The sequence below is a fragment of the Lynx rufus genome, unplaced genomic scaffold, assembly GCF_022079265.1.
Source record: "Lynx rufus isolate CCGP_SWC_20201006 ecotype Redwood Valley unplaced genomic scaffold, mLynRuf1.p SCAF_1, whole genome shotgun sequence".
Classification (NCBI taxonomy): domain Eukaryota; kingdom Metazoa; phylum Chordata; class Mammalia; order Carnivora; family Felidae; genus Lynx; species Lynx rufus.
This window is the reverse complement of record NW_025814823.1, coordinates 97,200,275-97,488,632: the sequence shown is the minus strand read 5'-3', so window position 1 is coordinate 97,488,632 and position 288,358 is coordinate 97,200,275. Positions and strand designations below refer to the sequence as shown.

At 38.8% G+C, this 288,358-nt stretch overlaps 1 protein-coding gene across 1 annotated transcript; it reads left to right on the top strand.

Annotated features, from left to right (window-relative positions):
- Positions 1-60,728: 60,728 nt before the first annotated feature.
- DTWD2 (DTW domain containing 2) lies at positions 60,729-165,845 on the top strand. Its single transcript, XM_047083696.1, has 6 exons — positions 60,729-60,951; positions 83,669-83,759; positions 90,659-90,753; positions 92,911-93,103; positions 159,048-159,176; positions 164,787-165,845. The coding sequence occupies exons 1-6, from the start codon at positions 60,734-60,736 to the stop codon at positions 164,955-164,957; spliced, it is 897 nt and encodes a 298-aa protein (XP_046939652.1). The 5' UTR covers positions 60,729-60,733; the 3' UTR covers positions 164,958-165,845.
- The last annotated feature ends 122,513 nt before the right edge of the window (positions 165,846-288,358 follow it).

The window sequence follows — 288,358 nt, the reverse complement described above, 5'->3', positions numbered from 1 at the left end:
TTAAATCTGGTGTTCCTCCCTGCTGTACCATCTTTGATTTTCTCTGAAAACATACCACATTCCTTTTTTTTTTTTTAATTTATTTTTGAGACAGAGACAGAGCATAAGCAGGGGAGGGGCAGAGAGAGGGGGAAACACAGAATCCAAAGCAGGCTCCAGGCTCTGAGCTGTCAGCACAGAGCCCGATGTGGGGCTTGAACCCACAGAGTGTGAGATCATGACCTGACCTGAGGTCAGACACTTAACTGACTGAGCCACCCAGGCGTCCTGAAAACATACCACATTTCTTAGCAAAGAAGCTTGCCTCCTATGAAATCCTATTACTTTCTCTGTTACATATTTCTGATCATTGTTATAGTACTTTAAATCCTGCTACTTTACTTCCATTACCTAAAAAAGAGGAAACTCATGACTCTCTGACCTCTGTTTGTAAAATCTATGTCCTAAATACATTTATTAGAAATCCTTTTAGAAAATGCAGACTTCACCTTGCTTTTCTGATGGGTCATACTGTAAAACTAAAACAGAAAAATGTTAGGTAAAATACACGGCAAAAAACAAAGTCATTTTGGTCCTAGAATATAGCCCTTTACCAGAAGGAAAAATTTGCTCAGATGGCAGAACTCACTGTGCTCACTAGAGGTTTTTGGCTAGATAAGAGCCTTAACATTTACAAGGATAATAGATATACTTTTTGGGTAGTCCTTGAAGTGCTCTGGAGACAAAGAGAGATCTTCATCTCAGGAGGGGCCCATTTAAGAATGGTCAGCAAATTGAGGGTGCCTGGGTGGCTCTGTCGGTTAAGTGTCAGTCTTTTGATTTCAGCTCAGGTCATAATCTCACGGGTTCCTGAGATCGAGCCCCAAGTTGGGATCTGTGCTGACAATGCAGAGCCTGCTTTGGATTCTCTCTCCCTCTCTCTGCCCTTCCCTGTTCACATGCTCTTTCTCTCAAAATTAAATAACTTTAAAAAATTAAATAAAAATTAATTTAACAATTAAAAATTAAAAAATTAATTAAAAATTAAAATTAAATTAAAAAATTAAATAAACTTTATAAAATGAAGCATAGAGGGGCCCTTGAGTAGCTCAGTTAAGCGTCCGACTCTTGATTTCCACTCAGGTCATGATCTCCTGGTTTGTGGATTCAAGCCCCCCATCTGACTGTCTTCTGACAGTACAGAAACTGCTTGGGATTCTCTGTCTCCTTCTCTCTCTCTACCCCCCCCCCCCCCGCTCATGCTTGCTCTCTCTCTCTCTCAACAATAAATTAATTAATTAAAAAGAAAAGAATGGTCAGCAAATTAAAGAATTTTGAATGTTCTGTTTCCTAAGAAGGTAGCTCTTATGAAAGTAGGAGCTTATACAAAATGTGAAAGGAAATGCTCTGGCACTCAACTAAGATTCTAGCCTCATGACACCTCAAACAATTCAATCTTTGGAGACGTTCAAAAAATCTGGTATAGAAAGCTAGCATTCAGGATGCCTGGGTGGTTCAGTCAGTTAAGTGTCCAACTTCGGCTCAGTGTCCAACTTTGAACTCAGTTCTTGCTGAGTTCTAGCCCTATTGTTGGGCTCTGTGCTAACCACAGCTCAGAGCCTGGAGCCTGCTTCAGATTGTGTCTCTCTCTCTGCCCCTTCCCTGCTTGCACTCAGTCTCTCTCTCTCTCAAATAAATACACATTAAAAAATAAAGAAAGCAAGTAAGCCAGCGTTCAACAGAGCTTACAGTCTAGCCAGGTGAGAACATTTAACTTAGTAAATACAGTAAGGGATATTATGCATTATGAAAAGTAACACATAGGCAAATTTTCAGGGAAATGGACTTTGGAGGAAATGGTCAGTTCTTAAACAAGGAAGGAGAGTACTAATGGATCTGGAACAGTTGCTCAAAGCAAGATACCCTTGAGTTAAGTCTTTGGAAGATGGAAACATGGAGTGTTTTCTAGACAAAGTAAGAAGCTCAAGCAAAAGTTGTGAAGTGGCTTGGGCAGTCCAGGGACTTGGAACCACCTTGCATGGTTAGGATATTTGAGTGACAAATAAGAGATGACACATCTATTGTGGACGACGTATGTATCTTAATCCCTTGATCCCTCGAATAAAGCAATTTAGTATATGTGCTGCTGAAGCGAGCACTCGAATAAAGCAATTTATTTTTTTTTTAAATTTTTTTTTTAACGTTTATTTATTTTTGGGACAGAGAGAGACAGAGCATGAATGGGGGAGGGGCAGAGAGAGAGGGAGACACAGAACTGGAAACAGGATCCAGGCTCTGAGCCATCAGCCCAGAGCCCGACGCGGGGCTCGAACTCACGGAACGCAAGATCGTGACCTGGCTGAAGTCGGACGCTTAACCGACTGCGCCACCCAGGCGCCCCTTGAATAAAGCAATTTAGAGGAAAGAAGTGATTTGGTAAAAGCATAATTCTTTATTAAAAAATAAAGTGTTTTTTTAATCTGAAAAGCTTCTGTTTTCATAATTATATCTTGATCTTGATACTTACTCATTTTTCAACTGCCCTAAGTCAGCTTTAAAAATTATGTCCCATGTTCAATTCTGATACCCTTTATCTCCATAATCTAGTCCCTGCAAATATTTGAAACTTCATTCTGGATAAGTATAAATTGATGCAAATGGATCTACTTTTCACTGGGTGCTCTTCAGTTGGAAAAGTAGTCATGTTCTGATATTCAGGTGCACAAAGTAATTTACAGGCATGGTCCATGAATATTCTATTTGTATATGTGTCTGTGTACGTGGACGTAACTGTTGATGTGTACCCACAAGTATCATTTCTATTTATGTAGTATCCTTTATAACATAAGCCTAAACCCAACATTCCAGACTATCAACTAATGGCTTCCTATTTATATTATTAAGTAGCATTGTTGTTAGTAAACACTGTACATGGAGAGAGCTATTACGGTAAACCAGCTAAACCACAGTTGGATGTCCTTACTCAGTGTGGTTTTATTTAGAACATAAGCAATGTCCTAGATAACCTAATGATAGACACAGGAGTGTGTCTTATCCTTGCATTCTTTTCCTTTCTTTGGAGTTCAGGTTTATAAGTTTAAGCTAATAATCGTACTTCCTTGTTCGTGGCACATTGCCATCATTGCCTTCCTCCATCCCCTCACTTTTTAACATTTTAGGTAAGAGGGGTGTTTTTACATGTGTACTTCCATTTTCCAGGAAATGGAAGTCCTATGAGTCAGATCAGGATTTCGATCCTGATTCTTTGCCACTAATAAGCATGCAATTTTGGGGAAATGATTTAACCTCTCTGAGACTCCATTTTCTCATGTATAAAGTGGGAATAGGGGTGCCTGGGTGGCTCAGTCGGTTCAGCATCTGACTGCAACTCAGGTTTTGATCTCACTGTTCATGAGTTCAAGCCCCATGTCAGGCTCTGTGTTGACAGTTCGGAGCCTGGATCCTGCTTCAGATTCTGTGTCTTCCTCTCTCTCTGCCCCTCCCCTGCTCACACTCTGTCTCTCTCAAAAATAAGTAAACATTAAAAAAAATTGTAATGGGAATAATAACAGCTACCTCATCATGGAGTTACTATGAGAATGGATTCTGTACCTAGAGTACTTAGTACAGTGTCTAGTATGTGGTAAGTGCTCAGTACAATCTTGCTACTGTTTAATAACTGTCACTGGCATTAGAACTTTGAATTTGGACAAATTGCAAGCCAAGATAGTAGTATCTACTACCAATATGCTATGTAACTTTAAGTAAGTCACTTTGCCAAACTGTCACTTCCATTTCTGCACTTAGGGAATAGAAGTGGCATTGCAACTGCTTGTAAATAAGACTGTGAAAATTTAAAGCACTAAGTAAATATTAATCATTTATATCACCTCATAAAAATCTGTCGTTATGTCTATAATCCTGAAGATAAGTATAATTGATATTTTGTATGAATAGTGCACTTTCCACTTGTTCAGACATTTCAAAGATGAACGAAAGAGCATTGAACCTACCCAAGGTTATAGACTCAGTAAGACGGGAGGAACAGATATTCTGTTAACTGATGGGCAATGACAGAAGAAATTTATCTTCTTTGAAGAATTTCATGTTTCTTCCTATCCAGCAAAGAGTGAATCTTAGCAGTTCCATCAAGAAGTAGATGGTGCTAATGGCAAGGTCTTCAGTGGGAGTTGATTCTGTGGGTTTTTAGACCACCTGAGTAACCTTGGCTGTTCCTCTCCTTTTCAATGCCTAATTCTGAACTTAAAATTTAGCTTCCCCAGTGGGTTAGCAACAAAGGAGGAAATGTTATGCTGTAAAAGTAATGGAAGTCCTGGGTCCTCTAATTCTCTCTTCTTTGACGGTACTTCTCAAGGCGCAAGATTTGTCACAGTATAGGCTTATTAAGCTCTTTAGTGGGAGGGCTGTATAGAGCAGTGACTTAGATCCTTAGAGACAAACTGCCTGGGTTTGAATCCTGGCTCAGGTTCTCATGAGCAACGTACACTTAACTGTCAGGGCTTAAAATAGCACCTGCTTCATGGATTAGACCAGCCCCTGGACCATGCTAGAGGCTCAGTTAATATTACCTATTAGTTTTGCAAGTAAAAGTGTATGCCTAACTAGAATGTGGTTTACCTGAAAGGTAAAATTGGAGGACAAAGTTGGTTTAACTTGAAATAATTTATATGAGCAGACACCACCAAGATGGGTTCACCAAAGTGAATCACTACATAGTCACATAAATAACACAGCTTTATTTCTTTATTACTAGAATTACAAGTTAGTATAGCACAGACAATAAGTGCATGGGCTTTTAAGTCAGTTATGACACTGTGTCCTTGCTTCAGTTTCTCCACTTGTAAAATGGTTAAAAGTAGTACCTCCTCCGTGGAGTTGGTGTGAGGTTTAGATGAGATAATGCCAGTAAAGTGATTAGCAGTTTCTGACAAACAGTAAACACTTAATATTCTGTTATCAATAATAAATGTTAGTGGTTATTGTCATTTGAAGCAAAATAGCAAGGCATATAAGCCCCATTCAGATAGAACTAGTTGTAACTAATTTAAATGTTTGTCACATACATTGTCACAAATTTAAATGTGGTCAAAACTGGGGCTTCTCGTTGTAGATTTAGACATATGGAAAAAGTTCTAGAACAATTCTATGCCTGGGCCATAGTAGGCACTTATATAAATACTGATACATGAGTGCCTCTGTGAATACACTGATTGTTTTCCTCTGTGAACCTCACATCTCAGTGTCTTAAGATTCTTTGTTTTGCCTTACTATTTCAGGTCAGTTTAGCTGTGGGAGGTTGTTTATGCCATCACTAGGGCTTGCTGTATCTAATCTGGTCTTGATCTGAATCTGTTCGAAGCAGCTAAAAGAAGCCATAGCTAGTTGGCATTCACTGAAAAAAACATGAAGGCTTTGGGGAAAGTTTTTAAGAGTAACAGGAAAAGAACAGGATGTTATTAGATTGGATTTAAATGCCTGGCATGTATATTGGAGTTTGGATTACCTTCTCTATGGGCTAACTCCTGCAAAATTTAGTTAGCATTTTCCCTCCTACAATTTATTCTTAAAGCTCATTATCTTCTTAATAGATTAAAATTAATTTTAGTTTTAGCCCATGTAAAATTTAATAAGGACAGTAAACCTTTAGCTCCAGTTTTCTCAAATGCTTTACAAAGCAAAATGGTAGTTTTACATTATTATTTGCTCTCAAATATTCAAAGCTCCACTATCCATCATATAAACTGATAAATCCTTAAATTGTAATAACAAATTAACAAGTGATGTTAGCAGAAAACATTGGCCACTAATTCCCAAAGGGAAGCAGAGTTGTGTTTACCCATTCATATGCTTACAATATGTCATTTATTAAATCCCCTTTCCCTTACCACAACCCTTGATCCACACTGAATGTTCATTTGCGGTGGGTCTAGGGTGTTGCCGTGGCAACACTGGAACTCAAGGCACCAGAATGTGGCCAGGTCAGAATACACCAGAATCTGTACCTCCATGTCCATAGCTCTTTGTTTATGGCATTTATCATTGATTTGCTCTATGTGATTTGTTTGGTTATTTGTGTACCTATCCAGGAGATAGGTCTGAGAAATACCACTGCCTGGAATCACATCTTCTTGGAAGAAAGAAAGGAAGGAAAGAAGAGAGAAAAGAAGGAAGGAGGATAGGAAGGGAAGAGAAGAGGAAGAGAGGGAAGAGAGGAGGAAGGAAAAGAGGAAGGGAGGATAGCATTTGTATGGAGCCAGAGTCAGAGGCGTGAGTCTAGGAAAACATTATTATCTCTCCCACCTTCTATATACCACCCCAGTGGTTGCTTTTTTATGTCTCTATACAATTTCTTGATAAACCTAGATTTAAAAAGAAGTAATCCTAAGATGTTTTCTTAGTTGTCATGAATGAATTCAGTAATTTTTCTTTTTTTAAGTTTAGTTATTTTGACAGACAGACAGACAGACAGAGAAAGAAAGAGAAAGCAGCATGAGCAGGGGAAGGGCAGAGAGAGGGAGAGAGAGAGAGAATCCCAAATAGGCTCAGCACTGTTAGTGCGGAGCCCAACAGGGGGTGGGGTTTGAACTCATAAACCATGAGATCATGACTTGAGCCAAAATCAAGAGTTGGTTGCTTAACCGGCTGAGCCATTCAGCCTCCCCTGGATTCAGTAATTTTGACTCTCATTAGCCATAGTTCAGTCAACTGGAAATTTTTTTTTTTTTACTTTAGAGGACACACATGTGTGAGTGGGGAAGAGGGGCAGAGGGAGGGAGGAAGAAAGAGAGAGAGAGAGAGAGAGCAGCATGAGCAGGGGAAGGGCAGAGACAGGTAGGGGGAGAGAGAGAGAGAGAGAGAGAGAGAGAGAGAGAGAGAGAGAGAGAGAGAGAGAATCTTAAGCAGGCTCCACGCTTAATCTAAACAGACATTGTCTGAGTTGGGGCTCAATCCTATGACCTTGGGAGCATGACCTGAGCTGAAATCAAGAGTCAGACAATCCCAACTGACTGAGCCACCCAGGCACCCCAACTAGAAATATTTTTTATTGTAAGATTTGAAATGGGCTATGCTGAATAATTCACAGATCTATCATATATGGTCATGTCTATTCTCCTACTTCAAAGTTTGATTTTTATGTTTCTGTCAGTTCCAGGAACTGTAAAACCTTCTGAGACATAAAAAGGAGAAAACCTCAAAATTGCTTTCTTTCTATACTCTAACTTTCCCTTTTATCTATAGAAGCTAAAAGTATTAACTTTGGAACCACACCTATATTTTGCCCCGAAGACTGTATTAAATAATGTATGATGACATACAGTGAAGTACAGTTGTTGAAATGACTTTGGGAGTGTTCTTTGGCTCCAAAAGACATTTGATTGAGCGCATTCTTTCTGATTGCAAGATAGCAGAGCTCATTAACCCAAGGGATAGAATGACATTTGCTGTGTCTTTTACCGTTTCAAGAATAGGATCTTCCCAGTAGATTATGCTCTTGTCAGTCTTGTTAATATTTTAAGGGAAACGCATCAATCTAACTTACAAAAAATTATGTTTCCTTCTTTGAATCGATAATATATTCATATGGTTTAAAACCCAAAAGGTACAAAAGAGTATAGAGTGAGATGTCTCTCCTTTGCCCTTGTCTCCCAGCCACCCAGTTTCTGGAGATAACCACTGTGTTTTGGATACTCTTCCAGACATGTCCTCATACTGATTTTTGACACATCTCTCTTAATCTAAACAGACATTTGGCTCAGCCCTGAAACGTCAGATTCTGTTATTTCCTAAAGGAGTTTCTCCCTGCTGGCCATTTGCTATAAACTGATTCACAAAATGGGAAAATTTAATATAATTAAATTCCCATTCAAATGACTTTGAGAAAGTGTCAAAATTGCTGGGATTAGTTGACTTAAATATTGTTTAAGAGAAAATCAATTGCTATAGAGTCCAGATGGCAACTCAAAAAAAAAAAAAAAAAAAAAGGAAAGAAAAAAGAAAGAAAGAAAAAGAAAAAAGACAAAAAGCAGTGTCTTTTCTTAGATTTGTCTGTCAATGAAGAGGATGACTTCTATATTGTGAAATTACTTGTTTTTGTTGTTCTTAGCCTTCTCCCATAGTGTCCCCTCTATTACCTCTCCCTTTTTTTGCATGTTTTTTAGCAAAACCTTGTCCTTAGCCTACCTTCTCTACTCTGAGCTTTACATTTACATTTAAAAAATTTTTTTTTAATGTTTATTTAATTTTGAGAGACACAGAGAGAGAGAGACAGAGACAGAGCATGAGTGGGGGAGGGGCAAAGAGAGAGGGAGACACAGAATCTGAAACAGGCTCCAGGCTCTGAGCTGTCAGCACAGAGCCCAAAGCGGAGCTCGAACTCACAGACCGTGAGATCATGACCTCAGCCGAAGTCGGACGCCCAACCGACTGAGCCACCCCCAGGTGCCCCTGAGCTTTACATTTACATTTTATACTTTCTTAGAGCTGCCCAGTGGTTCTAGCCACGTGTGCCTCACTTTCTGTCCTTATCCTCTGTTCTGGAGCTCATCAATATCCCACAGTCACTCTGTATGGGAGTCAAACCATAAGAGACTTTTAAATACAGAGAACCGACTGAGAGTTGATGGGTGTCGGGGTGTGGGGGGTGGTTAAATGGGTGACAGGCATTAAGGAGGGCACTTTTCAGGATGAGCACTGGATGTCATATGTAAGAGATGAATCACTGGGTTCTACTCCTGAAGCCAAGACTACACTGTATGTTAACTAACTTGAGCATAAACATAAATAAAGAATTAAAAAAAAAAACAAGTATTAAAAAAAGAATTAACTGTAATAGTCTTGTTGGATACATCTGTGTTTGGGAACAGTACTTCTTTTTTTTTTAGTTTAAAAAAAATGTTTTATTTCTTTTTGAGACATTGCAAGCAGGGGAAGCACAAATTCTGAACTTACAGCAGTGAGCCCGATGCTGGGCTCGAACTCAAAAACTGTGAGGTAATGACCTGAGCGGAAGTTAAATGGTCAACTGACTGAGCCACCCAGGTGCCCCCGGGAATAGTACTTCTATATGGGGTTTTCCATTCAATGCAATTTGTTGAACTGTATCACCTGCCTTACTATTAATGGGTCATTTGCTTGGATGTGGGAGTTGGTTCATTAAACAAAAACTTGAGTCAAACAGATTTTTAGTTAAATTAGACTTTCCTTGATGATGCAGTTCCTAGAATCCACTAGAGTGCATTATATACGAGCTGATCACGCAGGAAGGTGCATGATCCCACCCATAAGGAGTATTGTATTCATGAAGGGTGTTATAGTGAAGATATAAGGCAAGGTATTTCCCTCAGGCTATGTGATCTCAGTTCACAATAAGACAACTTTCTGAGGAGGCCTTTTGGGTATTTCTAGGAGTTAATCCTACCTTCCCAGGATTCAAAGAGGCTTTCCCTCATGCTAAACTATATACACACTTAGGGCAGAGTCCCAGGTTTTTATTAGTTCTGATACCATAAATTTATACTAACAGGTCATGTACTAATAGAAACAGTGCTTTTATTTTTTTCATTATCAAGTATCAGAACTAGGCAACCAGGGATTTGATTAGAATCTGCCATTCGCTTGACACAATTCTCATTGCCCTCAAGGTCTCTGCCAACAAGGTTAGAAACTACCGTGACAATGTTAAGCAGTTCAAAAACTAACGGATCATCTGTGTTAATATGTTTTTCCCCTAGTGTGCTTCAGATCAAGTATTTTTCTACTTATTACTCATTTTAAAAACCATACTGCTTTAAACGGGTTACGTGAAATATAGTCTTACTAGCACAGGCTTGTACCCAGTCAGTTGAAAACAAACTTATCTGGGCCCAAGCTATTTTGGGTATAAGTGGAAACTAATTTTAGTAAAAGTTTGGAATTGTATACAAAATATTGATGTTCTATTTCTGGTATGTACTCTCATAAGACACCTCATCACTAAAGGAAGGGGCACTGAAAACTCTGTGGTCAGATATTCTTTGTTTATGGTGTTCAAAAAATTCATAATTATGTTTTAGCTACAATGTTCTTACATTATAAGGTGGTATCTTAGAAGCTAGGATACCGAGATAGTACTGAGAGAATTAATAGAGAGCTATTGACTTGTCTAATATACTTCCTATATACTAGTGGCATAAGCCACCATTTGCCATTAAGAATAGCATAAATGCAACAGGTATTTGTCTCTATATATTTTCAAAAGTTTTAAGTGCTTATTTATTTTTGAGAGAGACACAGAACATGAGCAGGGAAGGGGCAGACCAAGAATCCAAAGCAGGCTCCAGGCTCTGAGCTATCAGCATAGAGCCCAATGTGGGCCTTGAACTCAGGAACATGAGATCATGATCTGAGCCAAAGTCAGATGCTTAACCCACTGAGCCACCCAGGTGACCCTGTCTCTCTATTGTCTTAAAGGTGAGAACTGTATCTCAGTGCTTCATTTTGGCAATATCTTTAGTTAAATGCATCTCTTCAAATGTGGTTTCAGACAACCCACTATTGACCAACTGGTAGGAAAATGGCTGCTATTTTACTTCCTTACTGTGATTTCAGATGGTTTCTGTTTAAATAATTCTCCTGGAAATTGCCTTAGGACTGACAGGTAATGACTCAATGGAACAGTTCCACTTCTGACTCACGGAGAATCTGGTATTAGTCATTTGACTCATCTGCTTCTCTCATTTAGGAAATGTCACTATAAATGCACCATAAGGTGCTTGTGAAATGCTCCAATGTGCATATAAAAGGTGCTAGAAAATTACAAGGTTAGAGAGCCTTACTTCAAAATGTAGTCTTATAAAACTTCAAACAGGTGTTTGGTTTCATTATAGACCAACTCTAGAATAACCTATTTATGTGTGTGTGTCGGGGGGGAACAACCCACCTCTTCTCCAAATGAAATATCTCATTAAAAAGTTTTATAGCTTCTGTAGGCTTTGATAATTAGGTTAAATAAAATAAATGGGGAAAAAAAAACCAAACATTCAGTGCTGGATTTAATTTAAAAATGTTTCCTAATTAAGTTTAAAAATCCACACAATGTCCAGAGCCTACCATAAATTAAATTAATTAAATCAGTTGCTTATTCCACTTTGGTTAAGTAGAATTAAACCTGTCTGCAGCCTAATTTTTTTTAAGATTAACAAATGTCAGTCTCCCAAAAAAGTATTTCCATTGCATAGAAAATACGATGCAGTGTGTAAATGATACACTTTTATTAGAATAACTGACAACCTTTTTTTAAAATAATAAAACTTTATTTTTTGGAACAGCTTTAGATTTACAGAAAAATTGAGAAGATAGTTCAAGGAGTCCCCACACACCCTATACCTAGTTTCCTCTGTTATCAATATCTTACATTATTGTACATAATAAGATTAACTAAAGATCTGTATAAATTATAAGTCAAAGATGATAAAGTGTATATATATTTTTAAACATTTTTAACATTTATTTAGTTTTGAGAGACAGAGAACAGGGGAGGGGCAGAGAGAGAGCGAGACCCAGAATCCGAATCAGCCTCCAGGCTCTGAGCTGTCAGCACAGAGCCTGATGCAGGGCTCGAACCCGCAAACCATGAGATCATGACCTGAGCTGAAGTCAAACGCTTAACTGACTGAGCCACACAGGTGCCCAAGTATATTTTTTTATACCAAATTTATTTGGGTTATTGGCACTTCCTTCTGTACTTGGGTGCTAAGCCATGGTGCCTCAGCTCTATTTATATTTTCCTGTGAGCCCTGATTTACCTACCTCAGTGGCTAAGAAGAAACCAAAAATTGCTCCAACCTTTTTCTTCTTTTCTTTTCTTTTCTTTTCTTTTCTTTTCTTTTCTTTTCTTTTCTTTTCTTTTCTTTTCTTTTCTCTTCTTTTCTTTTCTTTTCATGTCTCAGCAGCAACTCTGCAGCTTGTTCCACAGCTCTTGAGGCTCATGAGAGCTGGTGCTACTGGGCAGACATAAGTTCCGAAAACATGCATCTCTACCCTTGGCATTCCTGAAGGCATGGGCAAATCCAGATTTTGTGGGGCAGAAAGATTATACATTTTTGAAGGCCTCTTAAAAAGAATAGACAAAATTAGGTTCATTTCTTAGAAGGGGCCCATGCAAATGAAAAGCACTGAAGTTTAGCATTTGTTAATGTCATGGTTAAATCTGTTACTGCCATGGAAGTACCCTCAAAATGTGTGTGTGTGTGTTGTGTGTGTGTGTGTGTGTGTGTGTGTGTGTGTGTGTGTGTGTAAAACCCAAAACAGCACAGCCATAGGCACATATTATTTCTATCTGGGATTTTTGTCTTCTAGCTCCAATGTAGAATCTAGCATTAGACTGGACCACCTCAATGCTCAAACTCAACTCTCAGATTTCATAAGTCTTACATAAAATGAGGTCTAGGGCAATGAAAAATGTCAGAATGCAAAAGAGCAAGATACAACCTAAATTGGAGGGAGCTGGAATATTATTTATCAACCTAGACACTTCCCTGGGTGAGGACCCAGCCTGTTTCTCCTAAACACCTAGAACAAAAGAGCTCTCAGAGAGAGATGACTCCTGTGAGTTTTATTTACCTTTGAAAGCATCTTCCCAATAAATCTAGACCATCCTTTCTTCTATGGGACAAAGAATCACACAGGAGCCTTCCTGTGGGACAGAGCCATGCAGCAGAGTAAAGAAGGAAGTCAGCTGGGGGGTAAAAGGACAGGAGGGCTGAATGGAACAGGCTTACTCTCCTGCCTTCTCCATCTGCAGGCTTTAAAGTAATTCCTCCATTCATCCATCAACCCCCATGTGAGATTTAGAAACTTGATACTCATTTTACAGAAGTATTCAGATTGTTTGCTCTGATTAATCAAAATGTTTAATTCACCTTTTTATATAGCATTGTTTTCTTTCTTTCTTTCATTCTTTTTTTTTTTGAAGTTTATTTATTCATTTTGAAAGAGAGAGCAGGAGAGGGGCAGAGAGAGGGAGAGAGAGAACCCTAAGCAGGCTCCACACTGTCAGCATGGAGCCCTATGTAGGGCCCGAGCTCACAGACTGTGAGATCATGACCTGAGCCAAAATCAGAGTCAGATGTTTAACCCATTGAGCCACCCAGGCGCCCCAGCATTATTTTCTTTCTTTCTTTCTGTTTCTAATTTTTTTTTATGTTCATTTATTTTTCGAGAGAGAGGTTGACAGAGTGTGAGCAGGGGGAAGGGCAGAGAGAGGGAGGAAGACACAGAATCCGAAGCAGGCTCCAGGCTCTGAGCTGTCAGCAAAGAGCCTGATGTGGGGCTCAAACCCACGAACTACGAGATCATGACCTGAGCCAAAGTTGGACGCTCAACTGACTGAGCCATCCAGGCGCCCCCCCCAGCATTATTTTCAAAAAAACAAAACCTCCCCTTAATTAAGAGGGAAGATAAAGAAGTTTCCTGTAAAGATACATAGGGACATAGAAACAAATTATAGCTCCGTTTCTGTCTACTGGGTCATAGTTTCTACTTCCTTCTGGGTTTCTGCTTAGCATCTGCCTGGTGGCTAACTTCTGCTTACAGTTTCTACTTTTTAACTTCTGCTTGCGCATAACTTGTACTTGTTATAGTCCTAGGCTGGGTGCTGGAAATACAGCAATGAATAAGATGACCCTGACTCCTCATGGGACTTACAATATGACAGGGAATAGATAGAAAGAGAGAGAGAGAAAGGGAGAGAGAGAGAGCAAGAGCGAGTGAGCTAGAGAGGTGGGAGGAGCGGAGGGAGGGAGGGATGTTATGAAACAAGCACACAGGGTGCAATGAAAACCTACTTGAGGTCAGTGTAATATAAACTGTGGATCATGATCCATGAGTGGGCCCTGAAATCAACCTAGTGACTTAAGACCAATATATTTTTTTTTAATGTTTATTTATTTTGAGAGAGAGACAGAGAGACAGAGACAGAGACAGAGTGCAAGCAAGGAAGGGAAGGCAGGAAGAGAGGGAGACACAGAATTCGAAGCAGGCTCCAGGCTCTGAGCTGTCAGCACAGAGCCTGATGCGCGGCTCGAAACCACAAACTGTGAGATCATGACCTGAGCCGAAGTCGGATGCTCAACTGACTGAGCCACCCAGGCACCCCTAAAATTTTTTTAATGTTTGTTTATTTTTGAGAGAGAGAGAGAGATACAGAGTGTGAGCAGGGGAAGAGTAGAGAGAGAGGGAGACACAGAATCTGAAGCAGGCTCCAGACTCTGAGCTATCAGCCCAGAGCCCAACGTGGGGCTCAAACACACAGACCGTGAGATCATGACCTGAGCTGAAGTTGGCTGCTTCGCCAACTGAGCCACCCAGGCGCCCCTAAACCAGTATTTTTTTTTAAAGAAAAGAAATAAAAGAAAATATCATAATAAATCACACATAGTAAGGATAAGAATTGTGAAACTTTTGTTGCAGTTTATATTACCAGTGAGTAAACAGACAAAACTCCAGGTTCTTGTGGAGTGTGCTTTCTAGGAGAAAGATAATAACATAGTTTAGTAAAATATAGAATATGTTAGAAGATGATGAACTGAAAAACAAAAGGAAAGGAGGAGTATATCAAATGTCAGAGATAAGGACTGAAGTTTTAGAGACAGCAGCCAGTGAAGACTTCTGTGAGACAGTGTCTTTTGGGTAAAGACCTAAAAAAATTGAGGGACTGAGCCATACTCACTGTTTGGAGGAAGGACATTCCAGACAGAAGGCATTAGCCAGCATAAAGACCTTGAGTGGGCCTGAACGATTGTTTGAATTTGTAGATGAAGTAAGGCCAATGTGACTGATAGGGAGTGAAAAGGCAATAAGGAAGGAGGGACAATGGGGGCACTGGGTCATGTAAAGAATTGTAGTTCAAAGCAGGGGTATTGGTTTTGACTTTTGAGTGAGATGGGAAACCACTGGGTGATCTTGAGCAAGAGTATCATCTGACTTATGTTTTTTTTTTTTTTAATTTTTTTTTTCAACGTTTTATTTTTTTTTATTTTTGGGACAGAGAGAGACAGAGCATGAACGGGGGAGGGGCAGAGAGAGAGGGAGACACAGAATCGGAAACAGGCTCCAGGCTCTGAGCCATCGGCCCAGAGCCCGACGCGGGGCTCGAACTCCCGGACCACGAGATCGTGACCTGGCTGAAGTCGGACGCTTAACCGACTGCGCCACCCAGGCGCCCCATCATCTGACTTATGTTTTAATAGGATCATTCTAGCTGCTGGATTAAGAATATTTTAAGGGGGGGCACCTGGGTGGCTCAGTTGGTTCAGCACCTGACTTTGGCTCAGGTCATGGTCTCACAGTTTGTGATTTGGAACCCTGCTTTAGGTAAAAAACATGAGCCCTGCTTCTCTCTCCCTGTCTCTCTCTCTCTCTCTCTGCCCCTCACTTGTGCCCTCTCTCACTCTCAAAAAAAAAAAAAAAAAAAAGTTTTAAGGAAGGCAAAGGCAGAAGCAGGAACAACAGAATGTAAGCTCTCTCCAGGACAAGAGTGTTTCACTGTGGTACTCGCTTTGTGTCCTTAGTGCTTTCTAACAGTGACGGACGCATAGAATTAATGATTTATTCAAGAATGAGTATTTGCTGGGGCACCTGGATGGCTCAGTCGATTGAGTGTCCAACTCTTCATTTTGTTTCAGGTCTTGATCTCACGGTTGTGAGATCGAACCCCCCTGCCGGGCTCCGCACTGAGTGTGGAGCCTGCTTGAGATTCTCTCTCCCTCTCTCTCTTTTTCTGCCCCTTCCCCCCCTCCCCGCCCTATCAAAATAAATAAATAAATAAACATTTAAAAAGACAAGTATTTGCCTGTCTGTGCACCAGGCCATGAAATGTATTTCTTACTGTGAGTCAAAGTCATAAGGGTTTAAAGCTTTTGTCTTAAAGGCAAGTGGCCTAGTCTTGGTCTAACGAAAGGGTCTCTGGGAATTGACATTTAGGCTGGGATCTGAAGAATAAGCAAGAGGAAGTTCGGGAGGAAGAGAAAACAAGAATTTTTCAGGAGGTGTAAATTTGGAAATTATCAGCACATGCAGAGTATTTGAAGCACTCTCCAAGTGTTTCTGTCTCTGTGGAAGGAGGAGCAAAATTAAGGCCATTGCAAACCACCCCACTTGCCTGTTCTTATTTTTTGTACTCATTTCTTCTAACATTTGTCCTATTGAAAAGTAGTATGTAGCAGTCACTTTTTTTTTAATAAATTTTTTTAAGTTTATTTATTTTTGAGACAGAGAGAGACAGAACATGAACGGGGAGGGGCAGAGAGAGAGGGAGACACAGAATCGGAAGCAGGCTCCAGGCTCTGAGCCATCAGCCCAGAGCCTGACGCGGGGCTCGAACTCGCGGACCGCGAGATCGTGACCTGAGCTGAAGTTGGACGCTTAACCGACTGAGCCACCCAGGCACCCCAGTCACTTTTTTTTTTTTAAAGTATAAGTCTTTAAGGCAGCCTCCTGTGTCATATCATAATAATAGGAAAAGTTAGTAAACTGCAAAATTCCTATTGTGTTTTTATTAAAGGTTTTTTTTTTTTTAACTTTTTTAATGTTTATTTTTGAGAGAGACAGAGCATGAGTGGGGCAGGGTCAGAGAGAGAAGGAGACACAGAACCCGAAGCAGGCTCCAGGCTCTCAGCTGTCAGCACGGAGCCTGACGGGGGCTTGAACCCACAATCCGTGAGATCATGACCTGGGCTGAAGTTTCATGCTTAACCAATGGAGCCACCCAGGCACCCCTAGCAAATTTCAATTATATACAATGGTGTTGTCAACTACGGTCATCATGTTTTACATTAGATCCTCAGACCTTATTCAAGTTCTTGCTAAAAGTTTGAACCCTTTTACTAACCTCCCTTAATTTCACACACCACCCAGTCCTTGGCAACCATTTTTCTACTCTCTGTTACTATGAGTTTGACAATTTGTTTATTTGTTTGTTTATTGAGTCCACATACAAGTGATATCATGCTGTGTTTGTTTTTCTTTATCTGCCTTACTTCACTCATTATAATGCTCTCAATTTCTATCCATGTTGTTGCAAATGCCGGGATTTCCTTCTTTAACTGACTGAATAACATTCCATTGTGTATACATACAGTATCTTCTTTATCCATTTGGCCACTGCGAGAATCTTACATTGTTGCCATGTCTTGACTATTTTGAATAATTCTACAATGAACACAGGAGTGCAGATATCTCTTCAATATCCTGTTTTCATTTCCTTTGGATATATTCCCAGAAGAGGCATTGCTGGATCATATGATATTTCTATTTTTTATTTTTTATTTTTTGAGGAAACTCCATACTGGTTTCCATAGTGGCTACACCGATGTACAGTCCCACCAACAGTGCACCAGGGTTCTCTTTTCTCCATATCCTCGAAACACTTGTTATTTTATTGTTTTTAAAAATTTTTTTAACATTTATTCATTTTTTGAGAGAGAGAGAGACAGAGCGTGAGTGGGGGAGGGGCGGAGACAGAGGGAGACACAGAATCCGAAGTGGGCTCCAGGTTCTGAGCTGTCAAGCACAGAGCCTGATGTGGGGTTCTCATGAACCCCTCAGATCATGACCTGAGCCGAAGTTGGACACTTAACTGACTGAGCCACCCAGGCGCCCCAATTTTATTGTATTTTTGATGTAGCCATTCTAACAGGTGTGAGGTGACATTTTATTGTGTTTTTTTTTTAATTTTTTTTAATGTTTATTTTTGAGAGAGAGACAGAGTGCAAGCAGGGGAGGGGCAGAAAGAGAGGGAGACACAGAATCGGAAGCAGGCTCCAGACTCCGAGCTGTCAGCACAGAGCCTGATATGGGGCTCTCATGAACAATGAGATCATGACCTGAGCCGAAGTTGGACTGAGCCACCCAGGCGCCCCTATTACGGGTTTAATTCACACTTCCCTTGCAATTAGTGATGCTGAGCACTTTTTCATGTACCTGTTTACCATTTGTGTGTCCTTTTTGTTTTTGTTTTTTAATATTTATTTATTTATTTTGAGAGAGAGAGCTGGGGAAGGTGCAGAGAAAGGGGGACATAGAGAATCCCAAGCAGACTCCGAGCTGTCAGTGCAGAACCCGATGTGGGCCTCCACCTCACCAACTGTGAGATCATGGCCTGAGCTGAAATCAAGAGTTGAGCACTCAGCCTGCTAAGCCACTCAGGCGCCCCTGTATTTTGGAAAAATGTCTATTCAATCCCCATGTCCATTTTTCTATTGGGTTGTTTGGTTTTTGCTACTGGTGTACATGAGTTCTTTATATATTTTGGATATTAACCACTTATCAGAAATACAATGTGCAAATATTTTCTCCCATTCTGTAGGTTGCCTTTTCATTTCATTGGTGGTTTCTTTTGCTGTGCAGCTTTTCAGTTTGATGTAGTCCCACTTGTTTATTTTAGTTTTTGTTGTCTTGGTTTTTGGTGTCAAATCCAAAAAATCATTGCCAATACTGTGTCAAGGAGCTTACCTTCTATGTTTTCATCTGGGAGTTTTTACAGTTTCAGGTCTTACTTTCAAGTCTTCAATTGATTTTGAGGTGATTTTTGTGTATGGTAGAGGATAGAGATCCAACTTCTTTCTTCTGCAACTGGCTATCCAATTTTCCCAACGTCATTTGTTGAAGAGGCTATCATTTCTCCATGGTGTGTTCTTGGCTCCTTTGTCTTAACATAATCAACCATATATGCTTGGCTTTATTTCCAGGTTTCTATTCTGTTCTATTGATCTAAGTAACGGTTTTTAGGCCAATACCATCCTGTTTTGATTATTATAGCTTTGAAATATAACTTGAAATCGCAAAGTGTAATGCCTCCAGATTCATGAATGTCTCAGATATTGCATGTTTTCTCAAGCTGTTTCTTTTTGTCTTTCATCCATGCTTTAATTTTGAGTCAGTAAGAGTGTGATTCCTGTGTACAGATGGAAGTATAGTTATATAAACTGCCCAAAAGACTAACAATGCTTTTCTCCTGACTCTTCATCCACAGTGTTCACTACACTGATTTGATTTGAACTGATGCTAGGTCAGATTCTGCTGTGGTGATACACACACGTACACACACATGCACACCCATAATCTCAGCAAATTTAACTCCCAAACTGTTCACTTAAAGCAATGCTGACTAAACATACCTTTGGTATATGTTATTTTCCAAGGGATGTTCAGTGTCCTTCATAACTTTCTAGTATTTGTCAAAGTGTGAAATAGAATTAAAGTACTTGAATATGTTGTTTAGAAAAATATCACAATTTAAACTACAATAGAATCCAATTTTAGCTTTCCTAATTAAAATTCTGTAATCTTTGACTTGTCTAAAAAATCAAACTGGAAAAAATATTTAACTTGTTTTAAAGAATTTTAATAATAGTTTCAAATAACTTTTTTCTTATTACAAGGTAAAACATTGTCTTTGTGGAAAACATAGAAAACCCCTAAATGTATAAAAAAGAAAATAAAAATCACCTGTAGTCATATCATTCAGGTGTAATGTCACTATTCACATTTTATAATATTTTCTTACAATTTCCATACATATATTTAATGTATGTTTTTGGTTTTTTAGTATACTATGGTACTAATACGACCATTTCTTATGAGCTGGCACCACACTAAATATTTTATATATATATATATATATATATATATATATATATATATAGTTCCATTTAATTGTTACCAGGACCGTATATAAAAGTAGTTACTATCATTCTCATTTTGTAGACAAGAAAACTGAGGCTCAGACAGGTTTAGTAACTTGTTCAAGGTCATACACTTAGAAAGTGTCTGGGCAAACTGTAGAATGTTGGCTGATCTGACTACAAAGCCTAAAACCTATATTCTCCACCATTATCATGACCTGCTTTTGTCATTTGCCATTAGATTATATGAATCTCCCCATGTCACTAAGTGTTCTTCATCAAATGATTTTAAGGGCTGTAAAGTAGTCTGTTTTGTCAGGCATACCATAATTACTTTGACCATGTCTGTTTGGACATTTAGGTTGCTTCTAAATTTGAAGGCAAGGACCATCTGTGAGTCATTGCTGTAGCCCCCAGCATCCAGCAAAGTATCTGGCGCTTTGTTCAGGCTCAAGATGTCAGCTGAATGACTAGGTGGAGAGAGGAAAAGCAACATCCTGTAAGATAAAAAACAAAATATGGAAGCAGGCAGAAGTGAAAATGGCATGTTTGTGGGAAAATGAAGGAAAAATCCTACTCAACAGGAACAGAAAGAATGCATATTAGAGGGGTTGGTTTTCATTAGACTCTTTGAGTTGAAATGAACAGAAACTCATTCAGGCCAACTTTCTTAAGATGATAATTATCATTAACGAAAACAGTGATACCACAGGAATTCAAGTCTATAACTGTAATGGGCTCCCTCTTAATATGACCCTACTACTTTCTTTGAATCCATTTCAGGGTGTCTGTTTACTCTTTCTCTAATTACCAACTGGCTCACATACTCTTTATTCTCTTATGCCCATATATTTTCCTCACCCCTTGGGGTAAGTCAACGTTTCAGCTCACTCATGGCTCATTAATGCCCATCTGTCCTCCTTCTACTTTGTGATCTTCCTGATTTTGCTTCCAGAGTCGAACTGCCTAATGCAGGCTTGAGAGGCATAAAGTTTGACATAATCAGGATAGTGGGTCTGGGAATGATGCCGGAAGGAGATGGTAGGTGTGAACAGGCCTTCGTTATCTCTTCACTGCAGCCGCAAAAGACAATCTACAACTCCATCCCTTTGAATATAGTGTTTCCTCTTCATGAAATACACAGCTTAAAAATGTCATTCTTCTCCCATAGTAGCCTTTGTACACCTCTAGCATAATACCTGAATTTCCTTATTGTAATTATCTACTTACCTTGTCATGACTCTATAAAAGCTATTCAACGGCAAGGAGAATAAATGAATGAATACATTAGTCAAAACTTATGTACATTTATTTTACAGTAGCATCCATTTATTCACTCATACCGTAGTTTATTGAGTGTGTGTCTATGCCAATGTACAAGGGAAGCTCAGTTAGGGGTGCCTGGGTGGCTCAGTTGGTTAAGTGTGCGACTTTGGCTCAGGTCATGATCTTGCGGTTTGAGAATTTGAGCCCCGTGTCGGGCTCTGTGCTGACAGCTCAGAGCCTGGAGCCTGTTTCAGATTCTGTGTCACTCCCTCTCTCTGCCCCTCCCCTGCTCATGCTCTGTCTCTCTTTGTCTGTCAATAATAAATGAACTTTAAAAAAAATTAAAAAACAAAAACAAAAACAAAAAAAACAAAGGAAGTTCAATTACCCAGATTGTAAAGAATGGAAAAGCCCCTCTGCTTAACCCATGGGTAGATCCCAAACTATTACAACTATGTCAAAAGCTCTCACAGTGTCTCATAGTAATATACTTTTAGGGGCACCTGGGAGGCTCAATCAGTTCAGCCTCAGACTCCTGATTTCGGCTCATGTCACCATCTCAAGGTTGTGAGATCGAGCCCCACATTGGGCTCTGTGCTGGGCGTGGAGCCTGTGTAAGATTCTGTCCCTCTCTCTCTCTGTGCCTCTCTGCTTGCACATGCATGCACACTGCTTTCAGCCTCCAAGAGAAGGGGAAAATGAGAGAAAAACAAAAATAATATAACCAGCACTGGTGGAGTTATCCTGCACCTAAAATGCTTAAGAGAGTCTGGCCACCCAACTTGTTCATAGTAGGAGCTCTGGTGTAACACACAGGCAGACCTGCCGGGGGATTCCGAGGCACAATTAACATTTTTGCCACCTGCTTCCTGTATGACACGTTCCTTTAAGGCCAAGGGAATGGTTTTTCATGTTCTACACGACACCTGGCATCTTACCTTTTCCTTGCTGCTTTTCCCATAGTGATGAAGCAGTCCACCCTAACATTTTTTAAAAGTGTAGAATAGTCTTGAGATAGGGCTGTTTCCTAAATAACTTCATAGGGGAAAAACAAAGGAAAGGGTGCCAGGTGCCCTCAATCATGTTATTACCTTTTTAACTTTGATTTTTATTTTCCAAATGTTTTCACCTGTAGGAAAAAAGCCAGATAAAAGTATTACACGATGTTCAGCACATTACACAGTGTGCACATTACAGGAGATCAAAACAGAGCAAAACAAAACATCATCTGCATGACCCAGGCTGTACCTCCTAGGAATGTGCAGTATATTAATTCGATGATATCATTAGCGGCTCGGGATGTTTTCATTTTTCACTCATTCATCTTTGGCATGTCTTTTCTTGCTCTGAGCCTTGTCTCCTTATGACCACAAGATGATGTGTTATCAAGGTGAGGAAGAGGAGTCATTTTCTTCCACGGGCCTATTATTATCAGCTAGGAAACTTCTGCTGGACACCCCCTACTAGGTTTCTTGTCATGTCTCATTGTCCAAAATTGCTTCCCTTGCCCAAGCCTAACCCAGTCATTGGCAAGAGGAACTGAATGACAGTAATCAGTGTTCGTCATGATCACTGGGGCCGGTGGGGGAGGAGTCTAGCCTCCCTTAAATTACAAAGCTAACTTAGACCTGAGCAAGCAGGGGTTCTCTTAGCAAGGAAGAAATCTAAAGTATGGGCTGTAAAGAAGCATGGCCTAGGGAATCAATAGGGTCTGCTGTACATTTCTCCAGCAGAGCAAAACAAGACACATACAGTCAAAAGCACAGTGGTCTGGACCATTTTATGCAAGGGCAAACAGCCCCACATGTAGTATTCATTCTGAGGGATATATTATGTGGCTCTCTAGGGTGGCAAATAGGACATGGGCTTTGGAATCAAACAGGACTGGTCACTTAGCAGTGACTTACCATTAGAGAGGTTACCTTCTATGCAATTCAGCTTGCTCCTTTACAAGGTAGGGATAAACAGTGCCTGCTTCTAAGAGCTTGTGTGGATTAAATTCTATGATGCGCCTAAATTACCCAGAATATTACAGGCATTCAAGTGTAAAGTCCTTTCCCTCTTTATTGAAATTACAATAATTCAAAATGATGACTCCCAAGTATGTTCTGTTTGGACTTGGATATTTAGATATATTGGACATGTTTTTGTCTAATCTGTTTCAAATAAGAGATTTAGGCTCATAAAATATAAAAAGTCAGTTACCCAGATGCCCAAAATAGTTCATTAATAATAATAACTGAGAACTTATTAGTTTTATGTACTTTGTATACATTTTCTCATTCATTTTTTTTAATGTTTTATTTATTTTTAAGACAGAGAGAGACAGAGCATGAGTGGGGATGGGGCAGAGAGAGAGGGAGACACAGAATCTGAAGCAGGCTCCAGGCTCTGAGCTGTCAGCACAGAGCCCGACGCGGGGCTCGAACTCACAAACTGTGAGATCATGACCTGGGCCAAAGTCAGACGCTCAATCGACTGAGCCCCTTGGGTGCCCCTCATTCATTTTTTAAAAATGTTTTATTTATTTTTGAGAGAGAGAGAGAGAGAGAGAGAGAGAGAGAGAGAGAATATGAGTGGGAATGAGAGAGAGGGAGACAGAATCTAAAGCCTGCTATCATCACAGAGCCTGACTCGGGCTTCAACTCACGAAGCGTGAGATCCTGACCTGAGCTGAAGTCGGGGACTTAACCAACTGAGCCACCCAGGTGCCCCCATTTTTTTTTTAAACAGGAGTGAGAGCACACAGTGGCTAAAGATTACAGATGCTGCTGAATAGCATACAATGCATAAAGACAGCTCGGCACAACAAAATATATCTCATAGTTTACAGTAACACTGTGGGTTATGTATTACTGCCCTTGTTCCATCAACTGACCATCCAAGAGGCTGACAAGCCCACAAGCACACAACTAGTAAGTGGAGTACCTGGTTTTATCTGACTTTAAAGATCACACTCTTTCAACTCCAATGCATCGCCTGAGTAGGGTGAGAGAGTGTCAGTAAACGTGTTACTGAAGATTTAGAAGATGCATTTATAATGTCTACAAAATATATGAAGTCCTTGACAACAAATCATTAAAAAATGTTGCAAGAGAGGCACCTGGGTTGCTCAGTCGGTTAAGCTTCTGACTTTGACTCAGGTCTTGATCTCATGGTTCGTGAGTTCGAGCCCCGTGTCCAGCTCTGTGCTGACAGCTCGGAGCCTGGAGACTGCTTCAGGTTCGATGTCGCCCTCTCTCTCTGCCCCTCCCCTGCTCGTGTTCTGTCTCTCTTTCTCAAAAATAAAATAAACATTTAAAAAAAAAATGTTGCAAGAGTCCCTTGAGGAGAGAAAAACACAAATGAAAGATATTAAAGGTGATTTAAATAAATTAAACCAAATGAAATATACAGTGATCTTAGGGCAATGTGGTATTGTTTGAGAATATTCTGCTATAAAAGAAAGCAAATGAGATCAACGAAAGCCTTTCGATGTATTAAGTATGGATGGGAAGTTAATATGTAGCACACATGCATGTTAAGTAGAAAAGGATGAAAGAATCAAGAGGTACTTAATATTCATGAGGCACTAAAGACTTAAATATTCATGATATATTAACTATACAAGAGGCACTTAATATTCAGGATATCCTAAGTATACATCCTGTATGAAAACACTCAATATTCTTGAGGTCTTTATTCAACCACCCATTTTTAAAATTTTTTTAAAAATTATTTTTGAGAGTGAGAGAGAGTGAGTAAGCGAGCATGAGCGAAGAAGGGGCAGAGAGAGAAGACACAGAATCGAAAGCAGGCTCCAAGGTCCAAGCTGTCAGTACAGAGCTTGACCAGTGCTTGAACCCACGAACTGGGAGATCATGACCTGAGCTGAAGTCGGACACTTAACTGACTGAGCCACCCAGGTGCCCACCAACAACCCGTTTTTGACCCTTATTCTGGCCCCATGTATCTTGTATCGAATAATACAAATAAAACCCAAGATTACTCAACACATTAAATTGAAATGGTAAAGCTGTGACCGAGGGTACTTGCCCTTGTGTCTCTCCAATAGAGCAATTATATATCGCTGGTCCTGAGCCATTTTGCTCAAACCTCCACTCTGGTCCTCAAAACCACACCATCCATCCACGTGGGGAAGGCTTATGTGGTGGAGATATAGATAGATATAGATATAGATATAGATATAGATATAGATATAGATATAGATATAGATATAGATACAGATACAGATACAGATACAGATATAGATATAGATAGATAGACAGTTACAGGGCTCAAACCCACGAATGGTCTCACCGTGCATTTTAAAGTGATTTCATAAACCATCTGAGCTTTTTAAAATTAGCCTTGGGCCTTTCTGTTCTGTAATGTCAGAGATAGCTTGTCTGGTAGAATACTTGGCGGCTGTGGCATCGAGGTAATTCTGCGCAGGGCAGGAAGATTCGGTATATGAAAAAGTCAATGGATTCAAAGACATTTCAGTTAGGACCTCAGTCTAACCTTTTCCTTGTAACTACCAAGCTGATTCTAATGGCAAAGATCCAAGATCACTCAGGACATTCCTGGAGAAGAAGGGAGAAAAAGAGAAATAGGTGAGTGGACACACTTGCCCTATCGTATAATAAGGCATATTACAAAGCTTATTTATTAAGACCCTGTAGAACTGGCATATGGCTAAATAAATGTACCAACAGATATATAGCAGTATGTGGGAACTATGTTGCAACTCTCCAGGGGTGCAGAGAGGGTGGATACAATATCCACTAGCAGGGATGATTCTTTGGGGAGGAAAGTGGCAGCAGCTTGGACTATCAGCAAGCACATATTGTTTCAATCAGCTGAAGCAGTACAGGAAAATGATGGATACTGTTGTGCATACAAAAGAACACGGTAGAACAGAGTCACCCACCTGAGGACCCCCGAACAGTCTGGCAACACTTTAAGGAGCTGGAGTTTTCTTGTCTGTTTCTTCTTTTGTTTTGTTTGTTTGTTTGTTTGTTTTTTAATGTTTGTTTACTTTTGAGAGAGAAAGAGAGACAGAGCATGAATGGAGGAGGGGCAGAGAGAGAGGGTAACACAGAATCTGAAGCAAATTCCAGGCTCTGAGAGTCAGCATAGTGCCCCATGCGGGACTCGAACCCACAAACTGTGAGATCATGACCTGTGCTGAAGTTGGACGCCCAACAAACCGAGTCATCCAGGTGCCCCTGCTTATTTTTTTGTTTTAGAGAAACAGACAGCTAGAGCTGGGGAGAGGGGCAGAAGGAGAGAGAGAATCGTAAGCAGGCTCCACACTCAGCATGGAGCCTGATGTGGGGCTTGATCTCACAACCCTGGAATTATGACCTAAGACAAAATCAAGAGTCAGAGGCTCAACCAACTGAGCCACCCAGGCGCCCGGGGCTGGGGTTTTTGCAAAGTGGTTAGAGGTGAAGTCAGAGAAATATGGTTGTTGGACTGTTACTCTCTTTTAGTCCCAGGCTGATGATAAGATTATATGGGACTAGATAGATTTTTGTTTTAGGTCCTTTGATACAAAAAGAATGTCTTACATAAGTTAATTCTTTTAATTACTGTGCATTGTATTTCCCCTAAAAGATGTTGAAGTCTTAACCCCTGGTATCTGTGAATGTCATGTTGTTTGGAAATAGGTATTTGCAGGCGATCAGGTTAAGATGAGGTCACTGGGCACAAAAAACTATGGAGATAATTGAGAAAATGACCTATGATTTCATCCCCTATTTGATAAATATTATGAGGTGTTTTTTTCCATTAAAAAAATTTTTTTTTTAGATTTTATTTATTTTTGAGAGAGAGACAGAGCACAAGTGGGGGAGGGACAGAGAGAGAGAGAGCCACAGAATCCAAAGCAGGCTCCAGGCTCCGAGCTGTCGGCATAGAGCCCAATGCAGGGCTCGAACCCATGAACTGTGAGATGATGACCTGAGCTGAAGTCAGTTGCTTAACTGACTGAGCCACCCAGTCACCCCTCTTCCACTTTGAAAATGATGCAAATATCTACATTTTCTAGCAGATTTGGAAACCTGGCTTTTGTGTGTTCAGTTTTGTTCATTTAATGATATGATGTGTATTTTCTTACATCATTAAATAAACTTCAAAATGTGAAAATAAAAATATAGTTACATCTAGGTTCATCAATTGTGTGACAATTAAAGATGTCGATACTGGGGGAGGCTGCTCACGCAATCTCTGTACCTTTCCTTCACTTTGGCTATCAAACTAAAACTGCTCAAAAAAAATAGTTTTTGGGCACCTGGGTGGTTTAGTCAGTTGAGCCTCCGAGTTTGGCTCTGGTCATGATCTCACGGTTCCTGGGTTTGAGCCTTGCGTCGGGCTCTGTGCTAATAGCTCAAAGCCTGAAGCGTGCTTTGGATTCGATGTCTCCCCTCTCTCTGCCCCTCCCCTGCTCTCTCTGTCTCTCTCTCTCAAGAATAAATAAACATTAAAAAAAAAATCCTTTGGAAACTTCCTTTATCTCTACCCCCCAAGATATATATTGGCAATCATACTCCAGGTATATGGCTCCCTGATATATATCTGAAGGGTCTCATGATTTTACTAGAGGGTCTCACTAGATTTTACTAAACAATAATAAATGACCTTTTCCTAACAGTAGCTAGCCCCTTCAAGGTCCTGGAAACCTTGCTTCCAAAATTCCTTAGAGATTTCCGCTATCCCTAATCCCCTCCCAGCCTAAGGGTATATAGTCAGTCACCTGTCACAATCCCAGTGCAGCTCTTTCAGCCCACAGGAACTGTCCCTGTGCTTTAATAAACCACCTTTTTTGCACTGAAGATGTCTCAAGAATTCTTTCTTGACCATTCATTCCAAGCCCCAACATTTCCACATCATTTATAAATATCAATATGTTCAGACTCTCATCTACCTCTTCAGTAACTGAGCCACACACCCAGAGCAGAAGTGTTCCCAACTTTCAGGTTCATTTTCTGGAGTTCTTAATCTCCATGTTGACCCAGTTCTTCATGCACTCGTAGTGTGCTAATGCTCACCATCAGATGTTTTCTGTTTCCTGCACACTTACAGGCTTAGTGAAAGGGCTCATTTGAATGATCTTATCTGCCACTCATAGAATCCCGATTGATGCAGGCAGGCTAGGTCCAATGACCCAGAGAGGGCGTCCCACAGGACTAGCTAAGAGGGTCCTTGGCGTCACATAGGATGGAATCAAACGTGAGCCAGTAGGAGGTGAAAGCAGAGTTTACTGAAGATATATAGAGAGACGTATGAACAGAGCATCTGGGAGACTCGGAAAGGATAAGAGCATGACTCTCTTCTTTGCTTGGGGTCTGGGGTTTTTATTGGTGGTTGTGGTCTGATGCCTGTGTCCTCTTAGGCTTCCAGGATCTAACAGAACAAGGAGAGGGTCCAGGTGTCCTTCATAAGTCATTCATTCTCTGCACCCAGGCGTCTCAGTGTCAAGGTGTTTGGAACCAGTGGTCTTGGAGCAGGTTTGTGATGACCCCACCTGCTTACCCCTTACAGGTTATCATTGTGCTGAAGACTCCAAAGACATCATTATCTCTCTGTCCCTTACGGGAGGGCTTATTCTATTTGCGTTATAAGGGATGTGTAGAGTGAGGTGGGGGGTACAGGTCCTAGCAAGAATAGAAGCTGCAAAAACAATGAAGGAAAAAAAGTGGCTTTTTTTTCCCCCATGGGATCCCCTTCAGTGTCCCCGTCTCAATATGACCTCATTCTGTGTGTGTTTGTTTTTAAATTTATTTATTTATTTTTAGAGAGAGATAAAGAGAGAGAAGAGAGCGGGGAGGGGAAGAGAGAGAGAGAGAGAGAGAGAGAGAGAGAGAGAGAATCCCAAGCAGGCTCTATGCTGTCAGGGCAGAGCCCAATGGAGGCTTGATCCCATGAACCTCAAGATCATGACCTGAGCCGAAATCCAGAGTCGGATGTTTAACCAACTGAACCACCCAGGTACCCCGACCTCATTCTGTGTTTTAAACAAAGGACCAAGCCTTTTACTTGATGATCCACCTCCTATTACAACCCTCTTACTTATCAAATATTAAGTTTGTGTAATTAGTCCCTCATGTTTATATTATAAAAATGAAGAAAAGCTTCTTTTATGGCAAATGATATCCCGTTTTCTTGAACTGATTAATAAAGAAGTGACTTCTTAGGCAACCTCCTCATTAAATAAAAATGAATGGAGTGCCTGCGTGGTCAGTCACTTAGGTGTCCAACTTTGGCTCAGGTCATGATCTCGCGGTCTGTGAGTTCGAGCCCCGCATTGGGCTCTGTGCTGACAGCTCAGAGCCTGGAGCCTGCTTCAGATTCTGTGTCTCCCTTTCTCCCAGCTCATTCTCTCAGTCTCTGTCTCTGTCTCTGTCTCTAGCAAACATAAATAAGCATTAAAAAAAAAAAAAACTAAAGAAAATAATAAAAATGCAAAATATGTCCTGCTTAGAGCAGAGAAGATCCCTAGAAAGATACTGGCCAAAAAGGAAGAGAGAACGCTCCAGGTTTTCCCTTTGGGAATTTCTCACGTTCTTTTAGACTGCTACTACCTTTCTTAGCTGTTTCAGATACAGGTTCTTCCCTGTAAAACGTCCAGTCCACCCAGATGTAGACAAAACTTCAGTCTCTCACTAGATATGTGACCACTGTGGGTTTTTTACAAATTATGACTTCATACTAATACTAATAGTCCCAATCAAATACTACAGAGTCTTTCTCCCCTCCTTCCATATTTATATCCATCTTCCTTCTCCTTCAGGAAAGCCTTGCTTCTCAGTGGGAGGACTCAAAACCAAATTCCACCTGTCTGCCAGTGTTACCTAGCAGAATTGAGCCTTAGTTGCCCATAGCTGTAATTTGCTTAATAAAGGCTAATTGTATTGTCTTCCTTTTTTCCCTGTCTAGTCTCACCTTCCCATCCCCCTCCCGGTGCTTCTGAGATTCACTTCCCAAGTTAACTACTGGCACTCAAATCCTTATCTCAGGATTTCCTTCTAGTGAAACCTAATATAACACACATCCCATCTCCCTAACTCTCCACCGATCCCAAGTCCCACAAAATGGTCTTGTGAAAACTACCAAAATACAGGTTCAAAGCATAACGTTAAATTAACAATATAGTAAGCAGTATTTAGAAAGCAAAATGCAGTACATGAGTTCAGTAAGACAAAAGTACTTCTCATTTTTATATTTACATTTTAACACTGAGGCCTTCCATTTTTCATAAAATAGAACTTTACTATCAATATAAGGTATATTTGTGAGTTAAATTATAGGTTGTTTATAGCCAAAGGAAAAAGAAGGGATAAAGAAAAGGAAGCAAAGGAGCAAGAAGGAAGGAAATGCAAGATAGAAGAACCAAATCTATCTACAGGGTGAATGTTCCATTTTCAAATGGCCTTTGTGAATCACACACATTAGCAATGCGTCATTTGACCCACAATCCATGCCTTCAAGGATCAAATGTAGGAACAAATGAATACTGAAGCCTGGGTTTTGATCTCAGGCAAAAAAGGAGATAATATTGCTTCATCAAATGAGCTATTTGTGAAAAAAAATTTTTTTGGTTATTAAAAAAAAAGCTGTTTTCTTTCTTACCTGTCATCTCTGGTTCAGTTTTAGGAGAGAAAGAAATGAAAATAGGAGCATTCTCAGATCGGTACTAGCTTCATAAGAATGGTTCTTCACATAACACAACATCTCTCTACCTTTTAGAGAATAAAAGAAAATACAGGTCTTTGCTCTAAATATACGACAGATAAAATGAGAACCTAACAGAGAAAACTATAAACTTAGTATAAGGAAGTCTGTATTTAAAAATGAATTATAGGGTGCCTTGGTGGCTCAGTCGGCTAAGCATCTGACTTCAGCTCAGGTCATGATCTCACAGTTCATGGGTTCAAGCCCCCCGTTGGGCTCTGTGATGGCAGCCCAGAGCCCAGAGCCTGCTTAGGATTCTGTGTCTCCCTCTCTGTCTGCCCCTCCCCTTTTCACGTGCGCTCTCTCTCTCGCTCTCTCACTCAAAAATAAACGTTAAAAATTTTTTAAAAAATGGATTACAGGGGTGCCTGGGTGACTCAGTTGGTTAAGCGACTGACTTCGGCTCAAGTCATGATCTCATGGCTTGTGAGTTGGAGACCTCCCTTGGGCCCTGTGCTGACAGCTCAGAGTCTGGAGCCCACTTCAGATTCTGTCCCTCCCCATCTTGTGCACATGCTCTCTTTCTCTCTCTCAAAAATAAATAAACGTTAAAAAATAATAAATAAACATTAAAAAATAAATAAAAATGAATCATAGTTAAAAATTAATTGGAAATTAAAAAAAAATACATGGGGTAGTTATTCATGAAAGTATTCATGGTAGGAGTCCTTACATGTAGTGTATTTTACCAACAAAAATGATATTATAAATTAGTAGGAAAGATCCAGAGCTCTTAAAGTAGAAATGCCCTTTGATCTTCTGTATTTGTACAAAAAAGTTTCTTCATAAGGAATCTTTCTGGTGAAGAACAAAGAGTAGGTTCTTTATGAAGCTGTCCTTTAATTCAGCTAATGAGTTTAATGGAAAAGGTTTCCTGTGGCTTGCTTTGTGAGTCCCCGAGGTATACATCTTCCTCAAACCCTTAGCTCTGCCTGGCGTGTTGTGAGTGGATCCATCACTTGGAACCAGGATGCTGGCATTTACCCACCTGACTGTCACCTGCCATTTGAACACACGAAAACACAGATAAGTCATGTGACACAACCCCGAGTTTGCCATGACCGTTGGATTTGACTGTCACCTTCACTCAACAAGGGCTTCCTGTCCAACCCCTACCTGGCTTCTGAAGTCAAAAGACCTGGATTGCAGTCCTGTCTCTGCCACTATTTTTGGTGAATGAGTAAAGAGAAGCTGGATTGTCCAATAAAAGGTTCTACAAGTTCTTTCTGGGTTGTTTAGAGGAACCAGCTGGAACAGGGATGCCTCTCCCCTTAGCAGCGGAAAGGGCTATGTCCGAAACAACTTCTTGTGACACCAGTGGTTTCCTTTGTCTCCAGTGGGAAGAACTATACCCTGAACCAACTTCCAGGGTGAGCTACAACTAGTGTTCACAGACAACTGGCTCCCAAGCTCAGACCATTTAATGCTCAAGCCCAGGCTTTCTGTCCCTTGCTTAGATGTCCAGTCTTATCCTGCCTTCTAAAAGGGAGAGCACCCGGGGATGGGATCCCTCTTTTGAAGCACAGCCCTGTTACATCTCCAGTTGCACCCTGGCCCTACCTAGCTCACCTCTTTTCAAGATGCTCAGAGAATGGGGGACCCTTCTGCCTGTGGTATGCAGCAAAGGATAGTCTGATGCTCGTGAACACCCTTGGCCTTCAGCATGATATTTAACTTCTTTGACCTTTAGTTTCCTTTTCTGTGAAAAATGAAAAAAAAAATGCTTATCTCACAGGACTGTTTTGAAAGTTAGATTTATTCAACCCATGTACACATTTGCTGCACAGGTTAAATAAAATGAATCACCCCTGGGGGCACCTGGGTGGCTCTGTCGGTTGAGCTTCTGACCTCGGCTCAGGTCACGATCTCACGATTCCTGAGTTCGAGCCCCATGTCAGACTTGCTGCTGTTAGCACAGAGACCACTGTAGATCCTCTGTCCACCTCTCTCTCTGCCCTTCCCCTGCCCCAAAATAAATAAATATTAAAAAATACATAAATAAAATGAATCACCTTTGACTTTTGTTTCATGAAAAGGACAAAGTTTTTTTTTTTTAAGTTTATTTTTTTATCTTGAGAGAGAGAGAGAGAGAGAGAGAGAGAATGCATAGGAGGCACAGAGGGAGAGGGGGAGACTGAGAATCCCAGGCTCTGCACCATCAGCGCAGAACCCGATGTGGGGCTTGAACCTACAAAATGCGAGATCATGACCTGAGCCGAGATCAAGAGTCGGATGCTTAACCAACTGAGCCACCCAGGTGCCCCAGGACAAGGACTTCTGAGTCACAGATTTGGTTTCACATTGTGACTTTGTTCCTTCATTCCCCTATGACCTAGCATAAATCCTTAAGTCTCTGAACCTAAGAAATGGTGTGAGTATTACATGAGATGAGATGATGTCTATAAAAGCATTAAGTACTTACTTGGTACTTGGTATATGCTAAATAAATTGTTAATTTGCCTCCCTGCCTCCCTTCCTTCTTCTTCCACTCATGCTTCCTTGCTTGCCTTTTCTGCCATCTGACTTCATTTTGTTCCACCTATCCTGACTCTTTTCCCCTCCAAGTCTCCCCCAAACGGATATGAAATGCTTCCCCAAATCCCACAAATTCCCCATAGACTGCAGGGAATGTGAATCCCTGGTTATTGTGGGCATAGGACCGGGTGTGCTTTGTGGAGATGCCTACCACACATGGAGAGGTTGGGCAATGAACATGCATCCATCTTTGTGGTAGTTGCTGTTAACTCATCAAAAAAGTACAGTTACCCCTCACATCAGCACACATCAGATGTGCATCTTCACACACATCTGGGCTGTTCTTTGCTTCCCTCTTCTGGTGAGTTTGTTTTCAGATTTCTTCACAGTGCAGCCATCATTTGGAGGGATGTAGGACTTAAGGCAGTAATTCTTGAGTGGATCCAAGTATCGCCCCCCAGTCCCCCTCTTTCTTGGCATCTCAGATGTGTCCTCATTTCACAAAAGGGCTTGCTGAAATCAATGGAGCCAGAAAGACCAGGAGAAATTGAGACTTGAAATTAGACATTCTGTTGAGGTACGGGGTAAACAGAACCATCTGAGATGTTGATGAGAGCTGTGTTGGGTCAGTGGAGGGGCTCTCTCTCTAGGTCTCTAATGCAAATGGCTCCAAGTCCCAGGCATGTGAGCAAATTAATAAAGGGGTTGGTATAATACAATAGGGAGTGACAGAGACTATGGCAAACTGGAGAACATCTTCTAGGCCTAAGGACATTTTTTTTTTTTTTTTTAGAGAGAGCACATGAAAGCAGAGGAGGGGCAGAGGGGGGGAGAGAGGGAGGGAGAGAGAGAGAGAGAGAGAGAATCCCAAGCAGGCTGCTCGCTGCCAGCACAGAGCCCGGTGTGGGGCTCAAACTCATGAACTGTGAAATCATGACCTGAGCCAAAATCAGGAGTCGGATGCTCAACCTACTGAGCCACCCAGGTGCCCCCAAGACATTCATATTTAAAAACAATTTTTTAAGTTTATTTATTCTTGAGATAGATAGAATATATGTGTATGTATATATATATATAGAGAGAGAGAGAGAGTGAGAGAGAGAGAGCGCGAGTGAGAGAGAGAGAGAGAGAGAGAGCGCGCATGAGTAGGGGAGGAGCAGAGCAAAAGAGAGACACGGCATCAGAACCAGGCTTGAACTCACAAGCCTTGAAATCATGACTTGACCTGAAGTTGGATGCTTAACCAACTGAGCCACCCAGGTGCCCTGACATTCACATTTTTAAATTGCAGGGGCACCTGGGTGGCTCTGTCTGTTGAACATCTGACCCTTGATCTCAGCTCAGGTCATGATCTCATGGTTGTGAGCTCGAGCCCCACATCAGGCTCTGCACTGATAGTGTGCGGTGTGGTACCTGCTTGGGATTCTGTCTGTCTGTCTGTCTCTCTCTCTCTACCCCTGCCTCACTTGTGCTCTCTCAAAATGAGTAAACTTAAAAAAATTGCAAATATCTAGTATGCCATACCAATTACGTTAGAGGGTCAAATTTGCCCTATGGGTCATCAGTTTGTTATCTCCCTGAGACTTACAGAACTTGGTCTGTGGGGACAGGTAATCATGGTGAGCCAGGAAAGCGGTCACCATCAGGAAGGCACAACCAGATATAAAAGGAGTGGCCTAAGGGTTTGTTCTGCCACGCAGTATGAGGGAAATAAGCCAGCAGTTAACAGGGTCCCAGTTGCAGGGATGAGAGTGGAAAGAACCAGGCTCATTGGAGGGCCCCAAGCCCTCTGTGATAGTAGAGGGAACAACACCTAGGGTCTGAGGGTGGTGGTCGCTCCCAGGAATTTGGAACTGGGAGGCAACAATGGCAAACAGCCTGAAAACAGGCTTCACTTATTGCTGAATCCTTTGCATGCTGAACCAGTGATCCTTAAATCCCTTAAAAATATTTTTATTGCTTCTTCTTTTTTTCCCCTTCCATATGTTCATCTGTTTTTGTTTCTTCAATTCCACATATGAGTGAAACCATATGGTGTTTGTCTTTCTCTGGCTGACTTATTTCGCTTAGTATAATACACTCTAGCTCCATCCACTTCACTGCAAATGGCAAGATTTCGTTCTTTTTGTTGGCCGAATAATATTCCACTGGGTACATATACCACATCTTCCTTATCCATATATCAATTGATGGACATTTGGGCTCTTTCCATAGTTTGGCTATTTTTGATAAAGCTGCGATAAACAAAGAGAGAGGGTGGAAACAAAGCATAAGAGACTCAATGATAGAGTGTTGATGGAAGGGAGGGGATGGGTGGGGAGCGGGCTACATGGATGGTGGGTACTAAGGAGGGCACTTGTTGGGATGAGCAGTGGGTGTTGTATGTAAGTGACGAATCACTGATTTCTACTGAAACCAACATTGCACTGTATGTTAACAAACTAGAATTTAAACAAATATTTGAAAAGAAAAAAAAAGTATTGCTTCTTAAAAACTGATTTTTAATTGCTTATTTAGAAAACACAGAAAAGCAGGGGTGCCTGGGTGGCTCAGTCAGTTGAGCGGCCGACTTTGGCTCAGGTCATGATTTCACGGTCTGACAGTTCGAGCCCCACGTGGGGCTCTGTGCTGACAGCTCAGAGTCTAGAGCCTGCTTTGGATTCTGTGTCTCCCTCTCTCTCTGCCCCTTCCCCGCTCATGCTCTGTCTCTCTCTCTGTCAAAAATAAATAAACATTAAAAAAATTATTTTTAAATAAAAAGAAAAAAGAAAACACGGAAAAGCATAATGAAAAGAACTTCTGAACTGTCTGTCCTACTGAAGGGAAGACCCAAAGCTTGGAGCCAGGCAAGGAACCAGAGCTTCTGTCTAAGTAAAGAGGATTGGGGATATGGGGGCAGGAAACTGGAGTAAGAGCTAGAATGGGGCTAGCCAGGCTGTAGGAATTATCTAGAACAGGACTAATTTCAGACTATTCATGAAGATCTTTGGTTTGAAAATACTGCAGTTAGGAACCAGAATATCAAACTTACCTCTTATCTAGTTAGATCTTCCATATTCATAATATAAATTCATCTTTTTTTTTAGGACTCATGAGCTCTTGGAATGTCAAATATTTGTACCCTACTAAAATGTGTGTTCTAGATTCCTTTGTGGAGATATGGACTATTTTCTATTACATACACCACTCATCTTTCACATCATGGATTATATTGTCTTAGAAAGATCCTGGTTTGGCTAAATATATATACAGAAGAGTATAAATCTTTTTGGTTTTCAACTTGTGACCTGTTTTATGTAACAAGTTGTGTTTTTAGTGTAGGAGTACTCCAGGACAAGTAACCAGTTAATCGAGACTATAACCATATGCCTCAGGCCCAAATTAATTGTTGTCAGCTGATATGGTACCATATTGAATTCTAATTCTGGAGTTTGCATTCAGAAGCTGTAGTTTCTGAATGCAAGAATGAATCATTTTTAACCGAGAGAGAGAGAGAGAGAGAGAGAGAGAGAGAAGAGATTTTAGAAGAGAAACATGATACATACAGAACATTTCAACTTGAGATTTTCAAGGCTAGTCTTAAACTACACTCACACTTCTTCTAAAATAAACAAAATAAATCATTCGTCGTATGTTCATGTAACGGCATTTTCACTGAATAGGGGCTTTGTGTATAACATGTCTCCAAAATGTAAAATGTGCGATTTCCCATGTGTGACTGCCAGAGTGAGTCTACTCAAGCATTCTAACATCTGATATTGTAACATTATTATTATTATTATTATTATTATTATTATTATTATTTTGGCAATAACCACATCTTCTTCAGCAGTTTTGTGATTTTTTTAAACTTCCTTCTGCAGAAGGGTTTTTAAAACATGCATGTTGCTTGTATAATGTAACCATTACGTCTTTGTAAGCTTGAAAAAACGTGTAGTAAAAGCGGTTAAGAAACTGTTAACTAGAGGCATTCTGAGAATTTGTGCCAGGCCTCTTTTGCTCATGGGTTTTAGCTCAAGGTATTTAGGTTGAAGAGACAATGATTTACAGTGGTGAACATCTCTACTTGAATGATTAGTGAATGTTTAATGGATTAGTTGAGAAACAGCAACTCAGGAAATACAAATTCTTATTTTAGCTCTTTCTGATCTAGCTTCATTATGTCAAGGCATTTGTTTTACTCTGAGTTATCTCAGCTTGGTATACTGTGAAATTGGGTATATTATTAATAAATACACTCTCAGCAGTATAGAAAAAATGAAAGAGTCTTCATGGTATCTGAGAAAGAGAATCAGTCCCGGAGTTAGAAGATCTGGCTTTTAAGCAGAGTCTTACCACTTAAAATATCCATGTTCATTTAGACAAGCCACTTCATTTTCCAAGGCTGTCATTTTTCCTTATCTGTCAAACAGAGACAATAATATATGTATCTTCTTGGGGTGCCTGGGTGGCTTAGTTAAGCGTCTGACTCTTTGGCTCAGGTCGTGATCTCATAGTTCGTGAGGGGGATTCTCTCTCTCTCCCTCTCTCTCTGCCTCTCTCTCTCTCTCTCAAAATAAATAAATAAATGCTAAAAATACATAGATAGATATATACATATGTATGTATATATATATATATATATATATGCATATGTGTGTATATATGTATATCTCTTCTTTACCTTGTCATGATGGAGGGGAGAACAAAATGCAATAATATTGGTAAGAGTGCTATATTAAACATAAGTTGTAGTTTCAGAAATAAAACCAGGGCTTTGCTAGAGTACCATCTGCTTTAGCAGGGAATTCAACGTCCTGCTGCTCTGTTTCAAACTGTTCAAAGGAGTATGTCAATTGGCGAGGCTACCTCGTGTTCATCTTTGCAGGAATTTTGAGGTTGGTAGTATAATGAAATTCAAAGCGTCTTTATTTTAGCATTCTATTTCTGTTAAGTCATTTATATGCTAGTTCAATGACTCACATTTGTTTTGAGAAATACCACAATTTTTCCCTGTTCATATGTTTCCCATTCGTTTCTCCACCAGTCCTACCCCCATGAACAATAAACTGAAAACAGATATTAGAAGCACCGATGTTTCCTACCATTTGGAAATATACAACACAAAGGGTTTTCAGAAGATATCCTGAAGCTAGCTGTAGTAAAAGCTATAAAAAGTACAGTGATAGCTCATTTTATTTGCTTCTGCTTCTGAAATCAGATAAACGCCTGGTATTTCTAAGGTATAGTTGAATCTCTCTCTCTCTTTTTTTTTTTTAAACAAAAGTACATTTAATGGTATCAGCATTAATTTCAAACCTGTGTTTCCAACCTTGCCCTCTCCCTAATATTCCGGATTCTTCTATCCAACCGCACACTAGAGATCTCTAACTGCAGTGATGGTGCTTGAAATGCGGCACGGACAAAACAGAATTTTGGGCACTCTATTTTGGTACCCATCTCCCCTAAACTCGTTTATCACCCCAGTCCTCCTTATCTGAATTGATGACACCATCATCACTCAGTTGCTCTGACCAAAAACCTGTGAGTTTCCCATGATTTTCCCCCTTCAGTCTGTATATCTAAGCCATCAGCCAATATTTTGACTTTACTTGCAAAATACATCCTTAATCTGTGCATTTCTTGTCATCTCTCTCTTATCATTTTGGTCCAAGTCATGTCTGTGTCTCTCTCTCCTCCTCCCTCTCACTCCACCTACACAAACACATTTTTCTTTTAATGTCTAATTATTTTTGAGAGAGAGAGAGAGAGAGAGCGCAAGCAGGGGAGGGGCAAAAAAGAGGGAGACACAGAATCCGAAGCAGGCTTCAGGCTCTGAGCTGTCAACACAGAACCCAACGCGAGGCTCGAACTCACAAACCACGAGATCATGACCTGTTAGACTGAGCCACTCAGGCGCCCCCACAAACCCATTTTTTTAACCATTTAAGAGTAAGTTGCAGACATGATGTCTCATGCTGTTATACTTCAGTGTGTAATTCCCCACTACAAGGATATTCTCTTATACAACCACATACAGTTTTTCTTAATGTTTATTTTTGAGAGAGAGAGGGAGAGACAGAGTATGAGTCGGGGAAGGGCAGAGAGAGAGGAAGACACAGAATCTGAAGCAGGTATCAGACTCTGAGCTGTTAGCACAGAGCCTGACGTGAAGCTCAAACCCAAGAACCGTGACATCACGACCTGAGCCGAAGTCAGACGCTTAACCAACTGAGCCACCCAGGGGCCCCAACCACATACACTTTTTAAAACAAGAAAATGAACATTGATTTAATAGTGTTATCTAATCTATAGACCTCATTCAGAATTCCCTAGTTGCCTAATTAAATTAAATTAATTTAGGGCACCTGGGTGGCTTAGTCAGTTAAGCATCTAACTTCAGGTCAGGTTATGATCTCACGGTTCATGAGTTCAAGCCCTAGGTCAGGCTCTGTGCTGACGGCTCAGAACCTGGAACCTGTTTTGGATTTTGTGTCTCCCTCTCTCTCTGCCCCTCCCCCACTTTCACTCTGTCTCTCTCTCTCTCTCAAAAAGAAATAAAAACATTAAAAAAAAAAGATATTCACACTTGACTGCCTAAATCTACAGCAGATGGGTAAGTCCTGTGTCCTGTCTATCCTGGAATGATTAGTCTATGACAGTCTGATTTCCCCTAATTATTTAGTTGATGTTTTTAAGAAAATACCTGGAAGAAAGCAGGGACCTGGCTCTATCAAGCACTGCCTTGCAGCCAGATCTTTCATTGGTAACTTAAAATATCTGGTCCTATTTCCTTAGCTATAATATGAGTGAGTTATAGAAGGTTATCTTTGAGGGGGCCAGTGGTTCCAGAATTGCACAATTCTGTGATGATGGTTTCTGTCTCTATATTTTCATCTCAGGCTGAATTCTAGCACCATTTTGAGGCTCCTGGTTCATGACATCAAGGAAAGGATGATTAAAGGCACAGATCTTGAGCTCAAGGTCCTTGCAGGTTACTAGAGGAGCTCACATACAGGGTTAATGCTTTGGGGAAAGCTGATGAGCAAAACGTATCCTCTCTGCTCAAGGATTCTGACACCAGATAGTGATTATAAAACTTCAACTTTAAAACCAGATGTTTCTTAATAATTACTTTTGCAACATTTGCCCTCAAGTATATTTAAGGATGAAGAGCAAAAGATAACTGTCAGGATGCTTTTAAGAAAAAAGTTCCCATATCCCTCTACAGTGTATTTCAAAACAAAGAAAAATGTAAACGAGAGAGTTGGGATGGGGACATATGACTTCTAGTTAGGAGCACAAACTAGGAATTGCCAACAGATGATGTATTAGACCCAGATGTTCTCTGGGAACCAAAGCTGTCAGGAGGGAGTTTGTTTCTTAAGAAATTTCAAGGTTGAGATCTTTATGCCCTTTGGTAGTTGAGCATAGGAAAGGACATCCATAAGCCCAGACCATAGATGCCAACTTTGGAAATCCCTGATGGGGGCAGTGGGCGGGGCAGGTAGTGGCTGTTCCCAGAGACACATGGGGATTTATCCTTCATCGTCTTTTGTGGGGTCTCCCCATCCATCTTCTTTGAACTTTGCTTTTCTCTTGCTTTCTCTCCATTTTCCACCCTCATTGACAAGTGCTTTATTTAGCATTCCAGATAATTATTTTCTTGGATGCTATCTTGATCTTCTTATATTAGACATTTTTAGTTAATAATTTTCTCTGTCATTCTTCCAGGCAAAGGCTGAGGTAAACTCATTTAACACAGTTGTAGGTCAGTAGGGGAGGGAGGGAGATGCTTCTTCCTACTGCTAGTAACAATGCTTTGGGACGATATGTATACACTCAAGGGTGATATTAAAATATTTAATAATCAGTACCACCTAGGGCCCGATTGTCCATTCAGAAAAGATGCAATTAGCAGGCTGGCTGTGGGTCCCAGAGGCCTCCTAGAGTGCCAAATTTACCTCTCTGGGGGCTGGATCAAGAGTCGGGAAAGTGGGACTCCCGGCAGCAGATATGATAAGCCAGCATTTTAATAAAGGATATGGCTGTATTTATGCATATTGGCTGATTACCAGGTCTGCATTCAATGGTTTCATGATATAACCCCTCCAAATCTTTCCTTACATCTAAGTTAAAGGCAAATGGCCCTTCTTTATGGGTTTGAAGGCAATAGTGGATTTTGTTACATTTCCAAAAATTTTATTAAACTGTTTTTGGCTTGCAAATGTTTTACGGTTTCATGTAACCATATGAACACGTATCATATATGCTTTTGTGGTACTGCCCTTATGCTTACAAAGACCTTCCTTATGGGGTGCCTGGGTGGCTCACTCGGTTAAGTGTCTGACTCTTGTTTCGCCTCAGGCCATGATCTTGCAGTTCTGTGAGTTCAGGCTCTGCCCTGGGCTCTGAGCTGGCAGCACAGAGCCTGCTTGGGATTCTCTTTCCCCCCATTTCTTTCTCCACCACTCATGCTGTCTCTGTCTCTCTCAAAATAAATAAATAAAAACATATATACAAAATAAATAAATAAAAATAAATAAATAAAAACATATATATATAAAACCTTCCTTATATCAATATCAGCTGAACGGTAAGCTGTATTTTCTCTGAGTTATTAAGGATGGTACCATTTTTTAAAGTTTATTTATTTACTTGTTTTAGGTAATCTCTACACCCAATGTGAAGCTTGAATTCACTACCCAGAGATCAAGAGACACGTGGTCTTCCAACTGAGCCATCCAGGCACCTCAGGATGATATCATTTGTTTATTTGTTTGTTTATTTATCTATTTTTAAGTAGGCTCCATGCCCATAGTGGGGCTTGGACTCAGACCCTGAGATTAAGAGTCATGTGGTCTACTGACTGAGCCAGCTGGACATCCCAGGATGATGTCACCTTAAAATTCAGCTCTTGTTTGCTACCTTTTTTTTTTTTTTTTTAATTTTTTTTTCAACATTTATTTATTTTTGGGACAGAGAGAGACAGAGCATCAACAGGGGAGGGGCAGAGAGAGAGGGAGACACAGAATCGGAAACAGGCTCCAGGCTCTGAGCCATCAGCCCAGAGCCTGACGCGGGGCTCGAACTCACAGACCGCGAGATCGTGACCTGGCTGAAGTCGGACGCTTAACCGACTGCGCCACCCAGGCGCCCCATTGTTTGCTACCTTTTAAGTATCTTTTAGTTTGTGATGTCATGTGCAACTCTAACCTGCTTTTTATCCAAAGATCCAGTCTTCTCAACATCATAATTTGAATAATATATGATTTTCCCATTGATTGAGTTTATATTCTCTTTGAGGTTATATTCTTTATCATGTTTTAGATGAGTTCAGGAATTATCTATTTTGTTCCATTAAGTGGCCTTAATTATTACAGTTTCATATGCATTACTGTCAAGGAGCAGAATAAATTGACGCCTGGAATTGTACAACACGACAGCCTTGTCTAGAAGGGACTGGCAGTATTGAATTTTACCTGAGCCTGTGCTCCTGCCAAAGAGCGGAGGTTAAGAAATTGTCCACCCTTTTGTGTTCCAGAAGGGGCTTGGTGGAAAGCAGCACCTTTCCCATACACGTTAGATAAGACTAACCGATTTTTTTTGTTGTTTATCTATGACAAGGCCACATACAGATCTCCAAATTCCCATTCATAAACGATTCACTGAACCGTTTTGTCCCACTGATCAATGGGAACAAAATGCTTGTTAATCACCCGGTTAAGATTCCTTCCTTCCTCCAGGCCCCTGAGCTTTGAGGCACCCACAGCCTGAGCCAGTATACAATCCCTCTTTAACAGCCCCTCCAGAGAATTAGGCTGGCCTCAGAGTAAAAAACAATTTTTCAATCCCATTCTTCACTACCTCACACTACCCCTTTCTAACCTTGTTTATTCCTCCTCCAAAAAAACAAATTCTTTTTACTCTGGAGAAGCTTGCAAATCTTATGGTAATGAGTTCTTGCTATTGCAGTCTTTCCTTCCCTTTCTTGAAATAATCCTTTCCATAAAATCTCTCCTTGTTAAATCTCCACTTGCTTGCAGGCTCTGCACTGTCGTGGGGCTCAATCTCATGAACCCTGAGATCATGACCTGAGCCAAGATCAAGAGTTGGATGCTAAACCTACTGAGCCACCTAGGTGCCCCTTCATTGGTTTTTTATTTGGAAGGACTCACTCATTACCTTTTACTGCCAAATTTTTCTTTCCTGTTCTTATATACTCAAGAAAAAAATTATTTTGCTAAATCTGTCCCCTCTCAATTTAAGCTTTTTAAAAACTTAAACAAACCAAAAAAGCAGAAACAGATTCGTGAATACAGAGAACAAGTTGATGGTTGCCAGAGGTGAGGGAGGTGGGGGATGGGCAAAATGGGTGAAGGGGCATGGGAAGTACAGTCTTCCAGTTACACAATGACTAAGTCATGGTGATGAAAGTCAGCATAGGGAATGTACTCAATGGTATTGTAATAGGGTATGGTGACAGATGGTAATAGACATGTCAAATCACTATGTTTGACACCTGAAACTAATGTAACATTGTGTGTCGACTACAAAAAAATTACTGAGGCATAATTTATACACAGTTACTACATCCATTTAAAGGGTACAATTTGATGAGATTTGACATGTGTATAACTTCTGTGAAACTTCCAGTACAATCGATACGTGGGATATTTCCGTCACTCCTAAAAGTATCCTTGAGTTACTGTCTTTTAAAAAAAAAAATTTTTTTTTAACATTTATTTATTTTTGAGAGACAGAGCGTGAGTGGGGGAGGGGCAGACCGAGGGGAGACACAGAATCTAAAGGAGTCTCCAGGCTCTGAGCTATCAGCCCAGACCCTGACACGGGGCTCAAACCCACAAACGGTGAGATCATGTCCTGAGCCAAAGTAAGACACTTGACTGACTGAGCCACCCAGGTGCCCCTGAGCTACTTTTTTATACAACCCTTCTGCCCTTGGCCCCATGCAAACACCTATGTGTTTTTTGTCACTTTGTCGTAAAATTTTCTAGAATTTTATATATGTAGAATCATACTTAGCATGATGATTTTTAGATTCAAAGACATTGTTGCATGTATCAGAAGTTCATACTTTTATTCTCTTGTTGTTTTGTACACTTCTGTTAGTATGGGTGTACCATGTTTTGTTGATTCAGTGGTTTATTGACGGATATTCATGTTTTTCCCAACTCAGTTTTTGAGTATTATGAATAAAGCTACAGTGACCAGTTAAATCCACATATTTGTGTGAATATATGTTTTCTTTTCTTTTAGGGGGAAGTAAAACGGCAGGTATATATTTAACTTTTAAGAAACTGCTGTGGGGGCGCCTGGGTGGCGCAGTCGGTTAAGCGTCTGACTTCAGCCAGGTCACGATCTCGCGGTCCGTGAGTTCGAGCCCCGCATCGGGCTCTGGGCTGATGGCTCAGAGCCTGGAGCCTGTTTCCGATTCTGTGTCTCCCTCTCTCTCTGCCCCTCCCCCGTCATGCTCTGTCTCTCTCTGTCCCAAAAAATAAATAAATGTTGAAAAAAAAAACTAAAAAAAAAAAAAAAGAAACTGCTGTGAAACTACCCATCTTATGTTAAAAAAAATGTTTATTTTGAGAGAGAGAGAGGAAGAAAGAGAACGTGAGCAGGGGAGGGGCAGAGAGAAAGGGAGAGAGAGAATCCCCAGCAGGCTCTTCTCTGTAAGCACAGAGCTGGACCTGGGGCTCAATTTCATGAACCATGAGATCAAGACTCAAGCCGAAAGCAGGAGTCGGACATTGAACTGACTGAGACATCCAGGCGCCCCACCATTTTGCATTTTAACCAGCAGTGAATAAACCCCATTTAAGTTTGTACTAACATACAGTTTGGGAAGAAACAACCTGTTTATCATATTTGGTTTTTCTACAAAGGTGCTATACATCTTTAGTTATCAAATCTTTTATATCATTCAGTGAAGTTTTACTTCTTTTCATCACACAGGACTTGCTCGCTTCTGATTAGGGTTAGTCCCAGGTGTTTTATGTTTCTGTTATGAAAGGGAACTTTTTGTAGCTTATGTTTTGACTGCTTACAATTGTCTTTAAAAAAAACAACAACTTTATTTTTCAGAAAGGTTTTTGATTTATAGAAAAATTTAAAGCTGGTACAGAAAGTTCCTCTATGTCCAGCACCCAGTTTCCTGTTATTAACATCTTACATTATTATGGTATATTCATTACAATTCATAAGCCAATATTAATGCATTATGTATAACTAGAGTCTACATTTCATTCTGATTTCCTTTGTTGTTATTCAATGTCCTTTTTCCATTCCAGTGTCCCATCCAGGGTATCATACTCTATTTGTAATCAGGTGTCTTTTGTCTCAGCTGTGAGTTTCTCAGCTCTTTTGATTTTGTTTTGTTTTGAAACACCTTGACAGTCTTTTTTCCCTTTATTTTTCTCTTTATTTTTTTTTTAAAGTTTACATCCAAGTTAGTTAGCCTATAGTGCAACAATGATTTCAGGAGTAGATTCCTTAGTGCCCCTTACCCATTTAGCCCATCCCCCCTCCCACCACCCCTCCGGTAACCCTCTGTTTGTTCTCCATATTTAAGAGTCTCTTATGTTTTGTCCCCCTCCTTGTTTTTATATTATTTTTGTTTCCCTTTCCTTATGTTCATGATATTTGTCTTTCTCTGACTAATTTCACTTAGCATAATACCTCCAGTTCCATCCACATAGTTGCAAATGGCAAGATTTCATTCTTTTTGATTGCCGAGTAATACTCCATTATATCTATGTACCACATCTTCTTCATCCATTCATCCGTTGCTGGACATTTGGGCTCTTTCCATACTTTGGCTATTGTCGGTGCTGCTATAAACATTGGGGTGCCCCTTTGAAACAGCACACCTGTATCCCTTGGGTAAATCCCTAGTAGTGCAATTTCTGGGTCGTAGGGTAGTTCTGTTTTTAATTTTTTGAGTAACCTCCATATTGTTTTCCAGAGTGCGCTGCACCAGTTTGCATTCCCACCAACAATGCAAAAGAGAACCTCTTTCTCCACATCCTGGCCAACATCTGTCGTTGCCTGAGTTGCTCATGTTAATCACCTTGACAGCTTTAAGAAATACTGGTCAGGTACTTTGCAGCAAATTCCTCAACTGAAATTCATTTGCTGTGTTTCTCAGGTAGACCAGAGTTATGGTTTTGGGAAGGGAGAGCTCAAAGAACAGTTGCCATGTTCCTCACTTCGGTCTCTCATCGTGACTAATGAGTGTTCATGTTGACCTTGATCATTTCACTGAGGTAACAATGGCCAGATTTCTTCACTGAAAAGTAACTCTCCCCGCATTCCCTTTCCATATTGTATTCTTTTTCAGAAAGTCACTCTGCACAGACTACACTTAAAGAGTGGGCGAGTTATGTCTATACAAATTATTACATAACTACATATACCATTTGGGATTTTTCTGCATGGGGGATTTTTCTTCTCCCCCATTTTACTTTTTTTACTTGGCTACTTCTGTATATCTGTATGAAATCACAGATTTTTATTTGTATATAGGGTTATTTATTTTGTGGCTCAAAGTGTTCTGGTTTTGGCCAGTAGGTTCTCTTTCAGTTGGTTCCTGTGTCCCTTTGATGGGGTTTGTGGGGTTCGGAGCTGACGAGCAAGAGACAATTCTTGAAGACGTCTTTGGTGCAAAAAGGTGATTTTATTAAAGTGTGGGGACAGAACCTGTGGGCAGAAAGAGCTGCACTGGGGTTTTGACGAGTGGCTCCTTATATATAGCTATGGGGCTGGGGGGAAGTGAAGTCAAAAGGGAAGCTTCCAAAGAGATATTCTCTGTGCCTAAGACGCAAGGTTACTGGAGGCCTAGCTATTGTCAAGCTAAGGTTGTTTTTCCCTCTAGCAAGGCATTAACATTAAGACAGTAGGGAGTTCCTGGACTTTAGGCTACTGATGGGATTGCCTTTTTCTTGTCACTGGCGGACACTCTTAATCAGTTTCACCTTTTGTTTTTTGTCCCTTTCTGTTTTTGAGTAGCCGGCAGCGGCCAAGGAATATCAAACATATCCCACCTGGGGATGGGTGTGTGCTAGCTTGTACTTCCCCCTCAGCCTGCCTTACGCTCCCTCATCACCTTTTACATATCCCCATTATTGTGTATGTTTTAAAATTAGTTTTGGGGGGCACCAGGGTGGCTCAGTCAGTTAAGCGTCCGATTCTTGATTTAGGCTCGGGTCACGATCTCACAGTTCAGTTAGTGAGACCCAGCCCCACGTTGTCAGCACAAAGTCTGCTTGGGATTCTCTCTCTCCTCTCTCTCTGCCCTTTTCTGTGCTCACACATTCTCTCCTTCCCAAAATAATTAAATAAACATTTTTAAAAAATAACGTTATTTTTATTTTTATCACTTCCTTCCTTTCTGGAACTATAAAATGCTCTAGGTTCATTTTGTATATTTCCTGTTTCAGTCCTAGAATTGTCCATTTCTCCAAGGATCCCTGGTTTCTTTTATTAGAATAACATTAGAAAGCAAGATGTGGGTGTAGGTGTGTTTATTGCTGTGGGGATGCTATGGCTCTTGAACCCTGTCAGCTGACAGAGCATTACATGTCTATACATATTTCTATCTATCATCTGTATCCATCTTAAGCTAAATATGAATTTAAACTGACATCTCCATGGGGTGCCTGAGTGGCTCAGTCGGTTAAGCATCTGACTGCAGCTCAGGTCATGATCTCAAGGTTTGTGAGTTCAAGCCCCGCGTTGGGCTCTGTGCTGACACCTCAGAGCCTGGAGCCTGCTTCAGATTCTGTGTCTCCCTCTGTCTGCCCCTCCGATGCTTGCACTCTGTCTCTCACATTGTCTCAAAAGTAAAAATAAACATTAAAAAAATAATAATAAATAAACTGATGTCTCCAATTCTGATCCATTACCATATGTATCATTCAAACCTCCACCTCTTCTTACCTATAAACTCATGTATTAAAGTTTCTTCCCAACGATTCCTTCTCTGCAAACCTTAATAGCTTTAATCACACTTTAGAAATTTTTTTAATCCCTCAGAAACTTTAGTTTCTTCTGAAAACTAAGTTATAAGCAATTGTGAACTGTTATACCAACATTCTATAGATTTGCAAATGTATGAATGTATTCCCTAATTTCTAGAGCATATGCCTCTTCCACTTTTCTAATGAAGCACTAATGATGAGGGAGCATAAGGCACAAGCCACCATACCCCACCCCCCCCACCCCTGGGCGGATATGTGTGACATTCCTCAGGCACTCTGGCTGCCCAAGAACAAGGGAAAGGACAGAAAACAAATGCTTAAGCTGATACAGTGTGCAAATACCTTAGTGATATTACAAGAAAAGGCCAATCTTATCAATAGCCTAAAGTCCAGGAACTCCTCCCTACTGTCTTAATATTAATGCTTTGCTACAGGAAAAACAACCTTAGCTTGACAATAGCTGGGCCTCTAGTAATCTGTGAGTCTTCTTTAGCATATGAAAATCTCTTTAAGAAACTTCCTCTTGACTTTACCTCCCCAACTCCATAGTACATAACTAGTGACTTTTCACAACCCCAGTGCAGCTCTTTCTGCCCAAGGGTCCTGTCCCCGTGCTTTAATAAAATCACCTTTTTTGCACCAAAGACATCTTCAAGAACTCTTTCTTGGCTGTTAGCTCTGAACCCCACCATCAGTCCAAAACCTCATCCCTAACACAACCAAGTATCTTTCAGTTTCTCTAATAAGAAGCCAAAAATAGATAAACCTATGCTTTGTAATGAGTGTTTCAGTATTTTATCTTATTTGGAAATGATCGAGAAATGTGATTGTAAGCAGAAAGAGTTAGGGTTCCCTGGGGGTGGGGGGGAATACGACACAGCTTTCTGGACATAAGAAAAGTCATTTTAGTGTCCCCTATACCTTGTGATCTGTACCTGATCAGCTCTATTGGCCCTAAGCACATTTCTTGCAGAACTTCCTGGGATATGTGGCAATTGTAGAATAGACCTCAGCAGTCTAAATAATTTTAAGGGAACAAGAACAACAAACAGCTATTAGTAGGCCAGGAGATAGCCTAAATCATATCAGGGACGATAAATCAGGGGTAATACTCTCACTGTTGGTTTAAAAGTAAAGATCTCTGTGAAGCACATTCTTGAGTGATCTTTACAAGATTTAAACCCCTTGGAGTACCCAGATGCTGGACCAAGTAAAGCTGACTTCCATCCATTAAGACCTGGACTCTGTCACCCTAAGATGACCTTTGCCCCAATTTCATGCCCATTTCCCCCATTGCTCAAGCCCATTCATGAATGTTTACGTACCCTTAGCTTAAAAGCTCCCTAGTTTTGTTGTTCCAGGAAAAACTATTTTGGGAAATATCTCTGGAGTTCTCCTTTTCTTGCAGCTGATAAAACCCATTACTTTTCCTATTCTTTGGTTTGGTTGTGTCTTTTAGCTCAACATGCAGGAACAGGGAAACCTAGATCCAGGTGACTATAATGACAATGATCCATCATTTAATTTAACTTAGCCAAACTCCAAGGTTTTAAGTTACCAAAAATATTTGGGGAAAAGTATTTAAAAAAAATTTTTTTTTCAACGTTTATTTATTTTTTGGACAGAGAGAGACAGAGCATGAACGGGGGAGGGGCAGAGAGAAAGGGAGACACAGAATCGGAAACAGGCTCCAGGCTCTGAGCCATCAGCCCAGAGCCTGACACGGGGCTCGAACTCACGGACCGTGAGATCGTGACCTGGCTGAAGTCGGACGCTTAACGACTGCCCCACCCAGGCGCCCCCTTTTTTTTTTTTTAATTTTTTTTTGGGGGGGAAAAGTATTTAAGTCGACATAAATATTGCTGAAAATTTCATTTATAAACTCTGATCTTGCTTACATTTATGTAATTCACTTGTTCTTAACAATCGTTTTTAGATTACCTATAGAAATTTTATTAAACGTCAGATAAAATCAACCATTATCCCAAATTAATATTTGTTTGGTTGACAGATCCTTTAAGCCTTTTATTTGCTTTATATTTAATGCTGATAACTTTAAAGACACGTCTGTTTTAATTAAACCACCAACCTAATCTAGCCTTCATATGGAATATTTTCCCAGATCACTTGAATCTGAAACTTATTTGGGTTGATGTCTATTCTATTTCTGATAATTTTTATAAATACTAAGTATACAGTCACTTGTTTAAACCAGTTACACAGAGCTCTTTTACAAATGAATTTTGGTAATACCATCCAGAGGTAAAAAATTTCACACATCTACTATCACCAGTTAGACCTCAAGACCTGACCTTTACTGCCCACCTGCTCCTACTCACCCACCTCTGCCCCACATTCTTCCTTAAGCTCTTCTTTCCAGCTTATCCCTTAACTCAGGCATATGGAAAGCAAAACAGTCCCTCCAGCAATAGTGACTGCCCTGACAAGACCTCCAGCCGGCCCAGACCACCCAGACCAGTTTGAGCTTAACCCCTGACAGCTATCTGCACAGATGGACAATGGACTCATCTCTAGAATGACCTATCACTACCTTTCCCTCATTATAATATTAAAATCTCCACCTGAGGAGGAGCAGAAGACTCATATACACAACATACAATGTGTGTATAGGCACATTTCCTTAAGGCACATGCGTGACCTTATACCCGCCCCTACATAGGATGATAAGGCTTCCTTATCTAAATATTCATCCTAATCCCAAATAAAAGGAACCCATCCACTCTTGTGCCAGGAGTCATGGCTTTGGAAGCCATTCCCCTTGGTCTCCTTATTTGCTGCAAATAAAGTTTTCTTTGTGGGTGAGTTACACTACTACACATGTATAGACACACATGAACATACAGAGACAAACAGAATTTATAGCTGTGGTTTTAAATTTAAAGTCTTGAATGAGATAGGTACAAAACTCACTGGATATAAAAGAAATTGAATTTAAATTAGTTTTTCTAGTAGATGGAAGAAGTTAAAATTGTTTAGTCTAGATGGCTAAACCTTTTTCTGTTTAATATTTGTGGAGAAGATTTTGGAGATTTGTGTTTTTCCCTGGAATTAATCTTAAGGACGTTGTGCTACAGTTTGGGCACAAAAGTGTGTTTAGTAGTTCTGATGGGGTTTTGGGGTGATGGTGGGGTTTGGAGGGGATGGCCAAGAAAGAATTCTTGAAGATGTCTTTGGTGTTTTTTATTAAAGTGTGGGGATAAGACCCATGGGCAGAAAGAGCTGCACTGAGGTTGTGAAGGGTGACTGGTTATATAATATGGAGTTGGGGAGGTAAAGTCAAGAGGAAGTTTCTTAAAGGGATTTTCATATGCTAAAGAAGATTTACAGATTACTGAAGGCTTAGCTATTGTCAAGCTAAGGTTGTTTTTCCCTCTAGCAAAGCATTAATGTTAAAACAGTAGGGAGCAGTTCCTGAACTTAAGGCTATGGATAAGACTGCCCTTTTTTTGGTAACTATACTAAGATACTTGTAAACTGATGAAGACTCTTAACAATTTAACCATCTCTTTTCTATCCTTTCCTTTGTTCTATTAAAAAAAATTTTTTTAATGTTTATTTTTGAGAGAGAGAGAGAGAGAGAGTGCGAGCACTAGCGGGGGAGGGGCAGAGAGTGAGGGAGACACAAAATCCAAAGCAGACTCCAGGCTCTGAGCTATCAGCACAGAGCCTGATGAGGGGCTCCAACCCACAACGTTGAGACCATGACCTGAGCTGAAGTCTGACGCTTAACCGACTGAGCCACCCAGGTGCCCCCTTTCCTTTGTTCTTGGGCAGCCAAGAGCTCCTGAGGAATATTACCCATATCCACCTTGGGGAGCGGGGTGTGCTGGCTTGTGCTTTGCCCTCAGCTTGCCTTATGGTTCCTCATTAGTTCTTATTTGTTTTTTTAAAAGATTATTTATTTATTTTGAGAGCAAGAGGGGGAGAGGCAGAGAGAAAGGTAGAGAGAGAATCCCAAGCAGTTTCCACATTGAGCGGACTCAGAGCACTAGGTCTTGAACCATGAAGTCATGACCTGTGGTGAAATCAAGAGTTTGGACACTTAACCAACTGAGCCACCCAGGTGCTCCTTAGTAGTTCTTACTTAAAGGGCTCTCTCACCTTTTTTTTTTCTGTTTCAGGTAGTTGTGGACTGTGTTTACATTTCAAAGGCATGATAAGATTAATAACTTCAAGGGACAGTGGAAGAAGGCAAATCCCTCCAAGAATGATTGGCTTTCCTAAGGCCAATAATTTGGAAGCCTTTGGAGATAACAGAATTTTTGCAGCTGGAAAAAGGAATAGGTTAATTTTGAATTGCCTCCAGAGCTGACTTTTGCTTTGCTAAAGATTTGAAAGACAAAGACAGTTATTCTCAATTCCTCAGAAAGTTGGGTTGTAAGTTGGTCCATCTATCCAAGTACATTATCTTCAATTTTCTGCCTTCCCTCTGGGTACAAAGTTCTAATTTTAAATATTTCTGGCAGTACTGAATAACTCCCCTCGCATGTAAGAGGGGTCCCCAAAGTGGATGCAAAGGATATTATTTTCCCAAGATCCAGAGTCAATTCCATAGATAGCTGAAAGAAAGAACCAATAACTGGCATGTCCCAAGCAGGCAAAAAGCCAAGCCCATTTATGTAAAATAAGACAATACCTATCCATGGGAGAAAAAAGATCAATAACCGATGGGTCTGGATTTGGACAGGAAGAGACAACTTGAAATTTTATTTTCCTCTTTCAACTGGACTACAGACAGACCATCAGAGGAACTGGGTCTGGTATGAATTGTCACCCTTTGCTGCCTTCTGCCAGATTTTCCAGGATCCTCTCAATAGACTCTGGAATCTACCAGAGTTTCCCTTCAGCTGTTTAAAGGAGCAACATAGCAGTTTACCAGAAAATCCCTCAGTCTCGTAAACTCTGGGAGGGGTCCATATGGGAGCCCTCCTTTGAAGGTAGATATGAGGGTATCTACAAGGTCATTAACTTGGTAGGCTTTTGTTTATGTTTGTGTAGTCTTTTTTGTTTGTTTTAATGTTTTTATTTATTTTTGAGAGAGAAAGAGAGAGAAAGAGAGAGAGAGAGAGAGAGAGAGAGAGAGAGAGACAGAGCACTAGTGGGGGAAAGGGCAGAAAGAGAGAAAGGGAGACACAGAATCAGAAGCAGGCTCCGGGCTCTGAGCTGTCAGCATAGAGCCTGATGCCGGGCTTGAACTCACTCATGAAACACGAGATCATGCCCTGAGCCAAAGTTGGATGCTCAACCAACTGAGTCACCAAGGCACCCTGTGGTTGTGTAGTCTTTTCAGAGTAGAAAAACAATTCAGACAGAGGATTAGTAGAATAAGTACTTAAAGGAGGAAAGAGGGGAGCACTTGGAGTTAGCCAGTCTTACAATCTCAGTCTAGGTACCTCTTACATCTTCAATTTTTCATTAGCCTTTTGCAATGCATCTTTCAATGACAATGTTTTGGAACTGTGAAACCTTTTGGAGGCTTCTGCTTGTCATTTAAAAGAGGTATCCTATTCTGTTTAATTTGGGAACACTTGTTTTCAAGCGCACTTTTTTTTTTTTTTTTTTTTGAGAAATGGTGCAAGTGAGTGAGGGGCAGCGAGTGCGAGAGAGAGTCCCGTAAGGGGCAGAAAGAGAGAGAGAGAGAGAGAGGAAGAGAGAGAGAGAAGCGGGGCTCGTGCTCACCCAAAATGGGATATGAGCTCACCCAAAGCAGGGCTGGAGCTCACCCACTGTGGGACTTGAACTCACGAACCTTGAGATCGTGACCTGTGCTGAAGTCAGATGCTTAGCAACTGAGCCACCCAGGTGCCCAAGTGTACTTCTTAAATTATCATACCTAATTGGAACATTCCCCATAAAGGCCGTTGTATTTCTAGGCTGTAATTTCTCTGAGGGCTCACAGCCGTTTGGTAGGACCCTAGGTGACAGTGGAGTTAACACGTATTTCTTTTCAGCCATAGCTAGCTGCAAATAGGGTGCAGCTCACACATCTGTCTAGCCTTTTTTGGATGCCCCCTTCAACTTGATGGTTACCAAGCCAAAGCCTTTAGGACACAAAATGAGCTTGTAGATTTTTTATAGCTCCTGGGACCATAGTTCTTAGGTATAAAATAAGCAGGTGTGCCGGAAGGTGGAGGGCTCAATTCTTTTGATTTTAAGGATGCCATTCTACTATTATTTATTATTTTTCTGTTGGCTAAGCCTTTATCTCATGTGCACATTAACAGAAACCAATAGTACCAAGGAAATGGAGCTGTGGATGCCAGCAGTAACTGTAACTGAACCAAGGAACCAACGTGAATTTTCTTCTTCGTGAGTCACAAAGTGTGTCAGGTTGAGTTGTGGCATAAAGAAAACTTTATGAGCAGCAAATAAGGAGATCACAGGGAATGGCTTCCAAAGCCATGACTCTCAGAGCAAGGGTGGATGTTTTCCTTTTATTTTGGGTTAGGATGAATATTTAGATAAGGAAGCCTTGTCATCCTGTGTGAACGCGGCATAAGGTCATGCATGCACCTTAAGAAAACATGCCTATTGGGGTGCTGGGGTGGCTCAGTCGGTTAAGCGTCTGGCTCTTGGTTTTGGCTCAGGTCATTGATCTCACGATTTTGTGAGTTTGAGCCCCACGTCAGTTCTAAGCCGACAGCGCAGAGCCTGCTTGGAATTCTGTCTCCTTCTCTCTCTCTGCCCCTCCCCCACTTGTGCTGACTCTGTCTCTCCCAAAATAAATAAATAAACTTAAAAAAATTTTAAGAAAACATGCCTATACACACATTGTATGTTGTATAAATGAGGTTTGTGTTCCTTCTTGGATGGAGGTTTTAGTATTATAATGAGGGAAAGGTAGTGATAGGCCATTTAAAAATTTTTAAAAAATATTTATGTATTTTTGAGAGAGAGACAGAGACAGAGTGTGAACAGGGGAAGAGCAGAGAGAGAGGGAGACACAGGATATGAAGCAGGTTCCAGGCAAATCCCAAAGTGGGGCTTGAACCCATAAACTGTGAGATCATGACCTGAGCCAAAGTCAGATGCTCAACCGACTGAGCCACCCTGGCACCCCAGTCATAGGTTATTCTAGAGGTCACTCCACAGTCCATCTGTGTGGGATGTCAGGGGGTCAAGCTCAGATTGGTCAGGGTTGTCTGGGCCTGCTGGAAGTCCTGTCAGGGCAGTCACTATTGCTGGAGGGACTGTTTTGCTTTCCATATGCCTGAGTTAAGGGATAAGCTGGAAAGAAGAGCTTAAGGAAGAATGTGGGGCAAAGGTGGGTGAGTACGAGCAGGTGGGCAGTAAAGGTCAGGTCTTGGGGTCTAGCTGGTGACATAACCAAAGAACTAGGGACTGGGGAAAGCATTGAACCAGCAGACCTCAAGAATGTGGACTGCTTTCCATACCAACAGAGAAGTGTAGCTGCTACCGGCCCTTCTCACCCTGGAATCTGAGGACAGAAACAAGGGCTGGGGCTTAGAACTTACTGGGGACTGTCTGAGAGAAGGCACAGAGCACACCACTAGCAATTTCCAGCAAGGACTATACCAGCGGACTCCACTAATGGACACTACTGACTGGAAATGGGGAGGGGGTAAACCAGCAAACCCCAGTAAATCGGGACAGTCGATTGGAACTGGGGAAGGGATTCCAATGTGGAACTGCAGGCTGAACCAGGCGGTCAGGACTGGTGTTCTAGGATAGCCTCCTGTTAGCCTAAGCTGACCCAGTAATGGATACTGCACTGGAAAACCAACCAGGAGCTCAAACACAGAGTGAAACTCCAGTCAAGAGGGACCAAGAGGAACTTACCAAGGGCCCTTAGAAATAGCAAGAAAGTGAACTCAAAGGTTCACAGGCATCATGCCTGTCTCTTGTTTCCCTGAATGCCGTCCAAAGTTCACTTCAGACTCCAAGTCTGCTGCTGCGTCTGTTACATAACAAAAATGTACTGAGTAAATTTGAAGATATAATTGGCTTTATTGATTGATTCATGGATCACGCAGCACCCCATGTAGCAAGTCGAGTGGAACTCTAAAGGGCTGCAGAGAAGGAAAGGTTCTTAAAGGCAGGATCAGGAAGTCATAAACAGAAAAAAGGATTACTTCAGGGACTTTATCTTCATTTGGGGACAAATGGGTTCTTTTATGTGGATGGGTGGACAAGTTACTTCATTGGTGCTGATCAGAAAATTCCTGACTGACCAGGTAGGACTACATTTCTGGGGGAGGCTATAATAGCAATGTAATACTGTTAGGTATTACACCCCAGTTTGGTTGACTTGGCTTCAGTGACACCATTTGGGCCTGTGGTTTTCTTTTTAATGCTACGGAAGAAAGAAGAAAGAGCTGGAGAGATTTGAATTAGAACAGTGACAACATGCCATTACAGTCTTAGAAATTCAGTACATGCCACCCCAAAACATATTGAACTTTGGCATATTGACTATTTTGAGTGAAAGGCACTTGTAAGACAGCAAATACAAGAAAAACACTGACTTTTCTTTCTTTAAAGATGAAATTCCTATGTGAACTATGTCCTTTCTACACCAGAAAGTAAACACATTCTAATCATCAAGGGCAGGAAGTTTAGATCAAGAGAATTCTGTACAAACGGATTTTGTTAAAATAATTCTGATCTTGCCTTAGCCTGCCCACATAGTTGAGTCAATTTTCCACCATTGCCCCTCTTTGTTCAACCTAACATAAAAGCAAATTGGTTTCAGAACTTCTTTGGATCCTCATCCCTTATGAAGGCTCCCAGGTCATGAAAAACTTCCATTAAATGAATTTGTATGCTTTCTGTTGCATCCACATGACTCCTGAAACAGAATGCTACGGGCACCAGTGACAGTCACGACAAAATTTATTGCAATGAGAGGCAAGGCCAACCGATCGGGACCGACACTCTTGACTAGAGTGCGGTCCCAACAGCCGGGGTACAGAGTTTTTATAGCCGACCACATCGTCTTATCATCACCTGGGAACAGAGCAAAGAAACAGTTCCCAGATGGGGGTGGAAACAGTTCAGACATGTTCTTGCCCCAATCCAATCAAACACTAATCCAGTTGATTTTCCTTGAACTTTTGTTCCCTTGATTGATAAGACAAGGCTGTTATCTCTTAATCTGTTATTTCCTAAGGCTACAGGTTAGCCCTACACCACAATTTAACCCTTACACTTTTCTCCTATTGATCTGTCTTATGTCAATTTCTTTTTTTTTTTTCAACGTTTATTTATTTTTGGGACAGAGAGAGACAGAGCATGAACGGGGGAGGGGCAGAGAGAGAGGGAGACACAGAATCGGAAACAGGCTCCAGGCTCTGAGCCATCAGCCCAGAGCCTGACGCGGGGCTCGAACTCCCGGACCGTGAGATCGTGACCTGGCTGAAGTCGGACACTTAACTGACTGCGCCACCCAGGCGCCCCTGTCAATTTCATTCTAGGGACAAAAAGAACCCTAAGAGATTTAGTAAAGGTAACAGTTTGCTTCTCCTACAAGTCAAAGGACATCAGTGACCTCTAGAAGCTGGGGATAGCCCTCGGCTGATAGCCAGGAAGAAAATGACAACCACAAGGAACTGAATTCTGCTAAGAACCTGAATGATGAGCAAAGAAAGGGGTTCTTCTTTAGGGCTTCCAAAGGAATGTAGCCTGCCACCACTTAGATTTTAGCTCTATGACATCTATGGCAGATTTCTAACACACAAGTATAAGATAATACATGTGTGTTGTTTTAAGCCACAAAATTTGTGATAATTTTCTTACAGCATCGATAGAAAGTGAATACAGCAAGAAATGTTGTATCTTTATTTCATTTAAATCAAAGTTTATCCAATGTTGAATCTTCATTCTGCTGAGCTGACTGGATGTTCAATCCCAGACATTATTGAGGACATTTTCCTTACCAGTAACATTCAGGGTCTCAAGTATCTAACCAGGTGTTGAAAGCTCAGGGAGGCTCCTGGAACCGTCTGTCATCATTTGCCACAGTCAGATGCCATTGTCTTTGACTATCTGGTCCCATGGATTCTGGTGGTAGCATTAGGATCTTTACAAGGCTGGAATCGGTTCATCCCCTCTATAGAGGCACATGAAATCATTCCCTCATTTGTCCTATCTGGATGTTAAATCATCTCTGGGGAACATGGTGGGAGTGGGGATGTGACTTTGGTTGCTTTCTGTCCCACTCCCAGTTAGGACAAATCTTTCCCATAGGAGTTTTTGCTTTTACCCAAGGGCACTTACCCATCGGCACCCTAACACACACATACACATACATGCACACAGACATACACCCACACGGTGGCCTGATATTGTGATGTCTCTAATCAGTTTTTACCATTCACACTCTCCTGAGGCAAAGAAGGCAGGTTACCTACTAGGATTTGGGAGATAAACAAAACAAATTAGCATTTTAATAGATTATCTTGCAACATTCCTGCACTCATAAATTGATAGTGTTGCTTAAAGGAACTTTTGCGCCCCTTCTTGGTGTCTAGGCATTTCCCAGATATTGGGTCACTGATGGTCTTAATTCTGACATAAGTCTATTCCAGGAGGGCAACCTCACATAAAGTAGCAGCTGCTGGGTAGGTGGTACATATCCTTGGGCTTCTCAAGGCCAGGGTTAACAAACTTGAATATTGGGCGAATTTCTTGCTTTCCAGAGGGCTGAATGACTCTTTTCTCCCAACTGTGGCTGCATCCCTGCTGCATGGGAGTTTTCTTTGATTCTGGTTAACCTCTGGGAGAACAGATTTATAGAGAAGCAAGGGTGGAGCAAGAGACCATTTATGTACCTATGACAATATTCTAAGCAAGAGATGATGGGGGCTTGAACCAGGGCAGAAGTAATACAAGAGGTAAATAACTGGATTTTGGTTACTTTGAAAGGTAAAGCCAGACATCTGATTGGGTTAAAGGGAAAGCCAAATATAAGTAGGCTTGTCAGGACTGATTTGCCCTCACATATCTCACAGCTGGGAGGAATTTTAAATGACTTAAGAGAACATTTCACATCTTGAAACCAGAGAAAAGTTGTCTAAAGGTTGTCACACAAGAATTTAGTTTTGGCAGTTAAAGAATTGGTTTTCCAACCTAAATCTGCAGCCAATATTTCATTATTTTCTGATTCACCTCTCTTTCTACAGTCTCTGGGTTTTCATTATCTCACCATTTCGGATGGCATTAAGTGTCAGTTCTTTCTCCCTTCCTACATCCATCACCAGGTGAGTCTGTCAGCTTTTTTCTCTTTCTTAGAGTACTCCAAAAAGAGATGAGAGGTACTGTTTCCAGGGGGAAAGAATGCAGAATAATTAAAAATAATAGCCCTGTATTCCATTCATCAGCTTGGTTTTAAGATGACTGAAAACCTCATACTGAAATAAACACCCTAAGAAATACACAATACTCCTCTATTACTGTTAGTGGTAAATCTACTTTGTTTTATATTTAATTCCTTCATAGCTCTAGAATCAAATAATTGTGATTGCAAAACTTGAAGAACTGATGAAAACTAATTTTTAAATTTTTTTTAATGTTTAGTTTTTGAGACACACAGAGAGAGAGAAACAGACACAGAGAGAGACAGTGCAAGCGGGAAAGGGGCAGAGAGAGAGGCAGACACAGAATCTGAAGCAGGCTCCAGGCTCTGAGCTGTGACACAGAGCTGGAGGCAGGCCGGAACCCACTAACTGTGAGATCATGACCTGAGCCAAAGTCCCACGCTTAACTGACTGAGCCACCCAGGTGCCCCTAATTTTTTGTTTAAACGTTGAATACTGGTAGAAGTCACATAAAATTTTAATAAATCAGCACCCATTTAGGGCAAGTAGTACTTCTGCTTTCATTCTATGGTGGACTTCATCTTTGCTTTTAACAAACTGCAGGCTACATTGCTGTTATTCAGAAGCTGTAAATAACTTGGACAAGGTAGTTATCATTCTATGGTTTTTTCCCCCCTCATGCAGAAAATCTCAGCCCTCTGTTTCCTATCTTAGGGGCCTCAGATAACTGAAAAGCCTCATTGAACATTTGGTGTCTAGTGCAAAATAGTATGCTTGATGCCGAGGAGGAATACCAAGATGTACAGGACACAGAGCCCTGCCCTTCTAGAGCAAGAATTTGGATGAAGCGGCCCAGCGGAGAAACCAACCGTCAGTCGGTACAACCTCTCCTTTTTTGGCCTTTCGCTATCAAGTACATCCAGTGTGTATCAAGTGTGGTGTGCACTCAACTAGTTTAATTCCCAAACTGCCATCCTAAGGTGGGAAATGCAGAATTCTATTTAATTTTCACTTTTAAAGGGGTGATTATGGGTTTGCAGTCTTAGGTGTTTGCGGAGGGATTTCCTTTTTCCTGTCCCGGAGAGGCGTACCTAATTCCCACCTGCTTCCTAAGACAACCCGTACTTCCCTTCCTGGTCTAAGAGCTCACTGAGCACTGACCAATAGGTTCGGCCCGATTTCTCTGAGGGGCGGGACCTCGTGCCTGGGCTTCGGAGACCCGCCCCCCGTACGTGGCCTGCGTGCGTGACGACGTGCGGTGCGAGGCGGTTTCTCCAGAGTGTGGCGCCCCCCGGCGGCAGCGAGAACTCAATGTGACAACCGGACCTGAGCGCCTGCCATGGAGCCGCAGAAACAGGCGCGAATACCCGGGGACCCCGTCGCGTGGCCGCGTGGGCCCTCGAGTTCTCAGACGCCGGACGACGAGGAGGGGCCGGAGGGCAACACAGCGCCCGCGGCGGCTTTTCTGGGCGCGGAGGCGGACGACGCCTGTGCGGACGCGCTGTGGGAGCTGCCGGTGGAGCCCGCCGAGCGGAGGCCCGAGTGCAGCCGCTGCAGGTGACCGCAGAGCGGGGGGGCGGGGACCGTGGCCGGCGGCGGCTTTCGGGGGAGGCTGCAGCGCCCCCTGCCGAGAAGGCGGCTACTCAGGCTCCACCCAGGGGAGCGCTGCCTCCGGCATCTCCGCGCGTGTGTCCGCTGGTGACCTTGGAATCACTCTGTGAAATTGCTGTTACAGCCTTGTAGTAAGAAGACGTTCACTCAGGTTCATGAGCGTTTAGCCTTACTTCCTGCAAGACACTGAACGTGTCATGGGATGAGAGTTCTGCTGTTGACAAACTTAAGAGTATGATATGGGAAGTAAGGGGTAATGACAGTAATGCTTACAGTAATGAACACTTTCCTGCTCGAGTGACATAGTCATCTCACAGTAAAAAAAGCATAAGTAATTAGAGGAGACAGTCAAGGTGGCTAGGAGAATAGTTAAGATTGTTTTTTCTGAATTCTGAATTCATTTATTGAGCACCTGTTGTGTGCCAGGCACTGTGCTAGATCTGGGGAATTCAGGCACGGAGAACACAGACATGGTCTCTGCCCTGAATGGGGCACTTACAGTCTAATGAAGAGACAATTTATTAAACAGGTAACGATAACTAGCCCTGAATGCTCACAGTATGCCCAGTTGTTTCAGTGATACCTCATTGTGGTGGTGTCCTTCAGGATTGCTTTCCCTGCTTGTTTGCGTTTCATGCTGTTCAGATACACGATTCTCTTTAACTTGTGGGTGTTCAGGATCTTTTCGCTTGGTTACTGAAGGTCTCCATCTATCACCTGTCTTTCTGTTGCCTTCCACAATCTTAATGGTTAGATAGTGCCTCTGCTTCCTCACCTGGGAATGAATAGCTCAGCAGTTTGTCATCATGTCCTGCACAACCCTGACAAGGCTCTCGTTAAAGTCACCAGTAATCTCCCTCAAATGAAATCCACTGTATCTTTTTCTCTTCACTTTTATACTAGATCTCTTGGCGGCATTCTGGAGTTGAATGCCGACTTCTTGAAACACTATTTCTTTGGTTTCACTGTGGTTTATCTGCTTTGTCTGCCCTCGTCGTCTTTGCCTGTTCTTCTGAAAATCTAAATGTTGGGCTTCCTCAGCTCTTGATTCTAGATTCTCTTATCTTATAACCCCAGACATTTTCCGCAGGTGATCTTACCAGTTTTCATGGTAAGATCGATACCCAAATACTTCTAGCTCAGACCTTTGTCCTGAGCTCCAGACCTATGCATTCATTTAACCAGTGTTGATGGAGTGCTTTGCAGATTCTTGGTAATATGGTGCATTCTGTGCCCTCGTGGGTTGTTCAGTCTGTTATTGGATACAGATAACAAACCAGCAACCAAATATGTAATTATGGAACAGAAAAGCAAAAGCAAACAAACAATGAAGCAAAGGAATGGGATGCTGTGACATAAAATAGGATGGTATCAGGAAATACTTCTGAGGAAATAGCATTTATACTAAAATTTGAAAGATGAGAAGAATCCAGGGAAGAGAAAAGAATTCAAAGAAGGAGAACAGAAGGCCAGACTGGTTTCATGTCTTTACTACTTGATTGCTTGGAGTATCTTATGTTGGACATTTTGGGCTTTTCCCAGGGTTGGGTTGTACGACCCCAGAGGAAGGGATCTTGAGTGTAGGGATCTGTTTATATCTCCTAAGTGTACTATCGAGAGTAAGACATTCAATATAGACTTTTGAGGAGGATGAATAATTTGTGTCTAGAAGGGACTGCATGTTTGAATGGAAGGGGTGTACGAATACAATTTATTTAAACAAGCTCCCTAAAGGTGTTAGGAGATAACACTTAACAGTGCTGCAAAGGGGTCACTAGGATGCTAAAAGACAAGTTATTACAAATATAAACCCAAGGCTAAATTATCATGCTAGCTTTATCATCTAGTTTTTGCTCTATTTAGAACTGCTGATTATAAATGCTATAGTTTTTTTTTTTTTTAAAGAAAATTAGTCTCCTACATTTAGCGAAGATTTGAAGTTTTTCCAGTCCACTCCCTGCTCCACTTAATAGATTTTACTTTTTAGGGAAGTCTTAGATTCACAACAAAATTGAGTGGAAGGAGTAGAGACCTATGTTCTGCCTCCACCCTGGTATCTTCCCTCATTAGCAGCATCCCCTGCCAGAGCAGTACATTTGTTAAAATGGATGAACATCATCTTAATTCAATGTGCATAGTTTTACACTGGGGTCCGCTCTTGGAGTTGTACATATTTTGATTTTGGAAAACTTCATAATAATATGTATCCACTATTATAGTATACTATAGAGTATTGTTACTCTCCTAAAATTTTCTTTGCTCTGCCTTTTCATCCATCCCTACACCCTAACGTAATCTGCTTTTTAGAAAATAAGAATGACTTTGATTTTAGTTTATTTCCAGTTACATTTAGTTAATATTTTAGGATTATGATTCATTCCAACATTTGTGCACTTTGCTTCTCCTACTGAAATTTTGTACCTTTTAAAAGTTCTTCTCCCCTTTGGCACAGTATGCATTTTATTTATTTAATTGGTTTAACTAATTTTATTATTATTATTTTTTTACATTTTTTAAAATGTTTGCTGTTTTGAGAGCGACAGAGAGACAGAACATGAGCACAGGAAGGGGAGGGGCAGAGAGAGAGGGAGACACAGAATCCGAAGCAGGCTCCAGGATCTGAGCTGTCAGCACAGACTCTGATGCGGTGCTTGAACTCACAAACTGTGAGATCACGACCTGAGCCAAAGTCAGACACTTAACTGACTGAGCCACCCACGTGCCCTGTTCAACTAATTTTAATTGGTTAGATTATCATTCTAGAAGTCTGGAGAATATTTAGGTGTTACCAGTAAAATATAAGCTAATTGATGGCTCTTTATATTTTATTTCATTAAGCTGTTAGGGTTATACTAGTTTCCTGGATGAACTTACCTACATTTATGCTTATAATAGTTCTTAAAACCAAAATGCATTCTTAGATTTGAGTGATCAGCAAGTCACAATTATTTGGCCATTTACTTTAAGCAGTATTCACTTCTCTAAACGTATTACTGTAATTGTCATAGTCTTGGAGTTCCAAAAATTGGTTTTATTCAGGAAGTACAAACTCAGTTTAACTTCACAGCAGAATCTTGCTAGTTGGAAATACAAGTTCTCTGAAACATGAATGGGATATTCTTTCAAAGATCCCAAACTAATTTGTTATTGCTGGATACGTATTAAGAGTGTGTTCCTCTTGAGGGAACAGGATGTACAGGAGTACAGTGTATAGAGAATAGTGTATTTGGACAGCTTGGTGGAAAGGAGGGAGTGGAAAGAGGCAAACCTGTAGAGATTAGCGGTGGTTGCTCTCGGAAGGACTAGGTAAGCAGTTAGGGAGGTTAAGAAAAATTGTACTGAATGTACTAGGAACCAACAAACCAAGCACTGGAGTATTTTTTATTTTTTAATTTTTTAAATATTTATTTATATTTAAGAGGGAGAGAGAGACAGAGTGCAAGTGGCAGAGGGACAGAGAGAAAGGGAGACAGAATCCGAAGCAGGCTCCAGGCTCCAGGTTGTCAGCATAGAGCCCGACGTGGGGCTCGCACACACCAGCTGTGAAATCATGACCTGAGCCGAAGTTGGACGTTTAACCGACTGAGCCACCCGGGTGCCCCTGGAGTATTTTTATATTTAGCTGATTGTCACAAGTTCAACTTCATTAAGTGGCTTTTAGCTGTAATAATTTATATTCTATTTTATTAAAAAAATGGAAACTGGTTGGTGATATGGTGGTAAAAGTCTTGACTGGGAAGAGTTAAGGCCTCATTCTAGTAAAGATGCTAGGCATCTTAATTATACTTTTACATCTTCTATAGATAAGGCCATGGGTCTGAGGATAAGACTTAGAAACCACTTGCAAATCATTGGTCCTAAGAATAATGGAATAATGTCAAAATATGCAGTAGTTTTTAATTTGTCTGAGGGAGGGAAACAGTGGCAAGGGCATGCACACAGAGTGACACAGGCCCTGAGGCAGAAATTTTTCTTTCTCCAGTGCTTTCTTCCCCCAAAAGTAAAAAAAAATTATAACGATTATAATATACCACACCAGTATATTTAGTATGTATGTATTTATTTATTTATTTAGTGCCCATATGTGTGCATGAGCAGGGTAGGGGGCAGAGGGAAAGAGAATATTAAGCAGGCTCCACAGGACCGTGAGATCATGACCTGAGCCAAAATCAAGAGTCAGATGCTTAACAGACTGAGCTACCCAGGTGCCCCTAGCACACATTTTTTGAGCACTGACCACATGCAGGTTACCTATCAGGCCTAGGTATTTTACATGCAATATTTTATTTATTTCTCATAACAGCATTCTAGAGTTGGTGATATTGTTAGCTTTTAAATAACGAGAAGGTACAACACCAAAAAAACAAATAATAGGATTAAAAATGGGCAGAGAACCTAAACACATATTTTTCCACAGAAGATATACAGTTGGCCAACAGACACATGACAAGACGATCAACATCACCCATCATTGGGGAAATATGAATCAAAAACCGCAATGAGATATCACTTTACACCCAACAGAATAGCTAGAATCAAAAATTCAAGAAATAACAAGTATTGATGAGGATGTCGAGAAAAGGGGACTCTTGTACATGCTGGTGGCAATGTAAATTGGTGAAGCCACTGTAGAAAACAGTATGGAGGTTCCTCAAAAAGTTGAAAATAGAACTACCATATGATCCATTAATTCCACTACTGGGTGTTTACCCAAAGGAAATGAAAACACTAATTTGAAAAGATACATGCACCCCTGTGTGTTTTGCAGCTTTATTTTTAATAGCCAATATATGGAAACAACCCAAGGTTCTATCTATAAATAAATGGATAAAGGATATGTTATGTGTGTATACATATATGTGTGTGTGTGTATTATTTGTAATATTATAACGTGATATATTTTTTGTACATATGTAAAATGGAATATTCCTCCGCCAAAAAAAGAGAGATCTTGTCATTTGCAACTACATGCATGGACCTAGAGGGTGAAATAAATCAGACAGAAAAACACAAATATCATCTGATTTCACTTATGTGTGGAATCTAAAAAAAACCAAATGGACAAAGAGACAAACAAAAAACCCCCCAGACTCTTAAATACGGAAAATAAACTGGTGGTTGCCAGAGGGGAGGTGAGGGGTGGGTGGTGGTGAAATAGGTGAAGGGGATTAAGAGGTGCAGACTTGCAGTTATAAAATAAATAAGTCATAGAGTTGAAAAGTGCAGCATATATTGGAAATATATAGTCAATAACATTTTAATAACATTGCACGGTGACAGATATGACTACACTTATCATGGTGAGCCCTTAGTAATGTGTAGAATTGTCGAATCATTATGTTGTAGTCCTGAAGCCAGTATAACACTGTAGGTTATTTATAATTCAGTAAAATTTAAAGATAAATGATGAGGAGAAAGGAGTAATAATTAGGTAACAGAATTCAGTCTCTGCTCCAGTCCATCTGGCTCCTGAGTTCAGCCAGCACTTGACCTGGCTCTTTGTTTGCTGAAGAAGCCTTATGATTTTGTTGGTAGAGTAGGTGTAGTCACTAGTTGAAGTGGAGCCACTAAGGCTGCAAGATTTTCATACTTTTTATTTATTTATTATTTATTTATTTTTAAATGTCAGTGGGGGAGAAGCAGAGAGAGAGGGAAAGAGATAATCTCAAGCAAGCTCCTTGCTGTCATCACAGAACCTCACATGGGGCTCGATCTAATGAATCTGGGAGATCATGACCTGACCTGAAACCAGGAGTCAGATGCTTAACTGACTGAGCCACCCAGGTGCCCCTTATTTATTTATCTTTAGAGTAGGCTTCACACCCAATGTGAGGCTTAAATTCACGGCCCTGAGGACTAAAGTCTCATGCACTATGGACAAAGCCAGCCAGGCATCCCTGATTTTCTTATTTTTTAAATTGAAGTATGTTCAGAGGTGCCTGGGTGGCTCAGTGGGTTAAGCGTCCGACTTTGGCTCAGGTCATGATCTGGCAGTTGAGTTTGAGCCCCGTGTTGGACTCTGTGCTGACAGCTCAGAGCCTGGAGCCTGCCTCTGATTCTGTCTCCCTGTCTCTCTGCCCCTCCCCCACTTGTGCTCTGTCTGTCTCTATCTCTCTCAAAAATAAATAAAAACATTAAAAAAACTTTAAACTGAAGTATTTTTACTTCAAGCTTAGTAAAAAGATGCCTGTGCTTTAGTATTCTCTAACTCCTTTTTTTTTTTATTAAAAAAATTTTTTTTTTTTCAACGTTTATTTATTTTTGGGACAGAGAGAGACAGAGCATGAACGGGCGAAGGGCAGAGAGAGAAGGAGACACAGAATCGGAAACAGGCTCCAGGCTCTGAGCCATCAGCCCAGAGCCTGACGCGGGGCTCGAGCTCACGGAACGCGAGATCGTGACCTGGCTGAAGTCGGACGCTTAACCGACTGCGCCACCCAGGCGCCCCTAACTCCTTTTTTTTAAATTGAGATATTATTGACATAACATTATGTAAGATTTGATACATTTATATAATGCAGTATGATTAGCACTGGTAGTGTTAGCTTTGATTACATAATTATTATATCTTTTTTTTCTGGTGAGAAAAAAGAAGTTTTAAGATCTAGTCTCAGAAAATTTGAAGTATAGTCCCTGACTTATGATGGTTCAACATAGGATTTTTCAACTTGACAATGGTGTGGGAGCAATACACATTTAGTAGAGTCTGTACTTTGAATTCTTAATTTTTACTTTTTCCTGGTCTGACGGTATGTGGTACGATATTCTCATGATGCTGGATGGCAGCAGGGAGCTGTAGCTCCCAATCAGCTGTGTGGTCATGAGAGTAACAACCAATGCATTTGCAACCATTCTGTGCCCATATAGCCATTCTGTCTTTCGCTTTCAGTACAGTAATCCATAAATTATGTGAGTTATTCAACATTACTAAAAATAGTCTTTGTTAGATGATTTTGCCCAACAGTAGATAAGTGTTCTGAGCACATTTAAGGTTGGCCTGGCTAAGCTATGGTATTTGGTAGGTTGGGTGTATTAAATGCATTTTGACTCAGGTTATTTTCAGCTTTGATGTGTTTATGAGAATGTAACCCTGTTGTAAGTTGAGGGAGATCTGCATATCGTACATTACTGTTGACTCTAATCACTATACTGTGTATTTGATTTGTAGAACTTAATTCATCTTCTAGTTCCAAGTTTATACCTTTTAACAACATCTAGCTCCTTTATTGAAATTTTTAACCTTTCCTTTTTCTTTAGGTTTGGATATTCTGGAGAAAAAAAGTGGTGGGGATAAAATCATGAGAGAGGGATGGAGGGGAGACTGCAGGTGTTTAAGAAGAATGCAAGAGCCACACATTGGCAGCCAACAGATGTTTTGCTTTGAATTGGTATTTTACCAGCTTTTAAATTAGTTCTAACAGTTAAAAATCAAGATGGTTTATCTCAAAAATCCAGATTTCTGGCTTCCTTGAGAATACGAAGATCTAGCAGTTCAGGGAGTACCTTTCTGAGCAGTATTGGTTGAGCTGAGTATTGGTCATGACCTTGGGTTGGGCGAGATCTGTCCAGGGCACCATAGCTCCTTAGCTATTCCTGCTTGATTTATTTTATTAACTAGTAGGGATTTGCTTTTTGTTTCTGGGTCTCATGTACACTATTGTGACTGGTCTGCTTAAGCAGTGGGGTGAATCAGACTGCAAGTTTGGTAGGTACAAGTGAAAAATGGTGATTCCTAAGGGAATTAGTTTAGAATACACTAAGAGTATTGAATTGGTATCAGCACTTAGGTTTAGAAAACAAACTATTTTGGTAAATTTAAAATCAACTAGATTAAAAAAATTAAAAAAAAATTTTTTTTTTAATTAAAAAATTTTTTTTAATGTTTATTTATTATTGAGAGACAGAGAGACACAGAGTGTGAGCAGGGGAGGGGTAGAGACAGGGGGAGACACAGAATCTCAAGTAGGCTCCAGGCTCTGAGCTGTCAGCACAGAGCCCGACGCGGGGCTTGAACTCATGGACTGTGAGATCATGACCTGAGCCGAAGTCGGTCGCCTAATCAACTAAGCCACCCAGGAGTCCTTTAATGTTTATTCTTGAGAGAGAGAGAGAGAGAGAGAGACAGAGACAGATAGAGACAGACAGAGACAGAGTGTGAATGGGGGAGGGGCAGAGAGAGAGACACACACATACACAGAGTCCGAAGCAGGCTCCAGTCTCTGAGCTGTCAGCACAGAGCCCGACGTGGGGCTTGAACTCACGAGCTGTGAGATCATGACCTGAGCCGAAGTTAGATGCTTAACCAACTGAGCCACCCAGGAGTCCCTAAAATCAACTAGATTCTTGATGATGATTTTTAGAGTAAAAAATTAGATAATTTGAAAATTTAATTCTTTGTTCATATCAAAAGTATCATATTCCTAAGAGAAAAGTATAAAGTTAATTTGTTCTTTCCTATTGGTATAGAAAATATGTTTATTCTTTGAAGTAGTTCATTTGTAATATATGTGGAAAGCTAACTGATTTACAAATTACTGTGCAAACTAATCATATGTTCAAAGTTGAGCAAAGATGATATATGTTAAGAGGGAATTTTTTTTCTTAATCTTAATTAAGTCTCCAAAGAGGAGTGACCAATTTTAAAAACCACGTTAGAGCTTTCTAAATGTTTGATTTATTTTCCCCAAGAAAAATAAGAATTATATCATTACCCTCTGATGGATAGAAGTTTTCTTCAAAGAACATCAAAGCACATTAATTTTTAAAGTACATTTGCCCAAAATTAATAATTCATCATTCTGTTCGTGCTTATGTAGTGAGAAAAAATTTTCAGAAGTAGTCTAGTCAAATATTTGGTATCATTTAAAAAGGGTTCACAGGTTACAAAGTGCTTTACCTGTGCATTTTAATTTAATACATAAGACAACTTTGATTTAAAGTTATTCCTTTTTATAGACTCTCAGGGTCAGGTGACTAGTGAGGGGCTTTCATACTTTTATTCCTACACCATATAGTAAAAGATTATATTGAAGCGAGCAGTATGACTACTCTTGTTTTCCTGCTGCATATAATAAATATTTCCAGTGAGCTGTTTCTTCGTGGTCTTTGAATCTGTAGATTCTTTTCCTGTTCCCTGGCTGTTTTTAGTTATTTTGGGATGAGAGCTTTTTAATTACTTTTTTAAGATTGAGCTTTTATTTCTTGAATCCTTTACCTGCCTAAGGTCAGTTTCTTATTTGTCAGTAGGTCCTCATTTTTCAGTCAGAAAGGCAAATTCGAAGATATTACTGATTAGGAATTTATTTTGTTTTCCCCTGTTCACTTATTTGTTTGCTTCTCTCTGTCTCTCTCCTCTCTCTCTCTCTCTCTTTTTTTTTTTTTTTTTTTTGGCTTTCTCTACTGGAAGCCTCATGAGAAGGCTGTGGGAAAAAAGGTAGCAGTGAAATGAAGTAAGTAGAAGTCTTCCAGAGTTCCTTGGGGGAAAAAAATGAAGCTATAGAATGAGTCTCTGGACTTTGCAAAGGGCGAGAGGGGTTAACCTCTTGGAGAAATATCTGACTCTTTGCCTATGTAGACGTGTTACTTGGCAGGCTACTTTTTTTTTTTTTTTTTAATTGTGCTAAAATGTACATGTATAATACTTACCATTTTAACTATTTTTTAAAAAAAATTTTAACGTTTATTTATTATTGAGAGACAGAGCATGAGCAGGGGAGGGGGGAGACACAGAATCTGAAGCATCAGCACAGAGCTTGACGTGGGGCTCGAACTCACAAACTGCGAGATCATGACCTGAGCCGACGTTGGATGCTTAACTGACTGAGCCACCCAGGCGCCCCTCATTTTAATTACTTTTAACTGTATAACTCAGTGTCATTGATACATTCGTAATGTTCTGTAACCATCACTACTATCTGTACGCAACACTTTTTTCATCATCGTCAATGTTGACTCCGAACCCATCAAATAATCACTTCCCATACCTTCCCCCCACCCGGCCCAGCCAGTGGTAACTTCTATTTTATTTTGTATTTCTATGAATTTGCTTATTCTAGATTCTTCATGTAACATATAATACTTATCCTTCTGTGTCTGACATTTCACTTAGAATGTTTTCAAGTTCTCTCCATGTTGTAGCATATCAAAATTTCTTTCCTTTTTATGGCTAAATTATATGTATATACCACTTTTGTTTATCCATCATTCTTTTTTTTTTCTTATTTGTTAAAATAACAATGGTTTGTTGATGAACACTTGGTTTGTTTCTACCTTTTGGCTATTGTGAATAGTGCTGCTGTGAACCTTGGCACACAAATATCTGTTTTTGTTCCAATAATTTTGGGTATATACCTAGGAATGGAATTGCTGGGTCATGTGGTAGTTCTGTGTTTGACTTTCTGAGGAGTCGCCAAACTGTTTTCCAGTTCCGTTTCAAACAGAGGTCATTAGATTAAAAAAAATGTTTATTGATTTATTTTGAGAGGGTGTGTGTGCGCGCACATGTGTGAGCCAGGAGGAGGGGCAGAGAGAGAATCCCAAGCAGGTTACGCACTGTCAGCACAGAGCCTGATGCAGGGCTCAATTTGCAGATGGTGAGATCATGACCTGAGCTGAAATGAACAGTCAGACCCTTAACCAACTGAGCCACCCAGGTGCCCCGAGGTCATTAGATTTTTAACATCTGGTTCTGCTCATTTTATTCCTTTCCTGGAGACCTTCCATGCTTGTATTTCAGGTACACAGTGGAGTTGAGGCTCTAGTGTGTCATCCAAAGCCTTTGCATCTCTTCCTCCACCGTACCCTCCCCATACCCTCTCTTCTAACCACCTGGAATGCGTCCCTCGAACAGGTGTTTTTCATGTTCTGCTTTATGCCTTTGTTCTCTTATTTCCTCTGTACCCTTTATTAGGATCAGAAGGCTTACAAACATGGTGATGGACGTGCACAAAGAGACAATAAATCTGTGAACATTAACTCATGGACGTGAGGAAAAATGGGTCTTGAAAATATGGGGGGTTATGCCTTTGGGTTAATATGAAACAAAATCCTGGCGCTGGGCAGTTGGGCGGAAGGTTGTTTACAGTGGACATGAGGCATCACCTCTGTTTGTCTTAGCTAGCCAGGGGATGAGACAGAGCAAATAACCTCAGGGTTAACAAGGTACCTTTTCTGATTAGAGCCCTAATCAGCTCTGCTCTGGGCAGCTTCACCTGCAGCAGTGGTCTACAGTCCAATTCACCTGTTTAGCTAACTTGGTCCTTTCCTCCTGTTAAAGCAGCTTTCTGCTATAGTACTAAATTGGGGGGCACTTCCACCCTGAATACCTAATCTTGGTTATTTCATATACCTATGTTCTTTATTGGGAACTTTCCTCCGCTCTCTCTATATTGGGGCTTTGGCCCCACCTTCTCTATACTTATTTACCTAATCTTGTTTACCCAAACTTGGGTGTAAATATCCTATGGCTTTCTAATTCTTTATGCCTTGATAACCCATTGGTGTAAGTCCAGGGAATTTCTAAGCTTATTCCCCACACTGGTTCTTTGAAAAGATCAACAAAGTTGAGAGATCTGTAGCCAAACTCATCAAAAAAAAAAAAAAAAAAAGAGAAAGAGAGAGAGAGGACTTAAAATCACAAATGAAAGAGAAGTAACTGGTAACACCACAGAAATACAAATAATTGTAAGAGAACGTTATGAAAAATTATATGCCAACAAACTGGACAACCTAGAAGTAATGGATAAATTCCTAGAAACATAAAATCTACCAAAAGCTGAAGCAAGAAGAAATAGAAAATTTGAACAGATTGATAACCAGCAATGAAATTGAATCGGTAATCAAAAACCTCCCAATAAATAGAAGTCCAGGACCAGATGGATTCAAAGGCAAATTCTACCAGATATTTAAAGAAGAGTTAATACTTATTCTCAAACAATTCCAAAAACTAGAAGAGGAGGGAAAACTTCCAAATTTGTTTTATGAGGTCAGTGTTACCTAGATACCATAACCAGGTAAAGACACTACAAAAAAAAAAAAAAAAAAAAAAAAAAGAACTATCAGCCTGTATCTCTGATGCATAGATGCAAAAATCCTCAACAAAATACTTGCAGACTGAATCTAATAATACATTAAAAAAATTGTTCACCATGATCAAGTGGAAAATATTCCCAGGATGCAAGGGTGGTTCAGTATTTGCAAACCAATCAATGTGATACATCCCATCAATAAGAGATCATCTCAATATATGTAGAAAAAGCATTGGACAAAGTACAACAACATCCATTCATGATAAAACCCCTTGGGACACATGGGTGGCTCAGTTGGTTATGTGTCGACTCTTGATTTTGGCTCAGGTCATGATCTCACAGTTCATGAGATCAAGGTCCGTGTTAGGCTCTGGTACTGACATCATGAGCCTTCTTGGGATTCTCTCTCTTTCCTCTCTCTTTCTGCCTGTCCCCAGTCAGGTGCATGTGTGCACGCTATCGAAAACAACCCCCAAAAGCAAAACAAAACAAAACAAAAAACCCCCAAAACCTCAACAAAGTAGATTTAGAGGGAAAATACCTAAACATAACAAAGACCTTACATGAAAAACCCACAGCTAGCATACTCAGTTGGGGAAAACTCAGAGTTTTTCCCCTAAAGTCAGGAACAGGACAAGGGTGTCCATTCTCACCGCTGTTACTAAGCGTAGTAATAGAAGTCCTAGCCACAACAGTTAGACAAGAGAAAGAAATTAAAGGCATCCACACTGGGAAGGAAGAAGTACAATTTTTACTCTTTGCAGATGACATAGTATTATATATAGAAAACCCTAAAGGCTCCACCAGAAATCTGCTAGAAATGGTAAGAAGTGTATTCAGTAAAGTCACATGACCCGAACTCAGTGTACAGAAATCTCTTGCATTTATGTGCACTAATAATGAAGCAGCAGAAAGAGAAATTAAGAAAACAATCCCATTTACAGCTGTACCAAAGATAATAAAATACCTAGGAATAAACTTAACTAAAGAGGTGAAAGACCTTTACTCTGAAAACTGTGAATCATTGATAAAAGAAATTGAAGACAGCACAAAGAAATGGAAAGACATTCCATTTAACAAATATGTAACAAATATTGTTAAAATGTCTGTACTACCCAAAGCAGTCTATAGATTTAATGAATCCCTATCAAAATACCAATGGCATTTTTTTGCAGAACTAGAACAAACAATCCTAGAATGTGTATGGAACCACAAAAGACCCTAAATAGGTAAAGCAATCTTAAAAAAGAAAGACAAAACTGGAGGTAGCACAATTCCAGACTTAGAGTTATATTACAAAGCTGTAGTAATCAAAACACTATGGTAGGGGCACAAAAATAGACACATAGATCAGTGGAGCAGAGTAGAAAACCCAGAAATAAACCCACAATTATATGGTCAATTAATCTTCAACAAAGTAGGAACGAATATCCGATCAGAAAAAAGACAGGTTCTTCAACAATTGGTGTGGGGGAAAACTGGACAGTTACAAGCAAATGAGTGAAACTTGACCACTTTCTTATACTATACACAAAAGTAAGCTCAAAAAGGATTAAAAACCTAAATGTGAGACTTGAAACCATAAAGATCCTAGAGGAGAGCACAGGCAGTAATGTCTTGACACTGGCCACTATAGTATTTTTCTGAATGTCTCCTGAGGCAAGGTAAATAAAAGGAAAAATAAACTATTGGGACTACATCAAAATAAAAAGCTCCTGCACAGTGAAGGAAATAATAAAACTAAAAGGCAACCTATGGAATGGGAGAAGATAATTGCAAATGACATATCTGATACAAGGTTAGTATCCAAATATAAAGAACTGTTACAACTCAACACCCAAAAAACAAATAATCCAATTAAAACATAGGCAGAAAACATGAAAAAACATTTCTCCAAAGAAGACCTATACTATAGATGGCCAACAGACCCATGAGAAGATGCCCAACATCAGTCATCATCAGGGAAGTGCAAATCAAAACTACGAAGAGATAGCGCTTCACACCTATCAGAATGGCTGAAATCAGAACAACAAATCAGAAAATACAAATCAGAAACAACAAATGTTGGTGAGGGTATGGAGAAAAAGAAACCCTCTTGCACTGTTGGTGGGAATGCAAACTGGTGCAGCCATTGTGGAAAACAGTATGGAGGTTCCTCAAAACGTTAAAAATAGAACTACTCTACCATCCAGTAATTGCACTAATGGGTATGTACCCCCCTCACCCCAAAACAAAAACACTTAATTAAAGAGATACCTGTGTTTATTGCAGCATTATCTACAATAGCCAAATTATATAAAGAAGATGTGTATGTATGTATACACACACACACCTACATACAATGGAATATTATTCAGCCATAAAAAGAATGAAAGCTTGCCATTTGCAACAACATGGGTGGAGCTAGAGAGTATTATGCTAAACAAAAGAAGCCAGAGAAAGACAAATACCATATGATTTCACTCATATGTGGAATTTAAGAAACAGAACAAATGAGCAAAGGGAAAAAGAAAGAGAGGCAAACCGAGAAACAGACCCTTATCTATAGAAAACAAGTTGATAGTTACCAGATGGGAGGTGGCTGGAGGGTTAGAAATAGATGAAGGGGATTAAAGAGTATACTTATCATAATGAACACTGAGTAATGTGTAGAGTTGTTGAATCACTATCTTGTACACCTGAAACTAATATACTGTATGTTAACAACAGTGGAATTACAATAAAAAACTTAATTAAAAAAGATAGTTATTGTCCTGTCAGATTCAATTTTGTACCTCTGATGAAGCATTTGAACTAGGAATAGGTAAGAAACAGCTCTGCCATAAACTTATTCATTTGTGATCTTGTAACTAGAACAGTATAGATTCAGTATGGATTCTTCAGTATAGATTCTTTACAAGTGTGTATGATTTCTTTGTGGGTGCCGTTGTGAACCCTACCTGTTATGGAATGCCTCTTTTTATTTCAGGATACCACCTATCCTAACATATTACCATATGACATAGGAGGGAATGTTATTCTATATGCTAAATATTAGTAATGTTTAATTCAAAGTGAAAGTGGTAATGTTTTCTTTTGGCATTCCTTTGGGTCATTTTACTTAATCTGCTTTGGAAACCACTGCTCTAGACATGCCGTCTGGGGCACAGGTCTCTGAAAGTCTCATCTAAAGATATTCTCTTTATGGCGTTACTTCCTCTATCAGTGTTTTTCTTTTCTTTCTACACCTATCCTTCCTCTACTCCTAGAAGAAGTTATAAAATAATGTAGTGATGAAAACAACTTTGGTGGGTATGAGAATATTATTGTTATTTATACTGGAAGCAGTCAGAGCATCTTAACAATTGATAAGATGTTACATGTTTTTATTACCTTTATGACATGAAAATTTATTTAATACTGTGTTTATTATACTAAATTTTTATTATAGTATGTTAATAATGAAAATGTGTTTCTTCTTTCATTGGTTATGCTGAGTATTGTTTCAGAAATTTAAAAAGTATTTTATAGATTATTTAAGTTTCTTTAAAGGGACGGTAGAGGGCACTGTGGTATTTACTTTTTCAAAACCTATTTTAACATTAGAAAGTTTGGCATTTTTATGTGTAATGCAGTGTATCTCTTCAGCTAATCTATTGAAAAGCTATAAAGCTCTTTGTTCTTTGCCTTTTCAGTCCGTTGGGACGATAAAAATTTTGTTGAGTACTGGAAACTTTGAGATGCACTATTTTTCTGGGTTCTACATTTGCTTTTGTTTAGTAGATAAAAGAAATCCTTTAAAAATAATAATTCTTGTAAATCTATTCACTAATTTTTAAAGTTTGCCTTTGTGAGATTTTCTTGATTAAAATCAGTCCTATGAGAAAAATAGCTTTCAGTGAATATTATATACGAATTTAATTAAACTTTGGAAAGATGTTTTTTCTAAGTCCTAGCATCGCTAGTCATGTCAGATACAATTTTATTTGCCTACAGCCTGTCAGAGATACCACGCCCGGAGTGACAGAGTACCCTTGTATTATAGCATGCACTGAGGAAGCCAGTCAATCTTAGTCTGACAGGAAACCTACATATTTATTCCTACATCTTTAATGAGAAAAGAAGAAAAAGCTTATTTCATAAAATTTCCTCAGGGAAATTATTTGAAAATTTCATTTATATTTTAAGAATGTAATTAACCTTAATTGGGTTGTATAGATTTAAAAAAAAATTTTTTTTTTCAACGTTTATTTATTTTTGGGACAGAGAGAGACAGAGCATGAACGGGGGAGGGGCAGAGAGAGAGGGAGACACAGAATCGGAAACAGGCTCCAGGCTCTGAGCCATCAGCCCAGAGCCCGACGCGGGGCTCGAACTCACGGACCGCAAGATCGTGACCTGGCTGAAGTCGGACGCTAAACCGACTGCGCCACCCAGGCGCCCCAGGGTTGTATAGATTTTAAAGAAGATGAATCTTAATGATGGAAAACAGTATTTATAATACATTGCAATGCATTGTAAAATTTTCTCTCTTCTGCTTTTACAAGTCATTGTAAATGTAGAAGAAAGAAAAATCTCAACTCCTCCTTTGGTCATTCTATTATAAATTAGCTGAAAAATACTAGTCATAAATGATTATGTTTTTTATAACCTTTGCCTGCGATTTGGGAGTTATTCCCCAGAACTTTCTTGGTGTGTGACCAGCTTTGTGAAGGAGGACACTGAAAACCTCTGATGTGCTTAAGATCACCTAGCAAGATAATGAATGACCTTGTCAGTGACATATCTTAATAGTTACTCCCCAAACCTGTACCCATTTGGCCAGTTGATATTTCTTCAGACATTAACATTTCTTCTCCAGATTTACAAAAATTCTGGAAGTAGCTTGATTTTTATTTTAAAATGAATGTTTACTATTATAAATAATCACTTTTGATGTGTAGTTATTTGGTATTTATTTTCCTGTCAACTGTAATAGTTCATAGGAAGCGAGGAACTTGTAAAAAATTCCTTCTGGCATAGATAGATAGAATAGGCTCCATGAGGGCAGGAATCTTTGTCTGTTACATTGCCCCAAGTGCCTAATTCTGTCACAGAGTTAAGTATACAATAAATATTTGAATAAAAATTTGTTGAATTTATATTTAATCCATTATCAATTTGAAATATTTAAACCTTCAGGAGTTAAGTTTGGATGTAGGGAAGCTTGTTTGTTCTTCAGAGAAGGTTTTAGAATGAGGAGAACAATTTCTCTGCTACTTATCCAGTAGTTTGGTAAGAGATGGTTTAGCACTTGAGCAGCTAGTCACCAGCGCATTGCATGCAAACAATTGTGGAGGAGGAAATTATGAGCGAACTTGCTGTTAAAGTAACAAGCAAGCCCAAATTTATATTGTAAAGTAACTTGCTAAACATAAACTTGATCAGTTGGAATGCAAAATGTTTTAAAGAACTATAGTTTTATTAGAGCTTTTTAGAACTATAATTAGGTTAATATAGGGGACATGCTTTAAAATAAATAGGTAATGATATTTTATGAGCCTGTCAAAGTAGAAACCAAAAGAATTAATTTTAGCTTAAATCATCGTTATGGTTTTTACACGTAAAATGCTGTTTTTCTTTTTTGCTTTTGGTAAGTATTTCCTTCGGTAAATCTTTTTGTCTCAGGTGTTATTGCTTACCAGGATGGTCACAAATTACAGCAAAGGGAGATCTGAGACTCTGAATTTCATTTGTAATACAAACTAATTGCTTAAATATCAGAGAGGAAAGGAAGGAGAGATCAATATGTGATATGTTAGCAAAGGGAGGGGTAGGATGAGGAATTGTGTAGGAGGAGAACGGTGTCCCAAAGTGGAGGCAGGAGGGAATGCAGAGGGATCCCATCATGTGTTCTGCAGTATTCATTGGTAGCTTGTTATGCTAGGTGCTGGGGTGAAAAGTGGAAACGCCACGTCTTTGCCCTCCTGCAGCCTACATTGTAGGAAAGGAAGCCCCCCCTTCACGTAACATAATGCCGTCTAGTAGCAAAATGCCTGTCTCTTACTTAATTTAGGTTGAACATTATTTTTCCACCACATTTTCACATTTTTAAAAACAACAGCCTTATTAAGATATGATTCACGTATCGTGGCATTCATTCTTTTAAGGTATACAACTCAGAGGTTTTTGTTAAAGAAGACCACTATCGCAGTGGTTTTACCAGGGTTCTCTTTGAAGGTCTCTTTTCCAGATCTTTCCCTTAAGATGCCTTCTTCTTTTGGTAAAACATCCTGCTTGTTAGGCTCCACTAATTACCGGCTGATTGTCCTATCCTTTCTATCCAGTGCCCTAGGCTATACATATCTCAACGGTCTGATCCACTTACAAGCAGGCAGGGGTAGTTTTTGAGGCCACTCTTTGAGGTTTGCTCGGACTGCAGGTGGGCTCTTCTTAAGCTGTCTCTTTGCATGGTTCTTTCTGATCCCCTGTCTGGCTTATGATACAGCTTGTTGGTCTCTATTAAGAGGAGTTATTGTCTTTGAGAGCACCCTTAGGCTTGAACTTGCTCACACTCTGTTTCAAATGAAGTCAGTCCCTTTAGGGAGAGCTTCAGAGCTCTCTTTTCTTACAGTCTGCCTCTCCTGGGCAGATTCTCCTAGCCAGTGTTCTGGGTACAGGGCTGAGCAAGCCTGTGGCTTGCTGCTTCTGGTGTCAAACTTAAGTTCTGTGAGCAGACTAGGTTGAGGACGCTTGGAGCTCTAGCATCGCCAGCCTCCTGCACTGCGGTAAAGCTTGTTTTATAGGAGGAAGGCTGTGTGGAGGAAGGCAGCCTCTGCTCTCTTGACCACACTTGCCAGAAATTTAGCCTGCTTGGAGTGGAGGGGGTGAGAAATGCTGGTGGCCTGCCTTGTTTGTGACATAAGGGATAAGCCTTGATTAAGAACTGGGAGAGAGTGGGGCACCTGGGTGGCTCAACCAGTTAAGCGTCCTAAGTGTCCCACCTTGGCTCGGGTCATGATCTCACGGTTCATAAGTTCAAGCCCCACGTTGGGCTCTGTGCTGACAGCTCAGAGCCTGGAGCCTGCTTTGGAGTCTATGTCTCCCTCTCTCTCAAAAATAAATAAATATATTAAAAATAAAAAAGAACTGAGAGGGAGGTTGGTTCTCTTGGTCACACCTACATGGAGTGGAGTTTGTCAGCTTGACCTGGGGCAGGGTAGGAAATTGGTTATGGCTCAGATGCCACAAATGGTCCCAATACCAAGTTTTAGTAGATTTTCTGGAGTAATGTTTCTTTGTTTGAATATGCCCTAGAAAATTGCAAGGGACTTACAGTGATTGTTTTTTGTTCTTAACTTTATATTTTAATTCCACTTAAGTTAGCATAGTGTTATATTAGTTTCAGGTGTACGATAAGGTGATCCAAACATCCATGCATGACCCAATGCTCATCACGACAAGTGCACTCCTTAATCCCCATCATCTATTTCATCCATCCCTCCACCCATCTCCCCTCTGGTAACCGTCAGTTCTCTATAGTTAAGAGTCTCTTTTTTACTTTGTCTCTTACTCCTTTTTTTCCCCTTTGCCTGTTTGTTTCTTAAATTCCCCGTATGAGTGAAATCATACGGCATTGTCTTTCCTGACTGACTTATTTTGCTTAGCGTTTTATTCTTTAACTCCATGTTGTTGCAAATGGCAACATTTAATTCTTTTTTATGGCTGAATAATGTTCCACTATATGTATGGACATACACACCCCATACCTTCCATCATTCGATGGACACTTGGGTTGTGTCCGTATGTTGGCTACTGTAAATAATTCTTCTATGAACATAGTACATGTGTTCCTTTGAATTAGTGTTTTTGTATTCTTTGGATAAATACCCAGTATGCTGGGTTATAGGGTATTTCTATTTTTCAGTGATTGTTTTTTAAAATAGTTTTGGTCAGCTTTGCTTATTTCACTGGACTTTTGGTCTGTGAAGCAGCTTTTCCTGTCCTCCTGGAAGTGGAACTCTCCAAACTACTTAATTCTAAATCCTCCTAAAGTTCAAAGATGTGTTCCTAGGAAGGAAACTACCATTTCAAGTAACTGAATTTTTTTTTTCTTTTTCTTTTATGAACAAAGGTTTTGGTCAGACATGAAAAGCAGAGCAGTTCTCTGCAGTGTCTCAAGTGTCATGCTGAGGACTTTTATAATCACTATATGTGTGATAAGCTAAAGATGTTATTTTCAGGGTTTATTTTACCTAGTGTTGTAATGCCCACAGAAATCTATAGCTTCTACTCAGGTTGTTTACTTGACTGGATTTTTCAATTTTTTGAGTTTACTGGTATGTGAATGTTTCCTATATAGGATATTTGATTTTTTTTTTTTTTTTGCATTCTTTCATAGTCTAAGTGTCAAACAGCTTACAGGTATTTAAGGTGATATCCATTTAAATTCTGAATTTTTAAATTGCCTTCGTTTCATATTAAATTACATTTTACAAAAGAATTTTAGTGACATCGGATTGTGCATTTTAGTTATTGTAATGCCCGAAGTTCCGAAACCTCCCACAAAAGTCCACCAGAGTTGTAAGTCAAAGCCAAGCGGCAAGGGTCGTTTATTGCAGGTTCGAACCTGGTCCTCTGTGCACTCGTCGCCGGTGACGCAAGAGGCCACGATCAGGGTTGGTACAGCGTTTTTATAGACAGAGACAAATAGCACAGGGGAGGTTTCAAATTATGAGGGGCCTGATTAGTTGATTTTAAAGTAAGGACATTTGTTGTTCTCTGATTGGGCGTCCTTTGTCTGTCCTTTGGCAGGAAGGCTTTGTCCGTTATTTGTGGCGGGAGGAAAAAAGGGGGAACGGGGAAGGGGGTAGGTGAGGAATGTGTTAAGCAAGCAGGTTTACAGAAGCGAGAAATGCCGGTTAGTTTATGTACAATCACTCATTCCATTACATATCAGACTACATTTAGGAAGGTTTACAACCCATTCTACTACACAGCGGGTTACATTCAGGAAAGGCCTCACAATGCTCGTAGCAAACAGCAAGCAAAACAGACTTCTCAGCAATTGTATTTCTTATCAAAGATCCATAATAAGCAGAAAAGAGAACTTTAGCTTTAAACTAAGGCAGGGCTGTCATTTGGATTTAAAGCTGTTCTTTTCAGTTATGTAGAGTTTCATATAAAAAGTCAGCCACTTAAAATTTTAGAATTTGGATGTATTTCATCCTCTTCATCTTTCTGCTCAGTGAAGAGTCTTTTCTAATTGCAGCATTTGACCTCTTTGTCAATATACCTAGTTCTGTCAACCATCTTTGCTCCTCTCTGTATTTACTCGTGTTTACTCTTCTTATGACCACTGAAAGATGCTCTCCATCCCTATAACTCTGCTCCCATTCTTAACAGGGAATCCATTGTAGGGCAGAGTAATCATACTGAATCATGTCAGCTATCACTGGAAAGTGGATTATGATGGTTTTCCTTGGATTGACCATCCATTCTAGGTTACTTGGTGGAGAGGGGAGGCGTGGTCATGTTGTGCAATATGTTTCTCCATTTAAGATATCATCTAGATAATTTCTTCAGCAGGAGCATAGGTTTGACAGTTTCTTACAGAATGAGGTGGTAGATTTAATTGAACCAATTTACTCACACTCTGTGGTTTATTAATGTAATCATTTCTTACTTCAGGCTATAACACTACATAAGTTAAACTGAAGAAGGAATTGATAACAGTTTTGTAGTAGTAATAGTATGCTGTTGGGAATTTCTTTTAAGATTCACTGTGTACTGTTGTAATGGCATGTAACATTTGCCTGTAAGAGTGACCTGTCATGAAAATGTACTCCCATGATATACTGTATCTGGCTGTTTGAAGAATTTTATATTGTAAACACACACATCAAATATAGGTTTTAATGGTAAAAGATCCATGTATATTCCTATAATACATTTGGAAGGACACACAAGAAACTGATCCCCTAGGTTGGAGGACTGAGATGGAAATGTATACTTTTATCCCATTTGAATTTTGTAATGAGTATAAGTGTTACTAAAACAATAGTACATCACTAAGAGGTAAGTAAAACAAAAATGACAAACAATAACAAAAGGGAAAATAAATGGATAAGGCAGACATTCTGCGGATATAATTCTAGCTAAATGTAATCTGGTGGCCCATTTGGGTTTTTTCTTACAATTGGTAAGCTCTTTGTGTCGATTGATGGCAAGTTTGATTAGAACTCTTTTCTAGGTGGTAAGTGTATTTCTATATTTTATCATCATATTGTTCCCTCCAATATCAGATGATTTAGAAGAATTGCCGAATTTCTCTTTGACATCAGATCTTTTCTTGATTTGGAATGCAAGTTAGAAGTGTTGCCTCAGGAATAGAAAGACCATGTTGATGGCTTATGAGTATTCTTCACTAATAACTCAGGCCAGATTTTTTTTAGTTACTTTGATCTATATAGATGGTAAAGAATTTACTTGAATCTTTTCCCAAATGCTCATATCTAAAGTCTAATTGATTGAAGCACTCTTGGTGTTTCATTTTAAAAGAATGCAGCTTTGGCAAATGTCTTTACATAGAGAAGAGGGATTATGTTCAGGTTTTGGGTTATTGTTCTCTCATTGTATTTTAAGCATTTACAGGTTTTCTTTTTCTTTCTGCCCTTTAGCCGGCCTCAGAAAGTATGTTTGTGTCCATTTCTACCATTGCATCCTCTGCATATCTCTACTCATTTGTACATAATTCAACATCCAGCAGAGGTAAGATTTTATAAAATACATAATTGCAAATAGAATATTAGTACATAAGAGAAAACACACCAATGAATATCCTTATACCTCCCAGCTCTTTAACATTTCTGAAAATAAATTGATGATAAATGCTTTGTCTTTGGGAAAAAACAGTTTCTTTTGTATGTTATATCATAGTATAGTGTCATATGCTTTAGAGACAGATAAAAATGGTTATTTCATAAAACAGTATTGTTTCACAAAAAACTGTAATTGAATAGTATAGAAATTGAGAACCCCAGCCATTTTGCATGAAGAAAAAATGAGAATCTTGTGATTGAAGAACTAAGAAGCTCGTTGCTTTTTAAATTTTGATCATAGTTTATATTTCTTAATGTTTCTTGATAAGTAGAAATAATGTCAGCATTTTAGTGTTAGAAAATGAATATATAAAGTTTTATTTCTTTAAATGAATAGAACAAATATGTATATATTATAGCATATGTGTTGTATATAAAGACTTTTTAATTAATATTTTCTTATATACGTGAGAATTATGCATGTGCTGGTGTTTGTAACTCTTGATTAGCTGCAGTAATGAAGAATGGAGGGAAGGATTTGATTGATAACCATAAAAGAATCATTATAAAATTAGTTGATGCATGGTACAAAATGGGTTTAGATTAACTGAAGTTAAAATTCTTCTAACATTTGGGAACTCAGGATATCATCTATTGAATTAGGCTTTTGAAGAAGGGATTTTTTTTTCCATAAATTTCTGAAGTATATGCTATTTTAAATCTTTAACAAAGTCTTTAAAGATATCAGTCTTTTTCCTTTTCCAAATGATGAAAACACTTATTCTTTTATTGTAAATTATTAAATATTCCATTTATTGAGCAGCCCTTTTGTCAGTGTTAACAACATGCTTTTGTTAGGATTTGAACAGTTTGGTCACCATAATTATTTATGCTGTAATTATTCATTTTTTTATTTTTATAAAAAGGTTTTATTTTTTATTTTGAGAGAGAGAGAATCCGAGGCAGGCTTTGAGCTATCACTATAGAGCCTGCTGTGGGGCTTGATTTCACGAACTGTGAGATCAGGACCTGATCTGGAATCAAGAGTTGGACACTTCACTGACTGAGCAAGGTGCCCCATTTTGCTGCATTTAAACTTGCAACACTCTGCAACTCAAATTTATAACAAAAATGAGTTTATCAGCAGTAATGGTTTTGGACAAAACTTCACTTTTGATAGTGAATGCTTTTTTCATTTTGCAGTGTATGTAGTATCATGTCATTTCATTATTTTGTGGTTCCAGACATAATATGGCATTTAAAATATAGGTGTTTTCATTGATGTGTGGCAATTTTAATGTTTTCAAAGCCTTCCACATTGGTAAGAAAGAAGTGAAACTGTCATTATTTGAGATTACATTGTACTACAGAAAACCCTAAAAACTCCACCAAAAAATTACAAGAACTAATAAATGAATTGAGTAAAGTTGTATGATACGCTAGTATATAGAAATCTGTTATGTTTCTATACATTAACAATGAAGTATCAGAAAGATAAACAAAGAAATCAATTTCAATTATAATTGTACCAAAAAGGATAGAATACCTAGCAACAAATTTAACCAAGGAGGTGAAAGACCTTTAGCATGAAAACTATTAAGATGTTGATGAATGAAATTGATGAGGACACAAACAAATGAAAGGTATATCATGCTCATGGATTGGAAGAATTAACATTTTTAAAATGTCTGTAATGCCCATAGCGTTCTACTGATTCAGTGCAATACCTTTTAAAATACCAGTAGGGGTACCTAGGTGGCTCAGTTGGTTAAGTGTCTGACTCTTGATTTTGGTTCAGGTTATGATATCACAGTGGTGAGATTGAGCCTTGCATCAGGCTCTGTGCTGGGTGTGGAGCCTGTTTAAGATTCTCTCTCTCCCTCTCCCTCTGCCCCTCCCCTGCTCTTGTTCACATTCTCTCTCTCTCTCTAAAGTAAAGTAAAGTAAAGTAAAGTAAAGTAAATAAAATAAAATACCAATAGCATTTTCACAGAACCAGAGCAAATAATCCTAACATTTGCATATCACCACAAACTGCCCCGAATAGCTAAAGCAATTTTGAGATAGAAGAACAAAGGTGGAGGTGTTACAATCCCACATTTTAAGATATACTCCGAAGCTATAGAAATCAAAATAGTGTGGTACTAGCACAAAAAGAGACACATATATCAATAGAACAGGATAGAGAGCCCAGAAGGAAACCCACGCTTCCATGGTCAGTTAATCTACAAACAAATGAGGCAAGAATATGCAATGGGGAAAAGATAGTTTCTTCTACAAATGGTGTTAGAAAAACTGGACAGCTACATTCAAAACAGTGAAATTGGACCACTTTCTTATACCATACACAGAAATAAACCCCAAATGGTTTAAAGTCCTAAATGTGAGACCTGAAACCATGAAACTCCAGAAAGAACACATTGACAGTAAAGTCTTGGACGTTGGCCTTAACAGCATTTTTATGGATATGTCTCCTCAAGCAAGGGAAACAAAATAAAAAATACAGTGTAAAAAATGGTGCTGGTAATGCACCAAAATTAAAGGTTTCTGCGCAGTGAAGGAAACAATAAACAAAATGAATATGGGAAGGTGTTTGAAAATGATAAATCTGATAAAGGGTTAATATCCAAAATACATAGAGAATTTATTCAACTCAACATCCAAAAACAAATAATCCAATTAAAAATGGGTATAGAACCTGAATAGACATTTCTCCAAGAAAGAAATACAGATGTCCAACAGACACACAAAAAGATGCTCAACATCACTTATCAGGGAAATGCAGAGCAAAACCACAATGAGATATTACCCCATACACCTGTCAGAATGACTGGTATCAAGAAGACAAGAAATAACATGTTGAGAATATGAAGAAAAAGGATGCACTTTTGGTGGGAATGTAAATTGGTACATCCAGTATGAAAAGTATGGAGGTTCATCAAAAAATTAAGAATAGAGGGGCATCTGGGTGGCTCAGTCAGTTAAGTGGTTGACTCTTGATCTCAGCTCAAGTCATGATCTCATGGTTTGTGGGATTGAACCCCACATCGGGCTCTATGCTGACAGCACGGAGCCTGCTTGGGATTTTCTCTCTCCCTCTCTCTTTGTCCCTGCCCATCTTGTGTGCACTGTCTCTGTCTCATTCTCAAAAATAAATAAACATTAAAAAAATTAAAATAGAAATACCATGTGACCAATAATTCCATCTGTGAGTATTTACCCACAGAAAATGAAAACACTAATTTGAGTAGATATATGCACCTCTATGTTTATTGGAGCATTATTTACAATAGCCAAGATATGGAGGCAACCTAAGTGTCCATCAGTAGATGAATGGATAAAGAAGAGGTGGTGTACTACACACACACACACACACACACACGCACACACACACATACACACACACACACACTTACACACAATGGAATATGATTCACCTGTAAAATAAGGATGAGGTCTTGCCGTTTGTGTGACAACGTGGGTAGACATGGAGAGTATATTATGCTAAGTGTAATAAGTCTGACAGAGAAAGACAAATACCATATGATTTCACTTACACATGGAATCTAAAAAACAAAACAAATGAACAAATAAAGAACACAAACAGTCTCATAAATATAGAGAACAAACTGGTGGTTGCCAGAGGAGAGGGTTGTAGGGGGGTGGGTGAAATCGGTAAAGGGCATTAAGAGGTACACATTTCCAGTTATAAAGTAAATAATCATGGAAATGAAAATTGCAGCATAGGGAATATAGTTATTAATATTGTAATAATGTGCAGTGACAGATGGTAACTACATCTATTGTGGTGAGCATTGTGTAATGTATAGAATTGTCAAGTCGCTGTATTGTATACCTGAAACTAATATAACATTGTGTGTCAACTATGCTTCAATAATAAAAATTAAAATAAAAAGTGAAAGTTCAGAAAAGTAGGTGTTTTCATTGATTTGTGGCAATTTAAATGCTTTCAAATATTTTATTCATTCCTTTATTCCTTCATTTATTCATTCTTCCTCACCTTTTTTGCTTCCTTCCCTTCTTTCTTTCATGGTTAGTTCATGGTGTAGGTGATCCATCTACAGTTGTGTGTGTTTTGTACAGTTCTATGCAAGTACATCCATATTGTTTTCCTTATCATCCAAGGAGCTTTCTAGTTTTAATCTAACTCAATAATACTGGGTTGCCTTGTGCTTAATGTCAGCACACTTTTTCTAAAAAAAATAAAAATGTATTCAAAATTAAAAGTGATCAAGACCACTTGGGTAGGCTTTAGGAGGGGGGCTGTGGAAAAAAAAGATTTGGTGGGGCAGATGATATGGAGGTGATATGACGGAGCATTTCAAAGAGTAGATATATGTATGTAGAAAATTACTTAAGGATAAAATAAAACCCTTCAAAATAACAAAAATATTTACAAGGAGGACATGTTCTGTGAAACCACATGACCTTTTGTGAACAGTGTATATGTAACCATAGTGATGTAAGCACTGTTGATTGATTTAACTAAAAATATTAGATGATATGAGACTAAGGAATGATGGAAGAAAGGTAAATCCTCATTTATTCTAAGGGGCTGTTGTGACACAGTGCATTAATTAAGAGGAAGGGCTCAGGAGCCAGATTGCTTGAGTTTAAAGCCTTAATAGCTCTGTAAATTGTAACCCTGGGCAAGTTAATTAACCTCTCTGTGCTTTCGTTTCATCATTAGTAAAATGGACATGATAAAAGATATACTTCTTTATTGGTTTATTGTGAGCATTACATGAATCAGTCAGTGTATTATTATGTACATTGAAGTCAGCTATTATGATAATAAATGGTAGTTTGTAGATAGTATTTAAATTTGATAAATCAAAAATTAGTAAGACACATTATATAGAAATATGGAGATAACTACCAAAGGAAATAGCTGAAAGAGTTAAAGTGATTGCTTCTGGGAAGTGGTATTGGGGAGTGTATCTGGGAACATTATAGATCTTTTGGCACTATTTAATTTGACATTTATCTGTATGTTGATAGAAGTTCGGAGAGTGGTTTAAGAATGTATCGTAGTCTCAGAGGTTGTAAGGAGGGAAGAAAACAGTAGGACACGCTGGAAAATGTCCTAAACCTCTCCTCCCCCCTCCTGCCGTCCCTTTTCTCGTAGGAGCTACTCCACATTAGTTTCAGGCTCCCTCACAGCTCTGGCTTGCTGCATTTTCTTTTTAGTTACAGTCCCAGCAAATTCTGACTCTCCTATTTCGTTTGCCAACTTTTAGGTTGATGAATTTAACCGTCCTCAGCGTCTCTAGATTTACCTTTTTTGTATTATTGTAATCAACACTTCAGAGACTTAGGGGCAAAAGAGGTTGACACAGAAATGTCCCTGAAGGGTGTATGTGTGTGTGAGTGGTTGATGAATACTGTTACTAGGCATACTTTTTGTTTTTGTTACCAACATATGTAATGTAATTACAAAGTTATTTTTAATTACTTTAGTAAATTCTGTATAACATTACTGTTTTGTGTATTAATATGCTGTGTGTATTGTGCTATCATGGTGAAATAATTTACTTTGAGGATATATGAAGCAGTGTTATATAAATTGATAAAGGTAACGGGGGCTGTATGTAGGTGAACTGGTTAGAGAGGGACTCCATCACTTACTTGATCAGGCTTGACATTCCTAGTTGGGCTGGTGGAGAAGAGCCAGACAGTGACTGACCACTGTAGACCAAAATAACCAGAGGAAGGAGGCTCAGGCAAAACAGTGAATCAGTTGGGTATACTAGGATAAAGGAGAGGATTCTTTTTTCTTAAATGTTATTTATTATTTTTGAGAAAGAGAGAGAGAGAGAGAGAGCTTGCTCGCTCAATCAGTGGAGGGTTGGAGAGAGAGGGGGACAGAGGGTCCGAAGTGGGTTCTGTCCTGACAGCGGTCAGCCCGTGTGGGACTCGAACTCGTGAACTGTGAGATCATGACCTGACCCATTGTCAGATGCTCAAATGACTGAGCCACCCACATGCCCTAAAGGATAGGATTCTTGTGACAAAAAGGTGGTTTTTAGTGCTAGAAGCTAGGACATTGGAAAAAAAATCACTGATGATAGTTAATGGAGTTTATAGGAATGGTCACCATATTTCCCCACTCTAAAGTTTTTATATTTTTCCTCTTTCTATACCCTTTATTATTTGGAAGTAGGCCATAAATCCAGTCTGCATTCAGGTGAGTAGGAGAGATTAAGCAAGCTCCACCTGCTGTATTATGGAGTACTTATGTTTATTACTTGGAATTCTTCTGTAAGGAAGATTTGTCTCTCCTCTCCTATTTATTTATTTTGCATTTTGGGTCATAATCCAAATAGTTTGCTACTTACTTTGTTACTCACATTGTTCCATTTTGGTCATTGAGAGCTCTTTAAATTAAGATTGGTTTCTGTGTCCCTTTGATATGACCCATTATTATTATTATTTTTTTTTAGCACTTTTTTTCTGGACATAAAGATTTAGGCAGTTATCTTCAAGTTGACGTATTATAAAATATAATTACTACTGAAATGTAGAATAAATTATTCAATTTAGTTAAACACAAATTTCGTTTTTCATAATCTTAACCAATAGTTAGCTTAATGTTATCTTATTTGATTAGTAAACCTCGAAACACACCCAAGTAGAGGAAAATGTGCACTTGTATTCTATTAATACTGATAACTCAGAGAAACTAGCTCTTTTTATTCAGCTGTGGTCTGTAATACAAGTCTTGTGAAAGTTATCTATCACGTAATGAATCAGATGTTCATCATGAAAGTTTTAAAAGTGTGTTTGTCTACGTGCAAATCTATGTTTTGATTAATTTTTTAATTAAAGGAAAACAAAGTGTTGCGGACAGTTCCCCTTTTAGCAGCATGCCTCCCCCAGGACAAGTGTAAAGTCAAGATTGGTCGTCGCTTCAGTGAAGAAAGGTAAATTACTTTTTAGGGCACTTTAGCATAACTCTTAGCTACACAGAGTTTTAAAAATGATTTCCTTTACCTTATCCTTCAGACCCAGAACATGGTACATTGGCAGAGGTAAAAAAAAATATATATATATGTAAGACAATCAAAGCAAACAAAAAGACCCTCAAAAAACATGAGCCAGAGTGCAATAGACAAAGGGATTATCTGAATTCCATAGTAATATATGTTGAGCCTTTTAAAGGCATATTTTCCTGTTTATTTCATTTTGGTTAAAACTGCCTTTGGGATGATAGAGTACTTGTATTAGATTTAGTTTTGTTTTTTCTTTTTTTAATTAACAATTATATATGATATACATTTATGTAAATAAACACATATTTATCCATTTTTAGACCATTAAAGCTTTCTAAGGCAGAGCGACTAGTACTATATTTAGTATTCTTGTTACAGCATGTCATGTTTTTTTAAAGGATAGAATGCCTTCTCCTGTCATATTTAAAATATTCTTTTTGATGAAGCCCAGTATTTTTTATAGACAGTAGCCCATTAGTTGATAACTTCACTGACACTTCTATAATGTTCTTGGATCTTATTTCATACTCTATTATATAACCCATTATCAAAAAATATAAATTATATATTATATATTTAAATTTTTCTACAAGTCTTTTTTTAACTTTGAAGCATTTTTTTTTTTTTTTGCTTTTCTGCCCATTCACAAAGCCTTCACAAATTATTCTAATCCTATCTAACACAGTTAAATCTACTTTCATACAAAATTTAACTTTTGAAAATATGAAGATTTCAAAAGAGTAAGTAAGACTCATACTGGCTCCAGGCTCAGGGAAGTGACCAGACTTTTTCCTTCCTTTATTGTTTTGGGTTCCTTTATTATTTGGCTTCATATTATGAAAATAACATCATGTTAGAGTTTTATAAAATTGTGTTTTCCCTTCTCTGGAACTATTGTTTAAGAACACTTTCTCATATAATATTTTCTTATGCAAACTTTTCATTGCCTTGCCCTCAGAGGTGAGATTTGCTCTGGGCTTGGTGCTGCTGTTGGGAATTTTGCCATTTGGTTGGGAATGGAAGTGAAAACCAGAACTCTTCACATGGGGGAGTGTCCACATCATTTCCATTGTGACACTTCTTTCATATAGAGACTCTTTATAATGAATGATAGTTTGTTTCTCTATAATTCTTGGGTGAATATAGATCTATCCCAACTTGATCCAACTGCAGCTTGGATCTAATTAATCGCAAAAGTGGTGAGCATTTATAGTGGTAGAAATAGCAATTATTTGGGTCATCCTTGACATTTGGCCGTCTAACCTGTCCACAAATTTGTTTCTGGATGAGAAACTTAACCCTTTTTCAGATAGCTCATCCCATTTTGAACCATATTAAGTGCGTGATGTAGTGCTTATTCAGGAAATTATTATTTGCTGATGGTTTTTAAATGAAAGCCAATTAAGATTATTGATTTAATATTAATCTGGCAATGGAGTGATTAATTTAAGCTTTTGTTAGAGTACATGATGTAACTATGAGGAATCGTTCAGAGTCCTACTGCTTTTGGTGTCCTTTGTAAATGGAATTTAAAAATGCTGGTCTTCAGTTTTTGGCCTCTAGTATATTGGAAAACAGGTGGGTTTTATGTATCAACCCCCAGTGACTTTCTAAATTCATTTGGTATTTATTGAAATTGTTCTGTAGCTTACCCCTAGAACTTTGTGTGGAGATAGCTTATCTAGAGATAAGGTCATTTTGACCTTTATGCCTGTTACTTCTTTTTCTTGCTTTATTGCAGTAACTGGAAGCTTTAGTACAATATGTATTAGGAGTGGTGAAAGCCAGCGTTTTTACCTTGATCCCAGTCTCAGGGGACGTTGTTAAATATGATATTGGCTGTACATTTTTGTGGATGCCATTTATCAGTTTGAAGAAGATGCCAGTAATTATCTTTAATTGACTCTTCAACTTGTTTCCTTCCCTTCGAGGGTGTTTTGTTACTTCCAGACAGTGGCTGTCTCTTTCCTTATTACATCTCCAGTACCAAAATGCTTTGGTGTATATTTTTGAAGGAAGCACACTAAGAATAATAAAACTTCTTTCCCTTCACAAACTACTAATGATTTTTTTTTTTTTAATTTTTAGAGATCCTGAACTTTCAACTGTTTGTCGGAAGTCTGATACATTAATATTATATCCAGGGGCTGAAGCTGCTAATTTGGAAGAATTTATATTAGATTCTCCTATTTATCCTTCCACAATCATCATCATTGATGGTACATGGAGCCAGGCTAAGGACATTTTCTATAAGAATTCTTTGTTCCGCCTGCCCAAACAGGTAACCTAGTATTTTAACATAGAACAAATGCAATTGTGTAATTTTGTATGTTGTATATGCTTTCTGTGAGGGATCACACTTACATTTTTATATACGTATTTGATAGTATTTATGTGCGTGAATGCATGTACATAGATATGTATATGCTTGTGTGTGTTTGATATATATATATGTGGAAAATTTGAAATTTGTTCATCTTTCTCAATTCTTACCACCAAACTTCACCATAGTTAAGGTATTTGACTATATTAAGAGTATCTCAGACATTTAATCAGTGAAGTGTAAGGACTAATTATTTCTATGTGAATTAATGTTTTTGTTAAGTGTTATGTTTAAATACTTCTATTTGGTAACTAAATACCCTCTTCTTGTTAGGAATGACTGAATTTTCATTTATTATTTTAATTAGTTTATCCCTCAATTTGTTGATGATGATACATATCTTGTATTGAGCCATTCTTTTGTTCTTGGAATGAAGTCCGCTTGATCATATATATTATCCTTTTGATAGATGGCCAAATCTTATATTTTATTAAATGCCATTTGGACTGCCTGGGTGGCTCAGTCAGTTAAGTGTCTGACTTCCGCTCAGGTCATGATCTTGCAGTTCTTGAGCTCGAGCCCTGCATCCGGCTCTGTACTGACAGCTTAGAGCCTGGAGGCTGCTTCAGATTCTGTGTCTCCCTCTCTCTTTGCCCCTCCCCTGATGGTGCTCTGTCTCTCCCTCTCTCTAAAAAATAAACATTAAAAAAAGTAAAAAAAATATATATATAGCATTGAATTATAATTTGTATATTTTTTGTACTTTTATTATCAGATTTGGTTATGAAGATAATCTTAACTTTACCAAATGACTAGGAGAGATTTCAATATTTTTCCATGGCCTAGAATAGTTTGAATAATATTGGAATGCCTTGCTTCTTAAAAATTAGATGGAACTTATAGGTGAAACCCCCTGGTCCTGGTCTTTTTAAACATAATAACTTTTGGGGCGCCTGGGTGGCGCAGTCGGTTAAGCGTCCGACTTCAGCCAGGTCACGATCTCGCGGTCCGTGAGTTCGAGCCCCGCGTCAGGCTCTGGGCTGATGGCTCAGAGCCTGGAGCCTGTTTCCGATTCTGTGTCTCCTTCTCTCTCTGCCCCTCCCCCGTTCATGCTCTGTCTCTCTCTGTCCCAAAAATAAATAAGCGTTGAAAAAAAAAATTTAAACATAATAACTTTTAAACTCTTCTTTCAAACTCTTATGGAAATTATTCAAACTTTTTTCTTCAATTTGGTTCACTTTTTAAATAACTTTTATCTTTTTTGGGGGAATTATTTCTTTTTCACCTGAGTTAACAAATTGCCTGATATATACCTGAATGTATTCTTAAATACCTATTTTATTTTTTTATTTTTTTATTTTTAAAATTTTTTTTCAATGTTTTTTTTTTTTTTTTCTTATTTATTTTTGGGACAGAGAGAGACAGAGCATGAACGGGGGAGGGGCAGAGAGAGAGGGAGACACAGAATCAGAAACAGGCTCCAGGCTCTGAGCCATCAGCCCAGAGCCTGACGCGGGGCTCGAACTCACAGACCGCGAGATCGTGACCTGGCTGAAGTCGGACGCTTAACCGACTGCGCCACCCAGGCGCCCCTTAAATACCTATTTTAATTTATTCTGAATATGTCCTTTCTCCTTTCTAATCATATACTCTCACTTTTTCTCCCCATGAGCATGTTCAAAAGATGTTTCTACCTTTTTATTTAGCTTTTAAAAGTATTAGCCTTTAGACTATTTTGATGGCTGTTATACTTCATTCTTATTTCCTTCATTTGTACTTTTATCTTGATCACTTTCTTTCATCTTTTCCAGCTTGTTCTGTTTTTGTAAGGTTTTACTGTGTACTATGTTCCTTTACTAAGGTGAGTCCCTTCTTTAATAATAAAGGGAGAGAAGGCTGCCATATTTCTTCTTAGTGTAACATTCATTGTATCCTATAGTTTGGGGTTGATGTATGTTTGTATTTATAGCATTGATATAATTTGTAATTTGTGTTGATTTCTTTCTACCCATGGATTATCAGTGACTTCTTAATTCTCATGCATTAACAACACTTTTGTCCCTATTTTATTTTTATTTCTTATTTTGTTAGATTGTGATAAAAGAAGGTTGCCTGCAATATTTTGAATATGTTTATGATTTCTATGTGGGTTAGTACATGGCAATTTTTTGTATCTTTTCTGTGATGATAAAAAATTCACATTTTCAAATGATGAAAATATTTCCCTTTTTAAGGTTTGTTATTTGCATTTTTCTTTATATTTTTGTTTTTGTCATCTATGGGTGTTTGATACTGAACAAGGTGTATGAGAAGCTTCCGTTCAGTCTTTTAAATGAAGTTATCTCTACCTTTCCTGTAGTTTTGTGTATTTATCTGCTCTGTTGTATATATAAGAAGACATGCACTTAGTGAAAAATAATATAGATTTTAATAGATTATTTTATTCTAAGATAATAATAATAGATGCTGACAATCTAATCTCAAATTCTTTGTAGTTTTCATTCCCTTTGGTTAAAATGCAGGTACGGTTTTTAAATGAGACTCAACTATGCAAAAATAGTTCAAAAAAATAGCTAATGTGTTGAGTGCTTTGAATGGGCCAGTCCCAATTCCAGGTGTTTTCCATGTATTAACTTGTTTAAATCTTCCTCAAAGGATTGTTACTGTCTTAGGTAACATGTAAGGAAACTGAGGTGCAGATGTCTTAAATAGTTTGTATTAGATCACATAACTGTTTCACAGCAGAGCAATTTCAACCCATCTAGTTTCGAGCCAAAGACTGTGGTCTTATCCAAAGTGGCATGATGCTTCTAAAAGGGAAGCTTCCATCGAGGATACTTACCTAGGATAGCTTATGTAGGTTTATCTGGTTTCTTAAGTGTTCTGTGTTCCACAAGAACCAACTCCTAAAGGCATGGTTGCTGTTAGGTTGTGTCACATTTTAGCAAAATTTGTGTTCATATTACAATTAGATATTGCCCAATATACAAGGAAAGTTTAATGAAAGTCTTGTATCTGTAAAATGTCTTAGTGAAAATATTTGAATTGTTTTTCCTTTTCTGCATGCTTATGCTATGTCTGTGTCTCTCATCTTTCATTTTGTGGTAGCTACGTGAATGCCATAGAAATAAACTACAAAGTCACCGTAAAAAGATTAAAAGATATTTTAAAATTTATTATTTACCAAACCTGTTTTCTTCTTTAAATTGAGTAGCGGATAAGGAAATAGGTAAATTAAATAGTTTCCTCAGTCTGACTGTGCTGTATGTTTTTTATCACTTTTTCCTTTTCATGTTTTCCCAAACCAGAAGCAAATATAGGTTGATATTTGTTTACCCTTGAAAAGGATATATTACAACCATCAGATAAAATAAAATGTTTAAAAGAAACATTAAATAGATTTGAGTACACGGGGGAGAATACCACCTTAAACTAAAGTGAAAGGCAGATGGTTTTCTGGAAAACTGTGAATCCAATAAAAGCTTCATAAGCTTAGATTTCTTACAAATGAATAAGGTGAAGGTGAAAATCTTAAAAAAAAAAAAAAAAGGCCATACATATGAAAACAAAGTTCACAAAAGAGAAAATAAATGTATTTATAAAAATCATAATTTAACCTTTATGTTGAAAGAGGTTCAGACGTCCAGAAAACATCCTGTATTATCCAGGAATAATACAGACATCCCTCAAATGCCCTTAAGTTTTAACATTATGCATTATTTGCCTTATCAGTCTCTCTCTGTGTATTTTATACTTTTCTGAGTCCTTTGAGAGTAAGGAATAGATATCTAAATTTACTTTTTGAAATTGAAATGTTGGTAGTTCTAGCAAGAATGTCTTTTCCTAAATATTTTTTTTTTTTGGCCCGAAATAAAAAAAAATAGTAATTTAAAGCCCAACACAATTTACAAAAATGTGTATATTTTGAGATAGTTTCATCTTAATAGACATGGGAAATGTGGGTCATCTTAGGAATAATAATACGTATGGCTTTTTAGAGTGTCATACAATACCCAGCCCAAACATAAGTGTGGGTTGGTTTGACAAAATATGTTTCTGGAAGTTGTTGCAAAAACCAGTGAAATATGTACATTTACTCTTTCTGAAAAAAAAAAAAAGATTTTTATCTGTATACATACACATACATATACACAGATGGATAGGTAAGTTGAGATGAAAAAGGGATTGATTTAAAAAAAAAATTTTTTTAACGTTTATTCATTTCTGAGAGGCAGAGAGCGACAGAGCATGAGCAGGGAAGGGGCAGAGAGAGGGAGACATAAAATCTGAAACAGGCTCCAGGCTCTGAGCTGTCAGCTGTCAGCACAGAGCCCGACATGGGGCTTGAACTCACAGACTGTGAGATCATGATCTGAGCTGAAGTTGGACGCTCAACCGACTGAGCCACCCAGGTGTCCCAATGGGATTGATTTTTTAAAATGGAAATAGCTTTAGACATCTATAAAGTGATACTGATAATTATAGTGGTTTGGTAATAAGTTCTGAACTACCTTCTGTAACACTAAATTGCTTATTTTTAATATATTTTCCCATTCTTGAAAAATTTCCCATTCATATGTAATGATTTTTATTTAATTAGTAACTGTTCCCCAGCTTTTCTGGAAAACAATTTTATTACACAATAGACTTTCCCAGTGGCCCTGCTTTAATAAGTGAATACACTTAAGCTATAGGTAACACGCATCATTCATGAGTAATTAATGACAGAAGTCCATCTCTAACTCAAACAAAAACGCAAAGTATACAGGTCATGTAATGGGGAAGTTCAGAATGGGTAGTTGCAGCTTCAGACTTGCCTAGATCTGGTTCTCAAGCAGCTCTCTGTTTTGGAGGTTTGTTTCCTTTTGTGTTAGCTTGAATTATCTCTTACACAGAATGGACTTCCTCCCTGCTGCTGAAAGACGTCTGTGGAAAGCAGCAGATTGGTCTCCCCTTGGCTTTATTTATCTTAACAGACAGGTGATTTCTCTTCCCCAGAGCAGAATCCCCCTACTGTTGATGTAGGGGTGAATGGTGGTACCACTGTTGACAGCAGGACCACATGAATCTGGAAATTTCTTCAAGGACTTGGGATGTTGTTATCAGGACTATTTAAAGGCATGGATGGGCAGACAAAAAATTTATAGATAACCAGACTATTATACATCAGTTGTTTACTTATGAAAGTATGTTTGTTTATAGATATTTCTTGATTCATTCAAAATTAGTACTGTATAGAAATATTTTCATAATTCTTTCTTGTGGTCTTGTTCAGCAAGGGAAAAACAAAAATGTAAAATATGACATGAAACTTTAGTTCTTGCCTAGGTTTCCCAATCTATAAATAACATAAGTTGATTAGATTTTATTTCTAAATGTAATTTGTCAATTTTTTTTTTTTTTAACCACACCATCAGTACACTTATTTCCACTTACCTGCTTTTTGGATAAATTTGTCTTCACAGTTACTCTTAGTTTAGCTGATCCATTCAGTTTCTGTAGTAGTATAAAAATTTTGTTGTAAGTGCATAAGAAAAAATGGCAGAAAGAAAAAAAATAGAATTAAAGTCCAAAGTATTGCTTTCTTTACAGAAAAAATACACAGTTTTTTCCCCCCAAATAAAATAACCATATGTAAACTTCATAGTTACCTATTTGAGGACTGAAAGAATTGTAATATTCTGCCATTAAATTAGTCTCTTAATTTTAATCTGTGTTTCTAATATATCCAGACCATTTGGCAGTGAATCTCTTCCCTCAAAGGAATTTTACACAGGAGATTCTTGACATTGGCTATGAATAAATCCAAGATGAAGATGGAAATGTTTGCGGAGGCTCCCAGCCTTTTTCATAAACTTATTTCCAGTGACTTATTTGCATATTCTTGCTCTCCAGCCTTAAAACTTCACTAGTGCTGAATTTCTCATTTGATAAGCAGAGCACTGTTGGGACCACTCAGGGACTAAAACATTTTCATGAAAACTGTTTCTTGTGTCTACATGGACCTATTATAAACTGGTTTATGTTATATATCTAATCTGTTGCCAAATTCAGAGTCATCATTATCCTGTTATTTTTTTACTGAGATATAATTGATAATGTAATATTATATTAGTTTCAGCTGTACAACATAATGCTTTGATATTTGTATTTATTGTAAAATGATCTAAGTCTAGTTAACATCTGTCAACATAGTTACAAAATTTTTTTTCTTGTGATGAGAACTTTTAAGATGTATTCTCTTAGCAACTTTCAAATGTACAATACAGTATTATTAAGTGTAGCTGCCATCACCGTGACTTACTTAGTTTATAACTGGAAGCTTGTACCTTTTGATCCCTCTCGCCCATTTCGTCTCCCCTCCACCCTTCACCTCTGGCAACCCCAGATCTCTTCTCTGTGTCTGGAGCTCATTTTTTAAAATGAATTTATTTTAGATTCCACATATAAGTGAGGTTATTGTCTTTATTTGCCTGACTTATTTCACTTAGCCTCATGCCCTCAAGGTCCATCCGTGTTGTTTCAAAGGATGAGATTTTCTTAAAAAAAAAAAAAAAAAAAAAAAAAATTTTTTTTTTTTTAATGTTTATTTTTGAGAGAGGAAGACAGAGTGTGAGCCGGGGAGGGGCAGAGAGAGAGAGGGAGACACAGAATGCAAAGCAGGCTCCACGCTGTCAAGCACAGAGCCTTAGAAGGAGCTTGAACGCACCAAACCACAAGATCATGATCTAGCTGAAGTTGGACACTTAATGACTGATCTCCCAGGTGCTCCAAGATTTCTTTTTTTTAATGGCTGAATGATATCCATTATGTGCGTGTATGTGTGTGTGTGTATGTATATATATGTGTATATATGTGTACATGTATGTGTGTATATATATATGTGCATGTATATGTACATACCGTATTTTCCGTATGGATTTATTCATCTATAGACACTGAAGTTGTTTTCCTATCATGGTTATTGTAAATAATGCTGCAGGGAACATGGGCTTGCAGATACCTTTTAAAATTTTTGGGTCTTTGTTTTCTTCAGATTATCTTAAAAAATTTTTTTTAAGTTTATTTGTTTATTTTGAGAGAGACAGAGACAGTACGAGTGAGAGAGGGGCCGAGAGAGATGGAGAGACAGAAGCCTAAGCAGGCTCCACACTGTCAGCACAGAGTCTGACACGGGGCTTGAACTCATGAAACCCTGAGATCATGACGTGAGCTGAAACCAAGAATCTGGCGCTTAACCAACCGAGCCACCCAGGCACCCCTTCAGGTTATCTTTTTAATTTTATCCAAAATTTCAGTTTTCTTTACTTCTGTCACCAGCACCAGCATTGGGAGTAGGCTTACTTTTTAATACCCTTTTCCTTTTCAAAAGAAACAGCCTTTTTTTTTTTTTTTTTTAATTTCACAGAGTAATGTGTAAAAGATTTGCAAAAACTAGGGCACATGACAGCCTCCTTGAGACCTAGATTCTGAATAGCCTGTTTTACTTACTGTTTGTTAAGTGACTTTTGTAGTGTATCTTCCAATAAATGTGCTTTAAATTAGTGCCATAGCACAGTAAGTATTTCATGTCATGAAACTTCAGTATCCTTGGGGCATAGTAAGAAGAGTTGAATGTTAAATGCAGAATGCTGGAGGTTTATTATGTCAGTGATTAATTTTTTTGATCTTTGCATATCATTCGTAATTTCGATGACAGACTATATCCATACCTCTGGGTCTCTTCTGGCTCGTGTTTTGGGGTGTTTGGGTACACATGGACCCTGAGGCTTGTCTCCAACGTTGTAAATGGCATTATATTTACATACAGAATTTGAGTTAACATGCTTCTATTGGTTGTGTGATTCCAGGTAATGGAATGTGAATTCCCAGGTACTGTGATCTTGCTATATGTAAAAGGGTAATTTAAAGAAAATTATCGGAGGGGCTCCTGGGTAGCTTAGTCTGTTACGTGTCTGACTCTTGATTTCAGCTCAGGTCATGATCTCATTGTTCGTGAGTTTGAGCCCTGCATTGGGCTCTGTGCTGACAGCGTGGAGCCTGCTTGGGATTCCCCAGGGTGGCTTAGCTGGTACAGCATGCAACTCTTGATCTTGGGGTCATGAGTTTAAGCCCCATGTTGAGCCTAGAGCTTACTTAAAAAAAGAAAACAAATTAAAAAAAAAAAAGAAATCTTTGCATGAAATTCCTTGCCTCCCTGCTTCTGTCTGTTCCTCATTAAGTTCTTAACTGTGAACTTACTTGTCTTCCTGGGAGAAATTCTCAAATCCCTTGGCAGCTAATAATATAAATTTGGAACCGGAAGGAATCTTAAAGATTTGTAAATCTTTAAGTGTTTCACAAAGGAGGAAGCTACAAGCCAGTCAAAAAATGAGTCCTTGGAAGTTGCGGCCAGTTATGGGGAAGAAGTTATGGCGTGTGATCTGCTTCTCCTGCACTGTAACTCAGTATATCAGGCTAGCCCTAGAATATGCTAATTAAGAAAAATTTGGATTGAATTTCTTTTAAAATTGACCTAAATTTATGATTTTGTGTCACAGATCATTTGGTCTGACTTGGTGCCTAACTAAATTGAAGACCTTGCAGTTCTCAGGTAAACTAAGTGAGGTAGACATGTACAGCAGCAGGTGGTGCAAGGTGTGCTCCTCCTTCCTTGTCACAGTGCACTTCATGGGCCAGCAGCGCGGGCGTCAGTGGGGATTTGTGGGAAATGCAGAATAGAAGCTCCCACTTGCACATGACTCAGAATCCTCATTTTAATAAGCTACCCAGATAATTCTGGTGCACGTTAAAGTGTGAGAAGCACTGCTGTACTAGGTATTTTTCCACCGAGATAATTCACAGCCTTTAAACTTAGCCCTTCACAGCGTACAATCCAGTGGATTTTAGTACACATTCAGAGTTGTACGCCTGTCACCACTGTCATACTCCACAGTGTTTTCATGTTCTGGGGTTCCTTCCCCCGACAAGCTCTGTATCCCTTAGCAGTCACTTTCCCATTTCCCCTGTTCCCCAATGCAGGCAACTCACTGCTCTATTTGTTATCTCCGTAGATTTTTAAAATTTTTTTATTAAAAATTTTTTTTAAATTTTATTTAAAAATTTTTTAAATTTATATCCAAATTAGTTAGCATATAGTGCAACAATGATTTCAGGAGTAGATTCCTTAGTGCCCCTTACCCATTTAGCCCATCCCCCCTCCCAGAGCCCCTCTCATAACCCTCAGTTTGTTCTCCATATTTATGAGTCTCTTCTGTTTTGTCCCCCTCCCTGTTTTTATATTATTTTTGTTTCCCTTCGCTTATGTTCATCTGTTTTGTCTCTTAAAGTCCTCATCTGAGTGAAGTCATATGATTTTTGTCTTTCTCTGACTAATTTCACTTAGCATCATACCCTCCGGTTCCATCCATGTGGTTGCAAATGGCAAGATTTCATTCTTTTTGATTGCCGTGTAATACTTCATTAAATATATGTATACCACATCTTTTTTATCCATTCATTCATCAGTGGACATTTGGGCTCTTTCCATACTTTGGCTATTGTTGATAGTGCTGCTATAAACATGGGGGTGCGTGTGTCCCTTCGCAACAGCACACCTGTATCCCCTGGATAAATGCCTAGAACTGCAGTTGCTGGGTTGTAGGGTAGCTCTGTTTTTAGTTTTGTGAGGAACCTCCATACTGTTTTCCAGCGTGGCTGCACCCAGCTTGCATTCCCGTGCAAACAGTCTTAATGTCCCTAGGAGCAGTATCTTAAAACTTGGTGTGTGGCTTTGGGGATTAAGAAAAATTGAAGCACGGTTATTACCATTCTTCATAAAATGTTATTACATTGAAGATAGTTTAGTTGATAATTTGGACATTTGAGTACGTAAGATACAGTATGTGGTATAGGATGGAAGTCATTAGAAGAAGCAAATGCCCTTAAAAATGTGTATCTAATTTAGAAAACTTATTTGAAATGAATATATGATGAGAATCCATTGAAGAATATACTAAGTCTCACTTTATTTTGCATTAATGGAAAAACATCATTTCCTGGGGTTACCTGAAAACTAAAAATAACAGGTTATATGAAATATTAAATATTTATAGTTGTAAACACAATAGATACATTTTCCTTATGAATTCTTACATTGACAATGAGAATTTTTATTGTAAAGTCATTTATCAGGAATGGGAAAAACAGTCATTCAGTAATAACAGAAATTGGAATTTTTATTCCTCAGGAGTTTCTTGTTGATCTTTTAGAAATACATACAAAGCAATGGGTGCTTGGGTGGCTCAGTTGGTTTAGCATCTGACTCTTGATTTTGACTCAGGTCTTGTCAGGGTTGTGAGATTGAGCCCTGCATTGGGCTCCTTGCTGACAGTGTGGAGCCTACTTAGCATTCTGTCTCTCTTGTACTCTCTCTCTCTGCCTCCCTTACCCCCCCCCACTCCTCTCTCTACTCCCCAACTCTAAAAATAAAACATGTAAAAACATTAGAAATATGTATAGCACGACAACTTTCTGTGAAGATTTGTTATGGTATCTTCCGTAGATACCAAAGGAGAGCATGCTGTGGAAGTTCACTTTCCATCTCCCTGTCCTTGATTTTCCTTTTCACATTCTCTTTTTGCGCTCTGTCAGAGTACAGTAGGTACATAATCTGCAACGGTAGTTTTTTGAATTGTCCTTTATCATTTGCATTATCCTGCCTTCAGCATAGTGCATTGGTCTATTCTGGTACCTTTTACTTGTCCTTAGCAGCTCAGTAAACCCATCATCACTACAGGTTCCTTGTTGGGATCCTTGTGGTGAATAGATGCCTCTAAGAATAGTCAGCACGTAGTTACCTTTCTTTCCATGAAGCCTCTTGACAATTTCATGTATCATTGCCTTGTATTTATTTTGCGAATGTATAATCCTCTTTCCCCTTTAAATTTTGTTTTGTAACTCTCATGCAATAAACTGCCCATGTTTAAAGTGTCCAGTTTGCTAAATTTTGGCATAGTATGCACCTGTGAAATCATCACAATGAAGGTAATAAACATATATCCATCACCTACCGAATTTTCTCAAGCTTTGTCTTCCTTTATCTCCCTCTGCCCCCATCCCCAGACAGCCAGTGATCTTTCTGCCACTGTCAGTTAGTTTGCATTTCCTGGCAATTTATACAAATATAATTATACATTCATAATCATTTTTTGGTATGACATCTTTCACTTGGCATAACCATTTCGCCACTCATTCTTGTTGGCGTCTACCAGAGCTCCATTCTTTTTTATATTGTGGATACACTACACTTTGTTTATGCAGGCATCTGTTGATGGGCCGTTTTCAGGTTTGGGGCTGTTACAAGTAAAGTGGCTGTGCACATTCATTACAGATCTTTGTATGAATGTATGGTTTTTTTTTTTGGTTGTTGTTCACCTAGTAATGGAATGCTTGGATTCATATAATAGGTGATGTTAAACTTAAAAAAATTTTTTTTGGCAACTTTGGAAAACTGCCAGACTATTTTCTAAAATGGTTATATCGGGGCGCCTGGGTGGCTCAGTCGGTTAAGCATCTCACTTGAGCTCAGGTCATGATCTCACGGTCTGTGAGTTGGAGCCCCGCATCTGGAGCCTGCTTCAGATTCTGTGTCTCCTTCTCTCTGTGCCTCTCCCCAACTCGTGCCCTCTCAAAAATAAATAACACTTGGCAGTCTTTATTTATTTCTTAAAATTTTTTTTAATGTTTATTTTTTGGGGGGGTGGGGTGCGTGAGTGGGGGAGGGGCAGAGAGCTAGGGAGGCACAGAATCCGAAGCAGGCTCCAGGCTCCAAGCTGTCAGCCCAGAGCCTGATGTGGGGCTCGAACTCACCAGTCATGAGATCATGACCTAAGCTGAAAGTTGGGCCCTTAACCACGTGAGCCACCCAGGCAACCCGACAAAGGCAGTCTTTTAAATTTTAGCCATTTTACTAATTGTATAGGGATATCTTCCCTAAATTGGCTAAATTCGCATTTACCTGATTATTGCTGATGCTGAGCGTCTTTTCATGTGCTTGTTTGCCATCTGGCTTCTTTGGTAAAGTGTACTTCAGATCTTCTGCCCATTTTAAAATTAGCTTCTTTGTTTTCTTATTAATGAGTCTGAGAGTTCTTTTTTCCTACCCCATCCCGCTGCAGGTCCTTGAGTCTGACTTTTCTTCTTCTTTTTTTTTTTTTTTTTTACTTGTTTTTAAATGTTTTTTAAAATTATTTTTGACAAAGAGAGAGACAGAGCATGAGCAGGGGGAGGGGCAGAGAGAGAGATGGAAACACAGAACCTGAAGCAGGCTTCAGGCTCTGAGCTGTCACCACAGAGCCCGCACGGGGCTCAAATTCGTGAACTGTGAGACCATGACCTGAGCCGAAGTTGGACGCTCAACCGACTGAGCCACCCAGGTGCCCCTGAGTCTGGCAGTTCTTTATGTATTCTGGGTACCCGTCCCAGAATATGTAATTTGAAAATATTTCCTCCTAGTCTGTGACAAGTCTTTTCATCCTCTTAGTATAGACTCTCTTTGGAAGTACAAAATTTCTTAATTTTGATGAAATACAAGTAATGCATTTTAAAATACATGTACGTGATTTTAAAGATAAAAAAATCTACCAGATAAGTTAGCTTATGTTACCTTTATGCATGGTGGATGGAAAGAGATAAAGTTTCAGATTGTTTGTGGTTAACAAAACTATGTTACAAGTATATAAATCTTCAGAAATAGAAATGAGAGTTAAAAATTCTTTTACCAGGCCAATCACTTATCAAGCAAGGCAACCAATTAAAAAAACAGATTTGTTAGATAAAGGCTAGAGTCACAGGACATGCTAGGATTCTTCGAATCCAGATGACTTGAGAGACTCTTTTGTTACAAGTAAACATTTGTTTATCATAGAAAATAGAGCAGCATGATTACAGTTGTAACTTAACAGACATCCTGTGTACTAGACCTGTGTTCTTGTGAATGCTTTCGTTCTGCGTGTTATTGGGACAGACCCTCTGACTCAAAGTTCTGCCCCCTGCAGCTATGCAATAAAGAGCCTTAGCATCTCTTCTTATCTTTCTGAGATTCCTTTCACTAGCAGTTGCTAATTAGGAGGGCTCATGTTCTCAAAGATAAACCAGAAATTGCAGTAGTTCCTGTCCCTTGGAGGAAAGAGCAAGGCTGAGAAATTGAAATATTAATAGTATGAGATAAAAAAGAAAATTTATTTTAACAAATCAAATAGGGATAACTAATGTTTTATATACATAAATATATAACATACATTCATAGACATATATAAACATACACACACACACAAGTATATAATGTAGCTATTAATAGAGGATACTTTGTCTTTTGAAGTTTAAGTAAAATTGTCTCATGTTCTGTATCAAATATGCTGCGGAAGTTTTCTGCAAAAATGTTATAATCACCTCTTGTGCTGTATTCCTACTGTTATATTCTGTGGATGTTGTCTCTTATGAGCCTTGTGTCTATCCAGATGGGATAGGTTACGCCTTTCCTACTAGTTACCCCACATCATTCAAACAGAACATTCATGTGTGTGTAGAATAGACTCTAACGAATGTTGAGTTAGATGAAGTCATGGGGCTTACAGAAGGTTGTGATGAGGTGAACTATTCAAAATTGGTTGTTTAAGGGCGCCTGGCTGGCTCAGTCAGTAGAGCATTTGATTCTTGATCTCTGGGTTGTGAGTTCAGGTACCATGTTGGGTGTGGAGATTACTTAAAAAGAAAATATTAAAATAAATAAATGAATAAAGGGTGCCTGGGTGGCTGAATCAGTTGAGTGTCTGACTCGATTTTGACCCAGGTTCTGATCTAACGGATCATGGGATCAAGCCCTGCATCAGGCTCTGTGCTGGCAGCAGGATACCTGCTTGGTATTCTTTCTCTCTGCCTCTCCCCTGCATGCGTGTGCATGAACTCTGTCTCTCACAATGAATAAACATTAAAAAAAATTAAGTAAAATTGAATGTTCAGTAATTCTGTTCTTTCTACGCATACTTCTAGTTCTTTTGACATAGTTCTTTCTCCGTCTCTTTCTTTGTGCATGTCTGCATGTCTGTTTGTTTTGTTTTCGCTTCTCTTTTTTTTCAACTTGACACTGCTTACAAATTCGGTAGAGATTTAGGTATGTCTTTAAATCACAATCTCTTTATATATCTCATTTTGTGGAGAGAATTTTCCTGAACCCAGGCAGAAACCTTAATGTTACCTGGTTAAAAAAACAAAAACAAAAAAATGCTTATTCCTAACACAATTATACACATTATCCTGAAATTAGTGTTTTGTTTTGTTTTTTTCCCGTATGTGACATATTGTGGGTCTTTTTCTGTGTCAATACGTACATAAGTATGATGATTCATGTAACCATTCCTTTTACTGGACATTTAGGGTGTGATTACTATATTTTACTGACCATCTGAACACATTAGCTTTCTGAACATGTGAGAATTTTTATTAGGTTCCTAGAAGTGGATTTTGGGTCAAACAGTATGCACATTTTATACCTTGAAAGATACTGCCAGGTCAGTCTCCAGTAACAGTTTATGAAATTGTCTCTGGTCCCATTCTCTCAACAGCCCTGGGTATTATGTTATTTTAACTTTTGCTGACATGATGAAGTGGTATCTGATTATTGTTTCACATGTCTTTTTAATTGAATCACCTGTTCTTGCCATAACTCCAAATTTAAAAATAGATGCCAATGCTGTGCATTAAAAGATGTTGATTATAGTCCTCAATAAGGAAATAGGTTTTGATCCTGTATTCTTTGTGACATATTTGTTCATAGTAATATGTATGCAAAATTATCTAAATATAAATGTTGCATTTTAAGGCAAGTTATTTCTGTTTAGCTCTTTCACTTCATTTGATTGAATAACAAATATGCATTAATAGATGAGATTATGGTGATGCTAAAGATGGTAGAGATTCTACTATCATCATTATTATTATTGATTTATTTAAACATTTTTGGTACATAACTCTTTTTACATTTCTGGGGAACTCAGTTTTATTTTTAATGGGATTTTGTCTTCATAATGACAGTACCTAATGTTTATAACACTCAACTTTTTTTTAATTAAAAAAATGTTTTTATTTTGTCTATTTTTTTTGAGAGAGAGGCAGAGACTGCGAGCAGGGCAGGGCCAGAGAGAGAGGGAGACAGAATCTTAAGCAGGCTCCGGGCTCTGAGCTGTCAGCACAGGGCCAGACGCAGGGCTGGAACCTACAAGCCGTGAGATCATGACCTGAACCCGAAGCTGGACGCTTAACTGACTGAGCCACTATCGCACCTCTATAATACTCAGCTTTTAAAGAACATGTAAGACTGCTAAAAATCTCCTTTAGATAGTCAGCTAGAGATTTGGGGGTCCTAACGCTTTCCGTGAAAATTCTGATAGGCTTCAAAGGACCAGATCATACTTGTGTTCTCAAAGTATTTTAAAGCCAGCCTCAAGTGTTACTGGGTTTTTACTGGGTAGAATTGGAATCCTTTTAATCTCTTAACAATGATTATTATTCCCATTAGATTATAGTTTATAACTATTGTTTTTAGGAGGCTGTTTATTTTTAGTTACTATGATGTACAATGTCCATTTCTCTCTCATAATTTCCGTCTTTATCTTTTGAAAAGAAATAGTGTCGATATTCTTTGTACTTATGAAAACACATTTAAAATCCTTACTATTTATGTAGCAATTAGTTTTCAAAGCTATATAAAATTTCTCTCCTATGTTTCCTAGAAAAACCTTTTAGGCAGTATTGTTGCCACTGTGTTGTAAGAATACTGACTTCAGTTTATATCATTTTAGACAGTGAATATTAGTAACCAAATTTTTGCTGAAAAAGTGGGAGTTTTACGATGTATTATTTTCATGGTAATAATTTAATGACTAAAAATGAAGATCAGTTAGTAATAAGACCTGGTTTCCATTATGATGTGATACAATGTATAGATGCACCCAAAGAATATAATTTAATTTCAAGTACATAGAACAATCACAGAGTAATACAAACATTTATTTATATGGCATAAAAGGACATAAACAACTTTTTGATGATTTATAAGCCTAAAGCATCTGGTCCTTTGATATCATTAACATCTTTGCATGCAGTCCAAATCTTGCGATCCATACGGCAATCAATTGTGTATACATGAAAGAAGATATCTCAAGAATTATTACAGGCTTATGAGTTCTAGGAGGTTTTAAGTCTACTGTGAGTAATATGCTGATTACCATATAAAGTAACAGGTTAACTTTTCCCAAATGGATGCTTGTAGAGGTGATTGTGATAGAAAAAACTGTAGTTCTTGTTTTTACCCTCTACATTGATCAGAAACGTTTTAAATATAAACAGTATGTTCTCTAAGTATGAATAAGATCCATTGAGATAATTATGCTGAAGAAAAATTATGATAAATGTTTGGATATAACTATAAATTTAACTGAGTATTCAGTCTTATCTGGAAATGTGATTTTTTTGGTTTATGGAAGTCTGAGTACTCTTAGCATATGATTTGATTTTTATTTGAGTATAAATGGATTATAGTTGTCATATATGCATGTGCTTTATAATTTTAGCTATACATTCCCACAGATGTATCTACATCTTATAAATATTTATTGAGGTCCTACTGTGTTTTAGGTACTATTCAATACAAAGGACACGTTTAAAAAAATCTTTTTGCCTTTGAACATTTGATAACTGATATTTCAAGTCTCACATTTGCACCTTTCCACTATTCAATACTTCATAAAGTCAAATTATTATCTTTTCATGAATTATTTTGTTTCTCAGAGGATCGCTGCATACAGTGATATGTATTGATATAGCATAAGGTAAGAAAAGGTATTGTAAGTAGTCATGTAAACAATTTCTTAGAATATGTTTCATGGTAAATTGCCCAAAACATAGAATCAATAAAAGGGAAATAAGTATGAATCATTACTAAGAATATAGGATTATAGTGAACCATCTAATTTAATTTTGAGTGTAGCTTATGTTAAAAATAAATATTCCTAATGAAGTCATTTTGCTCTCTTGATGATCTGAATTGATAATTTATGGATAATATTTACTTTATTATCTTAAAGCACTTATAGCACTTAAAGCACTTGTCTAGTTTATGTTGACAGGTCTCAGACACAACTTGCAACCCATTGTCATGCTTAATCAGATACCATATATCATTTCTGTTTAGACTCACATAGTGTACCCCAATATATGCATTCCAGTTTATATAGTATTTCCTTCAATTACATCAAAAGTGTGATTTAGGCAAGATAATAAGCATTACAGACAGAATCATCACACCCATTTTGGTCTCTGTTTTAACTTGATTCTCAGTAAAAGTCAAATCGTTCAGTTCAAAAACTGAACTGGTCACGATTGTGAAGCCATTTAGTGTCTGGTTTTCTCCAAATTTGATTGTTTTCTCTTGCTTCACTATTTATGTATTTAAACATAGCTTAACATTTGGCAATGTTAGATTGTCAGGCACACTTATGGTGCAGTGTATTTACTTACATGGATTTGGAATCCTCACCCCCTGTCTTTTCAGTGTTTGGAATTGTGCACTTTAGAGAGAGACCATAGGTTGTTGATAATACCGTGGTTATCAAAATATACACATAGTATCTTGGAAAATATATAAACTGGTACTACAAGTTTTAATAGTCTTTAATATAACTAATTATAAATTTAATTTTATTTGCATATTATATTTTATAATACAGTTATATCCTGAGGGAATATAAAATATATATGAATAAATACTTGAGTAGTGATAATGATTTTGAGACCCTCTGAGAATTTTTTAATTATTGGTTTTTGTTTGATCTATTGACTCTGTTGTCCAGTCTATCTTAATGCAAAATACTTTATCTTTTTTATATGTCAGGATTGTGACTTTGCTTCCTGGGTGGTTAAAAGACTTTCTTTTCTGCAAACTGAGGTAACCTTTATTCAGTTCATTGGTACAATTTTGCCCTCATTATCTTCAGAGTAATACCATATCTGCTAAACTTGCTCAAAGTTTTATAGCATTATTCTGTTTACAGTTATTCATTTAGGGATGTTTATATGACAATAAGTAACTTATATTTGCATTTAATATAATTTATTTTTATTAAAAAAATTTTTTTTAACGTTTATTCATTTTTGAGACAGAGTGAGACAGAGCATGAATGGGGGAAGGTCAGAGAGAGAGGGAGACATAGAATCTGAAACAGGCTCCAGGGTCTGAGCTGTCAGCACAGAGCCCTATGCGGGGCTCAACTCATGGACTGCGAGATCATGACCTGAGCCGAAGTCGGACGCCCAACCGACTGAGCCACCCAGGCACCCCGCATTTAATATAATTTAAATGGAGTGGCACCTGGGTGCCCGAGTCACTGAAGCATCTGACTCTTGATTTCGGCTCAGGTCATGATGTCATGGTTCGTGGGATCGAGCCCCACATCAGGCTCCGCACTGACAGTGTGAAGCCTGCTTGTGATTCTCTCTCTCCCTCGCTCTCTGCCCTTCCCCTGCTTGTGCTTGTGCTCTCTCTGTCAAAAATAAATAAACATTAAAAAGTAGAATTTAAATGGAAACATGTGTGAAGTCAGTAGGCTAGAAAGTAAGAATATTTATATTAACAGTATTACAGTAGCCTCAATGCTCATCAACAATAGAATAGATAAATTGTAGCATATTCATTGGAGTATTCCACAATGATAAAAATTAAACTATGGGTAACAACATAAATGAGTCTTATAAACATAATATTGTTACAAGAAGCAAGACTTTCTGATTCCATTTATATAATGTTGAAAACTGGAAAAATGTGGTTTTAAAGGTCAAGATACAGATCAGTTTCTTTTGAGGGAGTAGGAGGGTGAAATGAAAGGGGCATGTGAGGTTTTTTTGGTTTCTGGTTATATTGTTTCTTGATTTGGGTAGTGGTTACAGAGGCATGTTTACTTTGTGAAGATTCATGGAGTTGCACGTTTATGGTTAGGACCAAATTCTCTCTCTATATATTAAACTTGAAGAAGTTTATATGCATAGTTGATTCTTGATACCTGTGATAGTTAGGTTTTATAAAATTACTGTAAACACTGGATTATCACTAGTCCATTGGCCCTAGGGGAAATACAGGATTCATTTCCTACAAAGCTCTGGTCACAGAAGTTTTGTCAGTCAGTCAGTGCACAACCTTGTTTTCTGTGTGTTTTTGTTTACAGAAACTTTATTTAATACATACCATTGATTGATGAACTGAACTCACGGCCAACAGCACCACATAACTCATGCCAGAACGAAGCTTATCTAGCACACGTATCACAGCCTTCTTGTGCTTAGGAACGCGAGGCAGCACTTTCGTACGATGCTGGGGGCCGTTTTCAAACAGTGAAATCACCAACTAAAAGCACAAAAATACACAAAAATCTGGCACTTAATACACTGAGAAAAGAATATGTGAACAGTATGAGAGTGGAAAACATGAAGGAAGGGCATCACTGTGTTCTCCTTCAACTGGGATAATGTGTGCTTTGGGCAACTCACATTTTTCACTCTTCTGTGCCTGAGAATGTTTACAAATGACTGTGAAACCTAGCATACTGATTTTGGACTTAAAAATTAATTTTAGCAAGTAGATGAATTTTCCAAATGCAGAATCTGCAAATAATAAGGATTGCCTGTTTATACGTGATTCCTGTACCTGAGTAAATATTTTTAGGTCAAGTATGCAAGAGGGCTAAAGATAATTTTTTGCCTCTTTGAACTAAATGTTTAAAAAAATTTTTTTTTTAATGTTTATTTATTTTTGAGAGACAGAAAGAGACAGAACATGAGTAGGGGAGAGACCGAGAGAAAGGGAGACACGGAATCCGAGGCAGGCTCCAGGCTTTGAGCTGTCAGCACAGAGCCCGACGTGGGGCTTGAACTCACAAACAGTGAGGTCATGACTGGACGCTCAACCGACTGAGCCACCCAGGCGCCCCTGAACTAAATGTTTTTAATAAAAATTTATGTAATTAGAATTGGAGCAATTCTGTTTTTTTTTTTATCAGACGACCAGTTTTCATAATAATCATAATTTTTGATGACAAGGTTCGTGAGATTTAAAATATTATCTTCCGATTCTTTACTAATTAGGAATTCATTGTAACATTTACATTTATTTGTTTTTGCCCAGTAGCAACTGACCATTAAATTATTAATTTTCAAATGGTGTAATATATATTTTTCAAAGTAAATTCTTATCTAAGTCAATCTTTAGGAGACTTCAAATGTACCACTGTAAAAGACTGAGTTTAAGAATTAATTATCAAGTAGTAATTTTACTCTGAAGTTATTTGCAGTGATGCATATTTCAAAAAGAAATATTTTTTTAGTACATTTGGTTTTATACCCTGAACGCTTTTAACCTCTTTTTAAGTTTTTCATAGAAAAAGAAGATGTGCCGTTTTGGATTAGGTCTGGCCAGTGGTTTGTACAACTGGTGTACTGTTTTTGACAGTGATGTGAGGCTCTTGTTCCAGTCATCTTTGCTGTATGTACAGAAAGCAATTCACATAGTAGGCTTAAGACTGCTCTTCTTAGAAACGTGCTTCCAAGAGTGGTTGGCACCTGGGAACGTGAATGGTAAATAGTTTCCTACACAGAGATAAAAGTTTCCCTAAATGATAGTGGCTTGCTGTGCTTAAACTCTTTGTACAAACCATGGTATATAGTGAACACCTGCTTTTCTCTGGGAGTCTGGAATTTAGTCTGAGCCAGGCACAAGGCGCCTACATGACTGACCTCCAGTAAAGGCCTCGGCACCGTGTCTGTAATGAGCTGCTCTTGCGGATGACACTTCACACAGGTTGCCACAGTTCGCTGCTGGAGGACTTAAGTGCGTCCTGTGTGACTCCACCGGGAGAGGTGTCTTGGAAGCTTGTGGTCGGTTTCCTCTGTCCTGTGCCACGTGTGCCTTTTCTTTCACTTTGCTGATTTTGCTTTATGTTCTTTTGCTGTAATAAATCTCAGCCATTAAGTTCAACTATAAGCTGAGTTCTGTGAGTCCTAGTGAGTACTGAACCTGTGGGTGGTTTTGGGGACGTCTGACACACTGCTTAACAGAATTTCACAGAATTTAGTATCTTAAAGCACCCACCATTGTACTGTAGCTCACAGTTTTGTTGGTGAAGAATTCAGGCATGGTTTGACTTGGTGTTGGCAGAGGTCACTTGGTGGTTTTCATCTCATATGTGGTCTGGACTGGAGGACATGAGCTTTATGCACATATCTGGCACTTTGGCAGTGATGGACAGGAAACAGTTGGAACTGTCTCCTGGTGTGCCTATGTGTGGCCTCTACCAGTGGAGTCCTGAAATGCCAGTTAAGAAATCACAGTATCCTGAACAGATCATTCATTTATTTTATATTTCTGAAATAGCCTATATTTTTATTCTTAGCTAGAATAATTGGAATAATGCGTTCCATATATCACCACATATTTTAGAAAGCTGTTAATTCCTTTTATGGGTCCCAGACCACCTTCTGCAAGTTAAAGAAGTTCTTTTTGTTTTGCTAAATCATTCTTTGTTCATGTTAGCCATACTGTATGTGATTTTATTAACATGTAATATCTTTTCTTGGCTTTCATCTTTCTAAGGAGTATATGTTTTTATTATATCCACTTTAGAGAGAGACTGTTTTAGTTGATTTTATCATACTCATTTCCGCGTTCTTTTTTTTTTTTTCCATTTGAAAATGAAAAATCTGACCTGCATGCAGTTTGATGGACTCAGATGCACCAGAATGTTTGTTTTCCAGAAGAACTATGGAAGCATGAATTCCCTTCGCAGAAAATATTATTGCTTTTTATGCTAGAAATTATTCTTACTTAATATGGAAGATTTTCCAACCTGTGATGAGAAATGTTTACTTGTTTACCCAGAGGTTTGTTGTTTCTAGAGAACTCTTGAAGCCTTTTTTTCCATGGATAACGTGAAACATTCATGAGTGCTTTCTGTGCCTGTTTTGTGTTTTAGCTCATAGTTTGATATTTTCACATTTGAGTTCCTTTGGAACTCCTGAGTTAATGTTATTCAATTCTAATTTATTTATTTTCAGCAATCATATTTATTCTTCAGCATTAACAATAAATGGCATCTCTATCGGATATTACTGCAAGTTAGAAAATAATTTAGCTTGTATTCTATAATTTCATTTTAGCAGACCATTAAGGTGGTTTGAATGAGTTTTATTAATGGTCCCATGTCATAGACAAGGAACCTGAGGCTCAGGGTGTTTTACCAAGCTTGAAAATGTAGGTCAGAACTGGAATGAGAATAGAGGTTTCATTCTTGTCTTGTCTTTGCTATCCATGAGCATCCACTCAGTTTTAGGGGCACCTAAAACTTCCATCGTTAGTCTTGGTGTTTGAGTTTTTGTTTTTGTTTTGTTTTGTTGGGGGTCGGGTAGTTATTCTTGCTCAGAGTATGGTAGGATATAAGGCATTCCACTTGCATCAGCTTTGGACAGTTGATGCTTTGAGCTTGATATTTGGGTACTCAGGGTGAATCCTAAAACCCATGGTCACATGTAGGGTGCTTTTGCTCATTTAGAGTGCTCAGTGTACATGACTGAATTTCAGCCTTGATTTCTTTTTCTTTCTTTTTTTTTTTTTTTTTCCAGTCTTGATTTCTGATTTAGGTTTCCATTTTCTGCAGTGGGATTGAACTCTGAAATCCCTACCTTCCTGATTCTTACTTTTAGAAATTGAATTACAAAAGTTCCACCCACTGGCTGGAATCTTGTTCCGAAGAAAGAATCATGATGGTGCCCATCTGATTCTTCTGATCTTGTCCTGCTGAGTAGTTGGAGTACTTCTGGCTAGTTAACCACCATTTCAGTGCCACTAAAGACACTGTAATTTACACTGTAGGTCACACTCTTTTGGGGCTTGCTCATACCACCTTCTTTTTTTTTTTTTTTTTTTTTTACTCATTAGCATATATTGTAATTGATGTCATAGTGAAGACTTTCAAATTGTTTCCATCCAGGTATGCTAGTTTCTTAGAAAAATCCTAAGCTATTAATTAGATGTAGAATCTTTGCACTTAACCATGTTTTCATAGTGTCCTCTGAACTGTTCTCATTAAAATGAAATTGAGAATTCAGAATCTCTTTAAGGTAATAATTTTCAATCTGGAATTTAAAGCAGTGGTTAGAGCCTGAGATACGCCTTTTTGGGTCATTTCCAGGTGGGAACTAAGTGGAACCAGGCTATGGATGATGTTATCTAGAATGAGAAAATAAAGTGAAAAGAGTAAGGTTGAGCCTTGAGGAGCTCAAGGAGTTAATGGCCAGGGGAGAAGGTTAGAACCACAAAAGAGACAGAGAATGTGTACCCAGATAATAGGAAAAACAGGGGAGTCGGTGTCTTGGGGGAACGAAAGAAGAGTGTTTCTATGAAATCGTTTAAGATCAGAACTGAGAAGTATGCATTAGTTTTAGTGACCCGGTGCTCATTATTTTATTTATTGAAAAAAATTTTTTTAATGTTTATTTATTTTTGAGAGACAGTGCGAGCCAGAGAGGGGAAGAGAGAGAGAGGGTGATACAGAATCGGAAACAGGCTCCATCCAGGCTGTGAGCCGTCAGCACAGAGCCCTAAGTGGGGCCAGAACTCACAAACCATGAGATCATGACTTGAGCCGAGGTCAGACACCCAACTGACTGAGGTGCTCCTCATTATTGGTTTTAATAAGAGTGTTTAATCTTGGTAAGAATGATGGGTGGAAATTAGGTAGCATACCTTAAGGGACAAGTGGAGGTGAAGAAATGAATCCTGTTAGTGTAGAAAACTATCTTAAGTAGTTTGGGAGGAAGAGAAATGAGATGGAAACTGGGTGGAATTAGATGTTTTGTTCATTATTTTTTTCAACAGGAGAGACTTAGGAACAATTACAAGCCAGTAGGAAGAATTAGGTTGAGGCAGAGGTCAAGTGTGTCCTGGAGAGAAAGAATGTTTGATATTTGATAGTACCTGTTTCCAAGGAGGCAAAAGGGATGAATAATCAAGCTGGTTTGAGCAATCTTTTACAAGTTGTTTTTTTTTGTTTTTTTGTTTTTTTTGGTATGCTTTCATTTCTCTTGGGTAAATACCTAGGAGTGGAATTTCTGTCTTTTGTTTAACTTTATAAGTAAAGACCAAACACTTATCCAGAGTGGTTATACCATTTTATTTCATCAACATTGTATGAGAGTTTCAGCTGTTCTACATCCTTGCCAATACTTGTGTTTTCAACTTTAGCCAATCTAATGGCAGAGTAGTGGTATCCCACTGTGGTTTTGATTTGCATTTCTCTGAGATTAATGATTTTAAGCATCTTTTCATGTTCTCATTTGCCACCTGTATTTCTTATTTCATGTAGTGTCTATTCCTATTTTGGGGGGATTATTTGTTTTATTATTGAGTTGCAGTAGTTTTAAATATATTAGGCAGAAAGGCCCTTTCTCAGACTTGTATGTTGCAGAGGTTTTCTCTTGATCTGTGTTTTGGTTTTGCGTTTCTTAATGTTGATTTTGAAGAGGGCAGAAGCTTTTAATTTTTTTTTTTTTTTTAGTTTATTTTTTGAGAGAGAGGGAGAGGGAGGGAGAGCTCAAGCAGGGGAGGGGCAGATAGAGGAAGAGAGAGAATTCCAAGTAGGCTCTGCACTGTGAACGTAGCACCTCATGTGGGGCTCAGAGTCATGAACCATGAGATCATGGCCTGAGCCAAAATCAAGAGTCGGACGCTTAACTGACTGAGCCATCCAGGCACCCCTAGAAATTTTTAGTTTTAATCAAATCCAGTGTATCGGTCTTTTTTCCCCCCATGGTTTGTGTGTTTTATATACTAAAGAAATCTTTTTCTAACTAGAGTTGACAAAGATTTTCTCTAATTTTTTCTTATAGAAGTTTATATTTTTTTAGCTGAGTGATAAATTTTGAGCTGGTATTTATGATCTGAGTTATTTTGTGTGTGTGTATGGTATAAATAGTTTTTATTAAAAAATATGATACCTAGTTCTTCTAGCATCTATTTGTGGAAAAGCTTTGTCATTCTGTTGAATTACTGTCACTCATTTGTTGAAAATACTTGGACCACATGTATATCAGTCTGTTTCTGGACTGTTTGTTTTGTTCTGTTTATGTATGTGTCTGTCATTAATATTAACACCATACTACCTTGATTATTGTGGTTTTGTAGAAAGTCTTGAAATCAGAGATTATGAGCCTTTCAACTCTTCCTTTCCTTTTCTTTCTTTCTTTCTTTCTTTCTTTCTTTCTTTCTTTCTTTCTTAAAATTGTTTTGGATTTCCTTTGTATTTCTGTGTACATTTCCAAATCTATTTTTTATTGTCTAACAAAAACCTGCTGGGTTTGGATTAGAATTTTATAGAGTCCCAAGTGGCGATGGGTAGAAAAAGTGAAATGGCCTTTTCCAATCACATTTTCATTTTGGAAAGCTCACTCTTCTGACAGAGTGCTAGAGAGTGTTGGAAGACAGCAGGATTGAGGCAGAACAATTTATAGTCCAGCTGGTAGATGATGAAGACTAGAAGAAAGGCAGTGGGGGTGCACTGTAGACAAGTAAATACTTTTGAAACCTATATCAGTTTTTAATTGTTGCCTTGGAAAATTACTACAAATTTAGTGGCTGGAAACAGTACATAATTATTGTTTTACAGCTGACAGTCAGAAATCTGATACAGTTCCTGGACAAAAATCAAGGTGTAGGTCTACTGTGTTTCTTTCTCCTGTGTTGCTTTCTGGAGGTGCTTTCTTTATAACATCTGTCATTTTGCCTTTATAATTGATGTTCAGTTTTGAGTTAATTTTTGTATAAGGGTGGCATAAGGGTTGAGGTTCATTTTCTTTTTCCATGTGAATATCCATTGTTTGTGCTGGCACCATTTATTGAAAAGATTATCTTTTATTCATTCAGTTACCTTAGTGTCTTTAAAAAAAAAGTCAATGAAAACTGTATGTGTAGGTCAGTTTCTGATGCTATATTCAGTTCCATTGATCTGTACCTTCCCATACCTTGATGATACACCATCCTGAATATTGTAGCTTAATGCAGTAAGTTGGTATTGTAGGTCATTCAGTTTTTGTTCTTTTTAAAAACTGATTTGGCTAATATTCTTATCATTTGTACTTTCATGCAAATTTTAGAATGTTCTTGTCAATTTACACCTGCTCTCACTTTGATTTGGATTACATTAAATCTATAGATCAATTTTGAGAACATTGACCTCTAACAAAATTGAGATTTCTAATCCATGAACATGAACACAGTATATCTTACTACTTTTTTTTCTTTCTTAATATGTTTTAGCAAATTTGTGGTTTTTGTGTTTAGGTCTTGCACATATGTTGCTGTATCCATGTCTAAATAATTCCTTGCTTTGATGCTACTATAATGACACTGTATTTGTTGATTTAGTTTTCAAATTGTTGCTCATGTATAAAAATACAGTTCAATTTAGTATATTGACCTTGTTTCTCACAGACCTTTCTAAATTTATTATTGGCAGTAGGTTTTTAATAAATTTCTTAGGTTTTTAAAAACTAACATGATCACATGGAAGTCATTTTTAATGGTGAGAGGGATAGAATAAACTTATTTTTTTTTTGTGGAAATTTTGTTAGAAAATTATGAGAAAATAATAAAAAATTTTTTTCCCAAAAAGGAAACATTTTCAGTTAAGTCTCCATATAATTGCTCATAGATAACTTTCTGTAACATCAAACATCATTTGGTTCCAATTTTGATAAATTGCAGATATTTTTATTTATCTTTAGATTTCATGTGATAAAGAAGACATAGCCCAGGGGCACCTGGGTGGCTCAGTCAGTTAAGCGTCTAACTTGGCTCAGATCATGATCTCACGGTTTGTGAGTTTAAGCCCCACATCGGGCTCAGTTCTGACAGTTCAGAGCCTGGAGCCTACTTTGAGTTCTGTGTCTCCCTCTCTCTCTGTCCCTCTCCTGTTCATCTCTGTCTGTCTGTCTGTCTCTCTCAAAAATAAATAAACATTAAGAAAAAAAAAAAAAAAGAAGACATAGCCCAATTAATACATTGGGTAAAAAAATACTTTGAGTTAAGCTCAAATGTAGAAAGAAAGATTATCAATTTGTAACCTAAAAATTGAACTCAGAGCATAGATATTTTTGGATCTAAAATCCATCAAGAATTTCAGCTAAATATGAAAAAAAAAATTTCATATGCACATTGTTCCAGCTATTGATGGTAAAGAATTCAGTTTTTTAAAGAATTTTCAAGCAAGAGGGGCACCTGGGTGGCTCAGGTGGTTAAGCGTCTGACTTTGGCTCAGGTCATGATCTCATGGTGAGTTTGAGTCCCGCATTGGACTCTGTGATGTCAGCTGAGAGCCTGGAGCCTGTTTCCGATTCTGTGTCTCCCTCTCTCTCTGCCCCTCCCCCACTCATGCTCTATTTCTCTCTGTCTCTCAAAAATAAATAAACATTAAACAAATTAAAGAAAAAAGAATTTTCAAGCAAGAAATTGTTATCTTTATTGCTTCATTCCATCATATTATACATATTGAAAATATTTGTACCTTGGTTTTTTAAAGTAGTCTTTCTAAAAAGTGTCATGGATACAACTGTTAAATATATGTGTGTATACATATATATGTGTGTGTGTATATACACACACACACACACACACACCCACACACACACATGCTGTGAATTATCACTGGCTTATGAAACTATTGAAAGAAATAGAGGACAATGAATTTAGTCATTTTGTGTTACTTGCCAACATTTGTTGGTTATGTGGTAGAAGGGTTTTACAAAGACTTTTCTGTATTCTTAACTACAGGTTAAAATGTTTGCCACATGTTCCTCAATCAAAAAAACAAAAAAAAAATGGCATTACACTTGAAGTTTTTATGTCATTATAATAGTTTCTATGAATTAGGTAAATTTGAAGCTCAAGGAAAGGAAACAAGAAAAAATTGAAGAGTGCTTTGTTGATATTATAAATTTAAAGTTACTTTTCAATTTATGCAATACCCCCTTGAATTTGACATTAATAAACTGAGTTGACACAAGATTTAGTGACTTTATTCACTAGACAGTCATATTTTTTAAATTGATACGCTTTTGCTTCTGAGTTAAAGCTAAGCTTTAAAAAAGGTGGTCAGTTTTGTCAATGTGGTTACATATGTTGAAGGAATGTATTTATGTGGCACATGATCATGTTATTCGAAAATTTTAAAGTGTGTTTGGAAAAAGTTATGTGAACTGCTTTTTAAATTCTATTTGATAAATCTACCAGTTATATTCATAATTAAAATTTAGCTTCCTAATTAAGATGTTCTGTATTTTGAAGTACACAACAAATTTCAAATTGGACTTAGTTTTAGGAAGAGCATATAAAATCTCTTAATTTTATAGTGATCACATGTTAAAATAATATTTTATTTTGGATCCTTGTGGGTAGATACATCATTAAAATTAATTTCACCCTTTAAATTTTGCTTTTTAAAATGTGACTGTTAGAAAATTTAATGTTGCATATGTAGGTTGCAGTATATTCTCATTAGCAGCGAGCTAGATTATTGTGTTCTATTGCTTGCAGGAAGGTTTGTGGGTGTTTCCTGGATGCTTGAGGTTTAGAGAAGTTTGAGTTAAGGGCAGTTTTGTCTTAATTCAGTCACTCCTAATTTCTTGATTATCCTGGTTATGTCTGCCACTCTATTAGTACTGCATTTTATTAATGAATAATGCATTTTATCGATTAAATATGAATGTTGTGATCCAGTGAATCGAACTGGGTTGCTGGCACATGAGAGAGTATGTAGTAACACGAGATGAATTTGTGTGTGTGTATATTAATCACTGTAACTTCCAGTGAGCCGTATTAAGATACTGGTGGTGTTTAAGCCTCTGGATGGCTTGCATCGTTTCAGAGGAGTACATTATTCAGAGATCTTTTGCATTGCCACAATTGAGAGTTGGCTGTGAGCGGCGGCCTATGCACTGTAGACTTTCTTGCAACAGCTGTCACCATTGGCAAAGGTAATGCTGGAGAAGCACTGCATTAAATTGGCCCAGTGGACGTAATTAATTCAGAGAAAGAAGAGTTGTTTGCATAGCAGGCATGCTTGGCATAGTTTGGCAGCTGGTACGATTATGTGCCTCAATTATAGGGCATGGTGGGTAGAACTGCCTCTGTTTATGGAGTGATGTGGATTGTGTAGTGGGAACAGATGGCTAAAAAATACTTGACCTTCTGATACCTTGCCATGCTAATAATGAAGATAAGTTTTTTTTTTTTTTAAAGAATCGAAAGAAATTTTTATAAATTTGGAAAACATCCTGAATACAAATGAAAAATTTAGCCAGATTAGTCAGAAGAAAGGGGTGTGTTAAAAAAAAAATCCCTTTTATGTAGAGGTTGCTAATGAAACCTCATTATTGAGAAAAATTGTTAAATGAATACATAAATATATAAAATTGTTATATAAATACATAAGAAAAATTGATTCTGCAAATTCTTACATTGAGCCCACTGCGCATTTTTGCTCCATTCATTTACCTGCTTAATAATGATCTGTACGCATTTTTAAAAACCACTTTTTACCTGTGCATTTATTTGACTTCTGAATTAAAGAGAGTAATTAGGCCACAAAACTTGTGAAATTAGGATTTTTGTACTTTGGTGGCTTGCTTTATGTCTTTAGGATTGCATGCTGTCTAACAGTAAAGTCCACCAATTTTCAAAGATATGTATAATGAATGTATAATTAAATGAATTAATTCAAAATCGAAGAACTTTATAGTTTACAAAATGTGAATTACAGAAGAATATATACAAGACTGTCTTCTTAAAACTTTATTGTACGTAGTGCAATGAAATGTGTGGGACAAGCCATAAGGCACACTGCGTATGAGTCTGGGCCCTGCTGTCGGGTTGTCTGGCTTATTTCTGTCTCCATAACTTACTTGCTGTTTGACATGGCCAGTTGTGTCTCTGCTCTTAGATTCCTCATATGGAAAATGGAAGTAATGATAACATTTATCTGGTGGTTGGTTTTAATATTTAAATGAAATAATAAATGTAAAGCATTGAGCAAAGCTCCTAGCTTGTAGTGAGTACCATAAGCTCAAGTATTATCTATTGCTCATGTATATAATGAAATTTAATTACTTAACTGAATAAAATCATTTTAATCCCTTTTTTAAATTGATAGATTGTACTTTACCTTACATTATTACCAAATAATAACAGAATGAAGAGTATATTCCTGAAGCTTAGAGGTCTTGAATTTCAGTAGAAAGCTCAGTAAAGTTTTCCATTCTTCCCTGAAAAATTGTATTTCTTAAGGGATACGTTTTAGTCTTAAAAACCAATGACTTAATCACTTTCTTGCATCACAATAATTAAATACTTCTTGAAAAGACTATAATTATCCAAATTTTTGGAATTTAATTTTTAAAAATGTTTATTTATTTTTGAGAGTAAAAAACAGAGAGAGAGAGAGAGATCGATCAAGCGATCCAGAAAAGGGCAGAAAGAGATGAGGTCAGTGTCCGAAGTGGGCTCTGTGCTGACAGCAGCGAGTTCGATGTGGGGCTCGAATTCACAAACCCGTGTGTTCATGACCTGAGCCGTAGTTGGACACTTAACCTACTGAGCCACCCAGGCACCCCTGTAATTTAATTTTTTATAAAAGTAACATATTGATATGGCTGAAAATACAAAAGATACGGAAGAGTATACAGTGAGAAGTTTTCCTCCCACTTCTGTGCTCTGTTGACCCGGTTCCCTTTCCCAGAGGTGACCAATAATTAAGATTCTTGTGTATTCTTCCACATTTATTCTATTTGTGTACAACTAAATATAATACATATATCCCCCCGCTTTTAGATATGTGGTAAGTACCTATTGATGTATTCCTTGCCTTTTTCCTTTAGTAATGTGTTTTAGGATCTGTTCTGTATCTGTATCTAAAGAGCTTTCACATTCATTTTTAACTGCCTTGTAACTCATGTATGGATGTACTGTAATTTATTGTTTGATGTTAAATTACTCTTCCTTTGCCATTTGCAATTTTCTGGTAATAGCCTTGTATAGATCCTGTGCTGGCTCCTTTTTTCGTTCTCTTTTCTTGTTTACTCATCTTTATATGAACTGAATTTTTCTTGGCCTGTTACTTACAGGAGGCACCTGTGAGGCAAGGGCCAGAGCCCTGGGAGGTTTTTTTGTTTGTTTGTTTTGTTATCTTGGGTTTGTCCAAGATTTCACCAAAAGCACCATTTATAGAACAAATTGTCTTGGACGTACATCAAAATTAAAAACTTGTGTGCGTCAAAGACGCTATTAAGAGAATGAAAAGACAAGCCACTGAGTGAGAGAGGATATATGCAATGAATAGATTTGAGAAAGGAGTTGTATTTGGAATATATAAAGAACTTTTAAAACTGAATAATAACAAAGACCAAACATCTCAATTATAAAATTGGCAAATGTTTTTGAACACTTTATCAAAGAAGATAGCTGAATAGCAAATATGCACATGAAAAGATGCTTAGCATCATTAGTCACTAAAGAAATGAAAATAAAACCAGAATGAGATACTATTACACACCTATTAGAAAGGCTGAAATTCAACACCATGACTGGCAAAGCTGTAGAGTAACTGAAACTCTCAGACACTCCTAGTGGCCATATGAAATGATGCAGCCATTTTAGAAAATAGTGGGTCAGTTTCTTAAAAACCGAAACATACATCTAATATATGTTCTAGCCATTCCAGTCCTAGGTATTTACCCATGAGAAATGAAAATAAATGTCCAATGTTCATAGCTATTAGGAATAGCCCCAAACTAGGAGGAACCCAAATGTCTCTCAGCAGGCACATGGATAAACAGTGTGTGGCATGTCCGTATCATGGAAAACTCCTGAGCAGTAAAGAGCAGTAAATTACCCATATACACTGCTACTTGGTTGGATCTGAAATCAGTTATTATTAAAAAAATGTTTTTTAATGTTTATTTTTGTGAGAGAAAGAGACAGAGCGTGAGTGGGGGGAGGTGCAGAGAGAGAGAGGGAGACAGAATCTGAAGCAGGCTCTGAGCTGTTAGCAGAGCCTGACGCAGGGCTCGAACCTGTGAACCATGGAATCGTGACCTGAGCTGAAGTCCGATGCTTAACCGACTGAGCCACCCAGGCGCCCCTGAAGTTAATTATTCTTTTTTTTTTCCATTAGTTTTTTATTCTTTTTATTATTAATTTTATTTTTTTAATTTACATTCAAATTAGTTAGCATATAGCTAACTATATAGCTCAACGCCTCCATAACCCTCTGTTCTCCATATTTAAGAGTCTCCTCTGTTTTGTCCCCCTCCCTGTTTTTTTTTTTAATTTTTTTTCTTTTTTTTCAACGTTTTTATTTATTTTTGGGACAGAGAGAGACAGAGCATGAACGGGGGAGGGGCAGAGAGAGAGGGAGACACAGAATCGGAAACAGGCTCCAGGCTCCGAGCCATCAGCCCAGAGCCTGACGCGGGGCTCGAACTCACGGACCGCGAGATCGTGACCTGGCTGAAGTCGGACGCTTAACCGACTGCGCCACCCAGGCACCCCCCCCCCCCCCGTTTTTATATTATTTTTTGCTTCCCTTCCCTTATGTTCATCTGTTCTGTGTCTTAAAGTCTTCATATGAGTGAAGTCATATGATATTTGTCTTTCTCTAACTTTGCTTAGCAAATACCCTCTAGTTCCATCCACGTAGTTGCAAGTGGCAAGATTTCATTCTTTTTGATATATACTCCATTGTGTGTGTGTGTGTGTGTGTGTGTGTGTGTGTATGTATATATACTACATAGTATATACTACGTAGTATATACTACGTAGTATATACTACGATATATATATATATATATATATACCCACACACTACATCTTCTTTATCCATTCATCCATCGATGGACATTTGTGCTCTTTCCATACTTTGGCTGTTGTGAATAGTGTTGCTATAAACATTGGGGTGCCTGTGCCCCTTCGAAACAGCATACCTGTATCCCTAGTGCAATTGCTGGGTTGTAGGGTAGTTCTATTTTTAATTTTTTGAGGAACCTCCATACTGTTTTCCAGAGTGGCTGCACCAGTTTGCATTCCCACCAGCAGTGCAAAAGAGATCCTCTTTCCCCGCATCCTTGCCAACATCTCTTGTTGCCTGAGTTGTTAATGTTAGCCATTCTGACAGGTGTAAAGTGGTATCTCATTGTGGTTTTGATTTGTATTTCCCTGATGATGAGTGATGTTGAGCATTTTTTCATGTGTCGGTTGGCTATCTGGATGTCTTCTTTGGAGAACTGTCTATTCATGTCCTTTGCCGATTTCTTCACTGGATCCTTTGTTTTTTGGGTGTTGAGTGTGATAAGTTCTTTATAGATTTTGGATACTAACTCTTTATCTGATATGTCGTTTGCAAAAATCTCCCATTTTGTCGGTTGCCTTTTAGTTTTGCTGATTGTTTCCATTGCTGTGTAGAAACTTTTTATTTTCATAGGTCCCAATATTTCATTTTTGCTTTTGTTTCCCTTGCCTCTGGAGATGTGTTGAGTAAGAAGTTGCTGCGGCCAAGATCAAATCCTCTGCTTTCTCCTCGAGGATTTTGATGGCTTCCTGTCTTACATTGAGGTCTGTCATCCATTTTGAGTTTATTTTTGTGTATGGTATAAGAAAGTGGTCCAGGTTCATTTCTCTGCATGTCGCTGTCCAGTTTTCCCAGCACCACTTGCTGAAGAGACTGTCTTTATTCCACTGGATATTCTTTCCTGCTTTGTCAAAGATTAGTTGGGCATACGTTTGTGGGTCCATTTCTGGGTTCTCTATTGTGTTCCATTGATCTGAGTGTCTGTTTTTGTGCCAAGAAGTTAATTATTCTTAATGAAAGAAGGCAGATAAATATGAGCACATAGTATATGATTCCATTTATATAAAGTTCTAGGATATTCAGATTAATGTATACTGTCATAAAGGAGACCATTGCGTGTCTGGATGGGATGGGGTGGGAAGTGGGGGAGGGACAAGAAGAGATTTGCAAAGTCTTAACTGGGTGATGGTTTTTAGTTCATGATCTTGATTGTAGAGATGATTTCACAGATAAATACATATAAACTTATGTCAAAGCTTATTAAATTGTATAACTTCAATATATTATAGTTTGTTCTATGTCAACTTAACCTCCAATTAAAAAAAAAGTGAAATGAACACAAGTCCATATTGTGACAGGGATCAGTGTTACAGTCCCAGACCTCAAAATTCTTGCCAGTGTGTGTTCAGTTGCAGATGACAATGTCAAGAGGGTCACATTAATAAAACGTCTACAAGTTCTGCTTTTCTCCTTTGGCCCAGTCTTTTATATGCAAAAGGCTAGAGCAGTATCCTGATGTGGATGTGTGCAGCGAACCATCTCACGTGGCTGGGTGTACTCCGTCTGTCTTGTCGTTTAGCAGTATGTACTGTGATAGTATAGATCTGTACACTTGGATGTGAACACAGTCTTAATTGATCATCCTCAGCCTTCCCAGAGAGTCAAAACCTGGTCCCAGCACATGGCTGAACTTAGTGCCAGGTACCCAGAACAGGAGTCAAATTAACTGGAAATCTCTGTGAATCATTTTATGGGCCCTTGGATTAGCTTTATTAATGTTCACGCCTGTATCTCATATTCTTACACAAACTTCTAAAAGGTCAAATGTTGTCACAAATTTTAAGTTAAACCACCTGAGAGGTTGACAGATCCAGGATTTGAAACTTTCCACCATACCATCAAACCACTCATACTCACTTTCCCTAACTTCTTCCTTTTGGAAGAACATTCACAATAGATCACTACTTTTTAAAAATAGAGAAACATTGTATTTTTCCTGTTGTTGATTTTTACTTTTTGATTAATACCAACTTTTTACCTAAATTTCTCACCCTTATAAAATTATTGGAATCGGGAAATCAAAGGATTATATTTTCTTACTGATACTGTGCTCCAAAATTTAATTCAAAAAAATCCTTAACTAGCTTTTTTGTGTGTGTTCCTTAATGCCTTTACAAAATTATTATTCCTTTTTTCCTTATGCCTTTTATTCCTGTAATTTAAATATGTCATAACTGGAACCCTGTGTCTAGCTTTTTAAAATTAAAATTTTATTTTATTTTTTAATTTTTTTAATGTTTATTCATTTTTGAGAGACAGAGAGAGCATGAGCGGGGAAGGGGCAGAGAGAGGGAGACCCAGAATCTGAAGCGGGCTCCAGGCTCTGAGCTGTCAGCACAGAGCCCAACGCAGGGCTTGAACTCACAAACTGTGAGATCATGATCTGAGCCAGATTTTGGACGCCCAATCGACTAAGCCACCCAGGCGCCCCAATTAAACTTTTATTTTTAACAGGGTAGATTCACATATAGTTGTAAGAAATACTTTAGAGAAATGTACAGGTTTTTAAAACTTATCATTTCAATATAAACCGAATATAGCTGATGGGGTACCTGGATGGCTCAGTCGGTTAAGTGTCCGACTTTGGCTCAGGTCATGATCTCATGGTTCGTGAGTTCAAGCCCCACGTCGGGCTCTGTGCTGACATCTCCGAGCCTGGAGCCTGCTTCAGATTCTGTCTCCCTCCCTCTCTGCCCCTCCCCTGCACATTCTCTGTCTCTCTCTCCCTCTCTTTTTCTCGCAAAAATAAATAAACATTAAAAAAATTTTAAACTGAATATAGCTGAAAAAATAGTGGATAGATACAGAACTTAGAGTACACAGTATCATCTCTTTCCGCTAGCCCTCTGAACTCTCTGTCTACTAAATAGTTTCTTTGTGGTTCCTTGACTCCTTCATGAATTTTCTCATCTCTTGGTTTTACATGACATTTCCTGTGTCTAGAGGCCTCATTCCCCATACATTCCTCTAATTAACTTATACTTGTCCTATAGGTCCGGCTCTCAACTCTTTTTTTCTCTAATTGACTCCCTTGATGCATCTCTGCAAGGTTAGGCTTTTCTTCCCGGTATTTCCATAGCAACCTGTAGTAAGATCTACAAGTTCTCCTGTCACAGGGACCTAATACATGCTGTAATAATTGCCCACTTATTTGCCCTTGTTTTTCTACACTGCATGATAATTGAGAAGTGGATAGTCTGTTATTCATCCTTGTATCCCCAGTGACTGTTAACTCCTTAAAGACATATACTTGTTTTCTCTAGAGTCCAGGACAATGCCTGTCACATACAGGAGCTGAGTAAATATTAAAGGATGCATGAGAAATTATGGAGCAGAGATGAATAGACAATGATATTTTAGTTGAATAGTAATTCCACCGAATAAACACAGTCTATAATAAAATACAACAGAAACCACACTAGACTGTATCGTGGTTGCTGTGTGGATCTGGCTTATTAGGATTTTAACTTAGTTTTTAAAATGTTATCTTAACTGCCCAGAGAGAAATGGTATAGAAGGTGTTAGAGGATATTTGAAGAAATAATTTTTGTGAAAGGAGAAACCTGTGCACATGATTTTTTAAAACTTTTAATTGACTAGAGTTTAGCGGTGAGATATTTTCAAGAACCAAGCTTTTTTTGGTTAGCTAAAGTAATAGAGTGCCCTGTTAGGTAAATTAATAGAATGCTCTATACTATGATATATTTAAATATGTATTTGAGAGGATCCCCACTGTTACCATTTGATTAAGATAAGTGTTTTTGAGCTCATTAATTTTTAACACAGGTTGTTGCTGGTGATGGGGAATCTAAAATTCTGTTTATAAGAAGACATGTCTTAATTTTAGAGATATTAAATGTGGGGAGAAAATGTGTTTCTAAGAATCAGTAAAATACGAGATTATTGTTCACCAGCGAAGAAGGTCAAAGAACTTGTCCAAAATTATAAAAAGTGATTAACATTCTGGATGTGAATTGAGCTGTAGTGTGGCTTTAGAATTTTGTGTCTTAACCAGTAGACTATAGGGCCTCACCTGTAGACATCTTTGTAGATCAGCGCATATGATAAACAACAACAACAATATAACCTCCCGTGTCATGGCATTCCAGTGAATAAACGTACTGTCTAGCATTTCCCTATAGCTTTATATTTAATTTGTGTCCGTCTCTTTGCTATTATAGAAGCAGTGCTCCCATAAACCTCCTAACGCGTGTGTATATATGAGTATTTATCTGTGGTAGGTAAGGAGAAGTGAAATGGCCAAGTCAAAGAGTATTCATAATCTGAAATCTGGTGGAAACTACAAAGCTTCCATATCAAGGCTGTGCTAATATAGTGGAGGATCTGTTTTTCTACATCCACTAAAATAATGGTGTTATTTTACCTAAACTTGTAGTGGAAAATAACCTCCTGCTGTTTGAATTTGCATTTTCCAATTTAATTTGGAGAATGAGTATTATTTTGTGTTTATTATTATTATTGTCATTATTTAAAAACATTTTTTTTAACGTTTATTTATTTTTTGAGAGACAGAGACAGAGCATGAACTGGGAAAGGGACAGAGAGAGAGGAGGAGTCACAGATTCTGAAGCAGGCTCTAGGCTCCGAGCTGTCAGCACAGAGCCCGATGCAGGGCTGGAACCCGTGAACCATGAGATCATGACCTGAAGTGAAGTCAGCCGCCCAACTGACTAAGCCACCCAGGAGCCCTTGTCGTTATTTTTAAAAGAGGGGCACTCCTGGGTTTTAGGGTGCAGACCTAATGGCTCCACTGCCAAGAGGTGAGGGTGTGGAGAGGGCTCTAGTGTGGGTCTGAGTGGCGTAGGCTCATCAGCATTGATGGATTACCCTAAAGATTGCTCTAAATCTACATCCCCATTGACCTTTGTGGTACTTCTGATTACTTCTGAGTTTAGAGTCTCTGTGGATCTGCAGCAGTTTTCTCCAGCAGGTCTGGGATGTGGTTGACTTCATTCTTATCAGTCAGCCCATCCACTTTTTAGCTATTGTCTGTCCAAACAATTTCTGATCAACTGATAGCTTTTTTTTTTTTCTTCTGGTTTTATTTTATTAAAAAAAATTTTTTTTAACGTTTATTTATTTTTGAGACAGAGACAGAGCATGAACAGGGGAGGGTCAGAGAGAGAGAGGGAGACACAGAATCCGAAATAGGCTCCAGGCTCTGAGCTGCCAGCACAGAGCCCGACGCGGGGCTTGAACTCATGGACCACGAGATCACGACCTAAGCCGAAGTCGGCCGCCCAACCGACTGAGCCACCCAGGCGCCCCTTTTCTTCTGGTTTTAAAAAATTATGGTAAAATCCTTTAAAATTCCAGAGTTCTTTTTAATCCTGCAAAATTGAAACTCTGTACCCATTAAACAGTAGATTTTCATTCCCCATCTCCCTCAACCCTAGGCAGCTCACATTCTACTTTCTGTCTCTATGAATTTGACCACTCTAAGTACCTCATAAAAGTAGAATCATACAATACTTGTCTTTTGGTGACTGGCTCACTTCACTTAGCATCATATCTCCAGGGTTCATCCATATTGTAGCATCCCTCTGCGAGATTTTCCTTCCTTTTTAAGGCTACCCCATTATAAATATACCTTTTTAAACTACCCCACATATATATACCACATTTTTTCTCTTAATGGACACTTCAGGTTGCTTCTCCCTTGTGGCTTTTTGAATAATGCTGCTGTGAACATGAGTGTATAAATAGCTCAAAACCTGCTTTCAGTTCTTTTGGGTTTATACTCACACGTGGAATTGGTAGATCATACGGTATTAAAACTTAGGTGTGGAATTACCGCCCTCACATGCATTCCTCACAGAGTCATGAATGTAAAAACACTGCTACGTCCCTTTCCACAAAACAGGTTCTCTACCATACAAAACCTCAATGGATAGTATTTTGCATTTTCTTACCATCTTCTGTATAGAGCTTTATAATTAGAATGCAGTGAGACCAAATAGAGCCTTTGTCTTTGCTTCAAATGCTAAAATATGGCTAGATTCAGTTACATATTTTTTCCACATCATGCTAGTGTAAAATTTTTAATTTAGCCAAAGAATGGAGATGTATTTGTGTTTTCCAAGTTTTCTTTACTGTATTTCTAAAGTGTTTACACATACACACCTGTACACACCTTGTTAGCAAATGTATTTTCATCACCCAATTTCTTTGCTTTTTAACTAGATAAACTGGAAAAGCCTGTTATTTTTGAATATGCTCCTAGCATGTGATTTGTGACCTAAGTGTGGAGAAAAATCTATTTATGTCTGTCTTTGAAGATTCAAATACTTGTAAATTCTGGTCCTTGGCAGTAAGCAAGTCTGTATTTTATTAATCCAAAAACATTTACCATTTACCTACTTGCTTTGTAAGGTTCATGGAAATATTTATTGCCTCTAACTGGTGATGTTTTCTTTGTAACTTAAAAGGTATAAGGCACCTTTTCCCCACATTTAACAATGTTGAAAAAGTAGCAGAAGCATCACATTAAATTTGAATATTTTTGTTTTAGTCTTTATATTTTAAACTAACGTTTATGGAACTCTTTGTTTTTGCGAACGTATAATTAATTTTTTGCATAAAGAAATTATTCCTCATCCCCAGGTCTTTTTGTCTATTTTCATAGCACAATTCATTTTGAAGAATTTCTTCATCATTTTATACAGCTGATAGTAAAAGCTGTACAATTATCCCTAAGTTATATATATGTATATATATGTGTGTGTGTATATATATATTTTTTTTTTTTTTTTTTTTTTTAATTTTAGAGAATGAGAGAGCACGAGAGGGGAGAGGGGCAAAGGGAGAGAGGGAGAGAAGCTTAAGCCAAGTGCCACGATCCTGGGATCATACCTGAGCTGAAATCAAGAGTGAGATGCTCACTGACTGAGCCACCCAGGCGCCCCCCCCCCCCCGCCCTGCCCCCAGCTGTATTTATTTTAAGTAGGAAAAACAACCCTCCAAAAACAAACTCAAAGAACAGTGTCTAGTATGGTACCGTTCATGTAAGAATGGAGTTAGGTGAGAAGGGGACCCTATGGAAGAGAGCATCTATACATTTGCTTTAAGCACAGAATATCTCAGGATGCATTGTCAAATTAAATATAAAGTTAACGTTAAAAGAAAGCCAGCATAGTGTCGCCTGGGTGGCTCAGTCGATTGAACATCCAACTTTGGCTCAGGTTGTGATCTTGTGGTTTGTGGGTTTGAGCCCTGCGTTTGGCTCTGTGCTGACAGCTCAGAGCCTGGAGTCTGCGTCAGATTCTGTGTCTCCCTGTCTTTCTGCCTCTCCCCTCCTTGCACTCTCTCTCTCTCTGTCTCTCAAAAATAGACATTAAAACATAAAATATTAAAAAAAGAAAAAAGAAAGCCAGCCTAGGGGAAGGTGGAACCAATTCTTAAGCTTCAGAGAATGGTGCCAATACATAGGTTTCCTTTTTGGTGTTAAAATAGTTCATTTTCCTTCTGAATTTTAAAGTTTTGTGGCATGACAGCATATATAATTACATTAAAAAAACTCTATGACTTTCTTTATTCTTCTTTCACGAATTTTTATATCATCTTCTTTTTAAACTTCTTTTTTGGAATAATTTACAGGAAATTTGCAAAGAAAGTACCGAGAATTTCCATTCACCCTTCACCCAGCATTCCCTAATGTTAACGTCTTACATAACCATGGTGCGTTTGTAAAAACTAACAAATTAACATTGGTAGAGTATTGTTAACTAGAGCGCACACTTTGTTCACGTATCACCAGTTTTTCCGCCCATGACCTCTCGCTGTTTCTGGATCCAGCCTGGCCTGCCCTGTTGTGTGGAGCCACCATCTCCATAAGCTCTGACAGTTTTGTAGCCACTGCTTTTTGTTGTCGCCATTTTTTCCGTAGTCTTTGTTTCCATGGCTTTGACTCTTTTCAGGAGTACTGGTCAAGTATGTTGTGCTAGATTAGGGCTTGTCTGATGTCTTCTCATGGTTACAGCATGGTTATGGATTTTGATAAAGAATACAACAAAAGTGGAGTATCTTTCCGTCTTCTATCAGGGCGTACTTGTCAGTGATGGGGTTAACTTTGATCATTTGCTTGTTGATGGTGGTGTCTGTCATCTTTCTCTCATGTAGAGTGACTGTTTTTCCATTTCTGTTCCCTTTTCATTGGAAGTCAGTCGCTGAGTTCAGTTGGTGTTCAAGGAGAGGCAAATTAAGGTCCCCCTCCTTGAAGAAGTATCTAAATATATTATTTGGAATTTTCTGTAAGGCAATACCTACCAGTCTTTCCTTCTCCCTCATTTTGCAGTTCTTGCTTAGTCATTTATTTATATCAGTATTGACTCATGGATATTTGTTTTATATTTTGGGTTAAAATCCATTTCTGTCCTTATTTCTTTGTTGCTCACAGTGTTTCAGCTTTGGCCATTGGGAGTTCTTTCTTGTTGGTTCATGTGTCCTTTTGAAATGGCTTATCTCTTTCTTTTCCTTCTCTCTGTCTTTCCTTTTCATTTCTTTTTTTAATTTTTAAATTTTATTTTAGAGATAGTGAGTGGGGGAGAGGGTCAGGGGGAAAGAAAGAACAAGAGAGAGAGAGAATCTTAAGCAGGCTCCACTTTCAGCTTGGTGCCTAACATGGGGCTTGATACCACGACGCTGGGATCATGGCCTGAGCTGAAATCAAGAGTTGGATGCTCAACTGACTGAGCTACCTAGGTGCCACATCGCTCTCTGTCTTTTCTTAAGTACTTCCTTACTTTCTGTCACTAAAAGGTGCTTTCCTGTCCCAGTCTTAAAATTTTTCCAGCTCAGCTATTTCTCCTAGTATCCCTGGTTCTTGTTGTTGACAAATTTGTTTAGCAACCAAGCTGTGGGCTGTAGGTATACTTGCTGCTACTGGGGTGTTAGTTTTCTAGACCCTGTCAGTTGCCAGCCTTTTTAAAAAAAAATACTCATGTATACTAACTCACGGATATACACATCTCTAATTATTTCTGTATGTAGCTGTTTGCATATGTAATAAAGCAAATGAGTTCACAGTGCTGTCTCCAACTGTAATCCAGCACCATGGGATTCATTCCAGCCTTTTTCTCTTGCTTGTTTGTAAATACTTTCCCAGACCTTGAGAAACCTGGCTCCCATTATCTACACTTCATTTGTCTGTTCAAAAAGTACACCTGCAAATGAGTTCCATGATTTTTTTTAAATTTAATTTTTTATTTTTTAAAATTTACATCCAAATTAGTTAGCATATAATGAAACAGTGATTTCAGGAGTAGATTCCTTATTGCCCCTTACCCATTTAGCCCATCTCCCCTCCCACATCCCCTCCAGTAACCCTCAGTTTGTTCTCCACATTTATGAGTCTCTTTTCTTTTGTCCCCTTCCCTGTTCTTATATTATTTTTGTTTCCCTTCCCTTGTGTCCATCTGTTTTGTCTCTTAAAGTCCTCATACGAGTGAAGTCATATGATTTTTGTCTTTCTCTGACTAATTTTACTTAGCATTATACCCTCCAGTTCCATCCACGTAGTTGCAAATGGCAAGATTTCATTCTTTTTGATTGCCGAATAATACTCCATTGTATATACATACCACATTTTTTTTTTTAACATTTATTTATTTTTGAGACAGAGAGAGAGCATGAACAGGGGAGGGTCACAGAAAGAGGGAGACACAGAATCTGAAACAGGCTCCAGGCTCTGAGCTGTCAGCACAGAGCCTATCACGGGGCTCGAACCCACGGACCGCGGGAACATGACGTGAGCCAAAGTCGGCTGCTTAACCGACTGAGCCTCCCAGGCGCCCCCATACCACAGCTTTTTTATCCATTCATCCGTCGATGGACATTTTGGCTCTTTCCATACTTTGGCTATCGTTGATAGTGCTGCTATAAACATGGGGGTGCATGTGTCCCTTCGCAACGGCACACCTGTATCCCCTGGATAAATGCCTAGTAGTGCAATTGCTGGGTCTTAGGGTAGTTCTATTTTTAGTTTTTTGAGGAACCTCCATACTGTTTTCCAGAGTGGCTGCACCAGCTTGCATTCCCATGAGTTCCATGATTATTAACTCTTTTCCTCATAAGAAATATAGATACCAACCAGAGTCCAGTGTTTATAAACAGTTCTTTTTGTCTTCAGCCTAACAGTATCAAGTTAAAATACCATTTTCCAAACTTAACTTAGGTCAGGTCCATTTTCTTCCCCGTTATCTTCAGGGAGATTATTTTATATCACTTCTAAACATTAATTATTAAAAATATGGTGCTGCATAAAATAATGATATATGCATGATAATTTCAAATATTTGCAGAAAAATAGATGAGAAACCTTTTGTCACTTTTATTTAAAGTAATATTTTAACATGGATCCATTATAAGATTTCCAGGAAATACAGATACTTGTTTTGTTTTTCTGAGTAGTTCTCTTTAATTAGGAATTATTTTCTCATATGTCCCATGTTTACTACATTTAAAAGTCAAGGGGCGCCTGGGTGGCGCAGTCGGTTAAGCGTCCGACTTCAGCCAGGTCACGATCTCGCGGTCCGTGAGTTCGAGCCCCGCGTCGGGCTCTGGGTTGATGGCTCAGAGCCTGGAGCCTGTTTCTGATTCTGTGTCTCCCTCTCTCTCTGCCTCTCCCCCGTTCATGCTCTGTCTCTCTCTGTCCCAAAAATAAATAAACGTTGAAAAAAAAAAATAAAAAAAAAAAATAAAAGTCAAGATAAAACCCAAAGTCTGAAAGATATTATGAACTAATTATTATTTTTTCTAAAATAGGAAAACAGTGGTATTCTCAGATACAGTTATTCTTTCCTAGATTTGTAGAACATTAAAGACAAAGAAAAGGAGTTAGGAGAATAATGAAGACAAAGAGCGTTCCGTTTGTACAGGTCTTTAATTAATGGGAAGTCATTTCCTAAGTCAGCTAGGGAATTTTATTTACCTTCATTGTGCTATAGCTTTGAACATCTTGCAGTTCTCCTGTTAAAGATTCATTTAAAAAAGGTGAGCCAAATGTAATTAAGTCACAGGAGTTGCCATTTCATCACCCTCTTAACCAAATTCAAATGATTTTTTTTCTACTTCATGTATTTATGTTCTTACAAAGTGGCCTTTTCAACAGCAAGTAAGAATTTGGACATAAAATATAAACTCTAGTATATCACTGAATATAGCATCACTGTGGGAAGCAGTTCTGTCTTTTCTTGAAATTGTTTTTAGCACTTTTACTTAAATTCTTTTTACCATTATGCTAAATTGTCGATAAGGAAATCTCCTCACTGGTGTTACATTTTAGTGTTTTCTGCATGGTCTGCTTACGGGTCCAGATTCCTTGGCCTTTTCTTACTTTTTTTTTTTTTTTTTTAACGTTTACTTGTTTTTGAGAGAGAGAGACAGAGTACAAGCGGGAAGGGGCAGAGAGAGAGGGAGACACAGAATCTGAAGCAGTCTCCAGGCTCTCAGCTGTCAGCACAGAGCCCGACGCGGGGCTCGAACTCATGAGCTGTGGGATAGTGACCTAAGCTGAAGTCGGACGCTCAACCGATGGAGCCACCCAGGTGCCCCGGCCTTTTCTTACTTTTAATAGTAAGCCCCGTAACAGACAAAAAATTTATTTGGAGCCATGTGGTATTGTGTGATTCAGAGCACTTATTAAAAAAATTTTTTTTTATTATTTATTTATTTTTGAGAGAGAGAGAGAGAGAGAGACAGAAATACAGAGTGTGAGTGGGGGAGAGCAGGGAGAGAGAGACACAGAATCTGAAGCAGGCTTCAGGCTCTGAGCTGTCAGCACAGAGCCCAATGTGGGGCTTGAACTCACAAATAGTGAGATCATGACCTGAACTGGGCCGCTCAACCGACTGAGCCCTCCAGGTGCCCCGATTCAGAGCACTTCTGAAGAGCTCTACTATTGTATAAATAAAAAAAAAAAAAAAAAAAAAAAGAATTTTAACGTTTATTTATTTTTGAGACAGAGAGAGACAGAGCATGAACGGGGGAGGGTCAAAGAGAGGGAGACACAGAATCTGAAACAGGCTCCAGGCTCTGAGCCATCAGCCCAGAGCCCGTCGCGGGGCTTGAACTCATGGACCGTGAGATCATGACCCGAGCCGAAGTCCGCCGCTCAACTGACTGAACCACCCAGGCGCCCCTGTATAAATTTTTTTCATAACTGTCACTAAGTATCTTCATTTACAAACTACTTCTCTACTTGCTACCTTCTTAAATCGAAGGCATTTTTCTATCAGTTAGTGAGCTCCTTCTCCAGGGTGCTTTCCTCATTGGTGAGGAAAAAGTATAGAAAAAACTAGAAAGCAGAGCTCCTGTCTGTCTTGGGAAGAGAATGTGACTGGTTGGCTTGTATGTTTATTTGCTTATAGGTGTATTTATAAAACAAAAGTTCATTCAACACTTTTTATGTGCCGGGTCCTTAGGTATCATGAACATAAGATGAGCAGACAGCAAGTTATCGTTTCTTGAGGAGCACCGCTGAGTTGGGAGAGGCAAGCACATAAATTTAACTATAGTACAGTGCTCCAAGAACAATGGTAGTAGGTATTTTGGGAGAATAGAAATATCATGTATCCCAATAGGGGCAGCGATGGAAGGTTTCCTGTAGGAGCGGTATTACCCACCTAAAGAATGTGTCAGGAGTTACCCATGGGAGAGCAGGAGAAGGAAGCATGCCTCTGTGAAGAGGGGAAAGTGGGAAAAGAGCATCAGAGAGCAGAAACAGCAGCATGTATGTAAGGAGCTATAGGTAGATCACGGTCTTTAGAAAATGGCGTACAGGTAATGAAATGGTAAGAAAAGATGCCAGAGAATAGAGAGGGCCTGGATTGGGGACTTTTTAATGCCATCATTGGATTAAAGCCTGGCATTATGTACTGGAAAGATCCTTTCCATTTTTTATTGGGTTAGAATACACAACAGCATTTACTATATCGTTTTTAAGTGTACATTTTTAAGTGTTTAGTCTTAATGTTTATTTATTTTTGAGACAGAGAGAGCGAGAACGAGTCGGGGAGGGGCAGAGAGAGGGAGACACAGAATCTGAAGCAGGTTCCAGGCTCTGAGCTGTCAGCACAGAGCCTGACGCAGGGCTTGAACTCACAGACCATGAGATCATGACCCCTACCGAAGTCCGACACCTAACCGACTGAGCCTTCTTAATTTTAGATGGCAGTAGACCACTTGATATTGAAATACTGCAAAGCTCTGTGGTCACCTTAGGACCCAAAATCTTCTTTATGATAGGAATGTGTATATATACTGCCACAATAAGTCTGTGAAACAAACAACCACACATATTTTAATAACATGTAAAAGTAAGTTTGTTGGTCACAGGGTGAGCTGTGTATGCAAGGCAGCTCTGCTGGTCTTGGCTGGGCTCACTCTTATAGCTGGTGTAGACTGGCTCTTGGATAGATAGATCCCTGAATGTGATTAGCTTTTTCTCCACTTGCTTCTCATCCTGTAAACTATTCCAGGCATATTTTCATGATGATGGTGGCAGATACATAAGAGGAAGCAAGCAAGTACTCACGTGCTCAGTCTAGTGCTATTTATTCCCTATTATGGAGGAAAGGCCCTTCTGTGTACTCTGTTCAGTACCCTGTGGGTCATGAGATTTCCTCTTCTGGCTGGAGTGAGCAGACACATACCCAGCCCAGTGTATCAGCCAGGAGCCATTATCTCTCATCCTTTTAGGTGACTTTGGTGTTTAAGATTCCTTAAACATAGTATGGAAAGCAGTAACCATAAAGTAAAAGGTTGATAGATTTTACTTCATTAAAATAAGAACTTGTAGCCATTAAAAGAAATTAGGAGACTGAACATGCAATGGATAGAAAGTATTTGTGATATATGTTATAAAGTATCCTATGAATCAGTAAGAAAGAGGAAGAGCACCCAATATTATGAAAATGGGAGTGCACATATATACATGCACACACATGGCAGGTTATCAAGGAGTAAAAGAAAAAGAAAAAAAAAAACAAAGCTTACACATATAAACACATAAATATAAAGTAGGAACAGTGACCGAATTAGGGACAGAATATTGACTACTGTTGAGATCTCTTAAAAATTTTTAAACTTTTCTATTTTAATTGCAGCTTTAATCAACTTTCTGACTTTTAAAATTATAAATTTTGTAACATAGATATAGAGGTTTGAACATTATCAGCATTAACAGTATCACTAATTTTTTATGTTAGTAAAGCAGTTTACATTTTACAGAATGCGTTGCCATACTCATTTTCATTTGGTCTTTCTCTAATTCTGCCATGCACAGCAGATGAAGGAAACGGACACAGAAGTTACATGGCTTGGTCTGGGTCATAAAGATGTATTTGGTGATCCTAGGGTTGCCCAATCCCAGTCCCAGTCCCAATCCCTTTTCTACTTCACCTGGATATCTTTCTAAAAACATTCACAAACCCATTATTTCAAGATAATGTCAGATGGCAAGTATGCTAAGAGGTACAATACAGCCCATCTTCATTGTGCAACAAGCAAGTGGTAAACCAAGATTCCTCTGCTATCCTGGGCTGGCTGGGGTCCCAAATGAGGTCCTTGTTAGTAATAATCACCTTTGTTTCACTGGTTCCTGCTTCTGCCTAATAAGGTCTGACCATAGTCACCAGCAAATCATTCACCATTGCTGTTTCCTAAAAATCCCTAAATGGTGCCCTACCTGAGCTCCCCAGTTTGGTCAGTTTCCCAGAATTATTCCTTTCTTGTAACTCTCAAGTTCTGTTTCTGGACCAAGCTTGTGGCTTTTTTCCTACCTCTCCCCCCCTTAAAAGGTGTATGTGTATCTCTAAACCTCTTATCTATATGTGTTTCTTTTTAAAAAATTTTTTTTCAATGTTTATTTTTGAGAGACAGAGACAGAGCGTGAGTAGGGGAGGGGCAGAGGGAGAGGGAGACAGAGTCCAAAGCAGGCTCCAGGCTCTGAGCTGTCAACACAGAGCCCGATGCGTGGCTCGAACCCATGAACCATGAGATCATGACCTGAGCTGAAGTTGGTTGCTTAACCGACTGAGCCACCCAGGCGCCCTTACAATCTATTTCTGTTGGGATTTTTTTTTTTAATTTTTTTTTTTTTAACGTTTATTTATTTTTGAGACAGAGAGAGACAGCATGAACGGGGGAGGGTCAGGGAGAGAGGGAGACACAGAATCTGAAACAGGCTCCAGGCTCTGAGCTGGCTGCACAGAGCCCGACACGGGGCTTGAACTCACGAACCATGAGATCATGACCTGAGCCGAAGTCGGACGCTTAACCGACTGAGCCACCCAGGCGCCCCTCTGTTGGGATTTTTTAAAACTTTCTTTAAATAACAAAAAAAATGCATACATCTGCTTTTCTTCATTTGTAAAATGGATAATAAAATTCTCAGCCTTATTGCAATGAAAGTGAAGGATATAGGGGAGCTTTTTGAACTGATGAATTGAGTAGAAGAAAGAAAAAATACAAAATACCCTGAGAAACTATTTTCTACCCACTAGACTGGCAAACATTTAAAAAAATCTGATGACCTCAGATGTTGGAGTTGATATGGAGCAAATGGAATTCTTACTACTGAAGAGTGTATAAAATGTAACTACTTTGGAACAGTCTGTCATTGCTTCAAGAGGAAAGTATAACCCAGTACTTTGATACTAGTTTCACTTCTATCTGTGTACTCTGGTGAAGCTTGCGCACTTCTATACTAGGACACATGAACTCCTATTATTTTGTTCATAATAGCAGATAACTTTAAAGATCACATGTTTCAATGAATACATAAATTGTGACAGATTTGCAAACAGACGTATTGCAATTGCAATTCAGACAGTAATGAAAATGAATGGACTAAAGCTATAGGAATCAATATGAATGAATCTCTGAAATATTCTGAGAAAGACAAGTCACAGAAGAAAAATTACCTTTTCTATAAAGCCTGAAAATAGAGAAAGTTGAGCAGTGTCTTATTTAGGGTACCTAAAAATAAGAGAATTATAAAAACTTTACAGTAGTGGACATCTCAGAGGAGGTCAAGTTGTTTAGGAGAACTTGTGCTGTTTTACTATAAACATTCTTAAGTGAACTTGGATGTATGGATCTTTCTGTCTGTCTCTCTATCCATTGGTCTGTCTATATTTTTGTGCCTGTGTGGAGCATACAGAGAAGAGTCTCCTGGGAGCATCAGTCATTTTGGTTATATTCTGTTTCTTAAAAAGTTATTAAAAGATTCAGGGCTGTCAGTTTTAGTCTTCTATTTGATAACTCAAATATTATATATTTTTATAGATATTAAAAATTCCACAATTACATGTTAAAATTAAGGTGTGGAAGAATAAATGCTATATGGTACATAGTCATTGTCTCTAGGTCGTGAAATTACCGAGTACTTTCACTTTTTATATTATGCATTTCTAAATCTTATAGGTCTTTTATAATGAACATGTAATTTCTTTAATCCACAATATTTTAATTTAATGTTTTTAAAATTTACATCCAGTTAGTTAGCATATAGTGCATGTTTTCCATATTTAAAAGTCTCTTATGTTTTGTTCCCCTTCCTGTTTTTATATTATTTTTGCTTCCCTTCCCTTGTATGAACATGTAATTTTTTATATTTAGAAAAGACATTAATGATTATAGAAAGTAAGCACAAATGCAAAATTTTTCTAATATGTTGCTAATATAGTGACCTTGAGTTATATGCTTTCATGTATTAAGCTGTCATGTCAGAGTTAATACTAAAGATTCTTGTTTCTGAAAATCACTAGACCAGTAATTATTTTCATTTCAGACTTTCAGATAAGCATCATTATCTTTCCCCAGAATTTTGATAAGTCCAAATTTAGGATGATGTTTTCTATATGGGTATAACATATAGCTAAATTTAGAAATAATGATGACCTCTGAGTAGTCAAAAGACTGTTAATGTATGCTATGTTGTTACAGATACTTTAGTATCCACTCATATATAATATTATTAAACAATTCCAAAAACCGCTCACACTAAATATAAGTTTCTAAGTTGTGCAACAAATATCCTCTGTCTGCATGACATGATCATTTTTAGGATTTTTTAAAATAACCTTTAACCAAATGTAAATGTGTTATTATGAAAAGTTAGGGTAAAAGATTATAAACATTGTAATTTTAAAGGAACAAAATGTAAATTCTGTGGTTATTAAATGAGAGTCTCTATGATTATTTAAAACATATATTAAAAAAATTCTAACTTATGTAAGAATGTTTGATGTCTTAGAAACGTCTGAATGATATAATCACGAAACACTAACTTTCCATGTTACCGACTTGAACATACTTCTTGGGTTGGCAGTTTAGAAGCTTTCGGTTTTTTTCATTTTTATGGTAGAAAATAAATATGTGTGTGTGTACATATATATGTGATTAGACAAATATAACAGTTGTAAAAAAGGTTTTTTTCTGACATCTGTTTTCCTTATATGACTATACAGTTAAAAAAATTGCATGACATTTATTCCCTTTAGTATTTTTTTCCTCCCAAGTGAGTGCTCTAAAAATGTCACTTTGAATTAAAGCATAATGTTTGGAAGAGATAATTTATTTATGTTCTTAATGTAGATTTCAGTAACATGCTGAGTTTACTCTGGTTGAATTTTTCCTTTATCCCAAAAAGAAATTGCTGAAAAGACAGATTTTCTATTGTAGAAAAGTATTAAAATTGCATAGAATAAAGGAAACTGATCCTTTTCATATTCCTAGAGAAGGATTGGATAAGCACACACATATTTTATAATTAAACATGGTTCATATTTGGTTTATAAAGTCTAAGAGCTTTCTACAGATTTCTCAGCTTAAATGGAGGTGTATTCCTTTTTCTACAGTATGAACAATTGGCTAGATTTCTAGTTCTTGTAGGATTTATGTGTCATCAGTGGGCTTTCTCTGCATTATAAACTTAGTAAATTCCCTCAAAAGAGATAAATTATGATTAATATTTGTTTCCCAATTTCAACTTTTCTGTGTAAAAATTAATAATTGGCTAAAGCATTTGTTTATCAGCTTTATAAGCTTAAGTCAGACACAAATCCCTAATCTCTGTATATAGATTTATTTTCCCCTTCTCATTTCTGCATCTACTTCATTAGTAATGTCACAACCCCCCCCCCCCCCCAAATGTATGTGTTTACTGCTGGGTTTGAATGCATAGCTATGGTTGTTTATTTTCTAATGATGATAATCAGTGTTCACTGATTCAACCAATATTAATTGAACACCAGCCACTGTGATTGTCACTGTACTTGAAATTAGATAGAATATAGTGGTAAGTAAAATAGACAGTTCATGTCCTAATGGAGTTTACATTGTGTAGAAATAGCAACTTAGATCAGTATGTGATTACAAATTAAATTCTGTGAATGGAATATAAGGAGTACTTCAAAATGGAGGTTTGACTGAAGCTGGAGACTCATGAAGACGTCTGTAGCATTTGAGAACTGAAGGAGCTCAGCCAAAGCTGAACTTGGCTGTAGTTAGCCAAGCAAAGCGAAGAGTGAAGACATTTCCATACTTAGTGTGGCTGGTATGTAGTGACAGAGGGAGGGGGAAGGGTGGTGCTATGTAATAGGTGATTTACAGACTGTGTGAAGGATTTTGCTTTGTGTCAAGTTGAGGATTTTCATCTGAGTAATAATGTGATTTTTTTTTTTTTTTAAAAGAATCACTTGGCTGACACATAGAGAATGATTTACAAGAAGACTACAGTAGACACAGGATGTCCAGATAGGCATTTTCAGGGATTCAGGCTAGAAATGATGGTGTATTGGAATTGAGTACTGTCTTTGGAGAAAAAGTTATTCAGACATAGAAATCATACTAACAGTTACAAAGATTGTGTGTCTATGTCTCTGGCTTAGAATATTGACCTTGTCTAGTAGAAAAGGAACTAATTAATATAGATGGAGTTAGGTTCTCTAGATATTGTCAATAAATTAAATATACACAAATAGCTTTTCTAGGGATTAAGCAAGTGATGGGAATCTTAATAAGATGATAGTAAGTTAAACTACAGGAGAAGCTTTCATTAAGCAGATGGTGAAAAACAACATAACAATAAACTACAATTTGTTAAATATTGCATATCATCATAGTTGATGCTTTCATTGTAACTAATGCTTTCCACAAAGAAGTGTGGAATTAACATGCCACTGTTTTGATTAACCATCTAATAGAATTTTCACTTAAATCGCTTGAAAAGATGAATGATAAGCTTTGGGAAAATTCAGTTTTGATTTAAAATGATAATTGTTTTTCTTACTGAGTAGAAAAGAAATCCCTGTAATTTGATGAGAATTCTCCACTTCATATTCCTTTTTCCATAGTCTTCTCATTCTCCCTTGCAGTTAACATTGTTTCACTCCTTTTTGGGGTACAAATTCATCAGCCTTATATGTGTCACTAAAAATGCATTCATTTATTTTCTTAAGTTTATTTATTTATTGAGAGAGAGAGAGAGAAAAAGAGAGACAGTGTGAGTGGGGGAGGGGCAGAGAGAGAGGGAGAAAGAGAATCCCAAGCAGGCTCCACATTGTCCACGTAGAGCCTGAAGTGGGGCTCAAACCCATGAAACCGTGAAATCATGACCTGAACCAAAACCAAGAGTCAGACACTTAACTGACGGAGACACCCAGGAGCCCCCAAATGAATTCATTTCTTAAGGTCCATATCTGACATTTATGTACCTATTTTTCACGCTACAAAGTTGACAGAATTATGCTCTCTCTGAGGGGAACGTATTGTATCATTAATGACAATTACGCAGGGCTTTTATGTCACCCAAATTGTGTTTGAATGAATTCATTTAAGAAATACCGGTTCACTTTTTGGATTTCACTAGCATTCTTAAATAGTCTGAGAAAATGAACAGAGCAAGTATAGGCATTAGCTAACATCTCAGTATGTTGACTACACTTGAATGGACAGTGGTCTTAATAAAATTAAATTCCATAACACTACAAAATATAATGCATGTTTGTATTTCTCTTAGCACCTTTTCAGCTGTCAGAGTGATCATTGCATATTTGAGTTTTAAAAACTTATTTATCAGTCAGCAGCTATTTACATTCCTAGCACTCTTTTAGGCTGACAAGAAAGTAGAGATCAGGGTCACAGTTTGGCTGATTATTGTTCTTTACATAATAGTGAAATAATATTATGTTTGCACATACATGTATTCGATATTGCATATGCAACTTTTTCCACTTTGCCGTACAATGAAGAGTGGAGAGAATAAACATGAGATTTAATCAGGGCCCTGATAGTGTTTACCTAAGTGATGGGAGATAATGAGAAGCCAAGAATTTTAGTGCTTGAAAGAATCTCAGAGATAGATTTAAATCAATTATTTTATTTAGTAGTACAGTGAGACCCTGTAACCGAAGTAGCCTACCCAAGGTCACACAGCTAATTACTAACAACTATCCTCTGTTTTCTGTTGATTTTAGTGTTTTGTATAGCAGAGAAAACTTCTAGTGATAAAGAAGGAGTATTTATGCAGCTAATGCTCATCATGAGAATTTTTAACAGCATGTTTTATTTTAAGATGTGCATACACCATGTTTAGAGGCAAGAAATACTTAATCCTATTGTAACTGCCATTCAAGTCAAGAAATAGAACATTGTTGGCACCCCAAAAGGCTCAGACCCACCTTCCACCACATGTCAGTACCTCTTTCACTACCTTCTTTCTTACGGCCAAAGGTAACAGTACCTTGACCCCTATCATAATTATCTCTTTGTTTTTTATTTATAGATATATGTATTCCCAAATGATCCACTTTTGCCCAAGTTTTGAACCATATTGTGCATTCTTTTTTTTTTTTTTAAGTTTATTTATTTATTTTTGAGAGAGGGAGAGAGAGAACACAAGTGAGGGAGGGGCAGAGAGAGAGGGAGACACAGAATTTGAAGCAGGCTCCAGGCTCTGAGCTGTCCGCACAGAGCCCGACTCGGGACTCGAACTTGGAACTGTGAGATCATGACCTGAACTGAAGTTGGACACTTAACCGACTGAGCCATCCAGGTGCTCCTATCACTGTGCATTCTATTGTTGATAAACATTGGGGTTGTTTTCAGCTTGGAGCTATTATGATAAGTGATGCTCTGAATGTTGTTGTGCATATGACTTGATGTACATATGCAAGAGTTCCTGTCAGTGTATACCTAGAAATGAAATATATAGGTCATGGGTTAAGCATAATTTCTGTTTTACTAGATTTAACCAAAGTGTTATAAAGTGATTGTAACTGTTTACATTCCCACCAGCGATGTCTGGCATTTGTTCTCTCTAACATTTTGGTGATGTCAGTGTTACAGATTTTCTGCCAATCTGATGAGTGTGTAGTATCTTCTCATTTTGTTTTAATTTTTTCATGATTATTAATGTGATTTAACACCTTTTTATATGTGTATTAGCCACTTAGATGTACTCTTTGTTGAAGTGCTTGCTTATTTTTTAAAATATATTTTTATTTTTTCATTTTTAATTTATTTTAATTTATTATTATTACTATTTTAAAAAAATTTTAATTCAAGTTAATTAACCTATAGTGTAGTATTGGTTTCAGGAGTAAAATTTAGTGATTCATCACTTACATATAACACCCAGTGCTCATCCCAACAAGTGCCCTTCTCAGTGCTCCTCACCCATGTAGCCCATCCCTGCACCCAACACCCTGCCAGCACCCCTCAGTTTGTTCTCTGCATTTAAGAGTCTCTTATGGTTTGTCCCCTTTCTGTTTATATCTTAGTTTTGCCTTGTTGAAGTGCTTCTTACATCTCTTAACCATTTTTCTTTTGGCTTTTTGCGTTTCATTCTTGTTTGTTTCCAGGAGTTCTTTATATATTTTGTATCTCAGCCATCATTTGGTAGTTGTATATATTGCAAATATATTGTTTTTCCACTCTTTTTATACTGTGTTCTTGTAAATGGAATTTTAGATTTTAATGCCGTTGAATTTCTCAGTTTTCTTTTTTTTTCAAGTTAGCGTCTTTTGTGTTACAGCATTCATTCTTCCCTCTCATATTCTCATCTTATCTTCTAAAAATTTGGAATTTTATCTTTTATGTTTGTATTTAATCTACCTGTAATTGATTTTTGTGTTTGGTGTGAGCTGTGAGTCTAATTTCACTTTTTCCCCTCCCATTTGGCTGTCTGGATTTTTGCACATTTATTTTCCCAGCACCATTCACTGAAAATGCCAGTACAGAACTCACTGTGTTGGAGTGCCACCTCTGTCATGTATCACTTGTGCACTCATGTGAGAGTATATTTCTCTGCTTTAAATTCTTTTCTGTTGCTTTGTACGTTTCTGCCAGTTCCACACTGCCTTAATTAATGTTGCTTTACGCTAGGTCTTACTGGTGGAACAAGTTCTTCTGCTGGGTTCTTCTAGAATATCTTCGTATTTTTTCCGCTTTGCATTAACACGTAATTTCAGAATCAGTTTCATGAAACTACACTAAAACCTCTTCAGATTTTTATTGAAATTTAATTGACTTGTAAGTCAAATTTTGAGAATTAACACCTGTATAATATTTAGTTTTCCATGGTATGAACATAGTGTATGTCTCCTCTTATTTTGGTTTTTTGCAATGTTGCTCAATAAAATACAGAATGTATTTGGTTCAGTTGTACACAAAAAGTCAAATTATTATGTATAAATCAAGTCAGGTCTTAGCAGTTATGATACTCTGCAACCCGTAATTTTTTACTGTTTAGGTGTCCTGAACTCTGTATTGTTCAAAGAAACAATCCTGTTGTTGACTAAGTCTTTTTTATGTATGTCTGCACTGTTGTAAAATCACTTAAACATCACAGATAAGTCACGCATGTGAAGAGGAAGAGGAAGATAAGAAAATATGTTGAAAGCATTAGGCAGATAGAATACTCATGCAAGATCATGCAAGAAATGGAAATTTTTTCTTTTAAAAGTGATTTTCAAAAACTCTAACAGATTTCTGGTCTGTCTTTTCTGTTATATAGGGTTGTGTGGGAATGTTTTAAAGAAATATGTAAAGATTTGGTACAAGATCTAATAACTTCAGTGATTGCACTTTTTTATTGAAGCTCAGCTCACATACTTAAAAGATGAAAGAGTAAAAACCTAATATATTCCTTGTCTGCAAGTATATTTTTAGTGAAAATATTTCTGCATTTCTTTTTTTTACAGGCTTGTAACTCTAGGAATATTTTATTTATCTGCCCAGATAACTTGTTCTTCTCCGGGATTCAGTAAAACCTCTCTCTTGTTATCTCTCCTGCTTCCGAGTCTGCTTTTTCCCTACCTGTTCTGTAGGTTTCCTCCTTCCATCCTGTGAAAGTTGACTTCTGGCTCTGTCCTAAATTCCATCTCATCCCTCACCCTTGGCCAGGCTCCTCGTGTGGCTTTATTGCGGTAAAGCTGAGAGCTTGGCCCTTAGTCGTTAAATTAGGAAGGAAACATTGGATATCGCCAATGCTGCCATCCTCATTCCCATGACACCACCCTTATCCACACCTTACCTGTGTTGAGTGCTTATTGTATGCAGCTGTTGCTCAACACTTTGTATATGGCAGCTCCTTAAAGCTGTTAATGTTTTAGGCTCCGAGAGTTCAAGAAACTTGCTGGAGGTCATACCACTCTTCTGTAGATTTAAATGTAGGTGTGTGTCGCTTCCCATCTCATGCTTTTAGTTGTGCTTCCCTGCCTCCCAGTCCACACACATTATTTCGGTTTGAAGTTACAGAAGAGACAAATGTTTTTAATCAATAAAATATCATACAGTTTAACACAGAGTAAATTTTAAAATAAAAATCTTAGGTGGCAAACGAACTTATGAAGTAATAGTATAATGTGTGCTTTATTTCACACCCGGCCTAATTGATGATTCATTTTTCTAGAGCCATTTATGAAGCCATGACAGCTTTTGAAACAGAACTGCTAGTTATTTTTCTGTAAATGTTTATTTTTTTAATTTTTTTTAATTAAAAAAATTTTTTTTAACGTTTATTTATTTTTGAGACAGAGAGAGACAGAGCATGAATGGGGGAGGGTCAGAGAGAGGGAGACACAGAATCTGAAACAGGCTCCAGGCTGTGAGCTGTCAGCACAGTGCCCAACGCGGGGCTTGAACTCACGGACCGCGAGATCATGACCCGAGCTGAAGTCGGCTGCTTAACCGACTGAGCCACCCAGGTGCCCCTGTTTGTGTATTTTTGAGAGAGAGAGTGCAAGCAGTGGAAGGGGAGAGAGAGAGAGAGAGAGAAAGAGAGAGGAGAGAGGAGAGAGAAGAGACAGAGGGAGAGAGGAGAGAGGAAAGAGGAGAGAGAGAGAGAGAGAGAGAGAGAGAGAGAGAGAGAGAGAGAATGAATTCCAAGCAGGCTCTGCACTGTCAGCACAGAGCCCTATGCAGGGTTCAAACCCATAAACCGTGAGATCATGACCTGAGCTGAAATCAAGAGTTGGATGCTCAACTGACTGAGCCACCCAGGTGCCCCAGAGCTGCTAATTCTTAAATGAAATTTATCTTTGGTGAGAAATGTTTGACTAGCAAGACATTAGAAAGTTGACTATTGGGGCGCCTGGGTGGCGCAGTCGGTTAAGCGTCCGACTTCAGCCAGGTCACGATCTCACGGTCCGTGAGTTCGAGCCCCGCGTCGGGCTCTGGGCTGATGGCTTAGAGCCTGGAGCCTGCTTCCGATTCTGTGTCTCCCTCTCTCTCTGCCCTTCGCCCGTTCATGCTCTGTCTCTCTCTGTCCCAAAAATAAATAAACGTTGAAAAAAAAATAAAAAAAAAAAAGAGAAAGTTGACTATTATTATTTAGATAAGACTAGTTGGTTCATCAATTTCTCATATCCTAAATAAGTTTCTAATTTAAGTTTCTTGATAAAGGATATAAACTGATATAAACCTAATATGAAAGAATGCATATCTGTAAGCATATTTAAGTTGGACAATTTTTTTTAATGTTTATTTTTGAGAGAGAGAGACCGAGAGAGCAGGGAGGCGTGGTGAGAGAGAGACGGACAGAAGGTCTGAAGTGTCTGTACTGACAGCAGTAAGCCTGATGTGGGTCTTGAACTCACAGCTCGAACTCACAGCTTGAGGTCATGACCTGAGCTGAAGTTGGACGCTCAACTGACTGAGCCACCCAGGTGCCCTACTCTTTTTACTGTAAACTGCCATTTCCATCACTGCTTTATCTGAGAAAAGATAGGAAACTTTATTCAACACTTGACCCTAAGACAAATATCTTTTAGAACCCTGTAGGCTTAAATTTTAATAAGCTCCACTAGAGGGCAGTTCTCCAGGTTAACATGAAAGTTTTTGTATGTTGGAGAATTAGCACGTAACTTTATTTCTCATTTTGATGTATAAGAAAGTGCTAAGTTTTAAACCAAATCTATAAGTTTTTTGTTGTTGTTGTTTTGGAAACAGATTTTCCCATAGAAGTTCTGTTGTAAGATGAAGTTCCTCAAGCCATCCTAGAAAAAGACAAATAATCATGTATTTTAGGAAGTGGCACTAATATTACCATTTTATCTATAACTAATGCCTATTTTAATGTTATTTTTATCAGTTTTCCTGAGTTTCTACATTAATCCTGAAATCTCTACCCTATGAAAAAGTTTTGCAGGCTTCAGAGTGCAGCAGGGCTGGAGTAAGACATGGACACTGATGTTTATGAGTACTTTTCACTCTTGGGTAGAGGACGCTTCCTTCTATATCAGTGTTGTTAAAACGATGTTCAGAAGAACCCTAAAATTCTTGAGGGGGTGCCTTAGTCTTGCTTTACAGAATAGCTTTGTTGTTTTTGTTTAACGTGTTGAGGTTCGCCTAGCCTTTAATTATTAGCCTGGTGATAAGAGTTCCACTCCTGAATAATAAGGTTTTATAGATTCACGTATCTGCTTCACCACGACTGATTTTAGAACTTTGACTTACTTAACTTCACCCTCTGCACTTCAGTTTCCTCCTCTGTACAATGGAGATCATAGTAGTACTTACTTCACAGGGTGTTTGTGAGTCTTAAAAGAGACAATATGAGTACATTATCTGGAAGGACACTTAGTGTCCAGTAAGCGCGTAAAACTTTGAACATACGTGGGTCAGTCTGTGTCAGATCTGGCAACTGTCTGATGCCAAGGTTGGGCTCTTCCAACCGTTAGATCGTATTGTTGAATTAAACTAAGGGAATGAAAGGAATGAAAGGGATTGAAAGATTGAGGCTAGGAGAAAAGATGTTCTGCCTCTCAGAGGTTTGCTCGTAGGCTCAGATGATGAATCTTGCTTGTGGAAAGTCATAGAAGAAAGGCTGCTGCAGAAAGGAGGGTTTTTATGTGTGTCTTCCAGTGGTGAAGACTTCAGGATGCTATTAAAAGGGAGTTTATTTCAGCCTTTTCCAGACTAGAGTTGTTTCAGAATGCCTGGGAAGTAGATTGCTTTTCCTAGAAACCTGTAAGCAAGCTGATCAAGTGATTAGAAAGTTTTGTGACTCTTAATAATTGAGAAGCACAATAGTTTTATGGAGTAATGACTCTTGCCTTAAAATCGCCTGAGTACAGATAACAAATAATTGCCATCAAATTATAAAAATATAACATTTGTGGGGATGGGAGGTATGAATTAAAATTTAATTTTGAGGTCTTATTTTAGTGTGTTTTGTTTGATAAAAGAATTAACTAATATAATAGTAAGTTATTTTAAAAATGCATATGTTTTATTGTTCAGAGATGCCATGGCATGTTATTTCCTTGGATAACGTACTTACTTATTTTGTGGCCCTAAAAGCAATGACTAAACCACTGCACATTCTATGTCACCCAGACTTTTAATGATATAAGACATTTATATCAAGCTAAAGATGTACTTAGGAAGGGACATTTGAAAAAGCCCTTTTTGAAGGCATCTGAACAGTGATCATAGCCATCAAACTATTATCTTGCATTTCTTTTTTGTTTCTTTTATTTTTAAATTTATTTATTTTGAGAGAGAGAGAGAGAGAGACAGAGAGAGAGAGACAGAGAGAGAAAGGGAAAGGGAAGGGTGTGGGGCTGAGAGAAAAGGAGACAGAGAGTCCCAAGCAAGTTCTGTGTTGTCAGTGCAGACCCTGATGCAGGGCTTGATCTCACGAACCATGAGATCATTACCTGTGCCTATAAATCAAGAGCTGGATGCTTAACTTACTATCCAGGTGCTCCTGTTCTCTGCTATTCCTTTATTTTTTTTATTTTTTAAATTTTATTAAATTTTATTTTTTAAATTTACATCCATTTACTTAGCATATAGTGCAAAAATGATTTCAGGAGTAGATTCCTTAATGCCCTTTACCCATTTAGCCCCCCCCCCCACAACCCCTCCAGTAACCCTCTGTTTGTTGTCCATATTTATGAGTCTCTTATGTTTTGTCCCCCTCCCTGTTTTTATATTATTTTTGCTTCTCTTCCCTTGTGTTCATCTGTTCCGTTTCTTAAAGTCCTCATATGAGTGAGGTCATATGATATTTGTCTTTCTCTGACTAATTTAACTTAGCATAATATCCTCCAGTTCCGTCCATGTAGTTTCAAGTGGCAAGATTTCATTCTTTTGGATTGCCAAGTAATACTCCATTGTATATATATACACACATCTTCTTTATCCATTCATCCATCAATGGACATGTGGGCTCTTTCCATACTTTGGCTATTGTCGATAGTGCTGCTATAAACATGGGGGTGGATGTGTCCCTTCGAAACAGCACACCTGTAGCCCGTGGATAAATGCCTAGTAGTGCAATTGCTGGGTTGTAGGGTAGTTCTATTTTTAATTTTTTGAGAATCCTCCATACTGTTTTCCAGAGTGGCTGCACCAGTTTGCACTCCCACCAGCAGTGCAAAAGAGATCTTCTTTCTCCACATCCTCATCAACATCTCTTGTTGCCTGAGTTGTTAATGTTAGCTATTCTGACAGGTGTGAGTTGGTATCTCATTGTGGTTTTGATTTGTATTTCGCTGATGATGAGTGATGTTGAGCATTTTTTTCACGTGTCGATTGGCCATCTGGATGTCTTCTTTGGAGAAGTGTCTATTCATTTCTTTTGCCCATTTCTTCACTGGATCATTTGTTTTTTGGGTGTTGAGTTTGATCAGTTCTTTATAGATTTTAGATACTAACCCTTTATCTGATATGTTGTTTGCAAATATCTTCTCCCATTCTGTTGGTTGCCTTTTAGTTTTGCTGATTGTTCCCTTTGCTGTGCAGAAGCTTTTTATTTTGATGAAGTCCCAACGGTTCATTTTTGCTTTTGTTTCCCTTGCCTCTGGAGATGTGTTGAGTAAGAAGTTGCTGCGGCCAAGATCAAAGAGGTTTTTGCCTGCTTTCTTCTCGAGGATTTTGATGGCTCCCTGTCTTACATTGAGGTCTTTCATCCATTTTGAGTTCATTTTTTGTGTATGATGTAAGAAAGTGGTCCAGGTTCATTTTTCTGCATGTCTCTGTCCAGTTTTCCCAGCATCATTTGCTGAAGATACTGTGTTTATTCCATTGGATATTCTTTCCTGCTTTTTCAGAGATTAGTTGGCCATGCATTTGTGGGTCCATTTCTGGGTTCTCTATTCTGTTCCATTGATTATCTGTTCTTGTGCCAGTACAATACTGTCTTGATGATTACAGCTTTGTAGTATAGCTTGAAGTCTGGGATTGTGATGTCTCCTGCTTTGGTTTTCTTTTTCAAGATTGCTTTGGCTATTCGGGGTCTTTTCTGGTTCCATACAAATTTTAGGATTGTTTGTTCTAGTTCTGTGAAGAATGCTGGTGTTATTTTGATAGGTACTGCATTGAATATGTAGATTGCTTTGGGTAGTATTGACATTTTAACTGTTTGTTCTTCTTATCCAGGAGCATGGAATCTTTTTCCATTTTTTTGTGTCTTCTTCAGGTTATAAGCTTTCTATAGTTTTCAGTGTATAGATTTTTCACCTCTTTGGTTACATTTATTCCTAGGTATGTTATCTGGTATTCTTATATATTAAATATATATTTAAGATTTAATGTTAGAGAAGAAAGGAAGGCATTATAACAACAACTGTTTCCAGGAATTCAAATTTTAGGCAATTCAGGGAATCATTGGCAAAGACTGAATGCAGGATCTAGAACTGGAAGAGTTGGGTGTTTCTAAAATGGGAGTTATAGTATAGGCTTAGAATCCATACCAGTAGAATTCTAAACCCGGCACTGATTTTCCTGTTCCTCAAGAAGTTACAGCAAGAGTACTCAAACAGTCTAAACCCTTGGAGAACCAAGTTCCAAAAAGATCAAAATTACTGAAGTGTTCTTTGAATCAGCATGGCTTCTAATATTTGGAAATTAAGTTTCTATATAATATGATATATCAATATTACAACAATCATATATTATAACTTGAAATTATTAATATATAATTAATTGTATTGTGATATGTAATTAATATATAATTATAGTTAATAATATATATTATATGTAATCTTAGGATTAGATTTTACACCCTCAGGTCCATGTATCTGATTTTTGTCGATGAAGAGGAACTGAGAAGCAAAATGACCTTATTGAAACTAAGTGGTTAGCTATTGTCAGGTTTGATATAAAAATCCTGGTCTTTCCATAGAGCCTCATACTTTCATCAAATTTTAATTTTTTCTTTTCTGAGAATTGTAAATTTTGCCTCGGATTTCCTTGAACTTTTATTTAAGAAGACAAGTCACTTTCTGAGCACCTGTGTGGTTCAGTTCGTTGAGCTTCCAACTTCAGCTCAGGTCATGATCTCACGGACTGTGGGTTTGAGCCCTGCAATGGGCTCTGTGCTAACAGTTCAGAGCCTGGAGCCTGCTTCAGATTCTGTGTCTCTCTCTGCTCCTCCCCTGCTCATGGTCTGTCTCTCTGTCTCTCAAAAATAAAGAATAAAAAAAAGTTAAGGAAAAAAAAAAGGCAAGTCACTTTCTGACAAATTATTATTGTGCCTATGACTTCTCAAGAAGATGGATTGACAGGATTTCTTTTGTTCCCACTCATCATATCAAATGTGATGAAGGTGATACAGCACATGTGCATAATAGACATTGTGAGAAGATCCCATTAACGTGCTATATAACATGTCTGTTAATCATAGTACAGACTTTAGTTATTTACTCTTAATATATCTGGTTACTGGATAATTCCTGGAGAGATAATTTGTGAAGGACATTTTGAAGTCTTCTAACACTTGATAAATTTCAGATTCTGAATTTTCATGCAGTCATGTGGGCCATGGTAAGAAGTAAAGCTCCTCACTGAAATAAAAAACTTCTTCTTAATTTATTTTTATATTTTTTAATTTTGGTTTTTCCAAACTTATTTTTTAAAAATCAAATTTGTTCCAATAAACAAAAATCACTGTGAATTTTTCATGTTTCCTAAAGATTTTGTTGTAATCAGATGTTTATTATAAATTTCTCCAGTGATAGAACTGAATATTGAAAGCAGTAGTTGGCTGTGCTCAGTTTTCTAGTTGACCCTGATGACATATCAAAGCAGTTGGTAATTACAGTTAATCAGCATTATGAATTATTCTTACAGTTTTTTTAATCATGGGCTTTCTTTGATCATTGCAGTTTCTCAGCCATTTTTCTCCATCTCTTCCCTCCCTCCGTTTTCCATCTTTTTACGTTGGTAGAAATGCAGAGTGATTTTAACTAAAATGTTATTAAATATGTTTTAAAGAATGTATTCCAAAATTAAACACATTCTGTAGTGAATCTTTTATTATTTACTATGTATGTATGTAAATTTATTTTTTGAGAGAAAGAGAGCATGTGAGTGAGCAGGGCAGGGGAAAGAGAGGAGAACAGAGGATCCATAGTGGGCTCTTCACTGACAGCAGAGAGTCCGATGTGGGGCTCGAATTCATGAACCATGAGATCATGACCTGAGCTGAAGTCGGACACTTCACCACTTAACTGAGTGAAGCACCCAGGTTCCCCTGTAATGAATCTTTTATGATGCCCACTTTACTTCTCTCCCTCTCCCTTCCCTTCCCCTTCTCTTCCTGTCCTCCTTATCTTCCACCTTCTGAGGAGAGAAAGGATCCAAGTTGTAGAGAATTCTTGGGACAAAATGCATTCAGAGAAACAAGGGAGGAAGAGGACTGAGGGACAAGGGTCCAGAGACGGGACAGTTTTAATGCTGTAAAGGAATGAGAGACTGTTAGAACTTCAGAGATACCAGAAAATGAGAGACAACACCTGATTTTATTAAGTGACTACGTGGTAAGAGTTAGACACCACCCCCTCATTCCACATGTTTACATATTTAATGAGTAAAAACTTAAATTCTTACCTACTCACACATCCTTAAGTGTGATTCTTTTCACAGTGTGGGCTAGGAATACGGTTTTATGAGTGTGAGATTACTTGAGTTTCATTTAATTAAAATAGGAATCAAAAGGCCAGAATGTTGGCATTTGGTTTTCTATTGCTTTTCCCATTTCTGACTGTCAGTCATCAGGTGTCAGTCACCTATGTGTGTGTGTGTGGGCACACACATCTCTTTATACACACTCACCCCCATACAGGCATACCCCTGTCAGTCTATATTAAGAAACAGTGGAAGACTAAACCATACAATAAAAAACCCAGTTGTCAATTCTCCAAAGTGATTAAATCATTTTCACTTCTACCACAGTGCATGAGGGTTTCATTTGCTCCATATTCTCCCCATTTGGTGGTGGTAGTTGTTTTGATTTTAACTGTTCTAGCAAGTGTGAAAAGTTATATCATTGTGATTTTAATTTGCATTTAGTCGTGTTGAGCACTTAAAAAAATTTTTTTTTAATAATTTATTATTGAGAGACACAGAGAGAGCATGAGCATGAGCATGGGAGGGGCAGAGAGAGAGGGAGACACAGAATCTGAAGTAGGCTCCAGGCTGTGAGCTGTCAGCACCAAGCCAACATGGGGCTTGAACTCATAAACCGTGAGATTATGACCTGAGCTGAAGTCGGCTGCTCAACCGACTGAGCCACCCAGGCGCTCTGTGTTGAGCGCTTTTATATGTACCTATTTGCCTTTCTTATATTTTCTTTGGTGTGGTGTCTTCGCACTTGTGCCTCCTGGGAAGGGGTTATTAGTCTTTTAATTTATGATTTGTAGTAATTTGCATATACTCTGGTTATATTTTCATTGTGAGATATATGTGTAACTGTCCTCTGAGTATTTAACAATAACAATAACTAGAGGATATTATGAATAGAAGATATTAATACATTTAATATTTTTTAAACTGGCAATTTTGGAAGGAAGTGAACTAGTATTTAAAACACAGACTTTAGGGGCGCCTGGGTGGCGCAGTCGGTTAAGCGTCCGACTTCAGCCAGGTCACGATCTCGCGGTCCGTGAGTTCGAGCCCCGCATCGGGCTCTGGGCTGATGGCTCAGAGCCTGGAGCCTGTTTCCGATTCTGTGTCTCCCTCTCTCTCTGCCCCTCCCCCATTCATGCTCTGTCTCTCTCTGTCCCAAAAATAAATAAACGTTGGAAAAAAAAAATTAAAAAAAAAAATAAAACACAGACTTTATAATTTTTTTTAAGTTTATTTATTTATGAGAGAGAGAGACAGCATAAGCAGGGAAGGGGCAGAGAGAGGGGGAGACACAGAATCCGAAGCAGGCTCCAGGCTCTGAGCTGTCAGCACAGAGCCTGATGCGGGGCTTGAACTCTTGAACTGCGAGATTGTGACCCAAGCTGAAGTCGGACGCTCAACCGACTGAGACACCCAGGCACCCCCACAGACTGTATAATTTTAAATTTAAAACAAAACTTACATTCTGTTTTTCTGTGTTTTGGTTTCAGGTGCAGTTAAAAACTAGCGTTTCTAGTCAGTATGTAATTCGGACACAACCGACTAATAGGTGCCTTTCTACCCTGGAATGTGCAGCTGCTGCTCTTTCCATTTTGGAGAAAAATGATTACATACAGGAGGTATGTCTTTGGAAGGTTATATTGTTTTTGAAAGTAAGCAGTTTGGTTAGATTTTATCTAGAAATTTAGAAATGCATAACCTATGAAATTTGCAGCTCCAGTGTCAAATAGAGTGTATCTGTAATAGAAATTTGTGTACTGTTATAACCTTCTTTCCCCCTCTGGTGTTTTTCTGTGTTAGTTCAGCATCCAGATTGCGTTATTTAAATATTCATTCTAAGCTGTGCAAACAGCATTTATAATAAGCTAAATTGCCTTTAAGTAGCACAACATTAAATACAGTTTTTTTGTTAGATTTTTCTTTTATTATTTTGTATTTTTCTTTTAGGATTTTGTGTTTTCTTGTACACAACTTTTTTCCTTTTTAATTAAAAGAACGTTTTACGGCAACTTTTTTTTTTGCATTGGTGCTTTTGAGAATGTACCAACTTTCTGTGTATCTTATTAACTACTTGCTGAGAGCATAAAAAAGACAAGTTTTTGAGAAAAAGCACCTGCAGAATATGAAAAGGTTATAACCTGCAATCATCATTTTATTTAATTTCCATGAAAGCCTGATGATTTCATATATAATTAATCATCAGTAAAGAATAACGTTCAATGAGCCCACAAACGTCTTAGTCTTTTGGAGTGTGTAGGAAACTGCACTTAAGGCCAAAGAAGAAAGAATAGCAAAATAAAAAATTGTTAGGGTTTTTTAATCACCGAAGGAAGGTTTTCGATAAATACAACTTGAGAAGATAAGTCAGAGGATAATGAGCGTAACTAAATGGAGTTTTATAACTCTCCCTTCTGACGAGCACACACACACATAGTACTTATTCCTGCCTTCTTTCTCTCTCTCTCATTATACACTATGGTTACTATCATTATAAGAATGTGCCTTACTCATTGAGGAAATTTCATTGATGGATAAAAGCTCAGGTCACAGTAACTGAATTGGTTACCAAGAAAAAGAACAAAAGACCCCCAGAACACAGAGCGTGGAAGAATGCCAGGAGCAAGCCTTGAATTGCTTTTTCCCTCTTCCCTACCCTAAGCTATGGAAAATGCTCTGCAGAGTTGGAGGCTTTCCTTCTTTTGAAAGAAGTAGGCTTTCTTGAGTAGGTTTTTTTCCTATGTGTATCTATGTAAGTAGACTTTGTACTGGGTCTAGGCAATTTCTCTTTCACTGTTCTCTCTCCTTTGAGAAAAAAAAAATCATGAGGGACCCTAGATCTTTATTCCAAATGAGCAGAGAGTGTTCCCTGACTTTCTCCCTCCACTGTAACCTTGCCATCTGCTCCCATGTACCTAACCATTGACATAGCGTTTAATACACCTCTGTAGTCCTTTCTCTTTTTTGTTTATACCTTCTTGAACACAGATAATATACTGTTTCTAGGTATCTTATTTTACAGCTTATTTTACACTATTGTTTAAACTTGCTTTCTGCACAATAAACTTGCACTGTTGTTTGAACTTGCTTTTTGCACAATCTTTGTAGTTTCCTTTTTGTTGATGTAAAACTCTAGATCAGCCAACATCAGACCAAGGACCCATTAAAAGCTCAAATCTTGAGGGGAAAAACGTAATATTCTTTGGCTTTGGATTTGAAACTTTATCTCCTCTCCTTCTCTGGGTTCTGAAAAGAATTGTCTGTGGATTTGTATGTCTTATTTCTACAATTGGTACCAGATCTTTACTTAAGTTCTAAACAAGCTTTAATGTTCTTAGCGGTGGTGGATTTCATAACATTGTAATACAGCAGGGCTAGGGTTTGGGATGGCGTTTGTCCTGCTACTGCTCCACCCTTCCCAGTTTCATAAGATATATGATTCTGGTATTAGTCAGTGTCCCGTTGCAGCAGGGAGGCTTATCTTATGTTCTGAGTATAATGTCTGATAACAGGCAAAGTTCAAGATACAGAAGGATGACAGGATTTGTCGTCTCTTCAGCTTTTGTTATTGTTGTCTGTGGATCAAGCTGAATATGAAATCCCAAAGTCACGGTGAGGTCCTGAAGTTCACATTCTGTTTGCTTTGGTCACCAGGAGTAGTCATACTTTAGTGACCAGGAGTAGAAAAAGGATGTTTGGCAATCAGACGTGGGATTTGGAAGGTGCTGATAAGATTATTGGCTGGAGCATGAGCTGAAGAAATGCATAATGGACCATCCCACATTGCTTATTATTCCAGCTGACCAAAAATTAGCTTTCTCGGTGGAGAATCCCAAGTCCAGCCTGTTCACATCTAGCTACAATTTAAACAAAATACCATTTCATTCCCTTGGGAAATACAATTACCAGCTGTTCTGAACTTAGGTGTTTTCTCTCCTTTCTGGGGAGGAAAGATATGACACACGTTTTTTTCCTTGGTAACCTTTTTTTAAGGGGTCTCCTAATGAAACACCAATACAGTGGGGGAGAGTGGTAATTCTTCAGCTAGCTTTATTCTATGGAGGTAGATAAGGCTCCTCAAAATAAAGAGCTTGGCGTGGAATAGCCTTCTTAGTCTGCTGATTCATCCTTGTCCTTTCTTCCTGAGCAGTTTTTCACACACTCTGAGTAGCACAGTGTGAGCTTTGAAGCAGGTTTGAATTAAACCTTCATCACTTACCATCACCACTTTGTGCCAGTGGGCAGTTCATATAATCTCCTGTGCTTGTTTGCTTATCTATAATACACCAGAAAGAGTTACCTCTTACTATTGGTGTGAGAATTGGATGGAGTAATTTTTGTTAATCGCCTGACACCAGGCACTCCAGAAGAATTAACCCCTTTGTTCTTTCTTGCCCGCCCCACCCCCCCACCACACCCCTGTTCTTCCCCATAAATTGACAAAAGTTTTGAATTAAAGATTGGTGATTTTCATTCAGTTACTATAAAATTTACCAGGGCTTTTCACACCTTGGAAAGCTCAAGCTTGGGTATTTTTTAAATAATAGAACCGTTTCTGCTTATGAACCTGTATAGCTAGATGTGGTAAAAGCTTTGTGCACAGTCTAAGTGCCAGTAGTTGGTAATCATGGGCCGTTCAGAACTGTCACTTTATACCTGCGGACAAAAGGGTTTAAAAAACACTGATTTCGTCCCAAATAAATTTTTAGAAACAAACTTATTTTTTTGTTCCTCTGAACAAATATATAGCTTCACGTTGCCTCAGATATAATGTTGTTAGTTTATACAGAAGCAGTATCGCTTATTATCATGCAGTGTGCCGAACATGTTAAATGCATCCTCTTAGTCCTCTTAGTGTAACTAACCTAATAATGATGTCGTAAGGTTGACAATGTTTTCCTCATTTTATAGATGAAGAAAATGAGGCAAGGAGAGATTTATGTGGCTTATCCGGGAACACCTAGCCAGCAAGTGATTACATCAGTCAAGACAGGCCAGATGCAGCTGCAGTAACCTAACACTCCAAAATCAGAATGGCACAACACAACAGTGTTTTGTGCCTCTCTCTCACTGTCTTTGGGAGATTAGCGGGATGACTTGTGCTCGCTGCAGTTGCTTAGGGGCCCGGGCTGATGGAGGCACTGTGTAGACAGGTCATTCTCCTTTCATCAAGGAAAGCATAAAGGGAGGTGGTAAATTGTATGTGCTTTTCGAGCTACTGCCCAGAGGTGACACATGTTATTCGTGCTCGCGTTTCCTTAACCAGAGCAAGTCATAATGGCCATACCTAACATCAAAGGGCGTTTGGAAAATGTAGTCTGACTGTGTAGCAAGAAGGAGGGTCGGTCTATTTTTGAACAGAAGTATTGACGATCACACAGATGGAGTACGGGTCTAATCCAGATCTGTCTCCAAAAATCATTCTCTTAATTACCTCAGAGAATTGGTAGAGTCTTATCTTCAGGAGATAAAAGTTGAAGGCCCTTAACAATAGGAATATTAGCATTCTGTCCATTAAGAATCTCATGAATGTCTTAAATAGCAATAGAACCTTCCTTCAGTTGTCTCCATCTGTATAATGTCCTAGGTATGTTTTCTAGGGATGATGTTTCAGAATCCAGTCAGTCCACTATGTTTACTCAGGAAGGAAATATATAGTCATTTCCACATTCCCTCTCTTATTTGAAGAAATGAAGACATTAAAGGAAATTATGATAACATACAGATGGGGCTTTCCAAGATAATGTCCTGCAGAACTTTTCCACGATGTTTATCTCTTACCTATTGGGGTATGTCAATTTGATTGCATGTAACAGAGCCTTTATTGTGGGGATTGAACCATGTATATAGAGGCTTCTTTTTCTCCTGTAAATAAGTAATGTGAGGTGAGCAGTCCAGGGCTGGGGATTTCTTCTTTCTTTCGGCCCATCATCATGTGTATTTGACTTTAATCTTTGTCTTTATTGCATTGTAGTCACATGATGGTTATCCCACCTCTAACAGTCCTGTTCCAGGCAAGAAGAAAGCACAAAAGCCCCTGCCTGCTGAGTCTGTCCCATTTTAAAGAGTGTTTCTGGAAGTCCCACCCAAGGACCTCAACTTACCTTTCCTTATATGGACTGTGTCATTAGCCAGTTAGTATTACTAGCTGGATACATTGGCACCTTGAATGACATTTGGAATGATAAGGAAGAAAAGAATGAGTGTGGAGAAGCAACCACCAGTGACTGCCACGATGTCTGAGTTCATTGTAAAATTAAAACCTTTAAGCTCTTTGCTGCCACTTACCTTGTATGTGAAAGGGAATAGATTTTCACATAGACATTGTGACATTTTTGCAACTAAATCTATCAGTTTTTTTTCTTTGTTCCTTTTATTTCTAAAAAACAAACAAACAAACAAACAAACAAACAAACAGTTTCCTTAGTCACGTTTGCTATTGTTATTTGGAAGATTTAAATCAGGGGTCTCAGGCCCCAGGAAAGCATCTGACTCAAAATGTTTTAAATGCATGACATAGTGGGTTTGGGTTGTTGTTGTTGTTGTGTGTGTGTGTTTTTTTTAAAAATTATTTTTATTTTTGACCTTGAAAAACTTTAGGTAGGGCATTTGCTCTAGTTGTTTTTTAACTTCTACCATATTTGTTATCGTATGGGTCCACCCGGCTTAAATGTTTATGTTATATGGCTGGCTCTGTAGGTATTTGAATGTAGACAAGTACAGATACAGTCAGAAAAACCCCAGGTTTGGGTATCTAACTTGTGTGTAGTCCTTGGACCATTGTGAGAGAATTCGTAAACCTGTGAACCTTCATCTGATTGTTACAGGTAACAGGAAGCTTGCATCAGTCTGTGATTGAAACCAAATTAACTAATTTGTGTCTAAAGGTCTCTTTTACTCTATTTGTTACAGATTTAAATGTTATAATGGCAACAGTTTCTTGAGGTGTTTGGATGTATTAATGTATAAATGTAGATTTGGACTTTAGTATCTGTATGGGAAATTAACTATTTGTGTCTTTTTACTGGAACTCCTTAGCAGTATGTAAGGTATGAGTTAAAAGAAATTGTATATTTGGATGTCATATATTTATATTTAGTAGAGTTCCTGTTACTTTTCATGGTAAAAAGCCAATAATAATAAAAATAAACATAATAATCCCTGTTTCTGAAGAAAAAGCTAAATAGAATATGATGATTTGTTACAGACCCTATCTTTTTTTATCTTCACAGACTTTGCTTCGCCCTCTTCAAGCTTTGTGCTCTTTCCAGCTGCAGCATGGTGCTCAAATTCGCCTCAGCAAGGAACACCTTCTGAAAAATGGATTATATCCTAAGCCAATGCCAAAGAACAAACGCAAGCTCAGGAAAATGGAACTGTTAATGAACAGTGTTAAAATTTAGTACTGTTGTTCCGTGGTGCTAGTTATGGTGTCTTCTGATAAAACCAGGTGAAGTTTTCAGAAAATTTAAGTCTGTGGGTTTTTGGTTGTCTAGAGTGAGAGTTGCATGCTAAACTTGCCCAGCAGAAGAAGGAAGTCAACCAAATAGCCATAAAAAAGCAAACAAAAAAAAATTTCGCTGACCCAGTAAAAACCAAGGTTTCATACTGAGTTTGTTTAAAAAAAAAAAATGTGCCTCTAATACATTTTTCCAGATCCATAGTTTGGAATGTGTTTGAAATTAGTTGTTGAGCGAGGTTAGAAGGTTTTTTTGTTTTTTTGTTTTTTGTTTTTTTACGTAAAATGGAAAGAAATTATTGTACCTGATTGGGACAGTATTGTTTTCATGAATGTTAATAGATAATTAGGTGTATATAATAGAGGATACTTATGTCAATATGCAATATTGTACATAAACTTTATAGTTTGAAGTAATAATGATCACCAAGTAGTTTAGATTGAATTTTTTTTTTCATAGAATAGTATAGCAGAATAAGGGAACTAAATAAATTACTTAGGTACTAAACTTGAACTCAGCTATTATGATTTAAGTGTTACTATTAATTGCCCCAGTTTTGTTGTATTAGGGTATACTTGGAATGTAAGATTGTATTAGTTTCAGGTGTTCACCATAATGATTTGATATTTATATACATTGCAAAAATAATCACTGTATGATAAGTCTACCTAACATCCCTCATACGTACTTAAAACATTTTTTTCTTCTGATAAGAACTTTTAAGATAAACTTTCTTAGCAACTTTTTAATATATGGTATTTGTAATTTTGCAGAATTATTAACTACAGTCACCATGCTTTATAGTACATCCCCATGAGGTATTTATTTTATAACTGGAAGTTTGTGACTTTTGACCCCATTCACCCATTTTGCCCACCCCACAGCCACCAGCCTGTTCTCTGTATCTGTGAGCTTGTGTGTTTTTTTTTTTTCCTTTCCTTTTCTTTTTTTTTAAGATTCCACATGAGTGATATCAAATGATAATTACCTTTCTCTGTGTGACTTATTTCACTTACCATTATGCCCTCCAGGTCCATCCCTGTTGTTGCAAATAGCAAGATGTCATTCTTTTTTATGGCTGAATGATATTCCACTGTCTATATACACACCACATTTTCTTTATTCATCCGTCGATGTCTATTTAGGTTATTTCCATGTCTTAGCTATTGTAGATAATGCTGCAGTTAACACAGGTGCATCTTTTGAAGTTAGTCTTTTTGTTTTCTTTGGATAAATATTCAGAATTGGAATTACTGGATCTTATGGTATTCTATTTTTTACTTTTTGAGGAACCTCTATACCTTTTTTCATGGTAGCTGCACCAATTTACATTCCCACCAACAGTGCATGATAGTTCCCTTTTCTCCATATCTGTGTCCCTTTTTATTTCTTGTCTTTTTCATTATAGCCGTTCAAACAGGTGTGAAGAGGCAGTTCTTTGGGGTTTTGATTTGCATTTCCTAATGATGAATGATATTGAGCATCTTCTCATATGCCTGATGGCCCATCTGTATGTCTTCTTTAGAAAAGAGTCTGTTCACTTCCTCTGCCCATTTTTTTGCCCCCTTTTTATTCAAATTGTGTGTGTGTGTGTGTGTGTGTGTGTGTGTGTGTGTGTGTGTGTGTTTGCTGTTGAGTTGTAGGAGTCCTTTATTTTTGTTATTAACTTCTTACCAATATCTGACATACAAATATTTTCTCACATCCTGGGGGTTGCCTTTTCACTTTATTGATGCTTTTCTTTGTTGTGCAGAAACTTTTTAGTTTCATGTGGCCTCACTTGTTTAGTTTTGTTTTTTTTGTATTTGCCTTTGGTGCCTGATTTAAAAAATCATTGCCAAGGCTGATGTCAAGGAGCTTACCACTTTTGTTTTCTTTCTAGTTTTATGGATTTCACATTTTACACTCGTCTTTAATCCATGTTGAATTAATTTTGTGAGTGGCATAAGATAGCAGTCCAGTTTCATTCTTTTGCGTGTGGCTCTTCAGTTTTCCCAATGTCATTTATTGAAGAGACTGTCCTTTTCCCATTAAATGTTCTTGCCTCCTTTGTTATAGATTAATTGAGCATACATGTGTGGGTTTATTTCTGGACTCTATTCTGTTTGATGGATCTCTGTGTCTTTTTTTATGCCAATACCGTACTATTTTGATAACTATAGCTTTGTAGTACAGTTTGAAATCAGGGAGTATGATGCTTCCCCCTTTGTTTTTCTTTCTCAGGATTGCTTTGGCTTTTGGGGTCTTTTGTGGCTCCTTACAAATTTCAGGATTGTTTGTTCTATATCTTTGAAAAATGCCTCTGTAGGGGCGCCTGGGTGGCGCAGTCAGTTAAGCGTCCGACTTCAGCCAGGTCACAATCTCGCGGTCCGTGAGTTCGAGCCCCGTGTCAGGCTCTGGGCTGATGGCTCAGAGCCTGGAGCCTGTTTCCGATTCTGTGTCTCCCTCTCTCTCTGCCCCTCCCCCATTCATGCTCTGTCTCTCTCTGTCCCAAAAATAAATAAACGTTGGAAAAAAAAAAAAAAAAAAGAATCAGACAGGCACATAAATATAAAAAAAAAAAAAAAAAAAAAGAAAAATGCCTCTGGAATTTTGATATGGATTGCAATGAGTCTGTAGATTGCTTTGTGTAGTAGCCCTAGTTTTGATAAAGGTGCATGGAATTTTGGCACAGCACACATTTTTATTTTATTCATCAAAAAGGCTTATTGAGTGTGATAAACTAGTCATATGGAAACAACTGAAATAGAATATAACTATAATTTCAACAACATATTTTTCTAACTGGGGCTATTTAAATATTTTTTTGTGAACAAAAACTTTCAATTTCAGAGAGCAAATTTTCCCCACCCTTTTGGGAAAAATATTTACTGACATTTTATATACTAGTAGAGACATGTATGTAATATATATTTGTATCTAACTTAAATCTACTGCAGTCGTGTACCCATATTGGCAAGGAGAGGGGACTTTGTTTTCTTTATTTATGACTTCTAGAGTTTTTTGTATCCAGTATCAAGTTGTAAGGAAAAACTAAATGTGCGACCTAAAAGTAATCTTGTTATAAATACATGTGCATGTGTGATATATGAGTGGTTATTTCTGACCATTTTCATTCTTATTTATTTATTTTTATTGTTGGCCTAGATTAAGCCCTTCTTAAAAGCTTTAATGCTAGTCAGAATGATAGTAAATGTTTGGGGAAACTATGTAGAAAATATTTTAAAATATTAAACAAAAGTTAGATTTCTATCCTGTATTATTGACTTTTTTAAAAATTAAAACACAGTTTGGCTCATTTAAAAAAATGTTTATTTATTTTTAGAGAGTGGGGGAGGGGCAGAGGGAAGTGGAGAAAGAGAATCCGCAGCAGGCTCCATCCACAATAAGCTCGATGTGGAACTTGATCTCACGACTTAGATCATGACCTAAGCCAAAAGGAAGACTTGGTTGCTTAACCAACTGAGCTACCCACTACTATCAAGTGACTATCTAGGTATAATAGAAAAGAAATAGTAATAATAATGTATAATGGTCTCCTAACAAATGGGTTAAAATAGTTTTACAGTAATTGTTTTCAGATTAAAATTAAATTTTGCAAATTTCTTTTATCCACTATTATTGGCTTTTAAAAAAAGGTATTCCTATATATGACCCATATAAGTCTTTAAATTGTATTTTAATTTATATTGATTTTTAGAATAATTACTACCTTTATCTTTTAACTACAGAATTAGGGTAATTTTTGAACACTTACAAAAGCTTAACATTTAGTATTTTTGGAAATGCATAAGCATTTTTAAAATAAGTTTATATAGTTTTCCAACTTATTTTACTGACTTCTTAAATTACTTAATTAATTTTTTATTTCTTACTGATCTCCTGACAAGATTATTTCATTTACTCCTCTCTGGTATTCAATGCTTCTTTAGTCACTTGCTCTCATCAGGCAGTTTTAGATAAAATTTAAAACCATTGGAGTGCCCCGGTAGCTCAGTCGGTTGAGTGTCCAACTTCAGCTCAGGTCGCGATCTCACAGTTGGTAAGTTCGAGCCCCATATCAGTCTCATTGCTGTCAGCTTGCACTCTCTTTCTCTCTCAAAAATAAATAAAACATTAAAAAAACAACTATCACTAGTAGGTTTAGTTATTAAAAATACTTATAATGTGTAGTATTATGTGAAGATTTTAACTGAAAATTTGACCTGGCTTTTAAAAGTTGTTACTTTTTTGGGGGCACTTGGGTGGCTCAGTCAGTTGAGTGTGGACTCCTCATTTTGGCTCTGGTCATGATCTCATGGTTGGTGAGATTGAGTCCCACGCAGGGCTCTGCACTGCAGTGCAGACTCCACTTTGGATTCTCTCTCTCCCTCTCTCTCTGCCTGTTCCTCAGCTCATGCATATGTGCTCTCAAAATAAATAAGCATTTAAAAAATAAAAAAATATATAAAAGTTACTTTTTTATTGTGTTAGTTGGCTTTTAAGTTCAGATGCTTTTTATTTGTTTGATTTGCCTGGACTAGTTCCATTTTTTTGTGGATTTATAGTCTTTACATACAAACTTGAACTACACTTTGTTGGGTAGATTGTTTTGTGAATTGTTACTTGAACCACGTAATTTAGAAAGTAGTATTTCTTTATACACAAGGTGATCGATTATGCATTTAGCACAGTACGTTGTTGAAAATCACCATATAATGAGTGGTGTTATTTTCATTTTCTTGCACTTGAGTATGAAGGGTTGAGAGCTATACTGAATGAAGCAAGTCACAGTACTTGGCAGATTTCCCTAGGTTAGCTTGCAAGATTTCTCAGGTGAAAACATGAGAGTTCTATTTAAAATTATGTTCTGGGGTGTCTGGGTGGCTCAGTCAGTTAGTGTCAATCTGTTAGTGTTAGTGTTAGTCTGGTGTCAGTCGGGGCGTCCTGCTTCAGCTCAGGTCATGATCTCAAGGTTTGTGGGTTTGAGCCACACATTGGGCTCTGTGCTGACAGCTCAGATTTTAGAAGGAGCAAGCTCTTCACTACCACCTTAATGAGTTATATAGAAGAGTACTTCATAACTTCTTCAGTTTCTTCATCACTTATTCCTACTTGCCCTAAATTGGCTATTTAAAAAATGTGATTGTGTTATTAAAGAATCCTTTCCATTGAATATTGATGAATTTCAGGAAAGTAAATTGTTGACCCTTGGATACATTTGTCATTGGTATAGAAGTAAATGTTGATGCCCTAAGTAAAAAAACTAGATTTGACTAGGTGAACTCAAAAGTTTTATCTAATGGGCCTTTTATTATGTAGATTTAGTCCTTAAAAATAAGTGTGAGTGGATTTTTTTACAGGTAAATAATACTATGGTTTAGATGTAATGAAACTTTGCATTTAATTGTGTCCCATAGCATAGAATGAATCACAACCTCTTAACATTTTTCAATCAAATTTTTATTTACTGGATTTGCTTAATATATTCTCTTTCCTTTTTCTTTTTCTTTTTTTTTTAGCTTTATTAAGGAATCATTGACAAATAAAATTGTGAGGTATTTAAAATGTACAACATGATGATACGATATACATATTCATTGTAAAAGGAGTCTCTGCATCAAGTTAACACATCCATCACCTCACATAGAAATGTTTTTTCGTGTGTGTGATAACATTTAAGTTCTACTGTTGTGGCAGATTTCAGTTATACGATCCAGTGTTATCGACTACAGCTGCCATGTTCCCCCTCCTTTCTCCTCATACTTTCTTCTTCCCAGATTCCTCCTCTCCCTTCTCCTCACTCTCCCTGTCCTCTTTCCTTTTCTAGTATCCTTATCCTGTCTACTGTTGTGTGTTTTTTTTAATGTGTACAAATTATTTGTGTATCCTTGCATAAGTGGTTTTTTTAAAAAGATCATGTAGTAGTCTTCACAGCTTACAATTTTATTTTTGAAATTTGTGCAGAAAATCAGGCACTTACTCTGTGCTGCTGACTTGTCTCCCTTACTCTACTCTACTCCCTTACTCCCTTACTCTCCCTTTCTCTACACTAGAGAAACATGTAATCACTTACTAGTCTTCAATAATTGTTCACGTGAATCAACAACATGAGAATTTTTTAAAGAAACTTTTTAATGTAAGAATTTTTAAAAAACTGAGGTAGGTAGCCTTTGAATGAGAAATTATAGTTTACTCTTATTTAAAGGTATGTTAAGAAATGAAAACATTCTTCTTCATTCCCTTATTTTAATTGAAGTATAATTGACATAAAACATTAATTACTTTCTCGTGTTTTTAGTGATTTGAGTGATATTTGTGTACACCATGAGATGATCACAGTAAACCTAGTTATCATTTGTTATCGTATGAAATTATAAACTTCTTTTCTTGTGATGAGAACTTTACGATATACTCTCTTGATAACATTCAAATATGCAATACAGTATTGACTATAGTCACTATGCTGTACATTACATTCCCATGACTTACTTATTTTATAACTGGAAGTTTGTATCTCTTGAACACAGCTACCCATTTTGCCTACTTCCCAAGCCTCCTCTCCTCTGGCAACCACCATTCTTTTCTCTTTGTGTTTTGTTTGGTTTGCTTTTTAGATTCCATAGGTAAGTGATATCATATGGTATTTGTCTTTTGTTGTTTGGCTTATTTCATTTAGTATAATATCTTCAAGGTCCATTTATGTTGTTGTTGCAAATGGCAACAGTTCATTCTTTTTTATGACTAAGTAGCACTCCATTATATAATTCCACATCTTCTTTATCCATTCATCCATTGATGGACCCTTGGGCTGCTTCTGTAATTTGGCTATTGCAAATAATGCTGCAGTGAACATAGGGGTGCATGTATCTTTTCAAATTAGTGTTGTTGCTTTCTGCAGTTAAATACCCAGAACTGGAATTTCTGGATTGTATGGTAGTTCGACTTTTAATTTTTTTTTTTTAATATATGAAATTTATTGTCAAATTGGTTTCCATACAACACCCAGTGCTCATCCCAAAAGGTGCCCTCCTCAATACACATCACCCACCCTCTCCTCCCTCCCACCCCCATCAACCCTCAGTTTGTTCTCAGTTTTTAACAGTCTCTTATGCTTTGGCTCTCTCCCACTCTAACCTCTTTTTTTTTTTTTTTTCTTCCCCTCCCCCATGGGTTCCTGTTAAGTTTCTCAGGATCCACATAAGAGTGAAAACATATGGGATCTGTCTTTCTCTGTATGGCTTATTTCACTTAGCATAACACTCTCCAGTTCCAACCACGTTGCTACAAAGGGCCATATTTCATTCTTTCTCATTGCCACGTAGTACTCCATTGTGCATATAAACCACACTTTCTTTATCCATTCATCAGTTGATGGACATTTAGGCTCTTTCCATACTTTGGCTATTGTTGAGAGTGCTGCTATGAACATTGGGGTACAAGTGCCCCTATGCATCAGTACTCCTGTATCCCTTGGATTACTTCCTAGCAGTGCTATTGCTGGGTCATAGGGTAGGTCTATTTTTAATTTTCTGAGGAACCTCCACACTGCTTTCCAGAGTGGCTGCACCAGTTTGCATTCCCACCAACAGTGCAAGAGGGTTCCCGTTTCTCCACATCCTCTCCAGCATCTATAGTCTCCTGATTTGTTCATTTTGGCCACTCTGACTGGCGTGAGGTGATACCTGAGTGTGGTTTTGATTTGTATTTCCCTGATGAGGAGCGACGCTGAACATCTTTTCATGTGCCTGTCAGCCATCCGGATGTCTTCTTTAGAGAAGTGTCTATTCATGTTTTCTGCCCATTTCTTCACTGGGTTATTTGTTTTTTGGGTGTGGAGTTTGGTGAGCTCTTTATAGATTTTGGATACTAGCCCTTTGTCCGATATGTCATTTGCAAATATCTTTTCCCATTCCGTTGGTTGCCTTTTAGTTTTGTTGGTTGTTTCCTTTGCTGTGCAGAAGCTTTTTATCTTCATAAGGTCCCAGTAATTCACTTTTGCTTTTAATTCCCTTGCCTTTGGGGATGTGTCGAGTAAGAGATTGCTACGGCTGAGGTCAGAGAGGTCTTTCCTGCTTTGTCCTCTAGGGTTTTGATGGTTTCCTGTCTCACATTCAGGTCCTTTATCCATTTTGAGTTTATTTTTATGAATGGTGTGAGAAAGTGGTCTAGTTTCAACCTTCTGCATGTTGCTGTCCAGTTCTCCCAGCACCATTTGTTAAAGAGACTGTCTTTTTTCCATTGGATGTTCTTTCCTGCTTTGTCAAAGATGAATTGGCCATACGTTTGTGGGTCTAGTTCTGGGGTTTCTATTCTATTCCATTGGTCTATGTGTCTGTTTTTGTGCCAATACCATGCTGTCTTGATGATTACAGCTTTGTAGTAGAGGCTAAAGTGTGGGATTGTGATGCCTCCTGCTTTGGTCTTCTTCTTCAAAATTGCTTTGGCTATTTGGGGCCTTTTGTGGTTCCATATGAATTTTAGGATTGCTTGTTCTAGTTTCGAGAAGAATGCTGGTGCAATTTTGATTGGGATTGCATTGAAGGTGTAGATTGCTTTGGGTAGTATTGACATTTTGACAATATTTATTCTTCCAATCCATGAGCAGGGAATGTCTTTCCATTTCTTTAAATCTTCTTCAATTACCTTCATAAGCTTTCTATAGTTTTCAGCATACAGATCCTTTACATCTTTGGTTAGATTTATTCCTAGGTATTTTATGCTTCTTGGTGCAATTGTGAATGGGATCAGTTTCTTTATTTGTCTTTCTGTTGCTTCATTGTTAGTGTATAAGAATGCAACTGATTTCTGTACATTGATTTTGTATCCTGCAACTTTGCTGAATTCATGTATCAGTTCTAGCAGACTTTTGGTGGAGTCTGTCGGATTTTCCATGTATAATATCATGTCATCTGCAAAAAGCAAAAGCTTGACTTCATCTTTGCCAATTTGATGCCTTTGATTTCCTTTTGTTGTCTGATTGCTGATGCTAGAACTTCCAGCACTATGTTAAAGAACAGCGGTGAGAGTGGGCATCCCTGTCGTGTTCCTGATCTCAGGGAAAAAGCTCTCAGTTTTTCCCCGTTGAGGATGATGTTAGCTGTGGGCTTTTAATAAATGGCTTTTATGACCTTTAAGTATGTTCCTTCTATCCCGACTTTCTCAAGGGTTTTTATTAAGAAAGGGTGCTGGATTTTGTCAAAGGCCTTTTCTGCATCGATTGACAGGATCATATGGTTCTTCTCTTTTTTTTTTTGTTAATATGATGTATCGTGTTGATTGATTTGCGAATGTTGAACCAGCCCTGCATCCCAGGAATGAATCCCACTTGATCATGGTGAATAATTCTTTTTATATGCCGTTGAATTTGATTTGCTAGGATCTTATTGAGAATTTTTGCATCCATATTCATCAGGGATATTGGCCTGTAGTTCTCTTTTTTTACTGGGTCTCTGTCTGGTTTAGGAATCAAAGTAATACTGGCTTCATAGAATGAGTCTGGAAGTTTTCCTTCCCTTTCTATTTCTTGGAATAGCTTGAAAAGGATAGGTATTATCTCTGCTTTAAACGTCTGGTAGAACTCCCCTGGGAAGCCATCTGGTCCTGGACTCTTATTTGTTGGGAGATTTTTGTTAACCGATTCAATTTCTTCACTGGTTGTGGGTCTGTTCAAGCTTTCTATTTCCTCCTGATTGAGTTTTGGAAGAGTGTGGGTGTTTAGGAATTTGTCCATTTCTTCCAGGTTGTCCAATTTGTTGGCATATAATTTTTCATAGTATTCCCTGATAATTGTTTGTATCTCTGAGGGATTGGTTGTAATAATTCCATTTTCATTCATGATTTTATCTATTTGGGTCATCTCCCTTTTCTTTTTGAGAAGCCTGGCTAGAGGTTTGTCAATTTTATTTATTTTTTCAAAAAACCAACTCTTGGTTTCGTTGATCTGCTCTACAGTTTTTTTAGTTTCTATATTGTTTATTTCTGCTCTGATCTTTCTTATTTCTCTTCTTCTGCTGGGTTTAGGCTGCCTTTGCTGTTCTGCTTCTATTTCCTTTAGGTGTGCTGTTAGATTTTGTATTTGGGATTTTTCTTGTTTCTTGAGATAGGCCTGGATTGCAATGTATTTTCCTCTCAGGACTGCCTTCGCTGCGTCCCAAAGCGTTTGGATTGTTGTATTTTCATTTTCGTTTGTTTCCATATATTTTTTAATTTCTTCTCTAATTGCCTGGTTGACCCATTCATTCGTTAGTAGGGTGTTCTTTAACCTCCATGCTTTTGGAGGTTTTCCAGACTTTTTCCTGTGGTTGATTTCAAGCTTCATAGCATTGTGGTCTGAAAGTATGCATGGTATGATTTCCGACTTTTGATTTTTCAAAGAGACCTTGAAACATTTTTAAAAGTACGTCTGCCTCAGGATTTTTGTCATTACCCCTGTACTCCTCACTGAATTTGCATACTAATAGCATTTAGTCATCTCTCTCCACATATGTTATTTACAAGGTGAAAAATCGCTTATTACATTTTTTATATGTAATTTTATGGGAAACATTAGTTGATATGAAAATGGCAATAATTTACAATATGGTCATCAGATTTTATAAACATAACTGCCTATCATTTTGTATTTATTAAATAGTTTTACTTCTAAAGTTGCCTTTTTCTTAATAAAATCAGTGAAGAAATTTTTAAAATGTACATGAAAAACCTGGATCTAAAATGTAAGCTTCCCTTTTTCCTGTTTCTGGAATATCTGATATTATGGAAATGAAAGAAATGTTTTAACAGCATATTTTAATACTTATTTTGTTAGTAACTCTCAGAACTCTCATAAGTTCAAATTCTTTGTGGCAAATTCCATGTGGCAGGTACTTTCACCTGTGACATATATAGTCTCATATAAAAGAAAAATATTCATTTAATGAATAAGGTAAAAGTAAAGATTAGTTGAAATAAGGAATGTTTATAAGGTAAAATGCATTAACAAATTGATTGTTTCTTTAATTTGTGAAGTGTTTATTCAGTAACTTAAACTAGGAAAAATGGTTTATGATGTCACTTTGATTTTTCATTTGTGCTAATTGATTTTATCATTTTTAAGAGTATTAGTACTTATTTTAGCTTGAGAGTTTGTTAATGTCTTTACTCTTGGTATATGATAATAGTGTTTACTTAGAACTAGACATGTGTGATTTATAATACCTAATATTCACTTAATTATTAATGCAATGTTAAATTTAATTTCCACTTTAAAAGAAATAGTTAAGTTCCTAATGACTCAATAGTTGTTTTATATGATGGCTTTACTATTTTTTGTTGATAGGAAACATTATTTGAAATGTTTTTGAAAATATAATTGCTATGTTTTATTTTCTTGGTGATCCTCAATAACATCATTATTAAAATATCATAAATATTTAATTTGAAATCTATGAATTATTCCTAGCATTAAAGAACAGGGTCTGTTGGGTAATATATCTCTGCATGCACCTACCATTATTTTGAATAATGGACGTGACAATATTAGTAGCAAAATAGGCTTGGGCATCCATAAGAGGTTTTAATAGTATATAGTAAAAGTATCTGTAATCTGTGTCTTTTATGTCTATTCGTAGATCTTTGTTTACTTCGTATTTCTCACTAATCAGTCCAATAAACTATTTATTTAGTAGATATTTTTGTTTAGCTTTTACTCTGTGTCAGGCACTGTGTTGGGTGCTAGAGTGATGTGGATGACAGAGTCCCTATGTCTGAGAAGTTGAAGTTGTGGCTGTTGGAGACATATCATGATAACATAATTTTAGATATTGATAACTGCTATGGAAGAGCATCCTAGAATAGAGTATGATGAGACTTTAGTCACAGTTGGGGAAGGCCTTGCTAGAGGAAATGAAATTCAGGTCTGTGCTAAATGATGAGAAGGAAGCAGCACATAAATAATTCTTCAGGTAGCTTTTTTTTTTAATTCCAGTATCATTAGCATACAGTGTTATATTGGTTTCAAGTCTATAATTTAGTGATTCAACAATTCTATACATTACTCAGTGCTCAGCAGGGTAAGTGTACTCTTAATCCCAATCACCTATTTTACCCATCCCTTCACCCACCTCCCCTCTGGTAATCATCTGTTTGTTCTCTGTAGTTAAGAATCTGTTTTTTGGCTTGTTTCTTTTTTGTTTGTTTTGTTTCTTAAATTTCAGATATGAGTGAAATCATATGGTATTTGTTTTTTTCTGACTGACTTATTTTACTTAGCATTATACTCTTTAGCTCCATCATGTTGTTGCACATGGCAAGATTTCATTCTTTTTTATGGCTGAATAATATTCCATATATATATATATATATATATATATATATATATACACATATATATATACACACATACATACACGCACCACCTCTTCTTTATTCATCATTCGATGGGCACTTGGACTGCTTCCATAATTTGGGTATTGTAAATAATGCTGCAGTAAACATAATGGTGCATGTATCTTTTCGAATTAGTGTTTTCTAATTCTTTGGTTATATACCAAAGAATGATGGTATGATTACTGGATCATAGATAGTTCTGTTTTTAACTTTGTGAGGAATCTTCATACTGTTTTCTCCAGTTATTGCATCAGTTTCTGTTCCCACCAGGAGTGCATGAGTGTTCCTTTTTCTCTACATCCTCACGAACACCTGTTGATTCTTGTGTGTTTTTTAAATGTTTTATTTATTTTAAGAGACAGAGAGAGAGAGAGAGAGAGAGCGTGCGCACATGCATGAGTAGGGGAGGGAGAGAGGGAGAGAGGGAGAGAGAGGAGAGAGAGGGGAAGGAGGGACAGGGAGAGAGAGAGAGAGAGAGAGAGAGAGAGAGAGAGAGAGAAAGAGAAAGAATGAATCCTAAGGAGGTTCTGTCATTTCAGGGTAGAGCCAAATGTGAGGCTCGATTTCATCAACAGTGAGATCATGACCTGAGCTGAAATCAAGAGTCAGACACTTAACCAACTGAGCCACATAGACACTCCAGACTCTTGAGTTTTTGACTTTAGCCATTCTGACAGGTGTGAGGTGATTATCTCATTATGGTTTTCACTTGCCTTTCTTTGATGATGAGTGATTTTGAGCATCTTTTTGTGTGACTGTTGACCATATAGATATCTTCTTTGGGTAAATGTCTGTTCCTATCTTCCGCCCATTTTTTAATTGGATTATTTCTTGGTGTTGAGTTGTATAAATTCTTTATATATTTTGGATACTAACCTCCTAAGGGATTTTTTAAAAAGGCATTATTTTTTTTAAAGAAATCTCTACACCCAATGTGGTGGGGCTTGAACTCACAACCCCGAGATCAAGAGTTGTGTGCTTTACCAACTGAGCCAGCCAGGCACCCAAGGAATTTTTCAGAAAACTAATAGTTCATAGGGATTAAAGGAGAAGAATTTTTAAAGACATATGGGTTATTAACGATAGCTATCTTGGTATACTGGTAGACTTGTTTGAAGGAAAAAGAGACAATTTTTATCTAATTGCATTTTTTATAGTGAGGAAAGTGGCAAAGTTCTCAAGGAGCCATGAAGAGGGATACTGAGATGTATGTATGGAGAGAGAAGACACAAAATATTTATCTAGAGAGTGGATTTACCAGAGGAGGCAGTAGGATTGTTTGGCATTGTGGTGTGCCCCTTTCAGATACGTGAGTATGAATTTGAAGTAGATCTGGTCAGGATGGTTATGTGATTTATGTATGTGTGCACGTGCCATGTTCTGCTGTGGTATGTAGTTCCCGAGTAAGCACCCCATTGGATTGGGGTGTTGTTAGATAAGCACAGGGGAAGGAGAGAAAGTAAGGTAGTGTGTCAAAATGCTAGACCATAGATTCTAGGCTGGATAAGGAAGGAAGAAGAACATCTGGACCATGGATACTGAAACACTGGTGTGGTCATTGATTGGAGGTCTTAATGAGGTAAAGAATCAAGAAGCTATAGAATTGGATGGAAAACTTTTCGGATATGGACGTCTCCAAGGATAAAACTAGTGGTGGAATGTAGGTATTGAATTCATCAGTGAGTGAGGGGAAGTGAGTGGAGGTTAATAGATGATGTCAATGAGGAGGCTAAGAGGTAATAAAGTCAAATAATACATTGCAGATGGGTAGAGGTTTTTAATGAAAAAGGAGGAGGGAGCAAGAGAGTTGGATGGAAAGTGACAGTGGCCATCAAAGAGGAAACTGTGACAGGAAAAGCAGCCTCCCCTTGAGAGGGTTACCATTGAAGCAGTGTCCTAAAGGGACAGCAGGTTGTAGTTATGGTGAGGGAAACCTTCAGAAGGTGGGAGAGTTAATGTATAATTGGGTTGATCATCTAATTTATTATATAAATGAATATCATTCCATCTGTTGGACGGGATACTGGAAAAACAGTAAAGAGACACAGTAATGTGCAAAGTGTAACACAGTCACCCTGTTGATGACTGACCATGAATTTTAAAAGAGTGCAAGGGTTTGTTCATTGTGTGTGTGTGTGTGCTTTCCACACTGCCAAGCAATTAAGTCAGTTCTCTGTGGACACTGATCTGGTGTTCCACCAAATTTAACTCAGTTTTGATACTACCTGGAGTTGGTGTAACGTGATCCCACACATTAAGGTCTCAGTCCTACAGGACCTCCCCCTGTACCCGCTGCCTCAGACACCAATCTCAAGTCCAAGTTGCCACCTGTGCTTCTGACCAACCAGCTGTAGATTGGAATTTCCGACGATCCTTTCCTTAGGTTTGATTCATTTCCTAGAGCTGCTCACAGAACTCAGAGAAACATTTTACTTACTAGATTACCACCTAGATGGAAGAGATGCATAGGGCACGGTATGTGACAAAGGGCTCGAAGCTTCCTTACTCTCTGAGTGCACCACTCTCCCTGTATCTCCAAACTTGGGAGCTCTCTGAACCCTGTCCTTTGGATTTTTATGGAGACTTCATTACATAGGTATGATTGATGAATTCAGTGGTGATTGGTTATTGATGTAACTTCCATCCCTTCTCCCTTCTCTGGTCTTTCTCTTTCTGGCTTATTTCACATAGCCTAATGTTCTCTGGGTTTATTCATGTTGTTTGTAAATGGCAGGATTTCCTTTTTTATGACTAAGTTATATTTCATTGCAGGTATGTATATGTATACATACACATAAGGACACATGTACACACACATATGGACACATGTATATGTATACATACACACACATACCACATTTGCTTTATCTAGGTTGTTTCCATATCTTGGCTGTTGTGAATAATGCTGCAGTGACATGGGGTGCAGCTATCTCTTTGACATTCCAATTTTAATTCTTTGGATATATACGCAGGAGTGGGATTGCTGGTCATGTGTTAGTTTTTTTGAGGAACTTCCATACTGTTTTCTATAATGGCTGTACGATTTTATATTCCTACCTACTGTGTAGAAGCGTTCCCTTTTCTTAACATCCTCAACAACACTTCTCTCTTGTCCCCTTGATGATAGCCATTCTAGTAAGTGTGACATGGTATCTCATTGTGGCTTTGATATGCATTTCCTTAACCATTAGTGATCACTAGTAAAGCTAGACCCAACTGTATGCATTTTATAAGAAGCACCAGTAATGACAAAGACAAGGTTAAAATTAAAAGGATGGGAAAAGATATACCATGCAGACCTTGACTTTCTTCATTTTTTAGTTCACCTTATCATTCATTCAACAAATACACAGTTATCACCTAGTTGGTGTCAGGCACTGTCTTAAGTATATTGATGCACCTAAAAAAATCTAACTATTTGAGTTTTCCAATGTTTTGGATTTTAGATGGGAAAATTTGATACTGATAGGACATTTATAGGATCTAAATGCTTGTTTCTAAAAAACAAGTCTTGTTCTTAAAAAAGCCAGCTTGTACACCAGTTCATTCTCCAGTTAATTCTCTTTTTATAGTTATAAATGTCTACTGGACCAAAAAAACCCAGAATACTCTTAATCACAGTGGTGGGCATCAGTAGTTTTTAGTAAATTCTTTAATCCTGTCTGGATCTTTATAAGGAAGGCTACCACAATAGTAATATTTTAAATACCTTGTTTGATTAAAATATTTGCTTCAATTCTTGTGATCCGGTCGTTAGTTCTTTAATTTATCATTTTAGAAACCATATCACATCCACTTCCTCTTTGAATGGGGAATAGAATCTGATTTTTCCTCCCGAGCCCAGGATGTTGCTCTCCACATGTGGTGCATCTCTGTCAGGAGTGAATAAAAGCTCCATTAGATGTTTCTTATAAAGAAAATTAATTTTCTTTTCTTAACGTCCTTCACTTTATTATCATCAGAGTAGAATTCAGAAAAAGGACTGTAATATATGTTGACAGGGCCTTCCTGTAGAGAGGCTGTTCCAGTTAACTTGCTGATTTCTACAGGAAAATGCCTGGCCTAGTGCATAATTCAGGGAAGATAGAAGCAAGGGATTGGACTGACCAATGATTTCAGTGAGGAAAACATGTTGGAACCAAAATATTCTATGTAAAATGTATGATGTTCTTAATGCTCACATTTAATATTTAATAGCTCCAGTCCTGCAGGGTAGTCTTTGAACTGCAAGTTCAGCTACCTGACTGGCATTTCTGTATGCCACAATTAGAGCTGTCAAAACAATCTCTTTTAAAATAGAATCAGAAGGAGCTTGAGTGCTTGTTATCTGGAGTTGTTGCAGCATTACTTGATGTGAATACAGAGTTTCCCCCAAAAGGTGAGGCTAGAAAAATATTTTCTGGTTAGAAGTACTTCTTCTATACATAACACACACCAAAGGAAGCGACGCATCTTTCCAGGCTAATGGTGAGATCTTTTTCTTTAATTATTTAGATATTTATGAATAGGCAGGCGTAAAAAAATCTATGAAGAACCACATAGGCAAACATTTCTCAAATATATTGTTATAATATGGAAAAGAAAACAGGGCGATGTAGGAAGAATCCTAAAATAATTGTTCAGTAATGAGCATCATATGTCTAACAGAAATGCTTTTAATCTTTTATATTAGACTGCATAGAGTAAGTAAGCGAAGTTAGGTAAGAAATGGCTCATCTCTGATCTCTTCTTCCTGCAAAACATTTTCTCAAATGATTAAAATATGAATCTAGGTTTCCTAATTCACAAATACAATTCTCATTGTGACTAGCTAGGATCTCCCCAATCAACCATACAAAATTGCAGTATTTCAGACGATACACTTCTTGCATCAGCTTCCTGTTCCTCTTTGAACTTATTTGCCCATATATTTGAAAAAAATGTAGAAAAGTTCTCTCTCTCCTTCTCTCTATTTTATTCTGAGAGTGACTTTCCCTTGTTGCGTTATAAGCCAGGTTTATGATTGTCAGACTTTAAAATTCCCAGTAGAAATTCTGCAACAGATTCCATGTCATCACCTCAAACGTCATGTCAACGGTGGATCTTCTCCCATTAAGGAGGAAATGAATGACAAAACCTATGTTATAATATTGGGAATTGTGCTCTCAAAGTGTTGGACTTGCTCAAGAGTCAGGATGCACAAAGTGAAACAGTGCTCCCTGCATTATGTGGAATTTAAGAATGTGTGTGCTGCCTTTTGAAGGAGAAAGGCTAAATTTGTTATTTAAGGGTTTTTTGCTTAAAGCCTTACTGTCCACTCCCCAGTTACTCCCCCTTGGCTTTATACTGTGGCCATTTCCAGCCGAGTGCCAAAGATGGACCGGCTAATAGTTGGCCATTGGGTTAGGATACAAGGGTCAACCCCACCTGAGGAGAGCTGTTAGAGTGAAGCTCTCAGGACTAGGAGAGGAGGAGCCTTTAAGAGCATCTGACAGGTACATTAACGGTTACAGCACACAAAGGAAGCCCTGTGGAGCCCGGAGCAGGCCGACTCATATGCACATCCTCCTCACACACAAAGTGTGCTCTGGATGTGGAGACGCTGCCTGGGGTCACAACAGTCCTGTGGGCTGTATCAGGGTTGTCTTTCTAGATGGGGTTTTTTCCTTATTGTGTCTCCGGAGCTCCTGATGTGAGAGAGATGTGCTCTCTCAAAAAGGCCAAACACACGTGGTGAAGAAAATAAAAATAGATATTCCCTAATGTATAAAGACCCTCATAGACTGGAGGTAGTAGCGAAGCGGGGAATGGAAGGTAGTTCAGAGGAGGGAGAGTTTAAGCCCCCGAAATGCTATCCTCGTAGCCGTCAGTCTTGAGAATATTAAGCCCCTCCTTGGGTCACACAGATTCTTTTATGTATTAATTACTCATGATAGAAAAGTTTTTTAAAATTATTGATGTGATGTCTTTAAAAACGCCTCTCTATATATACACCCCAAGGTCCCCATCATAACAATCAGGTCAGGAGGTTACATATATATTCTTCAATATTTTTAGAAATGTTTCTGGAATATTCTTAAAGATGAGAAAATTATTTCTTGATTTATTAAGGTACCCCAAAATTTTAGCTCAGAATAGTAGAAAATGGAACTCAACCTACTTTTACTGTGAAACTACAGTGAGTAAATTATAGTTTGTTGCTTTTGAGTTAAAAAGAAAACCCAAGTACTTCACCATTTCTATACATCAAGCCTAATTGCCCATGTAGCGTGAACTCCTCATGAAGGATTCCAGCGATTTGAAAAAGCCAACATTTACATTACTTATGAGTCAGGCACTTCAACTTTGTAAGGCTTCAGAGAATTGGGGATTTATTCTGATGTGTTTGATTACTAACCTTTAATATTTTCTGTAACATTCAGTTTTTTTTGGCCAGAAAAAAAAAATCAAGTCTTCATGTTTTGTTCAACGTCTGTGACAAAATAATTGCTAAACCTTTTTTATGTTAATTTTATTTCACAGTTATCTTTCCTTTTCATCTAAATTCAACTCCTCAATAATGCACTCTGTCTTAATGAACTCAGTAAGTCTTACCTTTTCAGCATTTTCATGAGTCCTGCAGGTAATTAGACAACTTACCATTTCATTTATAATTGTGGTTATCTTTTCTTCTTACTTGAAAACTTCAGAAGAGCCCAGAGACCTCTCTCTCCCTTACCAAAGAAAGGTGAAACTTTTAACAGGTCAAAATATCTTTCTAGAAAAACTTACTCTTTTTTGACCAGTATTATAACCAGCTACTTTTCTGCTGACCTGGGACAGCAGGAATGTATAAAACAATAGCAAGACTCCACTAACTGGTCTTGGGTGATCTTGAAGGTTTAGCTGCAAATTGTAATGTTTCAACATTCTTTGCTTTTTTCTTTTTAAGTTTATTTTGAGGGAGTGAGAGAGAGCAGAGGAGGGGCAGAGAGAGGAGAGAAAGGGACAATTCCAAGCAGGCTCTGCAGTGTCAGTGCAGAGCCTGATGCAGGGCTTGATCTAATGAACCATGAGATGATGGCCTGAGCCAAGGTCAAGAGTTGGATGCTTAACCACCTGCGCCCTCCAGGCGCCCCTCAACATTCTTTGGTGTGATCAGTCCTTCGTGTAACAGAAATGCTTATCTTCCCATTCTTACTTGTGAATCTGAATTCATTTTCCTTCACTGGATCCTGTTCTGTCACTGATTACCAGAGTTCTGACCCAGGGAAGTTGCTAGTGATGCATTTGTGGCTAGATTTCTGCCTTCTCTATACCCCCATTTTATCTTCAGCCCTAGGGAGCTGGGCTTGACCATATTTAAACCTCAGAGACTCTCTTAATCCACCTTATCTGAAGCCTGGACCTTGCTTTCTCCCTAAAACCTCAGCTAGGTCCACTGAAACACCTCACAGGAGTGGCTGACCAGAGCACCCCCAGGCCTGTAATGATGTGTATTGGAGAAAACCTGGAGGAGGGGAGAGCAGAAGGAGAAGTGAATTCCTCATTGTTCTTCATCTTCTGGAGCAGAGCACAGAAATGTAAGAGTACTGAGTGGCAGGCTCTGGGCTAGGAGCCTAGACAAGGGCACGTAGGAGTTCCTAGATAAATTATTGAGGGAAGAATCAGCCCTTCCCTCAGTGTGATCAGGAGCTGGGATCCAAGCCGTTAGGGTTCCAGCTGTATATTGTGGTAAGATACACTCCAGCCTTGTTCCCTCCCCATAGCATTCTGTGCAGGTGTCTATAGAAGGCCAGACACCTTTCTATAAAGCCTGTCTGCGTTCTTAACCTAGTTCGCCTTGATCTCTCACACACTGGGGATGCCATAGATAGATACAGTAGTCCTATCAAAGGTGGTCAGTGGGGCAGCATTTTGTGCGACTTCTTTAGGTTTTGTCACAGATGCATTCAAGAGAATTGGTCCCTGATGGTAGAGGTGGAGGGGCTACGATGAATGATTTTTAGATATGTTGATATGACAGACTGGTGGCTCATGAGATAACATGCTTTTTACAACCCGCACACTGTTTAATTTAAAAAAAAAAAAGCTGCTAACATTTCACATGGGGAATCTTTTTAAAAAACCCAAATTTCTGGCTTCTTTAAAAAAATTAAAAGATTTTGCCTCATTGAGCCTATATTCCTTCACAGCAACAGTTGGATGGTCATTGTGGTCTGCCCTCTTTACGTAGGCTGGTGTCTACTTCTCCTTGGCCTATTGGTCACTTGTGTGACCTTACCTCTCTGGCTCCTGGTATCCTTTGAGCCTACAGATTTTGTTTTAAAATCCACCGAGTACTTACATAGAACTCCTTATAGGCAAAGAGGATACCAAGAGAAGTGTTTTAATATTCCCAGTGGTATTGTTAGATTATTTATTATTGTATGTATAGCTGCTGACATATTGCCCTTACCATGTCTACCAAAACAGTACAGAAAATAGATTAACAGTCATAAGAGTATTGTTTCTAAGATTTTTTTTTTTTTTTTTTTTTTTTTTTTTTTTTTTTTTTTTTTTAGTATTCACTGTGGGCATGGAAGGTTGCTAGATGTGTTAGTGTAAGTTTTTGGTAGAAAAAAACTTCTGTTTCAATATGAACGGAGTTGCTTATCTCAGAATCTTTGCTCCTGGGAGCCAAGGCAGGGCCAGTGTAGACATAGTCTGTTGCTTCTGTCTGTACTTGAAACGTTTTACACAATTTTGATTCCAACTAGAGTCCTTGTGGAAAAATTTCATTGTATAAGAATGATGAACAGAGTGCCCCGAAGGAAGAGTGTCTGTCTGGAAGAGACACCAAGGAACGTATAGTAACCTGGTTAAGAATAAACAAACCCTTTAAGGGTTCATGAGTTGTATCATAAGGGACAACGGGAAGAAGCAGTGGAATGGAGGAGTCCTCCAAAGCCCTGGATCGGACTCACCTCAGATTCAGAAGCTTCTCACTTTGGGTTGTTCTTTACACCTTCCTAGAATTGTTTACATCTGGGTGAGAGTAGGGGCTAATGAAGATGCATGCCAGAGACAAAAGCAAAAGTGGTTAGGTTTCTGTTGCTTTCCTGTAAATCTGCAAAGGTTTCATGTGAGATCTCGATGCTTTATTTTTATTTTTACTCCTATATTCAGACAAGGTGTTAAAAGCAGATGCTACAGAGTAAGCATGTGAACTATTCTACATTAGAAGTATTGTAATTCTGGAAGATGAATGTAAGAGAGTTGAAGTGGTTAGTTTCTCTGGAGAGAATCAAGAGTAGGGGGTTTGTGGTGCAGTGTTTGAGGGAGGGAGAATATGGGGGAAGGAAAGGTTGGGAGAGAAGAGGAACAGGAGGAGAGGGGAGGGCACGAAGGGAGAGAATGGGTGTGTGTGTGTGTGTGTGTGTGTGTGTGTGTGTGTGTGTGTTTGAGTGTGAAGGATTTCAGAGAAGAATTCAGACTGAATTGGAAATAACTCCTGTTGCCTGTGAGTTGTAGCTGAGTATAGTTGAAATGCCAAAAGCCTTCTCCTGTCTCCTTTTCTACACATCTGCTGTCCTGGCTGCTGCTGACATTTCCATTTGTTCTTTTCTTTTCTTTTCTTTTTTATTTTTTAAATTTTCTTAGTCTTTCACGGAATTTCGAGGTAGAGTTAATTGATCAGATCAGTAAGAATCACTCAAAAGATGGGCCAAGTAACAGTTTCGTTGACTTTTTGAAACTGTTTATCTAAATTTGAAGTAGCGTCTAACAGGCAAGCAGGGCAGAGCTGCTGACAGATTGTAGAGCATTCATTTCCAAGGCTATCTGTTTATTTCAGAGAAGTCTGCAAACACTGCACAGAAGTACCCATTTCCTTTTTGGTTGCAACTTCTACCAAACCGTTAAGTTGCACTATGTTTTAGAATCACTTGTCATTCATGATGATCTCAAAGGGATAGAAGTTGAGCTCTTAAATATGCAGACTTTATAAAATAGTTTTATAGGATTATATTCTTGCAAAACATCCCCCCGCCCATTTGAAGATATAAAAATGTACTGATGAGCTTATTTGGTTAGTTACAAAACGATCTAAAATAATGACAACACATGAATGATAAATAGTGTAATACAGTGTCACCATGGTCCTTGTATTTTATACTAAATGTTAAGGGGGTTCGAGACTTGGTTAGAATGTTTAAAAGCTGATGTTTAATTGAGATCGTTGTTCATCTAAATGTGGTTGCTTAAAGGGAAATAATAATGAAACAGAGGAAACCTTCTAGGTGCTAGATCTTTTTTTTTTTTTTTTTTTTTTTTTTTTTTTGTGCTACATAATCTTAATGGAACCCTGAAGCCTGAGAGGTGAATCATCTAATGTTTTGGTCAAAGGAATGCTTTTGAAACCCTGTAACTGATATAGAAATCATTATGGTTATGAGCCCATATTCTATTATAAGGACACATTTTCTTTTTTCTTTTTTTAATGTTTATTTATTTTTTGAGAGAGAGAGAAAGAGAGACAGAGCATGAGCAGGGCAGGGGCGGAGAGAGAGACACACACACAGAATCTGAAGCAGGCTCCAGTTTCTGAACCGTCAGCTTAGAGCCCGACACGGGGCTCGAACCCACTGACTGTGAGATCATGACCTGAGCTGAAGTCAGACATTTAACCAACTGAGCCACCCAGGCACCCCAATAAGTACCTGTTTTCTAAACCAGCTTCTGGTGTAATGATGGAATCTCATTAACCCATGCATCCTCTATTGTCACACTGTAAATATTCTTCTTCTATTTATTTATTTATTTTAGAGAGAGAGCATGAGGTTGGGGGGAGAGGGGCACAGGGAGAGATTGAATTTTTGTTTTAAGTTTATTTATTTGAGAAGGACAGAGACAGCATGAGTGGGGGAAGGACAGAGAGAGAAGGAGAGAGAGAATCCCAAGCAGGCTCTGTGTGCCCCCCCCAACCATGTGGGGCTCGAACTCATAAAACAGTGAGATCATGACCTGAGCTGAAACCAAGAGTCAGATGCTTAACTGACTGAGCCACCCAGGCACCCTAAGAGAGAGAGAATCTTAAGTAGGCTCCATGCTCAGTGTGAAGCCTGATGAGGGGCTTGATCCTATGACCCTAGGTGGAAATCAAGAGTGGATGCTCAACCGACTGAGCCACCCACATGCCCCAAATATTATTAAATGAATGACAAGAACAATAAGTGATTTATTTAGATGCTAAGGTTCTGGTTCAGTGGGATGGTCTTTAATAATTCAGAGAAATTTACAATTTAAACTGTGTTAGTGGATGCCCAAAACTCTGACTTATGTAACCAAAAATTTTGTATGATTAAGAAGACAAGGGGTGCTTAGGCATCTTTGTTAAGCATCTGGCCAGCTCAGGTCATCATCTCACGGTTTGTGAGTTCAAGTCCCAGTTGGGTGAGCCCAAGCCCCACTTCCGGTGATCAGTAGCCCCACATTGGGTGAACCCTGCTTCCTTCTCTCTCTCTCTCTCTCTCTCTCTTTCTGCCTCTTGTGGGATTTTCTCTCTCTGCACCTCGCTCACTTGTGCCCTTGCTCGCTCTCAAAAAAAAAAAAAAAAAACAACCCAATTTAAAAGCCCTGTGGAAGCCTGATTTTTCTGAAAGGAGTCCTAATCAGAGAAGGAAAGGAGACTTTGAGGAAGCCACGCTACATACTTCCCCTTTCCCACCTGGTATTTTTTTTAAATTTTGTTACAAAAAATTGTTTTTTTAATGTTTATTTAAAAAAAATTTAATGTTTATTTTTATTTTTGACAGAGACAGAGCATGAGCGGGGGAGGGGCAGAGAGAGAGGGAGACAGAATCTGAAGCAGGCTCCAGGCTCTGAGCTGTCAGCACAGAGCCCGACGTGGGGCTCGAACTCACAGACTGTGAGATCATGACCTGAGCCGAAGTTGGACGCTCAACCAACTGAGCCACCCAGGCGCCCCAATGTTTATTTATTTTTGAGAGAGACAGAGACAGAATGCAAGTGGGTTAGGGGCAGAGAGAGAGGGAGGCACAGAATCGGATGTGGGGCTGGTACTCACGAGCCATGAGATCATGACCTGAGCCGAAGTCGGACACTCAACCCACTGAGCCACCCAGACGCTCCTCCCACCTGGTATTTTTATTTGGGTGCAATCAGATGAATATCATCATCAAAGCAAGTCCCGAAAGAACAGGGTAAGACTATAGGCAATGAGAGGAAGTCGTCAGTCATTGTGCCTAATAGAATACATGTGGAGAGGAGGCAGTGCCTGTTTTGCTCAGCCTGCTTTGTTTGTAATAGGGCTTTTACGATTGATGTCAAATCACAGAACTTTTCGAATGCTGGTTTCTGGAGCTTGCTTCTCCCGGTGCACTCCTCTCGAGAACTTCTGCTCACTCAGCGGTTGTGGAGTGCCCGAGAGCAGAGGTCAGTAAAACTACTGCTCAAGGGCCCCACTAGGCCTCCCACCTGGTTTTGTAAGGCCCTGGAATTAAGGAATGGTTTTTATATTTTAAGTGGTTGGAAAAAACTCAAAAGAGGAAGAATATTCAGTAACATGTCAAAATTGTATAAAATCCAAATTTTAGTGTTGACAACCACTTTTTTTTATTGGCACATAGCCACATTCATTCATTTACATACTGTCTGTGCCTGCTTTTGTGCTACGACCGTGGAGATGAGTACGCTCACAGTAGAGACTGAATGGTTGGTGAAGCCTAAAATACTAACCACCTGGCACTGTACAGAAAAGGTGTGCCAACCCCTACCCTTAAAGCATGGGACTCAGGAAGAACACCTTGAGGTTCTTTCTCAAAATCTGGGCACCAATGATATAAAGTCACTTGTGGCAGTTGTCAAAATGCAGATTTCCCTGTCCTGATGTCATACTTTGTACTAATCAGAAATCCACAGAGCCATGCGGACTATGGAGTCTACATTTTTTTAATGTTTATTTTTAAGAGAGAGAGTGGGGGCAGGGGCAGACAGAGGGAGACACAGAATCCAAAGCAGCCCCTGAGTTGTCAGCACAGAGCCCCGTGCAGGGCTCGAAGTCATGAACTGTGAGAGTATGACATGAGCTGAAGCTGGATACTCAACCGACTGAGCCACCCAGGCGCCCCTGGAAAATACGGTTTTTTCTTTTTCTAATTGATATATAATGTAATATTTTATTATTTTAATTTGCATTTCACCAAAATTGTATAACATTGAACATCTTTTCATATGCTATTTGTCACATTTATGTTGTCTTTGGTAAGGTATCTGGTTCAAATCTTTTGCTTATTTTTATTTTTATTTTTTAATTTTTATTTTTTTTTCAATATATGAAATTTATTGTCAAATTGGTTTCCATACAACACCCAGTGCTCATCCCAAAAGGTGCCCTCCTCAATACCCATCACCCACCCTCCCCTCCCTCCCACCCCCCATTAACCCTCAGTTTGTTCTCAGTTTTTAAGAGTCTCTTATGCTTTGGCTCTCTCCCACTCTAACCTCTTTTTTTTTTTTTTCCTTCCCCTCCCCCATGGGTTTCTGTTAAGTTTCTCAGGATCCACATAAGAGTGAAAACATATGGGATCTGTCTTTCTCTGTATGGCTTATTTCACTTAGCATCACACTCTCCACTTCCATCCACGTTGCTACAAAGGGCCATATTTCATTCTTTCTCATTGCCACGTAGTACTCCATTGTGTATATAAACCACAATTTCTTTATCCATTCATCAGTTGATGGACATTTAGGCTCTTTCCATAATTTGGCTATTGTTGAGAGTGCTGCTATAAACATTGGGGTACAAGTGCCCCTATGCATCAGTGGAAAATACATTTTTAACTTGTGTTCTGAGTGGTTTTTCCGAGCACTTTGGAATCAGAATGATTGCTTTGTATGGGGAAATGAAAGTGGGTTTCTGGATGCCTAGAACTGATTTAGTCTAGGCAGACCTTCTGGTTCTATATGAAATGTCATTTATGGATTGAGATAGGCTGGAGGGTTCTCTCTGAATTCTACATTATTCTGTGTTTCCTCACTTGCAGAGCTCTGAGGAATTTTGCTATTGAAATAAGATCGTTTGTCTTATTGTACAAAATGATGGTCTCCAAGGGGACTGTGCATACGCAAAGTCCATAATCTTACTTCCAGGAAGAAAATATTAGAATAATTAATTTCCTCTGTAACTTATTTTTTTAATTTTTTAAAAAATATTTGTTTATTTTTGAGAGAGAGAGAGAGATACAGAGCATGAGCAGGGAAAGGGCAGAGAGAGAGATAGGTAGACACAGAATCCGAAGCAGGCTCCAGGCTTTAAGCTGTCAGCACAGAGCCTGATGTGGTGCTTGAACCACAAACTGTGAGATCATGACCTGAGCCGAAGTCAAATGCTCAACCGACAGAGCCACCCAGGCACCCCTGTAACTTACTTTTTATGTGAATGAAATACATAAAACTTAAAAATTAAAAAGTTTCTGATAGAAACATAGTGTTTTCAAGTTACACCTGTTGCCACTCTCATTCCTTTTCTCCAGGGGCTGTTTCCTTTGCCATTTACTTCCTTATCTCTGAATGGTGAGCCCAGACTGCTCTTTCTGTTTTTCAGCTGTAGACGTTATCTGTTGACTTCTACTATGAAAGACAAAAATTTCGCATTCTGCTTACTCATGCTCTTGCCTTCCTTCCATTGTCCCAGTATGATTATATGTGAACGTTTTGTGTGATAGTCACTGTTTAGATTATTGTGGCAGTGGATTGTTTTCTAGATCTGCTGCCTGCCCTTCATCTTATCTTGGAATTGCCTTTGCCTCTTTTTGTTGCTATATCTTAGACCTTCCTTTTTCTGACTTTTGTCTCTCATTTTGGTGGGTTCCCTTCTCCAATTGCTTCCTGATGGAAGGCACGGGGGCGAAAAGCTTTTCAGGAACTTGCATGTCTGAAAATGCCTTGAGTGATAGTTTTGGTGAGTATACTACTGTGGTTAAGAAATATGTGTGTGTGTGTGTGTGTGTGTGTGTGTGTGTGTGTGTATTTTTTTCCTCATTAAGGAATTGTTTCATCCACTTGTAACTTCCTGAGTTCCTATCAGGAAAGCTAATGCCATGTTGATTTCTGACCCTTTGTTTTTCTTCTGGAAACTTTTATAAATGTTCCTTTTCCCTCCAGGGATCTGAGATTTCAGGATGATATGCCTTTTTGTAGACACTCGTATCCTTCAGTTTTGAAGACTTTTTTTCTTGTATCATTTTTGTTTTAGTTCTCTCTCTTTATTCTCTGTTTTTGGAACTCTTATTCATTAGGTATGGGAATTTCTATATTATTTTAATTTTCTATTTTTCCCCCTTTTTTCCATCTCTTTATTTTTTAATTCTACTTTCTGGTGTATTTTGTCACCTTTTTCTTATAGTCCTGTATGGAACTATTTTTTGGCTAACATTTTTGTCTTCAAGATATCTTTCTTTCTCATTTAATATTCTTTGCTTATAGCATACTATTCTTGTTTCATGGATGTAATATATTCCCTTAAACTCTGATTACTGTTTCATTTTTTTTTGCAAGAGAGAGAGAGAGAAGGCACACAAGTAGGGGAGGGGCAGGGGGGGCGCTGAGTATCTGAAGCAGGCTGTGTGCTGAGAGCAGATAGTGTGATGTGGGGCTTGAACTCATGAACTTGTGAGATCATGACTTGAGCTGAAGTTGGACACTTCAGTGACTGAGCCACCTAGGTGCCCCCCTCCCCACTCCTTGTATGGAATTTATTTTTTTCATTTTTTAAATGTTTATTTATTTTGGGGAGAGAGAGAGACAGAGCGTGAGCAGGGGAGGGGCAGAGAGAGAGGGAGACACAGAATCCGAAGCAGGCTCCAGGCTCTGAGCTGTTAGCACAGAACCTGATGTGGGGCTCGAACTCACGGAATGTGATATCATGACCTGAGCCCAAGTTGGACGCTTAACCAACTGAGCCACCCAGGTGCCCCTGGAACTATATTTTAGTTAACCTTTTAATCTCCAAGATATTTTTTTCTGTTTATATTCTTTGATTATAACTTATTATTTTTGTTTCAAGGGTATGATACATTCCCTTAAACTCTGATTACTGTTTACCTTTTGTTGTTGTTTGCCTTTTATTTATTTATATTTTAACCTGTGTTGTGTTCGTTCTGAGTGCCTTGTTTTTCTGTTAGGTTTGATCTCTGTTTTTCTTGTCTGAGATCTTTCTGAAATTTCTGATGGTTTTCGTTCTTTATTTATAGTCAGGAATGAGATACTAACAAGCTTAATGAAATTTCTGTGTGTATGATTGAGGTTTAATCAATCTGCCGGTGAGCTTCATAATAGGATAATAAGGCAATGGGCAGGTTTTTTCACTCTGGAATTGCCAAACAGTGTACCTATTCCATTTTTTTTCTTTAAAGCTTATTTATTTTTATTTTGAGAGAGAGCAAGTGAGGGAGAGGCAGAGAGAGGGAGAGAGAGAGTCCTAAGCAGGCTCCCCGCTGTGAGTGCAGAGCAAGATGGGGGGCTCAATCCCAGGGAACTGTGAGATCATGACCTTAGCACAGATGAAGAATCAGATGCTCAACTGACTGAACCATCCAGGCACCCCTCCTGTACCTTTTCTTCGAGCAGTTCTTGTTTCTTCACAGGAACCTCCAGTTTCATGCATGGTTGGATCTTGATGTCTAGTATTCCAGTAGCTGAGTAAAGTCAGGGGTATGGAGGTCTCCCCTTTTTGTATGTAGAATTTAACTTAATCATCCCCAGTACAGTGCCTCACCCAACCACACAATACTTTCTAGAAAGTATTTTCTTTTGCTAGAATGTGTAGCTTGGTATGAGGCATGAGGGGAGTCATTTAGCTACATAGAGTGGCAATGTTTATTGTGTGGTATAGCACTCTTTATTTTTTCTAAATGATCTTATTAAAAGTTGACATTAACATAGGTCTTGTACAGTGGCAAAAAACTATACATGTGTATAATTTATAATTTTTCAAGTTGTGAAGGTATGCTTAAAGACAGTTACTAATGGAGGTATTAGACAAAACACATATAGAAACTACTCATTTTAAGGATATATAGTGAAAGTTTTGAAAAATATTTGTGTATAAAGATAGAAATTAAATCAGAAGTACTAAAAATTTTGCTAGAGCAAAACATAACAAAGTACAGTTATATGGCTTTGTTTGCACACAAAAACAAATGTGTGGGATTAATCACACGAATTTCTAAAAGTGTCATTGGGTGGAAACTTCAAGAATCATATTCAGCCCCAATTTATGGGAGAATTTTCTTACACTTAGAGCTATTCAAATATGAAATATGCTGCTTTGAGATTTTATTTTTTACTTTAATAATTTGCTTTTTGCCTTTTTCCTTTCATCATGCATTATGTCCAATCTCCAGGGATAGTGTACGTGAGGTTTCTCTTTGGGGTGATTTATTAGTCTAGAAAAGTTCTCAAGTCCTTCCTAAGTCTAATATTCTATGACTTAAACTCAGATCTAAAGTTATAAAATACTGGAGTCAGTTTGGAATAAACAAAACAGAATTCAGAGTAACAGTTATATGTTTAGTGTATTTTGTGGTTATAACTTCATCTTTACTGTTTATAGCTGCAAGTTTATCTGACCCACGTGACTTACAGAAGGTGTTCCTCAGTGGAGCTTACCCAGAGCCCCTTGACACTTTCACAGCAAAGGCTTGTGTTGGTGGAAAAGGCATCCGTCCATTTCACTGGGCTCTTTTTCAGGTGGAACGAAAGTAACTAGATGTCTGGCTTTAGTAGTATAGTATTAACTCTTATCTGGAGGACACCTAAGGTTTATATAATACCCAGGCATCAGTCAATTAGACCAAGAAAAAACAAGTCAATTTTATGAGTCTACATGAGTCAGGCATTTGATTATCCTGAGAAAACAGGGGTCTGGCTCCTTTCACTGAAGCTTTCCTTCTGCAATCGATTAACTGCTGACTCTTGTTCTATTGACCCTCACTAATTTTGTGGCATGGGCTGTCATTCCTTATCTGGAGTGCAAGGGAGACTCCTCTGTAAATATCAACAGCTGATGAGGTTAAGGGGGGCTTCTTCTAGTCTGCAGCCAGCGTTCACGATCTGTGTTGATGTGGAGGACCGGGTCTGGAGCTTGCTGCCTAGTCCATTTTCCAAGACCAAATTACAAGTTATAGCTCTCTCTTTTCTACACCCAACAGATTGTTGGATGGCCAACACCAGTATAGGTTATTTACAAATTAAGATTTGATTTCATCTTGACTTTGTTCTTTCATTTTTTATATCATATTCTCACCAGTGTAAAATCCTGCCTTTATGTGAAAATGGAATTTAGTGACTCGATAAATAAATTACTCTTGCCAGCTAAGGATTAGCTGGTGCTGTTTCATTCTCCGCTCTATTTCTTCATATCAAAAAATTTAGTGGCTTGTTTGGTGGTTTGCAATCCCTTAATTAGTATAAACATTCACAGAAAATATGCTGCTGGTTTTATGTTACTTGTTGGCTATCACTCAGATCCCTATATCCATTCCTCAGATCATCGAAAAATTTGTTTGTTGGGTTCAGTCATATCTTATTCCTATTGATAACTTTAAGAAAATGTTTCTAAGATCTAGCTGGATTATATGGTAAGACACAGATGATGAATCCTTTGGAATGAACTAGTTGCCGAAAAAGGTGTCCAAAGAGGGATGTGTTCCAATACTGCAACATACTGCTCCCCACCTGGATACTTTACCTCTAAGGTCAAGCTGAAATATGACATTTATAAACCAGGATGCGTTTAGATCCAAATACATGGACATTCTAGGAAGGCAGAGTGGTGTAAGCTTAAGAACATACTTACTTCTATCCTTACTTTCCCACATCATGTCTGTAAAATGGAGATACTGAGAATTTATGTAGTCCTTGTCAGAGTCTGAAGAACTTTAATTCTGCTTTTCTCTTGCTTGCCCTTGTATTGGAGAAAATCATGTGCAGGTTCCTGAACATCCTCTTTTGTTTCTCATCTGTACACCATCGTTGTTTCCTCCAGCCTGTAGAATCTTTTTCTTCATAGTCTGCCTGGTCGTGTTTTTTAAGGCAGAGTTCATGTGAAATTTCTGACTAACCAAAGTAGAGTAGAGAACCCCTTCCTTTGTGCCTCCACCTATCAAATATTACAGCCATTGTCACACTGTATAGGTTTTGTGTTTGTTTTGTTTTTGTTTTTCAATTAACACATGAATCTCTCCTTTAGGGCCGTAGGATACTACTCTAAGTGCTCAGTAAATGTTGAAGGAATGCTGTTTTTTATGCCTAGAATGTGCTGGATCAGTTGTCAGTTGCTGTGTAACACGTTCCCTAGATTGATGGATGAAGGCAACACTGATTTATCTGCACGGTTTTTCTGTTGGTCTTACTTATGTTTTACCTGTGACTGTGGTCATTTGGCAACTTGACTGGGGTTAGGGGCTCCACTATTGCCTTACGCATGTGTCTGGGGCCTTAGTTGGATTAGTTGGGATGACTGATCTCTCTCTTTGTGATCTTTTTTTTTTTTTAAGTTTATTTATTTAGAGAGTGTGTACACAAACAGGGGAGGGGCAGAGGGAGAGGGAGAAAGAATCGTAATCAGGCTCTGTGCTGTCACTGCAGAGCCTGATGTGGGGCTTGAACTTATGAACCACAAGATCATAACCTGAGTGGAGATTAAGAGGACACTTAACTGACTGAGCCGCCCAGGCGCCCCTCTGTTTGTGATGTTTCATTTGAACTTCTTGTGTGAGGGTGGGCAAGTCCTAATGGACAGGTGCCTGGAGAGCCTCCCTGGTGTCCTATTTGCTGATATTCCCTTGGCCCAAGCAGGTCACATGGCCCAGCTCAGAGTCAGCATGGGAAAGGACTGTACAGGGTCTGCATACCATGATGTGTGGTGTGTTGGGGGCCACTAATGTAACAGTCTTGCCTGTGCACTTACCGTCATTGTCTAACTGTTGAAGAACTTTTGTTCAAAGCTTTTGATCACTTTTCTCCTCTAAAAAGCCTTCCATGTCCTCTCCAGGGCTTTTCTTACATTTTCTTATTGTACATGGGGTTGTCTTCAGTTATTTCCCCTGGGAGCAGCAGTGAGGTGCTCCTCTAGAACTTAGTGAGACTATATTCATTTATACTTCACCTTGTTACCAAAAACATGTGAGGCATCAACTTGGAAATAGAGGACATGGGGTCATCTAGGAAACTTTGTGTGACATATAAGATTTAATGCATATTGTCTCCCAGGTCAAGTCAGTCTTACTGAAGGTATTAATATAGCCAAAAGAAATATATTGTTTTTTTAAATTTCAATTTTGAAAAGATAAAAACAAAAAACCCCAATACCCTGTGCTGTGGAATTGAAATTGCAATTGTTTTGTGAAGCAGTTTGGAAGTCTGTGCTGAGACCTTAAGAAGTTCATGTTCAAGTTCAATGATTCCACTTGCTGAAAATCATTCTAAAGGAATAATCAGAGGTGATTTTGTGCAAAGATGTTTACTGATGCATTATTTATGCAGAGAAAAGGGAAACATCCAAATTGGGAAATGATGAAATTATGGAGCAGTTGTGTAATGGAATATTAGGCAACCAGTAACAAGGGTCTGCAGGAAGAAATTGTTATGATTGGGAAATTGGTCCCAATGTAAAATGCAAGTGATTCAAAGGTATATGAGGATTGATTCAATTCTGTTAAAACCGTATGTGTGTGTGTGTGTGTGTGTGTGTGTGTGTGTGTGTGTGTGTGTTTTCATTGATCAACAAATGTTTTAAACACATTGTGCTTGGTACTGGGGCCCTTTTGGAAAGAAGAAAAGACATGTTCACTTCCTTCACTGTGCTTCCAGATTAGTGGGGAAAGTTGATGCTGATTGGTGCTGATGCTGATGGGGAATAGCCAGATTCACACTGCAAAAGGACCAAGAAGAAGACAGAGCAAGTAAGAAAGTTTATTGGTTTGAAAAAACCGAGTGAGTTTTGAAGGGAATAAATTTTTGGGGGGTGGGAGAGAATTGTAGGGGTGAGACACTGAGACAATCAATCAAATGAGGTAAGAGGGTTTTTAAGAATTTCTGCTAAATATGTTCCTATTTTGTTTTTTCCTTTTTTAGCAGAAGACTATTGGAAATACTTAAGTTACTTGTCAATTATTTTAGATGCTGAGCTGAGATATCTTTGGGTATGACACCGTGCTGACATGAAACATTCCAGAGCCCTTAGCTTACCACGGTACATATGTAAATATATGTAGATGGGTGTATGTGTGCAAATATATACATACATGTATCATCTGTCTATGCAAATGTTATAAGGATGGAGGGGTGGAAATGCTTCCCAAAATCTAGGAGATCACAGGTAATTTTAGTTTTGTTCTTTTTTTTATTTTTTTTAATTTTTTTAAATGTTTATTTTTGAGACAGAGAGAGAGCATGAACAGGGGAGGGGCAGAGAGAGAGGGAGATACAGAATCTGAAACGGGCTCCAGGCTCTGAGCTATCAGCACAGAGCCTGACGCAGGGCTCGAACTCGTGGACCGTGAGATCATGACCTGAGCCGAAGTCGGCTGCTTAACCGACTGAGCCACCCAGGCGCCCCTGTTTTGTTCTTAATGTATCTGTAGTCAGAGAAATATGTTCCATATAAAAGTTATATACATAAAAGTCACGTATATTTAAACTTTAAAAAGAGTTGGTAAGGAAGTAGGTTGGTCAGCAGGAAAAGCATGCCATTGCCTTAGCTGGGGGGAGGGTGACTATTGTGTTAACCATCCAGGTATTCTCAGTAGGTCTCACCAGTGTGCACATGGATTCCTTATGCCACCATAGCCTGAAGTCATCAAACGTGTTACATTTGCATACTTTCTCTAGCTTTCACTCTACTTATCTAAACATTCTTATGGGGTGCTTGGGTGGCTCAGTTGGTTGAGCGTCCGACTTTGGCCCAGGTGTTGATCTCATGGCTCGTGGGTTCAAGCCCCACATCGGGCTGCCAGCACTGAGCCTGGAGCCTGCTTTGGATTCTGTGTCTGCGTCTCTCTCTCCCCCTCCCCTGCTCACATTCTTTCTCTGTATCTCTTTCAAAAACAAATAAAACATTAAAAAAAAAATAAACACTCTTCTGAATACAATCGAGGTTGAGAATGTGTATGTAGAGCTGTCTTCAGAAGCAGAGTAAGGTGGCTCTTCACCTCCTCAAGCCCTCTGTCCATGATACTCAAGACAATGCAAGTTTCACTGTAAACTTGTTAATTAGAATTAGAATTCCCAGTTAAGCTCAGTTAATAAAACTTAATGTCCCAGAGACAGATTCATGGTCAGTGTGCTGACAAAATCAGATATCTGAGCTTCCCAGGGAGCACGGCAAGCCTTGTACCTGGAGATTTACCAAAGTAGAATCTTCTTGAGAAGCTTCTTGGCACTTAGCCATGTGACCTGTTCTGTTAACACTTGTACCTAAATATGTTCATTCTCCTTAATATTCTACACTCTTCAGTTAAACTTTATAGAGTTTTGTCTATTTTCTTGTTTTCCTTACCAGAGGGAGAAACTTTTGAGGGCAGATATTCCTTTTCTATTTTTTTTTGTGTGTGTGTGCATGTGTATTTAGTACCTCGCACAGTGCCTGACAAAAAAATATTTAGTTAATATTTACTGAATGAAAACAAATACACCAATTGACAGACATACTTAACCATATATACATAGGCAAATATAGCTAGATTTTGGAACATCCACTCTTTTGGATTATTTATACCTTACTTTACATACATTAGCCTAATAATCCCATAACTGCATTTGTAAACTATTACTCTGTTTTCTTCCCATGTCCTGTGTAGTCCCCTATGTGAACTGTGTTGCCGTGTTATTAGAGGTGGGTGGTATTTAAGGATGTGTTAGGCCATAAAAGTTCTGACAAGGCCTCCCTTGTAAGAAATGACAGGGCTTGGGGAGAAGTAATCCACTGCGGCTCAGGTAAGAAATCAGTCTGTCTGTGAACAAAGCTTAAGTCTGTTCCAATGACATTTTGTTGTTGTTGTTTTAAAAGTCTGCCCTTCCATGCAAAAATCTGCAGAATGAATTTGTTGAGGGCTCAAGGATGAGGAGAGCATTGGCATTTTCTCTCCTCCATAAAACAAATGGAAACAGACGGTGAAGAAAGGTAAATACCTGTGACCTCCTCTCAATAGGCCTCTGGTGAAGTCATTTGTAATGAAATGAGGCCTGCAGTGAAGGTTCCTCCGGGAAGCCCCCTCATACCTCCCCTCCTCCCAGGGGATTCCGTTTTCCCTCTCAGGAACTCTTACAGCTAATAAGCTTAGATATGAACAATGGCTTCCACACATATTGTGCACATTTCTCAAATTTTGTTCACACAAAACTGCTGAATGGCACACTTCCTCAGCTCTAGCTACTGTCCGTACCTCTGGGGAGTGTGGGCAGAGTGGCGAGGTCAGCCCCACAATGAGGAAGTTTTCTTGGTTTCAGTAGGCACTTTATGCCCATTTGGAGAGTTTACTTCAAAGGCTTTTTCCATTTTAGGGCATATGAGCATGGCTGTGTTGGGTTGAGCCAAGGGGAATTAGAGTAACCTTGCCAGTAGGTCCCAGGACTGGCTCTGAGGTTGACGTAGGGTGAAGTGAGTTTCAGGCTGACTCACCCTTTGCACTAGACCCATATCAGTAGGTAAGGACATTTGTGAAATGTGTTTATTATACTTGCAGGCAGTTTTTCTTTTTAATTTTTTTTTGGTTGGTTTTGGATTGGGGCCCTAGTCACTTTTTAAACAATTTCCATACATTTTATACATTATTTCATGTTATATATGCTGAGTGTAATAATTATTTTTGAGAATGATCCCTAAGAATAATTTATGAATTATTCACCATTAAAATCCCACTGTTTTCAGTCATTGCAATTTTCTTTCTTTTTTTTTTTTGTTAAAGTTTATTTTTATTTATTTTGAGTGAGAGAAAGAGAGCAAGTGGGGGAGGGGTAGAGAGAGAGGGAGGCAGAATCCCAAGCAGGCTCCACACTGTCAGCACAGAGTCCAATGTGGGGCTTAAACTCACGAACCGTGAGATCACGACCCAAGCCGAAGTCAAGAGTTGGACGCTTAGCCGACTCAGCCACCCACGCGCCCCAGTCATTGCAATTTTCAGAGAAAGTTTTTATTGTAGAGGAAATGTTTCATATTTGATTTCAGTGAAGAAGAGTTAAGGAAATTTTAAGAGAACATTGAGGGAAATTCTAGTGAGAAAAAAATTAAGGAAAATTCAGTGGAAAAAAAATTCTGATTTCAGGGTTTTTAAAGAACGCAATAAGAAATATTCCAATGTGCTGTAGATTACAGCTGCAAAACCTGGGAGTCCTGTCTTCAGGAAGAACTCATAATTCCTGAGGTTTAGCATAAGAAGAAAACATGGTTTTGAGATATAAGTGAAAAGTATTAACTGATGTGCAATTATATTGGCTCCATGAATGTTCATTTCTATTGACTAGCATCTCATTTATCTGAAATCATTACAGCCATTGATTTTAGTTGTTATTAACAGAAAACCAACACAGATGAGCTTAGCAAGAGGGGCATTCAATGCTTGTCAAAAGTGAGAGGTTTGAGTCCAGCTGTTTGAGGACAGGGCTTAAACGGTGTCACCAGGACTCTGTTTCTCTCCGTCTCTCATTTCCTTCCTCTAGATTGTCTTCCCTCTGTGGTCAGCCCCCTTGCTGCAGCTTTACGCCTCACTACCGTCTGCCTCTTTTTCAGTGGATCCTGTAAAGCTTATGCCATTCACGCTGATGGAGATGATTTGGATCACATGCCCACCTTTGAACCTTTACTGTGATGTAGGGAAATACTACACACTGGTTGACTGAGGCTGGATCATTGATTTCCGTTGGGTCAGTGGAACCCTCAGGAGTCCAGTGGATAGAAAGACAGCAAGGGATAAGTTCTCAATTGAAAATCAAGGTCCTAGGAAGGCATAATGGAAGCTGGAAAGGCAACGGTAAATGTCTACCCAAATGCATCATATTTAAAAGCATGTACTTTTCTTGTCCCCCTGGATAGTTTATTAAAAAAGAAATAATATTTTGTAAAAGCCCTACCTGGGTTAATAAAACTTACTGTTTTCAGTACTTGATAGATTTTGCAGTTTCCATATGGATTTGCCTAAGGCTAATCATATTTAATATTCTTCACATATAAGCTTTTCTGAAAATGTTTATTGGGATGGAGTGGATTAAATAGGAAATGTGCTTTTTATATTCTGTCTCCTCCCCATCTCGGTCCTAGGAGTCTCAGTGAACCTCTCACAAATGGTGCTCCATTAGCAAGGGTGTCTTTTTGATGCAAGCCCACTAGAGGTGTGGTATGAACTCTTCTTGTCAGACAGGTGGTACTTTGCTGTCTGTGGAGAGGAATACCTGTATGAGCGTACCTATGTCAAGGCCAGATCTAAGCAGGTGAACCAGTACGAGAAGACCGCTACCCGATTCTGTAAGGAATCTCCAAGCTCTCACACTCACCTCTAGGCTTTAAAATTGAGGGACCGTCACCAATATGTCAGCTTGGTGGTTCTCCAATCTGTTCCCTCCGGAATCTTTTTGTGTCATATTATTTCTAGAGTAAATCCCCTGTCCGTCTTTGTGTTTGTTGGGAGATACTTGAGGCCTCTTCATGTCTGAATTTACGTGAGGTATTAATCCTTTGCGCATTAGTTTTTCCCTTGTGCAGCACCTTACTGGTGATGACTTAACCTCTCACGAGTCCAATCATGAATGCGGTGGCAGTGTAATATTTATTAACTCTATCAGTGCGTAGGGATGCATTTGAGATATTAAACAATTTCACTTACTAGAAGGATGCCCATATAGGACACAGACAATAAAGGTCGTGAGGCTTCATTCGAGGTCAATATTCCTAGAATTATTTCATCCCATTCTATTCTTTTCCCAGTAACTTTGCCTCAGCTGTGAACTTCTGCTTTCTGTGTCCCCATGGACTTTGAAACAACTAGAGATCTTTTCCTCTGTGCACATGACCCCAAGTTGTTAAGCTCTCTTAATTTTGTGGTATGTCTCTATTTCTGGTAACTGTCACTTCTGAGAACTGTCAGGGTACCTGCTTCCAAGAGACTTCTGGGCTTCCTTCTTAGTTTCTGTTTCTAAGCTGGGAAGACCTGAAATGCTGGCACATAATTCAAAAGCATGTATTTCATACACTGACTTTGGAGCATTTCTTTTGGCTTCCTGGGCATCCCCCCGCCCTCCCTCTGATTTTCGTAGGTTCTGAGTATGAAAGAAGATGAGGAGAGATCAGCTCTTTGCATTTTGCAAAAGGCAAATGTCTGCGTTTTAGATGGAAGGTCCTCAGATAAACCAGTCTAATCATCGCAACGTCATGCCTTATGAATGAACAAATGGTCTCCTTTCAGCTGTTCTGTTAAGCAGCATTTTTTCAAATGATGGAAGGAACTCACTGAATCAGTGCATGTTTATTTTGCTGTTGGCAAAGAGATGTGAAATAAAGCAGCAATAGACCGGCCTGGCCCTCGACTGAACTATGATGTGGATGAGGTTTGCTTAAGGGGCCCTCAGACCTCCCTTCCACTGCCCCTCTCCTGTTTCTGGGGCTCGTCCTCATTCTCTACCTGTCCTTGCCTCCAGATGTGCGGGGTCCTCCCTGCTCTGCCTGCCTAGGCCCGCTGGCCCTAGGTGGTGCACCTTGCCCTCGTCTGGCTCCCCCAAACAATCATCTAAACTAAACAAAGAAGATACCTGATCTTGCAGCCTGGATCCCCGTTAGCTGTCACTACTGAAAATGAGTACGTCTTCTGGAACCAAGCCTCATTAAGCTATTAATGCACTGTAATGCCTAATGTATTATTTCTCCCAAGAATGCTGACATTTTGATAAGAAATACTTAAGGACCGTTTACATTTAAGCCAAAGGAATGATCATCCTGAAGTGGAATTGCAGGCGTCGCTGGTCCAGTAGATATATCTCCCTTGGGGTAGACAGATCCTTTTTCTGGGCTTTCTCCACATCTCGCTCCTTCAGTAAGGTTTTGGGAAATCCTCCCTTCGAGCCAAGCTGGCAGGGGATTGATTTCTGTGTATTCCTGTCAGATCCACATCCAGGGTTTCAGCCTTGTTTGCAAACATCCCCATCAGTTCTTGGAAGGATCTTTCTCAGTTACAGACGTACTACAGATTCACCCCTCCTACCATTTCCACCCCATTTGCCCATTGACCACATTCCCTCTGCATCTTGGTGATTAGAACCCTGTTGCTTTCCATCTGGAATAACTCCAGAAATGCCCTATCTAGACTAGGAACTTACTTGGTGAATAGCAACACCTCCCTGGGGCTGCTGATCCTTTCCCCAGGTTTCCTACTTGTGCTACCCAGTTCTCTCTAGCCCTGGCTCTGTGTCTTCCAGTATGCTGCGTTGCTCACCCTGCCCTGTAGATATTGTTGCAAAAAATGGAGTTACAATAGAGAGCATGGTAAGTGCATGGTAAGGACACAAAAAAATTTTGTAGTAAGGAAGATTCATGATTTGAACCTTGGTTGCCTCCAAGAGAGCACTCATTCCACTCTATCACCAATGCATACCTCCTTCCCGCCTCCACCCAGAGCCTTCATTTTTCTAAGATAAAACATTCTTTCCCCCCTAGGACAGGATTACCAGATTCTTCGTCATTCTGGCCATTTTGTTACAGGAAAATCCACTTTGTCAATGTCTCCCTGAAAATTTGGTGTCCAAAAAGGAACAAAATATAGGCAGCTTGAGAGTTCACCTAAGTGTTTTATCATCCAGCCTACATTTCTCCACCTTGTCCACAAAGATACCAGGGGAGACTTTATAAAAATGCCTTGCTGAAATCCTTGTGTGGATTGGCATGTCAAAAAGGAAATCAGGCTATCTAACATAAAACACACACTAATACACAGGCACAGGTGAGACAACATTTATATATTACAACTTAAATGTGCAACCCCCCCACCCCCCGCCAAAACCAGTACTCTTTATTTTCCGTAAGTGACCTCATCTTTTCCTCAATCCCTTATTCCATTTGGGAGCAAGAAAAATAAATCTAAAACTTGCCAGTTCTTAGTATCTTGGTAACTTTGTCTCTTCTGTTTTCTTTTTTTTTTCTAAATATTTTTTAATGTTTGTTTATTTTTTTGAGAGAGAGAGAGAGTGAGAGAGAGAGAGAGAGAACACAAGCAGTGGAGGGGCAGAACGAGAGGCAGACACAGAATCCGAAGCAGGCTCCAGGCTCTGAGGTGTCTGCAGAGAGCCTGACGTGGGGCTCGAACTCATGAGCTGTGAGATCATGACCTGAGCTGAAGTCAGACGCTTAACTGACTGAGCCACCCAGTTGCCCCTCTTGTGTTTTGAAATAGTCTCTCTTAAGTTAGCTCAGGGTCTTTGGGGTAAATATTCATTTCATTCAAGATTCAAAGTTAGGTTATTTCTCTCCTTTTGAATATTTGCCTCTTCACTTTCTGTTCCGAGGTGCCATGTACATATCAGCACAGGGTACCTTAAGGAAATCAGGATGGGATAGCCAGTCTTTGGGTCCCTGTGCTGTTTTTAGTGTCTTCTCAGGTCATTGTGGAGATATTCCCTAACTCTCTTGATCATGGAGTGTCCTGCTGGCTGGCTTCTGCTGGAGGAGTCTGGTGAATTCCCTGTCAAGGCTCAGTGTAAAACATCTACCTGCTATAAATTGTAGACCCCTTTCTCACCTTGGAAGGGTCCAAATAAAAAGTACAGGAGACAGAAAAGCTAACAGTGAGTTGATGACTATGTGGGGCTGAGAATGGGCAGGGCACTTCAGGCTGTTGACTTGGCAAGAGGTGAAACAGCTACCATGGTTCCAGCTGCAGGAAGAGCTGTTGATAGAGGCAGCCCCGGCCATCCTGGTCCATTTCAACTGGGAGTTTGGAGGGGTCACTTGTTTGTAAGCATGAGTCTGCCAATCTCTGATGTCAATGTGGAAGTCTGTGTTTCCAGTCTTCAGTTTCCAAAATGTGAGAATCTCAGTACATGTACTCATGTGCAGGCTTAATTTCGTGAGAACAAACCAACTGCTCGAATCATGGAAGCTGGGGGTGGAGTGGACTGAGACAGAACTGGGATTATTTCTGCCTACTCCCTGTTGACCTTGGGAAAGTTACTGAACTTTCTTGAACCTCAGTTTGATCATCTGTAGAACAGGGGTAATAAACGCCTCTATGATTAAAGGAAAACAGTGTCCATCAACAAATGGCAGCTATAATTGTAAATGATAACAACATCTTCTAAACATAAACATTATTTTTCTAACATTCTGAAGAGATTGCAGCTTGCTTCCTTTACCATTGGTTAGCTTCATTAAGTATGACATTTCCCCCCAGTACAGCCATTTTTCTTTGAGACAAATGCCTTTTTTTCCTTAGAGGGATGTGTTTCTCCCTCTTCCTGACAGAGCCCAGAAGATCCCTGTGAACATCCTTCCTTTCCCTCCCCTTGGGGATCCTGGGCCACAATGGCCCTGTATCATTGCCATCATCACTCCGCCCAGGGAGGACTGGTAGAAACTCCCTTCGTGACTTGCTGACGTCAATTCTGAAGATGTGCAAGATGGATTACGAAAAGGCCCTTAATAGTTTTTACTCTTCAGGAAGCCAAATGTTTTTCAAATCACAAGCAAAGGGTTTAGCACAGGCAGGCCAGGCTCTCATCTCAGTCAAGGAAGACACTATGAAACTTTCACTTTCCCCCCAGGCCCTAATGTATTTCCCACGGGGCCTCACCTCCCTGTCGTGCTTTAAGCTTTCCCTTCCTGATCTTCCTCCTTGAAACCTTGTGGCCAGGCCTTGCCCTGCTCTGTATCCAGAATGTGATTGAGGATGAAGGCAGATAAGGCAGAGAATGTCTGTGTGTGAAGAGCAAGGCTGGTTCTATTCCTGTGGTTGTGTAGGTGGGCTTTTCCCAGCAGGTTCTGGGCACTTCCTCTGTTTATTTCCTGAGACTCACTTCTGCAGCAAGTGTTATAAAACAGAAGAGAAACTACTTCTCCTACCAACCTATGACTCCTAAAATGCTCTCATGAGGAGCATGGTAACCTGCCTAAAGAAACCTGGTTCCAAACCCAAGAGTCCCTTTCTTCACTATCAGGGAAAAGTGGCTCCAAAGAGTAACATACCTCTCATCTTTTTCAACTTGTCCAATGACTTCCCTTTGCCTGGCTATCTTTGGGGCATGAAGAGAGCTGTGAGGGGGTGGAAGCCTAGTTGTATAATCCTATCTCTCTGGTTTACAGAATTCTCAAGCTTTTGGAGCCAAAAAATAAGGTCAGAAGCAATTCTGGTCTTTCCAACGTAGCTACCCTGTGGTCTCAAAAGTCAGTATTAAACGTCAGCACGAAGGCAGGTTGGTCTGGGGTCTCCGTAATCTGTGAAGATCTGTAGAGAGCTCTGCAGATCTTTTTTTCTATTTAGTCCATGATTCTAGGACACACGTTATTCAGTGGCTTGGGGGAAATGAGGCCAAGATGGGATAAGGGGCATGCAGTAGCATCAGAGGACCAGAAGGTGGCACTAGTAGTATTTATAAGGCGCCTCCACAGACCATTAGGTAACTGATACGGCACTTGTTTCCTTCCAATTGGCTACCAGTGAAACAACTGTGTTTTGTTAGCACCATGTTACACAGCGCTTTTTTTTTTTGGTGAATTTCTGCTATTACCCAGACTCTTGCAGCCTACTTTCCTTCATGTTATGTGTGTTACTCACAATGGATTCAAAGGCCGGAAGGTTTTGTTTGTTGAAGTTTGCTCCATGTATTTATGATGCTTTGTATTCTTTGAAGTTCTGACAAAAACAAAGCCCCCAGTTCTCTGGGAAATAAGAGAACCCATTTGTTCGCTCACTCTGGGAATGTTCCAGAGATCTACATGCAAGGATGTTTTTGTCTATCTTGTCAAGTTTTTTTTTTTTTCTTGTCAAGGCTTTTAATATTCTTTGTATGAGTTTAATGTAAAAAGGCACCAAGTTAATGCTGCCTTTACATGACTAATAGACTGCTTCATCAATAAGTAACCCTGCCTGTATATTTTTAATAGTTAAAAGAAGTTATTTAAAAGGGACTTGAAAGCCACCAAGAAACTTGGGAGGAACTCAGCAAGAAGCCTCTCACTGTGCCACTTTGTTTAGCAAAAGAAGATTTTTCCAGAGAAAGTAGTTGGCAGAAGTCCTGCTAATGGCGTTGTAGATATCTGTCTTCTTACCTACTTGCTTGAGGCTTTCTGGACTGGAACAAGGGGCTGCTAGCCATGGGAGGAACATAGCAGAGGCTGCATTTTTTTTTTTCTTTAAAGATCCAAATAGTAAATATTTTAGGCTTTGTGGGACATAAGGTTGGTGCTCCCCCCTGCCACTGTACTTCAAAAGTAGCCGTAGACAGTTTGTGATTGTGTGGTCATGGCTTTGTTCCAATAAAACTTTATTTATAGAAACAGGTGGCAGGCTGAATTTGGCAGACACCATTCACCAATGGGCCATACTTTGTAGATCCCGGAACTAGAGGAAGGGAGACTTAACTTTTCCTTCTGTGATGCGGCCATTTCCTTTTTGATCCTCTTTTTTTTGTTAGGGTGGTAGTTGAAGGTTGACCAGATGTGTTTGGCTTTGTCCTCAGGTTTCTCACTGTTACAGGAGCAAAGGGGGAGGTACAATTTCTATTTCTGTGGTCACTGTAAGGAAGGAAAACCACTGACAAAAGTAGAGGATCGTGGTGGTTTGTCTCATCTTCTCAGTTCTCGAAAGTAAGGGTTGCGTGAAATCAAGCAGATTCGGCAGAATCTTCTGATGTCATCATATTTGGTCACCAGTCATCCTTTAAAGAGGAGTTGGCACAGAGCAGCCTGTGGACCAGATCTGGCCCTCCGCTTGTTTTGGTAGATAAAGTTTTGTTGGAACAGTCATGCTCATTTGCTTACACTTTCTTAATGCTTTTGCTTTATAATTGCAGGTAAGTAGTTGCTACAGAGACTTTATGACCTACAGAGCTTAAGATATTAAGCTTTATGGACTGTGTGGTCCTTTTTAGAAAAAGTTTACTGACCTTTGCTCTAGAGTAGGACTTTTCAGACTCTCTGATGAAGGAATTTTCTTTTTTTTAATCCATCATGATGATGGGGGGTTCTGCTATCCATGACTGGTGGCACATTGTGCCTTATACAGCTCACCACACAAATGCCGAAACCCTGCACTGGTCCATTGCTTTTGAAGGACATGAGTCCATCACTCATGTGCTTGGATACGGCCAGAGTGTCACTTGTCTGTGAATGCTTTAAGTGCTGACACCCACAGTCTGTATTTATCTATAGTGGACTGGGGACAGGCAGGCTGCAGACCGGCAGCTTGCTTCTAGGGCAGTGCTGCTCAAAGTGCGTCAAAGTGAGTGATTAATTCAGTAAATCTGGGCTGGAACTTGTCATTCACAATTTCTAACAAGCATGAAGATGATGTTTATGCTACTGCTCTGTGACTCTACTTGAAGTGGCACTGTTCTAGAGGAATTTCTACAGGGGTGAGTGGTGCTGGCTTTGAGTCCCACTTGACTGATGAGGACTATGTTACATAAAGAAGTGAGGCAGTTTGCACTGGGCAACCAAGAATGAAATGCAGATGCCATTAACCAAGGGATGCCTAAAAATGGAGATACCGTCATCCTACCCCCTACTTATTTTAACCTGGAAATCACCTTTCCTAGTACTGACAGCACGCTTGCTTGCAACTTAGCTGAAACCAAATCAGTAGTGATATTGATGATAGGCTGTTAAACAAGTATGGAACACAAGAGAAATGCAAATTGCTCTTACCTACCCACCCCCTTCATTTCCTTCCTCCTCTTGTGTTATTATGTGTTGTTTGGAGAGTCTCCAAATCTTTGGACCTGGAAGACATTGGGAGAGAATATATCAAGCAGGAAATGGAATTCTTTTTTACATTCTTGTAACATTAACACGTGAAAAATATACTTAAGAGATCAGGCGAATGCCTTTCTGTGTCATTTGGGGGCACTGTCGTAGCCACATATGCCAGGTTTTGGATTTGCATTGAGATTTATGTCACGAGAGCTGAATTTTGCCCGTTTTCTGGCCTCCCTTAGCTGTTGTTTATCAGGAGCTTTTTGTGTATTTCAACTGCTGCTGCTTATTAGTTTAAACGATACGGGCCCCTGAGAAGAACAGAAAAAGAGGCTAATAAGGGGAGCTTAACTTCCCTGATTGCTTACCATGAAAAGTTTATTCAGGAGCCAAATCTCCTTTTAAAAGATTCCCTCCATATAGTATGTTAAAAATGCCGTTGTTGTGTGCTCAACTGTACAGCCACTACCCCTTTGCTTTTGTATCTATACTTTGGCTGCACAGCTTTCCTTTTCAGAAAGGCTCCCATTGGAATGAATTCATAATGCATCAACTCAAAATCATAGCCATGTTTTCTTCTAAGGTAAAGTTAGCAACCTGGGGCAAAGTCATTTTTATCAAATTCTTTGGTAGGAGTCCTTTCTTCTTTTTATAGTACCTTGGCCTCTCTCATGTTTTCTTTTTAATAGTTTGCCAGAGATAATATCAAAACCATGATGACTCTTTGCTGGTAATTTGGCCAATGTTGGAGTAATGTCACAATGGTATTTGAAAAGAGGGATTCTAAGCCACCGACAGAGCCCAACTGTGTTGTTTGTGGTGTTTTGTTTGTTGAGCAAGTCCCTTGAGGTGGTAACGATCAAAATATAAGCATCTTTGTTGCTTATGATCTCAGGACATCTCATCCTTGGGAATTCCAGAAAACTGTCCCAATGAAAGAGATCTCCATAAGTTGAGATTTTAAATTAACCAAGGAGATGGCACAAAAACAGACACATAGACCAATGGAATAGAATAGAAACCCCAGAACTAGACCCACAAACGTATGGCCAACTCATCTTTGACAAAGCAGGAAAGAACATCCAATGGAAAAAAGACAGTCTCTTTAACAAATGGTGCTGGGAGAACTGGACAGCAACATGCAGAAGGTTGAAACTAGACCACTTTCTCACACCATTCACAAAAATAAATTAAAAGTGGATAAAGGACCTGAATGTGAGACAGGAAACCATCAAAACCCTAGAGGACAAAGCAGGAAAAGACCTCTCTGACCTCAGCCGTAGCAATCTCTTACTCAACACATCCCCAAAGGCAAGGGAATTAAAAGCAAAAATGAATTACTGGGACCTTATGAAGATAAAAAGCTTCTGCACAGCAAAGGAAACAACCAACAAAACTAAAAGGCAACCAACGGAATGGGAAAAGATATTTGCAAATGACATATCAGACAAAGGGCTAGTATCCAAAATCTATAAAGAGCTCACCAAACTCCACACCCAAAAAACAAATAACCCAGTGAAGAAATGGGCAGAAAACATGAATAGACACTTCTCTAAAGAAGACATCCGGGTGGCCGACAGGCACATGAAAAGATGCTCAACGTTGCTCCTTATCAGGGAAATACAAATCAAAACCACACTCAGATATCACCTCACGCCAGTCAGAGTGGCCAAAATGAACAAATCAGGAGACTATAGATGCTGGCGAGGATGTGGAGAAACGGGAACCCTCTTGCACTGTTGGTGGGAATGCAAACTGGTGCAGCCGCTCTGGAAAGCAGTGTGGAGGTTCCTCAGAAAATTAAAAATAGACCTACCCTATGACCCAGCAATAGCACTGCTAGGAAGTTATCCAAGGGATACAGGAGTACTGATGCATAGGGGCACTTGTACCCCAATGTTTATGGCAGCACTCTCAACAATAGCCAAATTATGGAAAGAGCCTAAATGTCCATCAACTGATGAATGGATAAAGAAATTGTGGTTTATATACACAATGGAATACTACGTGGCAATGAGAAAGAATGAAATATGGCCTTTTGTAGCAACGTGGATGGAACTGGAGAATGTGATGCTAAGTGAAATAAGCCATACAGAGAAAGACAGATACCATGTGGTTTCACTCTTATGTGGATCTTGAGAAACTTAACAGAAACCCATGGGGGAGAGGAAGGAAAAAAAAAAAAAAAGAGGTTAGAGTGGGAGAGAGCCAAAGCATAAGAGACTGTTAAAAACTGAGAACAAACTGAGGGTTGATGGGGGTGGGAGGGAGGGGAGGGTGGGTGATGGGTATTGAGGAGGGCACCTTTTGGGATGAGCACTGGGTGTTGTATGGAAACCAATTTGACAATAAATTTCATATATTGAAAAAAATTAAAAAAAAAAAGAAAGTACGTTTCAAATTGCTCTAAGACTCTGGAGGAAGGCTGTTCTCTTGTTTCAGTGTACCTCTTCTTGTGAAGCTGATGCAAACTCTTTTTTTGTAAAATGTTAAATTGACTTAAATGAAGAAACTATTGCATTTAACTTACATGTTAAATCAAGATGCCTGTATTTCCATAGTGGGATATTGATATCTATAGGAAACATTACTTTGCTTAAATTTAATTATAAAAAATAAACCAAATTATACTCATTAAAAAATAAATAAATAAATTAACCAAGGAGAGAAAGAAGGCATCCCCAATTCAACATATGCAGGTTTTTTCTCCTTTCCAGGCACAGAATGTGATTGTTCATCTCCTTGTGCATTTGCTGTGACTTGCAGGGCCATTCCCCTAGGCTTCCTGTATACATTCCATTCTGTTCCTCTTCCTCCTGCCTGTCCTCCAGTTCAGGTGCTTTTCATCATCTTGTGCCTTGACTTCTGCCATAGCTCCCGAGTGAGCCACCTGACTTAAGTCTTATTCTTCCCCTGTCCTCTTACCACCTGTCTGAAGCTCAAATCCCCTCTGTCATTCTCTTTCTGAGACTTGCCGTCACTAAAGAGATGATGTCCCTTCGCCCGTGCATGTTCTACCAGACGCTCCATTATCAGCCTCCCATACTTCTCCTTTCCTCCCTCCCACCACTTGCTGCCCTGCACTGTACCTCATGCTCCGGTAATATGGGACTATGTGTAGTTTTCACAATGTCATCTGTTTTGTACCTTGAACCTTTGAGCATGAGTCCCCTCTTCCTGTAAGAGTGGCATTGGTTTTCAACCAGAGGCTATTTCACCTTCCTGGGAGATAGTTGGCAATGTCTGGAGACATTTGGAGGTGTTAGATCTTGGCGAAGGGTGCTACTGTCATGTAGTGGGTAGCGGCCAGGGATGCATGAACGGCCTCCTCCAACAAAGAATTAATCTGGCTTAAATGTCAGTAGTACCAAGGCTGAGAAACTTTGCTCTACCTGTACATTTCCAGCAGGATCGTTTCGGCTTTCCAATCATGATGTAGGGGAGACCATCTCTTCTGTAGCAAATTGTTCTGAACCTTCCTTTCTTGGTCTTGGTGAAGTGTCCCTTCTCTGTATTATGAAAATGTTCTTTATGTATACCTCTGCCATCACCATACAAGTCATATATTATTTTTATGTTATGTTATGTTATGTTATGTTATGTTATGTTATGTTATGTTATGCTATGTTATGTTAATAATGGTATTACAGATACAACCACCAGGCTTCCAGTTGTCCCAGAATAATGACTAAATCTCACACTCTTGGTTCAGAGCAAAGCCAATAGGTGGTTCAGCTACCTCCCCTCGGGTGTGAGATAGAAACAAATGCAGAAACCAGCTCTACCCCAGGGAAAAGACAAGCTCTCCCTCTGTTCCCTTTCTGCAGAGGAGATGCTTTCTTTTCGCCAGGCCAAGTGGTGGTTCCAGAAGAATTCTTGTCTTAAAAAAAAGGGGGAAATACAAAAAGGGTGACTTTCACTTTTATTCCCTTTTTGGATGTCTGCTTTTCCAGAGAACTGGGGACAATCAGATGGGGCCAGTGAGCTTTTTACGAGCAGACCATTTTGGAGCCACCACCTGTCCACACCAGCCAGCAGTAGTGTGTATACAGTGAGGGAGAACAGCAGGAATGTGACCTGGCCCAGTTAAGAGGGTATTTTTTGTTGTTGTTGTTCTTTTTCTTACCACCTCAGCCCTACCCTGACAGGGAAGGAAGCAGCAGTGGGTATATGAGGGGGAAAGGGGAAATGTAAAAGACCACGCGGCCCCCATCCATCTGTGTCAGGTCAGTCAAGTCAAAGCTGTGGCATGTGCTTGGGATGGGGGTGGGTTAGATAGAAGAGACTGGAATCAATGCAATATTAAAATTTTAGACTAAATAGGGCTGAGCCTTATAGACCCAAAGGATACTGTTTGTATTAAGTCAGAATGTCTGAAAACTTATGGATTTAGGTCAAGATAATATAAAGGAAGACATTACTTATATAAGACATCTGGGAATAGTTACTGGCAAAAAAAAAAAAATCAGGTTTATGTCCTAATGAGTTGATATTCCACAATAAGCCAGTGTGTGTGTGTGTGTGTGTGTGTGTGTGTGTGTGTGTATGATAAAAATTTCAAACGGTGCAGAAAGAGATAAGAATTATGTAATAATGAGATAATCTGGTTTTCAACACAACATGGGATAGGGGGTAACCTTGGGTTCTTTATTCTTCTCATGGGCCTGTCTTTAGTACAGTTGGGTGAGTCGTGAAATTTCGGGGGCACCTGCATTGTGGGAGACTCTGTTACTTCAGAAAGCCTCCTGCACGCCTGAGGTGTGAGGCGATAGAGAGGTCAGCACCAATGACTTTCTCCACTGGAGCTCAGAAAGAAAGCAGCCAAAGCAACTTGCCTATTCTAGCCATTGCCCCACCATCTCCATCAGACTTAGGTGATGCATTCTCATATCAATATATAAGCCTTTTTTTTTTTTTTCAGGGGTTGAGTATTCTAAGAAAGACTGTAAAGGTCAAAGTTCTAGTTAAGTCAAATGCTGTCTTGTCCTCCTCAAGGGAAGGCATTTCAAGTTATGACCTATGTATCCTGCCTCTACCCCTGACCAGTTTCATATTGCACCACATTGTGCTCATACACGCTCTATCATGCAGCCCTTTCTCTGGGTTCCTTGGTCTAAGAGGACAACTCCTTTCTATGGGAGATGTCTCTCCCCGAATTCCTTTTGGCTTCCTGCAATTTGAGAAATGTCTTAGACTGCATCCTTATTTTAATTTTAATTTTATTTATTTTGAGAGAGAGCATGAGTGGGGGAGAGGCAGAAAGAGAGAGAGAGAGAGAGAGAGAGAGAGAGAGAGAGAGAGAGAGAATGAATCCCAAGCAGGCTCCATGCTGACAGCTCCATGCTGACCAATGCTGGGCTTAACCCCATGAATCGAGAGGTTATAACCTAAGCCAAAGCTGATGCTTAACTGACTGAGCCACCCAGGTGCCCCTAGACTGCATCCTTTTGAGCATTACCCTTATTCGCTGCCCTTCACACAGGCTCTGGAGGAAGAGGCTGTGTCCTTCCTGCTCTGTAGGACTGGTGACCTACCTCATTTGCTGAGCCTAGTATAGAGTGATAATGTGGGAGCTCTTGTTGAAAAAACTACCAGGATTTTCCAGATGGTGACGACAGAGCACTAAACCAAACACAGGGACCCTTCTGAGCACGGGGTACCTGTATGACTGGGCCCTACCCCTCTGGGAGAGCAAGAGCCCAGTTGATGCCTTTACTGGGTCACCTATAGAGGGAGCATGGTTTTCATAACCATTAATTAATTTTCCTCAGTGATAATAATGTAGTCATGTATGTCTCCAGGGAGGAACATTTCCCTGCTGGCATGACTCTGACTTTCCCCTCCAGAATGATACATGACCCACAATGAGTCCCCCCAAGATTTGAATCTTTACCGCCTGCCTGGGCCTGATAGCATCCCAATGGGAGAAACCCACACACTGGCTTTTCATGCTTCTTCCTTGTCCAAGGAATGGTCCTGGTGCCATTTGATTTATTTTGATTCATTCTACCTCTGACAGAAGAAGGGGAGGAGAGGGTTTCTATTCCTTCTCTTTTTCTGTGTGTGTTAAAATATACATCACATAGAATTAGCCATCTTTACTATTTTTAAGCACACAGTTCAGTGGCGCAAAGTATATTTATACTCTTGTGCAACAGCACCACTACTTATCTCCAGAACTTTTTCATCATCCCACATCTAATCTGTTTTATTGCATCTATAACCCTGGAGCAGAAGCCCCATGAAAGCTGAGAACAGGACTTTCTCATTTTTGAATTTCTATGGCCTTTCATAAAGTAGACACTCCATATGCTTATTAACCTGCATTTACATTCAACAGAGGGAAAGAGAAAAGAAAGCTGGTGTTGTATTACCCATGGCGGTGAAAGGAAGCCAGTGATACAGTTAGGAGCGTTGGCTTCTGTTATCGATGCCACCCTTCCCTTTCCCAGGAAATAATGAGAATAGAGTTGTTTTCTTCATATATAAGTTGTTATGGCCTTTGTGATGTCCTGCTGGCTTCTAATTAAAGAGAATTCAGGAATTTCTAGTAAACTGAGTGATATGCCCCTAAATATCTAACACTGTGTCTTAAATCCTTGCACAGGGAAAAACAAAAGAAAAAACACAACCAACCCAGGGGATAATTAACAGCTAAGCTTATACCTGTGTCTCTTCCTGGATTCTTTCATGGGTCTGATCTTTTTTCAAATGAACAAGAATTCTGTTCTGCCTAAGTTGTTGTTGTTGTTGTTGTTTATGAATGTGACGAGACAACTTTTTGTTTGAAGACCATTTGGTCAAATATGTCTAAAATATAAGTTTAGGAACAAAAGGGCTCAGTCCAATTAGCTTCCCCCTCTTAAAAGATCACCTCCAGGAGTTTGGTAAGTATTTTTATATGATTCTTTGAAGTTCAGAGGCTGGAGAGACGGCTAACAAATTAGTAAGACCAGATGCTGAAGAAATTTTCTGATGAGAGGAAAATGGTCAGAGGGTTCTCATAGTCCTGGCTTAAAATAAGTAGTTTGAAATAAAAAGTGAAAAGATACAAAGCAAATATAGAAAGGGAGGAATGTTTTGATTGCCAAATAGAGGCATGTCCCCTAAAATTACCCCTTTATGATACCTTTATGCTGATATTCACCAAAATAAAGCTGCCTACTGGGTTTTGAAGCATGATTGCTCTGATCACGAGGCGCTTGGGTGGCTCAGTTGGTTAAGTGACCAACTTCGGCTCAGGTCATGATCTCATCTCACAGTTCGTGAGTTCAAGCCCTGCGTCGGGCTCTGTGCTGACAGCTGGGAGCCTGGAGGCTGCTTTGGATTCTTTGTCTCCCTCTCTCTCTGCCCCTCCCTGCTCGTTCTCTCTCTCTCTCTCTCTCTCTCTCTCTCTCTCTTTTTCTCTCTCTCTCTCAAAATAAATAAAACATTAAAAAAATAAAAAAAAATAAGATTTCTCTGATTACTACTGGGATCTCTATCTTCTGGGAGCATTTTTGGATGTTAGAAAAGACTGCGGGGACGTATTATAGTCGGCCTAGGGAAGGATTCTAGTGGGACTGTTGTGGAGGCAGGCTGCATTTCTCCTCTTCCTCATAAGAGGAATCATTATTACCTGTTGGTCACTTTTCTTGAGAGCCCCCATTATGCCTGGGAATTTATCTTAGTTTTCAGAAGTGTGGGGAAAAAATGGAGAGCCACTTGTGTATAAGAATCCCATTGTTGGAGTCAGCAGCTAATCAGCATCATATATGATGCTTATTCAGGATCGTCTCCACATCTTGCCCTGAGTGGCACCCCTGTGTTCTCAATCTTAGCTTTGTTAGAGAAAGATTTGTAATCATGCAAGTATGTGCATTCGGAATGTAGCTCTCGGAGCGCCTGGATGGCTCAGTCAGTTGAGCGTCTGACTTCGGCTCAGGTCATGACCTCACGGTTTGTGGATCTGAGCCCCCCGTTGGGCTCTATGCTGATGGCTCGGAGCCTGGAGCCTGCTTCGGATTCTGTGTCTCCCTCTGTCTCTACCCCTCCCTTCTTCACACTCTGTTTCCCTCTCAAAAATAAACAAAACATGAAAAACAATTAAAAACAGGAATTTACTTTTGGAATGAGCACTGGGTGTTGTATGGAAACCAATTTGACAATAAATTTCATATATTAAAAAAAAAACAGGAATTTAGCTCTCGTACTGGTTAGAGTAACAGCTGCTGAAACAAATAAGCTGCAGAATTTTGGCCACTTAACACTTGTCCATTGGTAATTTGGGGGCCCAGATTCCTCTTGTCTTGTGGCCCTACCATCTCCTAGGGTTTCAGACTCTTTGCTTAAAGCCAGTGGAAGGGGGAAGCCTATATGGCAAGGCATATGTACTTCTTACCTAAGTTGTCACGAGATAACACTAAGATGTGATCTTCCAAGTTATGAAGGATAACATAAATAATTAGATTTGTGTGGCATTCTTCAAACTCAAAACTACTAAGATACTTTCTTGTTTACCAACTTAAGACAAAAAATTCTAACAAATTTAAGGAGAAGTTTAGCCTTTCTGAATTAATGTAAGTAAAATGGGTTAGCATCTGTTTCTTTGCTGGTGTATCATTCAAGTGCAAAAAGTACTCATGTTCAAAAACAAAGCCTGGAAAAAAATATCTGTCTGTAAATTGATTGAGTTTATATGCTTCAAGGGGTTTGTCAATCAGAACCAATTGTAATACATGTTATCATAAAAATGAAACAGCCCTGGAGTTTGTCACTATCCTCATTATTCATAATATGTTCTTATTCTCAGGGTAATTGCTGATCAAATCCTTAAAAATTAATTTTGTAGTGTGCCCTCAAAAGATCTCACTCTCCATGCTTTTATTGTAGATAGTACAAAACTTGACCAGAAACATTTAGTCCTATCTCCCAGAAATGTTTCTTCTTTTTCCCTTTTTCCGTGAAAGCCATCTGCTATAAGCTGAAGATGAGGAAATCAGATTCTTGGAAGGAATAGGAAGAGAATGGGTGTCAGAAACACTTGACTGTTGATATACAGGGACTACATTAATGGGTACCGCTATACTGTATGGGTTGTGTCACAGGATTTATGGGTACCTGTGACTGAGTCAGGACTTCTGGTATGATTTGGGTCCTGAAGCAGAAGACAGAGCCCAAGACCATCAGAACCCAGGCGTTTTATCACTGGGCAGGTATAAGCGAATCTTCTCTAATTATTACCCCCACTTTACAGCTAAGGAGACTGAGGCTCAGACTGTCTAAGGAACTTGCAAAAGTCACTGATTATTGAAGCAGAACTGTGGAGTAGAGGACTTCAGTATGTCTGATGGCAGTTTTTGTTTGTTGTTTGTCTTTTAATTAGTGGCAAGCCCAGAAGGAACAAAGACTAATGGATGATTCCTGAGGGACTGGAAAGGGCTTCATTAAGGGGAACGCTTTGGCATCTGGAAGTGGATTTGAGGTTCCTGAAAAGCAGCTGAGCGTTCAGAGACCTGGGCTGTAGGCAGAGAAGGCCTAACTGGGCTTTGTCTTTTAGTGTCAAGGGTAGTGAGAGTGTGAAACGGGTTAGGGAAGGGGGTTTTCTTTCCCTGCCTGCATACTTCTGAGAGCGTCCAGGCTCCTACGCAGTCTGATTCTCCTTCACATGAACTTGGGATGTTAGTTCTGTGGTTCTTTCTTTTGACTACAAAGGAAGGCATGCTCTGTCTCATTATTAGTGTGTTCTTTTTTTTTTTCTTCAGTTTATTTTTAGAGAGAGAAAGAGAGAGATAGTGCTGGGGGGGTGGGGCAGAGAGTGAGAGGGAGACACAGAATCTGAAGCAGGCTCCAGGCTCTGAGCTGTCAACACAGAGCCAAATGTGGGGCTCGAGCTCACAAACCACGAAACCATGACCTGAGCCGAAGTCGGATGCTTAACTGACTGAGCCACCCAGGCGTCCCATTATTAGTGTGTTCCTAAAGCCAAAGTAGTTGTTTTGAGACTATTCTTTTCTTAAAGCCAAAGTAGTTGTTTTGAGACTACTCTTTTAAATATTTTCCTTAACTTTTATAATATTAGCAATAAACGATTCGTAAGAAATGAAAATCCTTTCTACTTCAAATAAACCATTTATTGTAAATGATAATTTTTCTTGCTGTTAGCTTAAAGAAAATTAGTAAAAATACTTTAGTTTTAGAGAACACTTGAAATCAGTTAAGAGGTAACTATGTTTTTCTTTTCCACAAAATGGTTAGATTCTTACTTTTTATCTCACACAGTAGACTCTCCACTAGGTTTTACGTTGCTGTATCTATGTCTCTACATTTTTATTTCTATATCTGTATCTGTGATGATCATTATATTTTTATTTTTGTTAAAAAATTATTAATGTTTATTTATTTTTGTGAGAGAGAGGGAGAAAGAGCATGAGCAGGGGAGGGGCAGGGTGAGAGGGAAACACAGAGTCCGAAGCAGGCTCCAGGCTCTGAGCTGTCAGTACAGAGCCTGACGTGGGACTTGAACGCTTGAACCAGGAGATCATGACCTGAGCTGAAGTCGGACACTTAACCGACTGAGCCACCCAGGTGCTATTTTTAAATTAACTTCCATGTGACACTTTTTGTTTTATTATTGACTTATTGATTATTTGTACCTTCATTCCACAAAAAGGACTTAAGATGGCTAGAACCTACTTATCTGGTAATGTATGATCATAAAGGAGAAAGTTGGGGAAAAGAGAAAAACACGAATAAATTGAGAAGATGAAGTCAGGGTAATGCCTTACCCAAATATATGCCACAGGTGCTGAAGCACATGTGCACCTTGCCGTAGGTGGGCTACAAACTTAGTCCCCATTTCTAACAATTGATTTAAATGTTACAGGGGCGCCTGGGTGGCGCAGTTGGTTGAGTGTCCGACTTCAGCCAGGTCACGATCTCGCGGTCCGTGAGTTCAAGCCCCGCGTCGGGCTCTGGGCTGATGGCTCGGAGCCTGGAGCCTGTTTCCGATTCTGTGTCTCCCTCTCTCTCTGCCCCTCCCCCGTTCATGCTCTGTCTCTCTCTGTCCCAAAAATAAAAAAAAATAATAAAAATAAATAAATAAATGTTACAGAACCTACTGCGATCCCAAGACACAAAGTAGTAAGTTAAGGGAGGCACAGCTGTCCTTAGCACTGAGGTCACAAAGTACACAAACCATGAACATTTGTCCGACACTCACTATGTGATTACGCAGAATGCAGAGAGGGCTTCTGACCGAAAGGACCTTCTCGGGACACAATGTCACATCCAATAGTTGGGAATTTAAAACTGGCCCCTCAGTGGATGCTCCACCCTGCCTGGTATCTTTGCTGTGTGTGTTGCTCCTCAGTCTCCCAGTCCTTGCGATGACTTTCTAAAAACCCCCTCTACTCTCTTCAAATTCCCTAATCCTCTTTATTCATCTCTTACCTTCCCCTGTCTCAGAAAATGACCTACTGCAGAGACAAAACGGAAGCCATCAGCTGGGAACGGAGTCTTTCCGCTACCGCTGCAAGGGGCCTTCCTCTCTTCTTGGCATGTGCTAGTGGAGCCACTCCACCCTGGTAAGGATAATTCTCCCACTTAGGCTACCCCGTCTGTTGCTTCTCAAAAGCCTGTGCTCAACATGACTCATTGTCTCTTGTGTAGTCATCCTCTCTCTTTCATTAGCACTGAAATATGCCCAGACTCCTCAATCTTAAAAGCAAAACAAAATAAAAAAGCCTCCTGGATTCTGCATCTCTATCCTGGACGAAGTCACTCTCAGTGACCTCCCCATTTACAGCCAAAATTCCCAAAAGACACCCTGTGCTCACTGCTTCCTTCACCCTACTTCCTGATTATCCTTTGAGCCATTTCACTCTGATCTACACTTTTAACTACACTTATAAGATCACCAGTCACCTGAGTGGCACCAAATCCTATGAACATCCTTCAGCTTTGTGATTTCTTTAGTTTATTTTCCAAACAGTCTTCCTCTTTTTTTTTTTTTTTTTTATGCATGAGGCAGAGTACACTCTAGTGGCTCTCACAACTAAAGACCCTTACTGATACTCTGACTCCTCAACCCTTATACTTCTCTTCTCTTTGCTCTTCCTGGTCCATTCACACTGTCTTTTTTTTCCCCCCCTCCCTTTTCCAGTTCCTTAAGTAAGCTCTCTTATTTGCTACCACAGGGCCTTAGCACATGCTGTTTTGCCTGTCTGGAAATCTCTCCCTCTTTAGTTGAGAGTTTTAATTCTTTAGATTCAGACCAAATGCCCCTTCTTCTGAAGAGCCTTCCCTAGATCCCCTGACTTGATAAGAAACCCTGCTATAGATTCTCAAAGCTCAGCAGTGCAGTTTAATATTCTCATAGAGTATCAGCTAGCTTTTTGCCTGGCTTGGTGGTAGGATTTTAATTTTAATTCCAACCACATTCTGACATTCCAAAAACATATCTGATGGATTATTCAAGTAGGATGTGTGTGGCCATTGTTTAAACAGTGGGTAGAACATCCTTTCAAGTCAGAGTGTTTGTCCGGATGACTCACGGGCCTTCCAAGGCTGTCTGAGAACATCTCTGCCTATTGTCTTTATTATGATCGTGACACTTGCCGAAAAACAACCTGGTCAGAGGCCCTGAGCCAACGCAGAGGGAGCCTACCTAGATGCTGCCGTGGAAGGCCTTTACCTGAGTGATTCATGGTTACTGCCTCTGGCTGTTGTCTATATGGCTGCAGGGAGATTTAGTGGCAGGTCCTCCAATGCCTTAGAGTCAGGCTCTTCATCACAGTACATGCTTCTGTCCCCACCTTTTGTTTTTCATTATCCCTTGAGTTGCAAAGAGTCCTTGTTCTGGTGTACTTGCTGCGTAGGTGTAGGAGGAAGAATACATACAAGTAATATTTTGTTCAGGATTTTGAAATAAATATTGAGGGTAGGAAGATGGCGGCGTAGGAGGACGCTGGGCTCACCGCGCGTCCTGCTGATCACTTAGATTCCACCTACACCTGCCTAAATAACCCAGAAAACCGCCAGAGGATTAGCAGAACAGAGTCACCGGACCCAAGTGCAGACGAGAGGCCCACGGAAGAGGGTAGGAAGGGCGGCGAGGCGGTGCGCGCTCCATGGACTGGCGGGAGGGAGCCGGGGCGGAGGGGCGGCTCGCCGGCCAAGCAGAGCCCCCGAGTCCGGCTTGCAAAAGCGGAGGGGCCTGACGGACTGTGTTCCGACAGCAAGCGCGACTTAGCGTCTGGGAGGTCATAAGTTAACAGCTCTGCTCGGGAAGCGGGAAGGCTGGAGGACAAAGGGAGGGTGAGCTGCGGAGCCCCGGACGACAGAGCTCAGTTTGGCGGGGAACAAAGGCGCTCGCCAGCGCCATCTCCCCCGCCCATCCCCCAGCCAAAATCCCAAAGGGAACCGGCTCCGGCCAGGGAAATTGCTCGCTCCGCGCAACACCCAACTCTGTGCTTCTGCGGAGCCAAACCTCCGGCAGCGATCTGACCCCCTCCGGCTGCCACAGGGCCCCTCCTGAAGTGGATCACCTAAGGAGAAGCGAGCTAAGCCTGCCCCCCCTGCCGCCGTGCACCTTGCCTTCCCACCCCAGCTAATACGCCAGATCCCCAGCATCACAAGCCTGGCAGTGTGCAAGTAGCCCAGACGGGCCACGCCACCCCACAGTGAATCCCGCCCCTAGGAGAGGGGAAGAGAAGGCACACACCAGTCTGACTGTGGCCCCAGCGGTGGGCTGGGGGCAGACATCAGGTCGGACTGCGGCCCCGCCCACCAACTCCAGTTATACACCACAGCACAGGGGAAGTGCCCTGCAGGCCCTCACCACACCAGGGACTATCCAAAATGACCAAGCGGAAGAATTCCCCTCAGAAGAATCTCCAGGAAATAACAACAGCTAATGAGCTGATCAAAAAGGATTTAAATAATATAACAGAAAGTGAATTTAGAATAATAGTCATAAAATTAATCGCTGGGCTGGAAAACAGCATACAGGACAGCAGAGAATCTCTTGCTACAGACATCAGGGGACTAATGAACAGTCACGAGGAGCTGAAAAACGCTTTAAAGGAAATGGAAAACAAAATGCAAACCACCACGGCTCGGATGGAAGAGGCAGAGGAGAGAATAGGTGAACTAGAAGATAAAGTTATGGAAAAAGAGGAAGCTGAGAAAAAGAGAGATAAAAAAATCCAGGAGTATGAGGGGAAAATTAGAGAACTAAGTGATACACTAAAAAGAAATAATATACGCATAATTGGTATCCCAGAGGAGGAAGAGAGAGGGAAAGGTGCTGAAGGGGTACTTGAAGAAATAATAGCTGAGAACTTCCCTGAACTGGGGAAGGAAAAAGGCATTGAAATCCAAGAGGCACAGAGAACTCCCTTCAGACGTAACTTGAATCGATCTTCTGCACGACATATCATAGTGAAACTGGCAAAATACAAGGATAAAGAGAAAATTCTGAAAGCAGCAAGGGGTAAACGTGCCCTCACATATAAAGGGAGACCTATAAGACTCGTGACTGATCTCTCTTTTGAAACTTGGCAGGCCAGAAAGAATTGGCACGAGATTTTCAGGGTGCTAGACAGCAAAAATATGCAGCCAAGAATCCTTTATCCAGCAAGTCTGTCATTTAGAATAGAAGGAGAGATAAAGGTCTTCCCAAACAAACAAAAACTGAAGGAATTTGTCACCACTAAACCAGCCCTACAAGAGATCCTAAGGGGGACCCTGTGAGACAAAGTACCAGAGACATCACTACAAGCATAAAACATACAGACATCACAATGACTCTAAACCCGTATCTTTCTATAATAACACTGAATGTAAATGGATTAAATGCGCCAACCAAAAGACATAGGGTATCAGAATGGATAAAAAAACAAGACCCATCTATTTGCTGTCTACAAGAGACTCATTTTAGACCTGAGGACACCTTTAGATTCAGAGTGAGGGGATGGAGAACTATCTATCATGCTACTGGAAGCCAGAAGAAAGCTGGAGTAGCCATACTTATATCAGACAAACTAGACTTTAAATTAAAGGCTGTAACAAGAGATGAAGAAGGACATTATATAATAGTTACAGGGTCTATCCATCAGGAAGAGCTAACAATTATAAATGTCTATGCGCCGAATACCGGAGCCCCCAAATATATAAAACAATTACTCATAAACAGAAGCAACCTTATTGATAAGAATGTGGTAATTGCTGGGGACTTTAACACCCCACTTACAGAAATGGATAGATCATCTAGACACACGGTCAATAAAGAAACAAGGGCCCTGAATGAGACACTGGATCAGATGGACTTGACAGATCTATTTAGAACTCTGCATCCCAAAGCAACAGAATATACTTTCTTCTCGAGTGCACATGGAACATTCTCCAAGATAGATCATATACTGGGTCACAAAACAGCCCTTCATAAGTTTACAAGAATTGAAATTATACCATGCATACTTTCAGACCACAATGCTATGAAGCTTGAAATCAACCACAGGAAAAAGTCTGGAAAACCTCCAAAAGCATGGAGGTTAAAGAACACCCTACTAACGAATGAGTGGGGCAACCAGGCAATTAGAGAAGAAATCAAAAAATATATGGAAACAAACGAAAATGAAAATACAACAATCCAAACGCTTTGGGACGCAGCGAAGGCAGTCCTGAGAGGAAAATACATTGCAATCCAGGCCTATCTCAAGAAACAAGAAAAATCCCAAATACAAAATCTAACAGCACACCTAAAGGAAATAGAAGCAGAACAGCAAAGGCAGCCTAAACCCAGCAGAAGAAGAGAAATAATAAAGATCAGAGCAGAAATAAACAATATAGAATCTAAAAAAACTGTAGAGCAGATCAACGAAACCAAGAGTTGGTTTTTTGAAAAAATAAACAAAATTGACAAACCTCTAGCCAGGCTTCTCAAAAAGAAAAGGGAGATGACCCAAATAGATAAAATCATGAATGAAAATGGAATTATTACAACCAATCCCTCAGAGATACAAACAATTATCAGGGAATACTATGAAAAATTATATGCCAACAAATTGGACAACCTGGAAGAAATGGACAAATTCCTGAACACCCACACTCTTCCAAAACTCAATCAGGAGGAAATAGAAAGCTTGAACAGACCCATAACCAGCGAAGAAATTGAATTGGTTAACAAAAATCTCCCAACAAATAAGAGTCCAGGACCAGATGGCTTCCCAGGGGAGTTCTACCAGACGTTTAAAACAGAGATAATACCTATCCTTCTCAAGCTATTCCAAGAAATAGAAAGGGAAGGAAAACTTCCAGACTCATTCTATGAAGCCAGTATTACTTTGATTCCTAAACCAGACAGAGACCCAGTAAAAAAAGAGAACTACAGGCCAATATCCCTGATGAATATGGATGCCAAAATTCTCAATAAGATACTAGCAAATCGAATTCAACAGCATATAAAAAGAATTATTCACCATGATCAAGTGGGATTCATTCCTGGGATGCAGGGCTGGTTCAACATTCGCAAATCAATCAACGTGATACATCACATTAACAAAAAAAAAGAGAAGAACCATATGATCCTGTCAATCGATGCAGAAAAGGCCTTTGATAAAATCCAGCACCCTTTCTTAATAAAAACCCTTGAGAAAGTCGGGATAGAAGGAACATACTTAAAGATCATAAAAGCCATTTATGAAAAGCCCACAGCTAACATCATCCTCAACGGGGAAAAACTGAGAGCTTTTTCCCTGAGATCAGGAACACGACAGGGATGTCCACTCTCACCGTTGTTGTTTAACATAGTGCTGGAAGTTCTAGCATCAGCAATCAGACAACAAAAGGAAATCAAAGGCATCAAAATTGGCAAAGATGAAGTCAAGCTTTCGCTTTTTGCAGATGACATGATATTATACATGGAAAATCCGATAGACTCCACCAAAAGTCTGCTAGAACTGATACATGAATTCAGCAAAGTTGCAGGATACAAAATCAATGTACAGAAATCAGTTGCATTCTTATACACTAACAATGAAGCAACAGAAAGACAAATAAAGAAACTGATCCCATTCACAATTGCACCAAGAAGCATAAAATACCTAGGAATAAATCTAACCAAAGATGTAAAGGATCTGTATGCTGAAAACTATAGAAAGCTTATGAAGGTAATTGAAGAAGATTTAAAGAAATGGAAAGACATTCCCTGCTCATGGATTGGAAAAATAAATATTGTCAAAATGTCAATACTACCCAAAGCTATCTACACATTCAATGCAATCCCAATCAAAATTGCACCAGCATTCTTCTCGAAACTAGAACAAGCAATCCTAAAATTCATATGGAACCACAAAAGGCCCCGAATAGCCAAAGGAATTTTGAAGAAGAAGACCAAAGCAGGAGGCATCACAATCCCAGACTTCAGCCTCTACTACAAAGCTGTCATCATCAAGACAGCATGGTATTGGCACAAAAACAGACACACAGACCAATGGAATAGAATAGAAACCCCAGAACTAGACCCACAAACATATGGCCAACTCATCTTTGACAAAGCAGGAAAGAACATCCAATGGAAAAAAGACAGCCTCTTTAACAAATGGTGCTGGGAGAACTGGACAGCAACATGCAGAAGGTTGAAACTAGACCACTTTCTCACACCATTTACAAAAATAAACTCAAAATGGATAAAGGACCTAAATGTGAGACAGGAAACCATCAGAACCTTAGAGGAGAAAGCAGGAAAAGACCTCTCTGACCTCAGCCGTAGCAATCTCTTACTCGACACATCCCCAAAGGCAAGGGAATTAAAAGCAAAAGTGAATTACTGGGACCTTATGAAGATAAAAAGCTTCTGCACAGCAAAGGAAACAACCAACAAAACTAAAAGGCAACCAACGGAATGGGAAAAGATATTTGCAAATGACATATCGGACAAAGGGCTAGTATCTAAAATCTATAAAGAGCTCACCAAACTCCACACCCGAAAAACAAATAACCCAGTGAAGAAATGGGCAGAAAACATGAATAGACACTTCTCTAAAGAAGACATCCAGATGGCCAACAGGCACATGAAAAGATGTTCAGCGTCGCTCCTTATCAGGGAAATACAAATCAAAACCACACTCAGGTATCACCTCACGCCAGTCAGAGTGGCCAAAATGAACAAATCAGGAGACTATAGATGCTGGCGAGGATGTGGAGAAACGGGAACCCTCTTGCACTGTTGGTGGGAATGCAAATTGGTGCAGCCGCTCTGGAAAGCAGTGTGGAGGTTCCTCAGAAAATTAAAAATAGACCTACCCTATGACCCAGCAATAGCACTGCTAGGAATTTACCCAAGGGATACAGGAGTACTGATGCATAGGGGCACTTGTACTCCAATGTTCATAGCAGCACTCTCAACAATAGCCAAATTATGGAAAGAGCCGAAATGTCCATCAACTGATGAATGGATAAAGAAATTGTGGTTTATATACACAATGGAATACTACGTGGCAATGAGAAAAAATGAAATATGGCCTTTTGTAGCAACGTGGATGGAACTGGAGAGTGTGATGCTAAGTGAAATAAGCCATACAGAGAAAGACAGATACCATATGTTTTCACTCTTATGTGGATCCTGAGAAACTTAACAGGAACCCATGGGGGAGGGGAAGGAAAAAAAAAAAAAGAGGTTAGAGTGGGAGAGAGCCAAAGCATAAGAGACTGTTAAAAACTGAGAACAAACTGAGGGTTGATGGGGGGTGGGAGGGAGGGGCGGGTGGGCGATGGGTATTGAGGAGGGCACCTTTTGGGATGAGCACTGGGTGTTGTATGGAAACCAATTTGTCAATAAACTTCATATAAAAAAAAATGAAATAAATATTAATTTGACACTGTAACCCAGAGGAGGAGTGCAGGGGCAAAGGTACGTTCTGCATTGTCCACATGGGAGAAACAGGTCAAGTAAGCAATAACTATGAAGACAGTTGTAGAACCTGGGCCGTGCTGACTTTAAATGTAGGATTCTTTTCTCTCCTACCATCGACTTAAAAGTGTTTTAAACTCTTCATCTTCTTATTTTCATGTAAGTTCTTGTGTATGTTTACATTATTATCCATTTTCAACTCAGTGCAGCAAAGATCCATTGAGTGTTGGCCGTATTGAAGATTCTGGGGGATATGCGACAAAAAATGGAAGTTCTTTATGCTTATAATTTGGTGGGAATGGAGGTGGAGACAGGATAATGTCACGTACTCTGTGACTTTGGTGCCTCATGCCCACCCTGCATAGAATTGATCGGGATTGGTTTAAGGTTTAGCTTGTCTTATATCCCATTCTTTAATTTTTATATATCTTGTGAAGATCTATTCACCTGTTGGACACCAAGTCAGATGACAAAAGAACTTACAAGAAGAAGATCCTGCTGACAAATGACTTTGTCTCTTTTCCTAATCTTGATCCAAAGGGAGGGACAGATGGCAACTGAGAGTCGAGGTGGGTCTGAAGGTTGGCAAAGTCAAAGAATTATTTATTAATATTTCAACTTTTCAATATTTCACTGTACAGTATTTCAATATTTAAATTACCCAGCTTGAGGACCTACTGAGAAAACTCTGAGCTTTGTTTTTCACTTCTGCCAACCCATCATGAAAGAGTAGAATGAGTGTTCACTCTCTGTGACCTAATACACTGTTAATTGCCTTCCTCAATATACAACCTAGTCATGTGAGATAAAGACTACATTTTCTAGCTTCCATCATGAGTAGCCTGACAGTGTGACTATGTACTGGCCAATGAGATGTAATGGCAGATTATGGCCGCCTGAGGGAATCTTAAAAGACACGTGGCAGGGTGCCTGGATGGCTCAGTCGGTTAAATGGCCGACTTCGGCTCAGGTCGTGATCTAACAGTTCGTGAGTTCAAGCCCCGTGTAGGGCTCTGTGCTGACAACTCGAAGCCTGGAGCCTGAAGCCTGCTTTGGATTCTGTGTCTCCCTCTCTCTATGCTCCTCTGCCTATCTCTATCTGTCTCTCTCAAAAACTAATAAAAATTAAAAAAAAAAAAAACAACACGTGGCACACCCCCTTTACCTACTTCTGTATGGTCAGTGTGCGAACAGTTGCCTTAGGTCATGGGATGGCGTTGAGACAGCTGGTGGAATGTTCATACACAAGCCTCTGTACCAGATCGGGGGGCTATCACAGAATTTCCTTTAAGGGGGATAAAATAAAAATCAGTCTTTTGAAGGCCATTGTTATCTTGAGATTTATGTCACAGTCTGCTGAACCCAATGCTAGCTGAATTCCTCCCACTCAGTCCCCATTATGACCGTCCTAACGCCTGTATTTTTTATTTGTTCCCAGAGAAAGACAACCCAGATATTTCTGTATGTCTACGCCCTGGGGTTTATACATATATAAGCGCAAGCCATCAGACACTATTATGGCCAAACAGATACAAATAATTTTTTGTTTATTTGTGTGATGTGAAAGGAAAGGACTCAAGGGGAAAATGGAAGGAATTCTGGGATATTGGTTGGATACTTGAGCACTGGGAAGTGAGTTGGGGTTTATAGTTTCAGTTAGTAGTAGGGTTCTGATTTCACTGAAAAGCAATACCTTTGTGGATACAGGATTTCTCATGGAGGTGGCCATGTGGATGCCATGTAGACCAGACACTAGATGTTTTAGTCTTGAGAGCTTCAGTGAAGATCTCTGCGCCTGAGGTTGGAAGGAGAAGTATGGTGGTGCCATTTCTTGTACCACAGGTCGAGAGCGTCAGTGACCAAAATAGACCAGCATTCTTTTTTTTTTTTTTTTTCCTCTGGACACCATAGCTCTAGATTTCTTGTTTAAAAGAATGGAAGGGGAGGTAATCCAAGAAGGTGACTTTTTTGGATTTCTCAAAATGTTTGTTCTCTGGGGACATTGAGTCAGCTTTGATTCATTTTGGAACCCAAAGAAATGTTACGTTGCTTGCCCCTCATGGAATTATTCACACCATTAGTGTAGGGTGGAATGTTCATGATCTCCTTTTCCTCTTTTCTCAAAGCCCACAAGATGTTTCTCCATTAAAAATGTACATCTCATTTCAACCTGCCAAGTATAAAGCATTTAGGATAAATATGTACAGTAGGAGATTAATTACTTAATAAATTCAACACGTAAATTGAACGTATGCTTTGTGCCAGGCACTGTTATAGGCCATTGGGATTCATCAGAGAGCAAAGACAAATTCCTGCCCTTCTTGGAGCTCACCTTCTATCTGGTGGACAGACAGTAAACACAATACATTGCTAAATAGAGAATGCTAGAGGGTGATTTAGTAGGCGTCTCAGAGTGAAGAGACACAACATACTTTTGTTTCCTGGCTGCTTTAAACCCAGAGAGAGGCGAATCTGTCTGTCTTAGTGAAAATGTACCAGATGAGAGAGTACAATCCAGAGCATTTTAAGAAAACGACCCTTTGTAAGCTTACATGGAGAATTCCTGGAATTGTCCAAAACAGTACCCTTAGGTATTACTGAAAATCCTGCCAAAAGTAGCAGATTTGAGAAGCAGACATCTGATCCCAAACATTTTGCAGCTTATAAACAGAGCAGCACATGGACAAGAGGTAAAGACATTAAAAATACAACAGATGAATGAATTTCTTGCTTTCCCGAGGCTAAGGACAGTGGTGAACTTGGGGTGTTAGTGACGGTCTCCAAGGAGAGAGATTGATTTCTGTTGGCCTTTGAAATTTTCCCTGTTACAGCAAACTTCCTGAAATGTGTGCAGATTGAGAACACTTTCATCTGGTTAACTAAGAGTGATTATGCTGTGTATTGGCTTTTCCATTGGTCCTGGTCGGTTCAGAGTGAGGATGGGCTTGGCAGCTGCTGCTGGGATGGATCTGCTGAATTTGGAGTGTTTGTCTCAGCAGGTGGCCCTGAGAGAAGGGGCTGAGGAGTAGATAACTAGATGTTATAAGAAAAGATAGAACCACTGACAGCGTGAGGATATAGGACAAGGATTAAGGGTCCCTCAAGTTCCCTCCATTTTGGACAAATGGAGGATGGAAAAGAAGGGCTGGTAAAGGCAAGAGCTGGGAAGGCATTATTTAATACGCCCTGAACTGAGCAGGACCAGGCCAGGGAGAGGGTTCAAGGGATTTGTGGTTTCGAGGAAGGTTGGAAATGAGGGTCCTCCCCTTGGAGTTGAGAGGAGGTGACTCTAGGGGGAGTTTTGACTTGGAACCGAGGGCTGAGTTGGAAGGATGACAAAGAACATTTAAGGGATTCTGAGGTTTATAGGCTGACTCAGACCACTGCCATAAAAGAGCATTTTCATCCATGCCTGAAGGGTTAAAAATTAGCTGGTAAAATAAAGTATATGCTCTGCTTTGACTGTGGCACAGTTTTTAAAGAGAGAGGTTGACTTTATCCTGGATGTGGGTGTCTCAGGTTATAAATGATCTGACGTATGCTGTCTGCACAGAGCAGGCAGTCTAAATGTTTCTGGATTTGGGGATTCAGAGTAGGTATTGATTCAGATCTGCAGTTCACTGTCTCACTTACTTTCTGCCGTTTTGTCCTCCACTGAGAAATCAGAATATGTTTTCTCTTGGCATAATACATGAAAACTTCACTTAGAACCCACAGATGTTGTTTTCTTGCCATTTTGTGTGTTTGTGTGTGTGTGTTATAGTTATATATAGTATACATATATGCTATATATAGTTACAGTTATATGTTGTATATTATTCTATATTATATAGTATGTGAATATATATATAGTTATATACTATATAATTCTATACTTATAGTACCTGAATATATAGTTATATATGGTATATAATTCTATATTATATAGTCTGAATATATATAGTTATATGTGTATATAATTCTGTACTTATAGTATGTGAATATATATAGTTATAGTTATATATAGTCTATAACCATGTGCTATGTGGTATGTGAATATATATAGTTATAGTTTTACATAGCATATAATTCTATAATATATAGTATAAGTATAGTTTTATATAGTATATAATTCTATACTATATAGTGTGTGAATATATATAGTTACAGTTTTATGTAGTATATAATTCTATAATATACAGTTATGTATATATAGTTACATAGTATATAGTGAATATATATAGTTATATATAGTATATAACTATAAGCTATACGGTATGTGAATATATATAGTTATAGTACTGTTATGTACTATAGTATATATGTATAGTATATACAGTTATATACAATTATAGCCATACATATAAGAAACAAAGTGATAAGAAATATATATAGTTATATATATTATGTATATAAATTATATGTATGTATACATGTTTTATATGTTATATGTATATAAATATATAACTATATAATTATAACTGTATATATATAACCATATAGTGTTTCATAACTTTAAAACATTTCATGTGCTTTTAAAAAGATTCATTTTACTCTTTAAACAGCTAAACTTACAGTTTGGAAATGCTATCACTAAGCAGCAGATGCTTGGTGTTTGAGCCACAGGATTTAAATTTTTCCCAATTCAGATGAGGTTTTCTGTTCAGGCTCCAGAAGTAGTTTTCCTTCTCTCTCTCTTTCTCGATCAGTGAAAACATAAATGTAAATACACACACATAAATATATACAGAGATATATATGCACTCTTATATATACACACATACATGTTCACGTATCTACCTTTAAAAGACCAGTTGAACGTTGGGAACATTGAAGAAAATAGCCTCACTATGTTTAAATATGGTGCTTTAGAGCAATTTTCTAATGAAATAATTTGGCACGTTTTTCACTAACCTTTTATCTGTCATCACTTTTTCTAATTTTAATATATTTCACACCCAGACTTGGATTACCACATTTGATTTAAACTCACCCGATTTCCCTTCCTGGGGTGATTTCATGACTCTGGGAACTGAAGCTCTTGGATCAAAGCTTTGCTACATCTCAGCAGCTGTCTTAACCACTCTAGAGAGAGCTGTTTGAGTCCTTCCAAGCGCATCAAAGAGAAGGTGTTAGCTTGCCTTTCTCACCCACCCTGCTCTCAGAACATCTGCTTCCCGCCTCCCATATGCAAGACTCTAAAGAAAGTGTCGTAAGAGAGGGCAATTCTGTTGAGAGGGTGTATGCTCTCCTGACTAGGACTTTTTCAATACTGAAGGATTTTCTTGCCATTTTGCTCTTAATAAGCTTGAGAGCAGCTCATAAATCATGTTGTACTGGCAAGGGTGCTAGGTAAGGAATCAGGTGGTCTTAATGACTGTCAGCTCTGCCGTGAGGTAGCGTTGTCCTTTTGGGCAAATCATGGGTTCTCTGATTCTCCATTTCTTTATGTATGAAAAGACTTGGTAGGATATAATGGCTTTAAATTTCTTTAAAATTTTATGATAACAGTCCATTTTGACACCCTTATTATCATATTGATCTTACATGTATGGAGTAATATTTTGCCCTAAATCATTGCTGACTTCATTCCTAATAATTTCCTTGATTTACAATCTTTTTCTTTGTAAAAATTGAAATTACAAGTTTTGTGCATATAGTGAAAACCATTTGAACACATTTAAACAGAAGATTCATCCAAGTTTTGTTTTATTTATTTATTTTATTTTATTTTATTTTATTTATTTTATTTATTTTATTTATTTTGTGTTTGCTCTAAATTTTTCTACTAAAGTATCTTTATCAGATGGCTGTTGAAGAGTTGTCATTACACATTTATGTGCTACAGTGTTGACAACATGATCATGAACATTCACTATAATGTTACAAATTACCCTTTGAAATGAAAAATGTAAGGTCTTATGACTAACCACTGAGTGATTATTTTAATAAATGCAGATGTGATTTTCTAAAAAGTCTTATTAGTTGGACAGAAATAAAAAAGTCCTGAGAGTTCCCAGCTTGGGTGGAGTGTGAAGATATGGAAATGGGTAGGGGCTCCTAGGGAGGGTGGTGGGGGAAGGCAGCAGGGAACCCCAGGCATCCCCAGGCATTTTAAAGACGTGGTAGAGTTTGGTGAGTTCTTTATAGGTTTTGGATAGTAGCCCTTTGTCCGATATGTCATTTGCAAATATCTTTTCCCATTCCATCAGTTGCCTTTTAGTTTTGTTGTTTGTTTCCTTTGCAGTGCAGAAGGTTTTTATCTTCATGAGGTCCCAATAGTTCATTTTTTGCTTTTAATTCCCTTGCCTTTGGAGATGTGTCAAGTAAGGAATTGCTGCGGCTGAGGTCAGAGAGGTTTTTTCCTGCTTTCTCCTCTAGGGTTTTGATGGTTTCCTGTCTCACATTCAGGCTCTTGCACTGTTGGTGGGAATGCAAATTGGTGCAGCCACTCTGGAAAACAGTGTGGAGGTTCCTCAAAAAATTAAAAATAGATCTACCCTATGACCCAGCAATAGCACTGCTAGGAATTTACCCAAGGGAAACAGGAGTGCTGATGCATAGGGGCACTTGTACCCCAATGTTTATGGCAGCACTTTCAACAATAGCTAAATTATGGAAAGAGCCTAATGTTCATCAACTGACGAATGGATAATGAAGATATGGTTTATATATAGAATGGAATACTACTTGGCAATGAGGAAAAATGAAATATGGCCTTTTGTAGCAATGTGGGTGGAACTGGAGAGTGTTATGCTAAGTAAAATAAGTGATACAGAGAAAGACAGATACCATGTGTTTTTGCTCTTAATGTGGATCCTGAGAAACTTAACAGAAGACCATGGGGGAGGGGAAGAAAAAAAAAAGGTTAGAGAGGGAGGGAGCCAAACCATAAGAGACTCTTAAAGACTGAGAATAAACTGAGGGTTGATGGGGGTGGGTGGGAGGGGAAAGTGGGTGATGGGCATTGAGGAGGGCACCTGTTGGGATGAGCACTGGGTGCTGTATGGAAACCAATTTGACAATAAATTTCATATTAAAAAAAGAAAAATAAAGACATGGTAGAGGAAGAGGAGACCTTAGACTGAGAAGAAACATGAAGCAGGGGAGCAAGGAGGGAGAAACTTTCAAAAAAGAGAGAGTGGTCAGGACTGCAAAATCTTATAAGGAGGCAGTCTAAAATAAGGTTTTAAAAGGGTCTTTTGCTAGAAAGAAATCCACCCATGCTACAGTAATTGGGGTTTGCTTTAAGGATACTTTATGGGGTTTTAGGTAAATTCAAGAACAAACCCCAAACACAACTGGACAACAAAAGGACTAGCTGCTGGGATTTGGAAAGCCACCAGGAACCAAAGCTGTTCTCTCCACCCCTTTCCCAGGGGCCATCTCTAAGCAGCTGCTTAGTTATCTGTTCCCAGCCAACTCCTTTCTCTGTGGTTTCTTGAATATGGCCACAGTGGCCTCCTCACCAACTGCCACATGTCCTTTGATCTTAGTTCATATTCATGGGAGAGAGAACCTAGCCAAGCTCTTCTTTTTGAGCCTGTACACACATATCGCAAATTTCTGGCCTATCTTACGGGTTGGCTGTCTTTAGATCACATGCCTTCTCTTGGTTAATCCCTGGTGTCTGGGCTGGGGAGTTGCCTGGGGGAGTCTGGTGGTAGAGAGAACATGTAGGTCTACTTGACAAAGCCTGTGGGCCATGGCACAGCAGATACATCCTGAAGGGGTGTGGGCTGGCTACTTTAAGTCCAAAGGAGAGGCTCGTTCAGCAGGTAAATTTATCAGCATGTCCAGTCCAAGATCCATTTGATTTAGCTACTGAATTGTACTTCTAATTTTGGAAAGAATGCTTTCCATAGAATGGTGTCAGGTGGCAATCAGATTGTATTGGAATGAGGAGTGAACAGGAGGTTACAAGCGAGCACAGTATTGACTATATATTTTTGCCGTATATAAGTGAAAGAAATAAAAGATGGAAGCCAAAGGAAGTATATAGACCTGATAAAGGACATTTTTAAAAGATTTAATGTATAAAAGTAATTTTACCTTTTTTTTTTTTTTTCCTGAATGAAGGAAAGGTTGAAGATACGTATAGAAAGAGGATGATGGATGTAGTGGAAGGATATATGTAAGATGGCAGGAGAGACCATGTATTTTGTGATATGGGAGGAAAAATGCATCAGCGACATAGGCTAGATTATGCTGCAATAACAAAAAAACCCCAAATCTTAGTGGTTCTTTAAAAAGGCTTAATTCTTATTCCTGCTACATGTTCTACTTTAATCTCTCATCATAGTTACCCTGATGGTGCCAAATACTTCTAGTTTCTGTCTGTGCCGGAGGGGAAGCAAGGTCTGGAGGGTTTCCCATTGTCAGTTAAATGCTCTGGCCCCAAAGCAACATGTGTCATTTCCCCTCACCATCCCTGGTAAGAACTAGTTAAGCCATCTCCCAGTACAAAGGGATGAGATACTGTGATCTTAACAAGTGCCAGAAAGGTGGATAGTTGGGGTGCTTGATGAGCAACCTAATGACTTCAAGAAATAAAGAAAATGATGAGATTGAATGCATGTAGCTCTGTGAGTGGTGCTGAGAAATCGAGGGAGTCCTGTTAGGCAGAAGGCAAGGTGTCCATGTACAGGGAGGGTGAAGGCCTAAAATAGTTGTTGGTGAGGGAGTAATGAGATATGCAGAGAGGCATTGTAGGTTATTCTTAAGAACATGACCGAGGATGGTGACACTAATCTGCTGATTCTGGATTACTTTCTCTGGTAATATTCATGAGCCCAGATATGGATGGGAAATGTGGATGATTGGTTGATCCAGGATGGGGTTTTCTTGGACACGTGCAGCAGAAGGACATGTGTGCAAGGGAGTTGAGAATATTAGTAAGTATGTGGTTGAATGATGGGTCATGTGATCTAGGCTAATAGGGAATTTCCTGAAAAGAAGAAAGGATGGTTGGATTAGAGACAATGGAGGAAAAGCAGAACAGGCTAAATTAAAAAAAAAATATCCTTGCGTAAGCATCTAAGAATTATTTAAGATAGCAAGTCGGTTAGGATGCTTTGAGCGGGCATTTAGCAGGCAGCCCTATTTTCATGGCTGTCAATGATGAGGGCTTTTATTACTCGCTTACTAAAAAGTATGGAGATAGACCATCTGGAAATAGGCCCAGTGACTCAGTGATATCATCAAGGACCCAGGTCCGTTTCATGTGTCCACATTGCCAGCCTCCGTGTATTTGCATTCCTTCACAGGCTTGTTACTTCATAGTTGCAATGTGGCTGCCACAGTGCTAGGTACCATATCTCCACACAAAAACAGGAATGGAAGACAGAAGATGAGAGATCTTTGTCCTTGCATTTTTCTGTGTATCATGAATAAAATACTCCCTTTATGTCTGTTAGGGCAGAAGGAGGCACATGCCCACCTGCAGACCAGCCACTGGCTGAGAGCAATGGGATTTCCCTGATGGATTTCAGGTGGATCGTTGCTCATTCCATGAGACTTGGGCATGTGGTTGCTTGAACAACATTGGGGTTATCTTATCAAGGAGGATGGGACAAACCCCTACTAGAGAACTAATAATGAGTGCCACAAATAGGGATCTCCCTTGCTGGTAAATGACAAGACTGCATGTCCAGGGTATAAAACTACTATCATTGCTTATTCAGATTAAAAAAAAAAAAGTATAGATACAAGTTTTGAGCCAGCTAAGAAATTCTCACCAAGGGGAAGACATAGTAATATCATGTAAAATTTGAATTTATTTTATACAAGGTTGATTTAACCCCTCAGGACACATACTGTTTCTTATGTGAAGCTTGTTCTTTGCAAGAACTTCCACTGGCCGGCTTGCTCTAAGTCAAAATGGCTACCACAAGCCTAGTAAAAGTCTGCCATCATGGAACTAACAGTTCCAGAATAGTAAATGTTCACTAGTCTAGATCGTTCTTTCAAAAACCTAATGTTTCCTGGCCTTTCATGTAGTGCTTTACAAGTTTTGCGATGTGTAGTGAGGGATAGAAAATTAGTTTGCTCTGTTTTACTTCTTCCCAGTTTGAATAGGAACAGTACCAAATTTACCAATATTGTTCCATTCAACAGACATTCATTTTGCAATTTCAATATGAAAAGCGGTTTTTAGGTGCTCCTTGGTATGTAAAAATGAAAGACCCACAGGGCCTGCTCTCAAGGAGCTCCCATCGTTGCAGCTAATGCTGCTTTAATGACCTGGTGGGTGTAGGTAATTATTTGAGCCCACCTTTCTCCACTCCCTGAAACGCTTAGTTTTTAAAGACCCAACATATTCTTTGGGTGTGCTGCCATATCTTTTTTCATATTTTTTGTCTCAATGCTTGATCTGACTGCAGCTTGTTTGTTGGAAAAGCTGAATGTTTTCTTATCCAAGAACTTGTATCATCTCAATCACTGTAAAATTGTTTGTTTTCCATGGTTTATTCTCTCTTCATGGGATTTCTGGTTGTGAAACTGAATAGTGACTTAAAAGATCACATCCTATACCCTGAGTCTGTAGGTTGCTTCTTTAATGCCCCTGATCTTTGAGTTTATGAATCCTGTCTCCTGGGGTCTGAGAAGAATGAGTGGGACTCTGGGTCTTTACCGTGCAACCCACCCGGATGCCCACCATGTATTCCACCTCTTGGGAAGGGCTCGAAACCAAGGATCATGCTAACCGTGCACTTGATGAACGATGGACTGAGTTTTATTTTTTATTTTATTATTATTTTTTTCAATATATGAATTTATTGTCAAATTGGTTTCCATACAACACCCAGTGCTCATCCCAAAAGGTGCCCTCCTCAATACCCATCACCCACCCTCCCCTCCCTCCCACCCCCCATCAACCCTAAGTTTGTTCTCAGTTTTTAACAGTCTCTTATGCTTTGGCTCTCTCCCACTCTAACCTCTTTTTTTTTTTTTTTCCTTCCTCTCCCCCATGGGTTTCTGTTAAGTTTCTCAGGATCCACATAAGAGTGAAACCATATGGTATCTGTCTTTCTCTGTATGGCTTATTTCACTTAGCATAACACTCTCCAGTTCCATCCACGTTGCTACAAAAGGCCATATTTCATTCTTTCTCATTGCCACATAGTATTCCATTGTGTATATAAACCACAATTTCTTTATCCATTCATCAGTTGATGGAAAAGGCTCTTTATCATTTATCATTTAGGCTCTTTCCATAATTTGGCTATTGTTGAGAGTGCTGCCATAAACATTGGGGTACAAGTGCCCCTATGCATCAGTACTCCTGTATCCCTTGGGTAAATTCCTAGCAGTGCTATTGCTGGGTCATAGGGTAGGTCTATTTTTAATTTTCTGAGGAACCTCCACACTGCTTTCCAGAGCGGCTGCACCAGTTTGCATTCCCACCAACAGTGCAAGAGGGTTCCCGTTTCTCCACATCCTCGCCAGCATCTATAGTCTCCTGATTTGTTCATTTTGGCCACTCTGACTGGCGTGAGGTGATACCTGAGTGTGGTTTTGATTTGTATTTCCCTGATGAGGAGCGACGCTAAGCATCTTTTCATGTGCCTGTCGGCCATCCGGATGTCTTCTTTAGAGAAGTGTCTATTCATGTTTTCTGCCCATTTCTTCACTGGGTTATTTGTTTTTTGGGTGTGGAGTTTGGTGAGCTCTTTATAGATTTTGGATACTAGCCCTTTGGACTAAATTTTAAAAACAGATACTATATTTGAAAACTAATTCTAAAAGAAAAAAAAAGAAAGAAAAATGAATTCTAGCTAATTACATATAGGGTTTCTGAAGGCTGCATATATGGATATAGGATCTTCCTCTGGGCACCTACAGCACTAGGTACATTGCTTTTTCATTGCTTTCTAGTTGTTCAGTTTTCTATGTCTTCCCCAAATAGTAAATTATGACAGCAGCTGCTGTTTTCCTTGACTGTGAGGTGGACACATTTGCCATTATGTCTTTTATGCTGTGTTCTGAGAGCCTCACATGCCATGTTTCAGCATTATTATTTGTTCACAATTAGCCTTTTGCTCTTGGAGTGAATTTGTGATTCACTGCCCCAACTCATACTTTCCTCACCCCAATTTCTAGGCCAAATCCAAGGATAATTTGCTACCTTAGCATAATTTAATGAATTATGTAATGAACTAATGAGGTTACTCCATTCTCTCCTGGATCCCTAGGGTCCACAATTCCATCATGGAAGAACTATTCCATCTTTCAGTTTGGGCTGCTGTAACAAATTACTGTAGACTGGGTGGCTTATGAACAATAGAAATGTGTTTCTCATAGTTCGGGAGGCTAGAAGTCCAACATCAAGGCACTGGCAGATATGGTATCTGGTGAGAACCAACTTCCTGGTTCAAGGATGGCTGTCTTCCTGCTCACGTGGCAGAAAGACATAGCTCTGGTCTCCTCATCTCCTTATAAAGGGCTTCACTGTCATGGCTTCATCACTTCCTCATGGACCTACTTCCTAAAACCATCACATTGGGAGTTAGACTTCAAATACAAGTTTTGAAGGGGTATAGCTAGTTCATACAACCCCACTGGATTAAGGCATTGCCTTCTGTTATTACTACTTCTGCAACATTCCCGGAGGCTAACCCATTTGCCTAAGACAGATTATACTGGTTCATTGTGCTTGCTTCCACTGGCCATGGTGATCTATAGTCTAACCGACCCATGGCTCCATGGGCCAGAGTTGTGGGTTATTGCTGTGCTGGTTCTGGCCCTTGGCCAATTTGTTGTGCATAGTCAGACCATTGACTGTCAACATAAAGCTCAGCGAGTAAGGGAGAAAAGCTTTGCTGTTCATAAGGCATATGAAACCACCTTCTCCACTCCCTCTATCCACCCCTCCCATAAGTGTTTAGTCGACTCTGCCTCCAAACCTCCCTCCTAGATCAACTATCTTTCTGAGAAAATGATGTTTCAGAATTTTAGCACATTTAAGTCTAAATGATATGGTTTGAAGGTAAACATATGTGAAAGTTTGCTCTACCTTGTGCAACAGCTGTTTATGTGAAAAATTATTTGTCAGTTGAAGTTTTGGAAATGTAAGTGTGTTTTAAAGGCTCCAAGGGAAATTTTTACTTAAAGGAATCTAGGAGTGAGGCTCCTAGAAAGTAAAGACTCCATTTTTTCTGGGATACAAATAATCAAAAACTGTTCTGTGAATTTGGAGTTTAGATGGTTTCTCTCTCTGTCTCTGAATTTTCATTTTTATGGGTGATATTCTGTGTGCACAAACTGAGATTGTGTTCTTATCACACCATTGGGGGTTATGTTCAAATCATGAAGCAATAGTTCACAGTACAAACCTAAGTTAATGCTCAGACTTAATTAATGAATCCATCAAACTCTATTTCTGTCTCTGTCTCTCACACATGCTAAAACACACACACACACACACACACACATTTGTGGCATAAATATAGCTATAAATTATACTGCATTTGAAGTGTGGAAGGAAGAGAGGGACTGTTTAATTAATTCTGACTACAGAAGGAGGCGGAGAAACTTGAGGAATTTTGAAGAGTGAAAGTCATAATTGACAAAATGATTTGCAGATCTTGATAGGAATTTTCTCTGGGGACTGTTTTGTCTCTCAGTTATAGCTAGTTTGAAATTTTTTTAGACGGAATGTGAATTTCTTTTTTAAACCATAATGACTCCGGATTCTCTTAGCACAGTTGGTACTATCACTTTGTGCTTATGTTTCATCTACCCAGGGGAATTTATCAAGGAGTCAAAACCTATTTTTTTTTAACAGGTCTTTTTGCTAGACTACAGTGATGTTTCTATTAAAAACAAAACATATATGGGCAAGTACATTTAATCTCTATGTATTCTGAAGTTGCCTTTTCTTTTTGATATTCACTTTGTTGTATTTAATAACCTAATTGCTCAGACTATTAAAGAAACTGGAAAAGGAGGATGGTTTTATATTCCAGGTCTTTAGACATCTTGCTGTATTTTTCTGCTTCCAGATAGCCAAGGGGATCTTGGCTTAGAAGGAGGAACTTGACAGATGACTGTTGTCCATCTAAATGAAATCAGTAGCATGTTGTGGCTGAGCACAACTTCTCCTGACATAGAATTTGATTTGTGTCTTTTAAGCAGATTGCAGAGGCATAGAACAATGCAAACAATACCTAAGCAGAGGGTATCAGTTGTATGTCTCCTGCAAAGAACACAATTGCTGCAGAATGGGGAGGATTCTCTCCATAGTTGCTTTGTATCATCTTAGCCACCTGGCTTTGAATTCTTCATAGGACATAAAACCCAGAAACTAATGAGAGTATTCAGATTTGTGCTGTATTCCACTTGTGGCAACCCAGAGCTTCTGATAGATCTGAGAACAATCAAACTTCTCATGGGAAATCCCAGCATTTATGGATTTTGCTAAGCACAGCTATAAATAATATTAATTATGTGATGGTGGTCACAGAGGCAGATCACTTCTGAAGTTCTCATTTTCTTTTTTTTTTTTTGATTATTTAATTTTATTTTAATTCCAGTTTGGTTAACACACAGTGTTATACTAGTTTCAAGTGTACAATATGGCTATTCAACAATTCTCTACAACACCCAGTGTTCATCATGACAAGTGAACACCTTAATTCCTATCACCTATTTCACCCATCTTCCCATCCACCCACCCTCTGGTAACCATCACTTTGTTCTCTAGAGTTAAGAATATCTTTCTTGATTTCTCTCTCTTCCTTTGTTTTGTTTCTTAAATTCAACAGATAAGTGAATTCATATGGGATTTGTCTTTCTCTGACTTATTTCACTTAGCATTATACTCTTTAGTTCATCCATGCTATTGCAAATGGTGAGATTTTATTCTTTTTTGTGACTAAATAATATTCCATGACTAAATAATATTCCCTAAATAATACACCAGGGAATATTATTTTATTATATTATATATATAATATATATATAATATATTAAATATGTATATATATTATATATATATATATATATGTACATCACTTATTCTTTATCTGTTTATCAGTTGATGGACATTTGGGTTGCTTCCATAATTTGGCTATTGTAAATAATGATGTTATAAAGATAGGGGTGTAATAAAAGGATGTAAAATATGATACAACTATTTGAAATGTTAAGGGAAGAAGAGTAAAATATGACTTCAAAATTAAGTGAATATCAGCTGAAAATAGACTGCTGTATGCAGAAGATGTTATATATAAACTGCATGGTAACCACAAATTAAAAAACAGTAACAGATGAGCAAAAAATAAAGAATAAGGAAGCCAAGTATATCAAGAAAGCCAGCAATCCATGAAAGAGAAATAGAAAAAAGGATCAAAGAAAAACTATAAAAACACCCACAAAACAAAAAAAAAATCAATAATTACTTTGAATGTAAATGGACTAAATGCTCCAATCAAAATACATAAGGTGTCAGAATGGATAAAAAAACAAGACCCATCTATATGCTGCCTGCAAAAGACTCATTAAAGACCTAAAGACACCAGCAGATTGAAGTGAGGGGGTGGAGGAACATTTGTCATGCAAATGGTGTCAAAAGAAAGCTGGAATACCAATACTTATGTCGGACAATTTGGACTTTAAAACAAAGTCTGTAAAAAGAGACAAAGATGGACACTATATAATAATAAAGGAGACAATCCAACAAGAAGATATAACAATTCTAAATATATATGCATCCAACATGAAATCACCCAAATACATATCATGGTTAATAACAAACATAAAGGAACTAATTGATAGTAATACAATAATAGTAGGGGACTTTAACACTTCACTTACATCGATGGGCAGATCATCCAAACAGAATATCAACAAGGAAACAGTGGCTTTGAATAACACACTGGACCAGATGGATTTAACAGATATATTCAGAATGTTCCACCCTAAAATAGCAGCATACACATTCTTTTTAAGTACTTATGGAACATTCTAGATCACATATTAACACAAAACATGCCTCAACAAATTAAAAAAGATTGAAGTCATACTATGCATCTTTTCTGACTGTAACGCTATGAAACTAGAAATCAGCCACAAGAAAAAAATCTGGATAGCACATAAATACATACGAGGTAAATAATCTGCCATTAACCAATGAATGGGTCAATCAAGAAATCAAAGAAATCAGAAAGAACATGGAAACAAACAAAAGCAGTTTATATGAGGGAAGTTTATAGCAATATAGGCTTACATCAAGAATCCAGAAAAATCTCTGATAAACAACCTAACCTTACACCTAAAGGAGCTAGAAAAAGGACAACAAACAAAACACAAAGCCAGCAGAATGAAATATAAAGATTAGAGCATATATAAATGATACAGAAACTAAAACACACATTCACACTCACACACACACACACACACACACACACACATGAACAGATCAATGAAACTAGGAGGTGTTTCTCTAAAATTCTCATTTTATTCAGTAACCATAGAGTAAGGGAATTATTTTACATCATTCTTTTACAGATATTAGTCTAATCCCAGTGAAACTACAAATATGATAATGGAATATTACAAACCAATGGGAAAGCAATACATTAGTTCAAAGTGTTGGGGAAATCAGTTAAAATTAGTTTCCTCTTCCACCTCATATATCAAAATAAATCCCAGGAAGGTTAAAGAGTTTACTGTAAAATATGAACATAGAAAACAAACAGAAGGACATACAGGTGATTATCTTCTTCCATTTGGGCTGCTATGGCAAACTGGGTGGCTCTAACAAAAAACAGACAATTGTTTCTTACTGTTCTGGAGGCTGGAAGTCCAAGATCACAGCACTGGCAGGTTTGTTTTCTGGTGAGCCTGCTTCCTGGTTTATAGGTGGCTATCGTTTTACTGTGCCCTCACATCCAGAGAGAGCAAGGGGCCTCTCTGAGGTCTCTTTTATGATAGCACCTAATCTTGTTACTGTGAGCTCCACCTTTATGACAAAATTGCCTCTCCATGAACCCATCTCCTAATAGTATTATATTGGAGGTTCGGGTTTTAATATATGAATTTTGGGTTGACATAAACATTCAGTCTATTGCATGATTAAACTAAAGGATCAGATTTCAAAGCATGAAAACCAGTAGAAGAAATAATGGAAGAAAAATTGCTTTGTTTGACATTAACATTTGACTTGCTTTGGAACCATGGGAAGATGGCCTCTAACAAGTGTGAAGTCTACTTAATTTCTGAGCTGTGGATGAGCTTCTGTGTTGAAACTTTCAAGGGTATGATTCTCAGAGCCATGGCTGGTGGACTTAATAAAGGTAATGTGCATGCCCTGGACTATGAGCTGGGAAAAAAGTCATGAAGTAGCCTTATAACTTTGTTGTAAGTCTACGACTTTTTGAAATTGTATGGGAGTAGCACAAATTGTGCTCACTTCAATATTCTTAATGTATTCCTTCCACTTCTCTCCTACTTTCCCTATTAGAATAACGTGTAACAATTCAGTATCTGTGAAAGTACAACAATGAAGAGTGAAAGTGGAGAGAGGAGAAGAGAAAACATAAGAGGAGAGGAAAGAAGAGGAGGAGGGAATGAGGAGTAGGAAAATGGGGAGGCAGCTCCTCAAAATGAGGTTGGGAAAACAGACTCAAGGATAAATGAGCAGGAGAGATGGAGAGTATGGAGTACATGGGGGTAGAACTAGAATCTTCATTTCAGTCTTTGACATGACCATGTGGTCCCACAGCTAGGAGCTAGATTCCTCACCTACCTAATACCTCTGTGTGGGACCCTGTGACCCTTGGTTCTGTTCTTTGTTGCCAGTGTGTTGCAGGTGTGTCCTCCCCTCTTGGCATTCTTGGTTGGCACCCTTTTATTCATCTTTCAGGCCTTGGGCCTCTTACTGTATTAAGGCCTGAGTTTCCCCTGGACATTCCTCCTTGGCTAAGTTGGAAAACTTTTCTTCTGTACAGACCCCAGACACTGTCCAGCTCTGATCTGTGTCAGCTGGTCTTCCAAAGGACACCGATATTCCTGATGTCATACATTTCCCCATTTCCCCCAATTTGCAGTCTGTTGCTGGTGTAGCTTGCACTTTGCTCTGGTATTGGCCTCTTAGAGGGATTCTCTGATGCCTTAACAGATTTTGTGGAGCAGAAGCCTTCTTTACCTCCAGGTTGACAGAGGGTCTTGGTTTGTGTGGTCACAAGTCAAGCATTTGGTTTTTTCTTTACAGCTTGGTTCAGATTGCCATCCTACTTCTTCCTATCACAGCTCTGTCTACAGGGCTGTAAATCAGCCTCCTGAAGAGTTGGAAACTACCTGGCTGTATTCCTGAGAACCTAATTTGCTCTCTAGTTATGTTATCCTACTGCCCTAAGTGACTGCAACCCTGGGCAATGGCAGATGGTAGTTAGGGAATTGGGTGGCTTCTAGGTGACTGGTGTCCATCAGGGCCAACTTACCTATGCTAGAGATGGAGGGAGTTGGTGAAGAGCAAGGTGTTACCTATTCAGATAGCTAATATATATAATTAGCTGGTAATTAGCACTGTTGATTTGGTTTGCAAGATTTTTACAATGTCACAGGTTGTTTTAGCTAATTAATATTCTTCGACTTTGGCTACGGTATCTGGTGTGAACTAGCTGTGCTTGAGAAGGTCATGGTCATACGGTGCAGTGGTGTAGAAGCACTTGCTCTTGGGTAGAATTGCTGAGACTCTAAATAGAATTTCAAGACCCAGTTTCAGTGTCAGTCTTGAAAATTGCCTTTTTGCAAAATGCCTTTGCCAGTTGAGCATACTTACATTTCCAACTGCTTTCCATTATGGGCATGTGCTTTGTATTGTCTTCATTCTTCAAAAGACAAAAGCTACCTGCCTAGTATTTTCAAACTGGCTGAGAAGCTGAGGTGAAGTTAGATCAAGGGACATTTCCTTTGAACAGAAAGCTGGACAATTGTCCTTGAAGATTGCCAGCTGAGTGTGCAAAAACCTAGGCTGGCCAGGGAGGGCAGTTGTTTTCTTCTCCAGGATTGTATAACTGGCCCATGTAGAGTAACTCAGAGGTTCCATCTACTTCTTTCTGGCCCTCTCCATGCATTTTGATTTTGCTTCCTTTTGCTGTTTGCCTCCCCCCTCCCCGCCTCCCCCACTTTCTAACATCCTGTGTTCTCTTGTGAATGCCTCTCTCTCTCGTGGTAGGCTTTTTGATTTCTTAAGTGTGACTTGTGAAACTTCAAGACCATGGGTCTTTAGTTATGACTTTGCTTTGATCTTGGGCCAGTGCTTTTCTTCTGAAAGGATCTTCTGGTATAAATACATTAAAACTGGGAAGGGATCCTCCCCACTTTGACATGGTGAAGACAAAGGACTGCTCCTTCCAGAAACCAAGATTCCCAAGGAACCCTGATTGGCCTCCTGTTCTGAAGATTGCTGTGGCTCTTGAACCACAGTGGCTCAAGTACCCACCTCTCTGTATTTAGCAGAGTCTAGGCATGTCAGAAGGATGAGCTGCATTGGGTAAATCACATAAAAGACAAAAGTCTAGAGGCCAGGAAGGGATCAATGAATAGAAATTCAGGATATAATTATGGCTCTTGTTTTTGTGAGAGGAAAAAAATAGGACAGTGTTGGCTGGAAAATTAAAAGCTCTCTTACTTGGAAAAGTTCTCCAAGGTAGGCAACTGATAATGATAGCACCCCATATTTAATTCACTTGAAAATGAAATCTGTGTAATAGTCACCCTCAGAGTGTGGGGTGTTTGAAATTACTTGTGGGGCTCATATTCTGAAAATGTACCAGTTGATATCTCTAATTTCTTTAAAGATTTGGTTTGCTAATAATTTGTTTTTTAAGCCATCAGCAAACACACATGTGAAAAGACAGTATTTTAAAGAAGGTAAACATATATTGATTAAATATGATACAGCTGCAAAGTTCCATATTGTGACATTAGTTGGTATTACTGTTGTGTGGCACAAGTAAACTAGTTTTCAAAGTGTGGAGTTAAAACTGGTCTGCAGTGTGGAGAATTTTGTCTGCTGTTTGATTTGTATGAGTAGATTATAAATTCCTATCAGAAAACAGAAAGAATGCTGGAAATACGAGGTTAAAACTGAAGCACAAATTATGCTAAATTTGAGGTACAGGTTATGTGGATGCTAAATAGGATGAAGGAGATGTTCAGAAACCCAGACATGGCCACGAATGACTGACTGTTATGTTGCTCCTTAAAGTAAACATGAGATGATCAGAAAAATCTCACAATTTTTTTTTTTCTGAAGTTGTGTCTGTAGTTTCCCATTATACTTTAAAGTATAGAAATAGTATTGGCTCCTGAAACACATTCTTTTTGGCAATGTGCATCTCTGAGGCATGCTTACATGTATTTATCATATTAAATTCATGTTTAAATTGGTTTTGCATCTCAGAGATATATTTCAATTATCCATCACACCCCCATTTCACTCATGTTGCTCAAATGTCAAATTTGATTCCACAGTTGTAAATTTCTATGTAGTAACTTACAAGCAAATATAAACATACCTTGGAGATAGAGTGTATTATCAAAAGTCATTAATTTGCGGGGCGCCTGGGTGGCTCAGTCAGTTAAGCATCCAACTTTGGCTCAGGTCATGATCTCGTGGTTTGTGAGTTTGAGCCCTGCATCGGGCTCTGTGCTAACAGTTCAGAGCCTGGATCCTACTTCGGATTCTGTCAGTTTGTCTCTGCCTCTCTCTGCCTCTCCCCCCACTCAAAACTAAATATGCACTTAAAAAAGTTACAAATATCTGTTCCCATTTTGTCAGTTGCCTTTTAGTTTTGTTGATTGTTTCCTTTGCTGTGCAGAAGATTTTTATCACGATGAGGTCCTAATAGTTCCTTTTTGCTTTTATTTCCCTTGCCTTTGGAGACATGTCGAGGAAGAAGCTGCTATGGCTGAGGTCAAAGAGACTGTTGCCTGTGTTCTCTAGGATTTTGAAGGTTTTCTGTCTCACATTTAGGTCTTTCATCCATTTTGTGTTTATTTTTGTGTATGGTGTAAGAAAGTGGTGCAGTTTCATTCTTCTGCTTGTTGCTGTCCAGTTCTCCCAACACCATTTACTGAAGAAACTCTTTTTTCCATTGGATACTCTTTTCTGCTTTGTCAAAGATTAGTTGGCCATACATTTGTGGGTCCAAGTTTGGGTTCTCGATTCTATTCCATTGGTTTAGGCATCTGTTTTTGTGCCAATACCATACTGTATTGATTCCAGGTTTGTCGTACATGCTAAAGTCTGGGATTGTGATGCCTCCAGCTTTGGTTTTCTTTTTCAACATTGCTTTGGCTGTTTGGGGTCTTTTGTGGTCCCATACAAATTTTAGGATTGTTTGTTCTATCTCTGAGAAGAATGAGAGAATATATTTGCAAATGACATATCGGATAAAGGGTTAGTAACCAAAATCTACAAAGAACTTACCAAACTCAATACCTGCATAACAAATAATCCACTGAAGAAATGGGTAGAAGGTATGAATTGACGCTTTTGCATAGCAAATATCCAGGTGGCTAACAGACACATGAAAAGATGCTCAATATCACTCATCATCGGGGAAATACAAATCAAAACCACACTGAGATACCACCTCACACCAGTCAGAGTGGCTAAAATTAACAACTCAAGAAACAACAGATGTTGGCAGGAATGTGGTGAATCCTCTGTGCGCTGTTGGTGAGAATGCAAACTAGTGCAGCCACTCTGGAAAACAGTGTAGAGGTTCCTCAAAACATTAAAAATAGAATTACCACGGGGCACCTGGGTAGCTCAGTCAGTTGAGCGTCCAGCTTCAGCTCAGGTCATGATCTCACGATTTGTGAGTTTGAGCCCCACGTCGGGCTCTGTGCTGACAGCTCAGAGCCTGGAGCCTGCTTCGGATTCTGTGCCCCCTGTCTCTCTGCCCCTCCCTAGCTCACACTCTGTGTCTCTCTCTGTCAAAAAATAAATAAGCATTAAAAAAAATTAAAAATAGAATTACCCTAGGACCCAGCAATAGCACTACTAGGAATTTATCTATAGGATACAGCAGTGCTGTCAACAATAGCCAAATTATGGAATGAGCCCAAATGTCCATCACCTGATAAGTGGATAAAGAGGATGTGGTTTATGTATACAATGGAATACTTGTTGGCAATGAGAAAGAATGAGATGTTGCCATTTGCAACAACTTGGCTGGAACTGGAGGGTATTATGCTAAGTGAAATAAGTCAGTCAGAGAAAGACAAATATCATATGTTTTCACTCATATGTGGAATTTGAGAAACTTAACAGAAGACTATGGGGGAAGGGAAGGGAAAAAATAGTTACAGAGAGGGAGGCAAACCATAAGAGACTCTTAAATACAGAGAATGAACTGAGGTTTGATGGTGGGGGGACAGGGAGGCAGGAAAAATCTGAGATGGGCACTGAGGAGGTCACTTATTGGGATTAGCACTGGGTGTTTTATGTAAGTGATGAGTCATGGGAATGTAGTCCTGAAGCCAAGAGCACACTGTGTATACTGTATTTAGCTAAGTTGACAATAAATTATATAAAAAATTTTTTTAAAAAATGCATTAATTTGCTTAGTAGAAAGAAATCAACTGTGATGTCAATTCCATTGCCTGTCCCAGGCTAAACTGCTCATTAGCGATCAGTCTTTTGCTCATTTCAGGGGAATAAGTTCTAATTCAGAGAAGTTGTAGTGACTTGGTGTCTGTCTCAGCCTAGTGATAGGCATGCTGTCAGCTAGAAATGCTTGAGGCACTTGCCTGGACCTGTGTTACTTGTGGTGAGCTCCACAGAATTTTCCTGGACAAGAACCAAGGTTGGGTTGGCCCTGTGGTTCTTGTGTTTTCAGGATGCACCTCAAGAGCAGTCACCAGGGAACTTGGAGAAAGCAAGGTTTATTACTTATGGATTCTATGGGGAACATGGCATGCCTCAACACCACGCAGCAAGGTTGAAGTCAAAAGGGAAAAGAGGGAGGGAGCTTGGAACTGGGATTCTGCCTTTCTTAGCAGCAAGGGTTGGGGTGCCTAGAGTTTTGAGGGTTTACTCTTTATTAGTGAATTTAAAACGTAAGAGCAGGAATTAGGGAGCAAGAAGGCAGAAGTGGAGTTGCACAAGTGCTCAGTTACATAGGCTACCCAGGGGCTTCTAAAAGGGGAACTTCTTGGATAGGGGTTGCCTTGTTTCATATCTAGTTGGCTTGCTATTAGATATTTCCTCTAGCTGGCAGTATGTTTATTTGAGATGGATATCTTTGAAACGGATGCCTCGGCACTCAAAAGCTTAATGTTAGGAACCTACATTACACTTGATGACAGACAGGATTGCCACAGGAGAACCTAGTTCCATGCCCAGCCCTCTTGAATGGCTACTAAAATCCGCTGCCCTTTCCATAGTACGTACATTTTCAGTTTTTTTTTTGGGGGGGGGAATTTTATTAAAATACATTCTATTTGGAATTTCAAAGAAAAATGAAAATTAGAATGCATTTTTAAAATGAGAGGATGCTAACTTGCAAGTTATGTCATTATGACTAAACAATTTCATTTTTGGTTGAACCTCCGATATAAGCTTGGCAGGAGTAAACCATGGCCCAGGTAGATGATCAGTGTGAATAAATCATATATGTTGCTTTTTGGCATGACCTTTAATGGGAGAGACAAGGGGTTTATCAAGCATCTGAAGGGCAGAAAATTCAATTTAAAAACTAATTCTTTGGAGGTCAGCATTTTCCATAAAATCCCCTGTACCTTTGCCTTTATGAGTCTGACTAAGAAGGTGTTCTAAATTCATCTATTTTGTGAGAGAAGACTCATCTGTTAAGGTGAAGAATGATTTTCCTGCCCACTTCTTTGCCAGTTTTCATAATAGCTGTGGCAAAGAGCCTGCTGGCAGGCAACTGGTAGTTCTATGAATGGGCTTTATTTTTTAATCAGAAAACTTGTGATCCTTGACAGGTGGACTCCAGCAGCTTGGTGTTTGATGCATATACTTGAACTAAGGAAGACTGGATTTCACTCACCCAAGAGAAAGAAATACTCTAATCAGGGCTCCGGTGGGGACTGATGTTCAGGAAGCTTTTATTGTGTGGTACTGTCACTCACTTGTGATTTTGCATGAGGAAAGGGAAATGTATATGGTGTGAGCCTAAAAACTGTGAGGGCAGAAAATGCAGGATTCTTTCCTTTATTCTACCTTGTGCTGCAAGTACCCAGTGAAACCTGTTTCAGTTGATTAAGATGCACAGCCACACTATGGAATATTTGATTCGCAGACATTTCACTGCAATCTAAATTTCATCTTCTTTAACGAAAAGCCTTGTACAAGATCTGTTGGATTGAATAGCAAACCAGTCCCAGTCTTGACCGAGAGCCTTTTATGTGCATAAGGGCAGAGAACTGTTTGAATATACTCAAATCCATTGGTTTGTGTATTTCAAAAGAGAGAATTGTGTGGTACGTGAATTGTATCTCAATAAAACTGTTAAAAAATAATTTCAAAGACAATTCTCATGCAAAAATCTATCAAGTAAAGGAATTTAACATTTATTTATTTGTTCTCATAGTTGCTGTCTCCTTATATCAGTTGATAATTGGTTTTCCATTTTCTGTAATCATGTGAAACTTTTTTTCAAAGAAATCTTGTTTAGTACAACCAGTGGGCAATATGAAGAAAAATACTATGGTAGAATGCAGATAACTGAAGTTTGGGAAACCCAGAATACGCATGATGTATCGTTTGGAGTTCATTTGCTTCCCAATGCAACCATTTTCATTGCTTTATTCCTTCATTTAGTTGTTTAGTTTCTTTAAAAAAATTTTTTTTTAAGTTTATTTATTTATTTTGAGAGAGAGACAGGCAGAGAGACAGGGAGATAGAACCCCAAGCAGGCTCTACACTGTCAGCACAGAGCCTGATGCAGATACCATGAGATCATGACCTGAGCTCAGATCAAGAGTTGGATGCTTTGCCGACTGAGCCATCCAGGTGTCCCAAGTTGTTTAGTTTCTTGACTGCCTACCATGCATCAGGCTATGTGCTAACTTCCTTTCTAGAGCTCAGTGTGTAGTAGACATGGTAGGGCAGACTAAGTACCTTCATCAGACTAAATCCTGAGATGCAGGGTCCCCTGTTTTGGGGAAGATTGGTTGTAATTTTTAGAAATATGTGACTAATAGTAAAGAGAGTAAAATTATCAGGGAAATAAACACAGATGGAAAACACTTTAAAGTATAGGCATGCTTGGTTTTATATTGCTTCGCTGTATTGTGCTTCAAAGGCATTGTTTTTCTTTTCTTTTTTTCCCTTCTTCTTCTTCTTCTTCTTCTTCTTCTTCTTCTTTTTCTTCTTCTTCTTCTTTCTTACAAATTGAAGGTTTGTGGCAACTGTGTCAAACAAGGCTTTGATGCCATTTTTCCAACAGTGTTTGCTCATTTCATGTCTCCGTTTCACATTTTGCTCATTCTTGCAGTATTTAAGTCTTTCTCATTATTGTTAGATTGCTTGTGGTGATCTGTACTCAGTGACTTTGGAGGTCACTAGTGGATTTATTTGGGGGCACCACGAACCTCACCCTTATAAGATAGTGAACTTAACTGATAAAAATGTATGTGTTCTGAATGCCCCACCGACCAGATGCTCACCTGTCTCCTTCCCTCTCCTCAGGCTTCCCTATTCCCTGAGACACAACAGTATTGAAATTAGGCTGATTAACAACCCTACAATAGCCTCTAAGTGTTCAAGTGAAAGGGAGTCTCATGTCTCTCCCTTTTAAATCAAAAGCTGTAAATGGTTGAGCTTAGTGAGGAAGACATGTTGAAAGCTGAGGGAGGCTGAAAGCGAGGCCTCCTGCACCAGTTAGCCAAGGTGTAAATGCAAAGGGAAAGCTCTTGAAGGAAATGAAAAGTGCTGCTCCGGTGAACACATGAGCGATAAGAAAGTTCAAACAGCCTCATTACTGATACGAAGAAAGTTTTAGTGGTCTGGACAGATCAAACTGGCCACAATATTCCCTTAAGCCAAAGCCAATACAGAGGAGTGCCCTCTCTTCAATTCTATGAAGGTTGAGAGGTGAGGAAGCTGCAGAAGAAAAGTTTGAAAGTAGCAGAGGTTGGCTCACGGGGTTTGAGGAAAGACACCTCCTTAACAGGTAGAAGGTAGAGCAGCAAGTGCTGATGGAGAAGTTTTATTGGAAGAAAATACCTTATCTTTATTGGAAGAAGATGCCATCTATGACTTTCATAGCTCAAGAGGAGAAGTCAGTGCCTGGCTTCGAAGCTCCAAAGCTCCAAAACTCCAAAACACAGGCTGACCCTCTTGTTAGGGACTAATGATGCTGGTGACTTTAAGCTGAAGCCATTGCTCATTTACCATTCTGAAAATCCTAGGGCCCTTAAGAATTATGCAAAATCTACACTGCCTGTGCTCTATAAATGGAACAACAAAGCCTCTATGACAGCACATCTGTTTACTGCAAGGTTTACTGAATATTTTAAGCCCGCTGTTGAGACGTATTTCTCAGAAAAAAAAAAAAGATTTCTTTCAAAATATTATCACTCATTGATAATGCACCTGGTTACCTAGAGCTCTGATGGAAATATACAATGAGATTTATGTTGTTCTCAGGCCTGCTAACACATCATCCATTTTGCAGTTCAGAATCATTTCGATTTTCAAGTCTTAATGAAATACCTTTCGTAAGGCTATAGCTCCCATAAGTAGTGATTCCTTTGATGGATCTGGACAAAGGAAATTGAAAACCTTCTGTAAATGATTCCCCATTCTAGATGCCATTAAGCACATCCATGATTCATGAGAAGTGGTCAAAATATCAAAATTCACAGGAGTTTGGAAGAAGTTGATTTCAACCCTCAAAGATGACTATGAGGGGTTCAAAACCTCTGTGGAGGAGATCACTGCCGATGTGGTAGAAATAGCAGAACTAGAATGAGAAGTGGAGCCTGAAGATGTGACTGAATTGCTATAATCTTGGGATAAAACCTTAATGGATAAGGAGTTGCTTCTTATGGACTATCAAAGAAAGTAGTTTCTTGAGATGGAATTGACTCCTGGTGAAGACACCATGGAGATTGTTGAAATGACAACACAGGATTTAGAACATGACATACACTTAGTTGATAAAGCAGGAGCAGGGTTTGAGAGGACGGATTCCAACTTTGAAGGAAGCTTTAGTGTGGATAAAATGCTATGAAATAGCATCATGTGCTGTTAGAAATTGTTCCTGAAACAAATGTCACTCAGTGCTGCAAACTTGACTCTTGTCTTATTTTAAGAAACTGCCACAGCCATCCAGCCTTCAGCAACCACCATCCTGATGGGTCAGCAGCCATCAGCATCAAGGCAAGACCCTCCACTGGCCAAAAGATTACAACTCCCTGAAAGCTCATATGATGGTTAGCATTTTTTAGCAATGAAGTATTTTTAAATTAAGGTATGTATATTATCTTTTAGACATAGTGCTACTGCACACGTAACAGGTCTATAGTGCAGTGTAAGCATAACTGGAAAACAAAAAGAAAATTCATTAGACTCACTTTATTGCAATATCTGCTTTATTGCCATGGTTTGTAATCAGACCTGCAGTATCTCCCAGCTGTAGGCAGTGCTTTGTCAAGTTCTTCCTTTCTCCCCACTCCCACTTCCCCTTCTCTGTTTCCCTTCCTTTTTTCTGTCCTTCAAAAGATAAACTGGGGCATATTAAAAATGTTAAGAGTTTATTTGAACAAAAATCGATTGGAATTGGGCAGCACCCAACCACAAGTGGTGAGGAGGAAATATTTATGTAGAGAAAGTGTGAAAGAAAGAAGGGACATTGACTGGCTATAGCTTAGAGCCTAGTTGGCTGTTTGTAATTGGTCGTCCTTAGCATTTTGATTTCCTAACCTTGAGCCATTTATTTACAGGCTTAGATTTTGGTTGCTTAAGTAGGCTACCTCAGCATTAGAGCCACGTCAGTCTAATGGCTTCCTTGTTTAATTAGACCTTTCTTCTCTTCCTTCCTTCCTTTCTCTCACTCCTTTCTTTCTTTTCAGTAGGATCCATGTGGCTTTTAAAAATTTAATCCTTAATAAGATTATTTTGAGTTTCTCATCACTTCAAATGAAGCCCAGTACTTGAGCTACGTTTAAAAAGCTATACAAACAAAAATCTACGACAACCATAAAATTTAGATTTTTTTAAAAAAGTTTTATTTATTTTTGAGAGAGAGAGAGTAAGAGAGAGAATGAGTGGAGGAGGGCCAGAGAGAGAGGGAGACACAGAATCCGAAGCTGGCTCCAGGCTCTGAGCTGTCTGCATAGAGCCCAACATGGGGCTTGAACTCACCGTGAAATCATGAGCTGAGCCAAAGTTGGACGCTTAACTGACTGAGCCACCCAGGTGCCCCCATAAAACTTTAACCTAAGGTGAAAGTTGGTGAAACCTAAGGATTCCTTGTTGGTAAATGTTTCTGGATTCCACCTTAAGTTTAGCTATCGAGCCTAGAAAGAATAGATGCTTTTATTTTGAGATGTGAAGTCCTGCCATTTAGAAATCCTTTCCTTCAATACTGAAAAATAGATGTTTTTCTAGGCTTAGTGGTTTTAGATTTCTGACTTTGCAGGAGTGTCTCTGTATTCCAGGTGAAATCAATTACATTTATTGACATTCCCACTACAGTGAATGGGATATTCTTGTACATTTCCAAAAGAGTTGAAGTCAGAGCAAAGCCAGGTAGCAAATAGTTGTTGTTAGTCTGATTTGATCTACAAAAATGACAGCTGCATTTTTAGAGCTCAAATTAAAAATGTAAAAAGTTAGGCCTGGAGATTATGATATATTGTAATGCAAATAACCAAAATTTCATCTAGTCATAGCTCAAACCTGTTTTATTTAATCAGTCAACAAATACTTATTGCATATTTGTTGGATATTGGAAAACGAGCAAAGTGTCACAGAGCTAAGTTCATTTTCATTCCCTGCTTTCTTCTCTTTATTTCTCTATTTTTGTTGCCCTTTTTCTACTCCTAGGGGCCCACTCTCATTTTTAGAGCTATATCTAATCTGCTAGAATAATTATAAAATCTTAGTCTTTTTCTACACACATGCATGCCATTATCCCTGTCCTTTCATTCTAAATCAGACAGTTTTTCCCTCAAACATGGGCCATTGCCCTTGCTCCCTACTGGTCTCTGTGCTGTTGGACCAAACATATTTTTGTCTTTGGGGTTCACTTTCTGAAGAGGCAAAGGAATGGCTTGGCTGTTGCTAGGTCAGAGCAGACCCCAGCGAGGGCTGTGATTAGAGTATGGTAGAATACTAAACAGGACAAGTGATCTGGAAAGACTACAGAAGAAGATGAGAAGAGGAAATCAGGATGGATAAGCTGAAGAGCTGGGAGGAATCATGGTCACAGGCAACAGGCTGAGATCAGAGAGGCAAGTTGGTGTCATGGGGTCCTGTCAGCAGATACTGTAAGTCTCGAGTGCAGCGTTAGGACTCTAGATTGTATGAGGATGGATGAGAGCAAACCCTGGCAGTTTATATATCCTTCCCAAATTAGACTGATCTCCAACTCTGTGCCCCAGCCAAGCTCATACACTTATCTGTCTCCATGTTTATTTTGTTCTTCTCTTTCATGTATTTATTACTTCCTTTTGAAATTCTATCCAGTTTTCAAAACCCATCTTAATTCTAGCTGTTTCTTTAAGCTTTTCCTGATCACATTGACCACAGGTATTTTTCTCTTTGAAATTCACTTTTTCAAGAGTCAAAGGAATGAGCAGTTATTTGAGTGTCTATAAGTGCAAAATTAAACATTTTTTTTAATGTTTATTTTTTGAGAGAGAGAGAGAGACAGACAGATAGAATGTGAGCAGGGGAGGGGCAGAGAGAGAAGGAGACACAGAATCTGAAGTAGGCTCCAGGCTTTGAGCTTTCAGCACGGAGTCAGACATGGGGCTCGAACTCACCAACAGTGACATCATGACCTGAGCTGAAGTTGGTCACTTAACTGACTGAGCCACCAGGCGCCCCAAAATGTGCAAAATTTTTGATTTGAGCTTTCTTTGTCTAATCCTTATTAAAACCTTATATAAAGGGTATCTCTGATTGAAAGATGTGAGGACTGAATCTAGAGACTGATAATACTTTCTGCCTTTTTGAGTTCTAATGATGCATCCATTAGGATTCTGAAAAAACATGAGGAAGTCTTGGCTGCATCTCCTAGGAGATTTTGTGGGCCCCATGATGTTCAGCCTATTATGGGACTCAGATAATATCCTGGTATAACTTGACTGAAGAGAAGAAAATATTTGTAATAAGTTTATAAGTTAATACCTTACAGTCTTTCCCTGGTATCCTCCCAGGACTGACTCATTGCATCTGCACATACAACCAAATGGTGTAGCAGCAGACATTCTGAGATAGGATCACCCATGGAGAGAGTGGACAGAGAAGAGGGGGCCCACAGCTAAATACTGCAGTGTCCTCACATCTAGGGGGCATTCACTTGTGTCAGAGGCGAGATTGACTAAAATGAGGGCAGAAAAAGGAGTTTGTTAGGATAGAGATTCATGGTTGCCTTGATAGAAGCCCTTTCTAATGAAATGGAGGATGGTAACTTGATCAGAATATATAGATAATAGCTGTAGAAAGCTTTTCTATGAAGGGAGGAGAGAAATAGGCCAAAGCTGCAGAGAGATATGGATCAAAGGATTATTTGTTGACATGGGAAATAATACAACAGAATTATGATGGAAATGATACAGGGGAGAGTGATAATTCCCTCCTCCCCATTTTTTTTTTTTTTTTTTTTTTTTTTTTTAATTTTTTTTTTCAACGCTTTTTTTTATTTATTTTTGGGACAGAGAGAGACAGAGCATGAACGGGGGAGGGGCAGAGAGAGAGGGAGACACAGAATCGGAAACAGGCTCCAGGCTCCGAGCCATCAGCCCAGAGCCTGACGCGGGGCTCGAACTCACGGACCGCGAGATCGTGACCCGGCTGAAGTCGGACGCTTTACCGACTGCGCCACCCAGGCGCCCCTTCCCATTTTTTTTTAAAGCAACATGGGGGATTAAAATCTTTGTGTAGGGTTGGGTAGGGGGGATGGAATCCATACACATGGAGGGGTTGACCCTAGATGGGGTCAGGGCATCTCAGACGGGGTCAAGGCTACCATTTTCTTTATATTAGGAAAATCAGGGAGGTATAGGCACAAACTTTTAAATGGATTTGGTAGGAGAAGATAGGTCGTTCTTACCTGATTGCATTCATTTTTTTGTCTCTCTGAAGAATAAGAAGTTTGTTGAAGAGAGGAGAAGGTATGAAGTCGCTAACTCAAATAGTAGGAAGGCAGATTTTCTTGGTAGGTGTGGCAGGATGCTGGTTAATAATGAGAACCCTTTCAAGAATTGTGGACATACATTTAAAGGATGACTTGTTTTAGGTGATCTTCTCCTGAAATATTTAGTTATGTTGAAATAGTCACATGGTATCTAGAGAGTTGGGATTTTCCAAGATTTTGCCAGATACATACAATGCCAGGGGAGGGGGCAAAGGAGGTGTAGCCTTTTCAAGGAAGTTATAAAAGTTTTACACTGTGGAATCTAAGCTGGTTAGGGAGGATGGGAGAATATGGAGGGAGGGTGAACACCATCAGTGGATTGGAAGTCCCTGTAGGGAGGAGAAGTGATTGAAATCAGGCACATTAAAAAGTCCTGTGGAGTGCTGGAGGTAACAGAGAGAGTGGGTACTTTAAATCACAATTTTGGAGGTGGTGTGATGGCAAGGTCTGGAGCAAGTGGATAAGATATGGAAGAGATTTTTGGAGGGAAGGAAGTTCAGGGACTGATGGTCCAGGGTATAGGAAACTTGGCACACATGGATAATGAGATCGCCAAGAATGTAAAAACAGTATGTTAGGGAAAAACACATTGATCCAGATGTGGTCTTTCCTGAATGAAGGAAAGTGACTGCAAGTTCAGCAGATGACATCAGCAAGTAGCTGGTGATACGGCTGTATGTCTTGAGCTTCAGAGAAGCAAGGAGAGGGGGGAGACAGGCCGTATCTTGGCGTGGTAGGTAGGTAAGGATAAAACATTTTCAACTCAGGGGTTCATGGGCTGTGGGAGAAAAAACAGCCACCACTTGAGAAGGCCTCAGGAGAAGCAATCTTTTTTGAGGCTTAGTCAAGCTGTTGTCAGAGAAAGAAGATGTTAAGGATAAAGGGAGTCTGTGGATAAGTGGCTGTGAATTTCATAGGGTACAGTTGAGGTTGTAGGTGTTTGGGGAAAGAGACATTGAGGACATATTAGAGCATATACACATACAGTGTAGGAGTAAAAAGCAGAGGGAGGATGAATAATATAGAGGTTGATTTAAGTTGGAAATATTGGGACACTGGAGGGGGTATGGTGTCTTGGGAGAAGGTGAGGTCCTCCTCTGTAGGAAAGTTTTCTGGATAGCTCCTATGGCCATGGTGGCCTGGAGGAGGCTATCATAAGCAAGGTGAGGACATCTGTGTTTTATGCCTTTTAAAACCATTCTGCCTAGAAGAGATAATATAGGTCTTTGACAATGAATGGGAGATGGGAAATACTGCATTTTTTTGCTCCTATGTATACTAGATATATGTACACTAAAATATACCTGTTATGTTCCTTGCCTTCGGTCAGTCATAAAAATGGCACCTGATGTGCCAGCAAAACTGTAGAAATCAATGTGCTCAGCTCCTAGAGACTTGACTAGCAAGGAGTTCTGACTTTTCTTGCCTCCTGCTTTTCCTTTTAAAGGTCCTTGGAAAATAGAGCTTCTTGCATGAGAGAGTCTGCTCAGTGATCTGCTGTCAGTCGCTCTGTAGCTCATGGTGGCTAACCTAAGTGCTACCTGTACCAGAGCCGACCTCCTCCAGGTCCATTGACTGTTGGCTTTTTCTTTGACAACCAACCAGCCTTTTCTGTTCCTGTCCACATAGATCCATCCTAAGTGACCTTATAGATTTATAGACTGTAGTGGGAGCCACGGATTCCCCTAATATTCAGGCTTACTGTTCAGTCTTGACCCATGCTGCTGGCCTTCTTTCTGGGAATATTCTTTAAGGATCCCATTATCACACTCTTTATCTGGCTTGAAATCCAACTGGGATCTGTATTCTCACTCTTTTCCATGAAGTCAAAAACCCTGGGCTAATCAATGTGTCTGGCTAGGTATCTGTTTTAGTGTCTGCCAATAATCAATAATCTGTTAAGAAACTCCTGAGTAGTCAATGACAGCTGGGAGATTTGTTAGCCTCAAATAGCGGTTCTCAGATTTTGACCTGTTCTGAATTATCTGGAGAGCTGTTTAAATCACAGATTATTGGACCCACCCCCAAGGTTTTCAATTCTGTAGACCTGAGATGGAGCCAGAGAATCGATAAATTCTCAAGTGATATAATGCTGCTGGTCATTGAGTCACAGTTTGAGAACCACTGGACTGGAACATACTGAAGGCATCTTTGAAATTATATTGCCTAATTTCAGTGCAAAGTTTCAACTATGGCTCGGTCAAAATGTTCATATATTATAAAAGTTAAATAAAAATGGAATCTATATTCTCAATTGTAATCTTAAGAATAGTTACCCTTTCTTTTATCTCTGTATCCTCTATAGTAGCCTTCAGAATCAAAAGAGCAAGGTAAAATCCAAGTTGAAGGGATATGGTTGATGTCCTTGCATATGTGAAATATGGATACATCCAGGGAAATAGTGAATGATTTCGGAGCCTAAGACTTGTGGGAGGGTCAGCCTTTCTCACAGGGAGTTAACATTCATCTGGCCATCAGTCAATCTCATCTCTGGGTGGATTGATCAATCCTACTCCTTTCCTCTTCACAGACAGATGAGGTCAATTTTGTTGAAATGAGGGTTTTGCCCACTGGATAATTTGAGTGAGAACAAATAAAAGCACTTGCTATTCTAGCTGATTGAAACAGAAAAAAAAGTTTTTGTTTTAACAAAAGATGACAATTCGAGAAGGGACAAGAGGGCTAAGAAAATAATACACCTGTAATCAGAGCCCATCATCACACATCCCAGACAAACAGGAGTGTTGGGGCTGGAGAGGTCACTAGTCACAGTGAGTAGGTAGCATTCGTAGCTTTTCTGTCCTGGAGGAGAACAAAAATAATCATATCACTCTTGTAATTTTTAGACTTCTCATATCTTAAAGATTCCCCTATTATTTCCTTAGTTGGCTAGATTTAGAGCCAAGTTCTCAATGTAACAGTTTTTATCATTTAAGAATATGCAACCTGTCTTTGATTCCCTTGCCCATCACTGGTCATCAGCCTAGTAGACACTAAATTCCACAAAACGGAATAGAAAACTTTGTAATTATTCTCACTACGTTAAGATTCACACCTGGTTCAGCACGGATGGGATGAAGGGGAGTAGAAAGAGCAGGACACTGAAGTGAGTTGTAGACAGAGGCCCCAAGGGGGTCCTTAAGAACTGGGGGCAGTAGTGGAGAAGGGAGAACAGAAGAGAGAGATGTGTGGGAGGGGAAGGTTCAGGGCTCTGAATGCATGTCTTTGAACTTGGTTTTAGTAAATTCTGTAATACACAGTGTTTTCCCACCATGGAAGTACAAGCCGGTGGTTTATGTTTTGGCAAATGAATAGCAACATAGAATTGAACAGTGAGTCATTAACTCGTGAGGGAGAATCCAAACACTTGGTGGGATTTGTTTTTGTGATGCTTCATTCTGTCACAAGAATTAGCTGGGGGGTTACTCTCTCCACTTCATTCCCAGTATCAGTATCTCTAGTGCACATGTGGAATATGGGAATTGACTTCAGTTGCTTTTCTCTTTTTCTTTAGGACCTCCTACTTTCCAATTCTCATTTCCAAAGGCACTTGTTTAGTGGTTTTGAGTTTCTGTTATCAAAACTCTAAGTTCAAAAGGTAGAATCAATGTCACCGCATAATAGTTCACCAACAAGATCCATTTATTTGCAATGCTTAAAAAAGTTCTGACAACTTAGCACAGTTTGAGTTTCGATAAGTGATTGCCTGGCATATCTGATACCCTAGCTGAGGTTTTCATCTTGGCTAATATCTTCCTGAGATTACTTTCCAGTCCATTTACTTGGGCAAGGGCTAAAATGTCCTGAGTTTCTAACCATGTGTTAAGGGTGAATGTGAATATTGAAGTAGAAGGCTAGAAATGTGAGTTTGTTATTCTTGATGTTGTTGTTCTCTAATGTAATTCCTCGGGCTATATATTTAGGAACAAGAGGCAGAGTGCCTTAGATGGTCCCACGATTATCATATCCACCCCTCAGCAGTCATAGAAAGCATGGACAGTAATTCTCCAATGGCATTTGTGTTACAAGTTTTCTTTTACCCCGCATGGCTTTTAGGTGGCTATGCTTGGGGGTCCACTTAAAACTTTGTGAACAACGGTTTTGGCCAAGTGGTAGATGGGATGTTTCCATCCAAGTTATGCTATTCATAAGAGGACTAATCACTCTTTATCAAACTTTATGCAAATAAAGCCAAATTGGATTTATTAAGGTGATGAAAGAAAATAGGGACTTTTTAATGGGTAGCAATGCTGTACATTATCTAAATGCAATGCAGATGTAATGATGCATTAGAAATGCCGAGAAAATTTAATCAGTGTAGAAAAAAATATAATGAAATGGTTGTTTAAACACTGTAAAGCTAATGTTAGAGTAATTACTTCCCATCGAGCAAGGCGTGGAGTGCACATTACCCAGGCTCTGTTTGATTAGTCATCCTGGCTGCAACATCTGGCCCTTTGATCCATTTTGAATTTAATAGAATTTCTAAACTTCTAAATTTAAGTTTTAGAATGAATGAATAAATAAAACAACTTCTGTAGGAGCCGGAGTTTTTTACTAGCTCATGACAGATTAAAACCGTGTCCCTGACTCACTTCTCCAGTTCCATTGGCACTGTGTTCCCCTTTACTTCTTTATGTGAAAGAGAACACTGAAAGCCAGAAGGGCGAACTTCCTTGCTTTGGAGATTAGGTAGCAAATACTTAAAATAATACTTTGGCTTTCTTTGAATGGTCTCTTTTTTGGTGGAAATAGGGGTGGTTTTTAGAACAATTATCTTCTTACCTATTGATAGGAGGGGAATGGAAAGAATGTGTTATAAGAACATATATCTCCTTCCTCTTAATGAAAGTTTACATTTCTTGTTGAAAATTTAGAAAATAAAGGTAATAACCATAAGAAAATAAATATCACCCATAATCATATTCCTCAGAAGTAAACGTTATTAACGTAGTAAACGTTATTTGGGAGGAATTTCATACTAAAAACTGACAGTTAATCTACTCCTCTAGTCTAATAATTGTATAACTTAACAATTAGCATTGTGGTTAAGAGTGTTAGAGATGGAGTCTGGGTCACCTGTGTCCAAGTGCTGATTTCACCTTGGGCAAGTTACTTGTTTTCTTTGTGCCTCATTTTCCCCAGTTATAAAATACAGACAGAAATAGTATCTGCGTCATAGCATTGTTGTGAAAATTAAATGAGGGGCGCCTGGGTGGCGCAGTCGGTTAAGCCTCCGACTTCAGCCAGGTCACGATCTCGCGGTCTGTGAGTTCGAGCCCCGCGACGGGCTCTGGGCTGATGGCTCAGAGCCTGGAGCCTGTTTCCGATTCTGTGTCTCCCTCTCTCTCTGCCCCTCCCCTGTTCATGCTCTGTCTCTCTCTGTCCCAAAAATAAATAAACGTTGAAAAAAAATTTTTAAAAAAGAAAATTAAATGAGGTAATTAATATATGCAATGGATTTGAAACAATGCTAAACATGTAATGAGTATTTATAGATGTCAGCTGTTATTACTGCTATTATCATGAATGGTCTCTGATTATAAGAATTGTATTCTCACTTAACAGGAACCCATGGGGGAGGGGAAGGAAAAAAAAAAAAAAGAGGTTAGAGTGGGAGAGAGCCAAAGCATAAGAGACTGTTAAAAACTGAGAACAAACTGAGGGTTGATGGGGGGTGGGAGGGAGGGGAGGGTGGGTGATGGGTATTGAGGAGGGCACCTTTTGGGATGAGCACTGGGTGTTGTATGGAAACCAATTTGTCAATAAATTTCATATATATATATAAAAATACAAAAAAAAATAAAGTTAATAAATAAATAATGTTATTTACTCTCAAAAAAAAAAAGAATTGTATTCTCCATGTATTTGTATAATATAACTTTTCCAGTAAGTAATAGCATCTAGCCTTTAGGTCAGTAGATGTTCTTTTACAATATACGTTTCCTACGGCATACATTATATTCCATTATAAGGACCATAGTTTATTTAACTAGTCTCTGATGGATTTTTGGCTATTGTACAATTTAAAAAAAATTATAAACAATACTTGCTTAGAATTCATCTTTAGGAATAAAATTACTGGATCAAAATGCATATACATGTGAAAATTTTTGATATGCAGAGTAAAATTGCCCTCTATAAAGATCTAAGCATGTCCCTTTTTCTCCTCCCTCTCCAAATGTGGGTATTCTTAGCTCCTAGGGGGAAAAAAAAAACAAAACAAAACAGTCTAATGGGTGAAAAGTGGTATGTCATGGTTTCTTTAATTTGCATTAATTTTTTCCTCTGTATCCTGGGATTTTCTCTTCTGTCAATTTCCTATTCATATGCTCTGTTCTTATGTCTTTTGGAGATGTGCTCACTTTGGCAGCACATATACATATATCTGTTGGAGCATTAGTCTTTTAGTTTTTAAATTGTGGTTATTTTTTAGAGCTTACAGAGATTAACTTTTTGCCATACATATTGCAAGTATTTTCTTCAGTCTATGGTTTGCCTGTAATCTTGTTATATGGTTTATATTTTGGTTATATAGACCTTCTAAAAGTTTTCTGTAATCAAATTACTAATTATTTTTGTTTATGATTTCTAGTTTTGGAGTCAAATTTAGAGAATTTAGAAAGTACTTACATGCATTTTTAGGTAACATTATTAAGGTTTTATTTTGATGTTTAAAATTTTTAATTTTTAAAATTGTTTTATTTATTTTAACATTTTAATCTATCACATCAATTTGAACTGTTTTTGTGTATAGAGTGAGGTGGGAACCCAAGTCGCTCATTCTATCTATCTATCTCTCTAAATTCTTTTCAGTGTAGTTTTAAAATTAAGTTCCTTTACCCATTTGAAACTTTAACTAAAATTTTCTCCATGATACTGGAATTTCAGGTTAAAATTCTGAGAATATTTTTATATATGCTGTTTGGACACATGAGTAATTATATCACAAAAGTGTATAGCATACTACCATGTGAACCATATTCTTTAAAGTTTCATGGCAGAAGAATTTGTGGTTGAGGAAGAGATAGTTTGGGGGACTCTCTTTTAGAAGAAGAGTATACAGTGGGACACCTAGGTGGCTCAGTTGGTTAAGCATCTGATTCTCGGTTTCGGCTCAGGTCATGATCTCATGGTTCATGGGATTGAGCGCTGCATTGGGCTCTGCACTGACAGTGCTGAGCCTACTTGGGATTCTCTCTTTCTCTCTGCCCTTCCCGCGAGTACTCTCTCTGTCTCTCTCTCAGAATAAATAAATAAAGTTAAAAAAAAAATAAAAGTGAATTTTATACTTAAAAACACACTGTTAGGTACTGATTAGATATGGATGCTTATTTAGAACAAGAGAAAAAAATCAAGGGAAGTAACACATTTAAAAAAAGCTGGCCAATACTCTAAACCTCCCATAATTTGGAAAATAATGCGATACTACTGTTAATAAACTGCACGACCCATTTTGGCTGCGTACTTCTGCTTGCATTTTTATGACAATTTTATAATCTAGCTTTCTATAGAGACAGAGTGAGATATTCTGGCATGCTTTGTTTAAGGAGAGCTTTGAGGGGGAAAGAGGACACATAAGTTGGGAAGGCTAGACGGACATGTGGCCTATGGCACCTGGCACTGTGGAATTGTGTACGTGGTGCAAGAGATGCATGGAGATGACTGTAAACCACATAAATATATCCCACTGATCTCAGACTAAACATATTCCTACATGTCGGGATCCCCAAAGTACCTGCAGCAACTTCGGTGGCTTTAGTATATTCAGGGTTGTGCATACACCATTAGAATTTTAGAACTTTTTTATTTCTCCCCAAAGAAATCTTGCACCCCTTATTCATCCTTCTCTGAGTCCCTATCTCACCATCCCTAGGCAACCACTAATCTACTTTTCAGTGTCTATAGATTTGCCTAATATGGACATTTCATATAAACAGAATCTCAGAGTATGTGGTCTTTTGTGACTAGCTTCTTTTACTCAGCATGCTGTTTTGAAGTTCATGCATGTTCACTTGCTTTTATTGCTTAATAATATTTCATGTTATAGATATGCCACATTTTATTTATCTAATTATCACTTGATGGGTATTTGTATTATTTCTACTTCTTGAACATTATTAATAATACTTCTGTATTTATGTACACATTTTTTTTGTTATATGTTTTTACTTCTCCTAGAAGTGAAAACCTAGAAGTAGAATTGCTGGGTCATAAGGTAACTCCATTTTTAACATTTTGGGGAGCTGCCCATCTGATTGCCAAAGTGGCTGCACTATTTTACATTTTTACTGTGGTGTATTAGAGTTCCGATTTCTCCACATCCTCATCAATTCTTGTTAGGTATATTTTTTAAATTTTATTCTAGTCATCCTAGTGAGTAGGAAATGTTGCCTCAATGTGGTTTTGTTTTGTATTTTCCTGATGGCTAATGTCAATTTTACTTTGTCACAGTTTTCTTGATCCCCAAAATGCCTGCAGAAAAATCTCTACTTTTCCTTCCTTGCCTTTTTTTTTGTGTTCTTTATTTTTTTTTAATTTTTAAATGTTTATTTTTGAGAGAGAAAGACAGCATAAGCAGAGGACAGGCAGAGATAGAAGGAGACACAGAATCCAAAGCATGCTGCAGGCTCTGAGCTGTCAGCACAGAGCCCATCACGGGGCTTGAACTCACAAACTGCAAGATCATGACCTGAGCTGAAGTTAGACGCTTAACCGACTCAGCCACCCAGGTGCCCCATCTTTGTGTCCTCTCTCTCTCTCTATTAGTCCCTAACTCTTGTATTAACCCCTAATATTGGTCGAGTCAGGTTAGAGCACAGAAACCACTCTCGGTATTTCAGTTAGAAGGATTTAATATAAGGAGTTAGAGATTAGAAGGAACAGAAGTTAGGGACTGCCTTTTGTCTATTGATTTCAAGGGTTTAGACTGTGGCTGGAATCCCAAGACCAGGAAACCACTCCAGCTATGGCTTCTGTTGCTGCCACAGTTGCCTGTGCCACCAGGGAATCCTGAGCTGGCGACACAACCTCAAGTACCCTTGCCCCTTTTGATCAGCAGCAATAGCAGCAGGATGATGGCCTTTTCCTCACTCCCAAAACTCTTGCAGTATGTCTATATGTAATAACTTAATTGTTTAAGCCCCATCTAAACACGGGAGTATGTAGAAAGGGATGGGAATGAATCCTAAGTGCTCACAGACCATAATCAGCCACTGTTCATTCCTTACGACCTGATTGAAAGCATTGGTTTATGAATATTCACAGTTTCTCACTCCCCCATCTCCTGAATAGAAAGGATCTTCTGCTATCAGTGGCAGCAATGGGTCTGGGCTTTGGTTGAAAGTGTAATGGATAGAAATGGGAATCAAAAGGAAGTAAGAAAGGTTAAATTTGCATCAGATTTATATGGGAATGGGTAAAGAGTTAATATTAGAAGAAAGCTTACTCAGAGAAATCCTGACTAAAGAGGGCAGAAGATCCAGTTTGGGCTGAAGTGGAAGGACTATTTGTTGGGAGGCCCAAAAGTAAGACTGGGAGAGTGGTTGGTGCAAGTGCTATGATGTACTGAGAGCTGTCATATACACAAGGCTGGAAGCGCTGTTGAACATAATGTATAGTAATCCCTTTGGCATTTTGCAAGGGACTGGATTAATGATTTAAATTGCCTTTCAATTTTTTATGGGTTTCAAGTTTAATTTTTTTCTTTTTTTCTAAATGTGACACCATGGTGGGCCTGGTTGAGAAGCAACGCCCTTTATTCTGGATTCATCCTCTTTTTCTGATTATTATTAATGAGTGGCTCACTCTTTGTGTGAACTGAACTGAAATTTTCATGGTTGGGGGGAAATCATCCAGATATAAAAATAGCAGAAGTTCAAGTGAGAAATGCTTATAGCTAGCTGGATCTGTCTTCTCTCACACCTGCAGCAGAGGCTACCTGGGAACACCCCACCTCCATAATATCTATGAACTTCTTAGTTGCAATGCAGAAGGAAATGGGGAAGGAAGGAGACATTTGACTTTCAGTGGAATAACACGCATTTTTCCAAACCTATTGAGAAACTGTTCTGTAACTTGTATTTAAAGCCTGTTTTCTGATATTCAAAACATGCTTAAAGGTATTCATTGTGAAGAAGATTTGACACTTCTAAGAATAGACTCAAGAGAAACATTTTCTCTTAGTAGAATAAAATTACTTCAAATTGAAGGGCCTTGAGAGTAGAGTTAATTAGTTATTGTTTAATACAGGGCTTAGTAGAAAGTGGTCTCACCGCACTGATAAGCTTCAGAAGAGGCACTGCTTGATTGTATGTTTGTCAAGTGGAACAAAAAAGAGTGAACTTTGTTTTTCTGCTGGGGAAAAATTGATCATAAGGATGCTAGATTCTTTGCCGTGGTCTCCTTTTTTGTTTCAGGTATTGGTTCAGGTTCAGTAGCATTCAATCTGACCACAGATCCCTTGGAATTTAGGAGAGAGAAAGATTAAATTAGAATAGATTGCAAGGCAGACATGGTGGGAAGCTCTCTTTCCTCTAAGATTGCAGGATCGCACAGAAGAATTTGTGGTGTATCATAAAAGCATTTCTTTTAACAAAGAGATTGAATGTTAGAATCAAGGGCAGTTTCAGAATTTTAGGATTGGAATGGACTTAGGAACTTATGTAGTCTTGGGGTGCCTCGGTGGCTAAGTCGGTTGGGCACCCGACTTTGGCTCAGGTCATAATCTCATGGTTTGTGAGTTGGAGCCCTGCGTTGGGCTCTATGCTGGCAGCTTGGAACCTGGAGCCTGCTTCAGGTTCTGTGTCTCATTCTCTCTCTGACTCCCCACACCCTCCGTGCTCTCTTTTTTTGTCTGTCAAAAATAAATAAATGTAAAAAAAAGGAAAAGAACTTATCTAGTCTTGTTTTCTCATGTTTTGAAGGAGGAAGTTGAAAAGTGCATGAGGATGATAAATTTCTCCAGGTCACGCAAGCTGAATTTTGCCTCTAGTCTATTGGATCTTCTTTTGCCCTGCGATCTATGTACTGACAGGCTATAATTGAGTTTAGTGGTGTGTCCTTTATGTGGAACTAGAACTTCCCATCAGTTAAGGGAAGTAGAGACACTCAGAGCAATGCATATGATCTAAAAGTCTTCACTTTAAGAAAAGATCTAAGTATGTTGCTATCCACACCTGAGCAACAAAGACTGACAATGTGTAGAATCAGAGTGAGGGTTGTGCCTCCGTATTATCTCTCTGTCAGTTACTGAAGCTTGTAGCCCTGTGTTAATTTCTGTCTTATAGAGAGTAGTTTGCAAATTAAGATTTTAAAATATAGTAGTACCCTCTTATCTATAGTTTTGCTTTCTTCAGTTTCAGTTACCGGCAATTGACCACAATCTGGAGGCAGATGGTCCTTTTTCTGATACACGATCAGAAGGTTGATGCTAGTAACCTAACGCTTCATCACCTCACTTCATCTCATCGTGTAGGCATTTTATCATCTCACACCATCCTACGAGAAAGGTGAGTTCAGTACAGTAAGGTATTTTGAAAGAGCAAGAGAGCCCTTCTTCTGTGTCCTTCACATAAGTTGTATTACAACATACTATTGTAATTGTTCTATTTTATCATTAGTTCTATTTTAGTATTGTTGTTAATCTCTTACTGCACATAATTCATTAATTTAACTTTATCATAGGTATGTACCCATAGGAAAAAACACAGCAGATGTAGGGTTCAATAGTATCTGTGGTTCCAGGCCTGCCCTGGGGGTCTTGGAACATATTCCCTGCAGAGAAGGGGAATGTACAATACTCAACTGAGTTGTCTGTTTTTTAACTTGGCTCTCAGTTCATCATGTTCAAACTTGAAGATACCTGAGTTTTAGAGTCTTGTCACATACAGAGTTTTTGCCCATAAACTTTTTGTTTTCCTAATACGTTGGAGATGGCAGTTGCTTATGTATCAGAGGGCTTCTTGTGCAAAGATATCTCACCACCTGGTCCATTAGTCATGTCTGAGTGCCATCAGTAGAGAACCATTCCTTTGATTTATTAGGCTTTTCTTCATCTGGCCATTTTTGTTTTAAAACTCATATGTCCCTGGAAGGGATAAAGAAAGCAAAAGTGAGTGTGAGAAAACAATTTTCACCTACTTGAGGATATGCCTAGCATTCTGATGTTTGCAATGACAGCCTTCAGGAATTGCGAGATCCTTTTTTTTTTTTTTTCATATATATTTTTTCAGTTTATTTATTTATTTGGAGAGAAAGAGAGATCAAACAGGGGAACGGCACAGAGAGAGGGAGAGAGAATCCCAAGCAGGTTATATACTGTCAGCACAGAGCCCAATGTGGGGCTCAAACCCACAAACCATGAGATCATGACCTGAGCCAAAACCAAGAGTTGGAAGTTTAACCAAGTGAGCCACCCGGGGCCCCAGGAATTGCAAGATCCTAAATCATTATCATTTTTATTCTGTCTACTCCTGTTACCAGAATAGGTTCTGGTTCTTAAATTGGATTTTGGGTTTATGTGTGTTCTTTTTTATTATTATACTCCAGAGCACATATATGTTTCACATGTATTCTTTTGCATATACCAAAATACTGAACAATAAAATTTTAAAAATTCACATATGCAAGACAAATTTGCAAATAGGGGTCATTTCAAATTTTTGTGATTGTCAGTGTTTTAAATAAAGCACTTAAATATCTTGGCCAAAGCACATTATACTTTGAAGGCCAGCATCTGAACAGGAAGCATCTTTGAATTCTTTTTGTTTTCAGTTGATGGTTCTTGCTAAGGTCCAGTCTAACTAGATAGTGCACTGACTTAATGAAAAGAGTCACAGTTGTTCTGAGGACTTTGGAAATGCTCGATGAAGGTTCTGGACTGGGTATGTGACTACTATTGGCTCTACATCCAAACTGGAACTTGTAGAATTTTTAATATCATAAGAGATCTAATTTAGAGTAGGACTAATAATTTTTTCCCAAACGCTTTGCATGATATTTAGTAGATGTGTAGTCCTGGGTCTTAATGTGGTAGAAAATGGAGAACAGAGTTCATCAGAGAAACAGAATTAACAGGATACACACACACACACACACACACACACACACACGTATGTATGTATAAATATAATTTGTGTGTGTGTGTGTATGTGTGTGTACAGATAGATATTGAGACAGAATGGTGGGGGAGAGAGATTTATTATGAAGAATTGGCTCGTGTGATTTTGGGGGCTCAGAAGTCCCACCATCTGCCGTCTGCAAGATGGAGACTCCGGAAAGCTGGTGTTGTAATTCAGTCTGCATCTGAGGGCCTGAGAACCAGGGAGCTAGTGGTGTAAATCCCAGCCCAAGGACTGAAGAAGATGAGATGAGATGTCCCAATTCAAGCAGTGAGGCAGATGAAAAAAGGGGTGAATTTTTCCTTCTCCCTTTTGCTCTATGTAGGCCCTCTGTGGATTGGATAATGCCCGCCCACCTTAGAAAGTGCAGTCTCCTTTATTGAGTCCACCTATTGAAATGTTAACCTCATCCTGAAACACCCTCACAGACACACCCAGAAATAATGTTTAATCTGGACACTCTGTGGCCAGTGAGATTGACAGACAAAATTAACCATCACGCCTGTTTTATGACTACAGTCTTCCCGTGGACAATTGGTACTGGAGTTTTCTGTACGTATTGTGTGCTTTCCTATCAAGCAACTAAAGTGAACCTGTCATGAGTACAAGGTATCATATAAAATGGTCCAGTAGTAGTCTTCTACATGGGTGAAGCATTTTATGTCCTTCTGATATGTGTTCTCATGCTTTGTTTTATCTGATCCTCCAACAACCCTGGTAGTTCCATGGCTCAGTTTTTCTTATTCCCATTTTGTAGTTGTTTCGACCGAGGTTCAGAGAGGTGAGGTGACCTGCCCAAGGTCACTTGCCCATTAAGTGGCAGAGCTGATGTAGATTACAGATTAAGTCATCTGATTCTTAACATAGTTTTCTCTCCCTGTTAATAGCCATACAGACATGCTGTTGCTGGGTTGACTAGTAGACCGTGTGCTCCAGTAGCTGCATTCTTTCAACTTCTAAAGGGGAGCAGGGAAAGGAAGAAATGCCACTTAACCCTAATGCTTCTGTAGACGAAGATGCTTCACATCTTATTCTATTTATTTCTTTAAAGTGCCTCATGTAGAACCATGGAGACTTTAGTTTGTGGGAGAAGGTTGTTCTCTTGTTCTGTGTTTTATGGTATTACTCTGCACGGCCACTTAAAGTGGATATGGGCCCAATGGAAAAACTTGGGAGTCTCCCAGCAAGGGGGAGACATGTATTGAAATACAAATAGTCCATCAAAACCACCTCGTTGTGTTTCTGGGTCACCCCCAAAGTCTGGGTTTATACCTATATGCCATATCAGCAAGGAAGTATTATCAACAAGGCCTGATAATTTGTACTTGCTTCTCCCCATTCTCCTTTCTTCTCAGCCCTGATGTATTTTTTTTTAATTTTAATAGTTTTTAAAAATTATTTTGAGATAGAGAGCATGAGCCTGGGAGGGGCAGAGAGAGGGAGTGAGAATCCCAAGCAGGCTCCCTGCTGTCAGCTTGAATTCACAAACTGTAGATCATGACCTGAGCTGAAGCCAAGAGTCAGATGCTTAACCAACTGAGCCACCCAGGTGCCCAGCCCTGATATATTCTTAGGTGGGTTTATATTACTTGGTTTTCCTCAAGGAGCGAACTTATCTCTTATTCCAGGGACAGCAAATGCTGGGTATATTTGTATATTTGGAAAGGCCCAAACATTACTGTACATTCTTCCTGCGACTCTGTTTTGACACGCAGCTATAGTCAGTATTGTAACACTTCCTAGATCACTGATCTGTCCTAAGTTTTAACTCCAGGACCTCCTTGTTCCTGGTGGCTGCCTGCTAGGCTGGGCTGGCAGTGCCTTTAATTTCCACGTAGACCACAGGTGCACTGAATTGTTGCCTTATGTGTTTCCCTGCGTCCAGTCACCAACTTATGGTCATCTGTGACAGCTCCCTGAGGAGCAGCTGCTCAGGGCAGATGTTGGTGAGGTTAATACACATAAAAACAAGAAAAATGAAGCCTTTAAAAAGGGGAATCAAATGTCTCAAAATAAAACCGTTATGTAATCACATATTCTTTTGCTCTCATTGAGGTGGAAATGATAAATGTATGCACATAAAATGAAAACGCTAAGACAAACCAGGAGAATTCAATATAGCCTGTTTCTACAGCTCCCAGGTTTAGGGTGAAAGGCTGCCCTCCCTCCCTTTAAGCATCTATCTCAGGAGACTCATTTTTATTTTTATTTTTTAGTTTATTTATTTATTTATTTTGAGAGAGAAAGAGAGCATGCATGTGCAAGTTGGGACAGGGCAGAGAGAGCAAGAGACACACACACACACACACCAGAGAGAGCAAGAGACACACACACACACACACACACACAGGGAGAGAGAGAGAGAGAGAGAGAGAGAGAGAGAGAGAGAGAGAGAGAGAATCCCAAGCAGGTTTTGTGCTCTCAGCATAGAGCCTGACTCAGGGCTCTAGCACATGAATTGTGAGATCATGACCTGAGCTGAAATCTAAAGTCGGATGCTTAACCAACTGAGCGACCCAGATGCCCCGGGAGACTCATTTTTGTAGTCATCTCTCTTGTTTTCCCAAAGGTTACCAAAGTTAAATATTGACAGGGAACAGCAGGGAACAGGAGCAAATGGTGTCGCCTGGGTGTCAGTGAACCGCAGAGCACTGCCACACCCAAAGCAGTCAGCGGCTGCTCTATTCTAGCAGACTGTTGGCCTTTACTAATCCAGGCCCTTGTGTATATGTACCACATCTTCTTTATCCATCTGTTGGTCAACGGACATTTGGGTTCTTTACAATGGAATATTACTTGGTGATCAAAAAGAATGAAATCCTACCATTTGCAACAATGTGGATGGAACTAGAGTATACTATGCTAAGTGAAATAAGTCAGTCAGAGAAAGATATATATCCTATGATCTCACCCATATGTAGAATTTAAGAAACAAAACAGATGAACTTAGGGGAAAGGAAGGAAAAAGATAACAACAGAGAGGGAGGCAAACCATAACAGACTCTTAAATAGAACAAACTGCAGGTTTCTGGAGTGGCAGTGGGTGGGGGATGGGTTAGATGGGTGGTGGGCATTGAGGAGGGCACTTGTTGGGTTGAGAACTGGGTGTTCTATGTAAGTGATAAATCACTGGGTTCTACTCCGGAAACCGTTATTACGCTATATGTTAACTAAATTGGATTTAAATTAAAAAAAAAATCCAGGCCCTGTGTTGCCATACCTTCTGGTTTCAATGCAAATTGGAAATCTGGGTTTTAAATGTTGGTGACTAATCGAAATTAAAATTAAAAAAAAAAAAAGAAAAGAACATTGAGAGTAGACCAATCAGAACACATCTGTGGGCCAAGATCACTGGTGTGCTACCTCTGTGTTTTGCTTTTCTCAGACTGTAGCCTGAGAAATTACCTTAATAATTTTCTGTGTTTGTGGCACCTGGGTGGCTCAATTGGTTGAGCATCTGATTTTGGCTCAGGTCACGGTCTCACAGTTTTGTGAGTTTGAGCCCCATGTTGGGCTCTGTGCTGATGGTACAGAGGCTGCTTGGAATTCTCTCTCTCCCTCTGTCTCTGCCCCTCCCCTGCTTGTGCTCTCTCTGTCTCTCTCAAAATAAATAAACTTAAATTCCTTTCTCATGTGGCTATGTGACAGTCAGTTGTTGACTGAAAATACCACAGACGTGTAATGTAGGAGGGCCTCTGTACAGCCCTCTGGCCCTTTCCAGCTTATGCTGTTCTTCTCCTTGCCTCTGTGTATAGCCTAATTTTATTTTTTAGATTTTTCTTGTTTTACTCCTGGCCTCCCCAGATCCCTCTCCCACCGCAGGGTCACTCCTGTAGGTTCCCGGGCTTCAAACCTGGCTGCATTGGAGCCACACTGGGGTATTTCCTGAGTGGCTGGAGTTTTTCATCTCAGCTGGTTCTTCTCCCCCTCTAGGACTCAGTCTCCGACTATTCCAGAACCCAGCACACTTCTCTCAGGGTTGTCTCTTGTGCTCACATGTCTTCACTTCTCCAATGCCTGGGCCTCTATCTCTCCTTTTAATCCATCCTTCTATTTCCTGACTGAAGCTCTCCTGGCTCATGGTCCAAGCATTACAGATGATGAGACACATTTTTGATACTGTACATCTAATGTTAGGTCTGTGACTTTGTATATTCATAATTTTTGCATATGACAGGATTAACAGATTCCAACATTGCAACACCAATGACAGTATCACAGTGTCCCTACATTTAGGTGGCTAAGTGTTGTTAACCCTATATAAATAATTTTATTAAATACTGAGTAGGTGCAAAGGGATACTACAATATATATGGAGGATATCAAAAGTAACACCATCACACACATATATGAGTCCTGCTCAGTTTAAGATATGGAATTTGTCAGAGGCCCCTGGGTGGCTCAGTCAGTGAAGCATCCAACTCAGCTCATTTCGGCTCAGGTCGTGATCCCACGGTCTGTGAGTTCGAGCCCCGCATTGGGTTCTGTGCTGACCGCTCAGAGCCTGGAGCCTGCTTTGGATCCTCTGTCTCCTCCTCTGTCTGTCCCTCCCTGCCTCTCAAAAATAAGAATAAACATTAAAAAAAATGATACAGAAGGTTTCAATACTTTTGAAGGCCCTTGTGTATCCCATCCACCTTTCCTGACCTTTCAGAGGAAGCTGATATGCTTAATTTTGTGTCTGATATTCTTTTTGCTTTGTTTGAATATGTAAAACTTTGTTGTTCAGTGTTGCAGGTTTTGCATTTTATGTACAAGAAATTATGCCATATGTAGTCTTCTTGGCTATAGTTTTGATGAGTTTTGTAGGTTTTGGAGATTTATCTATGTTGATGGGGATACCTGTCATTAATTATTTCCTATTGCTAATACTACTTCTATAGCATTTTATTGATTAAAATTTCTACAGTTGGTCTTCCTATCTACTGGTAGAAATAGGGGAACTGGCTCCCTTTATTTCTCTATTACAAAAGATGTTACTAAGAGTTACTGTATAGGTCACTTGCCATAGCTAGCTAGGAGAAGACTGTATGTAGAGACTTAGGATTGTAGGATATACGCATATACAATGCACATGTGTGCAGTAATGCCAAATTGTTTCTCAAAGCAATTGTACAAATTTACACTTCCACCAGCAGTGTGTATAAATTTCTGTTGCTTTAAATGTTTGCTAACTTTTGACATGTTTAGGCTTTTTAATCTTTGCCTGTCCCACAGGCTTAAAATGGTATTTTCTTTATGGTTCTAATTTGTGTTTAATGAGGTTCAGGTTGAACATCTTATCAGATGTTTGTGTTTCCTCTTCTTCAAAGCGACTGCTCCTGTCTTTCCCCCCATTTTCCCACTTTTTGTGTCTTTCTAGTTAATTTTGGAGTTCTTTATATCTTCTAAATATGGATCCTTGGTCAGTCGTATGTGTTACAGTTTTCTTTCAGTTTATAGCTTGTGTCTTTATTTTCTTTATGGTGTCTTTCTGCCTGAAGTTCTTAATTTTAATTTAGTCAAATCCATTAATTTTTTTTATGACTTCTGCGCACATGCGTGTGCATGTGCGTGTGTGTGTGTGTGTGTGTGTGTGTGTGTGTGTGCCTTTTGAAAGAAATCCTTCTGGTTTCAAGATCATATCTTCCCCTTGGCAATACATATTGATATCTGGTGGGGCATCTCTTTATATTATTCTTCTTCTGGAATATCTTGGCTAATTTTGATCTTTGTTTTTTAGGGTCAATTTTAGATCCAGCTCATAGGGTTTGGAAAAAGCCTGGATTTTTATTGGAATTATGTATTCTCAGATCATTTTAAGAGTTTACTTCTTTATGATTGCAAATTTTTCTAACTTTGAAATATTATATTTGTTGACTTAGATCTTTTTTTATTTAAAAATTTTTTTATATGTTTATTTATTTTTGAGAGAGAGAGACAGAGAGAGGCAGAGCATGAACAGGGGAGGGGCAGAGCGAGAGGGAGACACAGTATCCAAAATAGCTCCAGGCTCTGAGCTGTCTGTGTAGAGCCTGATGAGGAGCTCAAACTCACAGACCATGAGATCATGACCTGAGCCCAAGTCAGACTCAACCGACTGAGCTACCCAGGCACCCCTATTGATTTAGATCTTTAATTTCATTTAATAAAGTTTTACTTATATAAGGTCTCACATATCTTTTATTACATTTATTTCTAGGAACCTTATATTTTTGTTGCTATCGTAAATGGTGTCTTTAAAAAACACATAGTAGTTAAATGGTTTTGTGTGTGTGTGTAGAAAGGAAAATGGTAGAATTATATGTATTGATTTCCATCTAGCTACTTTGCTAAACTAATGACTCATCTGATTCTCTTGGGTTTTGTACATGGAAAATGAAATTATCTTTAAATAAAGACAGATTATTTCTTCTTTTCCAGTCCTTATCTATTTATTTTCTGTACCATAATGTGTGACCTCCAGCACATCATGGCAAAGGAAATAATAATGGTGATAGTGGGCATTCTTGTGTTACTTATTCTTGATTTTAATGGAATTGTTTTCAGTTTTGTTGTTATGTATGATTTTTTTCCTCTGGGCCTTTTGTAGATTCTTTTCATCATGTTAAGGAAGTTTTCCTCAATTTGCTTGGATTAAATTTTCTTCATAGCGAAGAGATTGTTGAAGTATATGGAAGGTCTTTTTCTTCATCTACTGAGCTGTGCATTAGGCGTGAAAAGTGCAGCCAGAGCCATCTTCACAGAAGGACTTGCTCCCTAGCTAAAGTGCAGGGACGCAGACGACCTCTGTCAGTCAGATTTTATACAGCCTCCTGGCCCAGGGTCATTTCCTTTACAGAGCGGCCTATGTCCCGTGGCTGAGCGACATGAGGGAAGAAGGTCCGGTTCCCTCCAATGTGCGATAACTCTGCTGATTGGCCAACATTTTATGGGGTCTATGCTGCAGTGTGAATTGTCTCTATGCCCGCTCCTGCTTTTCCTCCTTCCCTTCCTTCCTTCCTTCCTTCCTTCCTTCCTTCCTTCCTTCCTTCCTATTTATTTATTTAGAGAGTGTGCAAGTAAGCAGGGAGGGCAGAGAGAGAGGGAGAGAGAACAACAGAGAGAGGGAGAGAGAAAATCTTGAGCAGGTTGAGTGCAGAGCCCGACACGGGGCTCTCTATCCCATGAACTGTGAGATCATGACCTGAGCCCATATCAACAATTGGACGCTCAACCCACTGAGCCAGCCAGGCTCCCCTTTCACTGAGCCAGCCAGGCTCCCCTTTCTCCTTTCCTTTCACAGGTGTGTCATTCTAATAAAAATTTAGCACCCCAAATTCAGCTGCAGTGTTTGCTTTTGGGGAATTCACCTTGTAACAACAGGATTTTTTTTTCCTTTCACTCTGCTCATGTAATGAATTATAGTTTTTTTTTTTTTGTTATGAAACCAACCTTGCATTTCTGTGATAAACTCTAAATTGTCATTATCATATCATTATACATTGATGGATTTTGTTTGTTAATTATTTTTCTTATTTTAGATTTTTATCATCTGCAGTTATGAGTGAGATTGGCCTAGCATTTCCTAGGCGTCCTGTCCTTTTCTGCTTTTGTCATTGAGGTTTTTTCTAGACTCATTAAATGAATTGGGAATTTTTCCCTTTTTCTTTATCTGGCAGAGTTAATATCAGAATGTAATTTTTAAAATAGCTTAGCTGTAAATTTATCTATCTGGTGTTTTCTTAGAAGATTTTTTTTTTCATAGATTATTTAGTGTCCTTTATGAAACCTCCCTAAAAGTAATAGGTCCCTGGGGCTCCTGGGTGACTCAGTCGGTTGTGTGTCCGACTTTGGCTCAGGTCATGATCTCGTGGTTCATGGGTTCGATCCCCGCCTCGGGCTCTGTGCTGAAAGCTCAGAGCATGGAGCTGCCTCAGATTCTGTGTCTCCCCTCTCTGCCCCTCCCCTCCTCTTGCTCTGTCTCTCTCTCTGTCTCTCAAGAATAAATAAACATTAAAAAAATTTTTTTTAAGTAATAGGTCCCAACAGAGAAAGATTTTCTCTAGTGATTCTCCTTAAATTGAACACAATTAGAAAAAAATATCTGAGAAAAATTTCTCAAGTTGATCAACTAAGGCAAGGTTAATGAGCCACTCTTCTGTGTTGTCCACCATAGATAATTGTCTGGGGATTCCAGGTAGGCACTCTTGTTCTTTTCCCATACCTGTAGGGATATACTGATGTTACGTTTCAGAAAATCTTCCCCATGAACATTGTTGAAGGCAGAAATATCTTCCAGGTTAGACTCATGAAACATATGCAGTGCACTAACCCAACACTCATTGTAGGCATCTGTATATCTGGAGTCTAGTTTTGGAGCTACTATAACTGTTAACCTCAGGCAAGTGATGAAGCCATTATGTGGGATTCTTTGTTTGTGACATGAGATGTTATATGCAATGCTCTTGGGATATTTTAACCTACTGATTTGACTTATTTAATGCTTATGGGAAATAAGATTTTCCACATATTTTTGAGTCAGTTTTGTGTGCTACATGTTTTTCTAGGAATTGAAGTTTTACCTATGGCTGCACATTTGTGGGCACAAACTTTTTTATAGTATTGTTTTATAATTTTTCCAGGGGTTATATTTCCCTTTTCATCTGGGTTACTATTATTTATACTTTCTCTCTCTTTTTTATGATGATCGTGTCAGATATTTATCCATTATGTCTTTTATTTATTTATTTTTTAAAATTTTATTTTTTATTTTTTAAAATTTACATCCAAGTTAGTTAGCATATAGTGCAACAATGATTTCAGGAGTAGATTCCTTAGTGCCCCTTACCCTTTTAGCCCATCCCCCCATCCCATTATGTCTTTTCTAAAAAACCAAATTTGACTATGTGGATTTTATGTTTTTTATTGTGTCGATTTCTGATCTGATATACTTTTTCTTCTATCCGTTTTTTGGAGTGCGGTTGGAATTCTTTTTTACCAAATTCTTTAATTGGATGCTAATTAATTCATTAATTTTCAGCTTTTCTTCTTTTCTTATATAAAGTCTTGAAGCTATACAGTCCCTTGTAAGTGCCAAGCTTCATCATACATATTTTGATACAAAATATTTTGATATGTAGTAATTTTAACATTTTATGGTTTATTTTTAACTTACATGTTATGTAAAAGTATGTTTTGGGGGCACCTGGCTCAGTTGGTTAAGTCCGACTTCAGCTTAGGTCATGATCTAGCGGTTCATGAGTTTTAGTCCTGCGTCCGGCTCTGTGCTGACAGCTCGGAGTCTGAAGCCTGCTTTGGATTCTGTGTCTTCCTCTCTGCCCCTCACCTGCTTGCCTGCTCGCTCTTTCTTTCTCTCTCTCTCTCTCTCAAAAATAAATAATCATTAAAAAAATTTTTTTTAAATGTGTTTTTAAATTTTCACACCTGTGAAATTTTCCTTTTAGCACTCTGTTGTTGATATTTAGCACAATGGCATCATGGTCAGAGAATATGTTCTGAGTAAAGGCTTTGTGTTCATAGAGGCTCTGTTTTTATTTCTACCAACTTGCTTTGTGCTTTCTGTTTGCCTTGGCTTTTCTGTATTTCTTTTTTTTTCTTTTTTCTTCCTTTCTTGTCTTCTTTGGATTCACCCTCTTTCCTTCTTTCACTTTTCCCCTTCATATTCTAGGTCACAAATTATACAGTCTATTTGTTTAGTAGGTAGATGGAATATGTATGCTTATTGTTGCCTAAAATGAATATCTTTACTCTCCTCCAGAATAATACATGAACCTGAGGATACTTAAGTTTTGGTTATCTCCCATCGGACTTATACTCCATTGTTGGACTATATTCAGTTTTTTATTTTCATTTTAGATAATATTGTTATTTTATATTACAATAAAATATAAAAATTGTTATTTTATGTTAGTTTTTGATATTTGTCCACATATGTGCCCTGTTCTTTCTGTACTGTTTCATTTTAAATTTCTGATCTTCCTACCTTTTTTTTTTTTTTTTCTGCCTGGAGTACATCCTTTAGAATTTCCTTTTAGAGAGAGTCTGTATTGCCAAACTCAGTTTTTGTTTGTCTGAAAATAGCTGTATTTTATCATCGATTTCTTTAAAGGAGATTTACTATACAATCTTAGTTTGGAGTTCTATTCTTTTTTTTTTTTTAAGTGTATTTATTTATTTTGGGAGAAAGAGAGAGCATATGAGCGGGGGAAGGGCAGGAAGAGATGGAGAGAGAGAGAATCCCAAGCAGGTTCCATAGTCAGTGTGGAGCCTGTCATGGGGCTTGAACCCATGAACTGTTAGATCATGACCTGAGCTAAAACCAAGATTTGGATGCTTAACTAACTGAGCCACCAGGCACCTCTGAAGTTCTCTTCATTTAAAAAAAAATTGTTTTTAAGTTTATTTTTGAAGGAGAGAGAGAGCACAAGTGAGGGAGGGACAGAGAGGGAGGAGACACAGAATATGAAGAGCTGTCAGCACAGAGCCTGATGCTGGGCTCAACCCACAAATTATGAGATCATGACCTGAGCTGAAGTTGGATGCTTCACCGACTGAGCCACCCAGGCACCCCCTAAAGTTCTATTCTTTAAAATTTTAAAGATATTGTTCTACTTTCTTCTGGCTTCCAATGTTAGTATTAAGGGATTTGCCGTCAATTTGATGCTAGGTTCTTTGTAGATAATCTGTATTTTCTTTTTGACTTGTTTCAATATATTATTTCTCTTTAATATCTTCAGATTTCCTTATGGTATGTCTAAATGTGGATTTTAAAAACTTATCCTTCTGGGCATTCACTGCACTACCTTAGCCTCATTTATTATCTTACTTCTACTTTGGGAGCCTCTAAGACATTCTCTCTTTTTATGTATTTTGTCTCCTTCATTCTTTCCTGCTGGAAATCTTATTAGAATATGGTAGACTTTTTCATTGTATCTTCCATGCTTTTTAACGTCTAATTTACTTTTTGGGATTATTCTGTTTGTGCTGCAGTTTTAGTGTCTTCAAATTTGTCTTCTAGTTTGCAAATTCTCTCTTCATCTGTGTCTAATTTGTCATTGTTTTCATGCATGGATTTTAAAATTTCAAGAATTAAATTTTCATTCTCAAAGTTTTATTTTTTCAAATTTGTTTCACTTATTTTATATGTACTTTCTTCTCATTATTTTAGGTATTCTATTTTATAGCTTTAAATTTATTAAACATGTTTTATTTGTTTTTTTAAATATTTATTTTGAGAGGGAGAGAGAGAGAGAGAAAGAGAGAGAGAGAGAGAATGAGAGAGAGGCTGTGCATGAGCAAGGAAGGGGAAGAGAGAGAGGGAGAGAGAGAATCCCAAGCAGAGCCTGACACAGGGCTTGATCCTGTAAATGTGTGAGATCATGACTTGAGCCAATATCAAGAGTTGGACACTTAAGCAACTGAGCCACCTAGATGGCCCTGTCTTTAAATTTATTAAATATCCTTATTTTATAATCCAAACTTGATAATTTTAGTTTAATTTAGTTTGAATAAATTTAGTTTAATTCAGGTATTTATAGCTCTGATTTCTTGTAGTTCTTGTTTTTTCATGTGTTTTGTTATATTATTAGATGGATTGTGAGCTTATATCCCTCAGAAAGTTGCTTGATGGGAGTTATTTATTTTTGTAGTCTGAGAAAATTACACATCCCTTCAAAAAGGATTTTTGTTTGTTTTTGGTGGATGTTTGATGACACTACTTAGGTAGGAAATTAAGTAATTAGGTTGATGTTTTTTTGATCCCAAAAGTAGTGTTAGAACTCAGGCTAGAAGCCTATGCAGGTGGTGGGTAGTTATGAAATAACAGAGGAGACCACTGTCCAGGTAGAGAATGGTAAGTTTCTTTTCTATCCCATTCTGAAAGGAGTGTTTATTTCTGTTTTACTCTTAAATAGGTCTATGGAGTCTGACTACTTACCTCCCATTAAACAGCTCTAGGTAGCTCTAGAACTGTTTCTTTTCTTCTTTCAAAACTCAGGCTTATGGTCATGGGGTAATTTGATGACCTCAGGATGAAAAATTTCCTCAGAGATCTGCTCACCTTTCTGGGTTCCAACTTTCACTTCTTTTTTCCTGCTCTGAAGAGTCCTTATTTGCTTTCTGGGTCATTGATCAATTTTGAAAGATTTTTTTTTTATTATATATTGTTCAGTATTTTTCTGTTGTTATCACTAGGAAGGCTGTTCACGGTATGTGTTCCACCATACAATTGGAAATTAAATCCAGTTATTCCCATGTTTAAAGATGAGGAAATTCAAGTTTAGAGAGGCCAAATGTTTGCCACAGGTCATGGGACTTGAAGGAGTCAAGGTGGAGGATTGTTGACCCCATGCTAATTGTTCCTGCCATTTCCTGGGTCTGAGAACTGCAACCATCAGTTTGAAAGACTACACATAATAAACATACAATTACAGACATCATTTTTATGAGATTTTAAAGCATTTTTTTTTATATTTGAAAAGATGCTCAAAATTTGATTCTTTTTTAAAGCTTTTATTTAAATTCCAGTTAGTTAACATATAGTGTAATATTTCTTTCAGGAGAAGTGTTGTATCCATACAACACCCAGTGCTCATCACAAGTACACTCCTTTATCCCCATCACCTGTTGAACCCACCCCCCCATATGCACAATTTGATTCTTAATGTTTATTTTAGTTTTGAGAGAGAGAGAGAGAGAGAGAGAGAGAGAGAGAGACAGCACAGGCAGGGGAGGGGCAGAGAGAGAAGGGTACAGAGGATCTGAAGTGGGCCCTGTGCTGACAGCAGTGAGCCCGATGCAGGGCTTGAACCCGCCAACCGCAAGATCATGACCTGAGATGAAGTTGGGTGCTTAACCAACTAAGCCACCCAGGTGCCTTATTTTTTCCCGCCACAATTTGATTCTTAAACAGCCTTTTATGAAGAAAACAAAGTAGGTGTTAATATTTGTTCGTTTGGAGACAGACACAGCGTCCACAACCACTTTAGGATAATGCATGAGGTTTATTTTTCCATGTCAGTTTTGGGAAGTTTGGAAGTAGCTTTTGATTTTCACATAATTTAGGCAGAAATATTCAAAATAATGCATGGTGATCATTATATAATTTTGGTATTTCCCCTTGGAAAGCAAGGAGCAAATTATGCAGTTATATTTTCTAGACAACTAACAACTTGGCAGTTTTTAAAAGGAAAGCTTTGTGACTTTGAGGAGCACTTCATTCTGAAGAATGTGCTAGATGATGCCTTTGATACATTTCGAGATTTAAGGCAAACTTGTCTTTCCTTAGATGATCCTGTGAACAATGATCAGAGCATATGAGGTGAGGAAAAAGTAACAGCCAGTTCTGTGTCCCTGATGTCTGGGTGCCAGTTGGTACAGTTGCTACTTTTGGTACAAACCCTATAATATGAAAGGCAATTATAGGATAATTTGAGATGGGAACAGGTGAAGCCCAAATAATTTCAGGCTGAGGAGAGATGAGCAAATGGCAGCTATTCCAAGCGGCCTTGGCGCAGTTACTGTAGTGTTTGGACAGGCATGTCTCCTAACGTGATTTCATTATGCTCAGGTTAAAGACTTGGGTTTTAGATCAACAATGTGCAAATTTGGTTTATCACCTGTGTTCAAAAAAGGGATGACAGAATTCCAGCAGGAGAGCTTCAGTGTTTGCCAAGAGCACCAGCAGAAACGTTGTTTGGTTTATGTCTCTCAAAGAACAAAAGGTCTCACTAGAAACGTGAAATTATTTGTATTAGAGAGTAAGGAATGGCTAACATTTCAAGAATACTCTTGAAACAGTAATCTTCATGTGCATGCCTTTTCTGCATGCTTACTTATTTAAAAGTAAGCTTTGGACTCCATTTGGTGATTTTAGCCTATCCAGGACTTTGTGATTTTTGTAGTACTTGTACTCAAAGTGAATGAATCACAGAACAGTATTCAGTGGTGATCCCACCCAGCTGGTCCTATAATCACCAGCCCAGCAAAGGATAGGGAACAAATCCTGCAGCCTGATTTGTCCTTGTCAGAAGAGCAGCAATGCTCAGGAATAAAATTCAAAGTTATACATGAGTCTAAAAAGAGCAATTTGTCAAGCGTTTCATTGGCACAAATTGAAATGAAATGAGGTCTCGGGCTCTTGAGGTCACTTTGCAACAGGAAGAATTCATTATCTAACTATACACAGAGGAAAATGCTTCACAATTGTATTTGCTTTTAAAGGATGAGTGCCCACATATAAAGCCAAAGCAGCAGAGGTCACTTACAAGGAATACACTACATGAAAGCAGAGATTCAAGGGTCCCCTGGCTCTAAGCTTCTTCCTTCTCCTTCCAGGTCAGGGTTGCTTTGGGGCATATTGCTCAATGGACTGAGGGAAATACTTGGGAAGCTCTTTGTTGTTAATACAAAATCATTTGTGCAGGTCCTGCTAAGTTGTCTACTAGAAGCACAATGCAGTCTTATATGTCTTTTTCCCTTGGGGTAAGAAGAGTTTGTTCCCCATTGTTCTCCATATTTTATATCATTCTGAAGTGTACATTTTCTCTTAAGGCATTTTATGGCATTCTCCCCATTATGTGGAACAGGTGCAGCCTGGAATGTTTAACAGCTCCATTGGGTGGTTAGTGATGGGACATTGGTTTCAGTTTAAAAAATAGGGAGAAAGGAAGTGCATGTTGAACACGTCAATTCTGAGCATTGCATTTTTCAATACATTTATAAATAACTAGGAACAGAGAATTGATTATTACATTTTTGTTGAA

What these genes read in the sequence shown, in the direction of transcription:
- DTWD2 (XM_047083696.1), top strand. Translation starts at nt 60,734, where the DNA reads ATGGAGCCGCAGAAACAGGCGCGAATACCCGGGGACCCCGTCGCGTGG. An exon ending in CCCGAGTGCAGCCGCTGCAG is followed by an intron (nt 60,952 to 83,668) that starts GTGACCGCAGAG and finishes TCTGCCCTTTAG; the next exon opens with CCGGCCTCAGAAAGTATGTT. An exon ending in TAATTCAACATCCAGCAGAG is followed by an intron (nt 83,760 to 90,658) that starts GTAAGATTTTAT and finishes TTTTAATTAAAG; the next exon opens with GAAAACAAAGTGTTGCGGAC.